The following is a 258,678-nucleotide window of genomic DNA, read 5'->3' on the forward strand; positions in this document are numbered from 1 at the left end:
GCCGCAAGGTGGAGGATTAGCCTATTGAGCCACGGCGCCGGCCTGCTTTGCCATTCTTAACGTGTGGCTTGTGACCCTCAGTTGTAAGGAACTGCATCACGATCAGACGTCTGGAGCAAGGGGGTTTCTTGGCTGGAGACGAGACAGGTCAGCCCCTGCAGCTGCGGTGCCGACTGGAGTCTCAAGCACCTCCCGTCCTCCCACGCGACCTCCCGTCCTCCCACGCGGATCTTCTTTCCAAGCAAGCAGGTGTCGCTTCCTGAGGATTCAGAAGAGACGCTGGTGGGCCAGGCCTAGTCCCAGGGCTGCCCGCCAGCTGCCTGTCGATCTTCTGGGGCGGCCACAATAAATGGCACAGAATGAGTGGCTTTAGCAACAGACATTTCTGTGCTCACGATTCTGGAAGCCTAAGTCTGAGATCAAGCTGCTGGCGGGGCTGCTTCTCTGAGGCCTCTCGCCCTGGCTTGCAGATGCTCATCCTCTTTCTGTGCTTATCTGTATCCTAAAGTCCATAGGTGTTAGGTAGGAAGTCAGAAATGAGCTTATGTGTGTGTGACAAAGGCCTAAGGAGTTGACATCTAGGTCCGGCACCCGCATCTCAAAGTCATCCCAATAACCTTCCAGGTGCAGCCCAGTATCTGCACTTCAAACATCCTGTCTCTCCCACACAATAACCATCCTTCCTCTAAGGCCAGGCAATGCCAGCCAGGCTTGTCCCCTGTCTGATTACTTCAGGGGGGAAACTCAGAAAGGAATTTTTCGTGTTTACATCCAAAAAGTCCTTTGTTCCAGGAGGAGAAGAGGCGGGAAGGCAAGGCCCATCCTCTTAAAAACCCTGGCCTCAACTGGACTGTGCGCTCAGCCCTCTGCCTCCCTGCTGAGCCGCCCGCCTGGCCTGCCCAGGTGTAATCTCTCCACTCAACCATGTAACCTCGCTCTCCCCCAGTCCGAGTGACTGGGCACTCTCTCCCAGGTTCTATCTGGAGAGGAGCCCATCTGTTCTTACGGATGTCCCTTCCCTAATAAACCTTGCTATTTTGCTTTCCACTACTCTCTATCTCATGCCTGAATTCTTTCTTGTGCAAAGACAAGAACCCTCGCTTTCTCAGGTAACACTAGCAAGGAGAGGGGAGTGGACAGCTGGGAGAAATGTCCCCTCCTCCCCCACAGTGGAGGTTCTGCACAGGAGTGGCAGCTCACCGAAACACTTCATTTCTTCTCAGTCTTCAACCCCAAGAGATCACACTTCTGTCACCCAAACCTGTAATTGGATGGCAGCTGAGGCAGGCCAGGCAGAGCTCCGTACAGTGCCCGTGGCCACATGGAAGGCACTTTCTTGAGCAGGTTTCTACAAACGCTGGTGCTGTTGGCAAAGCCCTCCTTGAGGATGGGCCCTCCGCGAGCTTCCCTGTTCTTTCTCTGGCTCCTCCTGCCCAAACCCCCTGGCCAGTTGTTCCTCCTTTGCACGCTCTGTGAAGCAGCCTGTGCTTACCTCTGCTTCTCCTCCACTCAGGCCTTCCTGCCGTTCCTGCTCCACACTCTCAGAGTTGGAGAAACTGCATCCATGGCGTGTCTCAACAGAGGACCCAGGCCTGGGTAGATCCACGTGGAGCTTTCTCAATGAGTAGGCACCTGCTATGTGTATTTGCAACTTTTCTTAAAAGAAGAACTAAAGCTTTCAACACAAGTGTTGTGTGTGTGTTTTTTTTAAAGATTTATTTATTTATTTATTTACACAGAGAGATAAGGAGAGGCAAAGACAAAGAAGAGTCTCCCATCTGCTGGTTCACTCCCCAAATGGCCACAACAGCCAGAGCTGGACCGATCCGAAGCCAGGAGCCAGGAGTCTTTTCTGGGTCTCCTACATGGGTGCAGGGGCCCAAGGACTTGGGCCATCTTCCACTGCTTTCCAAAGCCATTAGCAGAGAGCTGGATCGGAAGTTGAGCAGCCGGGAGTAGAAACGGCGCCCATATGGGATGCCGCACTGCAGGCGGCAGCTTTACCCACTATGCCACAGCGCCGGCCCACAAGTGTTGTTTTTAAGATTCATTTATTTTCAGTTATCTGAAAGGCAGAGCAACAGAGGGAGAGCCCAATCCACGGACGCACCCCTCGAAATGGCCACAACAGTGAGGTCTGGCCCAGGCCAAGGCCAGGAACCAGGAGCTCCATCTGGGTCTCCCACATGGGTGGCAGGGACCGTAGTACCTGGGCCATTGTCCTCGGCCTCCCCCAGACTCATTTGCAGGAGAGCTGGTTCAGATGGGGCGGGGCTAGGACTCAGACCTGCACTATGGGAAGTGGCAGCTTAACCAGTGCCCCTTCAGAGTTCCAAGCATTTGCCACGTTGGGGTCCCCTACACTGTGTCTTCAGTCCCGCCGCCCTGTCGTCTGAGTTCCCGGGCCGCGTGTCTGGACGCCTGCTTGGCACCTTCCCCTGAGGTCTCCACGACCAACCGAACTCAACCGCGCCCAAGGCTGAGGTCATTACCTCCTCCCCGAGTGTGCCCCCGTGAGCAGAGGGGCGGAGGGTGACTCAGAGGCTGTGCCACTGTTTCTCTCTCTCTGCCTGGGTCACTTCCCCTTCCAATCTGATGCATCCCCGGCACTGCATTGGGGGCCACAGGCAGAAGCTGAGTCAGAGCAGGAAATGAAGCCTCGGAGAAGGAAAACGAAAGGGGACGGCCGCCTCGCACCCCGCGTCACGGGGCTGAAACCACTTGCGGAACTGGGAAGAACTGAGAGAGCTGAGGGACGCCCCCGCCCGGCTCAGCGATCGCCCGCAGCCCCGGAGGGGCCTCTGCTGTTGCAGTTTCCCGAGGAAGCAGCTGAGGCACTTGAGCAAGGAGCCTGAGGCTTGCGTTACTGCTCTGGCCTTGCTCGCTCCCGGCCATGTTTGCGGCTGCTCTCGGCGGGGGGCCGTCCCGCATCTAAGGCAGGAAGATGGTGGCCACAAAGAAGGCGAACACGTCCCCGGCGTTGATCAGCTCCGGGCTCGGCATGTTGTGGAAAGGGGAGATCACGTGCTGGGGCTACGCCGACTCTGAAGATCCTCACCGGAGGGAGAGCGAAGCCGGGCATCCTCGCCACCACCGCCCCCGGGAACTGGAACCACACCACGCCGGGTGGGCCCAAATGGGTGTGAGCGCTGCAGCGGCCATCCCTGTGATGGGGGAGGTGCTGCGGGGTTCACCTGGCTGTCACTGGCCCAGGGATTCTCCCACCCTTAGAAGCCCAACTCAACACACCTGAGAAGTACGCCGTGCGCTTTCTTTTAAAACATAAACCTGGTCAGAGCTTGTTTTTAAAGTTTCCACATACTGGCCCTGGTCTGGATTTTTGCAAGATGTAAAGGAACCACTTGAGAAGCAGTAGGGTGGCCACTGTCCAAGGCCCAGTGGGGGAGGGGTCGCTGCAAGAACAGGTGGGTGGCGTGGATGGATGGCGATGGGAAGGAGCATTAACTCCACGCAAGCACGAAACAGGACCAACCAACCCCGAGAAGCAGAGCTTCTGTGATTCGGGGTGGGAAGGGCATGAGTCGGAAGCAGCGGGCAGCTGCGCCTGTGCCAGTCCCTGCCTCCACTCCACGCCCAAGCATCAGGGCCACACCTGTCTGCTCCTCTCCTCCTAGACTTTTCCAAGACAATGACACCTGCCCGGACTCTCAGGAATTCCTGGGAGAGTAGCTCCACCAAGCACAATCACTGGATTGGGGTCTGGGGCCTGGACTGGGGAGGGTGGGGGAGGGTGGGTGCATCAGGGGATGAGAGAGGTCAACAAGCTTCCCACTTCCTGCACCGTTGCTGGTTGGCAGCCCTGGAGCCCTTGGCCACCAGGCCCAAAGACCAGTCGAGGCCCATGGGCCCCTGAGGGGTCTGAGCTAACCTGAGCCGCTGGGGCACAGCACAGCCCTGGGGCCACCGAGGCAAAGGTGAGAGCTGCTGCCCTCGCCTCCCCACCCTGCCCCACCTGTCTGTGCCCCTTTCAGCCTGGCACCAGCGGCTTTGCCCCCTTTGGTCCAGCGCTCGCTCTCTCTCGCTCTCTCTCTCTCTATCAAGGCCCAGCTTTCTTCAGTGTCACACAGAGCAGGTGGAATCCCCTGTGGATTACAGACCCTGGGAAAGGAATCTTTTGCAAGAGACACAGCCAGTGGGCTGAAGATTTAAACACCTCCTTCCTGCCTGCAGGCCGGCCCTGGCTGGGGTGGAGGTGGTTCTGGGCCAGGCAGGAGGGTGAGAAATTCTGAGAAAGGCCCACTGGGCCCCAGCCTGCATCTCAGCTCCAGGCTCTTGCTGCCCACTTCTTGGCACTGGGTGCCCCAAACCCAGCAGAGGGACACAAGCATCCTGATTGCACCTGCTCTGCCAGGTGCCACGTGTCCAGACGGTCAGCTGGACACCCGGGGCAGCAAGGGGGTGCATCCACCCCGGCTGCTCCCCCGGGCTCTTTCTTCCTGTTCCTGCCCTGAGAGAGGCTCGCTTCTCAGAATCTGGAGTCCAGAATCAGATGGGCTTCCTGGAAAAGGAACATGGTGAGTGGCGGACTGGCGGGAGGGGAGGGGCTGTTTCCTTCCTCTTTTCTGGTCCGTGAGTCCCTGCTGTCTGTGTGACTGGCTCACTACAGTGCATCAGCATGGGGCAGCCGCTGCCCCCAGTGGCTCTGCTGCTTCTAGGTAAGTCTTGGTTGCCCCGACTGAGGGAGAAGCTCCAGCTGTCCTGGGTTCAGCATGGACTCCTTTCCATACCGAGGTGGGACCGCCAGCCAGGGACGGGACCTGTACCGTGTCTACCACCGCATTTAGCTTCCAGGACGAACCTGACCCCTGGGGGATGAGAGAGGAGGAACCAGCCGGTTCTGACTGGGGCATAATCAGGGGGTGCAGGGTGAGTGTGAGGCCACTCACCTCCCTCAGGCCTCAGTTTCCCCTGCGGGCACTGAAGAGTGTGGCCAAGGGGGGCTGAGGGCTGGCCTTCCGGGGCCCCTCCGTGAGTTTTCGTTTCCAGCCTTCCCAGGGGCTGGGGTTGAGGTTGTGTCTGTGATTGATCAGGGATCCGTCTGTGTCCTGAATCTGGGAGTTTGCTCAGGGAGCGAGGAGTAGGCAGGGCGCAAGGGTCCTGGTGCAGGTCGGTGCCCAGGGGCAGGCAGCAGCACAAGTGTCCATGAGCGCTCTCTGGGCGCCCAGGGCAGGCGTGAGCGGGGGTCCCAGTTCAGTCCCCACCCGCCGCCCCCGATGGCCGCCGCTGCTCAGGGTCTCATGCGCTCTTCTCTCTTGCAGTCTCAGCTTCCTCGCGGGCTGGTGAGTTTGCTTCATGTCTGGGATTGATCAAGGGAGGCACGTGAGAGCTGGTGGCCACAGGTTGTTGGCAAATGACCATCGCATGGGCAATGGCTGAGGTGGGGCTGGCGGGGACGGTTCCCCCAACATGGTGGGCCTCGTCCCCGGGCTCGTCTGGCCAGTTTTCCTCAAGAGACAGGACAGCCCCAAAGTGGGGCTCCAGGCCAAGACGCTCACAGGCTGAGTCAGTGGCTCTGGCTGAGCTGCCCACGGTGGTTGTGCAACAGGCTCCTTGGGCTTCTCCCGGGGCAGGGCCAGCCGGGCCCCGCCAGCCCCGCGCCCTCACCCCGTGTTCTCCCACCTCTGCAGCAGATGTCCCCAAGGCGCTGGTGCTCCTGGACCCTCCGTGGGCCAGCGTGCTCAAGGATGACCATGTGACTCTCAAGTGCCAGGGGCTTCACCCTGCTGGGGACAACACCACACAGTGGCTGCACAACGGGAGCCTCCTCTCCAGCCAGGCCCCCGCCTACACCATCACAGCTGCCAGGGCTGAAGATGGGGGCGAGTACAGGTGCCAGACGGGCCTGTCCTCGCTCAGCGACCCGGTGCAGCTGCATGTCCATCTCGGTGAGTCTGCGCAGGGAAGAGGGACTGCACTGCTGACAGGGGAGGCGAGCAGCCCTGAAACGCAGGGGAGTCAGGAGCTGATGGAACCAGAGCAAGACGAGGGCATTGCAGACAGAGCAGCCATTCTAGCCGTCCACAGGCCTTCGCAGATGTCCACAGACAGGTCTGGGGCCTTCGCCCCTGCAGGAGTCCCGTCCACACAGCGTGCACACAGGGCAAGGTGCCACCGGAAGTCAGGGCACGGCACTGATGCTGGGGCTGCGACACACAGATCCCTAAGCCACCTCCCAAACCACCCCGAATCCCCTGGTGACGTCTCGCCCCTCCCTGCCCGTCATGCCACACTCAGACGTGCCCTGCAGATAAAGCTGGCCATGTCTCCCCACTCTCAGTGCACGGCTACCATTAAGCATGGAGTGGGAGTCTGTGTGCTCCTAGCAGCATCCAGGCATCAGGTGCGTGGAGGGGAAATATTTGGAGGCAGGGTCTTCCCTGGTATCAGCTTGCAAGCCTGGCTCCCCTTCCATGGCTGCCTCATTTGTGCAACATGTGTGAGTGGAGCAAGCCCGGAGGGAAGGCAGGTGCAGTAGACAGAGGCAGATTTGTAGCCGAGGTTCCGTGAACTGGGCTCATGCAGCTGGGGTGTGTGGCTCCTTTGTCTCTGACCGCCCAGCAGACACGGCCCTCACTCCCCAGAGCTCCAGGAAGGAAGTCAGTGGCCACCTAAGTCCAAATAAAATGGGAAATTGTCAAGAGGCAGCAATAGAGAAATCAAGCCTAGGATTCCTGGGCCTTGAACTCGCTCTAGATCCTGGCTATAGACGTCAGCCCACAGGCTGCAGTAGCCTTGGCCGTGAGCATGACGGTCACCAGGCGACCTCCTGGTCACCCCAGAGGACTCAGTTCTTGGTGTCTCCCTCTGAGAAGCTTTCTGCGCTGGCTCAGGTGCAGTGGCTTTGCTGCACTCTCGCGGGGCTGCAGCCGCTGTCCTCGGCCTGCTGTCACTTACCACAGTGCACTCTGATGACTTCTGAGAAGTGAGTTTCTCTGCAAGACTGTGGATTCCGTGAGGGTGGGGACCACGTGTCTCAGTCATGTGGGCCACCCAGTGTGCACACTGCCTGCACGTTGTGAGTGCTCAATAGAAAGTCGCTGGCCGAGTGTACGCGTGGACATTCACTGAGTCCATGATCAGACTGACTGGAACAGGTGTGGCCCCCAAAGACCACCAGACTACCCTTCAGCCATAGCCTAGCCTCTCTCCTCTGGAAATGTCAGAGATATATACAGCCGTGGCCTTTCTTGGTAATGCTGTATCTTTTTAAATAAAATATTTATTTGAAAGGAAGAGTGACAGAGAGAGACAGACAGAAGACAGATGCAGGCATAGAGAGAGACATAGAGAGTTAGACCCGTTGGTTCATTCCCCAAATGCCTGCAGCAACTTGGGCTAGGCCTGACGCAAGCAAGGATCCAGAGATGGGCCTCCCACCTGTTTGGGCCATCATCTTCTGCCTCCCAGGGCAGGCATGAGCAGGAACTGCATCTGCAGTAGATTCAGCAGTCGCTTCTGGGCCCTCTGATACAGGCCGCACGTGTCCCAAATGGCAGCTTAGCCCATTATGCCACAATGCCTGCAAAAAATGCTGTATTTAGTAAGTAATACAGATTACCTTCTGTTCAGTAAATCTTCCTGCTAGAGAGTCTTCATCAAAACATTTCTACCAGTTTGGTTTAGCGTGAGGCAGAAGACTTTCTAAATTATAGTAAATTTTAGTTGGTCCTTCCTTATTATAAAAGTCATTTGGGTTCAACATAAAAATATATATGAAAATAGGGGCCTGCAGTGGCAACATCCCATATTGGTGCTGGTTCAAGTCCCAGCTGCTCAGCTTCCAACCCAGCTCTCTGTTAATGTGCCTGAGAAAGCAGCAGAGTACGGTCCAAGTACTTGAGGCCCTGCCACCCACAGGGGAGGCCTAGATAGAGTTCCAGGCTCCTGGCTTCCACCTGACCCAGCCCCAACTGTAGTGGCCATTTGGGAACTGAACCAGAAGATTGCAGATTTCTCTCTTTGTTGCTCCCTGTCTCTATGTAACTCTGCCTTTCAAATAAATAAAATTACATATATATATATATATACACATACATATATATATGGAAGGAAATGGACTTGATTAAAAATATCTGTTTGAAAGGCAGAGGTACAGAGAGGGAGCTCTCCCATCTACCAGTTTGCCTCTCAAATGGCCTCAACAGGTAAAACCAGCAGTCAAGAGTTTCTTCCAGTCTCCCAAGTTACTGCAGGGGCCCAAGGACTTCCGCTGCTTTCCCGGGTGCATGAGCAGGGAGCAGGATTGGAGGTGGAGCAGCTGGGACTTGAACTGGCACCCATATGAGAGACTGTACAGGTGGTGACCTAATCTGTTAGGCCACAGTGCTGGCCTCCTTTATGAATATTCTTTATATTCTACCATTTTCACTGAACATTGTCTCGGGAATGCGTTCTCGTGTCACTGTGTTCAGGTGCCACATCATCTTACATTTCCGGGCCCCTCTTGACCATGACTTCAGGTTCTGAGTCCGACTACTTGGACGGTGGGGGAACAGCTGGCCTGGGGACGTAAGGATTCTCTCCTCTGAAGGCTGTGCTCAGAGATAAGAGGCCCTCGCTGGGGCCTGGATGCTTCAGACACCGCGATTATCGCGGGCACCCCAGCCCCGCCCCCCCATGGTAATACAGCACCTCCTCCAGGGTCCTGCAGCCGCCACCCAGCCACCTTACCCCTGCCTGCTCAGCAGTCTTTCAATAGCTCTACAACTGCCTCTTCCTTCTAAAACCCACCTCTTCTCTAAGGGGCAAATCGGCACTTGCACGGGCAGCGTTCACTGTCTGATCCAGGACCTGCTGTAGTTCCCGGTCCCTGCCATTGCGGGTCCGGGTCCAGCGCGTAGGCAGCCTGCAGAGGGAGACCCCGGCCTCGCTTCTCAGCCACCTCAGCGCTCAGCCCTCTGCGCTCTCCTCACATTCTGACCACGTGGCTGTGTGTCCTCTTCCCCGTTAGATGGAAGGCCTTGGTGGGACGTGCGCGCTGGGGCCCGGCCAGCTTTTCCCCAAAGGGAGCCAGCTGAGCGTGGCCCTGGGGTCCGGCGGTCCGTGTCCCCTTCACAGGAGCTCGCCGTGGAGAGCTGAGGCAAGCGGGTGTCTGTGGTTTCAGGCTGGCTGGTGCTCCAGGCCCCGCGGTGGGTGTTCCAGGAAGGGGAGCCCATTCAGCTGAGGTGCCACAGCTGGAAGAACAATAAGCTGCACAAGGTCACCTATCTCCAGAATGGCAGAGGCCTGAGGTATTTCCATCAAAATTCCGACCTCCACATTCCAGAAGCCACGCGCAACCACAGTGGCTCCTACTTCTGCAGGGGCCTCATCGGGCACCACAACATGTCCTCGGAGACTGTGACCATCACTGTTCAAGGTGAGGACCGCTCAGCCCTAGCGAGCCGGGCCCGTGTGTGGAGCCGGCACTGCCCTCCCCCACCCCCGGGAAGGCAGACTTCTCAGTGTGGGTTCCTCCTGAGACCCTGAGACCGCCAGGGAGGCCGAAGTGCCTGAGGGCGGGGAGGCTTGGCCACTGTGCGTCAGCCTGTTCCTCTCGCATCGCTTAGACGTGTCATCGACTCTGCAGTGGGACAGAGGAGCAGAAGCCACAGCTCCTCCCCTATAAGCACACATGTTCTTGCCACAAGCCATGCTGGGTCCCTATCCTGCTGGCCCATCCCTCCGTGCCCTCCTCAAGGCCCAGCCAAGATGCACCCTGGCAGGAGCCCCTCATCCCCTCGCAGACAGAGTCTGGCTCCACCCTGCCCCTGACTCACCATGGGCCCAAGGGTGGGCCCCCTCATCTGCCTGAGCCTTCTGGGCCTCTCCTGGAGCGGGGCAAGTCGGCCTGCGCTGGGCACCTTTCGCTCTGCACAGTGATGCCAGCTGCACCTCGTGACCAGCACGGCGGGCCTGTGCGACGTCGTGGGGTTGCTAATGCTGACTCCACTTACAGGGATGCAACAGAGACGCAGTCAATAAACCAATAATAAAGAAAGAAAGGTGTCTCTAAGGCCATACCAAGAGCTCCAGTGCCTGTGTGTTTAGCCACCAGGAAACATGTAGGAATTGGACAGGCTCCAGAAGCCTACGACAGAGTCCCTCGGGAGACACATCCCATTTTACAGACGACACAGTTATTTGACAACTTCCCAACTGTCACACAAAAGCCAGCTCCAGCCTGACCTGCTGAACACTCCTGTCACCTCCCCACCTGGCAAGCAGAGCTGTGGCCCAGGGTTTGGTGACTGCGCCCGCTCGGGGAGCACTAAGCAGGAGTCAGTAGGAGGAAGCACAGACTTCCCCCAGACATCCCCCCCCCCACTCCCTAGGGCCTGTCTCTTGGCAGGTGTGAGGAAGACCCCCCACTCCCTAGGGCCTGTCTCTTGGCAGGTGTGAGGGAGATACCCTCCCCCACTCCCTAGAGCCTGTCTCTTGGCAGGTGTAAGGAAGATCCCCCCACTCCCTAGGGCCTGTCTCTTGGCAGGTGTAAGGAAGACCCCCCACTCCCTAGAGCCTGTCTCTTGGCAGGTGTAAGGAAGACCCCCCACTCCCTAGGGCCTGTCTATTGTCAGGTGTAAGGATGATGGCCCCTGGTGACCTCACTGATGACTCCACATGTCTGCCTGAACGACTGTCATTGTTCTCATCTCTCTGTACCTCCTCCCAGGTCCAGCAAATCCAGTCATCTCGTCCTCCGTTCTCCCCTGGCACCAGATCGCCTTCTGCCTGGTGATGGGACTCCTGCTTGCAGCAGACACGGGGCTGTACTTCTCCGTGCAGAGAGACCTCCGGAGCTCACAGAGGGCCAGGAAGGAGCACACACTGGGGTGGAGCCTGGGCTCTCAGGACAAGTGACCCCTGACCCTGGGGGAAATGAAAGGGCGGTGGCAGCATCAGAGCTCCGAATGTCCCCCTGAGTTTGCCATGCCCTCATCCCCACCCGGCATCTCTGCCGGCAGGAAGAAGCCCGCAGGGCCCTCCCCAGTGGAAGGAAGAGGCCTGTGATCTCCAAGTGCCAACAGTGATGCCCGGGGGACCCAAATCTCAGAGATTCACAAACCCTCTGTCCAGCCCAACCACTCCCTTGCAGCAAATCAGCTCTGGATGGTGACCCTTTAAATGTGCAGAAGTCGGTGCTGGCCCTGTGGCTCAGTAGGTTAAACCATTGCACACAGTCATCCTGTATGGCCGCACGTTCTAGTCCCAGCTGCTCCTCTTCTGACCCAGCTCTCTGCTATGGCCTGGGAATGCAGTGGAAGATGGATGAAATGCTTGGGCCCCTGCACCTGTGTGGGAGTCCCAGCTCCTGGCTCCTGGCTCTGGATCAGCTCAGCTCTGGCCATTATGGCCATTTGGGGAGTGAGCCAGTGGATGGAAGACCTTTTTCTCTCATTGTCTATAACTCTACCTCTCACATAAATAATAAATAAAATCTTTTAAAAAAATGCATAGACGTTGCTCCTACAAACATGGGTAAGTAAATCAGTGAAGGAATGGTTGCAGTGGAGCCCAAAGCACAGCTGTTGCTGGTTGCTGGTCAGAGACCCCCAGACTCCCTGCAGACAGAGCGTGGGAGCAGCAGGGGACCTCGGCCAGGCAGCAGAAGGCTGAGAAGGAGCAGGGTGGTCCCAGGCAGGCAGACTTCTCTGAGGAGAACAGGGGCCTGGGTGGGGACAGGGGACTGGGGGTGGGGTGGGGGATGGAGAAGAGCACAGCAGCTCGCTGCCCCGCGTTGACCCAAGTGGACAGAGACTTCTCGGTGTCTGGACCGAGAAAGCAGGGCCCGGGAGAGGCACCCAGGAGTGCCGGGGAGGAGCAGGCTCGGGCTGAAGACACTTTTGGGGGGAGATTACAGCGAGGACAGGCAAGGACAACGAAACCAGCTTTCCTGCTTCGGTGTGGAAATCAGGTGCAGCTTGGTTCATGGCACTGATGGCACCAAGGTTCGACCACCAACAGCAAAGGTACTGAGCTCCCCGGAGTTAAGTGACGGCACCACGTCCCTCGGCAGCCAGCTCCCATGGGGGTGGCGGCTGGGGTGGAGAGGCCGTCGTTGCCCACGGAAGAGAGCTTGAGCTCAGCCCCGCTGTTTCCGAAGTCGCAAACAGAGCACTGGGTGATTCCATGAAGCTCTTTGCAGGGTCTTGCCTGCTGCTCTCACCGAGAAGGAAAAAGCCGTGGGAACAAAGCACGAGCAGTCCTCTCTCGCTTTCAGTTCTTGATCAAAATGCCATCAGAGCTTGGCTAGGGTTGATGAGAAGCCCTCTTCCCGCAGCAGCCATTGCCCCACGGGGGGCGTGGATCCGCCAGCACCCTTTCCACAGCTGCCCAGGGGGTGCTGCGGGGGGTGTAGCCGGCGGCGCGGGTGGGCATCCGAGGGGCTCGGAGCACTGGGGCGGGAGGGGGAAGCCGCGGCCAGGCAGGAGGTGGAGGCCTGGGCCCTGGCAGAGCCACAGCCTGACTGCCTGCGTGGTGCGCTATAAAGCAAAGCAATTCGGGGCGATCTGCGACTATTCGGTGAGATTGAGGGCCACACAGGGGCGTTCGGAAACCACGGGCACTCAGCTCACACGTGTTAGTCTAAGCGCTGAAGAGACCAGATGGGCGCAGGCGCCATTCCGTGCAGCAGCTTAACTTCTAGCGGGAAAGACAGGGCCACAGAGGGGGCGCAGGGCAGCGGCTGGAGCTTCGGTCTGGTGGCGAAGGATGCAGAGCAGTTGGCTAGGCCAAAAAGTGGAGAAAGGCCAAGGGTCCCTGGGCCAGGATTTAAAGCCCGAGCCCGGGCAGAAACCAGCGGTTTGGTTCTGTAGGGATCGCAGGGCCAGGGAGGGACGGGAGACAGTCCCGGGGCCCATCAAGAGGGGCACCGCCTCGGCGCCGAGGAAATCATGTGGGGCCCCGCGAGCCGCGGAGGGAGCTTGAAGACCTGAGGTTTGTCTCCCAGGCCTCTCTGGCCGCAGCTAGGAGGGCGGACGCGGAGGAGAGCTGGAGCCAGGGAGGCGGGGAGGCGGGCGCAGCAAGTGCGGCGGCCCCAGCAAGTGCGGCGGCCCCGGGGGAAGCGAGGGTGGGGACGAAGGAGCGCGGTCCCCCGACATCCAGGCGCCGACTCCGGGGGGTGCAGGCAGCGGGGCGCCGCGGGGTAATCCCGGGCTCGCCAACTCGTGCTCAGGTGAGAGCTGCAGGGCAAAGGCGGGCCAGAGCTTTTCAACTTCCTGGTAGCGGCGCCGCCCTCCCTTTCCTGCCTTCATGGTCCTGCAGCCGGCTGGAAGGCGCACTGATGCGAATCAAAACAGTAATTGGGAACCTGAGGGCCGGCCGGCCGAGGTCCCGGCAAGCGCACGGGCAGAGGTCAGAAGTCACAAGTCACAGAGCGGCCGGGCCCCGCCACCAGCGAAGGGCTCATAAAAGAGGTGGGCACGTCCCTGGGTGGGCTCGAACCACCAACCTTTCGGTTAACAGCCGAACGCGCTAACCGATTGCGCCACAGAGACAGGCGGGGGCCGTTGCTGCCGCCAAGTCAGTTCACCGAAAACGCAATTGACGGCGCTGCTTTCGTCTGCGAGTCCTGGGCTCTGCGAGCGCCGCGGAGCCCGCGGGGGCGCGGCTGCTAACCCGAGTGACTCAGGGCTTTTGTCGGCGTCACCGTCCGCTTAGCTCTGCGCCGGCAGCCGGCTTCTACCCAGGAGAGGCCGAGGAAGGGGGAGCAGCAGACGACGAACAAACGAAGCAACTCCGGGAATCCGAAACTGACGGGCTCCGGGGTCCAGGCGCTCAGCTGCTTTCGCTGTTTGAAGATGAACGCCACTAAGCCTTTTGGCTGATCTACATGATTCATGTGTGCATGTGTTCGTGCGTGTTAATTAGCTTATTTGAGAGAAAATCAAAAATGTACTATCGTGGGTCCAGTTTTGTCTGGCAAACGTATCTAAGTCAAGAACAGCGCAGCTGTGGGGTCTTAGCCTCCTGGACAGAACGCAAATGCCTGTAACTTAAGGACCCTGGTAGTCACATATCCAGGTCCCAGTGTCTGACGGCAGAGACCCCTCCCCCTCTAGTTCCTCCCTCCTCAACTAAGGGATCTTCCTCAGAGCTGGGCCCAACAGCCACTCTCCACATTGCCCAAGTCCCAGGGCCCACGCACAGCCTCCTTCCTCTCTGTCTCCACCCCCTGCGCAGTGGGCTCCAGCGCAGGTGCGGGTCAAAGTTTGCAGTGATCCTCAGGGAAGTGAGGATGCATCAGACATGGGTATGCAGGTGCAGTGATTCATACACATGTGTACACGCACACGAGGGAGCCACAAAAAAACTCGTGTACAGATGGAAATAAAAGAGAATTCCAATTAGGAACATGTTGAAGCCCTGGCATATGCTTGCTAATGGCTTTTAAACTGAAATATGGAATTTTATCCTGAGAACTTCTGTGTGAAACAAAAAAATCCTTTCTTTTACAATATTAGGATAGATGATGCTTGTTGTAGCTGTAGTTGTTTCAGTAATTTCTTAAAACAGGAAGCTGCCAAAACAGGAGGGAGGGATTTTGCTCATGTGTGAAGTCCAACTTGAGCTTGACCTCCTTTGTCAGATTAGACACAGAAATAGGACGTTATTACTTTCCAGATTATTCTAAAGACAGACATTTTCTATGCTTCACTTCACGTGTACATAAAAGCAATCTAAAAGAAGGAAGGGAAAAGAGATATTAAGCAGCATTTAGAAAGAGCAAAAGACAAATGCAGGCCAAAAGAAAGCACAAAATGGGGTAGAGAAATAAATCTAAACCACACCGGTTAAAAGTTGAAGCTAATTGTAATCAGTTTTATTCTGCTTAGCAGAGTGATATTAAGATATAAAGAGTCAGAAAGATCACATGGAAAAGAATGGGAAAAGATGCAACTGAAATATTCTAAAAAAGGGGGGGGGGGTATGGCTAAAAACTATCAGACAGGGATGAAGATGACCACCATATAATAATAAACATGAAACTTAGGATGAACATATAATAATTCTGAATGTCTATATCCAATAAAATCTCATTAAAATGTCAAAGCAGAAATTGTTAGGCAAAAACCAAAATGCACCCTGGTGACCACAGTGAGAGGGTGCCTTGGATTTCTTGCCACACTGGACAAGTCAAGCAGAGAAATGGAAGACATGTATAGCCAGTGCCTATTCTGATTGGTCTGTGCCATGCCTATTAAACCCCTCAAGAAAAGAATCACCTTTGGGGTTCCTCCTTTAGCTCTCCCTTGCACCCCCAAAAGCCAGCCCCCACACCTCTGCTGGCCACAGGAAATTTTAGGCGGCCATTTCTGGGAAAGCCACTCAATGCAACCCATTCTGAAGGCCCTGGACATAGGTCTCCAGGACAGGGCAGTCTAAACTCTGGTCCGTTAGTGGGTGTCCAGTGTCAGCCTGGCCTCTGAAGACTGTGGGGCCTACTAAGAGTCAGTATTACCCTGCAGTCACCCCTGTTTGTGGCTGCTTGTATGCAAACTGCAGCCTCTGTGGGACCTCAGGACTAAAAGTTAGCAATTATAGGGAAAGCAGGCAGGCCACACTGAAGGCATTGGCCAGGTACTGTGGCCTCTGCTGTCACTGCTGGTCCTTCTGGGACAGGACAGAGGCTAGGGGGCCATTGGGAGCAAAAGGGAGGTTTGCATCTAAAGAATGGCTGACGTGTGAGTGAGACTTTTTTTAAAATATTTTTTATTTATTTATTTATTTGAAAAGCAGAGTTATAGGCAGAGAGTGGGAGGGAGGGAGGGAGAGAGAGAGAGAGAGAATCTTCCATCTGCTGCTTCACTCCCCAAATGGCTACAACAGCCAAGGCTGAGCCAAGCCAAAGCCAGAGCCACTTCCAGGTTTCCCACGTGGGTGCAGAGACCTGAGCATCCGGGCCATTTTCTGCTGCTTTCCCAGGCACATTAACAGGGAGCTGGATTGGAAATGGAACAGCCAGGACTTGAACCAGCAGCCAAATGGGATGCTGGCGCTGCAGGTGGCAGTTTAACCCTTTGTGTTACAGTGCGGGCACTGGGATAAGACTTTTTTAAAGTCCAGATATCCTGTCACCTCAGGTCTTAACAACATTCATTTAGTAATAGAAAGGATAAACAATACTTGCTCACTGCCAGGCTCCATTCTAAACACACATCACACCTTTTGAGAAATATAATTGTCATGATTATATTACCTGCTTTGCAGGTCAGGAAGTTGAGACAAAGAGAGCCATGCTTGGAACATGGGTAGCACAGCAGAATTCACAGCTTGTAACCACTACGCTCTGTTGCTTCATCCAGCCTGAATGGGTGGTGCTAACCTAGTTATATATTCAATCCACTAATTAACTTCTGTATAAAAGAGATGGCAAATATATGAAACCTTCAGACAATATTTTAAAGGCTGGAAAATCTGTGAATATAGTTGTTCTTAGTTCAACAGAGGACAAAGGATTCAGCATCATAAACACTACCTTAGGAAAAAATGTCTACTGACTAAGAATATAAGTCACCTAATGACTATGAGTTAATTGAGAATTGGAGGAATGTGGTCCCCAGCAAAAATGGGGCCTTGCCTCTCTCCCAAAGAACTCAGCTCCAACTCCAAATCTCATTCGAGTACATGTGATTGGTGAAACCTAAGTCATGCCCACCCACCATGATCCTAAACAGAAAAAAAAAAAAAAAAAAAAAAAAAAAACCAACCCAAACCCAATTTAAAGAAATAACCTTCCTGCCCCATCCCAACATGGAACCATTAGGGAATGAGGAGACAAAAATTTTTAGAGAATGAGATAGTGGTAGACCACAAATATGAGTATACTGCATAGACTGAGGCAGGGCTGTGTGCACGAACCTGTGCTTAAAAGACAGCCTGTAGCAAGGCGGTAGCAGCAAGGCACATGTTGAGTCCACCTGCCTCCATCCAAAGCCCTGTAGAAAAGCCTCCGACAAGTGCCATAGAGAAATCTTTATACAATCTTAATCACTGGCAATACCCAAGAGAAATCCTGCAATGCCTTGGGTTTCTGACAAGCATGTTGTGACCCAAGGTGAGTCTGGAGACAAAACCATCCTAGAAATCAAAACTATGTGCATCACTCACACAGTTTAATGTCACCAAAGAGGAGCCGGAAATGATGCAAGGGACAGCGGAGCAAAGCGCAAGCCACTGGCTCACAACATCCACCGGCGAGCTTGACGACTTCCGGTTTCACCATTAACTTCTGGTGGATCCAAGGGATGGGACGGGAATCAAGGGGGGAGGGGGGTAGAGTGGGTATTCTGCTTTCTTGTCGAGATGTGGATGTGTAGGTGAGGACCCCCGACCCTGCCACTTGCAATCAGTGACTGAGAAACAGGCTAGTGCATCAGGCGAACCGAGAACCATCAGGTAGGAGTGGGGAGGAGAGTTACAGACTTACTTCATGTCACATCTGAAGCCAATTTCCAATTTAATCAGAGAGATAATGCAATAATAATAATAATAAACAAAAAATCACCATTTTTTTAAAAGTTAAAAACTGATCTGCTATTGAGGTGAGAAAGACTTTTTCCAGGGCTGAACAAGAAAGACACTCTCAGGAAAAATATATGACTACATAAAAACTGAAAACACCAGAACACCAGGTACACTGTGAATAAAAGCAAAAAGCAGTTCTAGTTTCCATTACGGTGGAGTAGCTGGCGTGCACCTAGTGAGAAAAAACAACAAAAGACTCTAGATAAAGCTTTCATAAGAATCTGTTTGAAGGCTGTAGAGCAATCAAATGAGACGGAAAATAAAGAGCATCCAAGCCTTTCAGGTGTCGTTTCTGCGGGCACTCAGGCTGTAGGTCAGCCTGGTTCAAACTTACACAAAAATACCACCTTACGGGTCATAAGCGCCAGGGGAGTGTTGAGAGCTGCCGGGTAGGCTGGAAATTGAAGGAGTAAACCTCAGAAAGGAGAGAGCCACGCAGAAGGAAAACTACCCTGCAAACAAGTCTCTCCCCAAATCCTTGCCTCCTCCCTAAATTGGCAGAGGCTGAGCAGAGATTCTAGGGAGAATGAAGTTAAATTCACAGCAGTGAGGCTAAAAGCTGCTAGGCAGAGATTTTCAGAAACCGCCGCACCAGAGAAGAGTAAAACCCTGGAAACAACACAAATGTTCAAAAACCTGGAGGTTTGTTAAAACAATTACGATGCAGCTGCATAGGAGAGCTCAATGAAATTATGGAAGTTTTAGACCAACATTTGACGTCCCTGGAAACACATTTCTAATTAAGCAGGCTGGAAACCACGTTATTGCACAGGTACCTAAAGCCACAAAATGCACGCCGCCAAGAGTGAGCCCACGTGTAAACCGTGGACTGGGGGCGATGACACGTCCGAGTAGACTCATCAGTTCTAAGAAATGTCCCGCGGTGGTGGGAACAGTGAGCGTGGGAGAGGCTATGCGAAGGGGTAGGTGCTTAGAGGAAATCACTGAACGGACTAGTCCTCACATTATTGCTATGAACTAAAACTGCTTTCAAGTACCACTTTTTGGAAACTACGCAGCATGGTTCCAATTTGGAGCTTAAAAACGACACGGAGTAACACAGTAAAAAGCTCAGTGTCTCCCCGTCGGGGAATCGAACCCCGGTCTCCCGCGTGACAGGCGGGGATACTCACCACTATACTAACGAGGACTACCGCTACCTTTGCGTCCTAATATCTGCTTAGGAAAAGGTATTCCAAATTGCCAGCTCAACTTGGTGCGCTGCACCTCTGCTGTCCAAACCATTACGTTATAACAGAAACATAAAACGAGGTCACATGCAAACTTTAATAACCACATTGCATGGTAAAAAGAAACAGGCAATAATGATTTTAACAATACATCTATTTAACGCACTTTCTCAAAAATAGCAGTCGTATTCCAACCGTAAGCAATTCCAGTATTATTGATAAGATGTATTTTAACCCTGGTCTTCAAACTCTGGTATGTATTTTACACGTGCCGGCAACACACTTTACTTGACACGTTAAATTTTCGTCGGAAAAACTTTAGACTTCCAAATTTATAATGAAATAATGCAGTGTCTTAGATTCACTCTCCAACTTCAAGGGCTTACTAGTTCATGGCCACCCTAGGAACCTCTCAGAGAAAAGGAGCCCGTTTCTGAGGCTGGGATTTAGACAAGAGATTCCCAGAATCCGGAAAATCGCAGGTTCCCCCAGAGCTGGCAGTTTCAAAAGAGAGGGAGGAGGGGAGGAAACAAGGAACTCTTTAGAACCTAGTTGCACCGCGTAAAAACAGCAGGGCAGAGACAGAAGGGCAGAAGCATATCTGGATGTGAGGAGAGAGGCAGCCCTGCAGTTCAGTTTCCGTCACGCACAAAATACTTGGAGCATGTATGTTTGTATCTGCTGCGCGCTCACCAGAAAGCAATTAGCGAAAAGAATTAAAAAAAAAAAAAAAAACAAAAACACACTTGCGTTGGCCGGGAATCGAACCCGGGTCAACTGCTTGGAAGGCAGCTATGCTCACCACTATACCACCAACGCCGTTAGTTTCGGTTTCCTACAATTCTGTATATAAGAGAAGTGACAGCTGCGCCTCTACGGTCAGTTCCGTCTCTAAAATGCCGAGGGGGAGCCCGCGGACCTTTCGCCCTGTGAGAACCTGTCGACTTCCCTGGTCAGCCCCGCCAGGACGAGGCGTGGGGCTGCGGAGGCGGAGACCGATCGTGCCGCGAGCCGGAGGCTGGGCTCAGCGCGGAGGCGGGAGAGAAAGGCGAACTTAGCTTCCTCAGCCCCTCAGAGCACGGCGCTCGCGGGGGCCGGCTCCGCGTCTCCGCGTCTCCGCACGCCTCAGCACCGCATCCCCTGCGTGAATTTCGGTGACGGCGATTTGTGGCGGAGGGCTTGAGGGAGACCCAGCCCGGCGTGACTGGACCCCTGTTAGAGAAGAGCAACGCTCGAAGGGGCGCCAGGGAGAACGGAGCTTTACGATTTAAAGTGATGAGGAAGTGGGAAACAAGCAAAACTGTCCGAAACAGCTTTATTTTTCCTGCTTTTCGAGGGAATCCAGGGGGCGCGAACAGTAAATAAATACGAAGCCAAACTCTGACAACTTGCTCTGGCAGTCGATGACAAAAGGAAATAAGGGCAGGAACGTTACCACCTGTCAGGATGGCCGAGCGGTCTAAGGCGCTGCGTTCAGGTCGCAGTCTCCCCTGGAGGCGTGGGTTCGAATCCCACTCCTGACAAAGTAATTTCTTTTGGCTGCCTTTCGCGATTCGATGCCTTGGAAAACCGAAAAAGAGAAATCAACAGACTGAATGCCAATGGCAGGGGAGGATATTAATGGGGAAAAATAAACTCTTGAGCTGGTTGTTTCCCAAGAAAAACAATTTTCAGAGATGATGGCAAAAGTGCCACATTCTGATTTGGGAGGAGGCGGATGTGGAAAAAGACTCGTTGACCTCTTAGCAAGAGGGGTGAGGGTGAAGATGGAAGCCTCTTTAGGTTGACTGCAACTTTAGGTTGCAGTTTGCCAACCACAGCTACATTCTCTGTGACCTTCGGAAAGTCATTTGATCCCTCGGAGCCTTACTCTGCTGCCCATAAGATGTAGAATGGATGCAGAATGGATTGAGATATCCCAGGAACTCGTTAGAAATGCACATCTCAGGTCTCCTGAATCTGCATTTCCACATTTCCGCGTGCACAGGACTGTTCGAGAAGCGCTGGATTATCCAGTTTAGGTGCCCGGGGCCAGGAGGACCTTTCACCTGGAGGAACGCCCTCCCCGTTCATCTCACCGTGACCTTTCACTCACTGTCATTCAAGGGTTTTGCGTAATGTGACACTGTTCTTAGGACAGCGTTCACAAAGTTAAGTTAAATATTGTGTCTAAATTACAGAGGATAATGCATCGGTAAGATGGATATGTAAAAAAGTTAGCTGGACCTCAACCAACTGTTCAAGGTTGACACTGCCGGTGATTATCGTGCCAGTATTCTGTATCCCCTGGTGTAACCTGAGCAACACGAGCCCTTCACCGCCTTGGTTTTCTTTGCCACACCTCTGTCTAATCATGAAAAAAGATCAGACAAACCCAAATCAATCAACAATCAACAAAACACCTGACCAGTTCTCTTCCAGAGTCAGGAAAAATGAGAGAAGACAGAAAAGCTGCCATCAACAGCAGGAAAGGAAGGCATACAGTAAGTGAATGCAACGTGATACTTTGCAACAGAAAAAGGACATTGATGGGAAAAAAAAAAAAAACAACATTTGAATAAAGTCCAGGGTTAATAGTTTTGTACCACTGTCTGCTTCTTAGGTTTGATAGGTTTTGTCGAGTGAGAACAAAGAAACAGAACCACGGCGGGGTGGGGGTGGGAGGGAGTGATGGGCCCACATCAGGTTACTTTAGGTTACTTTCGTTTTGGTAAGGACTAAAGCAGATAGACTTCTTGTTATGCTGACTCGGGCGGACTGTAACCTCAAGTTTCAGAAAAACACTGTTGTTCTGGAATCTGCCTGTCCCCTTTAAGTTTCAGTTCAGTTATAGAGCATTCAGCATGAGTGACTCCATTTCAGATTGGTCTGGTCTGTTGGGGCTCATTGCAGGATCTCAGACCAAAACAGTGGCCTTCCATAATTTCAAGAGAAACTATATACATGCTGTGGGTGTCGTTGTTCCCCCTTGGGGAATACAAGCAGGTTGAGGCAGTCAGTGGTGGAAATTGTGGGAAAATCCAGGAAATGGAGAATGTAATACAGGGCATGTGTGGAACGCCATCCTTTTCTGCAGCTTCTTTCAGGATGAAGCCGGCTGGCACAGGACTTGGGCCAGGTGAAGAGAAAAAAGAACCATTAAAACTAGGAAATGACAACTGAGGATGTGAGCTGTCAGTGCAACCTTCCCACTACCGGCAAGAGAGCTCTCTAAGCTAAACATAATATAGCCTTGCTCTAGCCAAGCCCACTTCATTTCTAAGATAAAAATGAATTTTCTCATTTCTCATAGGATAGATGTAGTGTATATGCCAAAAAATGATTTATTTAAGGATTTATTTTATTTATTTGAAAGAGTTACAGAGAAAAGCAGAGACAGAGAGAGAGGTCTTCCATCCACTGGTTCACTCCCCAAATGGCTGCAATGGCCAGAGCTGAGCCAATCCGAAGCCAGGACCCAAGAGCTTCTTCCGGATCTCCCACGTGGATGCAGAGGGCCAAAGGGCTTGGGCCATCTTTTACTGCCTTCCCAAGCACATTAGCGGGGAGCTAGACCAGAAGTGGAAGCTTAAGCTTCTCTCTTTTCTCTTCTCTTCCGACTCCACCCTCCTCCTCCTCTTGCACTGTCCCCACGCTCTCCTCCCTATCAGCCCTCACACTTCAGCACGGTCTCAATGTGTCTGCCTCAACCCCTTCCCTTTTTCCTGTTTTCCCGGAGAGAAATCACACAGCCTTGTGAATTTCCTTCACTTTCCTCTTTCCTCACCATTTTTCTGCTTCCGAAAGCCGAAGCCCCGTCGTGTGCTTAATCAGCTGGAAGGATAAACCAGGGAGTGTTCAGTTTATTTAGATCTGTAACTATATTTCACATAACAAAATCCATACACACAAGTCAGAGACTATGCAAAAAAGGAGAAAATGATGTTAAAGTGCTACCAAAATGTTAATAAAAATTAATCACAAATTCGTTATTGGCTCTGCTGGCTGGGGATACTAAGTAGGAAAAGAGAATTAAAGAGAAAAAAGTCAGATGACAAAGCCTTCAGTTATTAAACATGCTGAGAAGGCAGCTTCCAGCTTTAGGGGGGAAGTCTCCCCCACCTCCCGCAGTTACGGGCAGCGGAAGATGAAGGCTACAGCCAGAGCGGACTTATCCTGAGGGGGCATTCGGTCTACCTCCTCCATAACAGGGCCAGGACTGGGCCGCCCCTGGCACACTGGAGCCCTACAACTGCTGTCCCCAGGGGTGCCAGTCCCCACCCCAGAGCCTAGAGAAGGTGGGGCAACACACTGGCCCCAGCTCCCTCTTCTGATGCTCACGCACCTCCCTCTCTTACGGCTGGCTGGGCTCAGCCAGGCGAGGACTTCCTGACACTTGTCTTTGCACTTGCAGCCGGCCCTCTTCGGGAATCTTGCCCTCTTGGGCTTTCATCTCCAAAGGAGCCCTTTCCTGGAAGACGTAGGCCTCCTGGGAATTTTTGGCGGTCATGCTTGGAGCCTCATCCTCTGCTTTGTACTGCTCAGCCTGACCCACCATCCCCTCCACCTCCTCTTGGCTCAGCTGGCCCCTGTCATTGGTGATGGTACTCTTGTTCGCCTTGCCTGTGCCAGTGGCCAGGACAACTCAGGATGCCGTTGGCATCAAGGTCAAAGGTCACCTCAAACTGGGGGGGGGGGAGGGGTCCACGTGCGGCAGGAGAGATGCCAGGAGCTCAGGGCGCCCCCAGCAGGTTGCTGTCGCTGGTCATGGCTCTCTCACCCTCACACACCCGGATCAGGAGCCCAAGGCTGGTTGCAGGGTAGGTGGTGAAGGCCTGGGTTTGCTTGGTGGGGATGGTGGATCAGCATGGTCATCACCCCACCTGCTGTCTCCAACCCCAAGGGCAGGGGGGCCACATTCAGCAGCAGCCCTGTAGGCCAGGGCCTCACTGGGGTTGGCGCTCTTGTTCAGGCCCTGACAGTTGAAGAATTCCTGAAGCAGCTTGGGGATGCGGGTGGAACCACCCACCAGGATGGGGTCTTGGATCTGGGCCTTGTCCGGCCTGGCTTCCCACAGGGCCTGCTCCACGGGCTCCAGGGTGCTGCGGAAGAGGTCCGACAGTTCTCTAAGCGGGCCTGACTGATGGACGCATGCAAGCCCACGCCCTCCAACAGCGAGTAGCTCTCCCGGGCGGCCTGGGCGGTGGAGGGCAGGGTGCGCTTGGTACACTTGCTGGCGCTCACATCCTCCCGTGCTTTCTGCGGAAACTCTGCCTCTAAGTGGGTCACCACCCAGGTGCGTGTCTCCGGCCCTGGCCTTCCGCTCAAAGACACCAGAGTGGGTAGTGAGGACCGGCACGTCGAAAGCGCCCCCAGCCAGGTCAAAAGCGAGAAGGCTGCGCTCCGAAGGTTGCGCTCCGCAGCGCTTTGCTGGTGCAGCCCCTAGGCGATGGCGGCCGCAGTGGGCCCGTGGATGATCCTTAGTACGCTGAGGCCTGCGATGGCACCCGCGTCCTCGGTGGCCTGGCGCTGCGCGGCGTCGAGGTAGGCGGGCTCCATGATCGCAGCGTGCCTCAGGGGCTGGCCCAGGTACTCCTCGGCCGTCTCCCTCATCCCGCCTAGCACCATGGCCAAGATCTCCTCGGGGTGCACGGTCTTGTCCTCCCTGCGGTGGGAAACTAGCACCTTGAGCTGGCCGCCCTTGCTCACCACCTGAAAGGGCCAGTGATTTAGGTCCAACCGCCCGGTCACGTCCGTGCACCTGCGGCCTATCGGAGCCGCTCGGCGTCGAACGCCATGTTGTGTTGTGCGTTCAGGGCCGCCTGGACCCGGGCGATGGAGGCCCCGCAGCTGGGCGTGGTGCGGTTGCGAGGGTCGTTGGAGAGGTTCTCCACCCGCCCGCGCCCAGGTCGTGGCGCCCAGGTCCATGGCCACCGCCGTTTGCCCGCGGGCGGACATGGTCCTGGCTTCCCGGGCTCCAGAGGGCGAGCGGGACTCCAGGCCACGGGAGTCGGGGTTGCTCGGCCGCACGGGCGCGCTCGGCGGGGCTGGGCTCCTGCGCTCCTCTCACGCGCCGCGTCCACCGGCTTTCCATCCGGCTCTGGGCACCTGCCGCCGCGACCCTTCCCGCGCTCTCTCGGCGGGCCGGGAGCCCTCAGGCCTGACTGACTCCGAGCCCGGCGCCGCCAGCGGACGCGGCCCATCGAGGCGGGGCGCCGGGCGGCAGGGCCGGCCTGGCCGCCTCTGACTCGGAGGTGCCGCTAAGAACCGCGGAGAAAGTTCGAGCTTCTCGCGCCTGCTTCCGAAGCCAGTTCCGGCGCTAGATTCCCGACCACGCGTTCCTCCTGGGTGGTCGGAGACCGACCCCCGCTGGCGGGCTGCCTCAGAGCGCCGGTCGGAGGCCCGCGGCTCGGGATAAGCCCAACGCGTGTTACCCTGCAAATGGCGACATAGCCTCAGAGCCAGGCGTTAACAGTTGGTTGTTTGCTTAAGTCTTAAAATTTTTATCTTAGTACATGAAGGTAGTGTTTCCAAAAACACTTCGTGGAATGGAACCAGAGACAGAACTTAGGTTAAGAAGGGTCTTTACACACTCTCTCCCGCCTCGGGCATTGGTGGTTCAGTGGTAGAATTCTCGCCTGCCACGCGGGAGGCCCGGGTTCGATTCCCGGCCAATGCACGGTATATTTTTCTTTTCATTTTATTTTTCTTGAGGTTCCCTAAGTTTTGAATTTTAATATGTACAAGCAAAGTCAGCCGAAGACATTGGAGAGTGAACTGCTGTAGTCCCCTGTCCATGCTATGACCTGAAGGGCAGAGAACAAAGTATATTCAGTGGACAGCTTTGCGAACTGAACTGACTTCTTTAATACAGAACATTTTATTAGAGTATTCCTAGTGTTTGAATCTGTACTAAAAGTCAAAACAGACATTGTACGAACATGAATGGAAAGATTCTGAGTAGTAAAACAATCACAACCTCCCCGTCGGGGAATCGAACCCCGGTCTCCCGCGTGACAGGCGGGGATACTCACCACTATACTAACGAGGACAGCGCTGGTAAGCTGTCTCAGCCAAAGAACATGTAGGATATTGTGTTATTGCCCTGCCTCACCCTCCCCCCCCCCCCCACCGGCGTGTTCGCAGATTTTGAAGCTGATTTTCATTTAATAGATTGTTATTTGCTTGACTCAAAATAATTTTCTAATTTTTCAAAAGAGATACTAAAACCTTCTGCTCAGTAAGTGGCTGTTTTCTCCTGTACGGGTTGGAACCCACTGGGAGGCTTTCGGGCGCTTTGTAACAGGGAGGCGCCCCTGAGCCCGATCCCTTGGTCTGCCCTCTCCCGGTGAGCTGGCGAGGAAGAGCCCGCAGTTTGCTGCTTCAGAGGTCAGTTGTATAGGGAATGTTTGAAGATGTGTGCAATGAATTGCTTCCACAGCGGAAAAATCAGACTGCCCTCAACGAGAATCTGTTTCCTAACTGGTGGGAGAGAAGCTGTCGATTTTCGATCCAGGCACTCTTAGAAAAGTCTTGGCCTGCCAGGGGTGGGTGCCAGAGTCGAAGTATGTTAGCCAGGGGCCTGGCAGAATCTTCACCTGGGAAGGGAAAAGATGGCTGTGCGCTGGGGTCTGTGCCTGCCTGTTCAGGGACAGACCCTGAACAGGGACAGACCCTGACAGACCCTGCAAGCCTCAAAACTCCTACCCATCAGTGCACAGCCCCAGACCAGGCTGCATATGCGACTGCTTGCGTGGCATCATACAGACGTTCAAGCATAGGAGAGTTTATGAGGTACAACTTTTATACACATACTTAATCATATCCATTTATGCGTAGTAGCTTAGTTTGCTATCTTCAGAAGTGAAATAACGGGGCCTGCAGTGTCGGCATCCCATATGGGCACCGGTTCGAGTCCTGGCTGCTCCACTTCTGATCCAGCTCTCTGTTGTGGCCTGGGAAAGCAGTAGAAGATGGCCCAAGTCCTTGGACCCCTGCACCCACGTAGGAGATCTGGAAGAAGCTCCTGGCTCCTGGCTTTGGGTTGGCCCAGCTCTGGCTGATGCAGTCATTTAGGGAGTGAACCAGTGGATTTGAAAGACCTTTCTCTCTGTCTCTCCCTCTCACTGTAACTATACCTCTCAAATAAATAAATAAAAATCTTAAAAAAAAAAAAAAAAAGCAGTGGAATAACTGTTGAAGTCATGACTTCAATACATATTGTGAAGTGGAGGGATGAAGTGCTAATGACAAGTACAGGAAAACCAAGCTGTAGACCACTCTGCCTGTCAAAAAATAAGAAATAAAATAAAATAAAATAAAATAAAATAAAATAAAATAAAAGGTCGGCGCCGCGGCTCACTAGGCTAATCCTCTGCCTTGCAGCGCTGGCACACCGGGTTCTAGTCCCGGTCAGGGCGCCGGATTCTGTCCCGGTTGCCCCTCTTCCAGGCCAGCTGTCTGCTGTGGCCAGGGAGTGCAGTGGAGGATGGCCCAAGTGCTTGGGCCCTGCACCCCATGGGAGACCAGGAAAAGCACCTGGCTCCTGCCATCGGATCAGCGCGATGCACCGACCGCAGCGGCCATTGGACGGTGAACCAATGGTAAAGGAAGACCTTTGTCTCTGTCTCTCTCTCACTGTCCACTCTGCCTGTCAAAAAAAAAAAAAAAAAAAAAAAGCTGTAGAACAAAATTTACAGGGTAATCCAAACTGTATAGTGAGGATACTTCAAAACATTCATGGACAAATAGAACTAAAAGGCAAAATTTATTTTGATAGAAATTTTCATAATACGCATACTCATGAACTTTGTTGAAAGACCCCTCACGTAAAGATCTGTGACACCCTACTGTATGTTCTTGAGTAGGCCATTTCACCTATCTGGGCTACAGCTGCCTCAAATTTAAAATGAGAAGATTGGATTCTGTTGTTGCTAAGCTCCCCTGGAGCTCAAGTTCTGTTGGGGAGTGGGAGAAGAATTCAGCCAACAGACAAATAAATAAGCATACAGTACATCACATCATGGCAAAAACAAGGGTGAAAAATAAAGCCGGAGAGGGGACTGGTAGTACGGAGAAGTCCCAAAAAGACAAATATCACATGTTTTCCCTGATAGGTAGTAGTTTACATAGAATACAAAAACAATGTATAAGAATGCAATTGACATCTTCCGATTTGATTATTGTCTTTAGCCATTGTCTATACCCCTGTGGAACAGTCATCCTTCTGCTTTTTATTCGTTGAATATTATGGCTAGTGGTGCATCAAGCTTGTGGTTATAAAGCAAACTGAAGTTACGTTGTTGCAAAAATTAAAGGAAAAAGATTGGAAGGAAAGGAGGGACTGGGGGAGGGAGGGAAGCATGGTTATCGTCTCACAACTGTATCTGTGAAATACATGAAATATGTTCTCTTTATATTTATAAAATTTTTTAGAAAGGAATATGGTAGAATAAGATTGGATTAAATCATCAAGACGACCTCACTGATAATGTGACATTTGGAGTAAAGTCCTAAGGAGCATTGTCTTAGTCCACTGGCTATTGCTATAACAGAACACCTGCAAGGGGGCAGTTTGTTAAGGAAAGAGCTTTATTTACATCACAGTTCTGGAGGCTGGGGACCCAGGAACCGGCAGCTGCATCTGCTCAGCTTCTGGTGAGAGCCTCATGCTGCTCCACGCATGGCAGGAAAGCAACACAGAAAGGGGACCGTGCTCGTGCAGCAACCAACCCACTCCCACAAGAAAAGCCCGAATCCACTCACAAGGGCTCTGTCCCCATGACCCAACAGCTCCCACCAGGCCCCACCTCCCAACATTATCACTGCACTGCCGACTAGGTCTCCACATGAGTTTTGGTGGCAACAAACCCCACATTCAAACCACAACATTCCAACCTGATAAAGCATGATGTGGGTATTCTTAAGAAAAAAAAAAAAAAAAAAAAAAAAACTCAGACACAGGAAGTAACATAGGCTCTAGGCAGAAGCGTAATTGGCATATTCAAGGAGGAGCCAAAATGAGCAAGACTAACCGTGGGTGAGCAGCAGGGGCTGAGCCCAGTCGGGAAGCCACTGCAGTGGTCTGAGTGACAGCTAACATGCCTCGGCCCAGTGTCGTAGGAGTCAGATTGCTGGGTGTATGTTGATGGAGAAGCAAGATCTACTGAGGAGCTTCAGTCCAGGGGCTGCAGCCCAAATGGTGGAGGGAGTCTCCTTGGAACCAGGTGACTCTGAAGGAAAGGCATTGGGGGAAGGAAAGCTGTGGCCTGGGAGATGCTGCCTCTGCTGTCGTCGCGTGGAGCGAGGACTCGTGTGTCCTGAAGGCCCTGTCTCCATCAGACTTTGCGATTCCTCCTGTCCCTCACTGAGCTCTGAAGATCTCCCCGCACAGAGAAATACAGCCCTGTGTTGACTGCAAGCAGGAGTCCCATCACCAAGCAGAAAGTGATTTGGTGCCAAGGTGGAGAGATGGGTAGAACTGCCGGACCTAGTGGGAAAGGCAGAGGGAGCGGGGAATGCAGAAAGTTGCAATAAACCCTGAGCTCCCAAGTGGGGAGCCGACTCTGTAAAAGCCACTCGAGCCAGGGGCTGGGGCAAGGCAGACAGGTAGATCAGGAAGTCTTCAAAGGATCTCTCAGACTTCCCAGACCAAGCGCGAGACAAAGTGATTCCTAAACGGTGACCTTGCACTCATCCGTTCTGAAGTTAATGTTTGTGTGGGCATCTAGGTTTGGCAAATGCTATAGGAAACAGTGTAAACACATGTTTCTGTTTTTCATTTTTTTTTTACAACAGTGCTTCTCGAAGCCTTTACTCTGTAATCTGAGCACTAAAGGAGAAAAACACACAGCCCATTCTGTATTCGTCTGAAAAGAGAACCCTTCATTGGGAAAAGCCCCTCACGGAGTTGGGAGAGTGGGGAGCCATCGCCAGGCCACCTGGAACCAGGGATCCACACCAGGGCAGCACATCTTCACTCGTCTCCTCTGAGCCCGGGCTGCATTGTATTCACTGAATGTGTCCATCAGAGCTGGTTTGCGATGCCTTCTGAAAAGGCATGAAGAGGACCCCACACTACACAATTTCTCAAGAACGCACAGAGGCCGGGAGCAGGAAAGAGATGCCCAAGCCGACCTGTTTGCCCTCAGCCTGGACTGAGATGGCCAGGAAGCAGGCACAGGCCTCAACACCTGAGAGACAGCGGGATGTGCAACCAAGCGGAGTGGTAGACAGGGGGAAGGGGGACGATGGATGTCTCTGCTAGATTTTTCTGTGGGGAGGCAAACATGGCTTCTGTCCCTGAGAGTTGAAGCCCCAAGTGAACGACACCCGCTTCTATAACCCAGACGCTAAGCTGGAACAGAGCTGCACGTCCACACTGGGATCAGCTCAGCCAGAATGTTCGGGGATCCCTCAAAGGTCAAAGAGGCCCACTCAGCGGGGTAGAGGGGCTAAAGCCCAAATGGGTAACCTCCTCCCTCCCCCACAGCTTTCCAAGGCCCAAAGCTCCTTGATCCTCACCTTGGACAGTGATGGTCACAGGCTCTGATGAGTAGGTCACCTTTCCTATGTTTCCTTTGCAGTAGTAATCACCGCTATGGCTGCGGTTTGCTTGAGCGATGGAGAAGTCGGTGTTGTAATTGAAAAACTTCTTGGATATTCCATTCTGGTAGAATGTGACCTTGTTCACAGTCTTGTTCCTCCAGCCATGGCACCTCAGCATGATGGGTTCCCCCTCCTGGAACACCAACTGAGGCGTCTGGAGTACCAGCCACTCTGAAAGACACAAACAGGCAAAGAAAAAATGCTAGGACAGCACAGCCTTTGTAGCCTCATGCTCCGGGCTGCATGACTCACAGAACTTGTTGGGCTGTTGTACAGGGAGAATGGAAGATGTGTCATGCAGACGTGCCCATTCTCTTACAGGCAAAATATGCTGTTATGTCTATGGGACCCCTAGATAGAAGGTTCCAGAAGTTCTAAAAATGCAGAGGAGATATTAACAATGTTGAAGAATTTACAGCACAATACTTGATTAGGAGAATCAGTGCATTTCAGTAACTGGGGATATAGTATTTGTGGTCTGGGGATTACTAATAAGAGTAACTTATGGGGGTTGGTGCTGTGGCACAAGCAGGTTAATGCCCTGGCCTGAAGCGCTGGCATCCCATATGGGTGCTGGTTTAAGACTCAGATGCTCTGCTTCCAGTCCAGCTCTCTGCTATGGCCTGGGAAAGCAGTGGAAGATGGCCCAAGGCCTTGAGCCCCTGCACACGTGTGGGAGACCCAGAGGAAGCTCCTGGCTCCTGGCTTCAGATTGGCACAGCTCCGGCCATTGTAGCCAGTTGGGAAATGAACCATCAGATGGAAGACCTCTCTCTCTCTCTCTCTCTCTCTCTCTCTTTCTCTCTCACTCTTTCTGTGTGTGTGTGTGTGTGTGTAACTATGACTTTCAAATAAATAAATAAATCTTTAAAAAAAAAACAGTAACTTATGAACAAGTTTCGGGAAGCCAAGGTAGGTTGCCAGTAAGTATATTAGCAATGAAGTAGAACCTTAATGCTGCCAGCCAATGTGTCCTTTTGGGCTGCTATAGCAAAGCATGATAAAATGTCACTACAGAACTGTGCAATCTAAGATCAAGTCACCAGCAGCTTCTGCATCTGGTGAGGGCCCACACCCTGGTTCTTGCTGTGCCCTCACAAGGTGGAAGAGGACAACAAGCTCCCCTGGGTTTCTCTCTGTGTGCGTCTCTCTTAGATTTGTTTATTCATTTTGAAAATCAGAGAGAGAGAGACAGACAGACAGACAGATCATCCATCTGCTGGTTCACTCCCCAGATGGCTGCAGTCTCCAGGGCTGGGCCAGGCTGAAGCCAGGAGCCAGAAGCTTCATCCAGATCCCCCACATGGGCAGTAAGGGTCCAAACTCTTGGGATATCTTCCGTAGCTTTTCCCAGGCCATTAGCAGGGAGCTGAATTGGAAGTGGAGCAGTCAAGACACAAACCGGTGCCCATATGGTGGTGGTTTTTACCCACTGTGCCACAATGCTGGCCCACCCTTGGCCTCTCCTATAAGGGCATTCATCCCATTCACAGGGACTCCACCCTCATGACTCAAACACCCCCAAACGTCCACCTGCTCACACCATTACCTTGGGGGTCAGGATATCAACATATGAACTCTGGGAGTACATAAACATTCCCGCCCCAGCATACCCTGCGTGCAGTCTTTCATCTACGTAAGACATGAAATGTATGACTGAATTCAGCATTCCATTGTGCCTGACAGGCTGTAAAGAAAGCTTTTAAACTTAAAATCACATTTCCTTTGTGACCTACAAACACCGTCACTCCCACCACCTGCCCCCCTCCGTGAGGGCAGAGCACTCAGATTCCATGATCCAGCTGCCCTGAAAGACAACGCTTCAGTCAACTTACTCCAGAAGGAAACCCAACTGATCTGTGCTGGAAATCAACGCCATAATTGACGATGTCATATTTAAACGAAAATTCACTTGAGGCAGTATTCTGTATAGGAATAATGTCTCTGAGACAGCATGAAACAGAAATCTAAAGTTAGGGTTCTGATTCTGACTCCGTTATTCACCACTGAGCTCTTGGGTTTCACCATCTTAATTGATGAGACTAGATGGTTCCTCATCCTTTGGATGAGGTTTTTTGTTACCTATGTTTTTAGATTTTCACAGGAAAATTCAGAGGTGCCATTGACTGTTTCTAGAGAGGCACTAGAGAGAGGAAGTGTCGCCGCGACGTTGTCATGGGGGGGGGGGTGAGATTGACCCAGAATTAATCCCATCTCCTTAGAGCACCATCAACAGAAAGTGACCCTGTCGTCAGAAACTCTGCAGTAGAGCAACGTCGGGGGATGGCAGAAAAAGTTCACTCTTGGTGTTAAACAGGAGACTCTAAAACACTGGATGCTTATGTAATCTTCAGGGTCTATGCACATAGTGCAACTGAAGCACACTACAGTATAAAGGTACTTACAATTTTAGACACTCAGAGGCATGAAACATAGTATCTAAGGGCATTTTCTCTACAGAAGCTACTGCGCTGAATACCATCAGATGGTTACATGGCCCTAAAGCAGATCGCAAGCCTCCCTTAATTCAAACCATCTCATGAATTCTCTTCTGGGTCAAGGCCATTGTAACAGTCTGCGGGAGCTCTACAGGAGCTGTCCTACCGGCGCCCCTCACCTCTGCCCTCACCTTCCACACTGACTGTCTCCTGCCTGCTGCTCTCCAGGCAGAAGGACCTCCTCATCTTTGCCAAGCAAGTTCCTGGCTCGGGAACCTGGCCGGTGTGTGTGCCTCCAACTGCTCTGCTTTTACCCACCGCCATCAGAGTACAGCAGATTTGCCGAGTCAATATTTCCTTCTGCTTCTCTTATACCCCGCTGCTGGCTTCTTGCTCAATCAGGACTGAAGCAAAAGCAACCTAACAAATGCTGATAAGGTTGCTAGTTCCCATCCTCCACATGTATACCCAGCACAGGGCCGCGTGGAGCGGGAAATGAGCGGCCAAAATGGCTCCAAGCGGCTCACAGTGCGGCTTCCCGGGAAGCAGGCACCCCCACCTCCACCCCCACCCTGCAGGCCCCCGTCTCTGCTGCCCCGCCCACCCCTCCCAGCCTTCCTCCACTGACCCGAAAACACGTGCAGCTGCACGGGGTTGCTGAGCCTGCTGGGGCCTGTCTGGCACCTGTACTCCCCGCTGTCGTTCTTCTTGGCCTTAAACGTGTAGCTGGGCTGCACCTGGCTGGGGATGGCGATGCCGTTGTGGAGCCACTGGGTGGAGTGGTTCCCGGGGCCGTGGGCCCCCTGACACGTCAGGGTCACCGAGTCGTCCTGGAGCACCCGGATCCACGGCGGCTGGAGCTTCAGCACGGCCTGCGGGACCTCGGCTGGGGGGCGGGGGAGCAGGAAGAGATATGAGGGACCCTGGACTTCAGAGGAGCTCCCAGGGGAAGGTGGGGACCTGAGAGCCCTAGCACAGACTCCTTCAAAGATCTGTGTGCTTGCAAGCAGCCTCATTCCCTTAGGTATTTGATGTGTCCAGTGGGAATCGCACCAAGAATCAAATCCCAGGCGTATGTGGGACCCAAACTTGATGCTTGGTGGAACAGACTTGTGGCTTCGCATTGTGGGGGAGGCAAGAAAGCCAGGCGCAGACTCACCAGCTGTCCTGTCCGCAGAAGCTGTAAAAGGAGAGACTGAATGAATGAAGAGCAGAGGAAAAGAGCAAATGGAGTTCTGCACGTGGTGGTGGTGGTGGGTCTATGTGATATCTTGGACTTCTTTCCCCAGGAGCTGTCTCAACAACTTGCCCCCAGTTGGTCTCTTTTAAGGTCTTTTTTAACTCTTCCCCATCCCTTTGCATGGCTATAAATGTTTGGGACAGAATGGACTTCCCAAGGGGTGTGACAGCAGCCCTGACCTTAGCAACCCCTGAAACAGAACACAGGGTCCCCCTCTCTCCTTGCAGTCTGTTCCAAGCTTCCAGGGCCCAGAAGGACCTCCCACTCACCCAACAGCAGCAGAATTGTCAGTGGCTGAAGAAGCCATGGGCTGCCGCGATCCACATTCTGAAACATGTGGTTCTTCAGGGTCATCGTGGAACTGAATCCGCCTCCAGTGGGGTTCAGGAGAAAACCTTAGAAAAGAGGAAGGAAATGACCTCATCTTGTGTAGCCATCACTTATCACCAGACTGTATGTCTGCTAAACACTCAGTAACAAACCAAAGAAGGTGAGTCTGTTGTCAGATAAAGCTCTCTATCCTGTAGCCCCTGTTACGCCCTGTGAAAGCCCTGGAGAGAGGTCGTGGCTGTGCCAGTGAAGACCCTCCTAGAGGAACACCCAGGAACAGACGGACGTCTCAGGTCAACACTATTCCCACCACACTCCCTGTCCTGTCTTGCTGGCCTTACACAGAAAATTCCAAATGAGTTTCAACCCAGGCAAGACACAGAGCCCTTAAGTCTGCAACCAACAGGCACCAACACTAAACAACAAAACGGGGTAGCTATCTGCAGAAGACATTTGATCCCAGAGGATCTCTAAATATACCACAGGCCTCTTCCCCTTTAACCCCTACCTCTGCCCCTTTAACCCCTACCCTGCCTCTGTGCCTTTAACCCCTACCCTGCACAGAGACAAGGTTTTCAAGCATAAGAAAGAATTTTGTCAAGAAAACCACAGAGCAATTTCAAATGCTATCATACAAAGGAAAACACTGCTTCTCTATACACTTACGTTCTCAACACTTCCTACACCAAATGTGAGGCTTTTTCCAAGCCCAACAATCCTGCAACACCAGCCAGACGCCGTGCAGTTCAATTCCATTCTAACGCTATCTACCTGGAGGCAGAGTCAGATGGCACGGGTGAAGGGCTCAGCCCCACAGGAAACACTTAGGCTTACCCAGTTATTATAGAATAAAGGACACAGACAATGAGGTCTGGAAGGATCCCACATGCAAGAGTTTTTGTCGCTGGGAAGTCGGGGTGCACCCACCACCGGGCATATAGATGCGTTCATAAACTGGAAGCTCTCTGGAACCTCTCTTTTAGGGATTTTTAAAAAAGATTAATTTATTTGAAAGGCAGAGTTACAGAGAGGTAGAGAGAGATCTTCCATCTGCTGATTCACTCCCCAGACGGCCACAACAGCTGGAGCTAGGCCCATCCAAAGCCAGGAGCCAGGAGTTTCCTCCAGGTCTCCCCACACTGAGGACTTGGACCATCCTCTGCTGCTTTCCCAGGTGCATTAGCAGGGAGCTGGATGGGAAGTAGAGTAGCCCATATGGGATGCTAGCACTGCAGGCAGCAGCTTTACCTGCTACGCTACAGCACTGCCCCCTTCTGGAGATTTTTATGGAGACTTCAACATGTGTATAAGCAGTTATTAACTCTTCCCTGGGGGATGGAGGTAGGACTGAAAGTTCTACTTCTCTAACATGGCTTAATTTGTCTGGCAACCAGCCCCTATTTGGAAGCTAGCCAAGAGCCCACCTAAATTAGAACAAAGGCCCTCCTATCCATCAGCAAATCACAAGAGTTTTCAGAGCTCTGTACCAAGAGCTGAGGGCAAAGACAAATACACTGTAAATTTCACATTATTTCACAGCTATATTTTGTACAGATGATTGGGTGGGATAGTTGGGTTGGACAACATGGTGGAAGGGGCTCCATGGTTAAAAGTCAGACTATGGATACCATAAGAAGAAAAATAAACAAGTAGAGCCTGGCATCGTGGCATAGCTGGTAAAGCCACTGCCTGCAATGCCAGCACCCCATGTGGGCGCTGGTTCATGTCCTGGCTGTTCAACTTCTGGTCCAGCTCCCTGCTAATGTGGAAAGCAGCAGAATAGGGCCCACGTATGTGAGAGACCTGGATGGAGTTCCTGACTCCTCGTTATGACCCGGCTCAGCCCTGGTTGTTGCAGTCTTTGGGGAGCGATGGAATGTATGGAAGATCTCTCCCTCTTTCTCTCTCTCTCTGTAACTTGATTTTAACTAAACAAATATTTATTTTAAAAAAAATAGACAAGTGGAATGATATTAACCTTAAAACTTGCTATGAATCAAAGGACAAAAATCATCAGGGCAACCTATAGATGGAAGAAAGTATTTGAAAATCATATATGAGGAAAAGTATATCCAGAATATATATAAAGAACTACAAAAAGGTAGTTACAATACCTGACAACTTATAACCTGATTTTAAAAGGGCAGAGGGGCTGGTGCTGTGGTGTAGTGGGATGCTGGTTTGAGTCCCGGCTGCTCCACTTCCAGTCCAGCTCTCTGCTATGGCCTGGGAAAGCAGCAGAAGGTGGCCCAAGTGCTTGAACCCCTGCACCCGTGTGGCAGACCCGGAGGAAGTTCCTGGCTCCTGGCTTTGGATCGGCCCAGCTCTGGTTGTTGCAGCCATTTGGGGAGTGAACCAGCATATGGAAGACCTCTCTCTCTCTCTCTCTCTCTCTCTCTGTGGCTCTTACCTTTCAAATAAATAAATAAATTCAGATGCGAGACAGAGAGTAGCAAAGTTTAATGAAGAGAAATACATCTGATAGGCCAGGTGGGTGTCTCAGGAAAGAGCTGAGCTCTGTATTCAGACTGGACTTTTTATGGATACAATTATGGGGCTCCCATTTCTCCTCCCCTTGCCTCTTCTGGGAGGCAGCTGGGTGGAGGGCTTTCTGGGCATGGAATTCCTGAAATCCCTTTTGGGAATTCATCAGCACCAAGTTAGTGGACCTAAGAGTGCCCCCTGGTGCCAGGAAGGGAAGAGTTCCCAAAGCTGTCCCTGAAGGGCTTGGGCTCCACCTACCAACCTTATGGAGCGAGGGCAAGACATCTGATGTATAACTGGCCTGCTTTCAAGGCTTGCTTCTGCATTTTTCCTCACTCACTCCACTACACAGAAATTCCTATTTTCTTCCCCAAGAATCCCCCATTTTCTTAGGTCCTTCTTCCACACATGGGGGCTCATGTTTACTTAGCTACCTAACATAATCATTAGAGAAATGGAAATCAAAACCACAATGAGCTATCAGCTCACACCCATTAGGAGGGCTGCTATTAAAAAATACAGCAACAATACAGAAAATAGCAAGTGCTGGCAAGGACATGGAAACATCAGAACCCCTGGGCACCGGTGGTAGAAATGTAAAATGAAGCCATTGTTATGGAAAACAGCATGGAGGGCCCTCAAATAATCCAAATAGAATGATCTGATCATGGGCTATGGTTACAGCAAGCCTTGGCTCCTGGCCTCATGCAGACATTTAATCACCAAAGCCAGAAGTTAATGCTACTGAGAAGATGAGAACCTCAATCAATTACAGTGTTCGGGTCACTAGGGGGCATGCTCTTTGAAGGTGGATGTTGAGAGGGAGTTGGTTATAGGAGCTTGGGTCAGGCCCAGCCATTCTCTCTCTCTGTATCCTGGCTTGCCATACGATCATTCCTCCTCCATTGCCATCCTCCAACCTCACCAGACAACCAAACCAAGCTGTAAACCTCCAAAACTGTGAGCCAAAACAAACCTCGTCCCTTCACAACTGGCTTGTTGTAGGTATTTCATTGTAATAACCAAAAAGCTGGCCAATACACCATATGATCCTGCAATCTCATTTCTGGGTACATATATATCCCAAAGAAAGAATCTCAAAGACATATTTGCATACCACGTGTATTAACAGAATTATTAGACCAGCCAAGAGATAGAACAAACCCAAATGTCCATCTACAAGTGGAGCAATGAAGAAAATGTGGCATATACATGCAATCGGATATTAGTCAGCCTTAAATAAGGAGGGCAGGCATTTGGTCTAGCAGTTAAGAAGTCTTGGAATGCTAGATTCAATACCCGGCTCCACTCCTGACTCCAGCTTCCTGCTAATACAGACCTGGGAGGGAGCAGTGAGGGCGTAAGGGGTTGGGTTCCTGCCACCTGTGTGGAAGATCTGGACTGACTTCCTGGCCCCTGGCTTCAGCCACGGTTGGGGACCACCGCAGGCATTTAGGGAGTGAACAAGTGAATGGGAGCTCGCTCTCTCTCTCTCTCTCTCTTCCTGTCTCTCTGTGTCTCTCTGCCTATCAAGTAAATAAATTGAAAGAGAAGGAAATCCTGCCATATGCTACAACATGGACGATCCTCACAGACATTGTGCTAAGTAAACTAAGCCAGTCACAGACAGATATTTGCTGTATGATTTCAAGAGTCAAACTCATAGAAACAGAAAATAAAATGGTGATTGTCACGAGAGGGAGAGGGAAGTAGGGGTTCTTCAGCGGTTATAGAGTTTCTGTTTTAGCAATGAAGAAGGGATAGAGATCTGTTGCACAATAATGTGAATGTGCTTAACACTACTGAACTGTACACTTAAAAACAGTTAAGATTATAAAATTATACATTAGGGGCCAGTGCTGTGGCACAGCGGGTTAACGCCCTGGCCTGAAGCGCTGGCATCCCATATGGTTGCCGGTTCTAGTCCTGGCTGCTCCTCTTCCAGTCCAGCTCTCTGTTATGGCCTGGGAAAGCAGTAGAAGATGGCCCAAGTCCTTGGGCCCCTGCACCCACAAGGGAGACACAAAAGAAGCTCCTGACTCTTGGCTTTGGATTGGCACAGCTCTGGCCATTGTGGCCATCTGGGGAGTGAACCAGTGGATGGAAGACCTTTCTCTCTGTCTCTACCTCTCTCTGTAACTTTGTCTTTCAAATAAATAAAATAAATCTTTAAAAAAAATTATACATTACGCATTTTCTCCCACAAGTACAAATATTTTTCAGAGAAAAATGAGGAGATTTTAGAACCATCCATAACCTTTCAAAGCTTCAACAGAGAGCACTTTTTATTTATGTGAGTGTTACCAAGCATAGCTAACCTTTGATTTTTCTGGAAGAATTGATTCTTTATAATTCCTGGTCAAAACCTCAGTACAAGGCACTGGAGTTGTTTATTCTCTGTGGGAGCCAAAGAGAAAGGGTCCACCTACAGCCAGCAATGCAGCAGCCCTGGGGGTATGGGGGCCAGAGCCCGAAGGGCAGAAATTCAAAGTAGAGGATTGTTTTGTTTCTCACAATATTTTCCCCATGGGAATTATAAGTGGTTCTCCCACTCTGGGTTTTTTCATTATAGGAATTGTAAAGGACCACTGATGCTGAGCAGTTGATCTGCACACACATTTATGTATTTCAAAAATGGGACACTAGGGCTGTTGCTGGTGTAGACAACTGACACTGTTGACACTGGTGTAGAAGGTTAAGTCTCCATCTGCAGCACCAGCATCCCATATGGGTGCTGGTTTGAGTCCAGGCTGCTCCACTTCCAATCCAGCTTCCTGCTAATGCACCTGGGAAAGCAGCAGAAGATGGCCCAAGTGCTTGGGCCCCGCATCCATATGGGAGACTTAGGAGAAGCTCCTGCCTTTGGTCTGGCCCAGCTCCAGCTGTTTCAACCATTTGGGGAGTAAACCAGCAGAAGGAAGCTCGCTCACTGTCGCTCTCTCTCTCTCTCTCTCTCACCCTCTCTCTCTGCATCTCTGCCTTTCAAATAAATACATTTTTAAAAATGAGACACAAATCATGGAATTATAAATTGATGAACATTTTTGGAGGATATCTTGTCATTATTTTTTGAAATTTGTAATCATTATCATCTCATAATTCCATCTCAGACATATGTCTGAAGAAGCACTTAAATGTGAAACAATATCAACAAGGTTATTCACTGTAGATTGTAGTATAAAGGAAAAAACTTAAAGACAGAAGATCCTAGTTGCTACTGAGACTCAGCCTGCTTCTCACTTGAAGTGTTGTGAAACCTTCCAGGCACTGGCCTTGAATTTTTGTATTGTGGTTTTCCTAAGCAACGTCAAATAGGGGAGCTTGCAGCCCTCGGTGTCTGGCACCAATGACTGTGGAGGTTGGAAAGTCCAAAATCAGCAGGGGAGGGGCTGGGACCCCACACTGGAGCCCCTGTTCAAGCCCCCTCTGCTCCACTTCTGATTCAATCACCTGATAATGTGTCCGGAAAAGCCGCAGGAGATGGCCCAAGTGCTTGGCTCCCTGCCACCAACATGGGGACCAGTGCTGTCAGCTGCAGCCATTTGGGGAGTGAACCAGCATATGAAAGATCTCTCTCTCTCTCTCTCTCTCTCTCTCTCTCTCTCTCTCCTCCTCTCCCTGCATCAGTCTGCCTTTCAATTAAATAAATAAACCTTCAAAACAAAAGTTAGCAGGTTGGAGATCCAGGGAAGAGCTGAAAGCAGTCTGAAGACAGAACTCCCTCTGCGCGTGTCTATGTCCTAATCTCACAGAGACAACAGCCATCGCATTGAGGCCCACCCCAAGGACCTCACTTAACCTTAGCGTCACCATCTCCAGGGACAGTCACACTCTGAGATACTCAGGGGACAAGTAGGACCTTGAGAGGAACAGTACCGTGGAGGAATTGCAGACTCAGAGCCAGGGATGTGGAAGAACGAGTTTGCAGTGGTTTCCTACAGCTAGGGGTGGCTGTGCTTGGCGTTACAAACCGGTGACTCCAAGATGCACTGAGCATCGAGAGCCGAGGGAGCCTGAGTCCACCTAAGAAACGATGCCTTCTGAAACATGACTCCTGGCTGTCCAGCAGGAGTCCGTTTCAGAAGGTTTAAAAGCCAGCTCCTCATGGCGAGTGTTTATGCCCATCTCCCACAGTCCCAGCTCCACTTGCAGTCCAGTCCTATGCTTAAGATGACACTGGAAGGCAGGAGGTGACAGCTGAAGTGCTTGTCCCTGCCACTGGTATGGTAGACCCAATTGGACCTCTGGGCTTCTGGCTTTGGGCAGGCACAGTACTTGATCCTGTGGCCATTTGGGGAGTGAATCAGGAAATGGAAGATATATCTCTGCCTTTCAATTAAAATGGATATGAATTATGAATATATATTTGCAATTAAGTATACTTTTAAAAAGCCAACTTTTCTAAAGTCTCTAATCCCAAATGAAGTCACACAGACCAGCATTAGATTAGGAGCCATAGATCAGCTCATGGTAGCAAAACCAGAGCATCTGCACCTGGAGTAGCGACTTTGAGATGCAACGAGGCCCTTGCACCTGCACCTAATCAAATCCTCAGGGAGAGAAAGCCTAGCCAGTGTGTGTGAGTAGGTCTGCACGCGCGAAAAAGTATGCGTGGGTGTGCAAACCTGGGCTGCGTGCCAGCGGTGATTTGACAAGTGAAGACATAGGCCAGAGTGCATGCAGCACCGGCCCCTGTGTGTGAGTGAGGTGCGGCTATTCCTGGATTGCAGCGTCCTGGGTGTGCAGGTGGAAGTGTGTTTGTGTGCGAGCGCTGGCACGGCCACGGCCACCTCTGGGTTGGGGGTGTTCCGGCTGCCCAGGAGTGTCGCAGAAAGGCTGGCAGGGGCACTTTGGGCTGGGCAGGGGAGGCGCGGGAGCAGGGGGACAGCGAGCAGCCTGGAGGTGGGGAGCGGCCGAAGGTCCTGAGGTGGCGCAGCTGGCGAAAAGGACAGCAGCTGAGGGCGGCCGCGGAGGCAGAGGCACAGGGCTGGGGCTGGGGCAGGGCAGGGGCGCGGTGTGCGTTGCCCCATTGCACAAGCAGTTGGCTGCGTGGTTGTGCAAAAGTGGGCGGGCTGTACTGCGGGAGGCAGAGCACACACGCCAGCCCTCCGAGGAAGAAGAAAGGCTTCCCTGACCGGGAATCGAACCCGGGCCGCGGCGGTGAGAGCGCCGAATCCTAACCACTAGACCACCAGGGAGCGTCGGGCTGCGCGTCTGGCCTGGGCCTCTGCCTGCTGCAGCCGGCGCCTGGGTGCCAATGGGCAGCAGCAGCAGCAGCAGCAGCAGCAGCAGCAGCGCCTGGCCTGCCGCGCTACTTCCACGGCCAACCCCCGGCTGTCCTGCCCGGGCCGGCCGACGGGCCCCCGCCCGACATCCGCCCTGACCTCAAAAAAACACAGGGCGCGCCTCCGTCTCCTGGCCCCCGCGCACGCCCTGCCCCGCCGCGCTCAGCCAAGCCCGCCCCACCTGGGCGGCCGGGCGCGCGCCACGACCACCGCCTCTGCCAAAAGGTGGGCGCGCTGCGTCGGCCGGGAATCGAACCCGGGTCAACTGCTTGGAAGGCAGCTATGCTCACCACTATACCACCAACGCCTCCCGCCGAGGCCGGCCTGGCCACGCGCCGCCCGGCTTGCCCGGAGCGCCCCGCCGCCCCCGTGCCCCGACGGCGCGCCTCGCCCGCACGTCCCCGCTGCCACCCCAAGGCCGCCCGGCGCCCCGCCGGCCAAGCCCAGCACGCCTGCCCGATCCACGCGCGCGCCCTCGCGCATCCACACGCACGCCAGCCGCTTCTCCGTCTGCGCACGCGCCCGCCTCCGCCCAGCGGCTCCAGGTCTCCTTACTCCTGGGCCCCGGCCTCCGGATCCAGCGGAGCCCCGGCGGCGCGCTCGTCCGTATCCGTATCCGTCTCCGCGTCCGCCCTCAGCTGGCTCGTCCAAGCCCTCGTGCACCAGAGGTCCGACGGCCAGGCGACCGACCGCACCCGCAGGCTCGCTCCCCGGCTCGTCCGCGCCCCCTCACCCAGCGCACCTAGCGCACCTAGCGCACCTAGCGCACCAAGCGCACCAAGCGCACCAAGCGCACCAAGCCCTGTCGGTCGGTCGCGACCGACCGTGGGCGAGCGAAAACTCCTCGCGCGCGCCGCGCCCTGTGCGCCCAACACGGGTGCGTGTCCGGGGCCCGCAGGCCACACGGTCCCTGGTGCTCCGCGTGCGGGGGCCGGCGTGCGGGGCCTGGCCAAAAAGGGCGGCTTGCCTCCCCGTCGGGGAATCGAACCCCGGTCTCCCGCGTGACAGGCGGGGATACTCACCACTATACTAACGAGGACGGCGGCGGCCACCCTCGGGTCCCCTCGACCCCTCTGCGTCCGCCCGCCCGCCCGCACCCGACCCCTGCCCTCCACCGCCCACACACCGGCTCCAGGGCCAACCGCCACCCGTCCCCAGTGCCCAGGCCCCGGTCCCCGCAACCTAGTGCCTTCGCCCCACGTGGACTCCCCGGCCCGTGACCACAACATGCTAGCTTCCAGGAGCATAGAGCCAACCAACCGGAGGACCCAGGGGAAGCCAGGGAGGAGGATGAAGATGAGGAAGAGCAGCAGCAGCAGCAGCAGCAGCAGCAGCAGCAGCAGCAGCAAGAGGAGAGGGGAGAAGAGCCAGCGGAGGGGCACAGCGAGGAAGAGGAGGAAGAGCACCCCCAGGAAAACCCAGAGGGAGAGGAGGAGGAGGAGGAGGAAGACCACGACGACCCGGTGGGCGGGGCACAACGGGGGCGGGGGGTAGCGCTGCGAACTGGAAGGAGCGGGCGGCCCGTCTGGGATGCGTCCCGGGGTGCTGCCGGGTGCCCCGTGCGGCCTCCAGAACCGGGCAGCGGCGCCCTGCAAGCCCCGGGAACCGCGCGGAGCTGCCCCGGGAACCGCGCGCCCGGCGGCCTGCGCCCTGGCCCCGCAGCCCAGGGCCCAGGCGGCGCGACGGACCAAGGCCGCAGTCCCTGGCGCGCTCCCCCAGCCAAGGGAACGGCCGCGCCACCCGGCCCGCCGTCAGGATGGCCGAGCGGTCTAAGGCGCTGCGTTCAGGTCGCAGTCTCCCCTGGAGGCGTGGGTTCGAATCCCACTCCTGACAAGCACGCCTTTTTGGCACGCCCGGGCCAGCCTCGCGCCCGTCGTGCAACACGCCGCTCGCCGCTCCGCCTCTCCAGCCGTCGCGAGCGAGACCCCGCCTTGCCGGCCCGGCCCACACGTGGGACTCGCCACAGGGACCCCGCTCCAACTGGCCAGCGCGCAGGCACTCCCGCCCACCTCTCCCCACCACACCGCTTCTCGGGACCCACCTGCCTCCGAGTCTTCCTGGCTCCTCCGCTCCTCTGCCGCCACCCTCTGCCGCTACCTTCCGCACATTCACGGCCCTCCGCCTCCCAGCCCCAGTCCCCAGATCTCCTCCACCTCTCCCCGCCTCCTGCCAGCCCCAGAGCGCTGAACCGACGGGCGGCCCGCCCAGAGTCCTCCCGAGCGTCCCCTAAACACCTGTCTGCAGCCAGCCCACCGAGAGCAGCGCACTTGGGCCGCGTCCCACCTCCTCGCCCTCGCCGCGCACTCCCGCCTCCCGCCTCCCGCCTGCCAGCCTGTCTGCCTGCTCGGGACAGCGCGCTGCCCGGGATCCTGCTCCTCGGAGCCCTTGGCTGACCCCGTGCTCCCGCCTCTCTCGGCCTCAGCACAGCTGCCTCAGGAGGCACAGAGGCCACGAGTCGGGAAAACCACCCGGGGCAGTGGTTGGTGGCCGGCCGAAGGCCCAGGCGCCCTGCGGTCACCCAGCTGCACACGTTGGCTCTGCTCCACGACCCACCGCCTCCCCAGGGGCGGGGCGGGGGGCTCCATGGGCAGGCGCGCCCCACCCAGCGTGGCGGCCGGCCACACACCCGCCTTCAGCCGGTGCTCCTGTTGCAGCTGTGGCTCACACCCAAGCCCACCACCACGGGGACCGCCCCGAGTCACCTGCTCTGACGGGGACCTGGGCAGAGGGCCGGGTCTGGCCGGCTGCATCCTGGCTCTCTCTGGGCTCCAGCGCCCCTCCTTCCCCGTGCCCTGGGATGCAGACAACAACCCAGCAGGAGCTGAAGCTCTGTGCTTCTCTCTCTATCTCTGTCTGCCTGCCTCTTGCTCTCTAGCTCTCTAGCTCTCTCTCTCTCTCTCTCTCTCTCTCTCTCTCTCTCTGTCTCGTGTGTGTGTGTGTGTGTGTGTGTGTGTCCCTCCCAAACCCCACCCACCCATCCATCCAAGGCCAACCACCACCACACCACACCACACCACACCCCCTCCAACCCCACCCCAGCCAACCATTCCGCCCATCCTCAACTCTAGGCAGCTTGCCAAGCAGCCTGGGCCCTAGAGGCGCGTGGAGCAGCTCCTTCTGCTTGCGCGTGGTCGCCCTGCTCCACGGAAAGCGGCTGCAACGGAGCAGCTCGTGGTGATCAGCCTGCGGGCCTGTGGCGGCTCCTGGCGGCGCCCGCCGACGGTGCATGGGTGGTTCAGTGGTAGAATTCTCGCCTGCCACGCGGGAGGCCCGGGTTCGATTCCCGGCCCATGCAGCTCCTGCTCCCCTTTTGCTTGGGCAGCCCCAGCAGTGCCTCTGCGCAAGCCGCTCCCTCGGGCTCCTCTCTGGCCAGCCTTGCACCAGCACTCTTGGCACACGCGCTCCCCAGCCCCCCTGGCCACCGAACCCCGCCTAGCCCAGCGCCAGTGCCTCAGCTCTCGCACCCCTGCCTCCTTCCTAGCCTCTGCCTCTCCTGATACCCACTTCGGGCCCACGCGCTGCACTTCCGACCTCGCCGCTCTGCCGGCCGGCCACTGAGCCGCCAAGCCCCGCCGCTTCGCCTCCCCACACCCTGCTCTCACAACCAACCATCGCCAACGCGCGGCTGGCCCTAGCACCCTTCCACGACTCCTCCCGCCTTCCGGCTGCTGGACTGATGCCGGCCCCCGTTGGGGGCTCACGCCCTGGCCCTAGGCTGCTTGGGATGCCAGCCTCCAGAACGGACACCCGACTCCAGCCCTGCCACGCGCCCCACACACCGCCCCCAGTGCCCAGGGCCGGGCCCCTCCCAACCCACTGCACGGGAGGCTCCACGCCTGAGACGCTGCCCTCTGAGTCCCCTCGACCTGTCGCCCCCGAGACCTGCCCTAAGCGGCTGGGCAGCTCCGCCCTTGCCCTGGAGGTCCTGTGTGGGCACAAGGAGCCGGAGCCGCTACTTGACGAGGGCCGAGCCGGCACAGAGTAGGGCGGAGAACCGCATGCAGGGATCGAGGCGTCAATCGGGACGCAGAGAGCGCGAGCTCAGAGATGAGGCGGGGATTGGAACGTGCTACCAAATCCGTGGTGGCGTGGCCCGCGACAGGGACCGGGAGGGTCGGTTCCCTCCCGTGCGGAGAGAGCCCACGGTGAAACGCCAGCGTATGCCGCTCCCCTCTCCTCCACCTTGTCCCCACACACTGACTGGCTGTCATCTCGGCTCTCGGGCTGTCCGCAAGCCCTCTCCCACCTCCTCCCGGAGGAGGAGGCTCCCTCACCTATGGCCAGCCGCCGGCATTGCCCAGGGCTCCAGCTTGCCGGCCCTCTCCAGCCTGCTGGTCTCGCATCTGCATCCTGCATCCTGCATCCTGCATCCTGCATCCTGCATCCTGGGGGGTGGAGGCGGGGAGGGGTGCCAAGTGCAGGGCCCCTCTGGGACAGCTCCCACGTGTTCAAGCCCCGAGCCCACCTGGGAGCCTGGATCGGCTCACGGTGGGAAAACCAAAGCAACTGCACCCTGGGCTGCTTGGTGACTCTCAGACCCACGGAGGCCATGGCACGCGGCACCTGGCACCTGGCCCAACGGGCAGGGAGAGAAGGCGTGCCCTCTGTGTCTCTGTGTGTGTGTGTCTGTGTGTGTGTGTGAGTGTGTGTGTGCGCGCGCACGCAGAAGCACACGCGTTCCTGTGCGTGGTGCCGGCGGCGGTGATGTCGTGAGTGAGGACGTGAGGCCGAGTGCGTGCAGGCACCGGTCCCTGTGTGTGGAGTGGGGTGCGGCTGTTCCGGAATTGTGGCATCCTGGGTGTGCGGGTGGATGTGTGTTGGTGCGCGCGTGCCCACGTCTGGGTTGGGGGTGTTCCGGCTGCCCAGGAGTGTCGCAGAAAGGCTGGCAGGGGAGGCGCGGGAGCAGGGGGACAGCGAGCAGCCTGGAGGTGGGGAGCGGCCAAAGGTCCTGAGGTGGCGCAGCTGGCGAAAAGGACAGCAGCTGAGGGCGGCCGCGGAGGCAGAGGCACAGAGCTTGGGCCGGGGCCGGGGCTGGGGCGCAGTGTGCGTTGCCCCATTGCACAAGCAGTTGGCTGCGTGGTTGTGCAAAAGTGGGCGGGCTGTACTGCGGGAGGCAGAGCACACACGCCGGCCCTCCGAGGAAGAAGAAAGGCTTCCCTGACCGGGAATCGAACCCGGGCCGCGGCGGTGAGAGCGCCGAATCCTAACCACTAGACCACCAGGGAGCGTCGGGCTGTGCGTCTGGCCTGGGCCTCTGCCTGCTGCAGCCGGCGCCTGGGTGCCAATGGGCAGCAGCAGCAGCAGCAGCAGCAGCAGCAGCAGCGCCTGGCCTGTCGCGCTACTTCCACGGCCAACCCCCCGGCTGTCCTGCCCGGGCCGGCCGACGGGCCCCCGCCCGCCATCCGCCCTGACCTCAAAAACACACGGCGCGCCTCCGTCTCCTGGCCCCGCGCACGCCCTGCCCCGCCGCGCTCAGCCGAGTCCGCCCCACCTGGGCGGCCGGGCGCGCGCCACGACCACCGCCTCTGCCAAAAGGTGGGCGCGCTGCGTTGGCCGGGAATCGAACCCGGGTCAACTGCTTGGAAGGCAGCTATGCTCACCACTATACCACCAACGCCTCCCGCCGAGGCCGGCCTGGCCACGCGCCGCCCGGCTTGCCCGGAGCGCCCCGCCGCCCCCGAGCCCCGACGGCGCGCCTCGCCCGCACTTCCCCGCTGCCACCCCAAGGCCGCCCGGCGCCCCGCCGGCCAAGCCCAGCACGCCTGCCCGATCCACGCGCGCGCCCTCGCGCATCCACACGCACGCCAGCCGCTTCTCCGTCTGCGCACGCGCCCGCCTCCGCCCAGCGCCTCCCGGTCTCCTTACTCCTGGGAACCGGCCTCCGGATCCAGCGGAGCCCCGGCGGCGCGCGCGTCCGTATCCGTATCCGTCTCCGCGTCCGCCCTCAGCTGGCTCGTCCAAGCCCTCGTGCACCAGAGGTCCGACGGCCAGGCGACCGACCGCACCCGCAGGCTCGCTCCCCGGCTCGTCCGCGCCCCCTCACCCAGCGCACCTAGCGCACGTAGCGCACCAAGCGCACCAAGCGCACCAAGCGCACCAAGCCCTGTCGGTCGGTGGCGACCGACCGTGGGCGAGCGAAAACTCCTCGCGCGCGCCGCGCCCTGTGCGCCCAACACGGGTGCGTGTCCGGGGCCCGCAGGCCACACGGTCCCTGGTGCTCCGCGTGCGGGGGCCGGCGTGCGGGGCCTGGCCAAAAAGGGCGGCTTGCCTCCCCGTCGGGGAATCGAACCCCGGTCTCCCGCGTGACAGGCGGGGATACTCACCACTATACTAACGAGGACGGCGGCGGCCACCCTCGGGTCCCCTCGACCCCTCTGCGTCCGCCCGCCCGCCCGCACCCGACCCCTGCCCTCCACCGCCCACACACCGGCTCCAGGGCCAACCGCCACCCGTCCCCAGTCCCCAGGCCCCGGTCCCCGCAACCTAGTGCCTTCGCCCCACGTGGACTCCCCGGCCCGGGACCACAACATGCTAGCTTCCAGGAGCATAGAGCCAACCAACCGGAGGACCCAGGGGAAGCCAGGGAGGAGGATGAAGATGAGGAAGAGCAGCAGCAGCAGCAGCAGCAGCAGCAGCAAGAGGAGAGGGGAGAAGAGCCAGCGGAGGGGCACAGCGAGGAAGAGGAGGAAGAGCACCACCAGGAAAACCCAGAGGGAGAGGAGGAGGAGGAGGAAGACCACGACGACCCGGTGGGCGGGGCACAACGGGGGCGGGGGGTAGCGCTGCGAACTGGAAGGAGCGGGCGGCCCGTCTGGGATGCGTCCCGGGGGGTGCTGCCGGGTGCCCCGTGCGGCCTCCAGAACCGGGCAGCGGCGCCCTGCAAGCCCCGGGAACCGCGCGGAGCTGCCCCGGGAACCGCGCGCCCCGCGCGCCCCGCGCGCCCCGCGCGCCCGGCGGCCTGCGCCCTGGCCCCGCAGCCCAGGGCCCAGGCGGCGCGACGGACCAAGGCCGCAGTCCCTGGCGCGCTCCCCCAGCCAAGGGAACGGCCGCGCCACCCGGCCCGCCGTCAGGATGGCCGAGCGGTCTAAGGCGCTGCGTTCAGGTCGCAGTCTCCCCTGGAGGCGTGGGTTCGAATCCCACTCCTGACAAGCACGCCTTTTTGGCACGCCCGGGCCAGCCTCGCGCCCGTCGTGCAACACGCCGCTCGCCGCTCCGGCTCTCCAGCCGTCGCGAGCGAGACCCCGCCTTGCCGGCCCGGCCCACACGTGGGACTCGCCACAGGGACCCCGCTCCAACTGGCCAGCGCGCAGGCACTCCCGCCCACCTCTCCCCACCACACCGCTTCTCGGGACCCACCTGCCTCCGAGTCTTCCTGGCTCCTCCGCTCCTCTGCCGCCACCCTCTGCCGCTACCTTCCGCACATTCACGGCCCTCCGCCTCCCAGCCCCAGTCCCCAGATCTCCTCCACCTCTCCCCGCCACCTGCCAGCCCCAGAGCGCTGAACCGACGGGCGGCCCGCCCACAGTCCTCCCGAGCGTCCCCTAAACACCTGTCTGCAGCCAGCCCACCGAGAGCAGCGCACTTCGGCCGCGTCCCACCTCCTCGCCCTCGCCGCGCACTCCCGCCTCCCGCCTCCCGCCTGCCAGCCTGTCTGCCTGCTCGGGACAGCGCGCTGCCCGGGATCCTGCTCCTCGGAGCCCTTGGCTGACCCCGTGCTCCCGCCTCTCTCGGCCTCAGCACAGCTGCCTCAGGAGGCACAGAGGCCACGAGTCGGGAAAACCACCCGGGGCAGTGGTTGGTGGCCGGCCGAAGGCCCAGGCGCCCTGCGGTCACCCAGCTGCACACGTTGGCTCTCCTCCACGACCCACCGCCTCCCCAGGGGCGGGGCGGGGGGCTCCATGGGCAGGCGCGCCCCACCCAGCGTGGCGGCCGGCCACACACCCGCCTTCAGCCGGTGCTCCTGTTGCAGCCGTGGCTCACACCCGAGCCCACCACCACGGGGACCGCCCCGAGTCACCTGCTCTGACGGGGACCTGGGCAGAGGGCCGGGTCTGGCCGGCTGCATCCTGGCTCTCTCTGGGCTCCAGCGCCCCTCCTTCCCCGTGCCCTGGGATGCAGACAACAACCCAGCAGGAGCTGAAGCTCTGTGCTTCTCTCTCTTTCTCTGTCTGCCTGCCTCTTGCTCTCTAGCTCTCTCTCTAGCGCTCTCTCTCTCTCTCTCTCTCTCTGTCTCGTGTGTGTGTGTGTGTGTGTGTGTGTGTGTGTCTCCCTCCCAAACCCCACCCACCCATCCATCCAAGGCCAACCACCACCACACCACACCACACCACACCCCCTCCAACCCCACCCCAGCCAACCATTCCGCCCATCCTCAACTCTAGGCAGCTTGCCAAGCAGCCTGGGCCCTAGAGGCGCGTGGAGCAGCTCCTTCTGCTTGCGCGTGGTCGCCCTGCTCCACGGAAAGCGGCTGCAACGGAGCAGCTCGTGGTGATCAGCCTGCGGGCCTGTGGCGGCTCCTGGCGGCGCCCGCCGACGGTGCATGGGTGGTTCAGTGGTAGAATTCTCGCCTGCCACGCGGGAGGCCCGGGTTCGATTCCCGGCCCATGCAGCTCCTGCTCCCCTTTTGCTTGGGCAGCCCCAGCAGTGCCTCTGCGCAAGCCGCTCCCTCGGGCTCCTCTCTGGCCAGCCTTGCACCAGCACTCTTGGCACACGCGCTCCCCAGCCCCCCTGGCCGCCGAACCCCGCCTAGCCCAGCGCCAGTGCCTCAGCTCTCGCACCCCTGCCTCCTTCCTAGCCTCTGCCTCTCCTGATACCCACTTCGGGCCCACGCGCTGCACTTCCGACCTCGCCGCTCTGCCGGCCGGCCACTGAGCCGCCAAGCCCCGCCGCTTCGCCTCCCCACACCCTGCTCTCACAACCAACCATTGCCAACGCGCGGCTGGCCCTAGCACCCTTCCACGACTCCTCCCGCCTTCCGGCTGCTGGACAGATGCCGGCCCCCGTTGGGGGCTCACGCCCTGGCCCTAGGCTGCTTGGGATGCCAGCCTCCAGAACGGACACCCGACTCCAGCCCTGCCACGCGCCCCACACACCGCCCCCAGTGCCCAGGGCCGGGCCCCTCCCAACCCACAGCACGGGAGGCTCCACGCCTGAGACGCTGCCCTCTGAGTCCCGTCGACCTGTCGCCCCCGAGACCTGCCCTAAGCGGCTGGGCAGCTCCGCCCTTGCCCTGGAGGTCCTGTGTGGGCACAAGGAGCCGGAGCCGCTACTTGACGAGGGCCGAGCCGGCACAGAGTAGGGCGGAGAACCGCATGCAGGGATCGAGGCGTCAATCGGGACGCAGAGAGCGCGAGCTCAGAGATGAGGCGGGGATTGGAACGTGCTACCAAATCCGTGGTGGCGTGGCCCGCGACGGGGACCGGGAGGGTCGGTTCCCTCCCGTGCGGAGAGAGCCCACGGTGAAACACCAGCGTATGCCGCTCCCCTCTCCTCCACCTTGTCCCCACACACTGGCTGGCTGTCATCTCGGCTCTCGGGCTGTCCGCAAGCCCTCTCCCACCTCCTCCCGGAGGAGGAGGCTCCCTCACCTATGGCCAGCCGCCGGCATTGCCCAGGGCTCCAGCTTGCCGGCCCTCTCCAGCCTGCTGGTCTCGCATCTGCATCCTGCATCCTGCATCCTGCATCCTGCATCCTGCATCCTGCATCCTGGGGGGTGGAGGCGGGGAGGGGTGCCAAGTGCAGGGCCCCTCTGGGACAGCTCCCACGTGTTCAAGCCCCGAGCCCACCTGGGAGCCTGGATCGGCTCACGGTGGGAAAACCAAAGCAACTGCACCCTGGGCTGCTTGGTGACTCTCAGACCCACGGAGGCCATGGCACGCGGCACCTGGCACCTGGCCCAACGGGCAGGGAGAGAAGGCGTGCCCTCTGTGTCTCTGTGTGTGTGTGTCTGTGTGTGTGTGAGTGTGTGTGTGCGCGCGCACGCAGAAGCACACGCGTTCCTGTGCGTGGTGCCGGCGGCGGCGGTGATGTCGTGAGTGAGGACGTGAGGCCGAGTGCGTGCAGGCACCGGTCCCTGTGTGTGGAGTGGGGTGCGGCTGTTCCGGAATTGTGGCATCCTGGGTGTGCGGGTGGATGTGTGTTGGTGCGCGCGTGCCCACGTCTGGGTTGGGGGTGTTCCGGCTGCCCAGGAGTGTCGCAGAAAGGCTGGCAGGGGAGGCGCGGGAGCAGGGGGACAGCGAGCAGCCTGGAGGTGGGGAGCGGCCGAAGGTCCTGAGGTGGCGCAGCTGGCGAAAAGGACAGCAGCTGAGGGCGGCCGCGGAGGCAGAGGCACAGAGCTTGGGCCGGGGCCGGGGCTGGGGCGCAGTGTGCGTTGCCCCATTGCACAAGCAGTTGGCTGCGTGGTTGTGCAAAAGTGGGCGGGCTGTACTGCGGGAGGCAGAGCACACACGCCGGCCCTCCGAGGAAGAAGAAAGGCTTCCCTGACCGGGAATCGAACCCGGGCCGCGGCGGTGAGAGCGCCGAATCCTAACCACTAGACCACCAGGGAGCGTCGGGCTGTGCGTCTGGCCTGGGCCTCTGCCTGCTGCAGCCGGCGCCTGGGTGCCAATGGGCAGCAGCAGCAGCAGCAGCAGCAGCAGCAGCAGCAGCGCCTGGCCTGTCGCGCTACTTCCACGGCCAACCCCCGGCTGTCCTGCCCGGGCCAGCCGACGGGCCCCCGCCCGCCATCCGCCCTGACCTCAAAAACACACGGCGCGCCTCCGTCTCCTGGCCCCGCGCACGCCCTGCCCCGCCGCGCTCAGCCGAGTCCGCCCCACCTGGGCGGCCGGGCGCGCGCCACGACCACCGCCTCTGCCAAAAGGTGGGCGCGCTGCGTTGGCCGGGAATCGAACCCGGGTCAACTGCTTGGAAGGCAGCTATGCTCACCACTATACCACCAACGCCTCCCGCCGAGGCCGGCCTGGCCACGCGCCGCCCGGCTTGCCCGGAGCGCCCCGCCGCCCCCGAGCCCCGACGGCGCGCCTCGCCCGCACTTCCCCGCTGCCACCCCAAGGCCGCCCGGCGCCCCGCCGGCCAAGCCCAGCACGCCTGCCCGATCCACGCGCGCGCCCTCGCGCATCCACACGCACGCCAGCCGCTTCTCCGTCTGCGCACGCGCCCGCCTCCGCCCAGCGCCTCCCGGTCTCCTTACTCCTGGGAACCGGCCTCCGGATCCAGCGGAGCCCCGGCGGCGCGCGCGTCCGTATCCGTATCCGTCTCCGCGTCCGCCCTCAGCTGGCTCGTCCAAGCCCTCGTGCACCAGAGGTCCGACGGCCAGGCGACCGACCGCACCCGCAGGCTCGCTCCCCGGCTCGTCCGCGCCCCCTCACCCAGCGCACCTAGCGCACGTAGCGCACCAAGCGCACCAAGCGCACCAAGCCCTGTCGGTCGGTGGCGACCGACCGTGGGCGAGCGAAAACTCCTCGCGCGCGCCGCGCCCTGTGCGCCCAACACGGGTGCGTGTCCGGGGCCCGCAGGCCACACGGTCCCTGGTGCTCCGCGTGCGGGGGCCGGCGTGCGGGGCCTGGCCAAAAAGGGCGGCTTGCCTCCCCGTCGGGGAATCGAACCCCGGTCTCCCGCGTGACAGGCGGGGATACTCACCACTATACTAACGAGGACGGCGGCGGCCACCCTCGGGTCCCCTCGACCCCTCTGCGTCCGCCCGCCCGCCCGCACCCGACCCCTGCCCTCCACCGCCCACACACCGGCTCCAGGGCCAACCGCCACCCGTCCCCAGTCCCCAGGCCCCGGTCCCCGCAACCTAGTGCCTTCGCCCCACGTGGACTCCCCGGCCCGGGACCACAACATGCTAGCTTCCAGGAGCATAGAGCCAACCAACCGGAGGACCCAGGGGAAGCCAGGGAGGAGGATGAAGATGAGGAAGAGCAGCAGCAGCAGCAGCAGCAGCAGCAGCAGCAGCAGCAGCAAGAGGAGAGGGGAGAAGAGCCAGCGGAGGGGCACAGCGAGGAAGAGGAGGAAGAGCACCACCAGGAAAACCCAGAGGGAGAGGAGGAGGAGGAGGAAGACCACGACGACCCGGTGGGCGGGGCACAACGGGGGCGGGGGGTAGCGCTGCGAACTGGAAGGAGCGGGCGGCCCGTCTGGGATGCGTCCCGGGGGGTGCTGCCGGGTGCCCCGTGCGGCCTCCAGAACCGGGCAGCGGCGCCCTGCAAGCCCCGGGAACCGCGCGGAGCTGCCCCGGGAACCGCGCGCCCCGCGCGCCCCGCGCGCCCGGCGGCCTGCGCCCTGGCCCCGCAGCCCAGGGCCCAGGCGGCGCGACGGACCAAGGCCGCAGTCCCTGGCGCGCTCCCCCAGCCAAGGGAACGGCCGCGCCACCCGGCCCGCCGTCAGGATGGCCGAGCGGTCTAAGGCGCTGCGTTCAGGTCGCAGTCTCCCCTGGAGGCGTGGGTTCGAATCCCACTCCTGACAAGCACGCCTTTTTGGCACGCCCGGGCCAGCCTCGCGCCCGTCGTGCAACACGCCGCTCGCCGCTCCGGCTCTCCAGCCGTCGCGAGCGAGACCCCGCCTTGCCGGCCCGGCCCACACGTGGGACTCGCCACAGGGACCCCGCTCCAACTGGCCAGCGCGCAGGCACTCCCGCCCACCTCTCCCCACCACACCGCTTCTCGGGACCCACCTGCCTCCGAGTCTTCCTGGCTCCTCCGCTCCTCTGCCGCCACCCTCTGCCGCTACCTTCCGCACATTCACGGCCCTCCGCCTCCCAGCCCCAGTCCCCAGATCTCCTCCACCTCTCCCCGCCACCTGCCAGCCCCAGAGCGCTGAACCGACGGGCGGCCCGCCCACAGTCCTCCCGAGCGTCCCCTAAACACCTGTCTGCAGCCAGCCCACCGAGAGCAGCGCACTTCGGCCGCGTCCCACCTCCTCGCCCTCGCCGCGCACTCCCGCCTCCCGCCTCCCGCCTGCCAGCCTGTCTGCCTGCTCGGGACAGCGCGCTGCCCGGGATCCTGCTCCTCGGAGCCCTTGGCTGACCCCGTGCTCCCGCCTCTCTCGGCCTCAGCACAGCTGCCTCAGGAGGCACAGAGGCCACGAGTCGGGAAAACCACCCGGGGCAGTGGTTGGTGGCCGGCCGAAGGCCCAGGCGCCCTGCGGTCACCCAGCTGCACACGTTGGCTCTCCTCCACGACCCACCGCCTCCCCAGGGGCGGGGCGGGGGGCTCCATGGGCAGGCGCGCCCCACCCAGCGTGGCGGCCGGCCACACACCCGCCTTCAGCCGGTGCTCCTGTTGCAGCCGTGGCTCACACCCGAGCCCACCACCACGGGGACCGCCCCGAGTCACCTGCTCTGACGGGGACCTGGGCAGAGGGCCGGGTCTGGCCGGCTGCATCCTGGCTCTCTCTGGGCTCCAGCGCCCCTCCTTCCCCGTGCCCTGGGATGCAGACAACAACCCAGCAGGAGCTGAAGCTCTGTGCTTCTCTCTCTTTCTCTGTCTGCCTGCCTCTTGCTCTCTAGCTCTCTCTCTAGCGCTCTCTCTCTCTCTCTCTCTCTCTGTCTCGTGTGTGTGTGTGTGTGTGTGTGTGTGTGTGTGTGTGTCTCCCTCCCAAACCCCACCCACCCATCCATCCAAGGCCAACCACCACCACACCACACCACACCACACCCCCTCCAACCCCACCCCAGCCAACCATTCCGCCCATCCTCAACTCTAGGCAGCTTGCCAAGCAGCCTGGGCCCTAGAGGCGCGTGGAGCAGCTCCTTCTGCTTGCGCGTGGTCGCCCTGCTCCACGGAAAGCGGCTGCAACGGAGCAGCTCGTGGTGATCAGCCTGCGGGCCTGTGGCGGCTCCTGGCGGCGCCCGCCGACGGTGCATGGGTGGTTCAGTGGTAGAATTCTCGCCTGCCACGCGGGAGGCCCGGGTTCGATTCCCGGCCCATGCAGCTCCTGCTCCCCTTTTGCTTGGGCAGCCCCAGCAGTGCCTCTGCGCAAGCCGCTCCCTCGGGCTCCTCTCTGGCCAGCCTTGCACCAGCACTCTTGGCACACGCGCTCCCCAGCCCCCCTGGCCGCCGAACCCCGCCTAGCCCAGCGCCAGTGCCTCAGCTCTCGCACCCCTGCCTCCTTCCTAGCCTCTGCCTCTCCTGATACCCACTTCGGGCCCACGCGCTGCACTTCCGACCTCGCCGCTCTGCCGGCCGGCCACTGAGCCGCCAAGCCCCGCCGCTTCGCCTCCCCACACCCTGCTCTCACAACCAACCATTGCCAACGCGCGGCTGGCCCTAGCACCCTTCCACGACTCCTCCCGCCTTCCGGCTGCTGGACAGATGCCGGCCCCCGTTGGGGGCTCACGCCCTGGCCCTAGGCTGCTTGGGATGCCAGCCTCCAGAACGGACACCCGACTCCAGCCCTGCCACGCGCCCCACACACCGCCCCCAGTGCCCAGGGCCGGGCCCCTCCCAACCCACAGCACGGGAGGCTCCACGCCTGAGACGCTGCCCTCTGAGTCCCGTCGACCTGTCGCCCCCGAGACCTGCCCTAAGCGGCTGGGCAGCTCCGCCCTTGCCCTGGAGGTCCTGTGTGGGCACAAGGAGCCGGAGCCGCTACTTGACGAGGGCCGAGCCGGCACAGAGTAGGGCGGAGAACCGCATGCAGGGATCGAGGCGTCAATCGGGACGCAGAGAGCGCGAGCTCAGAGATGAGGCGGGGATTGGAACGTGCTACCAAATCCGTGGTGGCGTGGCCCGCGACGGGGACCGGGAGGGTCGGTTCCCTCCCGTGCGGAGAGAGCCCACGGTGAAACACCAGCGTATGCCGCTCCCCTCTCCTCCACCTTGTCCCCACACACTGGCTGGCTGTCATCTCGGCTCTCGGGCTGTCCGCAAGCCCTCTCCCACCTCCTCCCGGAGGAGGAGGCTCCCTCACCTATGGCCAGCCGCCGGCATTGCCCAGGGCTCCAGCTTGCCGGCCCTCTCCAGCCTGCTGGTCTCGCATCTGCATCCTGCATCCTGCATCCTGCATCCTGCATCCTGCATCCTGCATCCTGCATCCTGCATCCTGGGGGGTGGAGGCGGGGAGGGGTGCCAAGTGCAGGGCCCCTCTGGGACAGCTCCCACGTGTTCAAGCCCCGAGCCCACCTGGGAGCCTGGATCGGCTCACGGTGGGAAAACCAAAGCAACTGCACCCTGGGCTGCTTGGTGACTCTCAGACCCACGGAGGCCATGGCACGCGGCACCTGGCACCTGGCCCAACGGGCAGGGAGAGAAGGCGTGCCCTCTGTGTCTCTGTGTGTGTGTGTCTGTGTGTGTGTGTGAGTGTGTGTGTGCGCGCGCACGCAGAAGCACACGCGTTCCTGTGCGTGGTGCCGGCGGCGGTGATGTCGTGAGTGAGGACGTGAGGCCGAGTGCGTGCAGGCACCGGTCCCTGTGTGTGGAGTGGGGTGCGGCTGTTCCGGAATTGTGGCATCCTGGGTGTGCGGGTGGATGTGTGTTGGTGCGCGCGTGCCCACGTCTGGGTTGGGGGTGTTCCGGCTGCCCAGGAGTGTCGCAGAAAGGCTGGCAGGGGAGGCGCGGGAGCAGGGGGACAGCGAGCAGCCTGGAGGTGGGGAGCGGCCAAAGGTCCTGAGGTGGCGCAGCTGGCGAAAAGGACAGCAGCTGAGGGCGGCCGCGGAGGCAGAGGCACAGAGCTTGGGCCGGGGCCGGGGCTGGGGCGCAGTGTGCGTTGCCCCATTGCACAAGCAGTTGGCTGCGTGGTTGTGCAAAAGTGGGCGGGCTGTACTGCGGGAGGCAGAGCACACACGCCGGCCCTCCGAGGAAGAAGAAAGGCTTCCCTGACCGGGAATCGAACCCGGGCCGCGGCGGTGAGAGCGCCGAATCCTAACCACTAGACCACCAGGGAGCGTCGGGCTGTGCGTCTGGCCTGGGCCTCTGCCTGCTGCAGCCGGCGCCTGGGTGCCAATGGGCAGCAGCAGCAGCAGCAGCAGCAGCAGCAGCAGCGCCTGGCCTGTCGCGCTACTTCCACGGCCAACCCCCCGGCTGTCCTGCCCGGGCCGGCCGACGGGCCCCCGCCCGCCATCCGCCCTGACCTCAAAAACACACGGCGCGCCTCCGTCTCCTGGCCCCGCGCACGCCCTGCCCCGCCGCGCTCAGCCGAGTCCGCCCCACCTGGGCGGCCGGGCGCGCGCCACGACCACCGCCTCTGCCAAAAGGTGGGCGCGCTGCGTTGGCCGGGAATCGAACCCGGGTCAACTGCTTGGAAGGCAGCTATGCTCACCACTATACCACCAACGCCTCCCGCCGAGGCCGGCCTGGCCACGCGCCGCCCGGCTTGCCCGGAGCGCCCCGCCGCCCCCGAGCCCCGACGGCGCGCCTCGCCCGCACTTCCCCGCTGCCACCCCAAGGCCGCCCGGCGCCCCGCCGGCCAAGCCCAGCACGCCTGCCCGATCCACGCGCGCGCCCTCGCGCATCCACACGCACGCCAGCCGCTTCTCCGTCTGCGCACGCGCCCGCCTCCGCCCAGCGCCTCCCGGTCTCCTTACTCCTGGGAACCGGCCTCCGGATCCAGCGGAGCCCCGGCGGCGCGCGCGTCCGTATCCGTATCCGTCTCCGCGTCCGCCCTCAGCTGGCTCGTCCAAGCCCTCGTGCACCAGAGGTCCGACGGCCAGGCGACCGACCGCACCCGCAGGCTCGCTCCCCGGCTCGTCCGCGCCCCCTCACCCAGCGCACCTAGCGCACGTAGCGCACCAAGCGCACCAAGCGCACCAAGCCCTGTCGGTCGGTGGCGACCGACCGTGGGCGAGCGAAAACTCCTCGCGCGCGCCGCGCCCTGTGCGCCCAACACGGGTGCGTGTCCGGGGCCCGCAGGCCACACGGTCCCTGGTGCTCCGCGTGCGGGGGCCGGCGTGCGGGGCCTGGCCAAAAAGGGCGGCTTGCCTCCCCGTCGGGGAATCGAACCCCGGTCTCCCGCGTGACAGGCGGGGATACTCACCACTATACTAACGAGGACGGCGGCGGCCACCCTCGGGTCCCCTCGACCCCTCTGCGTCCGCCCGCCCGCCCGCACCCGACCCCTGCCCTCCACCGCCCACACACCGGCTCCAGGGCCAACCGCCACCCGTCCCCAGTCCCCAGGCCCCGGTCCCCGCAACCTAGTGCCTTCGCCCCACGTGGACTCCCCGGCCCGGGACCACAACATGCTAGCTTCCAGGAGCATAGAGCCAACCAACCGGAGGACCCAGGGGAAGCCAGGGAGGAGGATGAAGATGAGGAAGAGCAGCAGCAGCAGCAGCAGCAGCAGCAGCAGCAGCAGCAAGAGGAGAGGGGAGAAGAGCCAGCGGAGGGGCACAGCGAGGAAGAGGAGGAAGAGCACCACCAGGAAAACCCAGAGGGAGAGGAGGAGGAGGAGGAAGACCACGACGACCCGGTGGGCGGGGCACAACGGGGGCGGGGGGTAGCGCTGCGAACTGGAAGGAGCGGGCGGCCCGTCTGGGATGCGTCCCGGGGGGTGCTGCCGGGTGCCCCGTGCGGCCTCCAGAACCGGGCAGCGGCGCCCTGCAAGCCCCGGGAACCGCGCGGAGCTGCCCCGGGAACCGCGCGCCCCGCGCGCCCCGCGCGCCCCGCGCGCCCGGCGGCCTGCGCCCTGGCCCCGCAGCCCAGGGCCCAGGCGGCGCGACGGACCAAGGCCGCAGTCCCTGGCGCGCTCCCCCAGCCAAGGGAACGGCCGCGCCACCCGGCCCGCCGTCAGGATGGCCGAGCGGTCTAAGGCGCTGCGTTCAGGTCGCAGTCTCCCCTGGAGGCGTGGGTTCGAATCCCACTCCTGACAAGCACGCCTTTTTGGCACGCCCGGGCCAGCCTCGCGCCCGTCGTGCAACACGCCGCTCGCCGCTCCGGCTCTCCAGCCGTCGCGAGCGAGACCCCGCCTTGCCGGCCCGGCCCACACGTGGGACTCGCCACAGGGACCCCGCTCCAACTGGCCAGCGCGCAGGCACTCCCGCCCACCTCTCCCCACCACACCGCTTCTCGGGACCCACCTGCCTCCGAGTCTTCCTGGCTCCTCCGCTCCTCTGCCGCCACCCTCTGCCGCTACCTTCCGCACATTCACGGCCCTCCGCCTCCCAGCCCCAGTCCCCAGATCTCCTCCACCTCTCCCCGCCACCTGCCAGCCCCAGAGCGCTGAACCGACGGGCGGCCCGCCCACAGTCCTCCCGAGCGTCCCCTAAACACCTGTCTGCAGCCAGCCCACCGAGAGCAGCGCACTTCGGCCGCGTCCCACCTCCTCGCCCTCGCCGCGCACTCCCGCCTCCCGCCTCCCGCCTGCCAGCCTGTCTGCCTGCTCGGGACAGCGCGCTGCCCGGGATCCTGCTCCTCGGAGCCCTTGGCTGACCCCGTGCTCCCGCCTCTCTCGGCCTCAGCACAGCTGCCTCAGGAGGCACAGAGGCCACGAGTCGGGAAAACCACCCGGGGCAGTGGTTGGTGGCCGGCCGAAGGCCCAGGCGCCCTGCGGTCACCCAGCTGCACACGTTGGCTCTCCTCCACGACCCACCGCCTCCCCAGGGGCGGGGCGGGGGGCTCCATGGGCAGGCGCGCCCCACCCAGCGTGGCGGCCGGCCACACACCCGCCTTCAGCCGGTGCTCCTGTTGCAGCCGTGGCTCACACCCGAGCCCACCACCACGGGGACCGCCCCGAGTCACCTGCTCTGACGGGGACCTGGGCAGAGGGCCGGGTCTGGCCGGCTGCATCCTGGCTCTCTCTGGGCTCCAGCGCCCCTCCTTCCCCGTGCCCTGGGATGCAGACAACAACCCAGCAGGAGCTGAAGCTCTGTGCTTCTCTCTCTTTCTCTGTCTGCCTGCCTCTTGCTCTCTAGCTCTCTCTCTAGCGCTCTCTCTCTCTCTCTCTCTCTCTGTCTCGTGTGTGTGTGTGTGTGTGTGTGTGTGTGTGTGTGTGTCTCCCTCCCAAACCCCACCCACCCATCCATCCAAGGCCAACCACCACCACACCACACCACACCACACCCCCTCCAACCCCACCCCAGCCAACCATTCCGCCCATCCTCAACTCTAGGCAGCTTGCCAAGCAGCCTGGGCCCTAGAGGCGCGTGGAGCAGCTCCTTCTGCTTGCGCGTGGTCGCCCTGCTCCACGGAAAGCGGCTGCAACGGAGCAGCTCGTGGTGATCAGCCTGCGGGCCTGTGGCGGCTCCTGGCGGCGCCCGCCGACGGTGCATGGGTGGTTCAGTGGTAGAATTCTCGCCTGCCACGCGGGAGGCCCGGGTTCGATTCCCGGCCCATGCAGCTCCTGCTCCCCTTTTGCTTGGGCAGCCCCAGCAGTGCCTCTGCGCAAGCCGCTCCCTCGGGCTCCTCTCTGGCCAGCCTTGCACCAGCACTCTTGGCACACGCGCTCCCCAGCCCCCCTGGCCGCCGAACCCCGCCTAGCCCAGCGCCAGTGCCTCAGCTCTCGCACCCCTGCCTCCTTCCTAGCCTCTGCCTCTCCTGATACCCACTTCGGGCCCACGCGCTGCACTTCCGACCTCGCCGCTCTGCCGGCCGGCCACTGAGCCGCCAAGCCCCGCCGCTTCGCCTCCCCACACCCTGCTCTCACAACCAACCATTGCCAACGCGCGGCTGGCCCTAGCACCCTTCCACGACTCCTCCCGCCTTCCGGCTGCTGGACAGATGCCGGCCCCCGTTGGGGGCTCACGCCCTGGCCCTAGGCTGCTTGGGATGCCAGCCTCCAGAACGGACACCCGACTCCAGCCCTGCCACGCGCCCCACACACCGCCCCCAGTGCCCAGGGCCGGGCCCCTCCCAACCCACAGCACGGGAGGCTCCACGCCTGAGACGCTGCCCTCTGAGTCCCGTCGACCTGTCGCCCCCGAGACCTGCCCTAAGCGGCTGGGCAGCTCCGCCCTTGCCCTGGAGGTCCTGTGTGGGCACAAGGAGCCGGAGCCGCTACTTGACGAGGGCCGAGCCGGCACAGAGTAGGGCGGAGAACCGCATGCAGGGATCGAGGCGTCAATCGGGACGCAGAGAGCGCGAGCTCAGAGATGAGGCGGGGATTGGAACGTGCTACCAAATCCGTGGTGGCGTGGCCCGCGACGGGGACCGGGAGGGTCGGTTCCCTCCCGTGCGGAGAGAGCCCACGGTGAAACACCAGCGTATGCCGCTCCCCTCTCCTCCACCTTGTCCCCACACACTGGCTGGCTGTCATCTCGGCTCTCGGGCTGTCCGCAAGCCCTCTCCCACCTCCTCCCGGAGGAGGAGGCTCCCTCACCTATGGCCAGCCGCCGGCATTGCCCAGGGCTCCAGCTTGCCGGCCCTCTCCAGCCTGCTGGTCTCGCATCTGCATCCTGCATCCTGCATCCTGCATCCTGCATCCTGCATCCTGCATCCTGCATCCTGCATCCTGGGGGGTGGAGGCGGGGAGGGGTGCCAAGTGCAGGGCCCCTCTGGGACAGCTCCCACGTGTTCAAGCCCCGAGCCCACCTGGGAGCCTGGATCGGCTCACGGTGGGAAAACCAAAGCAACTGCACCCTGGGCTGCTTGGTGACTCTCAGACCCACGGAGGCCATGGCACGCGGCACCTGGCACCTGGCCCAACGGGCAGGGAGAGAAGGCGTGCCCTCTGTGTCTCTGTGTGTGTGTGTCTGTGTGTGTGTGTGAGTGTGTGTGTGCGCGCGCACGCAGAAGCACACGCGTTCCTGTGCGTGGTGCCGGCGGCGGTGATGTCGTGAGTGAGGACGTGAGGCCGAGTGCGTGCAGGCACCGGTCCCTGTGTGTGGAGTGGGGTGCGGCTGTTCCGGAATTGTGGCATCCTGGGTGTGCGGGTGGATGTGTGTTGGTGCGCGCGTGCCCACGTCTGGGTTGGGGGTGTTCCGGCTGCCCAGGAGTGTCGCAGAAAGGCTGGCAGGGGAGGCGCGGGAGCAGGGGGACAGCGAGCAGCCTGGAGGTGGGGAGCGGCCAAAGGTCCTGAGGTGGCGCAGCTGGCGAAAAGGACAGCAGCTGAGGGCGGCCGCGGAGGCAGAGGCACAGAGCTTGGGCCGGGGCCGGGGCTGGGGCGCAGTGTGCGTTGCCCCATTGCACAAGCAGTTGGCTGCGTGGTTGTGCAAAAGTGGGCGGGCTGTACTGCGGGAGGCAGAGCACACACGCCGGCCCTCCGAGGAAGAAGAAAGGCTTCCCTGACCGGGAATCGAACCCGGGCCGCGGCGGTGAGAGCGCCGAATCCTAACCACTAGACCACCAGGGAGCGTCGGGCTGTGCGTCTGGCCTGGGCCTCTGCCTGCTGCAGCCGGCGCCTGGGTGCCAATGGGCAGCAGCAGCAGCAGCAGCAGCAGCAGCAGCAGCGCCTGGCCTGTCGCGCTACTTCCACGGCCAACCCCCCGGCTGTCCTGCCCGGGCCGGCCGACGGGCCCCCGCCCGCCATCCGCCCTGACCTCAAAAACACACGGCGCGCCTCCGTCTCCTGGCCCCGCGCACGCCCTGCCCCGCCGCGCTCAGCCGAGTCCGCCCCACCTGGGCGGCCGGGCGCGCGCCACGACCACCGCCTCTGCCAAAAGGTGGGCGCGCTGCGTTGGCCGGGAATCGAACCCGGGTCAACTGCTTGGAAGGCAGCTATGCTCACCACTATACCACCAACGCCTCCCGCCGAGGCCGGCCTGGCCACGCGCCGCCCGGCTTGCCCGGAGCGCCCCGCCGCCCCCGAGCCCCGACGGCGCGCCTCGCCCGCACTTCCCCGCTGCCACCCCAAGGCCGCCCGGCGCCCCGCCGGCCAAGCCCAGCACGCCTGCCCGATCCACGCGCGCGCCCTCGCGCATCCACACGCACGCCAGCCGCTTCTCCGTCTGCGCACGCGCCCGCCTCCGCCCAGCGCCTCCCGGTCTCCTTACTCCTGGGAACCGGCCTCCGGATCCAGCGGAGCCCCGGCGGCGCGCGCGTCCGTATCCGTATCCGTCTCCGCGTCCGCCCTCAGCTGGCTCGTCCAAGCCCTCGTGCACCAGAGGTCCGACGGCCAGGCGACCGACCGCACCCGCAGGCTCGCTCCCCGGCTCGTCCGCGCCCCCTCACCCAGCGCACCTAGCGCACCTAGCGCACCAAGCGCACCAAGCGCACCAAGCGCACCAAGCCCTGTCGGTCGGTGGCGACCGACCGTGGGCGAGCGAAAACTCCTCGCGCGCGCCGCGCCCTGTGCGCCCAACACGGGTGCGTGTCCGGGGCCCGCAGGCCACACGGTCCCTGGTGCTCCGCGTGCGGGGGCCGGCGTGCGGGGCCTGGCCAAAAAGGGCGGCTTGCCTCCCCGTCGGGGAATCGAACCCCGGTCTCCCGCGTGACAGGCGGGGATACTCACCACTATACTAACGAGGACGGCGGCGGCCACCCTCGGGTCCCCTCGACCCCTCTGCGCCCGCCCGCCCACACCCGACCCCTGCCCTCCACCGCCCACACACCGGCTCCAGGGCCAACCGCCACCCGTCCCCAGTCCCCAGGCCCCGGTCCCCGCAACCTAGTGCCTTCGCCCCACGTGGACTCCCCGGCCCGGGACCACAACATGCTAGCTTCCAGGAGCATAGAGCCAACCAACCGGAGGACCCAGGGGAAGCCAGGGAGGAGGATGAAGATGAGGAAGAGCAGCAGCAGCAGCAGCAGCAGCAGCAGCAGCAAGAGGAGAGGGGAGAAGAGCCAGCGGAGGGGCACAGCGAGGAAGAGGAGGAAGAGCACCACCAGGAAAACCCAGAGGGAGAGGAGGAGGAGGAGGAAGACCACGACGACCCGGTGGGCGGGGCACAACGGGGGCGGGGGGTAGCGCTGCGAACTGGAAGGAGCGGGCGGCCCGTCTGGGATGCGTCCCGGGGGGTGCTGCCGGGTGCCCCGTGCGGCCTCCAGAACCGGGCAGCGGCGCCCTGCAAGCCCCGGGAACCGCGCGGAGCTGCCCCGGGAACCGCGCGCCCCGCGCGCCCCGCGCGCCCCGCGCGCCCGGCGGCCTGCGCCCTGGCCCCGCAGCCCAGGGCCCAGGCGGCGCGACGGACCAAGGCCGCAGTCCCTGGCGCGCTCCCCCAGCCAAGGGAACGGCCGCGCCACCCGGCCCGCCGTCAGGATGGCCGAGCGGTCTAAGGCGCTGCGTTCAGGTCGCAGTCTCCCCTGGAGGCGTGGGTTCGAATCCCACTCCTGACAAGCACGCCTTTTTGGCACGCCCGGGCCAGCCTCGCGCCCGTCGTGCAACACGCCGCTCGCCGCTCCGGCTCTCCAGCCGTCGCGAGCGAGACCCCGCCTTGCCGGCCCGGCCCACACGTGGGACTCGCCACAGGGACCCCGCTCCAACTGGCCAGCGCGCAGGCACTCCCGCCCACCTCTCCCCACCACACCGCTTCTCGGGACCCACCTGCCTCCGAGTCTTCCTGGCTCCTCCGCTCCTCTGCCGCCACCCTCTGCCGCTACCTTCCGCACATTCACGGCCCTCCGCCTCCCAGCCCCAGTCCCCAGATCTCCTCCACCTCTCCCCGCCACCTGCCAGCCCCAGAGCGCTGAACCGACGGGCGGCCCGCCCACAGTCCTCCCGAGCGTCCCCTAAACACCTGTCTGCAGCCAGCCCACCGAGAGCAGCGCACTTCGGCCGCGTCCCACCTCCTCGCCCTCGCCGCGCACTCCCGCCTCCCGCCTCCCGCCTGCCAGCCTGTCTGCCTGCTCGGGACAGCGCGCTGCCCGGGATCCTGCTCCTCGGAGCCCTTGGCTGACCCCGTGCTCCCGCCTCTCTCGGCCTCAGCACAGCTGCCTCAGGAGGCACAGAGGCCACGAGTCGGGAAAACCACCCGGGGCAGTGGTTGGTGGCCGGCCGAAGGCCCAGGCGCCCTGCGGTCACCCAGCTGCACACGTTGGCTCTCCTCCACGACCCACCGCCTCCCCAGGGGCGGGGCGGGGGGCTCCATGGGCAGGCGCGCCCCACCCAGCGTGGCGGCCGGCCACACACCCGCCTTCAGCCGGTGCTCCTGTTGCAGCCGTGGCTCACACCCAAGCCCACCACCACGGGGACCGCCCCGAGTCACCTGCTCTGACGGGGACCTGGGCAGAGGGCCGGGTCTGGCCGGCTGCATCCTGGCTCTCTCTGGGCTCCAGCGCCCCTCCTTCCCCGTGCCCTGGGATGCAGACAACAACCCAGCAGGAGCTGAAGCTCTGTGCTTCTCTCTCTTTCTCTGTCTGCCTGCCTCTTGCTCTCTAGCTCTCTCTCTAGCGCTCTCTCTCTCTCTCTCTCTCTCTGTCTCGTGTGTGTGTGTGTGTGTGTGTGTGTGTGTGTGTCTCCCTCCCAAACCCCACCCACCCATCCATCCAAGGCCAACCACCACCACACCACACCACACCACACCACACCCCCTCCAACCCCACCCCAGCCAACCATTCCGCCCATCCTCAACTCTAGGCAGCTTGCCAAGCAGCCTGGGCCCTAGAGGCGCGTGGAGCAGCTCCTTCTGCTTGCGCGTGGTCGCCCTGCTCCACGGAAAGCGGCTGCAACGGAGCAGCTCGTGGTGATCAGCCTGCGGGCCTGTGGCGGCTCCTGGCGGCGCCCGCCGACGGTGCATGGGTGGTTCAGTGGTAGAATTCTCGCCTGCCACGCGGGAGGCCCGGGTTCGATTCCCGGCCCATGCAGCTCCTGCTCCCCTTTTGCTTGGGCAGCCCCAGCAGTGCCTCTGCGCAAGCCGCTCCCTCGGGCTCCTCTCTGGCCAGCCTTGCACCAGCACTCTTGGCACACGCGCTCCCCAGCCCCCCTGGCCGCCGAACCCCGCCTAGCCCAGCGCCAGTGCCTCAGCTCTCGCACCCCTGCCTCCTTCCTAGCCTCTGCCTCTCCTGATACCCACTTCGGGCCCACGCGCTGCACTTCCGACCTCGCCGCTCTGCCGGCCGGCCACTGAGCCGCCAAGCCCCGCCGCTTCGCCTCCCCACACCCTGCTCTCACAACCAACCATTGCCAACGCGCGGCTGGCCCTAGCACCCTTCCACGACTCCTCCCGCCTTCCGGCTGCTGGACAGATGCCGGCCCCCGTTGGGGGCTCACGCCCTGGCCCTAGGCTGCTTGGGATGCCAGCCTCCAGAACGGACACCCGACTCCAGCCCTGCCACGCGCCCCACACACCGCCCCCAGTGCCCAGGGCCGGGCCCCTCCCAACCCACAGCACGGGAGGCTCCACGCCTGAGACGCTGCCCTCTGAGTCCCGTCGACCTGTCGCCCCCGAGACCTGCCCTAAGCGGCTGGGCAGCTCCGCCCTTGCCCTGGAGGTCCTGTGTGGGCACAAGGAGCCGGAGCCGCTACTTGACGAGGGCCGAGCCGGCACAGAGTAGGGCGGAGAACCGCATGCAGGGATCGAGGCGTCAATCGGGACGCAGAGAGCGCGAGCTCAGAGATGAGGCGGGGATTGGAACGTGCTACCAAATCCGTGGTGGCGTGGCCCGCGACGGGGACCGGGAGGGTCGGTTCCCTCCCGTGCGGAGAGAGCCCACGGTGAAACGCCAGCGTATGCCGCTCCCCTCTCCTCCACCTTGTCCCCACACACTGGCTGGCTGTCATCTCGGCTCTCGGGCTGTCCGCAAGCCCTCTCCCACCTCCTCCCGGAGGAGGAGGCTCCCTCACCTATGGCCAGCCGCCGGCATTGCCCAGGGCTCCAGCTTGCCGGCCCTCTCCAGCCTGCTGGTCTCGCATCTGCATCCTGCATCCTGCATCCTGCATCCTGCATCCTGCATCCTGCATCCTGGGGGGTGGAGGCGGGGAGGGGTGCCAAGTGCAGGGCCCCTCTGGGACAGCTCCCACGTGTTCAAGCCCCGAGCCCACCTGGGAGCCTGGATCGGCTCACGGTGGGAAAACCAAAGCAACTGCACCCTGGGCTGCTTGGTGACTCTCAGACCCACGGAGGCCATGGCACGCGGCACCTGGCACCTGGCCCAACGGGCAGGGAGAGAAGGCGTGCCCTCTGTGTCTCTGTGTGTGTGTGTCTGTGTGTGTGTGTGAGTGTGTGTGTGCGCGCGCACGCAGAAGCACACGCGTTCCTGTGCGTGGTGCCGGCGGCGGTGATGTCGTGAGTGAGGACGTGAGGCCGAGTGCGTGCAGGCACCGGTCCCTGTGTGTGGAGTGGGGTGCGGCTGTTCCGGAATTGTGGCATCCTGGGTGTGCGGGTGGATGTGTGTTGGTGCGCGCGTGCCCACGTCTGGGTTGGGGGTGTTCCGGCTGCCCAGGAGTGTCGCAGAAAGGCTGGCAGGGGAGGCGCGGGAGCAGGGGGACAGCGAGCAGCCTGGAGGTGGGGAGCGGCCAAAGGTCCTGAGGTGGCGCAGCTGGCGAAAAGGACAGCAGCTGAGGGCGGCCGCGGAGGCAGAGGCACAGAGCTTGGGCCGGGGCCGGGGCTGGGGCGCAGTGTGCGTTGCCCCATTGCACAAGCAGTTGGCTGCGTGGTTGTGCAAAAGTGGGCGGGCTGTACTGCGGGAGGCAGAGCACACACGCCGGCCCTCCGAGGAAGAAGAAAGGCTTCCCTGACCGGGAATCGAACCCGGGCCGCGGCGGTGAGAGCGCCGAATCCTAACCACTAGACCACCAGGGAGCGTCGGGCTGTGCGTCTGGCCTGGGCCTCTGCCTGCTGCAGCCGGCGCCTGGGTGCCAATGGGCAGCAGCAGCAGCAGCAGCAGCAGCAGCGCCTGGCCTGTCGCGCTACTTCCACGGCCAACCCCCCGGCTGTCCTGCCCGGGCCGGCCGACGGGCCCCCGCCCGCCATCCGCCCTGACCTCAAAAACACACGGCGCGCCTCCGTCTCCTGGCCCCGCGCACGCCCTGCCCCGCCGCGCTCAGCCGAGTCCGCCCCACCTGGGCGGCCGGGCGCGCGCCACGACCACCGCCTCTGCCAAAAGGTGGGCGCGCTGCGTTGGCCGGGAATCGAACCCGGGTCAACTGCTTGGAAGGCAGCTATGCTCACCACTATACCACCAACGCCTCCCGCCGAGGCCGGCCTGGCCACGCGCCGCCCGGCTTGCCCGGAGCGCCCCGCCGCCCCCGAGCCCCGACGGCGCGCCTCGCCCGCACTTCCCCGCTGCCACCCCAAGGCCGCCCGGCGCCCCGCCGGCCAAGCCCAGCACGCCTGCCCGATCCACGCGCGCGCCCTCGCGCATCCACACGCACGCCAGCCGCTTCTCCGTCTGCGCACGCGCCCGCCTCCGCCCAGCGCCTCCCGGTCTCCTTACTCCTGGGAACCGGCCTCCGGATCCAGCGGAGCCCCGGCGGCGCGCGCGTCCGTATCCGTATCCGTCTCCGCGTCCGCCCTCAGCTGGCTCGTCCAAGCCCTCGTGCACCAGAGGTCCGACGGCCAGGCGACCGACCGCACCCGCAGGCTCGCTCCCCGGCTCGTCCGCGCCCCCTCACCCAGCGCACCTAGCGCACCTAGCGCACCAAGCGCACCAAGCGCACCAAGCGCACCAAGCCCTGTCGGTCGGTGGCGACCGACCGTGGGCGAGCGAAAACTCCTCGCGCGCGCCGCGCCCTGTGCGCCCAACACGGGTGCGTGTCCGGGGCCCGCAGGCCACACGGTCCCTGGTGCTCCGCGTGCGGGGGCCGGCGTGCGGGGCCTGGCCAAAAAGGGCGGCTTGCCTCCCCGTCGGGGAATCGAACCCCGGTCTCCCGCGTGACAGGCGGGGATACTCACCACTATACTAACGAGGACGGCGGCGGCCACCCTCGGGTCCCCTCGACCCCTCTGCGTCCGCCCGCCCGCCCGCCCGCCCACACCCGACCCCTGCCCTCCACCGCCCACACACCGGCTCCAGGGCCAACCGCCACCCGTCCCCAGTCCCCAGGCCCCGGTCCCCGCAACCTAGTGCCTTCGCCCCACGTGGACTCCCCGGCCCGGGACCACAACATGCTAGCTTCCAGGAGCATAGAGCCAACCAACCGGAGGACCCAGGGGAAGCCAGGGAGGAGGATGAAGATGAGGAAGAGCAGCAGCAGCAGCAGCAGCAGCAGCAGCAGCAAGAGGAGAGGGGAGAAGAGCCAGCGGAGGGGCACAGCGAGGAAGAGGAGGAAGAGCACCACCAGGAAAACCCAGAGGGAGAGGAGGAGGAGGAGGAAGACCACGACGACCCGGTGGGCGGGGCACAACGGGGGCGGGGGGTAGCGCTGCGAACTGGAAGGAGCGGGCGGCCCGTCTGGGATGCGTCCCGGGGGGTGCTGCCGGGTGCCCCGTGCGGCCTCCAGAACCGGGCAGCGGCGCCCTGCAAGCCCCGGGAACCGCGCGGAGCTGCCCCGGGAACCGCGCGCCCCGCGCGCCCCGCGCGCCCCGCGCGCCCGGCGGCCTGCGCCCTGGCCCCGCAGCCCAGGGCCCAGGCGGCGCGACGGACCAAGGCCGCAGTCCCTGGCGCGCTCCCCCAGCCAAGGGAACGGCCGCGCCACCCGGCCCGCCGTCAGGATGGCCGAGCGGTCTAAGGCGCTGCGTTCAGGTCGCAGTCTCCCCTGGAGGCGTGGGTTCGAATCCCACTCCTGACAAGCACGCCTTTTTGGCACGCCCGGGCCAGCCTCGCGCCCGTCGTGCAACACGCCGCTCGCCGCTCCGGCTCTCCAGCCGTCGCGAGCGAGACCCCGCCTTGCCGGCCCGGCCCACACGTGGGACTCGCCACAGGGACCCCGCTCCAACTGGCCAGCGCGCAGGCACTCCCGCCCACCTCTCCCCACCACACCGCTTCTCGGGACCCACCTGCCTCCGAGTCTTCCTGGCTCCTCCGCTCCTCTGCCGCCACCCTCTGCCGCTACCTTCCGCACATTCACGGCCCTCCGCCTCCCAGCCCCAGTCCCCAGATCTCCTCCACCTCTCCCCGCCACCTGCCAGCCCCAGAGCGCTGAACCGACGGGCGGCCCGCCCACAGTCCTCCCGAGCGTCCCCTAAACACCTGTCTGCAGCCAGCCCACCGAGAGCAGCGCACTTCGGCCGCGTCCCACCTCCTCGCCCTCGCCGCGCACTCCCGCCTCCCGCCTCCCGCCTGCCAGCCTGTCTGCCTGCTCGGGACAGCGCGCTGCCCGGGATCCTGCTCCTCGGAGCCCTTGGCTGACCCCGTGCTCCCGCCTCTCTCGGCCTCAGCACAGCTGCCTCAGGAGGCACAGAGGCCACGAGTCGGGAAAACCACCCGGGGCAGTGGTTGGTGGCCGGCCGAAGGCCCAGGCGCCCTGCGGTCACCCAGCTGCACACGTTGGCTCTCCTCCACGACCCACCGCCTCCCCAGGGGCGGGGCGGGGGGCTCCATGGGCAGGCGCGCCCCACCCAGCGTGGCGGCCGGCCACACACCCGCCTTCAGCCGGTGCTCCTGTTGCAGCCGTGGCTCACACCCAAGCCCACCACCACGGGGACCGCCCCGAGTCACCTGCTCTGACGGGGACCTGGGCAGAGGGCCGGGTCTGGCCGGCTGCATCCTGGCTCTCTCTGGGCTCCAGCGCCCCTCCTTCCCCGTGCCCTGGGATGCAGACAACAACCCAGCAGGAGCTGAAGCTCTGTGCTTCTCTCTCTTTCTCTGTCTGCCTGCCTCTTGCTCTCTAGCTCTCTCTCTAGCGCTCTCTCTCTCTCTCTCTCTCTCTGTCTCGTGTGTGTGTGTGTGTGTGTGTGTGTGTGTGTGTGTCTCCCTCCCAAACCCCACCCACCCATCCATCCAAGGCCAACCACCACCACACCACACCACACCACACCACACCCCCTCCAACCCCACCCCAGCCAACCATTCCGCCCATCCTCAACTCTAGGCAGCTTGCCAAGCAGCCTGGGCCCTAGAGGCGCGTGGAGCAGCTCCTTCTGCTTGCGCGTGGTCGCCCTGCTCCACGGAAAGCGGCTGCAACGGAGCAGCTCGTGGTGATCAGCCTGCGGGCCTGTGGCGGCTCCTGGCGGCGCCCGCCGACGGTGCATGGGTGGTTCAGTGGTAGAATTCTCGCCTGCCACGCGGGAGGCCCGGGTTCGATTCCCGGCCCATGCAGCTCCTGCTCCCCTTTTGCTTGGGCAGCCCCAGCAGTGCCTCTGCGCAAGCCGCTCCCTCGGGCTCCTCTCTGGCCAGCCTTGCACCAGCACTCTTGGCACACGCGCTCCCCAGCCCCCCTGGCCGCCGAACCCCGCCTAGCCCAGCGCCAGTGCCTCAGCTCTCGCACCCCTGCCTCCTTCCTAGCCTCTGCCTCTCCTGATACCCACTTCGGGCCCACGCGCTGCACTTCCGACCTCGCCGCTCTGCCGGCCGGCCACTGAGCCGCCAAGCCCCGCCGCTTCGCCTCCCCACACCCTGCTCTCACAACCAACCATTGCCAACGCGCGGCTGGCCCTAGCACCCTTCCACGACTCCTCCCGCCTTCCGGCTGCTGGACAGATGCCGGCCCCCGTTGGGGGCTCACGCCCTGGCCCTAGGCTGCTTGGGATGCCAGCCTCCAGAACGGACACCCGACTCCAGCCCTGCCACGCGCCCCACACACCGCCCCCAGTGCCCAGGGCCGGGCCCCTCCCAACCCACAGCACGGGAGGCTCCACGCCTGAGACGCTGCCCTCTGAGTCCCGTCGACCTGTCGCCCCCGAGACCTGCCCTAAGCGGCTGGGCAGCTCCGCCCTTGCCCTGGAGGTCCTGTGTGGGCACAAGGAGCCGGAGCCGCTACTTGACGAGGGCCGAGCCGGCACAGAGTAGGGCGGAGAACCGCATGCAGGGATCGAGGCGTCAATCGGGACGCAGAGAGCGCGAGCTCAGAGATGAGGCGGGGATTGGAACGTGCTACCAAATCCGTGGTGGCGTGGCCCGCGACAGGGACCGGGAGGGTCGGTTCCCTCCCGTGCGGAGAGAGCCCACGGTGAAACGCCAGCGTATGCCGCTCCCCTCTCCTCCACCTTGTCCCCACACACTGGCTGGCTGTCATCTCGGCTCTCGGGCTGTCCGCAAGCCCTCTCCCACCTCCTCCCGGAGGAGGAGGCTCCCTCACCTATGGCCAGCCGCCGGCATTGCCCAGGGCTCCAGCTTGCCGGCCCTCTCCAGCCTGCTGGTCTCGCATCTGCATCCTGCATCCTGCATCCTGCATCCTGCATCCTGCATCCTGCATCCTGGGGGGTGGAGGCGGGGAGGGGTGCCAAGTGCAGGGCCCCTCTGGGACAGCTCCCACGTGTTCAAGCCCCGAGCCCACCTGGGAGCCTGGATCGGCTCACGGTGGGAAAACCAAAGCAACTGCACCCTGGGCTGCTTGGTGACTCTCAGACCCACGGAGGCCATGGCACGCGGCACCTGGCACCTGGCCCAACGGGCAGGGAGAGAAGGCGTGCCCTCTGTGTCTCTGTGTGTGTGTGTCTGTGTGTGTGTGTGAGTGTGTGTGTGCGCGCGCACGCAGAAGCACACGCGTTCCTGTGCGTGGTGCCGGCGGCGGTGATGTCGTGAGTGAGGACGTGAGGCCGAGTGCGTGCAGGCACCGGTCCCTGTGTGTGGAGTGGGGTGCGGCTGTTCCGGAATTGTGGCATCCTGGGTGTGCGGGTGGATGTGTGTTGGTGCGCGCGTGCCCACGTCTGGGTTGGGGGTGTTCCGGCTGCCCAGGAGTGTCGCAGAAAGGCTGGCAGGGGAGGCGCGGGAGCAGGGGGACAGCGAGCAGCCTGGAGGTGGGGAGCGGCCAAAGGTCCTGAGGTGGCGCAGCTGGCGAAAAGGACAGCAGCTGAGGGCGGCCGCGGAGGCAGAGGCACAGAGCTTGGGCCGGGGCCGGGGCTGGGGCGCAGTGTGCGTTGCCCCATTGCACAAGCAGTTGGCTGCGTGGTTGTGCAAAAGTGGGCGGGCTGTACTGCGGGAGGCAGAGCACACACGCCGGCCCTCCGAGGAAGAAGAAAGGCTTCCCTGACCGGGAATCGAACCCGGGCCGCGGCGGTGAGAGCGCCGAATCCTAACCACTAGACCACCAGGGAGCGTCGGGCTGTGCGTCTGGCCTGGGCCTCTGCCTGCTGCAGCCGGCGCCTGGGTGCCAATGGGCAGCAGCAGCAGCAGCAGCAGCAGCAGCAGCAGCGCCTGGCCTGTCGCGCTACTTCCACGGCCAACCCCCCGGCTGTCCTGCCCGGGCCGGCCGACGGGCCCCCGCCCGCCATCCGCCCTGACCTCAAAAACACACGGCGCGCCTCCGTCTCCTGGCCCCGCGCACGCCCTGCCCCGCCGCGCTCAGCCGAGTCCGCCCCACCTGGGCGGCCGGGCGCGCGCCACGACCACCGCCTCTGCCAAAAGGTGGGCGCGCTGCGTTGGCCGGGAATCGAACCCGGGTCAACTGCTTGGAAGGCAGCTATGCTCACCACTATACCACCAACGCCTCCCGCCGAGGCCGGCCTGGCCACGCGCCGCCCGGCTTGCCCGGAGCGCCCCGCCGCCCCCGAGCCCCGACGGCGCGCCTCGCCCGCACTTCCCCGCTGCCACCCCAAGGCCGCCCGGCGCCCCGCCGGCCAAGCCCAGCACGCCTGCCCGATCCACGCGCGCGCCCTCGCGCATCCACACGCACGCCAGCCGCTTCTCCGTCTGCGCACGCGCCCGCCTCCGCCCAGCGCCTCCCGGTCTCCTTACTCCTGGGAACCGGCCTCCGGATCCAGCGGAGCCCCGGCGGCGCGCGCGTCCGTATCCGTATCCGTCTCCGCGTCCGCCCTCAGCTGGCTCGTCCAAGCCCTCGTGCACCAGAGGTCCGACGGCCAGGCGACCGACCGCACCCGCAGGCTCGCTCCCCGGCTCGTCCGCGCCCCCTCACCCAGCGCACCTAGCGCACCTAGCGCACCAAGCGCACCAAGCGCACCAAGCGCACCAAGCCCTGTCGGTCGGTGGCGACCGACCGTGGGCGAGCGAAAACTCCTCGCGCGCGCCGCGCCCTGTGCGCCCAACACGGGTGCGTGTCCGGGGCCCGCAGGCCACACGGTCCCTGGTGCTCCGCGTGCGGGGGCCGGCGTGCGGGGCCTGGCCAAAAAGGGCGGCTTGCCTCCCCGTCGGGGAATCGAACCCCGGTCTCCCGCGTGACAGGCGGGGATACTCACCACTATACTAACGAGGACGGCGGCGGCCACCCTCGGGTCCCCTCGACCCCTCTGCGTCCGCCCGCCCGCCCGCCCGCCCACACCCGACCCCTGCCCTCCACCGCCCACACACCGGCTCCAGGGCCAACCGCCACCCGTCCCCAGTCCCCAGGCCCCGGTCCCCGCAACCTAGTGCCTTCGCCCCACGTGGACTCCCCGGCCCGGGACCACAACATGCTAGCTTCCAGGAGCATAGAGCCAACCAACCGGAGGACCCAGGGGAAGCCAGGGAGGAGGATGAAGATGAGGAAGAGCAGCAGCAGCAGCAGCAGCAGCAGCAGCAGCAGCAAGAGGAGAGGGGAGAAGAGCCAGCGGAGGGGCACAGCGAGGAAGAGGAGGAAGAGCACCACCAGGAAAACCCAGAGGGAGAGGAGGAGGAGGAGGAAGACCACGACGACCCGGTGGGCGGGGCACAACGGGGGCGGGGGGTAGCGCTGCGAACTGGAAGGAGCGGGCGGCCCGTCTGGGATGCGTCCCGGGGGGTGCTGCCGGGTGCCCCGTGCGGCCTCCAGAACCGGGCAGCGGCGCCCTGCAAGCCCCGGGAACCGCGCGGAGCTGCCCCGGGAACCGCGCGCCCCGCGCGCCCCGCGCGCCCCGCGCGCCCGGCGGCCTGCGCCCTGGCCCCGCAGCCCAGGGCCCAGGCGGCGCGACGGACCAAGGCCGCAGTCCCTGGCGCGCTCCCCCAGCCAAGGGAACGGCCGCGCCACCCGGCCCGCCGTCAGGATGGCCGAGCGGTCTAAGGCGCTGCGTTCAGGTCGCAGTCTCCCCTGGAGGCGTGGGTTCGAATCCCACTCCTGACAAGCACGCCTTTTTGGCACGCCCGGGCCAGCCTCGCGCCCGTCGTGCAACACGCCGCTCGCCGCTCCAGCTCTCCAGCCGTCGCGAGCGAGACCCCGCCTTGCCGGCCCGGCCCACACGTGGGACTCGCCACAGGGACCCCGCTCCAACTGGCCAGCGCGCAGGCACTCCCGCCCACCTCTCCCCACCACACCGCTTCTCGGGACCCACCTGCCTCCGAGTCTTCCTGGCTCCTCCGCTCCTCTGCCGCCACCCTCTGCCGCTACCTTCCGCACATTCACGGCCCTCCGCCTCCCAGCCCCAGTCCCCAGATCTCCTCCACCTCTCCCCGCCACCTGCCAGCCCCAGAGCGCTGAACCGACGGGCGGCCCGCCCACAGTCCTCCCGAACGTCCCCTAAACACCTGTCTGCAGCCAGCCCACCGAGAGCAGCGCACTTCGGCCGCGTCCCACCTCCTCGCCCTCGCCGCGCACTCCCGCCTCCCGCCTCCCGCCTGCCAGCCTGTCTGCCTGCTCGGGACAGCGCGCTGCCCGGGATCCTGCTCCTCGGAGCCCTTGGCTGACCCCGTGCTCCCGCCTCTCTCGGCCTCAGCACAGCTGCCTCAGGAGGCACAGAGGCCACGAGTCGGGAAAACCACCCGGGGCAGTGGTTGGTGGCCGGCCGAAGGCCCAGGCGCCCTGCGGTCACCCAGCTGCACACGTTGGCTCTCCTCCACGACCCACCGCCTCCCCAGGGGCGGGGCGGGGGGCTCCATGGGCAGGCGCGCCCCACCCAGCGTGGCGGCCGGCCACACACCCGCCTTCAGCCGGTGCTCCTGTTGCAGCCGTGGCTCACACCCAAGCCCACCACCACGGGGACCGCCCCGAGTCACCTGCTCTGACGGGGACCTGGGCAGAGGGCCGGGTCTGGCCGGCTGCATCCTGGCTCTCTCTGGGCTCCAGCGCCCCTCCTTCCCCGTGCCCTGGGATGCAGACAACAACCCAGCAGGAGCTGAAGCTCTGTGCTTCTCTCTCTTTCTCTGTCTGCCTGCCTCTTGCTCTCTAGCTCTCTCTCTAGCGCTCTCTCTCTCTCTCTCTCTCTCTGTCTCGTGTGTGTGTGTGTGTGTGTGTGTGTGTGTGTGTGTGTGTCTCCCTCCCAAACCCCACCCACCCATCCATCCAAGGCCAACCACCACCACACCACACCACACCACACCACACCCCCTCCAACCCCACCCCAGCCAACCATTCCGCCCATCCTCAACTCTAGGCAGCTTGCCAAGCAGCCTGGGCCCTAGAGGCGCGTGGAGCAGCTCCTTCTGCTTGCGCGTGGTCGCCCTGCTCCACGGAAAGCGGCTGCAACGGAGCAGCTCGTGGTGATCAGCCTGCGGGCCTGTGGCGGCTCCTGGCGGCGCCCGCCGACGGTGCATGGGTGGTTCAGTGGTAGAATTCTCGCCTGCCACGCGGGAGGCCCGGGTTCGATTCCCGGCCCATGCAGCTCCTGCTCCCCTTTTGCTTGGGCAGCCCCAGCAGTGCCTCTGCGCAAGCCGCTCCCTCGGGCTCCTCTCTGGCCAGCCTTGCACCAGCACTCTTGGCACACGCGCTCCCCAGCCCCCCTGGCCGCCGAACCCCGCCTAGCCCAGCGCCAGTGCCTCAGCTCTCGCACCCCTGCCTCCTTCCTAGCCTCTGCCTCTCCTGATACCCACTTCGGGCCCACGCGCTGCACTTCCGACCTCGCCGCTCTGCCGGCCGGCCACTGAGCCGCCAAGCCCCGCCGCTTCGCCTCCCCACACCCTGCTCTCACAACCAACCATTGCCAACGCGCGGCTGGCCCTAGCACCCTTCCACGACTCCTCCCGCCTTCCGGCTGCTGGACAGATGCCGGCCCCCGTTGGGGGCTCACGCCCTGGCCCTAGGCTGCTTGGGATGCCAGCCTCCAGAACGGACACCCGACTCCAGCCCTGCCACGCGCCCCACACACCGCCCCCAGTGCCCAGGGCCGGGCCCCTCCCAACCCACAGCACGGGAGGCTCCACGCCTGAGACGCTGCCCTCTGAGTCCCCTCGACCTGTCGCCCCCGAGACCTGCCCTAAGCGGCTGGGCAGCTCCGCCCTTGCCCTGGAGGTCCTGTGTGGGCACAAGGAGCCGGAGCCGCTACTTGACGAGGGCCGAGCCGGCACAGAGTAGGGCGGAGAACCGCATGCAGGGATCGAGGCGTCAATCGGGACGCAGAGAGCGCGAGCTCAGAGATGAGGCGGGGATTGGAACGTGCTACCAAATCCGTGGTGGCGTGGCCCGCGACGGGGACCGGGAGGGTCGGTTCCCTCCCGTGCGGAGAGAGCCCACGGTGAAACGCCAGCGTATGCCGCTCCCCTCTCCTCCACCTTGTCCCCACACACTGGCTGGCTGTCATCTCGGCTCTCGGGCTGTCCGCAAGCCCTCTCCCACCTCCTCCTGGAGGAGGAGGCTCCCTCACCTATGGCCAGCCGCCGGCATTGCCCAGGGCTCCAGCTTGCCGGCCCTCTCCAGCCTGCTGGTCTCGCATCTGCATCCTGCATCCTGCATCCTGCATCCTGCATCCTGCATCCTGGGGGGTGGAGGCGGGGAGGGGTGCCAAGTGCAGGGCCCCTCTGGGACAGCTCCCACGTGTTCAAGCCCCGAGCCCACCTGGGAGCCTGGATCGGCTCACGGTGGGAAAACCAAAGCAACTGCACCCTGGGCTGCTTGGTGACTCTCAGACCCACGGAGGCCATGGCACGCGGCACCTGGCACCTGGCCCAACGGGCAGGGAGAGAAGGCGTGCCCTCTGTGTCTCTGTGTGTGTGTGTCTGTGTGTGTGTGTGAGTGTGTGTGTGCGCGCGCACGCAGAAGCACACGCGTTCCTGTGCGTGGTGCCGGCGGCGGTGATGTCGTGAGTGAGGACGTGAGGCCGAGTGCGTGCAGGCACCGGTCCCTGTGTGTGGAGTGGGGTGCGGCTGTTCCGGAATTGTGGCATCCTGGGTGTGCGGGTGGATGTGTGTTGGTGCGCGCGTGCCCACGTCTGGGTTGGGGGTGTTCCGGCTGCCCAGGAGTGTCGCAGAAAGGCTGGCAGGGGAGGCGCGGGAGCAGGGGGACAGCGAGCAGCCTGGAGGTGGGGAGCGGCCAAAGGTCCTGAGGTGGCGCAGCTGGCGAAAAGGACAGCAGCTGAGGGCGGCCGCGGAGGCAGAGGCACAGAGCTTGGGCCAGGGCCGGGGCTGGGGCGCAGTGTGCGTTGCCCCATTGCACAAGCAGTTGGCTGCGTGGTTGTGCAAAAGTGGGCGGGCTGTACTGCGGGAGGCAGAGCACACACGCCGGCCCTCCGAGGAAGAAGAAAGGCTTCCCTGACCGGGAATCGAACCCGGGCCGCGGCGGTGAGAGCGCCGAATCCTAACCACTAGACCACCAGGGAGCGTCGGGCTGTGCGTCTGGCCTGGGCCTCTGCCTGCTGCAGCCGGCGCCTGGGTGCCAATGGGCAGCAGCAGCAGCAGCAGCAGCAGCAGCAGCAGCGCCTGGCCTGTCGCGCTACTTCCACGGCCAACCCCCCGGCTGTCCTGCCCGGGCCGGCCGACGGGCCCCCGCCCGCCATCCGCCCTGACCTCAAAAACACACGGCGCGCCTCCGTCTCCTGGCCCCGCGCACGCCCTGCCCCGCCGCGCTCAGCCGAGTCCGCCCCACCTGGGCGGCCGGGCGCGCGCCACGACCACCGCCTCTGCCAAAAGGTGGGCGCGCTGCGTTGGCCGGGAATCGAACCCGGGTCAACTGCTTGGAAGGCAGCTATGCTCACCACTATACCACCAACGCCTCCCGCCGAGGCCGGCCTGGCCACGCGCCGCCCGGCTTGCCCGGAGCGCCCCGCCGCCCCCGTGCCCCGACGGCGCGCCTCGCCCGCACTTCCCCGCTGCCACCCCAAGGCCGCCCGGCGCCCCGCCGGCCAAGCCCAGCACGCCTGCCCGATCCACGCGCGCGCCCTCGCGCATCCACACGCACGCCAGCCGCTTCTCCGTCTGCGCACGCGCCCGCCTCCGCCCAGCGCCTCCCGGTCTCCTTACTCCTGGGAACCGGCCTCCGGATCCAGCGGAGCCCCGGCGGCGCGCGCGTCCGTATCCGTATCCGTCTCCGCGTCCGCCCTCAGCTGGCTCGTCCAAGCCCTCGTGCACCAGAGGTCCGACGGCCAGGCGACCGACCGCACCCGCAGGCTCGCTCCCCGGCTCGTCCGCGCCCCCTCACCCAGCGCACCTAGCGCACCTAGCGCACCTAGCGCACCAAGCGCACCAAGCGCACCAAGCCCTGTCGGTCGGTGGCGACCGACCGTGGGCGAGCGAAAACTCCTCGCGCGCGCCGCGCCCTGTGCGCCCAACACGGGTGCGTGTCCGGGGCCCGCAGGCCACACGGTCCCTGGTGCTCCGCGTGCGGGGGCCGGCGTGCGGGGCCTGGCCAAAAAGGGCGGCTTGCCTCCCCGTCGGGGAATCGAACCCCGGTCTCCCGCGTGACAGGCGGGGATACTCACCACTATACTAACGAGGACGGCGGCGGCCACCCTCGGGTCCCCTCGACCCCTCTGCGTCCGCCCGCCCGCCCGCCCACACCCGACCCCTGCCCTCCACCGCCCACACACCGGCTCCAGGGCCAACCGCCACCCGTCCCCAGTCCCCAGGCCCCGGTCCCCGCAACCTAGTGCCTTCGCCCCACGTGGACTCCCCGGCCCGGGACCACAACATGCTAGCTTCCAGGAGCATAGAGCCAACCAACCGGAGGACCCAGGGGAAGCCAGGGAGGAGGATGAAGATGAGGAAGAGCAGCAGCAGCAGCAGCAGCAGCAGCAGCAGCAGCAAGAGGAGAGGGGAGAAGAGCCAGCGGAGGGGCACAGCGAGGAAGAGGAGGAAGAGCACCACCAGGAAAACCCAGAGGGAGAGGAGGAGGAGGAGGAAGACCACGACGACCCGGTGGGCGGGGCACAACGGGGGCGGGGGGTAGCGCTGCGAACTGGAAGGAGCGGGCGGCCCGTCTGGGATGCGTCCCGGGGGGTGCTGCCGGGTGCCCCGTGCGGCCTCCAGAACCGGGCAGCGGCGCCCTGCAAGCCCCGGGAACCGCGCGGAGCTGCCCCGGGAACCGCGCGCCCCGCGCGCCCCGCGCGCCCCGCGCGCCCGGCGGCCTGCGCCCTGGCCCCGCAGCCCAGGGCCCAGGCGGCGCGACGGACCAAGGCCGCAGTCCCTGGCGCGCTCCCCCAGCCAAGGGAACGGCCGCGCCACCCGGCCCGCCGTCAGGATGGCCGAGCGGTCTAAGGCGCTGCGTTCAGGTCGCAGTCTCCCCTGGAGGCGTGGGTTCGAATCCCACTCCTGACAAGCACGCCTTTTTGGCACGCCCGGGCCAGCCTCGCGCCCGTCGTGCAACACGCCGCTCGCCGCTCCGCCTCTCCAGCCGTCGCGAGCGAGACCCCGCCTTGCCGGCCCACACGTGGCACTCGCCACAGGGACCCCGCTCCAACTGGCCAGCGCGCAGGCACTCCCGCCCACCTCTCCCCACCACACCGCTTCTCGGGACCCACCTGCCTCCGAGTCTTCCTGGCTCCTCCGCTCCTCTGCCGCCACCCCCTGCCGCTACCTTCCGCACATTCACGGCCCTCCGCCTCCCAGCCCCAGTCCCCAGATCTCCTCCACCTCTCCCCGCCACCTGCCAGCCCCAGAGCGCTGAACCGACGGGCGGCCCGCCCAGAGTCCTCCCGAGCGTCCCCTAAACACCTGTCTGCAGCCAGCCCACCGAGAGCAGCGCACTTCGGCCGCGTCCCACCTCCTCGCCCTCGCTGCGCACTCCCGCCTCCCGCCTCCCGCCTGCCAGCCTGTCTGCCTGCTCGGGACAGCGCGCTGCCCGGGATCCTGCTCCTCGGAGCCCTTGGCTGACCCCGTGCTCCCGCCTCTCTCGGCCTCAGCACAGCTGCCTCAGGAGGCACAGAGGCCACGAGTCGGGAAAACCACCCGGGGCAGTGGTTGGTGGCCGGCCGAAGGCCCAGGCGCCCTGCGGTCACCCAGCTGCACACGTTGGCTCTGCTCCACGACCCACCGCCTCCCCAGGGGCGGGGCGGGGGGCTCCATGGGCAGGCGCGCCCCACCCAGCGTGGCGGCCGGCCACACACCCGCCTTCAGCCGGTGCTCCTGTTGCAGCCGTGGCTCACACCCGAGCCCACCACCACGGGGACCGCCCCGAGTCACCTGCTCTGACGGGGACCTGGGCAGAAGGCCGGGTCTGGCCGGCTGCATCCTGGCTCTCTCTGGGCTCCAGCGCCCCTCCTTCCCCGTGCCCTGGGATGCAGACAACAACCCAGCAGGAGCTGAAGCTCTGTGCTTCTCTCTCTTTCTCTGTCTGCCTGCCTCTTGCTCTCTAGCTCGCTCTCTCTCTCTCTCTCTCTCTCTCTGTCTCGTGTGTGTGTGTGTGTGTGTGTGTGTGTGTGTGTCCCTCCCAAACCCCACCCACCCATCCATCCAAGGCCAACCACCACCACACCACACCACACCACACCCCCTCCAACCCCACCCCAGCCAACCATTCCGCCCATCCTCAACTCTAGGCAGCTTGCCAAGCAGCCTGGGCCCTAGAGGCGCGTGGAGCAGCTCCTTCTGCTTGCGCGTGGTCGCCCTGCTCCACGGAAAGCGGCTGCAACGGAGCAGCTCGTGGTGATCAGCCTGCGGGCCTGTGGCGGCTCCTGGCGGCGCCCGCCGACGGTGCATGGGTGGTTCAGTGGTAGAATTCTCGCCTGCCACGCGGGAGGCCCGGGTTCGATTCCCGGCCCATGCAGCTCCTGCTCCCCTTTTGCTTGGGCAGCCCCAGCAGTGCCTCTGCGCAAGCCGCTCCCTCGGGCTCCTCTCTGGCCAGCCTTGCACCAGCACTCTTGGCACACGCGCTCCCCAGCCCCCCTGGCCGCCGAACCCCGCCTAGCCCAGCGCCAGTGCTTCAGCCCTCGCACCCCTGCCTCCTTCCTAGCCTCTGCCTCTCCTGATACCCACTTCGGGCCCACGCGCTGCACTTCCGACCTCGCCGCTCTGCCGGCCGGCCACTGAGCCGCCAAGCCCCGCCGCTTCGCCTCCCCACACCCTGCTCTCACAACCAACCATCGCCAACGCGCGGCTGGCCCTAGCACCCTTCCACGACTCCTCCCGCCTTCCGGCTGCTGGACTGATGCCGGCCCCCGTTGGGGGCTCACGCCCTGGCCCTAGGCTGCTTGGGATGCCAGCCTCCAGAACGGACACCCGACTCCAGCCCTGCCACGTGCCCCACACACCGCCCCCAGTGCCCAGGGCCGGGCCCCTCCCAACCCACTGCACGGGAGGCTCCACGCCTGAGACGCTGCCCTCTGAGTCCCCTCGACCTGTCGCCCCCGAGACCTGCCCTAAGCGGCTGGGCAGCTCCGCCCTTGCCCTGGAGGTCCTGTGTGGGCACAAGGAGCCGGAGCCGCTACTTGACGAGGGCCGAGCCGGCACAGAGTAGGGCGGAGAACCGCATGCAGGGATCGAGGCGTCAATCGGGACGCAGAGAGCGCGAGCTCAGAGATGAGGCGGGGATTGGAACGTGCTACCAAATCCGTGGTGGCGTGGCCCGCGACAGGGACCGGGAGGGTCGGTTCCCTCCCGTGCGGAGAGAGCCCACGGTGAAACGCCAGCGTATGCCGCTCCCCTCTCCTCCACCTTGTCCCCACACACTGGCTGGCTGTCATCTCGGCTCTCGGGCTGTCCGCAAGCCCTCTCCCACCTCCTCCCGGAGGAGGAGGCTCCCTCACCTATGGCCAGCCGCCGGCATTGCCCAGGGCTCCAGCTTGCCGGCCCTCTCCAGCCTGCTGGTCTCGCATCTGCATCCTGCATCCTGCATCCTGCATCCTGGGGGGTGGAGGCGGGGAGGGGTGCCAAGTGCAGGGCCCCTCTGGGACAGCTCCCACGTGTTCAAGCCCCGAGCCCACCTGGGAGCCTGGATCGGCTCACGGTGGGAAAACCAAAGCAACTGCACCCTGGGCTGCTTGGTGACTCTCAGACCCACGGAGGCCATGGCACGCGGCACCTGGCACCTGGCCCAACGGGCAGGGAGAGAAGGCGTGCCCTCTGTGTCTCTGTGTGTGTGTGTCTGTGTGTGTGAGTGTGTGTGCGCGCGCGCACACGCAGAAGCACACGCGTTCCTGTGCGTGGTGCCGGCGGCGGTGATGTCGTGAGTGAGGACGTGAGGCCGAGTGCGTGCAGGCACCGGTCCCTGTGTGTGGAGTGGGGTGCGGCTGTTCCGGAATTGTGGCATCCTGGGTGTGCGGGTGGATGTGTGTTGGTGCGCGCGTGCCCACGTCTGGGTTGGGGGTGTTCCGGCTGCCCAGGAGTGTCGCAGAAAGGCTGGCAGGGGAGGCGCGGGAGCAGGGGGACAGCGAGCAGCCTGGAGGTGGGGAGCGGCCGAAGGTCCTGAGGTGGCGCAGCTGGCGAAAAGGACAGCAGCTGAGGGCGGCCGCGGAGGCAGAGGCACAGAGCTTGGGCCGGGGCCGGGGCTGGGGCGCAGTGTGCGTTGCCCCATTGCACAAGCAGTTGGCTGCGTGGTTGTGCAAAAGTGGGCGGGCTGTACTGCGGGAGGCAGAGCACACACGCCAGCCCTCCGAGGAAGAAGAAAGGCTTCCCTGACCGGGAATCGAACCCGGGCCGCGGCGGTGAGAGCGCCGAATCCTAACCACTAGACCACCAGGGAGCGTCGGGCTGCGCGTCTGGCCTGGGCCTCTGCCTGCTGCAGCCGGCGCCTGGGTGCCAATGGGCGGCAGCAGCAGCAGCAGCAGCAGCAGCAGCAGCGCCTGGCCTGCCGCGCTACTTCCACGGCCAACCCCCGGCTGTCCTGCCCGGGCCGGCCGACGGGCCCCCGCCCGCCATCCGCCCTGACCTCAAAAAAACACACGGCGCGCCTCCGTCTCCTGGCCCCCGCGCACGCCCTGCCCCGCCGCGCTCAGCCAAGTCCGCCCCACCTGGGCCGCCGGGCGCGCGCCACGACCACCGCCTCTGCCAAAAGGTGGGCGCGCTGCGTTGGCCGGGAATCGAACCCGGGTCAACTGCTTGGAAGGCAGCTATGCTCACCACTATACCACCAACGCCTCCCGCCGAGGCCGGCCTGGCCACGCGCCGCCCGGCTTGCCCGGAGCGCCCCGCCGCCCCCGTGCCCCGACGGCGCGCCTCGCCCGCACGTCCCCGCTGCCACCCCAAGGCCGCCCGGCGCCCCGCCGGCCAAGCCCAGCACGCCTGCCCGATCCACGCGCGCGCCCTCGCGCATCCACACGCACGCCAGCCGCTTCTCCGTCTGCGCACGCGCCCGCCTCCGCCCAGCGGCTCCAGGTCTCCTTACTCCTGGGCCCCGGCCTCCGGATCCAGCGGAGCCCCGGCGGCGCGCGCGTCCGTATCCGTATCCGTCTCCGCGTCCGCCCTCAGCTGGCTCGTCCAAGCCCTCGTGCACCAGAGGTCCGACGGCCAGGCGACCGACCGCACCCGCAGGCTCGCTCCCCGGCTCGTCCGCGCCCCCTCACCCAGCGCACCTAGCGCACCTAGCGCACCTAGCGCACCAAGCGCACCAAGCGCACCAAGCGCACCAAGCGCACCAAGCGCACCAAGCCCTGTCGGTCGGTGGCGACCGACCGTGGGCGAGCGAAAACTCCTCGCGCGCGCCGCGCCCTGTGCGCCCAACACGGGTGCGTGTCCGGGGCCCGCAGGCCACACGGTCCCTGGTGCTCCGCGTGCGGGGGCCGGCGTGCGGGGCCTGGCCAAAAAGGGCGGCTTGCCTCCCCGTCGGGGAATCGAACCCCGGTCTCCCGCGTGACAGGCGGGGATACTCACCACTATACTAACGAGGACGGCGGCGGCCACCCTCGGGTCCCCTCGACCCCTCTGCGCCCGCCCGCCCGCCCGCACCCGCCCCCTGCCCTCCACCGCCCACACACCGGCTCCAGGGCCAACCGCCACCCGTCCCCAGTCCCCGGTCCCCGCAACCTAGTGCCTTCGCCCCACGTGGACTCCCCGGCCCGGGACCACAACATGCTAGCTTCCAGGAGCATAGAGCCAACCAACCGGAGGACCCAGGGGAAGCCAGGGAGGAGGATGAAGATGAGGAAGAGCAGCAGCAGCAGCAGCAGCAGCAGCAGCAAGAGGAGAGGGGAGAAGAGCCAGCGGAGGGGCACAGCGAGGAAGAGGAGGAAGAGCACCCCCAGGAAAACCCAGAGGGAGAGGAGGAGGAGGAGGAAGACCACGACGACCCGCTGGGCGGGGCACAACGGGGGCGGGGGGTAGCGCTGCGAACTGGAAGGAGCGGGCGGCCCGTCTGGGATGCGTCCCGGGGTGCTGCCGGGTGCCCCGTGCGGCCTCCAGAACCGGGCAGCGGCGCCCTGCAAGCCCCGGGAACCGCGCGGAGCTGCCCCGGGAACCGCGCGCCCCGCGCGCCCCGCGCGCCCGGCGGCCTGCGCCCTGGCCCCGCAGCCCAGGGCCCAGGCGGCGCGACGGACCAAGGCCGCAGTCCCTGGCGCGCTCCCCCAGCCAAGGGAACGGCCGCGCCACCCGGCCCGCCGTCAGGATGGCCGAGCGGTCTAAGGCGCTGCGTTCAGGTCGCAGTCTCCCCTGGAGGCGTGGGTTCGAATCCCACTCCTGACAAGCACGCCTTTTTGGCACGCCCGGGCCAGCCTCGCGCCCGTCGTGCAACACGCCGCTCGCCGCTCCGCCTCTCCAGCCGTCGCGAGCGAGACCCCGCCTTGCCGGCCCACACGTGGCACTCGCCACAGGGACCACGCTCCAACTGGCCAGCGCGCAGGCACTCCCGCCCACCTCTCCCCACCACACCGCTTCTCGGGACCCACCTGCCTCCGAGTCTTCCTGGCTCCTCCGCTCCTCTGCCGCCACCCTCTGCCGCTACCTTCCGCACATTCACGGCCCTCCGCCTCCCAGCCCCAGTCCCCAGATCTCCTCCACCTCTCCCCGCCACCTGCCAGCCCCAGAGCGCTGAACCGACGGGCGGCCCGCCCAGAGTCCTCCCGAGCGTCCCCTAAACACCTGTCTGCAGCCAGCCCACCGAGAGCAGCGCACTTCGGCCGCGTCCCACCTCCTCGCCCTCGCTGCGCACTCCCGCCTCCCGCCTCCCGCCTCCCGCCTGCCAGCCTGTCTGCCTGCTCGGGACAGCGCGCTGCCCGGGATCCTGCTCCTCGGAGCCCTTGGCTGACCCCGTGCTCCCGCCTCTCTCGGCCTCAGCACAGCTGCCGCAGGAGGCACAGAGGCCACGAGTCGGGAAAACCACCCGGGGCAGTGGTTGGTGGCCGGCCAAAGGCCCAGGCGCCCTGCGGTCACCCAGCTGCACACGTTGGCTCTGCTCCACGACCCACCGCCTCCCCAGGGGCGGGGCGGGGGGCTCCATGGGCAGGCGCGCCCCACCCAGCGTGGCGGCCGGCCACACACCCGCCTTCAGCCGGTGCTCCTGTTGCAGCCGTGGCTCACACCCGAGCCCACCACCACGGGGACCGCCCCGAGTCACCTGCTCTGACGGGGACCTGGGCAGAGGGCCGGGTCTGGCCGGCTGCATCCTGGCTCTCTCTGGGCTCCAGCGCCCCTCCTTCCCCGTGCCCTGGGATGCAGACAACAACCCAGCAGGAGCTGAAGCTCTGTGCTTCTCTCTCTTTCTCTGTCTGCCTGCCTCTTGCTCTCTAGCGCTCTCTCTCTCTCTCTCTCTCTCTCTCTCTCTCTCTCGTGTGTGTGTGTGTGTGTGTGAGTGTGTGTGTCTCCCTCCCAAACCCCACCCATCCATCCAAGGCCAACCACCACCACACCACACCACACCACACCCCCTCCAACCCCACCCCAGCCAACCATTCCGCCCATCCTCAACTCTAGGCAGCTTGCCAAGCAGCCTGGGCCCTAGAGGCGCGTGGAGCAGCTCCTTCTGCTTGCGCGTGGTCGCCCTGCTCCACGGAAAGCGGCTGCAACGGAGCAGCTCGTGGTGATCAGCCTGCGGGCCTGTGGCGGCTCCTGGCGGCGCCCGCCGACGGTGCATGGGTGGTTCAGTGGTAGAATTCTCGCCTGCCACGCGGGAGGCCCGGGTTCGATTCCCGGCCCATGCAGCTCCTGCTCCCCTTTTGCTTGGGCAGCCCCAGCAGTGCCTCTGCGCAAGCCGCTCCCTCGGGCTCCTCTCTGGCCAGCCTTGCACCAGCACTCTTGGCACACGCGCTCCCCAGCCCCCCTGGCCGCCGAACCCCGCCTAGCCCAGTGCTTCAGCCCTCGCACCCCTGCCTCCTTCCTAGCCTCTGCCTCTCCTGATACCCACTTCGGGCCCACGCGCTGCACTTCCGACCTCGCCGCTCTGCCGGCCGGCCACTGAGCCGCCAAGCCCCGCCGCTTCGTCTCCCCACACCCTGCTCTCACAACCAACCATCGCCAACGCGCGGCTGGCCCTAGCACCCTTCCACGACTCCTCCCGCCTTCCGGCTGCTGGACTGATGCCGGCCCCCGTTGGGGGCTCACGCCCTGGCCCTAGGCTGCTTGGGATGCCAGCCTCCAGAACGGACACCCGACTCCAGCCCTGCCACGTGCCCCACACACCGCCCCCAGTGCCCAGGGCCGGGCCCCTCCCAACCCACTGCACGGGAGGCTCCACGCCTGAGACGCTGCCCTCTGAGTCCCCTCGACCTGTCGCCCCCGAGACCTGCCCTAAGCGGCTGGGCAGCTCCGCCCTTGCCCTGGAGGTCCTGTGTGGGCACAAGGAGCCGGAGCCGCTACTTGACGAGGGCCGAGCCGGCACAGAGTAGGGCGGAGAACCGCATGCAGGGATCGAGGCGTCAATCGGGACGCAGAGAGCGCGAGCTCAGAGATGAGGCGGGGATTGGAACGTGCTACCAAATCCGTGGTGGCGTGGCCCGCGACAGGGACCGGGAGGGTCGGTTCCCTCCCGTGCGGAGAGAGCCCACGGTGAAACGCCAGCGTATGCCGCTCCCCTCTCCTCCACCTTGTCCCCACACACTGGCTGGCTGTCATCTCGGCTCTCGGGCTGTCCGCAAGCCCTCTCCCACCTCCTCCCGGAGGAGGAGGCTCCCTCACCTATGGCCAGCCGCCGGCATTGCCCAGGGCTCCAGCTTGCCGGCCCTCTCCAGCCTGCTGGTCTCGCATCTGCATCCTGCATCCTGCATCCTGCATCCTGGGGGGTGGAGGCGGGGAGGGGTGCCAAGTGCAGGGCCCCTCTGGGACAGCTCCCACGTGTTCAAGCCCCGAGCCCACCTGGGAGCCTGGATCGGCTCACGGTGGGAAAACCAAAGCAACTGCACCCTGGGCTGCTTGGTGACTCTCAGACCCACGGAGGCCATGGCACGCGGCACCTGGCACCTGGCCCAACGGGCAGGGAGAGAAGGCGTGCCCTCTGTGTCTCTGTGTGTGTGTGTCTGTGTGTGTGAGTGTGTGTGCGCGCGCGCACACGCAGAAGCACACGCGTTCCTGTGCGTGGTGCCGGCGGCGGTGATGTCGTGAGTGAGGACGTGAGGCCGAGTGCGTGCAGGCACCGGTCCCTGTGTGTGGAGTGGGGTGCGGCTGTTCCGGAATTGTGGCATCCTGGGTGTGCGGGTGGATGTGTGTTGGTGCGCGCGTGCCCACGTCTGGGTTGGGGGTGTTCCGGCTGCCCAGGAGTGTCGCAGAAAGGCTGGCAGGGGAGGCGCGGGAGCAGGGGGACAGCGAGCAGCCTGGAGGTGGGGAGCGGCCGAAGGTCCTGAGGTGGCGCAGCTGGCGAAAAGGACAGCAGCTGAGGGCGGCCGCGGAGGCAGAGGCACAGAGCTTGGGCCGGGGCCGGGGCTGGGGCGCAGTGTGCGTTGCCCCATTGCACAAGCAGTTGGCTGCGTGGTTGTGCAAAAGTGGGCGGGCTGTACTGCGGGAGGCAGAGCACACACGCCAGCCCTCCGAGGAAGAAGAAAGGCTTCCCTGACCGGGAATCGAACCCGGGCCGCGGCGGTGAGAGCGCCGAATCCTAACCACTAGACCACCAGGGAGCGTCGGGCTGCGCGTCTGGCCTGGGCCTCTGCCTGCTGCAGCCGGCGCCTGGGTGCCAATGGGCGGCAGCAGCAGCAGCAGCAGCAGCAGCAGCAGCGCCTGGCCTGCCGCGCTACTTCCACGGCCAACCCCCGGCTGTCCTGCCCGGGCCGGCCGACGGGCCCCCGCCCGCCATCCGCCCTGACCTCAAAAAAACACACGGCGCGCCTCCGTCTCCTGGCCCCCGCGCACGCCCTGCCCCGCCGCGCTCAGCCAAGTCCGCCCCACCTGGGCCGCCGGGCGCGCGCCACGACCACCGCCTCTGCCAAAAGGTGGGCGCGCTGCGTTGGCCGGGAATCGAACCCGGGTCAACTGCTTGGAAGGCAGCTATGCTCACCACTATACCACCAACGCCTCCCGCCGAGGCCGGCCTGGCCACGCGCCGCCCGGCTTGCCCGGAGCGCCCCGCCGCCCCCGTGCCCCGACGGCGCGCCTCGCCCGCACGTCCCCGCTGCCACCCCAAGGCCGCCCGGCGCCCCGCCGGCCAAGCCCAGCACGCCTGCCCGATCCACGCGCGCGCCCTCGCGCATCCACACGCACGCCAGCCGCTTCTCCGTCTGCGCACGCGCCCGCCTCCGCCCAGCGGCTCCAGGTCTCCTTACTCCTGGGCCCCGGCCTCCGGATCCAGCGGAGCCCCGGCGGCGCGCGCGTCCGTATCCGTATCCGTCTCCGCGTCCGCCCTCAGCTGGCTCGTCCAAGCCCTCGTGCACCAGAGGTCCGACGGCCAGGCGACCGACCGCACCCGCAGGCTCGCTCCCCGGCTCGTCCGCGCCCCCTCACCCAGCGCACCTAGCGCACCTAGCGCACCTAGCGCACCAAGCGCACCAAGCGCACCAAGCGCACCAAGCGCACCAAGCGCACCAAGCCCTGTCGGTCGGTCGCGACCGACCGTGGGCGAGCGAAAACTCCTCGCGCGCGCCGCGCCCTGTGCGCCCAACACGGGTGCGTGTCCGGGGCCCGCAGGCCACACGGTCCCTGGTGCTCCGCGTGCGGGGGCCGGCGTGCGGGGCCTGGCCAAAAAGGGCGGCTTGCCTCCCCGTCGGGGAATCGAACCCCGGTCTCCCGCGTGACAGGCGGGGATACTCACCACTATACTAACGAGGACGGCGGCGGCCACCCTCGGGTCCCCTCGACCCCTCTGCGCCCGCCCGCCCGCCCGCACCCGCCCCCTGCCCTCCACCGCCCACACACCGGCTCCAGGGCCAACCGCCACCCGTCCCCAGTCCCCGGTCCCCGCAACCTAGTGCCTTCGCCCCACGTGGACTCCCCGGCCCGGGACCACAACATGCTAGCTTCCAGGAGCATAGAGCCAACCAACCGGAGGACCCAGGGGAAGCCAGGGAGGAGGATGAAGATGAGGAAGAGCAGCAGCAGCAGCAGCAGCAGCAGCAGCAAGAGGAGAGGGGAGAAGAGCCAGCGGAGGGGCACAGCGAGGAAGAGGAGGAAGAGCACCCCCAGGAAAACCCAGAGGGAGAGGAGGAGGAGGAGGAAGACCACGACGACCCGCTGGGCGGGGCACAACGGGGGCGGGGGGTAGCGCTGCGAACTGGAAGGAGCGGGCGGCCCGTCTGGGATGCGTCCCGGGGTGCTGCCGGGTGCCCCGTGCGGCCTCCAGAACCGGGCAGCGGCGCCCTGCAAGCCCCGGGAACCGCGCGGAGCTGCCCCGGGAACCGCGCGCCCCGCGCGCCCCGCGCGCCCGGCGGCCTGCGCCCTGGCCCCGCAGCCCAGGGCCCAGGCGGCGCGACGGACCAAGGCCGCAGTCCCTGGCGCGCTCCCCCAGCCAAGGGAACGGCCGCGCCACCCGGCCCGCCGTCAGGATGGCCGAGCGGTCTAAGGCGCTGCGTTCAGGTCGCAGTCTCCCCTGGAGGCGTGGGTTCGAATCCCACTCCTGACAAGCACGCCTTTTTGGCACGCCCGGGCCAGCCTCGCGCCCGTCGTGCAACACGCCGCTCGCCGCTCCGCCTCTCCAGCCGTCGCGAGCGAGACCCCGCCTTGCCGGCCCACACGTGGCACTCGCCACAGGGACCACGCTCCAACTGGCCAGCGCGCAGGCACTCCCGCCCACCTCTCCCCACCACACCGCTTCTCGGGACCCACCTGCCTCCGAGTCTTCCTGGCTCCTCCGCTCCTCTGCCGCCACCCTCTGCCGCTACCTTCCGCACATTCACGGCCCTCCGCCTCCCAGCCCCAGTCCCCAGATCTCCTCCACCTCTCCCCGCCACCTGCCAGCCCCAGAGCGCTGAACCGACGGGCGGCCCGCCCAGAGTCCTCCCGAGCGTCCCCTAAACACCTGTCTGCAGCCAGCCCACCGAGAGCAGCGCACTTCGGCCGCGTCCCACCTCCTCGCCCTCGCTGCGCACTCCCGCCTCCCGCCTCCCGCCTCCCGCCTGCCAGCCTGTCTGCCTGCTCGGGACAGCGCGCTGCCCGGGATCCTGCTCCTCGGAGCCCTTGGCTGACCCCGTGCTCCCGCCTCTCTCGGCCTCAGCACAGCTGCCGCAGGAGGCACAGAGGCCACGAGTCGGGAAAACCACCCGGGGCAGTGGTTGGTGGCCGGCCAAAGGCCCAGGCGCCCTGCGGTCACCCAGCTGCACACGTTGGCTCTGCTCCACGACCCACCGCCTCCCCAGGGGCGGGGCGGGGGGCTCCATGGGCAGGCGCGCCCCACCCAGCGTGGCGGCCGGCCACACACCCGCCTTCAGCCGGTGCTCCTGTTGCAGCCGTGGCTCACACCCGAGCCCACCACCACGGGGACCGCCCCGAGTCACCTGCTCTGACGGGGACCTGGGCAGAGGGCCGGGTCTGGCCGGCTGCATCCTGGCTCTCTCTGGGCTCCAGCGCCCCTCCTTCCCCGTGCCCTGGGATGCAGACAACAACCCAGCAGGAGCTGAAGCTCTGTGCTTCTCTCTCTTTCTCTGTCTGCCTGCCTCTTGCTCTCTAGCGCTCTCTCTCTCTCTCTCTCTCTCTCTCTCTCTCTCGTGTGTGTGTGTGTGTGTGTGAGTGTGTGTGTCTCCCTCCCAAACCCCACCCATCCATCCAAGGCCAACCACCACCACACCACACCACACCACACCCCCTCCAACCCCACCCCAGCCAACCATTCCGCCCATCCTCAACTCTAGGCAGCTTGCCAAGCAGCCTGGGCCCTAGAGGCGCGTGGAGCAGCTCCTTCTGCTTGCGCGTGGTCGCCCTGCTCCACGGAAAGCGGCTGCAACGGAGCAGCTCGTGGTGATCAGCCTGCGGGCCTGTGGCGGCTCCTGGCGGCGCCCGCCGACGGTGCATGGGTGGTTCAGTGGTCGAATTCTCGCCTGCCACGCGGGAGGCCCGGGTTCGATTCCCGGCCCATGCAGCTCCTGCTCCCCTTTTGCTTGGGCAGCCCCAGCAGTGCCTCTGCGCAAGCCGCTCCCTCGGGCTCCTCTCTGGCCAGCCTTGCACCAGCACTCTTGGCACACGCGCTCCCCAGCCCCCCTGGCCGCCGAACCCCGCCTAGCCCAGCGCCAGTGCCTCAGCCCTCGCACCCCTGCCTCCTTCCTAGCCTCTGCCTCTCCTGATACCCACTTCGGGCCCACGCGCTGCACTTCCGACCTCGCCGCTCTGCCGGCCGGCCACTGAGCCGCCAAGCCCCGCCGCTTCGCCTCCCCACACCCTGCTCTCACAACCAACCATCGCCAACGCGCGGCTGGCCCTAGCACCCTTCCACGACTCCTCCCGCCTTCCGGCTGCTGGACAGATGCCGGCCCCCGTTGGGGGCTCACGCCCTGGCCCTAGGCTGCTTGGGATGCCAGCCTCCAGAACGGACACCCGACTCCAGCCCTGCCACGCGCCCCACACACCGCCCCCAGTGCCCAGGGCCGGGCCCCTCCCAACCCACTGCACGGGAGGCTCCACGCCTGAGACGCTGCCCTCTGAGTCCCGTCGACCTGTCGCCCCCGAGACCTGCCCTAAGCGGCTGGGCAGCTCCGCCCTTGCCCTGGAGGTCCTGTGTGGGCACAAGGAGCCGGAGCCGCTACTTGACGAGGGCCGAGCCGGCACAGAGTAGGGCGGAGAACCGCATGCAGGGATCGAGGCGTCAATCGGGACGCAGAGAGCGCGAGCTCAGAGATGAGGCGGGGATTGGAACGTGCTACCAAATCCGTGGTGGCGTGGCCCGCGACGGGGACCGGGAGGGTCGGTTCCCTCCCGTGCGGAGAGAGCCCACGGTGAAACGCCAGCGTATGCCGCTCCCCTCTCCTCCACCTTGTCCCCACACACTGGCTGGCTGTCATCTCGGCTCTCGGGCTGTCCGCAAGCCCTCTCCCACCTCCTCCCGGAGGAGGAGGCTCCCTCACCGATGGCCAGCCGCCGGCATTGCCCAGGGCTCCAGCTTGCCGGCCCTCTCCAGCCTGCTGGTCTCGCATCTGCATCCTGCATCCTGCATCCTGCATCCTGCATCCTGGGGGGTGGAGGCGGGGAGGGGTGCCAAGTGCAGGGCCCCTCTGGGACAGCTCCCACGTGTTCAAGCCCCGAGCCCACCTGGGAGCCTGGATCGGCTCACGGTGGGAAAACCAAAGCAACTGCACCCTGGGCTGCTTGGTGACTCTCAGACCCACGGAGGCCATGGCACGCGGCACCTGGCACCTGGCCCAACGGGCAGGGAGAGAAGGCGTGCCCTCTGTGTCTCTCTGTGTGTGTGTGTGTCTGTGTGTGTGTGTGTGTGTGTGCGCGCGCGCACGCAGAAGCACACGCGTTCCTGTGCGTGGTGCCGGCGGCGGTGATGTCGTGAGTGAGGACGTGAGGCCGAGTGCGTGCAGGCACCGGTCCCTGTGTGTGGAGTGGGGTGCGGCTGTTCCGGAATTGTGGCATCCTGGGTGTGCGGGTGGCTGTGTGTTGGTGCGCGCGTGCCCACGTCTGGGTTGGGGGTGTTCCGGCTGCCCAGGAGTGTCGCAGAAAGGCTGGCAGGGGAGGCGCGGGAGCAGGGGGACAGCGAGCAGCCTGGAGGTGGGGAGCGGCCGAAGGTCCTGAGGTGGCGCAGCTGGCGAAAAGGACAGCAGCTGAGGGCGGCCGCGGAGGCAGAGGCACAGAGCTTGGGCCGGGGCCGGGGCTGGGGCGCAGTGTGCGTTGCCCCATTGCACAAGCAGTTGGCTGCGTGGTTGTGCAAAAGTGGGCGGGCTGTACTGCGGGAGGCAGAGCACACACGCCGGCCCTCCGAGGAAGAAGAAAGGCTTCCCTGACCGGGAATCGAACCCGGGCCGCGGCGGTGAGAGCGCCGAATCCTAACCACTAGACCACCAGGGAGCGTCGGGCTGCGCGTCTGGCCTGGGCCTCTGCCTGCTGCAGCAGGCGCCTGGGTGCCAATGGGCGGCAGCAGCGGCAACAGCAGCAGCAGCAGCAGCAGCAGCAGCGCCTGGCCTGCCGCGCTACTTCCACGGCCAACCCCCGGCTGTCCTGCCCGGGCCGGCCGACGGGCCCCCGCCCGCCATCCGCCCTGACCTCAAAAAAACACACGGCGCGCCTCCGTCTCCTGGCCCCCGCGCACGCCCTGCCCCGCCGCGCTCAGCCGAGTCCGCCCCACCTGGGCGGCCGGGCGCGCGCCACGACCACCGCCTCTGCCAAAAGGTGGGCGCGCTGCGTTGGCCGGGAATCGAACCCGGGTCAACTGCTTGGAAGGCAGCTATGCTCACCACTATACCACCAACGCCTCCCGCCGAGGCCGGCCTGGCCACGCGCCGCCCGGCTTGCCCGGAGCGCCCCGCCGCCCCCGTGCCCCGACGGCGCGCCTCGCCCGCACTTCCCCGCTGCCACCCCAAGGCCGCCCGGCGCCCCGCCGGCCAAGCCCAGCACGCCTGCCCGATCCACGCGCGCGCCCTCGCGCATCCACACGCACGCCAGCCGCTTCTCCGTCTGCGCACGCGCCCGCCTCCGCCCAGCGCCTCCCGGTCTCCTTACTCCTGGGAACCGGCCTCCGGATCCAGCGGAGCCCCGGCGGCGCGCGCGTCCGTGTCCGCGTCCGCCCTCAGCTGGCTCGTCCAAGCCCTCGTGCACCAGAGGTCCGACGGCCAGGCGACCGACCGCACCCGCAGGCTCGCTCCCCGGCTCGTCCGCGCCCCCTCACCCAGCGCACCTAGCGCACCCAGCGCACCTAGCGCACCTAGCGCACCAAGCCCTGTCGGTCGGTGGCGACCGACCGTGGGCGAGCGAAAACTCCTCGCGCGCGCCGCACCGCGCCGCGCCCTGTGCGCCCAACACGGGTGCGTGTCCGGGGCCCGCAGGCCACATGGTCCCTGGTGCTCCGCGTGCGGGGGCCGGCGTGCGGGGCCTGGCCAAAAAGGGCGGCTTGCCTCCCCGTCGGGGAATCGAACCCCGGTCTCCCGCGTGACAGGCGGGGATACTCACCACTATACTAACGAGGACGGCGGCGGCCACCCTCGGGTCCCCTCGACCCCTCTGCGTCCGCCCGCCCGCCCGCCCGCACCCGACCCCTGCCCTCCACCGCCCACACACCGGCTCCAGGGCCAACCGCCACCCGTCCCCAGTCCCCAGTCCCCGGTCCCCGCAACCTAGTGCCTTCAGCCCCACGTGGACTCCCCGGCCCGGGACCACAACATGCTAGCTTCCAGGAGCATAGAGCCAACCAACCGGAGGACCCAGGGGAAGCCAGGGAGGAGGATGAAGATGAGGAAGAGCAGCAGCAGCAGCAGCAGCAGCAGCAGCAAGAGGAGAGGGGAGAAGAGCCAGCGGAGGGGCACAGCGAGGAAGAGGAGGAAGAGCACCCCCAGGAAAACCCAGAGGGAGAGGAGGAGGAGGAGGAGGAAGACCACGACGACCCGCTGGGCGGGGCACAACGGGGGCAGGGGGTAGCGCTGCGAACTGGAAGGAGCGGGCGGCCCGTCTGGGATGCGTCCCGGGGGGTGCTGCCGGGTGCCCCGTGCGGCCTCCAGAACCGGGCAGCGGCGCCCTGCAAGCCCCGGGAACCGCGCGGAGCTGCCCCGGGAACCGCGCGCCCCGCGCGCCCCGCGCGCCCCGCGCGCCCGGCGGCCTGCGCCCTGGCCCCGCAGCCCAGGGCCCAGGCGGCGCGACGGACCAAGGCCGCAGTCCCTGGCGCGCTCCCCCAGCCAAGGGAACGGCCGCGCCACCCGGCCCGCCGTCAGGATGGCCGAGCGGTCTAAGGCGCTGCGTTCAGGTCGCAGTCTCCCCTGGAGGCGTGGGTTCGAATCCCACTCCTGACAAGCACGCCTTTTTGGCACGCCCGGGCCAGCCTCGCGCCCGTCGTGCAACACGCCGCTCGCCGCTCCGCCTCTCCAGCCGTCGCGAGCGAGACCCCGCCTTGCCGGCCCACACGTGGCACTCGCCACAGGGACCACGCTCCAACTGGCCAGCGCGCAGGCACTCCCGCCCACCTCTCCCCACCACACCGCTTCTCGGGACCCACCTGCCTCCGAGTCTTCCTGGCTCCTCCGCTCCTCTGCCGCCACCCTCTGCCGCTACCTTCCGCACATTCACGGCCCTCCGCCTCCCAGCCCCAGTCCCCAGATCTCCTCCACCTCTCCCCGCCTCCTGCCAGCCCCAGAGCGCTGAACCGACGGGCGGCCCGCCCAGAGTCCTCCCGAGCGTCCCCTAAACACCTGTCTGCAGCCAGCCCACCGAGAGCAGCGCACTTCGGCCGCGTCCCACCTCCTCGCCCTCGCTGCGCACTCCCGCCTCCCGCCTCCCGCCTCCCGCCTGCCAGCCTGTCTGCCTGCTCGGGACAGCGCGCTGCCCGGGATCCTGCTCCTCGGAGCCCTTGGCTGACCCCGTGCTCCCGCCTCTCTCGGCCTCAGCACAGCTGCCTCAGGAGGCACAGAGGCCACGAGTCGGGAAAACCACCCGGGGCAGTGGTTGGTGGCCGGCCGAAGGCCCAGGCGCCCTGCGGTCACCCAGCTGCACACGTTGGCTCTGCTCCACGACCCACCGCCTCCCCAGGGGCGGGGCGGGGGGCTCCATGGGCAGGCGCGCCCCACCCAGCGTGGCGGCCGGCCACACACCCGCCTTCAGCCGGTGCTCCTGTTGCAGCCGTGGCTCACACCCGAGCCCACCACCACGGGGACCGCCCCGAGTCACCTGCTCTGACGGGGACCTGGGCAGAGGGCCGGGTCTGGCCGGCTGCATCCTGGCTCTCTCTGGGCTCCAGCGCCCCTCCTTCCCCGTGCCCTGGGATGCAGACAACAACCCAGCAGGAGCTGAAGCTCTGTGCTTCTCTCTCTTTCTCTGTCTGCCTGCCTCTTGCTCTCTAGCGCGCTCTCTCTCTCTCTCTCTCTCTCTCTCTCTCTCTCTCTCTCTCTCTCTCTCTCTCTCGTGTGTGTGTGTGTGTGTGTGAGTGTGTGTGTCTCCCTCCCAAACCCCACCCATCCATCCAAGGCCAACCACCACCACACCACACCACACCACACCACACCCCCTCCAACCCCACCCCAGCCAACCATTCCGCCCATCCTCAACTCTAGGCAGCTTGCCAAGCAGCCTGGGCCCTAGAGGCGCGTGGAGCAGCTCCTTCTGCTTGCGCGTGGTCGCCCTGCTCCACGGAAAGCGGCTGCAACGGAGCAGCTCGTGGTGATCAGCCTGCGGGCCTGTGGCGGCTCCTGGCGGCGCCCGCCGACGGTGCATGGGTGGTTCAGTGGTAGAATTCTCGCCTGCCACGCGGGAGGCCCGGGTTCGATTCCCGGCCCATGCAGCTCCTGCTCCCCTTTTGCTTGGGCAGCCCCAGCAGTGCCTCTGCGCAAGCCGCTCCCTCGGGCTCCTCTCTGGCCAGCCTTGCACCAGCACTCTTGGCACACGCGCTCCCCAGCCCCCCTGGCCGCCGAACCCCGCCTAGCCCAGCGCCAGTGCCTCAGCCCTCGCACCCCTGCCTCCTTCCTAGCCTCTGCCTCTCCTGATACCCACTTCGGGCCCACGCGCTGCACTTCCGACCTCGCCGCTCTGCCGGCCGGCCACTGAGCCGCCAAGCCCCGCCGCTTCGCCTCCCCACACCCTGCTCTCACAACCAACCATCGCCAACGCGCGGCTGGCCCTAGCACCCTTCCACGACTCCTCCCGCCTTCCGGCTGCTGGACAGATGCCGGCCCCCGTTGGGGGCTCACGCCCTGGCCCTAGGCTGCTTGGGATGCCAGCCTCCAGAACGGACACCCGACTCCAGCCCTGCCACGCGCCCCACACACCGCCCCCAGTGCCCAGGGCCGGGCCCCTCCCAACCCACTGCACGGGAGGCTCCACGCCTGAGACGCTGCCCTCTGAGTCCCGTCGACCTGTTGCCCCCGAGACCTGCCCTAAGCGGCTGGGCAGCTCCGCCCTTGCCCTGGAGGTCCTGTGTGGGCACAAGGAGCCGGAGCCGCTACTTGACGAGGGCCGAGCCGGCACAGAGTAGGGCGGAGAACCGCATGCAGGGATCGAGGCGTCAATCGGGACGCAGAGAGCGCGAGCTCAGAGATGAGGCGGGGATTGGAACGTGCTACCAAATCCGTGGTGGCGTGGCCCGCGACGGGGACCGGGAGGGTCGGTTCCCTCCCGTGCGGAGAGAGCCCACGGTGAAACGCCAGCGTATGCCGCTCCCCTCTCCTCCACCTTGTCCCCACACACTGGCTGGCTGTCATCTCGGCTCTCGGGCTGTCCGCAAGCCCTCTCCCACCTCCTCCCGGAGGAGGAGGCTCCCTCACCTATGGCCAGCCGCCGGCATTGCCCAGGGCTCCAGCTTGCCGGCCCTCTCCAGCCTGCTGGTCTCGCATCTGCATCCTGCATCCTGCATCCTGCATCCTGCATCCTGCATCCTGCATCCTGCATCCTGGGGGGTGGAGGCGGGGAGGGGTGCCAAGTGCAGGGCCCCTCTGGGACAGCTCCCACGTGTTCAAGCCCCGAGCCCACCTGGGAGCCTGGATCGGCTCACGGTGGGAAAACCAAAGCAACTGCACCCTGGGCTGCTTGGTGACTCTCAGACCCACGGAGGCCATGGCACGCGGCACCTGGCACCTGGCCCAACGGGCAGGGAGAGAAGGCGTGCCCTCTGTGTCTCTCTGTGTGTGTGTGTCTGTGTGTGTGTGAGTGTGTGTGTGCGCGCGCACGCAGAAGCACACGCGTTCCTGTGCGTGGTGCCGGCGGCGGTGATGTCGTGAGTGAGGACGTGAGGCCGAGTGCGTGCAGGCACCGGTCCCTGTGTGTGGAGTGGGGTGCGGCTGTTCCAGAATTGTGGCATCCTGGGTGTGCGGGTGGATGTGTGTTGGTGCGCGCGTGCCCACGTCTGGGTTGGGGGTGTTCCGGCTGCCCAGGAGTGTCGCAGAAAGGCTGGCAGGGGAGGCGCGGGAGCAGGGGGACAGCGAGCAGCCTGGAGGTGGGGAGCGGCCAAAGGTCCTGAGGTGGCGCAGCTGGCGAAAAGGACAGCAGCTGAGGGCGGCCGCGGAGGCAGAGGCACAGAGCTTGGGCCGGGGCCGGGGCTGGGGCGCAGTGTGCGTTGCCCCATTGCACAAGCAGTTGGCTGCGTGGTTGTGCAAAAGTGGGCGGGCTGTACTGCGGGAGGCAGAGCACACACGCCGGCCCTCCGAGGAAGAAGAAAGGCTTCCCTGACCGGGAATCGAACCCGGGCCGCGGCGGTGAGAGCGCCGAATCCTAACCACTAGACCACCAGGGAGCGTCGGGCTGTGCGTCTGGCCTGGGCCTCTGCCTGCTGCAGCCGGCGCCTGGGTGCCAATGGGCAGCAGCAGCAGCAGCAGCAGCAGCAGCAGCAGCAGCGCCTGGCCTGTCGCGCTACTTCCACGGCCAACCCCCCGGCTGTCCTGCCCGGGCCGGCCGACGGGCCCCCGCCCGCCATCCGCCCTGACCTCAAAAACACACGGCGCGCCTCCGTCTCCTGGCCCCGCGCACGCCCTGCCCCGCCGCGCTCAGCCGAGTCCGCCCCACCTGGGCGGCCGGGCGCGCGCCACGACCACCGCCTCTGCCAAAAGGTGGGCGCGCTGCGTTGGCCGGGAATCGAACCCGGGTCAACTGCTTGGAAGGCAGCTATGCTCACCACTATACCACCAACGCCTCCCGCCGAGGCCGGCCTGGCCACGCGCCGCCCGGCTTGCCCGGAGCGCCCCGCCGCCCCCGAGCCCCGACGGCGCGCCTCGCCCGCACTTCCCCGCTGCCACCCCAAGGCCGCCCGGCGCCCCGCCGGCCAAGCCCAGCACGCCTGCCCGATCCACGCGCGCGCCCTCGCGCATCCACACGCACGCCAGCCGCTTCTCCGTCTGCGCACGCGCCCGCCTCCGCCCAGCGCCTCCCGGTCTCCTTACTCCTGGGAACCGGCCTCCGGATCCAGCGGAGCCCCGGCGGCGCGCGCGTCCGTATCCGTATCCGTCTCCGCGTCCGCCCTCAGCTGGCTCGTCCAAGCCCTCGTGCACCAGAGGTCCGACGGCCAGGCGACCGACCGCACCCGCAGGCTCGCTCCCCGGCTCGTCCGCGCCCCCTCACCCAGCGCACCTAGCGCACCTAGCGCACCAAGCGCACCAAGCGCACCAAGCGCACCAAGCCCTGTCGGTCGGTGGCGACCGACCGTGGGCGAGCGAAAACTCCTCGCGCGCGCCGCGCCCTGTGCGCCCAACACGGGTGCGTGTCCGGGGCCCGCAGGCCACACGGTCCCTGGTGCTCCGCGTGCGGGGGCCGGCGTGCGGGGCCTGGCCAAAAAGGGCGGCTTGCCTCCCCGTCGGGGAATCGAACCCCGGTCTCCCGCGTGACAGGCGGGGATACTCACCACTATACTAACGAGGACGGCGGCGGCCACCCTCGGGTCCCCTCGACCCCTCTGCGTCCGCCCGCCCGCCCGCCCGCCCACACCCGACCCCTGCCCTCCACCGCCCACACACCGGCTCCAGGGCCAACCGCCACCCGTCCCCAGTCCCCAGGCCCCGGTCCCCGCAACCTAGTGCCTTCGCCCCACGTGGACTCCCCGGCCCGGGACCACAACATGCTAGCTTCCAGGAGCATAGAGCCAACCAACCGGAGGACCCAGGGGAAGCCAGGGAGGAGGATGAAGATGAGGAAGAGCAGCAGCAGCAGCAGCAGCAGCAGCAGCAGCAAGAGGAGAGGGGAGAAGAGCCAGCGGAGGGGCACAGCGAGGAAGAGGAGGAAGAGCACCACCAGGAAAACCCAGAGGGAGAGGAGGAGGAGGAGGAAGACCACGACGACCCGGTGGGCGGGGCACAACGGGGGCGGGGGGTAGCGCTGCGAACTGGAAGGAGCGGGCGGCCCGTCTGGGATGCGTCCCGGGGGGTGCTGCCGGGTGCCCCGTGCGGCCTCCAGAACCGGGCAGCGGCGCCCTGCAAGCCCCGGGAACCGCGCGGAGCTGCCCCGGGAACCGCGCGCCCCGCGCGCCCCGCGCGCCCCGCGCGCCCCGCGCGCCCGGCGGCCTGCGCCCTGGCCCCGCAGCCCAGGGCCCAGGCGGCGCGACGGACCAAGGCCGCAGTCCCTGGCGCGCTCCCCCAGCCAAGGGAACGGCCGCGCCACCCGGCCCGCCGTCAGGATGGCCGAGCGGTCTAAGGCGCTGCGTTCAGGTCGCAGTCTCCCCTGGAGGCGTGGGTTCGAATCCCACTCCTGACAAGCACGCCTTTTTGGCACGCCCGGGCCAGCCTCGCGCCCGTCGTGCAACACGCCGCTCGCCGCTCCGGCTCTCCAGCCGTCGCGAGCGAGACCCCGCCTTGCCGGCCCGGCCCACACGTGGGACTCGCCACAGGGACCCCGCTCCAACTGGCCAGCGCGCAGGCACTCCCGCCCACCTCTCCCCACCACACCGCTTCTCGGGACCCACCTGCCTCCGAGTCTTCCTGGCTCCTCCGCTCCTCTGCCGCCACCCTCTGCCGCTACCTTCCGCACATTCACGGCCCTCCGCCTCCCAGCCCCAGTCCCCAGATCTCCTCCACCTCTCCCCGCCACCTGCCAGCCCCAGAGCGCTGAACCGACGGGCGGCCCGCCCACAGTCCTCCCGAGCGTCCCCTAAACACCTGTCTGCAGCCAGCCCACCGAGAGCAGCGCACTTCGGCCGCGTCCCACCTCCTCGCCCTCGCCGCGCACTCCCGCCTCCCGCCTCCCGCCTGCCAGCCTGTCTGCCTGCTCGGGACAGCGCGCTGCCCGGGATCCTGCTCCTCGGAGCCCTTGGCTGACCCCGTGCTCCCGCCTCTCTCGGCCTCAGCACAGCTGCCTCAGGAGGCACAGAGGCCACGAGTCGGGAAAACCACCCGGGGCAGTGGTTGGTGGCCGGCCGAAGGCCCAGGCGCCCTGCGGTCACCCAGCTGCACACGTTGGCTCTCCTCCACGACCCACCGCCTCCCCAGGGGCGGGGCGGGGGGCTCCATGGGCAGGCGCGCCCCACCCAGCGTGGCGGCCGGCCACACACCCGCCTTCAGCCGGTGCTCCTGTTGCAGCCGTGGCTCACACCCAAGCCCACCACCACGGGGACCGCCCCGAGTCACCTGCTCTGACGGGGACCTGGGCAGAGGGCCGGGTCTGGCCGGCTGCATCCTGGCTCTCTCTGGGCTCCAGCGCCCCTCCTTCCCCGTGCCCTGGGATGCAGACAACAACCCAGCAGGAGCTGAAGCTCTGTGCTTCTCTCTCTTTCTCTGTCTGCCTGCCTCTTGCTCTCTAGCTCTCTCTCTAGCGCTCTCTCTCTCTCTCTCTCTCTCTGTCTCGTGTGTGTGTGTGTGTGTGTGTGTGTGTGTGTGTGTCTCCCTCCCAAACCCCACCCACCCATCCATCCAAGGCCAACCACCACCACACCACACCACACCACACCACACCCCCTCCAACCCCACCCCAGCCAACCATTCCGCCCATCCTCAACTCTAGGCAGCTTGCCAAGCAGCCTGGGCCCTAGAGGCGCGTGGAGCAGCTCCTTCTGCTTGCGCGTGGTCGCCCTGCTCCACGGAAAGCGGCTGCAACGGAGCAGCTCGTGGTGATCAGCCTGCGGGCCTGTGGCGGCTCCTGGCGGCGCCCGCCGACGGTGCATGGGTGGTTCAGTGGTAGAATTCTCGCCTGCCACGCGGGAGGCCCGGGTTCGATTCCCGGCCCATGCAGCTCCTGCTCCCCTTTTGCTTGGGCAGCCCCAGCAGTGCCTCTGCGCAAGCCGCTCCCTCGGGCTCCTCTCTGGCCAGCCTTGCACCAGCACTCTTGGCACACGCGCTCCCCAGCCCCCCTGGCCGCCGAACCCCGCCTAGCCCAGCGCCAGTGCCTCAGCTCTCGCACCCCTGCCTCCTTCCTAGCCTCTGCCTCTCCTGATACCCACTTCGGGCCCACGCGCTGCACTTCCGACCTCGCCGCTCTGCCGGCCGGCCACTGAGCCGCCAAGCCCCGCCGCTTCGCCTCCCCACACCCTGCTCTCACAACCAACCATTGCCAACGCGCGGCTGGCCCTAGCACCCTTCCACGACTCCTCCCGCCTTCCGGCTGCTGGACAGATGCCGGCCCCCGTTGGGGGCTCACGCCCTGGCCCTAGGCTGCTTGGGATGCCAGCCTCCAGAACGGACACCCGACTCCAGCCCTGCCACGCGCCCCACACACCGCCCCCAGTGCCCAGGGCCGGGCCCCTCCCAACCCACAGCACGGGAGGCTCCACGCCTGAGACGCTGCCCTCTGAGTCCCCTCGACCTGTCGCCCCCGAGACCTGCCCTAAGCGGCTGGGCAGCTCCGCCCTTGCCCTGGAGGTCCTGTGTGGGCACAAGGAGCCGGAGCCGCTACTTGACGAGGGCCGAGCCGGCACAGAGTAGGGCGGAGAACCGCATGCAGGGATCGAGGCGTCAATCGGGACGCAGAGAGCGCGAGCTCAGAGATGAGGCGGGGATTGGAACGTGCTACCAAATCCGTGGTGGCGTGGCCCGCGACGGGGACCGGGAGGGTCGGTTCCCTCCCGTGCGGAGAGAGCCCACGGTGAAACGCCAGCGTATGCCGCTCCCCTCTCCTCCACCTTGTCCCCACACACTGGCTGGCTGTCATCTCGGCTCTCGGGCTGTCCGCAAGCCCTCTCCCACCTCCTCCCGGAGGAGGAGGCTCCCTCACCTATGGCCAGCCGCCGGCATTGCCCAGGGCTCCAGCTTGCCGGCCCTCTCCAGCCTGCTGGTCTCGCATCTGCATCCTGCATCCTGCATCCTGCATCCTGCATCCTGCATCCTGGGGGGTGGAGGCGGGGAGGGGTGCCAAGTGCAGGGCCCCTCTGGGACAGCTCCCACGTGTTCAAGCCCCGAGCCCACCTGGGAGCCTGGATCGGCTCACGGTGGGAAAACCAAAGCAACTGCACCCTGGGCTGCTTGGTGACTCTCAGACCCACGGAGGCCATGGCACGCGGCACCTGGCACCTGGCCCAACGGGCAGGGAGAGAAGGCGTGCCCTCTGTGTCTCTGTGTGTGTGTGTCTGTGTGTGTGTGTGAGTGTGTGTGTGCGCGCGCACGCAGAAGCACACGCGTTCCTGTGCGTGGTGCCGGCGGCGGTGATGTCGTGAGTGAGGACGTGAGGCCGAGTGCGTGCAGGCACCGGTCCCTGTGTGTGGAGTGGGGTGCGGCTGTTCCGGAATTGTGGCATCCTGGGTGTGCGGGTGGATGTGTGTTGGTGCGCGCGTGCCCACGTCTGGGTTGGGGGTGTTCCGGCTGCCCAGGAGTGTCGCAGAAAGGCTGGCAGGGGAGGCGCGGGAGCAGGGGGACAGCGAGCAGCCTGGAGGTGGGGAGCGGCCGAAGGTCCTGAGGTGGCGCAGCTGGCGAAAAGGACAGCAGCTGAGGGCGGCCGCGGAGGCAGAGGCACAGAGCTTGGGCCGGGGCCGGGGCTGGGGCGCAGTGTGCGTTGCCCCATTGCACAAGCAGTTGGCTGCGTGGTTGTGCAAAAGTGGGCGGGCTGTACTGCGGGAGGCAGAGCACACACGCCGGCCCTCCGAGGAAGAAGAAAGGCTTCCCTGACCGGGAATCGAACCCGGGCCGCGGCGGTGAGAGCGCCGAATCCTAACCACTAGACCACCAGGGAGCGTCGGGCTGCGCGTCTGGCCTGGGCCTCTGCCTGCTGCAGCAGGCGCCTGGGTGCCAATGGGCGGCAGCAGCGGCAACAGCAGCAGCAGCAGCAGCAGCAGCAGCGCCTGGCCTGCCGCGCTACTTCCACGGCCAACCCCCGGCTGTCCTGCCCGGGCCGGCCGACGGGCCCCCGCCCGCCATCCGCCCTGACCTCAAAAAAACACACGGCGCGCCTCCGTCTCCTGGCCCCCGCGCACGCCCTGCCCCGCCGCGCTCAGCCGAGTCCGCCCCACCTGGGCGGCCGGGCGCGCGCCACGACCACCGCCTCTGCCAAAAGGTGGGCGCGCTGCGTTGGCCGGGAATCGAACCCGGGTCAACTGCTTGGAAGGCAGCTATGCTCACCACTATACCACCAACGCCTCCCGCCGAGGCCGGCCTGGCCACGCGCCGCCCGGCTTGCCCGGAGCGCCCCGCCGCCCCCGTGCCCCGACGGCGCGCCTCGCCCGCACTTCCCCGCTGCCACCCCAAGGCCGCCCGGCGCCCCGCCGGCCAAGCCCAGCACGCCTGCCCGATCCACGCGCGCGCCCTCGCGCATCCACACGCACGCCAGCCGCTTCTCCGTCTGCGCACGCGCCCGCCTCCGCCCAGCGCCTCCCGGTCTCCTTACTCCTGGGAACCGGCCTCCGGATCCAGCGGAGCCCCGGCGGCGCGCGCGTCCGTGTCCGCGTCCGCCCTCAGCTGGCTCGTCCAAGCTCTTGTGCACCAGAGGTCCGACGGCCAGGCGACCGACCGCACCCGCAGGCTCGCTCCCCGGCTCGTCCGCGCCCCCTCACCCAGCGCACCTAGCGCACCCAGCGCACCTAGCGCACCTAGCGCACCAAGCCCTGTCGGTCGGTGGCGACCGACCGTGGGCGAGCGAAAACTCCTCGCGCGCGCCGCACCGCGCCGCGCCCTGTGCGCCCAACACGGGTGCGTGTCCGGGGCCCGCAGGCCACATGGTCCCTGGTGCTCCGCGTGCGGGGGCCGGCGTGCGGGGCCTGGCCAAAAAGGGCGGCTTGCCTCCCCGTCGGGGAATCGAACCCCGGTCTCCCGCGTGACAGGCGGGGATACTCACCACTATACTAACGAGGACGGCGGCGGCCACCCTCGGGTCCCCTCGACCCCTCTGCGTCCGCCCGCCCGCCCGCCCGCACCCGACCCCTGCCCTCCACCGCCCACACACCGGCTCCAGGGCCAACCGCCACCCGTCCCCAGTCCCCAGTCCCCGGTCCCCGCAACCTAGTGCCTTCAGCCCCACGTGGACTCCCCGGCCCGGGACCACAACATGCTAGCTTCCAGGAGCATAGAGCCAACCAACCGGAGGACCCAGGGGAAGCCAGGGAGGAGGATGAAGATGAGGAAGAGCAGCAGCAGCAGCAGCAGCAGCAGCAGCAAGAGGAGAGGGGAGAAGAGCCAGCGGAGGGGCACAGCGAGGAAGAGGAGGAAGAGCACCCCCAGGAAAACCCAGAGGGAGAGGAGGAGGAGGAGGAGGAAGACCACGACGACCCGCTGGGCGGGGCACAACGGGGGCAGGGGGTAGCGCTGCGAACTGGAAGGAGCGGGCGGCCCGTCTGGGATGCGTCCCGGGGGGTGCTGCCGGGTGCCCCGTGCGGCCTCCAGAACCGGGCAGCGGCGCCCTGCAAGCCCCGGGAACCGCGCGGAGCTGCCCCGGGAACCGCGCGCCCCGCGCGCCCCGCGCGCCCCGCGCGCCCGGCGGCCTGCGCCCTGGCCCCGCAGCCCAGGGCCCAGGCGGCGCGACGGACCAAGGCCGCAGTCCCTGGCGCGCTCCCCCAGCCAAGGGAACGGCCGCGCCACCCGGCCCGCCGTCAGGATGGCCGAGCGGTCTAAGGCGCTGCGTTCAGGTCGCAGTCTCCCCTGGAGGCGTGGGTTCGAATCCCACTCCTGACAAGCACGCCTTTTTGGCACGCCCGGGCCAGCCTCGCGCCCGTCGTGCAACACGCCGCTCGCCGCTCCGCCTCTCCAGCCGTCGCGAGCGAGACCCCGCCTTGCCGGCCCACACGTGGCACTCGCCACAGGGACCACGCTCCAACTGGCCAGCGCGCAGGCACTCCCGCCCACCTCTCCCCACCACACCGCTTCTCGGGACCCACCTGCCTCCGAGTCTTCCTGGCTCCTCCGCTCCTCTGCCGCCACCCTCTGCCGCTACCTTCCGCACATTCACGGCCCTCCGCCTCCCAGCCCCAGTCCCCAGATCTCCTCCACCTCTCCCCGCCTCCTGCCAGCCCCAGAGCGCTGAACCGACGGGCGGCCCGCCCAGAGTCCTCCCGAGCGTCCCCTAAACACCTGTCTGCAGCCAGCCCACCGAGAGCAGCGCACTTCGGCCGCGTCCCACCTCCTCGCCCTCGCTGCGCACTCCCGCCTCCCGCCTCCCGCCTCCCGCCTGCCAGCCTGTCTGCCTGCTCGGGACAGCGCGCTGCCCGGGATCCTGCTCCTCGGAGCCCTTGGCTGACCCCGTGCTCCCGCCTCTCTCGGCCTCAGCACAGCTGCCTCAGGAGGCACAGAGGCCACGAGTCGGGAAAACCACCCGGGGCAGTGGTTGGTGGCCGGCCGAAGGCCCAGGCGCCCTGCGGTCACCCAGCTGCACACGTTGGCTCTGCTCCACGACCCACCGCCTCCCCAGGGGCGGGGCGGGGGGCTCCATGGGCAGGCGCGCCCCACCCAGCGTGGCGGCCGGCCACACACCCGCCTTCAGCCGGTGCTCCTGTTGCAGCCGTGGCTCACACCCGAGCCCACCACCACGGGGACCGCCCCGAGTCACCTGCTCTGACGGGGACCTGGGCAGAGGGCCGGGTCTGGCCGGCTGCATCCTGGCTCTCTCTGGGCTCCAGCGCCCCTCCTTCCCCGTGCCCTGGGATGCAGACAACAACCCAGCAGGAGCTGAAGCTCTGTGCTTCTCTCTCTTTCTCTGTCTGCCTGCCTCTTGCTCTCTAGCGCGCTCTCTCTCTCTCTCTCTCTCTCTCTCTCTCTCTCTCTCTCTCTCTCTCTCGTGTGTGTGTGTGTGTGTGTGAGTGTGTGTGTCTCCCTCCCAAACCCCACCCATCCATCCAAGGCCAACCACCACCACACCACACCACACCACACCACACCCCCTCCAACCCCACCCCAGCCAACCATTCCGCCCATCCTCAACTCTAGGCAGCTTGCCAAGCAGCCTGGGCCCTAGAGGCGCGTGGAGCAGCTCCTTCTGCTTGCGCGTGGTCGCCCTGCTCCACGGAAAGCGGCTGCAACGGAGCAGCTCGTGGTGATCAGCCTGCGGGCCTGTGGCGGCTCCTGGCGGCGCCCGCCGACGGTGCATGGGTGGTTCAGTGGTAGAATTCTCGCCTGCCACGCGGGAGGCCCGGGTTCGATTCCCGGCCCATGCAGCTCCTGCTCCCCTTTTGCTTGGGCAGCCCCAGCAGTGCCTCTGCGCAAGCCGCTCCCTCGGGCTCCTCTCTGGCCAGCCTTGCACCAGCACTCTTGGCACACGCGCTCCCCAGCCCCCCTGGCCGCCGAACCCCGCCTAGCCCAGCGCCAGTGCCTCAGCCCTCGCACCCCTGCCTCCTTCCTAGCCTCTGCCTCTCCTGATACCCACTTCGGGCCCACGCGCTGCACTTCCGACCTCGCCGCTCTGCCGGCCGGCCACTGAGCCGCCAAGCCCCGCCGCTTCGCCTCCCCACACCCTGCTCTCACAACCAACCATCGCCAACGCGCGGCTGGCCCTAGCACCCTTCCACGACTCCTCCCGCCTTCCGGCTGCTGGACAGATGCCGGCCCCCGTTGGGGGCTCACGCCCTGGCCCTAGGCTGCTTGGGATGCCAGCCTCCAGAACGGACACCCGACTCCAGCCCTGCCACGCGCCCCACACACCGCCCCCAGTGCCCAGGGCCGGGCCCCTCCCAACCCACTGCACGGGAGGCTCCACGCCTGAGACGCTGCCCTCTGAGTCCCGTCGACCTGTTGCCCCCGAGACCTGCCCTAAGCGGCTGGGCAGCTCCGCCCTTGCCCTGGAGGTCCTGTGTGGGCACAAGGAGCCGGAGCCGCTACTTGACGAGGGCCGAGCCGGCACAGAGTAGGGCGGAGAACCGCATGCAGGGATCGAGGCGTCAATCGGGACGCAGAGAGCGCGAGCTCAGAGATGAGGCGGGGATTGGAACGTGCTACCAAATCCGTGGTGGCGTGGCCCGCGACGGGGACCGGGAGGGTCGGTTCCCTCCCGTGCGGAGAGAGCCCACGGTGAAACGCCAGCGTATGCCGCTCCCCTCTCCTCCACCTTGTCCCCACACACTGGCTGGCTGTCATCTCGGCTCTCGGGCTGTCCGCAAGCCCTCTCCCACCTCCTCCCGGAGGAGGAGGCTCCCTCACCTATGGCCAGCCGCCGGCATTGCCCAGGGCTCCAGCTTGCCGGCCCTCTCCAGCCTGCTGGTCTCGCATCTGCATCCTGCATCCTGCATCCTGCATCCTGCATCCTGCATCCTGCATCCTGCATCCTGGGGGGTGGAGGCGGGGAGGGGTGCCAAGTGCAGGGCCCCTCTGGGACAGCTCCCACGTGTTCAAGCCCCGAGCCCACCTGGGAGCCTGGATCGGCTCACGGTGGGAAAACCAAAGCAACTGCACCCTGGGCTGCTTGGTGACTCTCAGACCCACGGAGGCCATGGCACGCGGCACCTGGCACCTGGCCCAACGGGCAGGGAGAGAAGGCGTGCCCTCTGTGTCTCTCTGTGTGTGTGTGTCTGTGTGTGTGTGAGTGTGTGTGTGCGCGCGCACGCAGAAGCACACGCGTTCCTGTGCGTGGTGCCGGCGGCGGTGATGTCGTGAGTGAGGACGTGAGGCCGAGTGCGTGCAGGCACCGGTCCCTGTGTGTGGAGTGGGGTGCGGCTGTTCCAGAATTGTGGCATCCTGGGTGTGCGGGTGGATGTGTGTTGGTGCGCGCGTGCCCACGTCTGGGTTGGGGGTGTTCCGGCTGCCCAGGAGTGTCGCAGAAAGGCTGGCAGGGGAGGCGCGGGAGCAGGGGGACAGCGAGCAGCCTGGAGGTGGGGAGCGGCCAAAGGTCCTGAGGTGGCGCAGCTGGCGAAAAGGACAGCAGCTGAGGGCGGCCGCGGAGGCAGAGGCACAGAGCTTGGGCCGGGGCCGGGGCTGGGGCGCAGTGTGCGTTGCCCCATTGCACAAGCAGTTGGCTGCGTGGTTGTGCAAAAGTGGGCGGGCTGTACTGCGGGAGGCAGAGCACACACGCCGGCCCTCCGAGGAAGAAGAAAGGCTTCCCTGACCGGGAATCGAACCCGGGCCGCGGCGGTGAGAGCGCCGAATCCTAACCACTAGACCACCAGGGAGCGTCGGGCTGTGCGTCTGGCCTGGGCCTCTGCCTGCTGCAGCCGGCGCCTGGGTGCCAATGGGCAGCAGCAGCAGCAGCAGCAGCAGCAGCAGCAGCAGCGCCTGGCCTGTCGCGCTACTTCCACGGCCAACCCCCCGGCTGTCCTGCCCGGGCCGGCCGACGGGCCCCCGCCCGCCATCCGCCCTGACCTCAAAAACACACGGCGCGCCTCCGTCTCCTGGCCCCGCGCACGCCCTGCCCCGCCGCGCTCAGCCGAGTCCGCCCCACCTGGGCGGCCGGGCGCGCGCCACGACCACCGCCTCTGCCAAAAGGTGGGCGCGCTGCGTTGGCCGGGAATCGAACCCGGGTCAACTGCTTGGAAGGCAGCTATGCTCACCACTATACCACCAACGCCTCCCGCCGAGGCCGGCCTGGCCACGCGCCGCCCGGCTTGCCCGGAGCGCCCCGCCGCCCCCGAGCCCCGACGGCGCGCCTCGCCCGCACTTCCCCGCTGCCACCCCAAGGCCGCCCGGCGCCCCGCCGGCCAAGCCCAGCACGCCTGCCCGATCCACGCGCGCGCCCTCGCGCATCCACACGCACGCCAGCCGCTTCTCCGTCTGCGCACGCGCCCGCCTCCGCCCAGCGCCTCCCGGTCTCCTTACTCCTGGGAACCGGCCTCCGGATCCAGCGGAGCCCCGGCGGCGCGCGCGTCCGTATCCGTATCCGTCTCCGCGTCCGCCCTCAGCTGGCTCGTCCAAGCCCTCGTGCACCAGAGGTCCGACGGCCAGGCGACCGACCGCACCCGCAGGCTCGCTCCCCGGCTCGTCCGCGCCCCCTCACCCAGCGCACCTAGCGCACCTAGCGCACCAAGCGCACCAAGCGCACCAAGCGCACCAAGCCCTGTCGGTCGGTGGCGACCGACCGTGGGCGAGCGAAAACTCCTCGCGCGCGCCGCGCCCTGTGCGCCCAACACGGGTGCGTGTCCGGGGCCCGCAGGCCACACGGTCCCTGGTGCTCCGCGTGCGGGGGCCGGCGTGCGGGGCCTGGCCAAAAAGGGCGGCTTGCCTCCCCGTCGGGGAATCGAACCCCGGTCTCCCGCGTGACAGGCGGGGATACTCACCACTATACTAACGAGGACGGCGGCGGCCACCCTCGGGTCCCCTCGACCCCTCTGCGTCCGCCCGCCCGCCCGCCCGCCCACACCCGACCCCTGCCCTCCACCGCCCACACACCGGCTCCAGGGCCAACCGCCACCCGTCCCCAGTCCCCAGGCCCCGGTCCCCGCAACCTAGTGCCTTCGCCCCACGTGGACTCCCCGGCCCGGGACCACAACATGCTAGCTTCCAGGAGCATAGAGCCAACCAACCGGAGGACCCAGGGGAAGCCAGGGAGGAGGATGAAGATGAGGAAGAGCAGCAGCAGCAGCAGCAGCAGCAGCAGCAGCAAGAGGAGAGGGGAGAAGAGCCAGCGGAGGGGCACAGCGAGGAAGAGGAGGAAGAGCACCACCAGGAAAACCCAGAGGGAGAGGAGGAGGAGGAGGAAGACCACGACGACCCGGTGGGCGGGGCACAACGGGGGCGGGGGGTAGCGCTGCGAACTGGAAGGAGCGGGCGGCCCGTCTGGGATGCGTCCCGGGGGGTGCTGCCGGGTGCCCCGTGCGGCCTCCAGAACCGGGCAGCGGCGCCCTGCAAGCCCCGGGAACCGCGCGGAGCTGCCCCGGGAACCGCGCGCCCCGCGCGCCCCGCGCGCCCCGCGCGCCCCGCGCGCCCGGCGGCCTGCGCCCTGGCCCCGCAGCCCAGGGCCCAGGCGGCGCGACGGACCAAGGCCGCAGTCCCTGGCGCGCTCCCCCAGCCAAGGGAACGGCCGCGCCACCCGGCCCGCCGTCAGGATGGCCGAGCGGTCTAAGGCGCTGCGTTCAGGTCGCAGTCTCCCCTGGAGGCGTGGGTTCGAATCCCACTCCTGACAAGCACGCCTTTTTGGCACGCCCGGGCCAGCCTCGCGCCCGTCGTGCAACACGCCGCTCGCCGCTCCGGCTCTCCAGCCGTCGCGAGCGAGACCCCGCCTTGCCGGCCCGGCCCACACGTGGGACTCGCCACAGGGACCCCGCTCCAACTGGCCAGCGCGCAGGCACTCCCGCCCACCTCTCCCCACCACACCGCTTCTCGGGACCCACCTGCCTCCGAGTCTTCCTGGCTCCTCCGCTCCTCTGCCGCCACCCTCTGCCGCTACCTTCCGCACATTCACGGCCCTCCGCCTCCCAGCCCCAGTCCCCAGATCTCCTCCACCTCTCCCCGCCACCTGCCAGCCCCAGAGCGCTGAACCGACGGGCGGCCCGCCCACAGTCCTCCCGAGCGTCCCCTAAACACCTGTCTGCAGCCAGCCCACCGAGAGCAGCGCACTTCGGCCGCGTCCCACCTCCTCGCCCTCGCCGCGCACTCCCGCCTCCCGCCTCCCGCCTGCCAGCCTGTCTGCCTGCTCGGGACAGCGCGCTGCCCGGGATCCTGCTCCTCGGAGCCCTTGGCTGACCCCGTGCTCCCGCCTCTCTCGGCCTCAGCACAGCTGCCTCAGGAGGCACAGAGGCCACGAGTCGGGAAAACCACCCGGGGCAGTGGTTGGTGGCCGGCCGAAGGCCCAGGCGCCCTGCGGTCACCCAGCTGCACACGTTGGCTCTCCTCCACGACCCACCGCCTCCCCAGGGGCGGGGCGGGGGGCTCCATGGGCAGGCGCGCCCCACCCAGCGTGGCGGCCGGCCACACACCCGCCTTCAGCCGGTGCTCCTGTTGCAGCCGTGGCTCACACCCAAGCCCACCACCACGGGGACCGCCCCGAGTCACCTGCTCTGACGGGGACCTGGGCAGAGGGCCGGGTCTGGCCGGCTGCATCCTGGCTCTCTCTGGGCTCCAGCGCCCCTCCTTCCCCGTGCCCTGGGATGCAGACAACAACCCAGCAGGAGCTGAAGCTCTGTGCTTCTCTCTCTTTCTCTGTCTGCCTGCCTCTTGCTCTCTAGCTCTCTCTCTAGCGCTCTCTCTCTCTCTCTCTCTCTCTGTCTCGTGTGTGTGTGTGTGTGTGTGTGTGTGTGTGTCTCCCTCCCAAACCCCACCCACCCATCCATCCAAGGCCAACCACCACCACACCACACCACACCACACCACACCCCCTCCAACCCCACCCCAGCCAACCATTCCGCCCATCCTCAACTCTAGGCAGCTTGCCAAGCAGCCTGGGCCCTAGAGGCGCGTGGAGCAGCTCCTTCTGCTTGCGCGTGGTCGCCCTGCTCCACGGAAAGCGGCTGCAACGGAGCAGCTCGTGGTGATCAGCCTGCGGGCCTGTGGCGGCTCCTGGCGGCGCCCGCCGACGGTGCATGGGTGGTTCAGTGGTAGAATTCTCGCCTGCCACGCGGGAGGCCCGGGTTCGATTCCCGGCCCATGCAGCTCCTGCTCCCCTTTTGCTTGGGCAGCCCCAGCAGTGCCTCTGCGCAAGCCGCTCCCTCGGGCTCCTCTCTGGCCAGCCTTGCACCAGCACTCTTGGCACACGCGCTCCCCAGCCCCCCTGGCCGCCGAACCCCGCCTAGCCCAGCGCCAGTGCCTCAGCTCTCGCACCCCTGCCTCCTTCCTAGCCTCTGCCTCTCCTGATACCCACTTCGGGCCCACGCGCTGCACTTCCGACCTCGCCGCTCTGCCGGCCGGCCACTGAGCCGCCAAGCCCCGCCGCTTCGCCTCCCCACACCCTGCTCTCACAACCAACCATTGCCAACGCGCGGCTGGCCCTAGCACCCTTCCACGACTCCTCCCGCCTTCCGGCTGCTGGACAGATGCCGGCCCCCGTTGGGGGCTCACGCCCTGGCCCTAGGCTGCTTGGGATGCCAGCCTCCAGAACGGACACCCGACTCCAGCCCTGCCACGCGCCCCACACACCGCCCCCAGTGCCCAGGGCCGGGCCCCTCCCAACCCACAGCACGGGAGGCTCCACGCCTGAGACGCTGCCCTCTGAGTCCCCTCGACCTGTCGCCCCCGAGACCTGCCCTAAGCGGCTGGGCAGCTCCGCCCTTGCCCTGGAGGTCCTGTGTGGGCACAAGGAGCCGGAGCCGCTACTTGACGAGGGCCGAGCCGGCACAGAGTAGGGCGGAGAACCGCATGCAGGGATCGAGGCGTCAATCGGGACGCAGAGAGCGCGAGCTCAGAGATGAGGCGGGGATTGGAACGTGCTACCAAATCCGTGGTGGCGTGGCCCGCGACGGGGACCGGGAGGGTCGGTTCCCTCCCGTGCGGAGAGAGCCCACGGTGAAACGCCAGCGTATGCCGCTCCCCTCTCCTCCACCTTGTCCCCACACACTGGCTGGCTGTCATCTCGGCTCTCGGGCTGTCCGCAAGCCCTCTCCCACCTCCTCCTGGAGGAGGAGGCTCCCTCACCTATGGCCAGCCGCCGGCATTGCCCAGGGCTCCAGCTTGCCGGCCCTCTCCAGCCTGCTGGTCTCGCATCTGCATCCTGCATCCTGCATCCTGCATCCTGCATCCTGCATCCTGGGGGGTGGAGGCGGGGAGGGGTGCCAAGTGCAGGGCCCCTCTGGGACAGCTCCCACGTGTTCAAGCCCCGAGCCCACCTGGGAGCCTGGATCGGCTCACGGTGGGAAAACCAAAGCAACTGCACCCTGGGCTGCTTGGTGACTCTCAGACCCACGGAGGCCATGGCACGCGGCACCTGGCACCTGGCCCAACGGGCAGGGAGAGAAGGCGTGCCCTCTGTGTCTCTGTGTGTGTGTGTCTGTGTGTGTGTGTGAGTGTGTGTGTGCGCGCGCACGCAGAAGCACACGCGTTCCTGTGCGTGGTGCCGGCGGCGGTGATGTCGTGAGTGAGGACGTGAGGCCGAGTGCGTGCAGGCACCGGTCCCTGTGTGTGGAGTGGGGTGCGGCTGTTCCGGAATTGTGGCATCCTGGGTGTGCGGGTGGATGTGTGTTGGTGCGCGCGTGCCCACGTCTGGGTTGGGGGTGTTCCGGCTGCCCAGGAGTGTCGCAGAAAGGCTGGCAGGGGAGGCGCGGGAGCAGGGGGACAGCGAGCAGCCTGGAGGTGGGGAGCGGCCAAAGGTCCTGAGGTGGCGCAGCTGGCGAAAAGGACAGCAGCTGAGGGCGGCCGCGGAGGCAGAGGCACAGAGCTTGGGCCAGGGCCGGGGCTGGGGCGCAGTGTGCGTTGCCCCATTGCACAAGCAGTTGGCTGCGTGGTTGTGCAAAAGTGGGCGGGCTGTACTGCGGGAGGCAGAGCACACACGCCGGCCCTCCGAGGAAGAAGAAAGGCTTCCCTGACCGGGAATCGAACCCGGGCCGCGGCGGTGAGAGCGCCGAATCCTAACCACTAGACCACCAGGGAGCGTCGGGCTGTGCGTCTGGCCTGGGCCTCTGCCTGCTGCAGCCGGCGCCTGGGTGCCAATGGGCAGCAGCAGCAGCAGCAGCAGCAGCAGCAGCAGCGCCTGGCCTGTCGCGCTACTTCCACGGCCAACCCCCCGGCTGTCCTGCCCGGGCCGGCCGACGGGCCCCCGCCCGCCATCCGCCCTGACCTCAAAAACACACGGCGCGCCTCCGTCTCCTGGCCCCGCGCACGCCCTGCCCCGCCGCGCTCAGCCGAGTCCGCCCCACCTGGGCGGCCGGGCGCGCGCCACGACCACCGCCTCTGCCAAAAGGTGGGCGCGCTGCGTTGGCCGGGAATCGAACCCGGGTCAACTGCTTGGAAGGCAGCTATGCTCACCACTATACCACCAACGCCTCCCGCCGAGGCCGGCCTGGCCACGCGCCGCCCGGCTTGCCCGGAGCGCCCCGCCGCCCCCGTGCCCCGACGGCGCGCCTCGCCCGCACTTCCCCGCTGCCACCCCAAGGCCGCCCGGCGCCCCGCCGGCCAAGCCCAGCACGCCTGCCCGATCCACGCGCGCGCCCTCGCGCATCCACACGCACGCCAGCCGCTTCTCCGTCTGCGCACGCGCCCGCCTCCGCCCAGCGCCTCCCGGTCTCCTTACTCCTGGGAACCGGCCTCCGGATCCAGCGGAGCCCCGGCGGCGCGCGCGTCCGTATCCGTATCCGTCTCCGCGTCCGCCCTCAGCTGGCTCGTCCAAGCCCTCGTGCACCAGAGGTCCGACGGCCAGGCGACCGACCGCACCCGCAGGCTCGCTCCCCGGCTCGTCCGCGCCCCCTCACCCAGCGCACCTAGCGCACCTAGCGCACCTAGCGCACCAAGCGCACCAAGCGCACCAAGCCCTGTCGGTCGGTGGCGACCGACCGTGGGCGAGCGAAAACTCCTCGCGCGCGCCGCGCCCTGTGCGCCCAACACGGGTGCGTGTCCGGGGCCCGCAGGCCACACGGTCCCTGGTGCTCCGCGTGCGGGGGCCGGCGTGCGGGGCCTGGCCAAAAAGGGCGGCTTGCCTCCCCGTCGGGGAATCGAACCCCGGTCTCCCGCGTGACAGGCGGGGATACTCACCACTATACTAACGAGGACGGCGGCGGCCACCCTCGGGTCCCCTCGACCCCTCTGCGTCCGCCCGCCCGCCCGCCCGCCCGCACCCGACCCCTGCCCTCCACCGCCCACACACCGGCTCCAGGGCCAACCGCCACCCGTCCCCAGTGCCCAGGCCCCGGTCCCCGCAACCTAGTGCCTTCGCCCCACGTGGACTCCCCGGCCCGGGACCACAACATGCTAGCTTCCAGGAGCATAGAGCCAACCAACCGGAGGACCCAGGGGAAGCCAGGGAGGAGGATGAAGATGAGGAAGAGCAGCAGCAGCAGCAGCAGCAGCAAGAGGAGAGGGGAGAAGAGCCAGCGGAGGGGCACAGCGAGGAAGAGGAGGAAGAGCACCACCAGGAAAACCCAGAGGGAGAGGAGGAGGAGGAGGAAGACCACGACGACCCGGTGGGCGGGGCACAACGGGGGCGGGGGGTAGCGCTGCGAACTGGAAGGAGCGGGCGGCCCGTCTGGGATGCGTCCCGGGGGGTGCTGCCGGGTGCCCCGTGCGGCCTCCAGAACCGGGCAGCGGCGCCCTGCAAGCCCCGGGAACCGCGCGGAGCTGCCCCGGGAACCGCGCGCCCCGCGCGCCCCGCGCGCCCCGCGCGCCCGGCGGCCTGCGCCCTGGCCCCGCAGCCCAGGGCCCAGGCGGCGCGACGGACCAAGGCCGCAGTCCCTGGCGCGCTCCCCCAGCCAAGGGAACGGCCGCGCCACCCGGCCCGCCGTCAGGATGGCCGAGCGGTCTAAGGCGCTGCGTTCAGGTCGCAGTCTCCCCTGGAGGCGTGGGTTCGAATCCCACTCCTGACAAGCACGCCTTTTTGGCACGCCCGGGCCAGCCTCGCGCCCGTCGTGCAACACGCCGCTCGCCGCTCCGGCTCTCCAGCCGTCGCGAGCGAGACCCCGCCTTGCCGGCCCGGCCCACACGTGGGACTCGCCACAGGGACCCCGCTCCAACTGGCCAGCGCGCAGGCACTCCCGCCCACCTCTCCCCACCACACCGCTTCTCGGGACCCACCTGCCTCCGAGTCTTCCTGGCTCCTCCGCTCCTCTGCCGCCACCCTCTGCCGCTACCTTCCGCACATTCACGGCCCTCCGCCTCCCAGCCCCAGTCCCCAGATCTCCTCCACCTCTCCCCGCCACCTGCCAGCCCCAGAGCGCTGAACCGACGGGCGGCCCGCCCACAGTCCTCCCGAGCGTCCCCTAAACACCTGTCTGCAGCCAGCCCACCGAGAGCAGCGCACTTCGGCCGCGTCCCACCTCCTCGCCCTCGCCGCGCACTCCCGCCTCCCGCCTCCCGCCTGCCAGCCTGTCTGCCTGCTCGGGACAGCGCGCTGCCCGGGATCCTGCTCCTCGGAGCCCTTGGCTGACCCCGTGCTCCCGCCTCTCTCGGCCTCAGCACAGCTGCCTCAGGAGGCACAGAGGCCACGAGTCGGGAAAACCACCCGGGGCAGTGGTTGGTGGCCGGCCGAAGGCCCAGGCGCCCTGCGGTCACCCAGCTGCACACGTTGGCTCTCCTCCACGACCCACCGCCTCCCCAGGGGCGGGGCGGGGGGCTCCATGGGCAGGCGCGCCCCACCCAGCGTGGCGGCCGGCCACACACCCGCCTTCAGCCGGTGCTCCTGTTGCAGCCGTGGCTCACACCCAAGCCCACCACCACGGGGACCGCCCCGAGTCACCTGCTCTGACGGGGACCTGGGCAGAGGGCCGGGTCTGGCCGGCTGCATCCTGGCTCTCTCTGGGCTCCAGCGCCCCTCCTTCCCCGTGCCCTGGGATGCAGACAACAACCCAGCAGGAGCTGAAGCTCTGTGCTTCTCTCTCTTTCTCTGTCTGCCTGCCTCTTGCTCTCTAGCTCTCTCTCTAGCGCTCTCTCTCTCTCTCTCTCTCTCTGTCTCGTGTGTGTGTGTGTGTGTGTGTGTGTGTGTGTGTGTCTCCCTCCCAAACCCCACCCACCCATCCATCCAAGGCCAACCACCACCACACCACACCACACCACACCACACCCCCTCCAACCCCACCCCAGCCAACCATTCCGCCCATCCTCAACTCTAGGCAGCTTGCCAAGCAGCCTGGGCCCTAGAGGCGCGTGGAGCAGCTCCTTCTGCTTGCGCGTGGTCGCCCTGCTCCACGGAAAGCGGCTGCAACGGAGCAGCTCGTGGTGATCAGCCTGCGGGCCTGTGGCGGCTCCTGGCGGCGCCCGCCGACGGTGCATGGGTGGTTCAGTGGTAGAATTCTCGCCTGCCACGCGGGAGGCCCGGGTTCGATTCCCGGCCCATGCAGCTCCTGCTCCCCTTTTGCTTGGGCAGCCCCAGCAGTGCCTCTGCGCAAGCCGCTCCCTCGGGCTCCTCTCTGGCCAGCCTTGCACCAGCACTCTTGGCACACGCGCTCCCCAGCCCCCCTGGCCGCCGAACCCCGCCTAGCCCAGCGCCAGTGCCTCAGCTCTCGCACCCCTGCCTCCTTCCTAGCCTCTGCCTCTCCTGATACCCACTTCGGGCCCACGCGCTGCACTTCCGACCTCGCCGCTCTGCCGGCCGGCCACTGAGCCGCCAAGCCCCGCCGCTTCGCCTCCCCACACCCTGCTCTCACAACCAACCATTGCCAACGCGCGGCTGGCCCTAGCACCCTTCCACGACTCCTCCCGCCTTCCGGCTGCTGGACAGATGCCGGCCCCCGTTGGGGGCTCACGCCCTGGCCCTAGGCTGCTTGGGATGCCAGCCTCCAGAACGGACACCCGACTCCAGCCCTGCCACGCGCCCCACACACCGCCCCCAGTGCCCAGGGCCGGGCCCCTCCCAACCCACAGCACGGGAGGCTCCACGCCTGAGACGCTGCCCTCTGAGTCCCCTCGACCTGTCGCCCCCGAGACCTGCCCTAAGCGGCTGGGCAGCTCCGCCCTTGCCCTGGAGGTCCTGTGTGGGCACAAGGAGCCGGAGCCGCTACTTGACGAGGGCCGAGCCGGCACAGAGTAGGGCGGAGAACCGCATGCAGGGATCGAGGCGTCAATCGGGACGCAGAGAGCGCGAGCTCAGAGATGAGGCGGGGATTGGAACGTGCTACCAAATCCGTGGTGGCGTGGCCCGCGACGGGGACCGGGAGGGTCGGTTCCCTCCCGTGCGGAGAGAGCCCACGGTGAAACGCCAGCGTATGCCGCTCCCCTCTCCTCCACCTTGTCCCCACACACTGGCTGGCTGTCATCTCGGCTCTCGGGCTGTCCGCAAGCCCTCTCCCACCTCCTCCTGGAGGAGGAGGCTCCCTCACCTATGGCCAGCCGCCGGCATTGCCCAGGGCTCCAGCTTGCCGGCCCTCTCCAGCCTGCTGGTCTCGCATCTGCATCCTGCATCCTGCATCCTGCATCCTGCATCCTGCATCCTGGGGGGTGGAGGCGGGGAGGGGTGCCAAGTGCAGGGCCCCTCTGGGACAGCTCCCACGTGTTCAAGCCCCGAGCCCACCTGGGAGCCTGGATCGGCTCACGGTGGGAAAACCAAAGCAACTGCACCCTGGGCTGCTTGGTGACTCTCAGACCCACGGAGGCCATGGCACGCGGCACCTGGCACCTGGCCCAACGGGCAGGGAGAGAAGGCGTGCCCTCTGTGTCTCTGTGTGTGTGTGTCTGTGTGTGTGTGTGAGTGTGTGTGTGCGCGCGCACGCAGAAGCACACGCGTTCCTGTGCGTGGTGCCGGCGGCGGTGATGTCGTGAGTGAGGACGTGAGGCCGAGTGCGTGCAGGCACCGGTCCCTGTGTGTGGAGTGGGGTGCGGCTGTTCCGGAATTGTGGCATCCTGGGTGTGCGGGTGGATGTGTGTTGGTGCGCGCGTGCCCACGTCTGGGTTGGGGGTGTTCCGGCTGCCCAGGAGTGTCGCAGAAAGGCTGGCAGGGGAGGCGCGGGAGCAGGGGGACAGCGAGCAGCCTGGAGGTGGGGAGCGGCCAAAGGTCCTGAGGTGGCGCAGCTGGCGAAAAGGACAGCAGCTGAGGGCGGCCGCGGAGGCAGAGGCACAGAGCTTGGGCCAGGGCCGGGGCTGGGGCGCAGTGTGCGTTGCCCCATTGCACAAGCAGTTGGCTGCGTGGTTGTGCAAAAGTGGGCGGGCTGTACTGCGGGAGGCAGAGCACACACGCCGGCCCTCCGAGGAAGAAGAAAGGCTTCCCTGACCGGGAATCGAACCCGGGCCGCGGCGGTGAGAGCGCCGAATCCTAACCACTAGACCACCAGGGAGCGTCGGGCTGTGCGTCTGGCCTGGGCCTCTGCCTGCTGCAGCCGGCGCCTGGGTGCCAATGGGCAGCAGCAGCAGCAGCAGCAGCAGCAGCAGCAGCGCCTGGCCTGTCGCGCTACTTCCACGGCCAACCCCCCGGCTGTCCTGCCCGGGCCGGCCGACGGGCCCCCGCCCGCCATCCGCCCTGACCTCAAAAACACACGGCGCGCCTCCGTCTCCTGGCCCCGCGCACGCCCTGCCCCGCCGCGCTCAGCCGAGTCCGCCCCACCTGGGCGGCCGGGCGCGCGCCACGACCACCGCCTCTGCCAAAAGGTGGGCGCGCTGCGTTGGCCGGGAATCGAACCCGGGTCAACTGCTTGGAAGGCAGCTATGCTCACCACTATACCACCAACGCCTCCCGCCGAGGCCGGCCTGGCCACGCGCCGCCCGGCTTGCCCGGAGCGCCCCGCCGCCCCCGTGCCCCGACGGCGCGCCTCGCCCGCACTTCCCCGCTGCCACCCCAAGGCCGCCCGGCGCCCCGCCGGCCAAGCCCAGCACGCCTGCCCGATCCACGCGCGCGCCCTCGCGCATCCACACGCACGCCAGCCGCTTCTCCGTCTGCGCACGCGCCCGCCTCCGCCCAGCGCCTCCCGGTCTCCTTACTCCTGGGAACCGGCCTCCGGATCCAGCGGAGCCCCGGCGGCGCGCGCGTCCGTATCCGTATCCGTCTCCGCGTCCGCCCTCAGCTGGCTCGTCCAAGCCCTCGTGCACCAGAGGTCCGACGGCCAGGCGACCGACCGCACCCGCAGGCTCGCTCCCCGGCTCGTCCGCGCCCCCTCACCCAGCGCACCTAGCGCACCTAGCGCACCTAGCGCACCAAGCGCACCAAGCGCACCAAGCCCTGTCGGTCGGTGGCGACCGACCGTGGGCGAGCGAAAACTCCTCGCGCGCGCCGCGCCCTGTGCGCCCAACACGGGTGCGTGTCCGGGGCCCGCAGGCCACACGGTCCCTGGTGCTCCGCGTGCGGGGGCCGGCGTGCGGGGCCTGGCCAAAAAGGGCGGCTTGCCTCCCCGTCGGGGAATCGAACCCCGGTCTCCCGCGTGACAGGCGGGGATACTCACCACTATACTAACGAGGACGGCGGCGGCCACCCTCGGGTCCCCTCGACCCCTCTGCGTCCGCCCGCCCGCCCGCCCACACCCGACCCCTGCCCTCCACCGCCCACACACCGGCTCCAGGGCCAACCGCCACCCGTCCCCAGTCCCCAGGCCCCGGTCCCCGCAACCTAGTGCCTTCGCCCCACGTGGACTCCCCGGCCCGGGACCACAACATGCTAGCTTCCAGGAGCATAGAGCCAACCAACCGGAGGACCCAGGGGAAGCCAGGGAGGAGGATGAAGATGAGGAAGAGCAGCAGCAGCAGCAGCAGCAGCAGCAGCAGCAGCAAGAGGAGAGGGGAGAAGAGCCAGCGGAGGGGCACAGCGAGGAAGAGGAGGAAGAGCACCACCAGGAAAACCCAGAGGGAGAGGAGGAGGAGGAGGAAGACCACGACGACCCGGTGGGCGGGGCACAACGGGGGCGGGGGGTAGCGCTGCGAACTGGAAGGAGCGGGCGGCCCGTCTGGGATGCGTCCCGGGGGGTGCTGCCGGGTGCCCCGTGCGGCCTCCAGAACCGGGCAGCGGCGCCCTGCAAGCCCCGGGAACCGCGCGGAGCTGCCCCGGGAACCGCGCGCCCCGCGCGCCCCGCGCGCCCCGCGCGCCCGGCGGCCTGCGCCCTGGCCCCGCAGCCCAGGGCCCAGGCGGCGCGACGGACCAAGGCCGCAGTCCCTGGCGCGCTCCCCCAGCCAAGGGAACGGCCGCGCCACCCGGCCCGCCGTCAGGATGGCCGAGCGGTCTAAGGCGCTGCGTTCAGGTCGCAGTCTCCCCTGGAGGCGTGGGTTCGAATCCCACTCCTGACAAGCACGCCTTTTTGGCACGCCCGGGCCAGCCTCGCGCCCGTCGTGCAACACGCCGCTCGCCGCTCCGCCTCTCCAGCCGTCGCGAGCGAGACCCCGCCTTGCCGGCCCACACGTGGCACTCGCCACAGGGACCACGCTCCAACTGGCCAGCGCGCAGGCACTCCCGCCCACCTCTCCCCACCACACCGCTTCTCGGGACCCACCTGCCTCCGAGTCTTCCTGGCTCCTCCGCTCCTCTGCCGCCACCCTCTGCCGCTACCTTCCGCACATTCACGGCCCTCCGCCTCCCAGCCCCAGTCCCCAGATCTCCTCCACCTCTCCCCGCCACCTGCCAGCCCCAGAGCGCTGAACCGACGGGCGGCCCGCCCAGAGTCCTCCCGAGCGTCCCCTAAACACCTGTCTGCAGCCAGCCCACCGAGAGCAGCGCACTTCGGCCGCGTCCCACCTCCTCGCCCTCGCTGCGCACTCCCGCCTCCCGCCTCCCGCCTGCCAGCCTGTCTGCCTGCTCGGGACAGCGCGCTGCCCGGGATCCTGCTCCTCGGAGCCCTTGGCTGACCCCGTGCTCCCGCCTCTCTCGGCCTCAGCACAGCTGCCGCAGGAGGCACAGAGGCCACGAGTCGGGAAAACCACCCGGGGCAGTGGTTGGTGGCCGGCCGAAGGCCCAGGCGCCCTGCGGTCACCCAGCTGCACACGTTGGCTCTGCTCCACGACCCACCGCCTCCCCAGGGGCGGGGCGGGGGGCTCCATGGGCAGGCGCGCCCCACCCAGCGTGGCGGCCGGCCACACACCCGCCTTCAGCCGGTGCTCCTGTTGCAGCCGTGGCTCACACCCGAGCCCACCACCACGGGGACCGCCCCGAGTCACCTGCTCTGACGGGGACCTGGGCAGAAGGCCGGGTCTGGCCGGCTGCATCCTGGCTCTCTCTGGGCTCCAGCGCCCCTCCTTCCCCGTGCCCTGGGATGCAGACAACAACCCAGCAGGAGCTGAAGCTCTGTGCTTCTCTCTCTTTCTCTGTCTGCCTGCCTCTTGCTCTCTAGCTCGCTCTCTCTCTCTCTCTCTCTCTCTCTCTGTCTCGTGTGTGTGTGTGTGTGTGTGTGTGTGTCCCTCCCAAACCCCACCCACCCATCCATCCAAGGCCAACCACCACCACACCACACCACACCACACCCCCTCCAACCCCACCCCAGCCAACCATTCCGCCCATCCTCAACTCTAGGCAGCTTGCCAAGCAGCCTGGGCCCTAGAGGCGCGTGGAGCAGCTCCTTCTGCTTGCGCGTGGTCGCCCTGCTCCACGGAAAGCGGCTGCAACGGAGCAGCTCGTGGTGATCAGCCTGCGGGCCTGTGGCGGCTCCTGGCGGCGCCCGCCGACGGTGCATGGGTGGTTCAGTGGTAGAATTCTCGCCTGCCACGCGGGAGGCCCGGGTTCGATTCCCGGCCCATGCAGCTCCTGCTCCCCTTTTGCTTGGGCAGCCCCAGCAGTGCCTCTGCGCAAGCCGCTCCCTCGGGCTCCTCTCTGGCCAGCCTTGCACCAGCACTCTTGGCACACGCGCTCCCCAGCCCCCCTGGCCGCCGAACCCCGCCTAGCCCAGCGCCAGTGCCTCAGCTCTCGCACCCCTGCCTCCTTCCTAGCCTCTGCCTCTCCTGATACCCACTTCGGGCCCACGCGCTGCACTTCCGACCTCGCCGCTCTGCCGGCCGGCCACTGAGCCGCCAAGCCCCGCCGCTTCGCCTCCCCACACCCTGCTCTCACAACCAACCATTGCCAACGCGCGGCTGGCCCTAGCACCCTTCCACGACTCCTCCCGCCTTCCGGCTGCTGGACAGATGCCGGCCCCCGTTGGGGGCTCACGCCCTGGCCCTAGGCTGCTTGGGATGCCAGCCTCCAGAACGGACACCCGACTCCAGCCCTGCCACGCGCCCCACACACCGCCCCCAGTGCCCAGGGCCGGGCCCCTCCCAACCCACAGCACGGGAGGCTCCACGCCTGAGACGCTGCCCTCTGAGTCCCCTCGACCTGTCGCCCCCGAGACCTGCCCTAAGCGGCTGGGCAGCTCCGCCCTTGCCCTGGAGGTCCTGTGTGGGCACAAGGAGCCGGAGCCGCTACTTGACGAGGGCCGAGCCGGCACAGAGTAGGGCGGAGAACCGCATGCAGGGATCGAGGCGTCAATCGGGACGCAGAGAGCGCGAGCTCAGAGATGAGGCGGGGATTGGAACGTGCTACCAAATCCGTGGTGGCGTGGCCCGCGACGGGGACCGGGAGGGTCGGTTCCCTCCCGTGCGGAGAGAGCCCACGGTGAAACGCCAGCGTATGCCGCTCCCCTCTCCTCCACCTTGTCCCCACACACTGGCTGGCTGTCATCTCGGCTCTCGGGCTGTCCGCAAGCCCTCTCCCACCTCCTCCTGGAGGAGGAGGCTCCCTCACCTATGGCCAGCCGCCGGCATTGCCCAGGGCTCCAGCTTGCCGGCCCTCTCCAGCCTGCTGGTCTCGCATCTGCATCCTGCATCCTGCATCCTGCATCCTGCATCCTGCATCCTGGGGGGTGGAGGCGGGGAGGGGTGCCAAGTGCAGGGCCCCTCTGGGACAGCTCCCACGTGTTCAAGCCCCGAGCCCACCTGGGAGCCTGGATCGGCTCACGGTGGGAAAACCAAAGCAACTGCACCCTGGGCTGCTTGGTGACTCTCAGACCCACGGAGGCCATGGCACGCGGCACCTGGCACCTGGCCCAACGGGCAGGGAGAGAAGGCGTGCCCTCTGTGTCTCTGTGTGTGTGTGTCTGTGTGTGTGTGTGAGTGTGTGTGTGCGCGCGCACGCAGAAGCACACGCGTTCCTGTGCGTGGTGCCGGCGGCGGTGATGTCGTGAGTGAGGACGTGAGGCCGAGTGCGTGCAGGCACCGGTCCCTGTGTGTGGAGTGGGGTGCGGCTGTTCCGGAATTGTGGCATCCTGGGTGTGCGGGTGGATGTGTGTTGGTGCGCGCGTGCCCACGTCTGGGTTGGGGGTGTTCCGGCTGCCCAGGAGTGTCGCAGAAAGGCTGGCAGGGGAGGCGCGGGAGCAGGGGGACAGCGAGCAGCCTGGAGGTGGGGAGCGGCCAAAGGTCCTGAGGTGGCGCAGCTGGCGAAAAGGACAGCAGCTGAGGGCGGCCGCGGAGGCAGAGGCACAGAGCTTGGGCCAGGGCCGGGGCTGGGGCGCAGTGTGCGTTGCCCCATTGCACAAGCAGTTGGCTGCGTGGTTGTGCAAAAGTGGGCGGGCTGTACTGCGGGAGGCAGAGCACACACGCCGGCCCTCCGAGGAAGAAGAAAGGCTTCCCTGACCGGGAATCGAACCCGGGCCGCGGCGGTGAGAGCGCCGAATCCTAACCACTAGACCACCAGGGAGCGTCGGGCTGTGCGTCTGGCCTGGGCCTCTGCCTGCTGCAGCCGGCGCCTGGGTGCCAATGGGCAGCAGCAGCAGCAGCAGCAGCAGCAGCAGCAGCGCCTGGCCTGTCGCGCTACTTCCACGGCCAACCCCCCGGCTGTCCTGCCCGGGCCGGCCGACGGGCCCCCGCCCGCCATCCGCCCTGACCTCAAAAACACACGGCGCGCCTCCGTCTCCTGGCCCCGCGCACGCCCTGCCCCGCCGCGCTCAGCCGAGTCCGCCCCACCTGGGCGGCCGGGCGCGCGCCACGACCACCGCCTCTGCCAAAAGGTGGGCGCGCTGCGTTGGCCGGGAATCGAACCCGGGTCAACTGCTTGGAAGGCAGCTATGCTCACCACTATACCACCAACGCCTCCCGCCGAGGCCGGCCTGGCCACGCGCCGCCCGGCTTGCCCGGAGCGCCCCGCCGCCCCCGTGCCCCGACGGCGCGCCTCGCCCGCACTTCCCCGCTGCCACCCCAAGGCCGCCCGGCGCCCCGCCGGCCAAGCCCAGCACGCCTGCCCGATCCACGCGCGCGCCCTCGCGCATCCACACGCACGCCAGCCGCTTCTCCGTCTGCGCACGCGCCCGCCTCCGCCCAGCGCCTCCCGGTCTCCTTACTCCTGGGAACCGGCCTCCGGATCCAGCGGAGCCCCGGCGGCGCGCGCGTCCGTATCCGTATCCGTCTCCGCGTCCGCCCTCAGCTGGCTCGTCCAAGCCCTCGTGCACCAGAGGTCCGACGGCCAGGCGACCGACCGCACCCGCAGGCTCGCTCCCCGGCTCGTCCGCGCCCCCTCACCCAGCGCACCTAGCGCACCTAGCGCACCTAGCGCACCAAGCGCACCAAGCGCACCAAGCCCTGTCGGTCGGTGGCGACCGACCGTGGGCGAGCGAAAACTCCTCGCGCGCGCCGCGCCCTGTGCGCCCAACACGGGTGCGTGTCCGGGGCCCGCAGGCCACACGGTCCCTGGTGCTCCGCGTGCGGGGGCCGGCGTGCGGGGCCTGGCCAAAAAGGGCGGCTTGCCTCCCCGTCGGGGAATCGAACCCCGGTCTCCCGCGTGACAGGCGGGGATACTCACCACTATACTAACGAGGACGGCGGCGGCCACCCTCGGGTCCCCTCGACCCCTCTGCGTCCGCCCGCCCGCCCGCCCACACCCGACCCCTGCCCTCCACCGCCCACACACCGGCTCCAGGGCCAACCGCCACCCGTCCCCAGTCCCCAGGCCCCGGTCCCCGCAACCTAGTGCCTTCGCCCCACGTGGACTCCCCGGCCCGGGACCACAACATGCTAGCTTCCAGGAGCATAGAGCCAACCAACCGGAGGACCCAGGGGAAGCCAGGGAGGAGGATGAAGATGAGGAAGAGCAGCAGCAGCAGCAGCAGCAGCAGCAGCAGCAGCAAGAGGAGAGGGGAGAAGAGCCAGCGGAGGGGCACAGCGAGGAAGAGGAGGAAGAGCACCACCAGGAAAACCCAGAGGGAGAGGAGGAGGAGGAGGAAGACCACGACGACCCGGTGGGCGGGGCACAACGGGGGCGGGGGGTAGCGCTGCGAACTGGAAGGAGCGGGCGGCCCGTCTGGGATGCGTCCCGGGGGGTGCTGCCGGGTGCCCCGTGCGGCCTCCAGAACCGGGCAGCGGCGCCCTGCAAGCCCCGGGAACCGCGCGGAGCTGCCCCGGGAACCGCGCGCCCCGCGCGCCCCGCGCGCCCCGCGCGCCCGGCGGCCTGCGCCCTGGCCCCGCAGCCCAGGGCCCAGGCGGCGCGACGGACCAAGGCCGCAGTCCCTGGCGCGCTCCCCCAGCCAAGGGAACGGCCGCGCCACCCGGCCCGCCGTCAGGATGGCCGAGCGGTCTAAGGCGCTGCGTTCAGGTCGCAGTCTCCCCTGGAGGCGTGGGTTCGAATCCCACTCCTGACAAGCACGCCTTTTTGGCACGCCCGGGCCAGCCTCGCGCCCGTCGTGCAACACGCCGCTCGCCGCTCCGCCTCTCCAGCCGTCGCGAGCGAGACCCCGCCTTGCCGGCCCACACGTGGCACTCGCCACAGGGACCACGCTCCAACTGGCCAGCGCGCAGGCACTCCCGCCCACCTCTCCCCACCACACCGCTTCTCGGGACCCACCTGCCTCCGAGTCTTCCTGGCTCCTCCGCTCCTCTGCCGCCACCCTCTGCCGCTACCTTCCGCACATTCACGGCCCTCCGCCTCCCAGCCCCAGTCCCCAGATCTCCTCCACCTCTCCCCGCCACCTGCCAGCCCCAGAGCGCTGAACCGACGGGCGGCCCGCCCAGAGTCCTCCCGAGCGTCCCCTAAACACCTGTCTGCAGCCAGCCCACCGAGAGCAGCGCACTTCGGCCGCGTCCCACCTCCTCGCCCTCGCTGCGCACTCCCGCCTCCCGCCTCCCGCCTGCCAGCCTGTCTGCCTGCTCGGGACAGCGCGCTGCCCGGGATCCTGCTCCTCGGAGCCCTTGGCTGACCCCGTGCTCCCGCCTCTCTCGGCCTCAGCACAGCTGCCGCAGGAGGCACAGAGGCCACGAGTCGGGAAAACCACCCGGGGCAGTGGTTGGTGGCCGGCCGAAGGCCCAGGCGCCCTGCGGTCACCCAGCTGCACACGTTGGCTCTGCTCCACGACCCACCGCCTCCCCAGGGGCGGGGCGGGGGGCTCCATGGGCAGGCGCGCCCCACCCAGCGTGGCGGCCGGCCACACACCCGCCTTCAGCCGGTGCTCCTGTTGCAGCCGTGGCTCACACCCGAGCCCACCACCACGGGGACCGCCCCGAGTCACCTGCTCTGACGGGGACCTGGGCAGAAGGCCGGGTCTGGCCGGCTGCATCCTGGCTCTCTCTGGGCTCCAGCGCCCCTCCTTCCCCGTGCCCTGGGATGCAGACAACAACCCAGCAGGAGCTGAAGCTCTGTGCTTCTCTCTCTTTCTCTGTCTGCCTGCCTCTTGCTCTCTAGCTCGCTCTCTCTCTCTCTCTCTCTCTCTCTCTGTCTCGTGTGTGTGTGTGTGTGTGTGTGTGTGTGTGTCCCTCCCAAACCCCACCCACCCATCCATCCAAGGCCAACCACCACCACACCACACCACACCACACCCCCTCCAACCCCACCCCAGCCAACCATTCCGCCCATCCTCAACTCTAGGCAGCTTGCCAAGCAGCCTGGGCCCTAGAGGCGCGTGGAGCAGCTCCTTCTGCTTGCGCGTGGTCGCCCTGCTCCACGGAAAGCGGCTGCAACGGAGCAGCTCGTGGTGATCAGCCTGCGGGCCTGTGGCGGCTCCTGGCGGCGCCCGCCGACGGTGCATGGGTGGTTCAGTGGTAGAATTCTCGCCTGCCACGCGGGAGGCCCGGGTTCGATTCCCGGCCCATGCAGCTCCTGCTCCCCTTTTGCTTGGGCAGCCCCAGCAGTGCCTCTGCGCAAGCCGCTCCCTCGGGCTCCTCTCTGGCCAGCCTTGCACCAGCACTCTTGGCACACGCGCTCCCCAGCCCCCCTGGCCGCCGAACCCCGCCTAGCCCAGCGCCAGTGCTTCAGCCCTCGCACCCCTGCCTCCTTCCTAGCCTCTGCCTCTCCTGATACCCACTTCGGGCCCACGCGCTGCACTTCCGACCTCGCCGCTCTGCCGGCCGGCCACTGAGCCGCCAAGCCCCGCCGCTTCGTCTCCCCACACCCTGCTCTCACAACCAACCATCGCCAACGCGCGGCTGGCCCTAGCACCCTTCCACGACTCCTCCCGCCTTCCGGCTGCTGGACTGATGCCGGCCCCCGTTGGGGGCTCACGCCCTGGCCCTAGGCTGCTTGGGATGCCAGCCTCCAGAACGGACACCCGACTCCAGCCCTGCCACGTGCCCCACACACCGCCCCCAGTGCCCAGGGCCGGGCCCCTCCCAACCCACTGCACGGGAGGCTCCACGCCTGAGACGCTGCCCTCTGAGTCCCCTCGACCTGTCGCCCCCGAGACCTGCCCTAAGCGGCTGGGCAGCTCCGCCCTTGCCCTGGAGGTCCTGTGTGGGCACAAGGAGCCGGAGCCGCTACTTGACGAGGGCCGAGCCGGCACAGAGTAGGGCGGAGAACCGCATGCAGGGATCGAGGCGTCAATCGGGACGCAGAGAGCGCGAGCTCAGAGATGAGGCGGGGATTGGAACGTGCTACCAAATCCGTGGTGGCGTGGCCCGCGACAGGGACCGGGAGGGTCGGTTCCCTCCCGTGCGGAGAGAGCCCACGGTGAAACGCCAGCGTATGCCGCTCCCCTCTCCTCCACCTTGTCCCCACACACTGGCTGGCTGTCATCTCGGCTCTCGGGCTGTCCGCAAGCCCTCTCCCACCTCCTCCCGGAGGAGGAGGCTCCCTCACCTATGGCCAGCCGCCGGCATTGCCCAGGGCTCCAGCTTGCCGGCCCTCTCCAGCCTGCTGGTCTCGCATCTGCATCCTGCATCCTGCATCCTGCATCCTGCATCCTGGGGGGTGGAGGCGGGGAGGGGTGCCAAGTGCAGGGCCCCTCTGGGACAGCTCCCACGTGTTCAAGCCCCGAGCCCACCTGGGAGCCTGGATCGGCTCACGGTGGGAAAACCAAAGCAACTGCACCCTGGGCTGCTTGGTGACTCTCAGACCCACGGAGGCCATGGCACGCGGCACCTGGCACCTGGCCCAACGGGCAGGGAGAGAAGGCGTGCCCTCTGTGTCTCTGTGTGTGTGTGTCTGTGTGTGTGAGTGTGTGTGCGCACGCGCACGCAGAAGCACACGCGTTCCTGTGCGTGGTGCCGGCGGCGGTGATGTCGTGAGTGAGGACGTGAGGCCGAGTGCGTGCAGGCACCGGTCCCTGTGTGTGGAGTGGGGTGCGGCTGTTCCGGAATTGTGGCATCCTGGGTGTGCGGGTGGATGTGTGTTGGTGCGCGCGTGCCCACGTCTGGGTTGGGGGTGTTCCGGCTGCCCAGGAGTGTCGCAGAAAGGCTGGCAGGGGAGGCGCGGGAGCAGGGGGACAGCGAGCAGCCTGGAGGTGGGGAGCGGCCGAAGGTCCTGAGGTGGCGCAGCTGGCGAAAAGGACAGCAGCTGAGGGCGGCCGCGGAGGCAGAGGCACAGAGCTTGGGCCGGGGCCGGGGCTGGGGCGCAGTGTGCGTTGCCCCATTGCACAAGCAGTTGGCTGCGTGGTTGTGCAAAAGTGGGCGGGCTGTACTGCGGGAGGCAGAGCACACACGCCAGCCCTCCGAGGAAGAAGAAAGGCTTCCCTGACCGGGAATCGAACCCGGGCCGCGGCGGTGAGAGCGCCGAATCCTAACCACTAGACCACCAGGGAGCGTCGGGCTGCGCGTCTGGCCTGGGCCTCTGCCTGCTGCAGCCGGCGCCTGGGTGCCAATGGGCAGCAGCAGCAGCAGCAGCAGCAGCAGCAGCAGCGCCTGGCCTGCCGCGCTACTTCCACGGCCAACCCCCGGCTGTCCTGCCCGGGCCGGCCGACGGGCCCCCGCCCGCCATCCGCCCTGACCTCAAAAAAACACAGGGCGCGCCTCCGTCTCCTGGCCCCCGCGCACGCCCTGCCCCGCCGCGCTCAGCCAAGTCCGCCCCACCTGGGCCGCCGGGCGCGCGCCACGACCACCGCCTCTGCCAAAAGGTGGGCGCGCTGCGTTGGCCGGGTATCGAACCCGGGTCAACTGCTTGGAAGGCAGCTATGCTCACCACTATACCACCAACGCCTCCCGCCGAGGCCGGCCTGGCCACGCGCCGCCCGGCTTGCCCGGAGCGCCCCGCCGCCCCCGTGCCCCGACGGCGCGCCTCGCCCGCACGTCCCCGCTGCCACCCCAAGGCCGCCCGGCGCCCCGCCGGCCAAGCCCAGCACGCCTGCCCGATCCACGCGCGCGCCCTCGCGCATCCACACGCACGCCAGCCGCTTCTCCGTCTGCGCACGCGCCCGCCTCCGCCCAGCGGCTCCAGGTCTCCTTACTCCTGGGCCCCGGCCTCCGGATCCAGCGGAGCCCCGGCGGCGCGCGCGTCCGTATCCGTATCCGTCTCCGCGTCCGCCCTCAGCTGGCTCGTCCAAGCCCTCGTGCACCAGAGGTCCGACGGCCAGGCGACCGACCGCACCCGCAGGCTCGCTCCCCGGCTCGTCCGCGCCCCCTCACCCAGCGCACCTAGCGCACCTAGCGCACCAAGCGCACCAAGCGCACCAAGCGCACCAAGCGCACCAAGCGCACCAAGCGCACCAAGCCCTGTCGGTCGGTCGCGACCGACCGTGGGCGAGCGAAAACTCCTCGCGCGCGCCGCGCCCTGTGCGCCCAACACGGGTGCGTGTCCGGGGCCCGCAGGCCACACGGTCCCTGGTGCTCCGCGTGCGGGGGCCGGCGTGCGGGGCCTGGCCAAAAAGGGCGGCTTGCCTCCCCGTCGGGGAATCGAACCCCGGTCTCCCGCGTGACAGGCGGGGATACTCACCACTATACTAACGAGGACGGCGGCGGCCACCCTCGGGTCCCCTCGACCCCTCTGCGCCCGCCCGCCCGCCCGCACCCGCCCCCTGCCCTCCACCGCCCACACACCGGCTCCAGGGCCAACCGCCACCCGTCCCCAGTCCCCGGTCCCCGCAACCTAGTGCCTTCGCCCCACGTGGACTCCCCGGCCCGGGACCACAACATGCTAGCTTCCAGGAGCATAGAGCCAACCAACCGGAGGACCCAGGGGAAGCCAGGGAGGAGGATGAAGATGAGGAAGAGCAGCAGCAGCAGCAGCAGCAGCAGCAGCAAGAGGAGAGGGGAGAAGAGCCAGCGGAGGGGCACAGCGAGGAAGAGGAGGAAGAGCACCCCCAGGAAAACCCAGAGGGAGAGGAGGAGGAGGAGGAAGACCACGACGACCCGCTGGGCGGGGCACAACGGGGGCGGGGGGTAGCGCTGCGAACTGGAAGGAGCGGGCGGCCCGTCTGGGATGCGTCCCGGGGTGCTGCCGGGTGCCCCGTGCGGCCTCCAGAACCGGGCAGCGGCGCCCTGCAAGCCCCGGGAACCGCGCGGAGCTGCCCCGGGAACCGCGCGCCCCGCGCGCCCCGCGCGCCCGGCGGCCTGCGCCCTGGCCCCGCAGCCCAGGGCCCAGGCGGCGCGACGGACCAAGGCCGCAGTCCCTGGCGCGCTCCCCCAGCCAAGGGAACGGCCGCGCCACCCGGCCCGCCGTCAGGATGGCCGAGCGGTCTAAGGCGCTGCGTTCAGGTCGCAGTCTCCCCTGGAGGCGTGGGTTCGAATCCCACTCCTGACAAGCACGCCTTTTTGGCACGCCCGGGCCAGCCTCGCGCCCGTCGTGCAACACGCCGCTCGCCGCTCCGCCTCTCCAGCCGTCGCGAGCGAGACCCCGCCTTGCCGGCCCACACGTGGGACTCGCCACAGGGACCCCGCTCCAACTGGCCAGCGCGCAGGCACTCCCGCCCACCTCTCCCCACCACACCGCTTCTCGGGACCCACCTGCCTCCGAGTCTTCCTGGCTCCTCCGCTCCTCTGCCGCCACCCTCTGCCGCTACCTTCCGCACATTCACGGCCCTCCGCCTCCCAGCCCCAGTCCCCAGATCTCCTCCACCTCTCCCCGCCTCCTGCCAGCCCCAGAGCGCTGAACCGACGGGCGGCCCGCCCAGAGTCCTCCCGAGCGTCCCCTAAACACCTGTCTGCAGCCAGCCCACCGAGAGCAGCGCACTTCGGCCGCGTCCCACCTCCTCGCCCTCGCTGCGCACTCCCGCCTCCCGCCTCCCGCCTGCCAGCCTGTCTGCCTGCTCGGGACAGCGCGCTGCCCGGGATCCTGCTCCTCGGAGCCCTTGGCTGACCCCGTGCTCCCGCCTCTCTCGGCCTCAGCACAGCTGCCGCAGGAGGCACAGAGGCCACGAGTCGGGAAAACCACCCGGGGCAGTGGTTGGTGGCCGGCCGAAGGCCCAGGCGCCCTGCGGTCACCCAGCTGCACACGTTGGCTCTGCTCCACGACCCACCGCCTCCCCAGGGGCGGGGCGGGGGGCTCCATGGGCAGGCGCGCCCCACCCAGCGTGGCGGCCGGCCACACACCCGCCTTCAGCCGGTGCTCCTGTTGCAGCCGTGGCTCACACCCGAGCCCACCACCACGGGGACCGCCCCGAGTCACCTGCTCTGACGGGGACCTGGGCAGAAGGCCGGGTCTGGCCGGCTGCATCCTGGCTCTCTCTGGGCTCCAGCGCCCCTCCTTCCCCGTGCCCTGGGATGCAGACAACAACCCAGCAGGAGCTGAAGCTCTGTGCTTCTCTCTCTTTCTCTGTCTGCCTGCCTCTTGCTCTCTAGCTCGCTCTCTCTCTCTCTCTCTCTCTCTCTCTCTCTGTCTCGTGTGTGTGTGTGTGTGTGTGTGTGTGTGTGTGTGTCCCTCCCAAACCCCACCCACCCATCCATCCAAGGCCAACCACCACCACACCACACCACACCACACCCCCTCCAACCCCACCCCAGCCAACCATTCCGCCCATCCTCAACTCTAGGCAGCTTGCCAAGCAGCCTGGGCCCTAGAGGCGCGTGGAGCAGCTCCTTCTGCTTGCGCGTGGTCGCCCTGCTCCACGGAAAGCGGCTGCAACGGAGCAGCTCGTGGTGATCAGCCTGCGGGCCTGTGGCGGCTCCTGGCGGCGCCCGCCGACGGTGCATGGGTGGTTCAGTGGTAGAATTCTCGCCTGCCACGCGGGAGGCCCGGGTTCGATTCCCGGCCCATGCAGCTCCTGCTCCCCTTTTGCTTGGGCAGCCCCAGCAGTGCCTCTGCGCAAGCCGCTCCCTCGGGCTCCTCTCTGGCCAGCCTTGCACCAGCACTCTTGGCACACGCGCTCCCCAGCCCCCCTGGCCGCCGAACCCCGCCTAGCCCAGTGCTTCAGCCCTCGCACCCCTGCCTCCTTCCTAGCCTCTGCCTCTCCTGATACCCACTTCGGGCCCACGCGCTGCACTTCCGACCTCGCCGCTCTGCCGGCCGGCCACTGAGCCGCCAAGCCCCGCCGCTTCGTCTCCCCACACCCTGCTCTCACAACCAACCATCGCCAACGCGCGGCTGGCCCTAGCACCCTTCCACGACTCCTCCCGCCTTCCGGCTGCTGGACTGATGCCGGCCCCCGTTGGGGGCTCACGCCCTGGCCCTAGGCTGCTTGGGATGCCAGCCTCCAGAACGGACACCCGACTCCAGCCCTGCCACGTGCCCCACACACCGCCCCCAGTGCCCAGGGCCGGGCCCCTCCCAACCCACTGCACGGGAGGCTCCACGCCTGAGACGCTGCCCTCTGAGTCCCCTCGACCTGTCGCCCCCGAGACCTGCCCTAAGCGGCTGGGCAGCTCCGCCCTTGCCCTGGAGGTCCTGTGTGGGCACAAGGAGCCGGAGCCGCTACTTGACGAGGGCCGAGCCGGCACAGAGTAGGGCGGAGAACCGCATGCAGGGATCGAGGCGTCAATCGGGACGCAGAGAGCGCGAGCTCAGAGATGAGGCGGGGATTGGAACGTGCTACCAAATCCGTGGTGGCGTGGCCCGCGACAGGGACCGGGAGGGTCGGTTCCCTCCCGTGCGGAGAGAGCCCACGGTGAAACGCCAGCGTATGCCGCTCCCCTCTCCTCCACCTTGTCCCCACACACTGGCTGGCTGTCATCTCGGCTCTCGGGCTGTCCGCAAGCCCTCTCCCACCTCCTCCCGGAGGAGGAGGCTCCCTCACCTATGGCCAGCCGCCGGCATTGCCCAGGGCTCCAGCTTGCCGGCCCTCTCCAGCCTGCTGGTCTCGCATCTGCATCCTGCATCCTGCATCCTGCATCCTGGGGGGTGGAGGCGGGGAGGGGTGCCAAGTGCAGGGCCCCTCTGGGACAGCTCCCACGTGTTCAAGCCCCGAGCCCACCTGGGAGCCTGGATCGGCTCACGGTGGGAAAACCAAAGCAACTGCACCCTGGGCTGCTTGGTGACTCTCAGACCCACGGAGGCCATGGCACGCGGCACCTGGCACCTGGCCCAACGGGCAGGGAGAGAAGGCGTGCCCTCTGTGTCTCTGTGTGTGTGTGTCTGTGTGTGTGAGTGTGTGTGCGCGCGCGCACACGCAGAAGCACACGCGTTCCTGTGCGTGGTGCCGGCGGCGGTGATGTCGTGAGTGAGGACGTGAGGCCGAGTGCGTGCAGGCACCGGTCCCTGTGTGTGGAGTGGGGTGCGGCTGTTCCGGAATTGTGGCATCCTGGGTGTGCGGGTGGATGTGTGTTGGTGCGCGCGTGCCCACGTCTGGGTTGGGGGTGTTCCGGCTGCCCAGGAGTGTCGCAGAAAGGCTGGCAGGGGAGGCGCGGGAGCAGGGGGACAGCGAGCAGCCTGGAGGTGGGGAGCGGCCGAAGGTCCTGAGGTGGCGCAGCTGGCGAAAAGGACAGCAGCTGAGGGCGGCCGCGGAGGCAGAGGCACAGAGCTTGGGCCGGGGCCGGGGCTGGGGCGCAGTGTGCGTTGCCCCATTGCACAAGCAGTTGGCTGCGTGGTTGTGCAAAAGTGGGCGGGCTGTACTGCGGGAGGCAGAGCACACACGCCAGCCCTCCGAGGAAGAAGAAAGGCTTCCCTGACCGGGAATCGAACCCGGGCCGCGGCGGTGAGAGCGCCGAATCCTAACCACTAGACCACCAGGGAGCGTCGGGCTGCGCGTCTGGCCTGGGCCTCTGCCTGCTGCAGCCGGCGCCTGGGTGCCAATGGGCGGCAGCAGCAGCAGCAGCAGCAGCAGCAGCAGCGCCTGGCCTGCCGCGCTACTTCCACGGCCAACCCCCGGCTGTCCTGCCCGGGCCGGCCGACGGGCCCCCGCCCGCCATCCGCCCTGACCTCAAAAAAACACAGGGCGCGCCTCCGTCTCCTGGCCCCCGCGCACGCCCTGCCCCGCCGCGCTCAGCCAAGTCCGCCCCACCTGGGCCGCCGGGCGCGCGCCACGACCACCGCCTCTGCCAAAAGGTGGGCGCGCTGCGTTGGCCGGGAATCGAACCCGGGTCAACTGCTTGGAAGGCAGCTATGCTCACCACTATACCACCAACGCCTCCCGCCGAGGCCGGCCTGGCCACGCGCCGCCCGGCTTGCCCGGAGCGCCCCGCCGCCCCCGTGCCCCGACGGCGCGCCTCGCCCGCACGTCCCCGCTGCCACCCCAAGGCCGCCCGGCGCCCCGCCGGCCAAGCCCAGCACGCCTGCCCGATCCACGCGCGCGCCCTCGCGCATCCACACGCACGCCAGCCGCTTCTCCGTCTGCGCACGCGCCCGCCTCCGCCCAGCGGCTCCAGGTCTCCTTACTCCTGGGCCCCGGCCTCCGGATCCAGCGGAGCCCCGGCGGCGCGCGCGTCCGTATCCGTATCCGTCTCCGCGTCCGCCCTCAGCTGGCTCGTCCAAGCCCTCGTGCACCAGAGGTCCGACGGCCAGGCGACCGACCGCACCCGCAGGCTCGCTCCCCGGCTCGTCCGCGCCCCCTCACCCAGCGCACCTAGCGCACCTAGCGCACCTAGCGCACCAAGCGCACCAAGCGCACCAAGCGCACCAAGCGCACCAAGCGCACCAAGCCCTGTCGGTCGGTCGCGACCGACCGTGGGCGAGCGAAAACTCCTCGCGCGCGCCGCGCCCTGTGCGCCCAACACGGGTGCGTGTCCGGGGCCCGCAGGCCACACGGTCCCTGGTGCTCCGCGTGCGGGGGCCGGCGTGCGGGGCCTGGCCAAAAAGGGCGGCTTGCCTCCCCGTCGGGGAATCGAACCCCGGTCTCCCGCGTGACAGGCGGGGATACTCACCACTATACTAACGAGGACGGCGGCGGCCACCCTCGGGTCCCCTCGACCCCTCTGCGCCCGCCCGCCCGCCCGCACCCGCCCCCTGCCCTCCACCGCCCACACACCGGCTCCAGGGCCAACCGCCACCCGTCCCCAGTCCCCGGTCCCCGCAACCTAGTGCCTTCGCCCCACGTGGACTCCCCGGCCCGGGACCACAACATGCTAGCTTCCAGGAGCATAGAGCCAACCAACCGGAGGACCCAGGGGAAGCCAGGGAGGAGGATGAAGATGAGGAAGAGCAGCAGCAGCAGCAGCAGCAGCAGCAGCAAGAGGAGAGGGGAGAAGAGCCAGCGGAGGGGCACAGCGAGGAAGAGGAGGAAGAGCACCCCCAGGAAAACCCAGAGGGAGAGGAGGAGGAGGAGGAAGACCACGACGACCCGCTGGGCGGGGCACAACGGGGGCGGGGGGTAGCGCTGCGAACTGGAAGGAGCGGGCGGCCCGTCTGGGATGCGTCCCGGGGTGCTGCCGGGTGCCCCGTGCGGCCTCCAGAACCGGGCAGCGGCGCCCTGCAAGCCCCGGGAACCGCGCGGAGCTGCCCCGGGAACCGCGCGCCCCGCGCGCCCCGCGCGCCCGGCGGCCTGCGCCCTGGCCCCGCAGCCCAGGGCCCAGGCGGCGCGACGGACCAAGGCCGCAGTCCCTGGCGCGCTCCCCCAGCCAAGGGAACGGCCGCGCCACCCGGCCCGCCGTCAGGATGGCCGAGCGGTCTAAGGCGCTGCGTTCAGGTCGCAGTCTCCCCTGGAGGCGTGGGTTCGAATCCCACTCCTGACAAGCACGCCTTTTTGGCACGCCCGGGCCAGCCTCGCGCCCGTCGTGCAACACGCCGCTCGCCGCTCCGCCTCTCCAGCCGTCGCGAGCGAGACCCCGCCTTGCCGGCCCACACGTGGGACTCGCCACAGGGACCCCGCTCCAACTGGCCAGCGCGCAGGCACTCCCGCCCACCTCTCCCCACCACACCGCTTCTCGGGACCCACCTGCCTCCGAGTCTTCCTGGCTCCTCCGCTCCTCTGCCGCCACCCTCTGCCGCTACCTTCCGCACATTCACGGCCCTCCGCCTCCCAGCCCCAGTCCCCAGATCTCCTCCACCTCTCCCCGCCTCCTGCCAGCCCCAGAGCGCTGAACCGACGGGCGGCCCGCCCAGAGTCCTCCCGAGCGTCCCCTAAACACCTGTCTGCAGCCAGCCCACCGAGAGCAGCGCACTTCGGCCGCGTCCCACCTCCTCGCCCTCGCTGCGCACTCCCGCCTCCCGCCTCCCGCCTCCCGCCTCCCGCCTGCCAGCCTGTCTGCCTGCTCGGGACAGCGCGCTGCCCGGGATCCTGCTCCTCGGAGCCCTTGGCTGACCCCGTGCTCCCGCCTCTCTCGGCCTCAGCACAGCTGCCGCAGGAGGCACAGAGGCCACGAGTCGGGAAAACCACCCGGGGCAGTGGTTGGTGGCCGGCCGAAGGCCCAGGCGCCCTGCGGTCACCCAGCTGCACACGTTGGCTCTGCTCCACGACCCACCGCCTCCCCAGGGGCGGGGCGGGGGGCTCCATGGGCAGGCGCGCCCCACCCAGCGTGGCGGCCGGCCACACACCCGCCTTCAGCCGGTGCTCCTGTTGCAGCCGTGGCTCACACCCGAGCCCACCACCACGGGGACCGCCCCGAGTCACCTGCTCTGACGGGGACCTGGGCAGAAGGCCGGGTCTGGCCGGCTGCATCCTGGCTCTCTCTGGGCTCCAGCGCCCCTCCTTCCCCGTGCCCTGGGATGCAGACAACAACCCAGCAGGAGCTGAAGCTCTGTGCTTCTCTCTCTTTCTCTGTCTGCCTGCCTCTTGCTCTCTAGCTCGCTCTCTCTCTCTCTCTCTCTCTCTCTCTGTCTCGTGTGTGTGTGTGTGTGTGTGTGTGTGTGTGTCCCTCCCAAACCCCACCCACCCATCCATCCAAGGCCAACCACCACCACACCACACCACACCACACCCCCTCCAACCCCACCCCAGCCAACCATTCCGCCCATCCTCAACTCTAGGCAGCTTGCCAAGCAGCCTGGGCCCTAGAGGCGCGTGGAGCAGCTCCTTCTGCTTGCGCGTGGTCGCCCTGCTCCACGGAAAGCGGCTGCAACGGAGCAGCTCGTGGTGATCAGCCTGCGGGCCTGTGGCGGCTCCTGGCGGCGCCCGCCGACGGTGCATGGGTGGTTCAGTGGTAGAATTCTCGCCTGCCACGCGGGAGGCCCGGGTTCGATTCCCGGCCCATGCAGCTCCTGCTCCCCTTTTGCTTGGGCAGCCCCAGCAGTGCCTCTGCGCAAGCCGCTCCCTCGGGCTCCTCTCTGGCCAGCCTTGCACCAGCACTCTTGGCACACGCGCTCCCCAGCCCCCCTGGCCGCCGAACCCCGCCTAGCCCAGTGCTTCAGCCCTCGCACCCCTGCCTCCTTCCTAGCCTCTGCCTCTCCTGATACCCACTTCGGGCCCACGCGCTGCACTTCCGACCTCGCCGCTCTGCCGGCCGGCCACTGAGCCGCCAAGCCCCGCCGCTTCGTCTCCCCACACCCTGCTCTCACAACCAACCATCGCCAACGCGCGGCTGGCCCTAGCACCCTTCCACGACTCCTCCCGCCTTCCGGCTGCTGGACTGATGCCGGCCCCCGTTGGGGGCTCACGCCCTGGCCCTAGGCTGCTTGGGATGCCAGCCTCCAGAACGGACACCCGACTCCAGCCCTGCCACGTGCCCCACACACCGCCCCCAGTGCCCAGGGCCGGGCCCCTCCCAACCCACTGCACGGGAGGCTCCACGCCTGAGACGCTGCCCTCTGAGTCCCCTCGACCTGTCGCCCCCGAGACCTGCCCTAAGCGGCTGGGCAGCTCCGCCCTTGCCCTGGAGGTCCTGTGTGGGCACAAGGAGCCGGAGCCGCTACTTGACGAGGGCCGAGCCGGCACAGAGTAGGGCGGAGAACCGCATGCAGGGATCGAGGCGTCAATCGGGACGCAGAGAGCGCGAGCTCAGAGATGAGGCGGGGATTGGAACGTGCTACCAAATCCGTGGTGGCGTGGCCCGCGACGGGGACCGGGAGGGTCGGTTCCCTCCCGTGCGGAGAGAGCCCACGGTGAAACGCCAGCGTATGCCGCTCCCCTCTCCTCCACCTTGTCCCCACACACTGGCTGGCTGTCATCTCGGCTCTCGGGCTGTCCGCAAGCCCTCTCCCACCTCCTCCCGGAGGAGGAGGCTCCCTCACCTATGGCCAGCCGCCGGCATTGCCCAGGGCTCCAGCTTGCCGGCCCTCTCCAGCCTGCTGGTCTCGCATCTGCATCCTGCATCCTGCATCCTGCATCCTGGGGGGTGGAGGCGGGGAGGGGTGCCAAGTGCAGGGCCCCTCTGGGACAGCTCCCACGTGTTCAAGCCCCGAGCCCACCTGGGAGCCTGGATCGGCTCACGGTGGGAAAACCAAAGCAACTGCACCCTGGGCTGCTTGGTGACTCTCAGACCCACGGAGGCCATGGCACGCGGCACCTGGCACCTGGCCCAACGGGCAGGGAGAGAAGGCGTGCCCTCTGTGTCTCTGTGTGTGTGTGTCTGTGTGTTTGAGTGTGTGTGCGCGCGCGCACACGCAGAAGCACACGCGTTCCTGTGCGTGGTGCCGGCGGCGGTGATGTCGTGAGTGAGGACGTGAGGCCGAGTGCGTGCAGGCACCGGTCCCTGTGTGTGGAGTGGGGTGCGGCTGTTCCGGAATTGTGGCATCCTGGGTGTGCGGGTGGATGTGTGTTGGTGCGCGCGTGCCCACGTCTGGGTTGGGGGTGTTCCGGCTGCCCAGGAGTGTCGCAGAAAGGCTGGCAGGGGAGGCGCGGGAGCAGGGGGACAGCGAGCAGCCTGGAGGTGGGGAGCGGCCGAAGGTCCTGAGGTGGCGCAGCTGGCGAAAAGGACAGCAGCTGAGGGCGGCCGCGGAGGCAGAGGCACAGAGCTTGGGCCGGGGCCGGGGCTGGGGCGCAGTGTGCGTTGCCCCATTGCACAAGCAGTTGGCTGCGTGGTTGTGCAAAAGTGGGCGGGCTGTACTGCGGGAGGCAGAGCACACACGCCAGCCCTCCGAGGAAGAAGAAAGGCTTCCCTGACCGGGAATCGAACCCGGGCCGCGGCGGTGAGAGCGCCGAATCCTAACCACTAGACCACCAGGGAGCGTCGGGCTGCGCGTCTGGCCTGGGCCTCTGCCTGCTGCAGCCGGCGCCTGGGTGCCAATGGGCGGCAGCAGCAGCAGCAGCAGCAGCAGCAGCAGCGCCTGGCCTGCCGCGCTACTTCCACGGCCAACCCCCGGCTGTCCTGCCCGGGCCGGCCGACGGGCCCCCGCCCGCCATCCGCCCTGACCTCAAAAAAACACAGGGCGCGCCTCCGTCTCCTGGCCCCCGCGCACGCCCTGCCCCGCCGCGCTCAGCCAAGTCCGCCCCACCTGGGCCGCCGGGCGCGCGCCACGACCACCGCCTCTGCCAAAAGGTGGGCGCGCTGCGTTGGCCGGGAATCGAACCCGGGTCAACTGCTTGGAAGGCAGCTATGCTCACCACTATACCACCAACGCCTCCCGCCGAGGCCGGCCTGGCCACGCGCCGCCCGGCTTGCCCGGAGCGCCCCGCCGCCCCCGTGCCCCGACGGCGCGCCTCGCCCGCACGTCCCCGCTGCCACCCCAAGGCCGCCCGGCGCCCCGCCGGCCAAGCCCAGCACGCCTGCCCGATCCACGCGCGCGCCCTCGCGCATCCACACGCACGCCAGCCGCTTCTCCGTCTGCGCACGCGCCCGCCTCCGCCCAGCGGCTCCAGGTCTCCTTACTCCTGGGCCCCGGCCTCCGGATCCAGCGGAGCCCCGGCGGCGCGCGCGTCCGTATCCGTATCCGTCTCCGCGTCCGCCCTCAGCTGGCTCGTCCAAGCCCTCGTGCACCAGAGGTCCGACGGCCAGGCGACCGACCGCACCCGCAGGCTCGCTCCCCGGCTCGTCCGCGCCCCCTCACCCAGCGCACCTAGCGCACCTAGCGCACCTAGCGCACCAAGCGCACCAAGCGCACCAAGCGCACCAAGCGCACCAAGCGCACCAAGCCCTGTCGGTCGGTCGCGACCGACCGTGGGCGAGCGAAAACTCCTCGCGCGCGCCGCGCCCTGTGCGCCCAACACGGGTGCGTGTCCGGGGCCCGCAGGCCACACGGTCCCTGGTGCTCCGCGTGCGGGGGCCGGCGTGCGGGGCCTGGCCAAAAAGGGCGGCTTGCCTCCCCGTCGGGGAATCGAACCCCGGTCTCCCGCGTGACAGGCGGGGATACTCACCACTATACTAACGAGGACGGCGGCGGCCACCCTCGGGTCCCCTCGACCCCTCTGCGCCCGCCCGCCCGCCCGCACCCGCCCCCTGCCCTCCACCGCCCACACACCGGCTCCAGGGCCAACCGCCACCCGTCCCCAGTCCCCGGTCCCCGCAACCTAGTGCCTTCGCCCCACGTGGACTCCCCGGCCCGGGACCACAACATGCTAGCTTCCAGGAGCATAGAGCCAACCAACCGGAGGACCCAGGGGAAGCCAGGGAGGAGGATGAAGATGAGGAAGAGCAGCAGCAGCAGCAGCAGCAGCAGCAGCAAGAGGAGAGGGGAGAAGAGCCAGCGGAGGGGCACAGCGAGGAAGAGGAGGAAGAGCACCCCCAGGAAAACCCAGAGGGAGAGGAGGAGGAGGAGGAAGACCACGACGACCCGCTGGGCGGGGCACAACGGGGGCGGGGGGTAGCGCTGCGAACTGGAAGGAGCGGGCGGCCCGTCTGGGATGCGTCCCGGGGTGCTGCCGGGTGCCCCGTGCGGCCTCCAGAACCGGGCAGCGGCGCCCTGCAAGCCCCGGGAACCGCGCGGAGCTGCCCCGGGAACCGCGCGCCCCGCGCGCCCCGCGCGCCCGGCGGCCTGCGCCCTGGCCCCGCAGCCCAGGGCCCAGGCGGCGCGACGGACCAAGGCCGCAGTCCCTGGCGCGCTCCCCCAGCCAAGGGAACGGCCGCGCCACCCGGCCCGCCGTCAGGATGGCCGAGCGGTCTAAGGCGCTGCGTTCAGGTCGCAGTCTCCCCTGGAGGCGTGGGTTCGAATCCCACTCCTGACAAGCACGCCTTTTTGGCACGCCCGGGCCAGCCTCGCGCCCGTCGTGCAACACGCCGCTCGCCGCTCCGCCTCTCCAGCCGTCGCGAGCGAGACCCCGCCTTGCCGGCCCACACGTGGCACTCGCCACAGGGACCACGCTCCAACTGGCCAGCGCGCAGGCACTCCCGCCCACCTCTCCCCACCACACCGCTTCTCGACCCACCTGCCTCCGAGTCTTCCTGGCTCCTCCGCTCCTCTGCCGCCACCCTCTGCCGCTACCTTCCGCACATTCACGGCCCTCCGCCTCCCAGCCCCAGTCCCCAGATCTCCTCCACCTCTCCCCGCCACCTGCCAGCCCCAGAGCGCTGAACCGACGGGCGGCCCGCCCAGAGTCCTCCCGAGCGTCCCCTAAACACCTGTCTGCAGCCAGCCCACCGAGAGCAGCGCACTTCGGCCGCGTCCCACCTCCTCGCCCTCGCTGCGCACTCCCGCCTCCCGCCTCCCGCCTCCCGCCTGCCAGCCTGTCTGCCTGCTCGGGACAGCGCGCTGCCCGGGATCCTGCTCCTCGGAGCCCTTGGCTGACCCCGTGCTCCCGCCTCTCTCGGCCTCAGCACAGCTGCCGCAGGAGGCACAGAGGCCACGAGTCGGGAAAACCACCCGGGGCAGTGGTTGGTGGCCGGCCAAAGGCCCAGGCGCCCTGCGGTCACCCAGCTGCACACGTTGGCTCTGCTCCACGACCCACCGCCTCCCCAGGGGCGGGGCGGGGGGCTCCATGGGCAGGCGCGCCCCACCCAGCGTGGCGGCCGGCCACACACCCGCCTTCAGCCGGTGCTCCTGTTGCAGCCGTGGCTCACACCCGAGCCCACCACCACGGGGACCGCCCCGAGTCACCTGCTCTGACGGGGACCTGGGCAGAGGGCCGGGTCTGGCCGGCTGCATCCTGGCTCTCTCTGGGCTCCAGCGCCCCTCCTTCCCCGTGCCCTGGGATGCAGACAACAACCCAGCAGGAGCTGAAGCTCTGTGCTTCTCTCTCTTTCTCTGTCTGCCTGCCTCTTGCTCTCTAGCGCTCTCTCTCTCTCTCTCTCTCTCTCTCTCTCTCGTGTGTGTGTGTGTGTGTGTGAGTGTGTGTGTCTCCCTCCCAAACCCCACCCATCCATCCAAGGCCAACCACCACCACACCACACCACACCACACCCCCTCCAACCCCACCCCAGCCAACCATTCCGCCCATCCTCAACTCTAGGCAGCTTGCCAAGCAGCCTGGGCCCTAGAGGCGCGTGGAGCAGCTCCTTCTGCTTGCGCGTGGTCGCCCTGCTCCACGGAAAGCGGCTGCAACGGAGCAGCTCGTGGTGATCAGCCTGCGGGCCTGTGGCGGCTCCTGGCGGCGCCCGCCGACGGTGCATGGGTGGTTCAGTGGTCGAATTCTCGCCTGCCACGCGGGAGGCCCGGGTTCGATTCCCGGCCCATGCAGCTCCTGCTCCCCTTTTGCTTGGGCAGCCCCAGCAGTGCCTCTGCGCAAGCCGCTCCCTCGGGCTCCTCTCTGGCCAGCCTTGCACCAGCACTCTTGGCACACGCGCTCCCCAGCCCCCCTGGCCGCCGAACCCCGCCTAGCCCAGCGCCAGTGCCTCAGCCCTCGCACCCCTGCCTCCTTCCTAGCCTCTGCCTCTCCTGATACCCACTTCGGGCCCACGCGCTGCACTTCCGACCTCGCCGCTCTGCCGGCCGGCCACTGAGCCGCCAAGCCCCGCCGCTTCGCCTCCCCACACCCTGCTCTCACAACCAACCATCGCCAACGCGCGGCTGGCCCTAGCACCCTTCCACGACTCCTCCCGCCTTCCGGCTGCTGGACAGATGCCGGCCCCCGTTGGGGGCTCACGCCCTGGCCCTAGGCTGCTTGGGATGCCAGCCTCCAGAACGGACACCCGACTCCAGCCCTGCCACGCGCCCCACACACCGCCCCCAGTGCCCAGGGCCGGGCCCCTCCCAACCCACTGCACGGGAGGCTCCACGCCTGAGACGCTGCCCTCTGAGTCCCGTCGACCTGTCGCCCCCGAGACCTGCCCTAAGCGGCTGGGCAGCTCCGCCCTTGCCCTGGAGGTCCTGTGTGGGCACAAGGAGCCGGAGCCGCTACTTGACGAGGGCCGAGCCGGCACAGAGTAGGGCGGAGAACCGCATGCAGGGATCGAGGCGTCAATCGGGACGCAGAGAGCGCGAGCTCAGAGATGAGGCGGGGATTGGAACGTGCTACCAAATCCGTGGTGGCGTGGCCCGCGACGGGGACCGGGAGGGTCGGTTCCCTCCCGTGCGGAGAGAGCCCACGGTGAAACGCCAGCGTATGCCGCTCCCCTCTCCTCCACCTTGTCCCCACACACTGGCTGGCTGTCATCTCGGCTCTCGGGCTGTCCGCAAGCCCTCTCCCACCTCCTCCCGGAGGAGGAGGCTCCCTCACCGATGGCCAGCCGCCGGCATTGCCCAGGGCTCCAGCTTGCCGGCCCTCTCCAGCCTGCTGGTCTCGCATCTGCATCCTGCATCCTGCATCCTGCATCCTGCATCCTGGGGGGTGGAGGCGGGGAGGGGTGCCAAGTGCAGGGCCCCTCTGGGACAGCTCCCACGTGTTCAAGCCCCGAGCCCACCTGGGAGCCTGGATCGGCTCACGGTGGGAAAACCAAAGCAACTGCACCCTGGGCTGCTTGGTGACTCTCAGACCCACGGAGGCCATGGCACGCGGCACCTGGCACCTGGCCCAACGGGCAGGGAGAGAAGGCGTGCCCTCTGTGTCTCTCTGTGTGTGTGTGTGTCTGTGTGTGTGTGTGTGTGTGTGTGCGCGCGCACGCAGAAGCACACGCGTTCCTGTGCGTGGTGCCGGCGGCGGTGATGTCGTGAGTGAGGACGTGAGGCCGAGTGCGTGCAGGCACCGGTCCCTGTGTGTGGAGTGGGGTGCGGCTGTTCCGGAATTGTGGCATCCTGGGTGTGCGGGTGGCTGTGTGTTGGTGCGCGCGTGCCCACGTCTGGGTTGGGGGTGTTCCGGCTGCCCAGGAGTGTCGCAGAAAGGCTGGCAGGGGAGGCGCGGGAGCAGGGGGACAGCGAGCAGCCTGGAGGTGGGGAGCGGCCGAAGGTCCTGAGGTGGCGCAGCTGGCGAAAAGGACAGCAGCTGAGGGCGGCCGCGGAGGCAGAGGCACAGAGCTTGGGCCGGGGCCGGGGCTGGGGCGCAGTGTGCGTTGCCCCATTGCACAAGCAGTTGGCTGCGTGGTTGTGCAAAAGTGGGCGGGCTGTACTGCGGGAGGCAGAGCACACACGCCGGCCCTCCGAGGAAGAAGAAAGGCTTCCCTGACCGGGAATCGAACCCGGGCCGCGGCGGTGAGAGCGCCGAATCCTAACCACTAGACCACCAGGGAGCGTCGGGCTGCGCGTCTGGCCTGGGCCTCTGCCTGCTGCAGCAGGCGCCTGGGTGCCAATGGGCGGCAGCAGCGGCAACAGCAGCAGCAGCAGCAGCAGCAGCAGCGCCTGGCCTGCCGCGCTACTTCCACGGCCAACCCCCGGCTGTCCTGCCCGGGCCGGCCGACGGGCCCCCGACCGCCATCCGCCCTGACCTCAAAAAAACACACGGCGCGCCTCCGTCTCCTGGCCCCCGCGCACGCCCTGCCCCGCCGCGCTCAGCCGAGTCCGCCCCACCTGGGCGGCCGGGCGCGCGCCACGACCACCGCCTCTGCCAAAAGGTGGGCGCGCTGCGTTGGCCGGGAATCGAACCCGGGTCAACTGCTTGGAAGGCAGCTATGCTCACCACTATACCACCAACGCCTCCCGCCGAGGCCGGCCTGGCCACGCGCCGCCCGGCTTGCCCGGAGCGCCCCGCCGCCCCCGTGCCCCGACGGCGCGCCTCGCCCGCACTTCCCCGCTGCCACCCCAAGGCCGCCCGGCGCCCCGCCGGCCAAGCCCAGCACGCCTGCCCGATCCACGCGCGCGCCCTCGCGCATCCACACGCACGCCAGCCGCTTCTCCGTCTGCGCACGCGCCCGCCTCCGCCCAGCGCCTCCCGGTCTCCTTACTCCTGGGAACCGGCCTCCGGATCCAGCGGAGCCCCGGCGGCGCGCGCGTCCGTGTCCGCGTCCGCCCTCAGCTGGCTCGTCCAAGCTCTTGTGCACCAGAGGTCCGACGGCCAGGCGACCGACCGCACCCGCAGGCTCGCTCCCCGGCTCGTCCGCGCCCCCTCACCCAGCGCACCTAGCGCACCCAGCGCACCTAGCGCACCTAGCGCACCAAGCCCTGTCGGTCGGTGGCGACCGACCGTGGGCGAGCGAAAACTCCTCGCGCGCGCCGCACCGCGCCGCGCCCTGTGCGCCCAACACGGGTGCGTGTCCGGGGCCCGCAGGCCACACGGTCCCTGGTGCTCCGCGTGCGGGGGCCGGCGTGCGGGGCCTGGCCAAAAAGGGCGGCTTGCCTCCCCGTCGGGGAATCGAACCCCGGTCTCCCGCGTGACAGGCGGGGATACTCACCACTATACTAACGAGGACGGCGGCGGCCACCCTCGGGTCCCCTCGACCCCTCTGCGTCCGCCCGCCCGCCCGCCCGCACCCGACCCCTGCCCTCCACCGCCCACACACCGGCTCCAGGGCCAACCGCCACCCGTCCCCAGTCCCCAGTCCCCGGTCCCCGCAACCTAGTGCCTTCAGCCCCACGTGGACTCCCCGGCCCGGGACCACAACATGCTAGCTTCCAGGAGCATAGAGCCAACCAACCGGAGGACCCAGGGGAAGCCAGGGAGGAGGATGAAGATGAGGAAGAGCAGCAGCAGCAGCAGCAGCAGCAGCAGCAGCAAGAGGAGAGGGGAGAAGAGCCAGCGGAGGGGCACAGCGAGGAAGAGGAGGAAGAGCACCCCCAGGAAAACCCAGAGGGAGAGGAGGAGGAGGAGGAGGAAGACCACGACGACCCGCTGGGCGGGGCACAACGGGGGCAGGGGGTAGCGCTGCGAACTGGAAGGAGCGGGCGGCCCGTCTGGGATGCGTCCCGGGGGGTGCTGCCGGGTGCCCCGTGCGGCCTCCAGAACCGGGCAGCGGCGCCCTGCAAGCCCCGGGAACCGCGCGGAGCTGCCCCGGGAACCGCGCGCCCCGCGCGCCCCGCGCGCCCCGCGCGCCCGGCGGCCTGCGCCCTGGCCCCGCAGCCCAGGGCCCAGGCGGCGCGACGGACCAAGGCCGCAGTCCCTGGCGCGCTCCCCCAGCCAAGGGAACGGCCGCGCCACCCGGCCCGCCGTCAGGATGGCCGAGCGGTCTAAGGCGCTGCGTTCAGGTCGCAGTCTCCCCTGGAGGCGTGGGTTCGAATCCCACTCCTGACAAGCACGCCTTTTTGGCACGCCCGGGCCAGCCTCGCGCCCGTCGTGCAACACGCCGCTCGCCGCTCCGCCTCTCCAGCCGTCGCGAGCGAGACCCCGCCTTGCCGGCCCACACGTGGCACTCGCCACAGGGACCACGCTCCAACTGGCCAGCGCGCAGGCACTCCCGCCCACCTCTCCCCACCACACCGCTTCTCGGGACCCACCTGCCTCCGAGTCTTCCTGGCTCCTCCGCTCCTCTGCCGCCACCCTCTGCCGCTACCTTCCGCACATTCACGGCCCTCCGCCTCCCAGCCCCAGTCCCCAGATCTCCTCCACCTCTCCCCGCCTCCTGCCAGCCCCAGAGCGCTGAACCGACGGGCGGCCCGCCCAGAGTCCTCCCGAGCGTCCCCTAAACACCTGTCTGCAGCCAGCCCACCGAGAGCAGCGCACTTCGGCCGCGTCCCACCTCCTCGCCCTCGCTGCGCACTCCCGCCTCCCGCCTCCCGCCTCCCGCCTGCCAGCCTGTCTGCCTGCTCGGGACAGCGCGCTGCCCGGGATCCTGCTCCTCGGAGCCCTTGGCTGACCCCGTGCTCCCGCCTCTCTCGGCCTCAGCACAGCTGCCTCAGGAGGCACAGAGGCCACGAGTCGGGAAAACCACCCGGGGCAGTGGTTGGTGGCCGGCCGAAGGCCCAGGCGCCCTGCGGTCACCCAGCTGCACACGTTGGCTCTGCTCCACGACCCACCGCCTCCCCAGGGGCGGGGCGGGGGGCTCCATGGGCAGGCGCGCCCCACCCAGCGTGGCGGCCGGCCACACACCCGCCTTCAGCCGGTGCTCCTGTTGCAGCCGTGGCTCACACCCGAGCCCACCACCACGGGGACCGCCCCGAGTCACCTGCTCTGACGGGGACCTGGGCAGAGGGCCGGGTCTGGCCGGCTGCATCCTGGCTCTCTCTGGGCTCCAGCGCCCCTCCTTCCCCGTGCCCTGGGATGCAGACAACAACCCAGCAGGAGCTGAAGCTCTGTGCTTCTCTCTCTTTCTCTGTCTGCCTGCCTCTTGCTCTCTAGCGCGCGCTCTCTCTCTCTCTCTCTCTCTCTCTCTCTCTCTCTCTCTCGTGTGTGTGTGTGTGTGTGAGTGTGTGTGTCTCCCTCCCAAACCCCACCCATCCATCCAAGGCCAACCACCACCACACCACACCACACCACACCACACCCCCTCCAACCCCACCCCAGCCAACCATTCCGCCCATCCTCAACTCTAGGCAGCTTGCCAAGCAGCCTGGGCCCTAGAGGCGCGTGGAGCAGCTCCTTCTGCTTGCGCGTGGTCGCCCTGCTCCACGGAAAGCGGCTGCAACGGAGCAGCTCGTGGTGATCAGCCTGCGGGCCTGTGGCGGCTCCTGGCGGCGCCCGCCGACGGTGCATGGGTGGTTCAGTGGTAGAATTCTCGCCTGCCACGCGGGAGGCCCGGGTTCGATTCCCGGCCCATGCAGCTCCTGCTCCCCTTTTGCTTGGGCAGCCCCAGCAGTGCCTCTGCGCAAGCCGCTCCCTCGGGCTCCTCTCTGGCCAGCCTTGCACCAGCACTCTTGGCACACGCGCTCCCCAGCCCCCCTGGCCGCCGAACCCCGCCTAGCCCAGCGCCAGTGCCTCAGCCCTCGCACCCCTGCCTCCTTCCTAGCCTCTGCCTCTCCTGATACCCACTTCGGGCCCACGCGCTGCACTTCCGACCTCGCCGCTCTGCCGGCCGGCCACTGAGCCGCCAAGCCCCGCCGCTTCGCCTCCCCACACCCTGCTCTCACAACCAACCATCGCCAACGCGCGGCTGGCCCTAGCACCCTTCCACGACTCCTCCCGCCTTCCGGCTGCTGGACAGATGCCGGCCCCCGTTGGGGGCTCACGCCCTGGCCCTAGGCTGCTTGGGATGCCAGCCTCCAGAACGGACACCCGACTCCAGCCCTGCCACGCGCCCCACACACCGCCCCCAGTGCCCAGGGCCGGGCCCCTCCCAACCCACTGCACGGGAGGCTCCACGCCTGAGACGCTGCCCTCTGAGTCCCGTCGACCTGTCGCCCCCGAGACCTGCCCTAAGCGGCTGGGCAGCTCCGCCCTTGCCCTGGAGGTCCTGTGTGGGCACAAGGAGCCGGAGCCGCTACTTGACGAGGGCCGAGCCGGCACAGAGTAGGGCGGAGAACCGCATGCAGGGATCGAGGCGTCAATCGGGACGCAGAGAGCGCGAGCTCAGAGATGAGGCGGGGATTGGAACGTGCTACCAAATCCGTGGTGGCGTGGCCCGCGACGGGGACCGGGAGGGTCGGTTCCCTCCCGTGCGGAGAGAGCCCACGGTGAAACGCCAGCGTATGCCGCTCCCCTCTCCTCCACCTTGTCCCCACACACTGGCTGGCTGTCATCTCGGCTCTCGGGCTGTCCGCAAGCCCTCTCCCACCTCCTCCCGGAGGAGGAGGCTCCCTCACCTATGGCCAGCCGCCGGCATTGCCCAGGGCTCCAGCTTGCCGGCCCTCTCCAGCCTGCTGGTCTCGCATCTGCATCCTGCATCCTGCATCCTGCATCCTGCATCCTGCATCCTGCATCCTGCATCCTGGGGGGTGGAGGCGGGGAGGGGTGCCAAGTGCAGGGCCCCTCTGGGACAGCTCCCACGTGTTCAAGCCCCGAGCCCACCTGGGAGCCTGGATCGGCTCACGGTGGGAAAACCAAAGCAACTGCACCCTGGGCTGCTTGGTGACTCTCAGACCCACGGAGGCCATGGCACGCGGCACCTGGCACCTGGCCCAACGGGCAGGGAGAGAAGGCGTGCCCTCTGTGTCTCTCTGTGTGTGTGTGTGTCTGTGTGTGTGTGTGTGTGTGTGTGCGCGCGCACGCAGAAGCACACGCGTTCCTGTGCGTGGTGCCGGCGGCGGTGATGTCGTGAGTGAGGACGTGAGGCCGAGTGCGTGCAGGCACCGGTCCCTGTGTGTGGAGTGGGGTGCGGCTGTTCCGGAATTGTGGCATCCTGGGTGTGCGGGTGGCTGTGTGTTGGTGCGCGCGTGCCCACGTCTGGGTTGGGGGTGTTCCGGCTGCCCAGGAGTGTCGCAGAAAGGCTGGCAGGGGAGGCGCGGGAGCAGGGGGACAGCGAGCAGCCTGGAGGTGGGGAGCGGCCGAAGGTCCTGAGGTGGCGCAGCTGGCGAAAAGGACAGCAGCTGAGGGCGGCCGCGGAGGCAGAGGCACAGAGCTTGGGCCGGGGCCGGGGCTGGGGCGCAGTGTGCGTTGCCCCATTGCACAAGCAGTTGGCTGCGTGGTTGTGCAAAAGTGGGCGGGCTGTACTGCGGGAGGCAGAGCACACACGCCGGCCCTCCGAGGAAGAAGAAAGGCTTCCCTGACCGGGAATCGAACCCGGGCCGCGGCGGTGAGAGCGCCGAATCCTAACCACTAGACCACCAGGGAGCGTCGGGCTGCGCGTCTGGCCTGGGCCTCTGCCTGCTGCAGCCGGCGCCTGGGTGCCAATGGGCGGCAGCAGCGGCAACAGCAGCAGCAGCAGCAGCAGCGCCTGGCCTGCCGCGCTACTTCCACGGCCAACCCCCGGCTGTCCTGCCCGGGCCGGCCGACGGGCCCCCGCCCGCCATCCGCCCTGACCTCAAAAAAACACACGGCGCGCCTCCGTCTCCTGGCCCCCGCGCACGCCCTGCCCCGCCGCGCTCAGCCGAGTCCGCCCCACCTGGGCGGCCGGGCGCGCGCCACGACCACCGCCTCTGCCAAAAGGTGGGCGCGCTGCGTTGGCCGGGAATCGAACCCGGGTCAACTGCTTGGAAGGCAGCTATGCTCACCACTATACCACCAACGCCTCCCGCCGAGGCCGGCCTGGCCACGCGCCGCCCGGCTTGCCCGGAGCGCCCCGCCGCCCCCGTGCCCCGACGGCGCGCCTCGCCCGCACGTCCCCGCTGCCACCCCAAGGCCGCCCGGCGCCCCGCCGGCCAAGCCCAGCACGCCTGCCCGATCCACGCGCGCGCCCTCGCGCATCCACACGCACGCCAGCCGCTTCTCCGTCTGCGCACGCGCCCGCCTCCGCCCAGCGGCTCCAGGTCTCCTTACTCCTGGGCCCCGGCCTCCGGATCCAGCGGAGCCCCGGCGGCGCGCGCGTCCGTATCCGTATCCGTCTCCGCGTCCGCCCTCAGCTGGCTCGTCCAAGCCCTCGTGCACCAGAGGTCCGACGGCCAGGCGACCGACCGCACCCGCAGGCTCGCTCCCCGGCTCGTCCGCGCCCCCTCACCCAGCGCACCTAGCGCACCTAGCGCACCAAGCGCACCAAGCGCACCAAGCGCACCAAGCGCACCAAGCGCACCAAGCCCTGTCGGTCGGTCGCGACCGACCGTGGGCGAGCGAAAACTCCTCGCGCGCGCCGCGCCCTGTGCGCCCAACACGGGTGCGTGTCCGGGGCCCGCAGGCCACACGGTCCCTGGTGCTCCGCGTGCGGGGGCCGGCGTGCGGGGCCTGGCCAAAAAGGGCGGCTTGCCTCCCCGTCGGGGAATCGAACCCCGGTCTCCCGCGTGACAGGCGGGGATACTCACCACTATACTAACGAGGACGGCGGCGGCCACCCTCGGGTCCCCTCGACCCCTCTGCGCCCGCCCGCCCGCCCGCACCCGCCCCCTGCCCTCCACCGCCCACACACCGGCTCCAGGGCCAACCGCCACCCGTCCCCAGTCCCCGGTCCCCGCAACCTAGTGCCTTCGCCCCACGTGGACTCCCCGGCCCGGGACCACAACATGCTAGCTTCCAGGAGCATAGAGCCAACCAACCGGAGGACCCAGGGGAAGCCAGGGAGGAGGATGAAGATGAGGAAGAGCAGCAGCAGCAGCAGCAGCAGCAGCAGCAAGAGGAGAGGGGAGAAGAGCCAGCGGAGGGGCACAGCGAGGAAGAGGAGGAAGAGCACCCCCAGGAAAACCCAGAGGGAGAGGAGGAGGAGGAGGAAGACCACGACGACCCGCTGGGCGGGGCACAACGGGGGCGGGGGGTAGCGCTGCGAACTGGAAGGAGCGGGCGGCCCGTCTGGGATGCGTCCCGGGGTGCTGCCGGGTGCCCCGTGCGGCCTCCAGAACCGGGCAGCGGCGCCCTGCAAGCCCCGGGAACCGCGCGGAGCTGCCCCGGGAACCGCGCGCCCCGCGCGCCCCGCGCGCCCGGCGGCCTGCGCCCTGGCCCCGCAGCCCAGGGCCCAGGCGGCGCGACGGACCAAGGCCGCAGTCCCTGGCGCGCTCCCCCAGCCAAGGGAACGGCCGCGCCACCCGGCCCGCCGTCAGGATGGCCGAGCGGTCTAAGGCGCTGCGTTCAGGTCGCAGTCTCCCCTGGAGGCGTGGGTTCGAATCCCACTCCTGACAAGCACGCCTTTTTGGCACGCCCGGGCCAGCCTCGCGCCCGTCGTGCAACACGCCGCTCGCCGCTCCGCCTCTCCAGCCGTCGCGAGCGAGACCCCGCCTTGCCGGCCCACACGTGGGACTCGCCACAGGGACCCCGCTCCAACTGGCCAGCGCGCAGGCACTCCCGCCCACCTCTCCCCACCACACCGCTTCTCGGGACCCACCTGCCTCCGAGTCTTCCTGGCTCCTCCGCTCCTCTGCCGCCACCCTCTGCCGCTACCTTCCGCACATTCACGGCCCTCCGCCTCCCAGCCCCAGTCCCCAGATCTCCTCCACCTCTCCCCGCCTCCTGCCAGCCCCAGAGCGCTGAACCGACGGGCGGCCCGCCCAGAGTCCTCCCGAGCGTCCCCTAAACACCTGTCTGCAGCCAGCCCACCGAGAGCAGCGCACTTCGGCCGCGTCCCACCTCCTCGCCCTCGCTGCGCACTCCCGCCTCCCGCCTCCCGCCTCCCGCCTCCCGCCTGCCAGCCTGTCTGCCTGCTCGGGACAGCGCGCTGCCCGGGATCCTGCTCCTCGGAGCCCTTGGCTGACCCCGTGCTCCCGCCTCTCTCGGCCTCAGCACAGCTGCCGCAGGAGGCACAGAGGCCACGAGTCGGGAAAACCACCCGGGGCAGTGGTTGGTGGCCGGCCGAAGGCCCAGGCGCCCTGCGGTCACCCAGCTGCACACGTTGGCTCTGCTCCACGACCCACCGCCTCCCCAGGGGCGGGGCGGGGGGCTCCATGGGCAGGCGCGCCCCACCCAGCGTGGCGGCCGGCCACACACCCGCCTTCAGCCGGTGCTCCTGTTGCAGCCGTGGCTCACACCCGAGCCCACCACCACGGGGACCGCCCCGAGTCACCTGCTCTGACGGGGACCTGGGCAGAAGGCCGGGTCTGGCCGGCTGCATCCTGGCTCTCTCTGGGCTCCAGCGCCCCTCCTTCCCCGTGCCCTGGGATGCAGACAACAACCCAGCAGGAGCTGAAGCTCTGTGCTTCTCTCTCTTTCTCTGTCTGCCTGCCTCTTGCTCTCTAGCTCGCTCTCTCTCTCTCTCTCTCTCTCTCTCTGTCTCGTGTGTGTGTGTGTGTGTGTGTGTGTGTGTGTCCCTCCCAAACCCCACCCACCCATCCATCCAAGGCCAACCACCACCACACCACACCACACCACACCCCCTCCAACCCCACCCCAGCCAACCATTCCGCCCATCCTCAACTCTAGGCAGCTTGCCAAGCAGCCTGGGCCCTAGAGGCGCGTGGAGCAGCTCCTTCTGCTTGCGCGTGGTCGCCCTGCTCCACGGAAAGCGGCTGCAACGGAGCAGCTCGTGGTGATCAGCCTGCGGGCCTGTGGCGGCTCCTGGCGGCGCCCGCCGACGGTGCATGGGTGGTTCAGTGGTCGAATTCTCGCCTGCCACGCGGGAGGCCCGGGTTCGATTCCCGGCCCATGCAGCTCCTGCTCCCCTTTTGCTTGGGCAGCCCCAGCAGTGCCTCTGCGCAAGCCGCTCCCTCGGGCTCCTCTCTGGCCAGCCTTGCACCAGCACTCTTGGCACACGCGCTCCCCAGCCCCCCTGGCCGCCGAACCCCGCCTAGCCCAGTGCTTCAGCCCTCGCACCCCTGCCTCCTTCCTAGCCTCTGCCTCTCCTGATACCCACTTCGGGCCCACGCGCTGCACTTCCGACCTCGCCGCTCTGCCGGCCGGCCACTGAGCCGCCAAGCCCCGCCGCTTCGTCTCCCCACACCCTGCTCTCACAACCAACCATCGCCAACGCGCGGCTGGCCCTAGCACCCTTCCACGACTCCTCCCGCCTTCCGGCTGCTGGACTGATGCCGGCCCCCGTTGGGGGCTCACGCCCTGGCCCTAGGCTGCTTGGGATGCCAGCCTCCAGAACGGACACCCGACTCCAGCCCTGCCACGTGCCCCACACACCGCCCCCAGTGCCCAGGGCCGGGCCCCTCCCAACCCACTGCACGGGAGGCTCCACGCCTGAGACGCTGCCCTCTGAGTCCCCTCGACCTGTCGCCCCCGAGACCTGCCCTAAGCGGCTGGGCAGCTCCGCCCTTGCCCTGGAGGTCCTGTGTGGGCACAAGGAGCCGGAGCCGCTACTTGACGAGGGCCGAGCCGGCACAGAGTAGGGCGGAGAACCGCATGCAGGGATCGAGGCGTCAATCGGGACGCAGAGAGCGCGAGCTCAGAGATGAGGCGGGGATTGGAACGTGCTACCAAATCCGTGGTGGCGTGGCCCGCGACGGGGACCGGGAGGGTCGGTTCCCTCCCGTGCGGAGAGAGCCCACGGTGAAACGCCAGCGTATGCCGCTCCCCTCTCCTCCACCTTGTCCCCACACACTGGCTGGCTGTCATCTCGGCTCTCGGGCTGTCCGCAAGCCCTCTCCCACCTCCTCCCGGAGGAGGAGGCTCCCTCACATATGGCCAGCCGCCGGCATTGCCCAGGGCTCCAGCTTGCCGGCCCTCTCCAGCCTGCTGGTCTCGCATCTGCATCCTGCATCCTGCATCCTGCATCCTGGGGGGTGGAGGCGGGGAGGGGTGCCAAGTGCAGGGCCCCTCTGGGACAGCTCCCACGTGTTCAAGCCCCGAGCCCACCTGGGAGCCTGGATCGGCTCACGGTGGGAAAACCAAAGCAACTGCACCCTGGGCTGCTTGGTGACTCTCAGACCCACGGAGGCCATGGCACGCGGCACCTGGCACCTGGCCCAACGGGCAGGGAGAGAAGGCGTGCCCTCTGTGTCTCTGTGTGTGTGTGTCTGTGTGTGTGAGTGTGTGTGCGCGCGCGCACACGCAGAAGCACACGCGTTCCTGTGCGTGGTGCCGGCGGCGGTGATGTCGTGAGTGAGGACGTGAGGCCGAGTGCGTGCAGGCACCGGTCCCTGTGTGTGGAGTGGGGTGCGGCTGTTCCGGAATTGTGGCATCCTGGGTGTGCGGGTGGCTGTGTGTTGGTGCGCGCGTGCCCACGTCTGGGTTGGGGGTGTTCCGGCTGCCCAGGAGTGTCGCAGAAAGGCTGGCAGGGGAGGCGCGGGAGCAGGGGGACAGCGAGCAGCCTGGAGGTGGGGAGCGGCCGAAGGTCCTGAGGTGGCGCAGCTGGCGAAAAGGACAGCAGCTGAGGGCGGCCGCGGAGGCAGAGGCACAGAGCTTGGGCCGGGGCCGGGGCTGGGGCGCAGTGTGCGTTGCCCCATTGCACAAGCAGTTGGCTGCGTGGTTGTGCAAAAGTGGGCGGGCTGTACTGCGGGAGGCAGAGCACACACGCCAGCCCTCCGAGGAAGAAGAAAGGCTTCCCTGACCGGGAATCGAACCCGGGCCGCGGCGGTGAGAGCGCCGAATCCTAACCACTAGACCACCAGGGAGCGTCGGGCTGCGCGTCTGGCCTGGGCCTCTGCCTGCTGCAGCCGGCGCCTGGGTGCCAATGGGCGGCAGCAGCAGCAGCAGCAGCAGCAGCAGCAGCGCCTGGCCTGCCGCGCTACTTCCACGGCCAACCCCCGGCTGTCCTGCCCGGGCCGGCCGACGGGCCCCCGCCCGCCATCCGCCCTGACCTCAAAAAAACACACGGCGCGCCTCCGTCTCCTGGCCCCCGCGCACGCCCTGCCCCGCCGCGCTCAGCCAAGTCCGCCCCACCTGGGCCGCCGGGCGCGCGCCACGACCACCGCCTCTGCCAAAAGGTGGGCGCGCTGCGTTGGCCGGGAATCGAACCCGGGTCAACTGCTTGGAAGGCAGCTATGCTCACCACTATACCACCAACGCCTCCCGCCGAGGCCGGCCTGGCCACGCGCCGCCCGGCTTGCCCGGAGCGCCCCGCCGCCCCCGTGCCCCGACGGCGCGCCTCGCCCGCACGTCCCCGCTGCCACCCCAAGGCCGCCCGGCGCCCCGCCGGCCAAGCCCAGCACGCCTGCCCGATCCACGCGCGCGCCCTCGCGCATCCACACGCACGCCAGCCGCTTCTCCGTCTGCGCACGCGCCCGCCTCCGCCCAGCGGCTCCAGGTCTCCTTACTCCTGGGCCCCGGCCTCCGGATCCAGCGGAGCCCCGGCGGCGCGCGCGTCCGTATCCGTATCCGTCTCCGCGTCCGCCCTCAGCTGGCTCGTCCAAGCCCTCGTGCACCAGAGGTCCGACGGCCAGGCGACCGACCGCACCCGCAGGCTCGCTCCCCGGCTCGTCCGCGCCCCCTCACCCAGCGCACCTAGCGCACCTAGCGCACCTAGCGCACCAAGCGCACCAAGCGCACCAAGCGCACCAAGCGCACCAAGCGCACCAAGCCCTGTCGGTCGGTGGCGACCGACCGTGGGCGAGCGAAAACTCCTCGCGCGCGCCGCGCCCTGTGCGCCCAACACGGGTGCGTGTCCGGGGCCCGCAGGCCACACGGTCCCTGGTGCTCCGCGTGCGGGGGCCGGCGTGCGGGGCCTGGCCAAAAAGGGCGGCTTGCCTCCCCGTCGGGGAATCGAACCCCGGTCTCCCGCGTGACAGGCGGGGATACTCACCACTATACTAACGAGGACGGCGGCGGCCACCCTCGGGTCCCCTCGACCCCTCTGCGCCCGCCCGCCCGCCCGCACCCGCCCCCTGCCCTCCACCGCCCACACACCGGCTCCAGGGCCAACCGCCACCCGTCCCCAGTCCCCGGTCCCCGCAACCTAGTGCCTTCGCCCCACGTGGACTCCCCGGCCCGGGACCACAACATGCTAGCTTCCAGGAGCATAGAGCCAACCAACCGGAGGACCCAGGGGAAGCCAGGGAGGAGGATGAAGATGAGGAAGAGCAGCAGCAGCAGCAGCAGCAAGAGGAGAGGGGAGAAGAGCCAGCGGAGGGGCACAGCGAGGAAGAGGAGGAAGAGCACCCCCAGGAAAACCCAGAGGGAGAGGAGGAGGAGGAGGAAGACCACGACGACCCGCTGGGCGGGGCACAACGGGGGCGGGGGGTAGCGCTGCGAACTGGAAGGAGCGGGCGGCCCGTCTGGGATGCGTCCCGGGGTGCTGCCGGGTGCCCCGTGCGGCCTCCAGAACCGGGCAGCGGCGCCCTGCAAGCCCCGGGAACCGCGCGGAGCTGCCCCGGGAACCGCGCGCCCCGCGCGCCCCGCGCGCCCGGCGGCCTGCGCCCTGGCCCCGCAGCCCAGGGCCCAGGCGGCGCGACGGACCAAGGCCGCAGTCCCTGGCGCGCTCCCCCAGCCAAGGGAACGGCCGCGCCACCCGGCCCGCCGTCAGGATGGCCGAGCGGTCTAAGGCGCTGCGTTCAGGTCGCAGTCTCCCCTGGAGGCGTGGGTTCGAATCCCACTCCTGACAAGCACGCCTTTTTGGCACGCCCGGGCCAGCCTCGCGCCCGTCGTGCAACACGCCGCTCGCCGCTCCGCCTCTCCAGCCGTCGCGAGCGAGACCCCGCCTTGCCGGCCCACACGTGGCACTCGCCACAGGGACCACGCTCCAACTGGCCAGCGCGCAGGCACTCCCGCCCACCTCTCCCCACCACACCGCTTCTCGGGACCCACCTGCCTCCGAGTCTTCCTGGCTCCTCCGCTCCTCTGCCGCCACCCTCTGCCGCTACCTTCCGCACATTCACGGCCCTCCGCCTCCCAGCCCCAGTCCCCAGATCTCCTCCACCTCTCCCCGCCACCTGCCAGCCCCAGAGCGCTGAACCGACGGGCGGCCCGCCCAGAGTCCTCCCGAGCGTCCCCTAAACACCTGTCTGCAGCCAGCCCACCGAGAGCAGCGCACTTCGGCCGCGTCCCACCTCCTCGCCCTCGCTGCGCACTCCCGCCTCCCGCCTCCCGCCTCCCGCCTGCCAGCCTGTCTGCCTGCTCGGGACAGCGCGCTGCCCGGGATCCTGCTCCTCGGAGCCCTTGGCTGACCCCGTGCTCCCGCCTCTCTCGGCCTCAGCACAGCTGCCGCAGGAGGCACAGAGGCCACGAGTCGGGAAAACCACCCGGGGCAGTGGTTGGTGGCCGGCCAAAGGCCCAGGCGCCCTGCGGTCACCCAGCTGCACACGTTGGCTCTGCTCCACGACCCACCGCCTCCCCAGGGGCGGGGCGGGGGGCTCCATGGGCAGGCGCGCCCCACCCAGCGTGGCGGCCGGCCACACACCCGCCTTCAGCCGGTGCTCCTGTTGCAGCCGTGGCTCACACCCGAGCCCACCACCACGGGGACCGCCCCGAGTCACCTGCTCTGACGGGGACCTGGGCAGAGGGCCGGGTCTGGCCGGCTGCATCCTGGCTCTCTCTGGGCTCCAGCGCCCCTCCTTCCCCGTGCCCTGGGATGCAGACAACAACCCAGCAGGAGCTGAAGCTCTGTGCTTCTCTCTCTTTCTCTGTCTGCCTGCCTCTTGCTCTCTAGCGCTCTCTCTCTCTCTCTCTCTCTCTCTCTCTCTCTCTCGTGTGTGTGTGTGTGTGTGTGAGTGTGTGTGTCTCCCTCCCAAACCCCACCCATCCATCCAAGGCCAACCACCACCACACCACACCACACCACACCCCCTCCAACCCCACCCCAGCCAACCATTCCGCCCATCCTCAACTCTAGGCAGCTTGCCAAGCAGCCTGGGCCCTAGAGGCGCGTGGAGCAGCTCCTTCTGCTTGCGCGTGGTCGCCCTGCTCCACGGAAAGCGGCTGCAACGGAGCAGCTCGTGGTGATCAGCCTGCGGGCCTGTGGCGGCTCCTGGCGGCGCCCGCCGACGGTGCATGGGTGGTTCAGTGGTCGAATTCTCGCCTGCCACGCGGGAGGCCCGGGTTCGATTCCCGGCCCATGCAGCTCCTGCTCCCCTTTTGCTTGGGCAGCCCCAGCAGTGCCTCTGCGCAAGCCGCTCCCTCGGGCTCCTCTCTGGCCAGCCTTGCACCAGCACTCTTGGCACACGCGCTCCCCAGCCCCCCTGGCCGCCGAACCCCGCCTAGCCCAGCGCCAGTGCCTCAGCCCTCGCACCCCTGCCTCCTTCCTAGCCTCTGCCTCTCCTGATACCCACTTCGGGCCCACGCGCTGCACTTCCGACCTCGCCGCTCTGCCGGCCGGCCACTGAGCCGCCAAGCCCCGCCGCTTCGCCTCCCCACACCCTGCTCTCACAACCAACCATCGCCAACGCGCGGCTGGCCCTAGCACCCTTCCACGACTCCTCCCGCCTTCCGGCTGCTGGACAGATGCCGGCCCCCGTTGGGGGCTCACGCCCTGGCCCTAGGCTGCTTGGGATGCCAGCCTCCAGAACGGACACCCGACTCCAGCCCTGCCACGCGCCCCACACACCGCCCCCAGTGCCCAGGGCCGGGCCCCTCCCAACCCACTGCACGGGAGGCTCCACGCCTGAGACGCTGCCCTCTGAGTCCCGTCGACCTGTCGCCCCCGAGACCTGCCCTAAGCGGCTGGGCAGCTCCGCCCTTGCCCTGGAGGTCCTGTGTGGGCACAAGGAGCCGGAGCCGCTACTTGACGAGGGCCGAGCCGGCACAGAGTAGGGCGGAGAACCGCATGCAGGGATCGAGGCGTCAATCGGGACGCAGAGAGCGCGAGCTCAGAGATGAGGCGGGGATTGGAACGTGCTACCAAATCCGTGGTGGCGTGGCCCGCGACGGGGACCGGGAGGGTCGGTTCCCTCCCGTGCGGAGAGAGCCCACGGTGAAACGCCAGCGTATGCCGCTCCCCTCTCCTCCACCTTGTCCCCACACACTGGCTGGCTGTCATCTCGGCTCTCGGGCTGTCCGCAAGCCCTCTCCCACCTCCTCCCGGAGGAGGAGGCTCCCTCACCGATGGCCAGCCGCCGGCATTGCCCAGGGCTCCAGCTTGCCGGCCCTCTCCAGCCTGCTGGTCTCGCATCTGCATCCTGCATCCTGCATCCTGCATCCTGCATCCTGGGGGGTGGAGGCGGGGAGGGGTGCCAAGTGCAGGGCCCCTCTGGGACAGCTCCCACGTGTTCAAGCCCCGAGCCCACCTGGGAGCCTGGATCGGCTCACGGTGGGAAAACCAAAGCAACTGCACCCTGGGCTGCTTGGTGACTCTCAGACCCACGGAGGCCATGGCACGCGGCACCTGGCACCTGGCCCAACGGGCAGGGAGAGAAGGCGTGCCCTCTGTGTCTCTCTGTGTGTGTGTGTGTCTGTGTGTGTGTGTGTGTGTGTGTGCGCGCGCACGCAGAAGCACACGCGTTCCTGTGCGTGGTGCCGGCGGCGGTGATGTCGTGAGTGAGGACGTGAGGCCGAGTGCGTGCAGGCACCGGTCCCTGTGTGTGGAGTGGGGTGCGGCTGTTCCGGAATTGTGGCATCCTGGGTGTGCGGGTGGCTGTGTGTTGGTGCGCGCGTGCCCACGTCTGGGTTGGGGGTGTTCCGGCTGCCCAGGAGTGTCGCAGAAAGGCTGGCAGGGGAGGCGCGGGAGCAGGGGGACAGCGAGCAGCCTGGAGGTGGGGAGCGGCCGAAGGTCCTGAGGTGGCGCAGCTGGCGAAAAGGACAGCAGCTGAGGGCGGCCGCGGAGGCAGAGGCACAGAGCTTGGGCCGGGGCCGGGGCTGGGGCGCAGTGTGCGTTGCCCCATTGCACAAGCAGTTGGCTGCGTGGTTGTGCAAAAGTGGGCGGGCTGTACTGCGGGAGGCAGAGCACACACGCCGGCCCTCCGAGGAAGAAGAAAGGCTTCCCTGACCGGGAATCGAACCCGGGCCGCGGCGGTGAGAGCGCCGAATCCTAACCACTAGACCACCAGGGAGCGTCGGGCTGCGCGTCTGGCCTGGGCCTCTGCCTGCTGCAGCAGGCGCCTGGGTGCCAATGGGCGGCAGCAGCGGCAACAGCAGCAGCAGCAGCAGCAGCAGCAGCAGCGCCTGGCCTGCCGCGCTACTTCCACGGCCAACCCCCGGCTGTCCTGCCCGGGCCGGCCGACGGGCCCCCGCCCGCCATCCGCCCTGACCTCAAAAAAACACACGGCGCGCCTCCGTCTCCTGGCCCCCGCGCACGCCCTGCCCCGCCGCGCTCAGCCGAGTCCGCCCCACCTGGGCGGCCGGGCGCGCGCCACGACCACCGCCTCTGCCAAAAGGTGGGCGCGCTGCGTTGGCCGGGAATCGAACCCGGGTCAACTGCTTGGAAGGCAGCTATGCTCACCACTATACCACCAACGCCTCCCGCCGAGGCCGGCCTGGCCACGCGCCGCCCGGCTTGCCCGGAGCGCCCCGCCGCCCCCGTGCCCCGACGGCGCGCCTCGCCCGCACTTCCCCGCTGCCACCCCAAGGCCGCCCGGCGCCCCGCCGGCCAAGCCCAGCACGCCTGCCCGATCCACGCGCGCGCCCTCGCGCATCCACACGCACGCCAGCCGCTTCTCCGTCTGCGCACGCGCCCGCCTCCGCCCAGCGCCTCCCGGTCTCCTTACTCCTGGGAACCGGCCTCCGGATCCAGCGGAGCCCCGGCGGCGCGCGCGTCCGTGTCCGCGTCCGCCCTCAGCTGGCTCGTCCAAGCTCTTGTGCACCAGAGGTCCGACGGCCAGGCGACCGACCGCACCCGCAGGCTCGCTCCCCGGCTCGTCCGCGCCCCCTCACCCAGCGCACCTAGCGCACCCAGCGCACCTAGCGCACCTAGCGCACCAAGCCCTGTCGGTCGGTGGCGACCGACCGTGGGCGAGCGAAAACTCCTCGCGCGCGCCGCACCGCGCCGCGCCCTGTGCGCCCAACACGGGTGCGTGTCCGGGGCCCGCAGGCCACATGGTCCCTGGTGCTCCGCGTGCGGGGGCCGGCGTGCGGGGCCTGGCCAAAAAGGGCGGCTTGCCTCCCCGTCGGGGAATCGAACCCCGGTCTCCCGCGTGACAGGCGGGGATACTCACCACTATACTAACGAGGACGGCGGCGGCCACCCTCGGGTCCCCTCGACCCCTCTGCGTCCGCCCGCCCGCCCGCCCGCACCCGACCCCTGCCCTCCACCGCCCACACACCGGCTCCAGGGCCAACCGCCACCCGTCCCCAGTCCCCAGTCCCCGGTCCCCGCAACCTAGTGCCTTCAGCCCCACGTGGACTCCCCGGCCCGGGACCACAACATGCTAGCTTCCAGGAGCATAGAGCCAACCAACCGGAGGACCCAGGGGAAGCCAGGGAGGAGGATGAAGATGAGGAAGAGCAGCAGCAGCAGCAGCAGCAGCAGCAGCAGCAAGAGGAGAGGGGAGAAGAGCCAGCGGAGGGGCACAGCGAGGAAGAGGAGGAAGAGCACCCCCAGGAAAACCCAGAGGGAGAGGAGGAGGAGGAGGAGGAAGACCACGACGACCCGCTGGGCGGGGCACAACGGGGGCAGGGGGTAGCGCTGCGAACTGGAAGGAGCGGGCGGCCCGTCTGGGATGCGTCCCGGGGGGTGCTGCCGGGTGCCCCGTGCGGCCTCCAGAACCGGGCAGCGGCGCCCTGCAAGCCCCGGGAACCGCGCGGAGCTGCCCCGGGAACCGCGCGCCCCGCGCGCCCCGCGCGCCCCGCGCGCCCGGCGGCCTGCGCCCTGGCCCCGCAGCCCAGGGCCCAGGCGGCGCGACGGACCAAGGCCGCAGTCCCTGGCGCGCTCCCCCAGCCAAGGGAACGGCCGCGCCACCCGGCCCGCCGTCAGGATGGCCGAGCGGTCTAAGGCGCTGCGTTCAGGTCGCAGTCTCCCCTGGAGGCGTGGGTTCGAATCCCACTCCTGACAAGCACGCCTTTTTGGCACGCCCGGGCCAGCCTCGCGCCCGTCGTGCAACACGCCGCTCGCCGCTCCGCCTCTCCAGCCGTCGCGAGCGAGACCCCGCCTTGCCGGCCCACACGTGGCACTCGCCACAGGGACCACGCTCCAACTGGCCAGCGCGCAGGCACTCCCGCCCACCTCTCCCCACCACACCGCTTCTCGGGACCCACCTGCCTCCGAGTCTTCCTGGCTCCTCCGCTCCTCTGCCGCCACCCTCTGCCGCTACCTTCCGCACATTCACGGCCCTCCGCCTCCCAGCCCCAGTCCCCAGATCTCCTCCACCTCTCCCCGCCTCCTGCCAGCCCCAGAGCGCTGAACCGACGGGCGGCCCGCCCAGAGTCCTCCCGAGCGTCCCCTAAACACCTGTCTGCAGCCAGCCCACCGAGAGCAGCGCACTTCGGCCGCGTCCCACCTCCTCGCCCTCGCTGCGCACTCCCGCCTCCCGCCTCCCGCCTCCCGCCTGCCAGCCTGTCTGCCTGCTCGGGACAGCGCGCTGCCCGGGATCCTGCTCCTCGGAGCCCTTGGCTGACCCCGTGCTCCCGCCTCTCTCGGCCTCAGCACAGCTGCCGCAGGAGGCACAGAGGCCACGAGTCGGGAAAACCACCCGGGGCAGTGGTTGGTGGCCGGCCAAAGGCCCAGGCGCCCTGCGGTCACCCAGCTGCACACGTTGGCTCTGCTCCACGACCCACCGCCTCCCCAGGGGCGGGGCGGGGGGCTCCATGGGCAGGCGCGCCCCACCCAGCGTGGCGGCCGGCCACACACCCGCCTTCAGCCGGTGCTCCTGTTGCAGCCGTGGCTCACACCCGAGCCCACCACCACGGGGACCGCCCCGAGTCACCTGCTCTGACGGGGACCTGGGCAGAGGGCCGGGTCTGGCCGGCTGCATCCTGGCTCTCTCTGGGCTCCAGCGCCCCTCCTTCCCCGTGCCCTGGGATGCAGACAACAACCCAGCAGGAGCTGAAGCTCTGTGCTTCTCTCTCTTTCTCTGTCTGCCTGCCTCTTGCTCTCTAGCTCGCTCTCTCTCTCTCTCTCTCTCTCTCTCTCTGTCTCGTGTGTGTGTGTGTGTGTGAGTGTGTGTGTGTCCCTCCCAAACCCCACCCATCCATCCAAGGCCAACCACCACCACACCACACCACACCACACCCCCTCCAACCCCACCCCAGCCAACCATTCCGCCCATCCTCAACTCTAGGCAGCTTGCCAAGCAGCCTGGGCCCTAGAGGCGCGTGGAGCAGCTCCTTCTGCTTGCGCGTGGTCGCCCTGCTCCACGGAAAGCGGCTGCAACGGAGCAGCTCGTGGTGATCAGCCTGCGGGCCTGTGGCGGCTCCTGGCGGCGCCCGCCGACGGTGCATGGGTGGTTCAGTGGTCGAATTCTCGCCTGCCACGCGGGAGGCCCGGGTTCGATTCCCGGCCCATGCAGCTCCTGCTCCCCTTTTGCTTGGGCAGCCCCAGCAGTGCCTCTGCGCAAGCCGCTCCCTCGGGCTCCTCTCTGGCCAGCCTTGCACCAGCACTCTTGGCACACGCGCTCCCCAGCCCCCCTGGCCGCCGAACCCCGCCTAGCCCAGCGCCAGTGCCTCAGCCCTCGCACCCCTGCCTCCTTCCTAGCCTCTGCCTCTCCTGATACCCACTTCGGGCCCACGCGCTGCACTTCCGACCTCGCCGCTCTGCCGGCCGGCCACTGAGCCGCCAAGCCCCGCCGCTTCGCCTCCCCACACCCTGCTCTCACAACCAACCATCGCCAACGCGCGGCTGGCCCTAGCACCCTTCCACGACTCCTCCCGCCTTCCGGCTGCTGGACAGATGCCGGCCCCCGTTGGGGGCTCACGCCCTGGCCCTAGGCTGCTTGGGATGCCAGCCTCCAGAACGGACACCCGACTCCAGCCCTGCCACGCGCCCCACACACCGCCCCCAGTGCCCAGGGCCGGGCCCCTCCCAACCCACTGCACGGGAGGCTCCACGCCTGAGACGCTGCCCTCTGAGTCCCGTCGACCTGTCGCCCCCGAGACCTGCCCTAAGCGGCTGGGCAGCTCCGCCCTTGCCCTGGAGGTCCTGTGTGGGCACAAGGAGCCGGAGCCGCTACTTGACGAGGGCCGAGCCGGCACAGAGTAGGGCGGAGAACCGCATGCAGGGATCGAGGCGTCAATCGGGACGCAGAGAGCGCGAGCTCAGAGATGAGGCGGGGATTGGAACGTGCTACCAAATCCGTGGTGGCGTGGCCCGCGACGGGGACCGGGAGGGTCGGTTCCCTCCCGTGCGGAGAGAGCCCACGGTGAAACGCCAGCGTATGCCGCTCCCCTCTCCTCCACCTTGTCCCCACACACTGGCTGGCTGTCATCTCGGCTCTCGGGCTGTCCGCAAGCCCTCTCCCACCTCCTCCCGGAGGAGGAGGCTCCCTCACCGATGGCCAGCCGCCGGCATTGCCCAGGGCTCCAGCTTGCCGGCCCTCTCCAGCCTGCTGGTCTCGCATCTGCATCCTGCATCCTGCATCCTGCATCCTGCATCCTGGGGGGTGGAGGCGGGGAGGGGTGCCAAGTGCAGGGCCCCTCTGGGACAGCTCCCACGTGTTCAAGCCCTGAGCCCACCTGGGAGCCTGGATCGGCTCACGGTGGGAAAACCAAAGCAACTGCACCCTGGGCTGCTTGGTGACTCTCAGACCCACGGAGGCCATGGCACGCGGCACCTGGCACCTGGCCCAACGGGCAGGGAGAGAAGGCGTGCCCTCTGTGTCTCTCTGTGTGTGTGTGTGTCTGTGTGTGTGTGTGTGTGTGTGTGCGCGCGCACGCAGAAGCACACGCGTTCCTGTGCGTGGTGCCGGCGGCGGTGATGTCGTGAGTGAGGACGTGAGGCCGAGTGCGTGCAGGCACCGGTCCCTGTGTGTGGAGTGGGGTGCGGCTGTTCCGGAATTGTGGCATCCTGGGTGTGCGGGTGGCTGTGTGTTGGTGCGCGCGTGCCCACGTCTGGGTTGGGGGTGTTCCGGCTGCCCAGGAGTGTCGCAGAAAGGCTGGCAGGGGAGGCGCGGGAGCAGGGGGACAGCGAGCAGCCTGGAGGTGGGGAGCGGCCGAAGGTCCTGAGGTGGCGCAGCTGGCGAAAAGGACAGCAGCTGAGGGCGGCCGCGGAGGCAGAGGCACAGAGCTTGGGCCGGGGCCGGGGCTGGGGCGCAGTGTGCGTTGCCCCATTGCACAAGCAGTTGGCTGCGTGGTTGTGCAAAAGTGGGCGGGCTGTACTGCGGGAGGCAGAGCACACACGCCGGCCCTCCGAGGAAGAAGAAAGGCTTCCCTGACCGGGAATCGAACCCGGGCCGCGGCGGTGAGAGCGCCGAATCCTAACCACTAGACCACCAGGGAGCGTCGGGCTGCGCGTCTGGCCTGGGCCTCTGCCTGCTGCAGCAGGCGCCTGGGTGCCAATGGGCGGCAGCAGCGGCAACAGCAGCAGCAGCAGCAGCAGCAGCAGCAGCGCCTGGCCTGCCGCGCTACTTCCACGGCCAACCCCCGGCTGTCCTGCCCGGGCCGGCCGACGGGCCCCCGCCCGCCATCCGCCCTGACCTCAAAAAAACACACGGCGCGCCTCCGTCTCCTGGCCCCCGCGCACGCCCTGCCCCGCCGCGCTCAGCCGAGTCCGCCCCACCTGGGCGGCCGGGCGCGCGCCACGACCACCGCCTCTGCCAAAAGGTGGGCGCGCTGCGTTGGCCGGGAATCGAACCCGGGTCAACTGCTTGGAAGGCAGCTATGCTCACCACTATACCACCAACGCCTCCCGCCGAGGCCGGCCTGGCCACGCGCCGCCCGGCTTGCCCGGAGCGCCCCGCCGCCCCCGTGCCCCGACGGCGCGCCTCGCCCGCACTTCCCCGCTGCCACCCCAAGGCCGCCCGGCGCCCCGCCGGCCAAGCCCAGCACGCCTGCCCGATCCACGCGCGCGCCCTCGCGCATCCACACGCACGCCAGCCGCTTCTCCGTCTGCGCACGCGCCCGCCTCCGCCCAGCGCCTCCCGGTCTCCTTACTCCTGGGAACCGGCCTCCGGATCCAGCGGAGCCCCGGCGGCGCGCGCGTCCGTGTCCGCGTCCGCCCTCAGCTGGCTCGTCCAAGCCCTCGTGCACCAGAGGTCCGACGGCCAGGCGACCGACCGCACCCGCAGGCTCGCTCCCCGGCTCGTCCGCGCCCCCTCACCCAGCGCACCTAGCGCACCCAGCGCACCTAGCGCACCTAGCGCACCAAGCCCTGTCGGTCGGTGGCGACCGACCGTGGGCGAGCGAAAACTCCTCGCGCGCGCCGCACCGCGCCGCGCCCTGTGCGCCCAACACGGGTGCGTGTCCGGGGCCCGCAGGCCACATGGTCCCTGGTGCTCCGCGTGCGGGGGCCGGCGTGCGGGGCCTGGCCAAAAAGGGCGGCTTGCCTCCCCGTCGGGGAATCGAACCCCGGTCTCCCGCGTGACAGGCGGGGATACTCACCACTATACTAACGAGGACGGCGGCGGCCACCCTCGGGTCCCCTCGACCCCTCTGCGTCCGCCCGCCCGCCCGCCCGCACCCGACCCCTGCCCTCCACCGCCCACACACCGGCTCCAGGGCCAACCGCCACCCGTCCCCAGTCCCCAGTCCCCGGTCCCCGCAACCTAGTGCCTTCAGCCCCACGTGGACTCCCCGGCCCGGGACCACAACATGCTAGCTTCCAGGAGCATAGAGCCAACCAACCGGAGGACCCAGGGGAAGCCAGGGAGGAGGATGAAGATGAGGAAGAGCAGCAGCAGCAGCAGCAGCAGCAGCAGCAGCAAGAGGAGAGGGGAGAAGAGCCAGCGGAGGGGCACAGCGAGGAAGAGGAGGAAGAGCACCCCCAGGAAAACCCAGAGGGAGAGGAGGAGGAGGAGGAGGAAGACCACGACGACCCGCTGGGCGGGGCACAACGGGGGCAGGGGGTAGCGCTGCGAACTGGAAGGAGCGGGCGGCCCGTCTGGGATGCGTCCCGGGGGGTGCTGCCGGGTGCCCCGTGCGGCCTCCAGAACCGGGCAGCGGCGCCCTGCAAGCCCCGGGAACCGCGCGGAGCTGCCCCGGGAACCGCGCGCCCCGCGCGCCCCGCGCGCCCCGCGCGCCCGGCGGCCTGCGCCCTGGCCCCGCAGCCCAGGGCCCAGGCGGCGCGACGGACCAAGGCCGCAGTCCCTGGCGCGCTCCCCCAGCCAAGGGAACGGCCGCGCCACCCGGCCCGCCGTCAGGATGGCCGAGCGGTCTAAGGCGCTGCGTTCAGGTCGCAGTCTCCCCTGGAGGCGTGGGTTCGAATCCCACTCCTGACAAGCACGCCTTTTTGGCACGCCCGGGCCAGCCTCGCGCCCGTCGTGCAACACGCCGCTCGCCGCTCCGCCTCTCCAGCCGTCGCGAGCGAGACCCCGCCTTGCCGGCCCACACGTGGCACTCGCCACAGGGACCACGCTCCAACTGGCCAGCGCGCAGGCACTCCCGCCCACCTCTCCCCACCACACCGCTTCTCGGGACCCACCTGCCTCCGAGTCTTCCTGGCTCCTCCGCTCCTCTGCCGCCACCCTCTGCCGCTACCTTCCGCACATTCACGGCCCTCCGCCTCCCAGCCCCAGTCCCCAGATCTCCTCCACCTCTCCCCGCCTCCTGCCAGCCCCAGAGCGCTGAACCGACGGGCGGCCCGCCCAGAGTCCTCCCGAGCGTCCCCTAAACACCTGTCTGCAGCCAGCCCACCGAGAGCAGCGCACTTCGGCCGCGTCCCACCTCCTCGCCCTCGCTGCGCACTCCCGCCTCCCGCCTCCCGCCTCCCGCCTGCCAGCCTGTCTGCCTGCTCGGGACAGCGCGCTGCCCGGGATCCTGCTCCTCGGAGCCCTTGGCTGACCCCGTGCTCCCGCCTCTCTCGGCCTCAGCACAGCTGCCTCAGGAGGCACAGAGGCCACGAGTCGGGAAAACCACCCGGGGCAGTGGTTGGTGGCCGGCCGAAGGCCCAGGCGCCCTGCGGTCACCCAGCTGCACACGTTGGCTCTGCTCCACGACCCACCGCCTCCCCAGGGGCGGGGCGGGGGGCTCCATGGGCAGGCGCGCCCCACCCAGCGTGGCGGCCGGCCACACACCCGCCTTCAGCCGGTGCTCCTGTTGCAGCCGTGGCTCACACCCGAGCCCACCACCACGGGGACCGCCCCGAGTCACCTGCTCTGACGGGGACCTGGGCAGAGGGCCGGGTCTGGCCGGCTGCATCCTGGCTCTCTCTGGGCTCCAGCGCCCCTCCTTCCCCGTGCCCTGGGATGCAGACAACAACCCAGCAGGAGCTGAAGCTCTGTGCTTCTCTCTCTTTCTCTGTCTGCCTGCCTCTTGCTCTCTAGCGCGCTCTCTCTCTCTCTCTCTCTCTCTCTCTCTCTCTCTCTCTCTCGTGTGTGTGTGTGTGTGTGTGAGTGTGTGTGTCTCCCTCCCAAACCCCACCCATCCATCCAAGGCCAACCACCACCACACCACACCACACCACACCACACCCCCTCCAACCCCACCCCAGCCAACCATTCCGCCCATCCTCAACTCTAGGCAGCTTGCCAAGCAGCCTGGGCCCTAGAGGCGCGTGGAGCAGCTCCTTCTGCTTGCGCGTGGTCGCCCTGCTCCACGGAAAGCGGCTGCAACGGAGCAGCTCGTGGTGATCAGCCTGCGGGCCTGTGGCGGCTCCTGGCGGCGCCCGCCGACGGTGCATGGGTGGTTCAGTGGTAGAATTCTCGCCTGCCACGCGGGAGGCCCGGGTTCGATTCCCGGCCCATGCAGCTCCTGCTCCCCTTTTGCTTGGGCAGCCCCAGCAGTGCCTCTGCGCAAGCCGCTCCCTCGGGCTCCTCTCTGGCCAGCCTTGCACCAGCACTCTTGGCACACGCGCTCCCCAGCCCCCCTGGCCGCCGAACCCCGCCTAGCCCAGCGCCAGTGCCTCAGCCCTCGCACCCCTGCCTCCTTCCTAGCCTCTGCCTCTCCTGATACCCACTTCGGGCCCACGCGCTGCACTTCCGACCTCGCCGCTCTGCCGGCCGGCCACTGAGCCGCCAAGCCCCGCCGCTTCGCCTCCCCACACCCTGCTCTCACAACCAACCATCGCCAACGCGCGGCTGGCCCTAGCACCCTTCCACGACTCCTCCCGCCTTCCGGCTGCTGGACAGATGCCGGCCCCCGTTGGGGGCTCACGCCCTGGCCCTAGGCTGCTTGGGATGCCAGCCTCCAGAACGGACACCCGACTCCAGCCCTGCCACGCGCCCCACACACCGCCCCCAGTGCCCAGGGCCGGGCCCCTCCCAACCCACTGCACGGGAGGCTCCACGCCTGAGACGCTGCCCTCTGAGTCCCGTCGACCTGTCGCCCCCGAGACCTGCCCTAAGCGGCTGGGCAGCTCCGCCCTTGCCCTGGAGGTCCTGTGTGGGCACAAGGAGCCGGAGCCGCTACTTGACGAGGGCCGAGCCGGCACAGAGTAGGGCAGAGAACCGCATGCAGGGATCGAGGCGTCAATCGGGACGCAGAGAGCGCGAGCTCAGAGATGAGGCGGGGATTGGAACGTGCTACCAAATCCGTGGTGGCGTGGCCCGCGACGGGGACCGGGAGGGTCGGTTCCCTCCCGTGCGGAGAGAGCCCACGGTGAAACGCCAGCGTATGCCGCTCCCCTCTCCTCCACCTTGTCCCCACACACTGGCTGGCTGTCATCTCGGCTCTCGGGCTGTCCGCAAGCCCTCTCCCACCTCCTCCCGGAGGAGGAGGCTCCCTCACCTATGGCCAGCCGCCGGCATTGCCCAGGGCTCCAGCTTGCCGGCCCTCTCCAGCCTGCTGGTCTCGCATCTGCATCCTGCATCCTGCATCCTGCATCCTGCATCCTGCATCCTGCATCCTGCATCCTGGGGTGTGGAGGCGGGGAGGGGTGCCAAGTGCAGGGCCCCTCTGGGACAGCTCCCACGTGTTCAAGCCCCGAGCCCACCTGGGAGCCTGGATCGGCTCACGGTGGGAAAACCAAAGCAACTGCACCCTGGGCTGCTTGGTGACTCTCAGACCCACGGAGGCCATGGCACGCGGCACCTGGCACCTGGCCCAACGGGCAGGGAGAGAAGGCGTGCCCTCTGTGTCTCTCTGTGTGTGTGTGTGTCTGTGTGTGTGTGTGTGTGTGTGTGCGCGCGCACGCAGAAGCACACGCGTTCCTGTGCGTGGTGCCGGCGGCGGTGATGTCGTGAGTGAGGACGTGAGGCCGAGTGCGTGCAGGCACCGGTCCCTGTGTGTGGAGTGGGGTGCGGCTGTTCCGGAATTGTGGCATCCTGGGTGTGCGGGTGGCTGTGTGTTGGTGCGCGCGTGCCCACGTCTGGGTTGGGGGTGTTCCGGCTGCCCAGGAGTGTCGCAGAAAGGCTGGCAGGGGAGGCGCGGGAGCAGGGGGACAGCGAGCAGCCTGGAGGTGGGGAGCGGCCGAAGGTCCTGAGGTGGCGCAGCTGGCGAAAAGGACAGCAGCTGAGGGCGGCCGCGGAGGCAGAGGCACAGAGCTTGGGCCGGGGCCGGGGCTGGGGCGCAGTGTGCGTTGCCCCATTGCACAAGCAGTTGGCTGCGTGGTTGTGCAAAAGTGGGCGGGCTGTACTGCGGGAGGCAGAGCACACACGCCGGCCCTCCGAGGAAGAAGAAAGGCTTCCCTGACCGGGAATCGAACCCGGGCCGCGGCGGTGAGAGCGCCGAATCCTAACCACTAGACCACCAGGGAGCGTCGGGCTGCGCGTCTGGCCTGGGCCTCTGCCTGCTGCAGCCGGCGCCTGGGTGCCAATGGGCGGCAGCAGCGGCAACAGCAGCAGCAGCAGCAGCAGCAGCAGCAGCGCCTGGCCTGCCGCGCTACTTCCACGGCCAACCCCCGGCTGTCCTGCCCGGGCCGGCCGACGGGCCCCCGCCCGCCATCCGCCCTGACCTCAAAAAAACACACGGCGCGCCTCCGTCTCCTGGCCCCCGCGCACGCCCTGCCCCGCCGCGCTCAGCCGAGTCCGCCCCACCTGGGCGGCCGGGCGCGCGCCACGACCACCGCCTCTGCCAAAAGGTGGGCGCGCTGCGTTGGCCGGGAATCGAACCCGGGTCAACTGCTTGGAAGGCAGCTATGCTCACCACTATACCACCAACGCCTCCCGCCGAGGCCGGCCTGGCCACGCGCCGCCCGGCTTGCCCGGAGCGCCCCGCCGCCCCCGTGCCCCGACGGCGCGCCTCGCCCGCACGTCCCCGCTGCCACCCCAAGGCCGCCCGGCGCCCCGCCGGCCAAGCCCAGCACGCCTGCCCGATCCACGCGCGCGCCCTCGCGCATCCACACGCACGCCAGCCGCTTCTCCGTCTGCGCACGCGCCCGCCTCCGCCCAGCGGCTCCAGGTCTCCTTACTCCTGGGCCCCGGCCGCCGGATCCAGCGGAGCCCCGGCGGCGCACGCGTCCGTATCCGTATCCGTGTCCGCGTCCGCCCTCAGCTGGCTCGTCCAAGCCCTCGTGCACCAGAGGTCCGACGGCCAGGCGACCGACCGCACCCGCAGGCTCGCTCCCCGGCTCGTCCGCGCCCCCTCACCCAGCGCACCTAGCGCACCTAGCGCACCTAGCGCACCTAGCGCACCAAGCGCACCAAGCCCTGTCGGTCGGTGGCGACCGACCGTGGGCGAGCGAAAACTCCTCGCGCGCGCCGCACCGCGCCGTGCCCTGTGCGCCCAACACGGGTGCGTGTCCGGGGCCCGCAGGCCACACGGTCCCTGGTGCTCCGCGTGCGGGGGCCGGCGTGCGGGGGCCGGCGTGCGGGGCCTGGCCAAAAAGGGCGGCTTGCCTCCCCGTCGGGGAATCGAACCCCGGTCTCCCGCGTGACAGGCGGGGATACTCACCACTATACTAACGAGGACGGCGGCGGCCACCCTCGGGTCCCCTCGACCCCTCTGCGTCCGCCCGCCCGCCCGCATCCGACCCCTGCCCTCCACCGCCCACACACCGGCTCCAGGGCCAACCGCCACCCGTCCCCAGTCCCCAGTCCCCGGTCCCCGCAACCTAGTGCCTTCGCCCCACGTGGACTCCCCGGCCCGGGACCACAACATGCTAGCTTCCAGGAGCATAGAGCCAACCAACCGGAGGACCCAGGGGAAGCCAGGGAGGAGGATGAAGATGAGGAAGAGCAGCAGCAGCAGCAGCAGCAGCAGCAGCAGCAGCAGCAGCAGCAAGAGGAGAGGGGAGAAGAGCCAGCGGAGGGGCACAGCGAGGAAGAGGAGGAAGAGCACCCCCAGGAAAACCCAGAGGGAGAGGAGGAGGAGGAGCAAGACCACGACGACCCGCTGGGCGGGGCACAACGGGGGCGGGGGGAGCGCTGCGAACTGGAAGGAGCGGGCGGCCCGTCTGGGATGCGTCCCGGGGTGCTGCCGGGTGCCCCGTGCGGCCTCCAGAACCGGGCAGCGGCGCCCTGCAAGCCCCGGGAACCGCGCGGAGCTGCCCCGGGAACCGCGCGCCCCGCGCGCCCCGCGGCCTGCGCCCTGGCCCCGTAGCCCAGGGCCCAGGCGGCGCGACGGACCAAGGCCGCAGTCCCTGGCGCGCTCCCCCAGCCAAGGGAACGGCCGCGCCACCCGGCCCGCCGTCAGGATGGCCGAGCGGTCTAAGGCGCTGCGTTCAGGTCGCAGTCTCCCCTGGAGGCGTGGGTTCGAACCCCACTCCTGACAAGCACGCCTTTTTGGCACGCCCGGGCCAGCCTCGCGCCCGTCGTGCAACACGCCGCTCGCCGCTCCGCCTCTCCAGCCGTCGCGAGCGAGACCCCGCCTTGCCGGCCCACACGTGGCACTCGCCACAGGGACCCCGCTCCAACTGGCCAGCGCGCAGGCACTCCCGCCCACCTCTCCCCACCACACCGCTTCTCGGGACCCACCTGCCTCCGAGTCTTCCTGGCTCCTCCGCTCCTCTGCCGCCACCCTCTGCCGCTACCTTCCGCACATTCACGGCCCTCCGCCTCCCAGCCCCAGTCCCCAGATCTCCTCCACCTCTCCCCGCCTCCTGCCAGCCCCAGAGCGCTGAACCGACGGGCGGCCCGCCCAGAGTCCTCCCGAGCGTCCCCTAAACACCTGTCTGCAGCCAGCCCACCGAGAGCAGCGCACTTCGGCCGCGTCCCACCTCCTCGCCCTCGCTGCGCACTCCCGCCTCCCGCCTCCCGCCTGCCAGCCTGTCTGCCTGCTCGGGACAGCGCGCTGCCCGGGATCCTGCTCCTCGGAGCCCTTGGCTGACCCCGTGCTCCCGCCTCTCTCGGCCTCAGCACAGCTGCCTCAGGAGGCACAGAGGCCACGAGTCGGGAAAACCACCCGGGGCAGTGGTTGGTGGCCGGCCGAAGGTCCAGGCGCCCTGCGGTCACCCAGCTGCACACGTTGGCTCTGCTCCACGACCCACCGCCTCCCCAGGGGCGGGGCGGGGGGCTCCATGGGCAGGCGCGCCCCACCCAGCGTGGCGGCCGGCCACACACCCGCCTTCAGCCGGTGCTCCTGTTGCAGCCGTGGCTCACACCCGAGCCCACCACCACGGGGACCGCCCCGAGTCACCTGCTCTGACGGGGACCTGGGCAGAGGGCCGGGTCTGGCCGGCTGCATCCTGGCTCTCTCTGGGCTCCAGCGCCCCTCCTTCCCCGTGCCCTGGGATGCAGACAACAACCCAGCAGGAGCTGAAGCTCTGTGCTTCTCTCTCTTTCTCTGTCTGCCTGCCTCTTGCTCTCTAGCGCGCTCTCTCTCTCTCTCTCTCTCTCTCTCTCTCTCTCTCTCGTGTGTGTGTGTGTGTGTGTGAGTGTGTGTGTCTCCCTCCCAAACCCCACCCATCCATCCAAGGCCAACCACCACCACACCACACCACACCACACCACACCCCCTCCAACCCCACCCCAGCCAACCATTCCGCCCATCCTCAACTCTAGGCAGCTTGCCAAGCAGCCTGGGCCCTAGAGGCGCGTGGAGCAGCTCCTTCTGCTTGCGCGTGGTCGCCCTGCTCCACGGAAAGCGGCTGCAACGGAGCAGCTCGTGGTGATCAGCCTGCGGGCCTGTGGCGGCTCCTGGCGGCGCCCGCCGACGGTGCATGGGTGGTTCAGTGGTCGAATTCTCGCCTGCCACGCGGGAGGCCCGGGTTCGATTCCCGGCCCATGCAGCTCCTGCTCCCCTTTTGCTTGGGCAGCCCCAGCAGTGCCTCTGCGCAAGCCGCTCCCTCGGGCTCCTCTCTGGCCAGCCTTGCACCAGCACTCTTGGCACACGCGCTCCCCAGCCCCCCTGGCCGCCGAACCCCGCCTAGCCCAGCGCCAGTGCCTCAGCCCTCGCACCCCTGCCTCCTTCCTAGCCTCTGCCTCTCCTGATACCCACTTCGGGCCCACGCGCTGCACTTCCGACCTCGCCGCTCTGCCGGCCGGCCACTGAGCCGCCAAGCCCCGCCGCTTCGCCTCCCCACACCCTGCTCTCACAACCAACCATCGCCAACGCGCGGCTGGCCCTAGCACCCTTCCACGACTCCTCCCGCCTTCCGGCTGCTGGACAGATGCCGGCCCCCGTTGGGGGCTCACGCCCTGGCCCTAGGCTGCTTGGGATGCCAGCCTCCAGAACGGACACCCGACTCCAGCCCTGCCACGCGCCCCACACACCGCCCCCAGTGCCCAGGGCCGGGCCCCTCCCAACCCACTGCACGGGAGGCTCCACGCCTGAGACGCTGCCCTCTGAGTCCCGTCGACCTGTCGCCCCCGAGACCTGCCCTAAGCGGCTGGGCAGCTCCGCCCTTGCCCTGGAGGTCCTGTGTGGGCACAAGGAGCCGGAGCCGCTACTTGACGAGGGCCGAGCCGGCACAGAGTAGGGCGGAGAACCGCATGCAGGGATCGAGGCGTCAATCGGGACGCAGAGAGCGCGAGCTCAGAGATGAGGCGGGGATTGGAACGTGCTACCAAATCCGTGGTGGCGTGGCCCGCGACGGGGACCGGGAGGGTCGGTTCCCTCCCGTGCGGAGAGAGCCCACGGTGAAACGCCAGCGTATGCCGCTCCCCTCTCCTCCACCTTGTCCCCACACACTGGCTGGCTGTCATCTCGGCTCTCGGGCTGTCCGCAAGCCCTCTCCCACCTCCTCCCGGAGGAGGAGGCTCCCTCACCGATGGCCAGCCGCCGGCATTGCCCAGGGCTCCAGCTTGCCGGCCCTCTCCAGCCTGCTGGTCTCGCATCTGCATCCTGCATCCTGCATCCTGCATCCTGCATCCTGGGGGGTGGAGGCGGGGAGGGGTGCCAAGTGCAGGGCCCCTCTGGGACAGCTCCCACGTGTTCAAGCCCCGAGCCCACCTGGGAGCCTGGATCGGCTCACGGTGGGAAAACCAAAGCAACTGCACCCTGGGCTGCTTGGTGACTCTCAGACCCACGGAGGCCATGGCACGCGGCACCTGGCACCTGGCCCAACGGGCAGGGAGAGAAGGCGTGCCCTCTGTGTCTCTCTGTGTGTGTGTGTGTCTGTGTGTGTGTGTGTGTGTGTGTGCGCGCGCACGCAGAAGCACACGCGTTCCTGTGCGTGGTGCCGGCGGCGGTGATGTCGTGAGTGAGGACGTGAGGCCGAGTGCGTGCAGGCACCGGTCCCTGTGTGTGGAGTGGGGTGCGGCTGTTCCGGAATTGTGGCATCCTGGGTGTGCGGGTGGCTGTGTGTTGGTGCGCGCGTGCCCACGTCTGGGTTGGGGGTGTTCCGGCTGCCCAGGAGTGTCGCAGAAAGGCTGGCAGGGGAGGCGCGGGAGCAGGGGGACAGCGAGCAGCCTGGAGGTGGGGAGCGGCCGAAGGTCCTGAGGTGGCGCAGCTGGCGAAAAGGACAGCAGCTGAGGGCGGCCGCGGAGGCAGAGGCACAGAGCTTGGGCCGGGGCCGGGGCTGGGGCGCAGTGTGCGTTGCCCCATTGCACAAGCAGTTGGCTGCGTGGTTGTGCAAAAGTGGGCGGGCTGTACTGCGGGAGGCAGAGCACACACGCCGGCCCTCCGAGGAAGAAGAAAGGCTTCCCTGACCGGGAATCGAACCCGGGCCGCGGCGGTGAGAGCGCCGAATCCTAACCACTAGACCACCAGGGAGCGTCGGGCTGCGCGTCTGGCCTGGGCCTCTGCCTGCTGCAGCAGGCGCCTGGGTGCCAATGGGCGGCAGCAGCGGCAACAGCAGCAGCAGCAGCAGCAGCAGCAGCGCCTGGCCTGCCGCGCTACTTCCACGGCCAACCCCCGGCTGTCCTGCCCGGGCCGGCCGACGGGCCCCCGCCCGCCATCCGCCCTGACCTCAAAAAAACACACGGCGCGCCTCCGTCTCCTGGCCCCCGCGCACGCCCTGCCCCGCCGCGCTCAGCCGAGTCCGCCCCACCTGGGCGGCCGGGCGCGCGCCACGACCACCGCCTCTGCCAAAAGGTGGGCGCGCTGCGTTGGCCGGGAATCGAACCCGGGTCAACTGCTTGGAAGGCAGCTATGCTCACCACTATACCACCAACGCCTCCCGCCGAGGCCGGCCTGGCCACGCGCCGCCCGGCTTGCCCGGAGCGCCCCGCCGCCCCCGTGCCCCGACGGCGCGCCTCGCCCGCACGTCCCCGCTGCCACCCCAAGGCCGCCCGGCGCCCCGCCGGCCAAGCCCAGCACGCCTGCCCGATCCACGCGCGCGCCCTCGCGCATCCACACGCACGCCAGCCGCTTCTCCGTCTGCGCACGCGCCCGCCTCCGCCCAGCGGCTCCAGGTCTCCTTACTCCTGGGCCCCGGCCTCCGGATCCAGCGGAGCCCCGGCGGCGCGCGCGTCCGTGTCCGCGTCCGCCCTCAGCTGGCTCGTCCAAGCTCTTGTGCACCAGAGGTCCGACGGCCAGGCGACCGACCGCACCCGCAGGCTCGCTCCCCGGCTCGTCCGCGCCCCCTCACCCAGCGCACCTAGCGCACCCAGCGCACCTAGCGCACCTAGCGCACCAAGCCCTGTCGGTCGGTGGCGACCGACCGTGGGCGAGCGAAAACTCCTCGCGCGCGCCGCACCGCGCCGCGCCCTGTGCGCCCAACACGGGTGCGTGTCCGGGGCCCGCAGGCCACATGGTCCCTGGTGCTCCGCGTGCGGGGGCCGGCGTGCGGGGCCTGGCCAAAAAGGGCGGCTTGCCTCCCCGTCGGGGAATCGAACCCCGGTCTCCCGCGTGACAGGCGGGGATACTCACCACTATACTAACGAGGACGGCGGCGGCCACCCTCGGGTCCCCTCGACCCCTCTGCGTCCGCCCGCCCGCCCGCCCGCACCCGACCCCTGCCCTCCACCGCCCACACACCGGCTCCAGGGCCAACCGCCACCCGTCCCCAGTCCCCAGTCCCCGGTCCCCGCAACCTAGTGCCTTCAGCCCCACGTGGACTCCCCGGCCCGGGACCACAACATGCTAGCTTCCAGGAGCATAGAGCCAACCAACCGGAGGACCCAGGGGAAGCCAGGGAGGAGGATGAAGATGAGGAAGAGCAGCAGCAGCAGCAGCAGCAGCAGCAGCAGCAAGAGGAGAGGGGAGAAGAGCCAGCGGAGGGGCACAGCGAGGAAGAGGAGGAAGAGCACCCCCAGGAAAACCCAGAGGGAGAGGAGGAGGAGGAGGAGGAAGACCACGACGACCCGCTGGGCGGGGCACAACGGGGGCAGGGGGTAGCGCTGCGAACTGGAAGGAGCGGGCGGCCCGTCTGGGATGCGTCCCGGGGGGTGCTGCCGGGTGCCCCGTGCGGCCTCCAGAACCGGGCAGCGGCGCCCTGCAAGCCCCGGGAACCGCGCGGAGCTGCCCCGGGAACCGCGCGCCCCGCGCGCCCCGCGCGCCCCGCGCGCCCGGCGGCCTGCGCCCTGGCCCCGCAGCCCAGGGCCCAGGCGGCGCGACGGACCAAGGCCGCAGTCCCTGGCGCGCTCCCCCAGCCAAGGGAACGGCCGCGCCACCCGGCCCGCCGTCAGGATGGCCGAGCGGTCTAAGGCGCTGCGTTCAGGTCGCAGTCTCCCCTGGAGGCGTGGGTTCGAATCCCACTCCTGACAAGCACGCCTTTTTGGCACGCCCGGGCCAGCCTCGCGCCCGTCGTGCAACACGCCGCTCGCCGCTCCGCCTCTCCAGCCGTCGCGAGCGAGACCCCGCCTTGCCGGCCCACACGTGGCACTCGCCACAGGGACCACGCTCCAACTGGCCAGCGCGCAGGCACTCCCGCCCACCTCTCCCCACCACACCGCTTCTCGGGACCCACCTGCCTCCGAGTCTTCCTGGCTCCTCCGCTCCTCTGCCGCCACCCTCTGCCGCTACCTTCCGCACATTCACGGCCCTCCGCCTCCCAGCCCCAGTCCCCAGATCTCCTCCACCTCTCCCCGCCTCCTGCCAGCCCCAGAGCGCTGAACCGACGGGCGGCCCGCCCAGAGTCCTCCCGAGCGTCCCCTAAACACCTGTCTGCAGCCAGCCCACCGAGAGCAGCGCACTTCGGCCGCGTCCCACCTCCTCGCCCTCGCTGCGCACTCCCGCCTCCCGCCTCCCGCCTCCCGCCTGCCAGCCTGTCTGCCTGCTCGGGACAGCGCGCTGCCCGGGATCCTGCTCCTCGGAGCCCTTGGCTGACCCCGTGCTCCCGCCTCTCTCGGCCTCAGCACAGCTGCCGCAGGAGGCACAGAGGCCACGAGTCGGGAAAACCACCCGGGGCAGTGGTTGGTGGCCGGCCAAAGGCCCAGGCGCCCTGCGGTCACCCAGCTGCACACGTTGGCTCTGCTCCACGACCCACCGCCTCCCCAGGGGCGGGGCGGGGGGCTCCATGGGCAGGCGCGCCCCACCCAGCGTGGCGGCCGGCCACACACCCGCCTTCAGCCGGTGCTCCTGTTGCAGCCGTGGCTCACACCCGAGCCCACCACCACGGGGACCGCCCCGAGTCACCTGCTCTGACGGGGACCTGGGCAGAGGGCCGGGTCTGGCCGGCTGCATCCTGGCTCTCTCTGGGCTCCAGCGCCCCTCCTTCCCCGTGCCCTGGGATGCAGACAACAACCCAGCAGGAGCTGAAGCTCTGTGCTTCTCTCTCTTTCTCTGTCTGCCTGCCTCTTGCTCTCTAGCTCGCTCTCTCTCTCTCTCTCTCTCTCTCTCTCTGTCTCGTGTGTGTGTGTGTGTGTGAGTGTGTGTGTGTCCCTCCCAAACCCCACCCATCCATCCAAGGCCAACCACCACCACACCACACCACACCACACCCCCTCCAACCCCACCCCAGCCAACCATTCCGCCCATCCTCAACTCTAGGCAGCTTGCCAAGCAGCCTGGGCCCTAGAGGCGCGTGGAGCAGCTCCTTCTGCTTGCGCGTGGTCGCCCTGCTCCACGGAAAGCGGCTGCAACGGAGCAGCTCGTGGTGATCAGCCTGCGGGCCTGTGGCGGCTCCTGGCGGCGCCCGCCGACGGTGCATGGGTGGTTCAGTGGTCGAATTCTCGCCTGCCACGCGGGAGGCCCGGGTTCGATTCCCGGCCCATGCAGCTCCTGCTCCCCTTTTGCTTGGGCAGCCCCAGCAGTGCCTCTGCGCAAGCCGCTCCCTCGGGCTCCTCTCTGGCCAGCCTTGCACCAGCACTCTTGGCACACGCGCTCCCCAGCCCCCCTGGCCGCCGAACCCCGCCTAGCCCAGCGCCAGTGCCTCAGCCCTCGCACCCCTGCCTCCTTCCTAGCCTCTGCCTCTCCTGATACCCACTTCGGGCCCACGCGCTGCACTTCCGACCTCGCCGCTCTGCCGGCCGGCCACTGAGCCGCCAAGCCCCGCCGCTTCGCCTCCCCACACCCTGCTCTCACAACCAACCATCGCCAACGCGCGGCTGGCCCTAGCACCCTTCCACGACTCCTCCCGCCTTCCGGCTGCTGGACAGATGCCGGCCCCCGTTGGGGGCTCACGCCCTGGCCCTAGGCTGCTTGGGATGCCAGCCTCCAGAACGGACACCCGACTCCAGCCCTGCCACGCGCCCCACACACCGCCCCCAGTGCCCAGGGCCGGGCCCCTCCCAACCCACTGCACGGGAGGCTCCACGCCTGAGACGCTGCCCTCTGAGTCCCGTCGACCTGTCGCCCCCGAGACCTGCCCTAAGCGGCTGGGCAGCTCCGCCCTTGCCCTGGAGGTCCTGTGTGGGCACAAGGAGCCGGAGCCGCTACTTGACGAGGGCCGAGCCGGCACAGAGTAGGGCGGAGAACCGCATGCAGGGATCGAGGCGTCAATCGGGACGCAGAGAGCGCGAGCTCAGAGATGAGGCGGGGATTGGAACGTGCTACCAAATCCGTGGTGGCGTGGCCCGCGACGGGGACCGGGAGGGTCGGTTCCCTCCCGTGCGGAGAGAGCCCACGGTGAAACGCCAGCGTATGCCGCTCCCCTCTCCTCCACCTTGTCCCCACACACTGGCTGGCTGTCATCTCGGCTCTCGGGCTGTCCGCAAGCCCTCTCCCACCTCCTCCCGGAGGAGGAGGCTCCCTCACCGATGGCCAGCCGCCGGCATTGCCCAGGGCTCCAGCTTGCCGGCCCTCTCCAGCCTGCTGGTCTCGCATCTGCATCCTGCATCCTGCATCCTGCATCCTGCATCCTGGGGGGTGGAGGCGGGGAGGGGTGCCAAGTGCAGGGCCCCTCTGGGACAGCTCCCACGTGTTCAAGCCCCGAGCCCACCTGGGAGCCTGGATCGGCTCACGGTGGGAAAACCAAAGCAACTGCACCCTGGGCTGCTTGGTGACTCTCAGACCCACGGAGGCCATGGCACGCGGCACCTGGCACCTGGCCCAACGGGCAGGGAGAGAAGGCGTGCCCTCTGTGTCTCTCTGTGTGTGTGTGTGTCTGTGTGTGTGTGTGTGTGTGTGTGCGCGCGCACGCAGAAGCACACGCGTTCCTGTGCGTGGTGCCGGCGGCGGTGATGTCGTGAGTGAGGACGTGAGGCCGAGTGCGTGCAGGCACCGGTCCCTGTGTGTGGAGTGGGGTGCGGCTGTTCCGGAATTGTGGCATCCTGGGTGTGCGGGTGGCTGTGTGTTGGTGCGCGCGTGCCCACGTCTGGGTTGGGGGTGTTCCGGCTGCCCAGGAGTGTCGCAGAAAGGCTGGCAGGGGAGGCGCGGGAGCAGGGGGACAGCGAGCAGCCTGGAGGTGGGGAGCGGCCGAAGGTCCTGAGGTGGCGCAGCTGGCGAAAAGGACAGCAGCTGAGGGCGGCCGCGGAGGCAGAGGCACAGAGCTTGGGCCGGGGCCGGGGCTGGGGCGCAGTGTGCGTTGCCCCATTGCACAAGCAGTTGGCTGCGTGGTTGTGCAAAAGTGGGCGGGCTGTACTGCGGGAGGCAGAGCACACACGCCGGCCCTCCGAGGAAGAAGAAAGGCTTCCCTGACCGGGAATCGAACCCGGGCCGCGGCGGTGAGAGCGCCGAATCCTAACCACTAGACCACCAGGGAGCGTCGGGCTGCGCGTCTGGCCTGGGCCTCTGCCTGCTGCAGCAGGCGCCTGGGTGCCAATGGGCGGCAGCAGCGGCAACAGCAGCAGCAGCAGCAGCAGCAGCAGCGCCTGGCCTGCCGCGCTACTTCCACGGCCAACCCCCGGCTGTCCTGCCCGGGCCGGCCGACGGGCCCCCGCCCGCCATCCGCCCTGACCTCAAAAAAACACACGGCGCGCCTCCGTCTCCTGGCCCCCGCGCACGCCCTGCCCCGCCGCGCTCAGCCGAGTCCGCCCCACCTGGGCGGCCGGGCGCGCGCCACGACCACCGCCTCTGCCAAAAGGTGGGCGCGCTGCGTTGGCCGGGAATCGAACCCGGGTCAACTGCTTGGAAGGCAGCTATGCTCACCACTATACCACCAACGCCTCCCGCCGAGGCCGGCCTGGCCACGCGCCGCCCGGCTTGCCCGGAGCGCCCCGCCGCCCCCGTGCCCCGACGGCGCGCCTCGCCCGCACGTCCCCGCTGCCACCCCAAGGCCGCCCGGCGCCCCGCCGGCCAAGCCCAGCACGCCTGCCCGATCCACGCGCGCGCCCTCGCGCATCCACACGCACGCCAGCCGCTTCTCCGTCTGCGCACGCGCCCGCCTCCGCCCAGCGGCTCCAGGTCTCCTTACTCCTGGGCCCCGGCCTCCGGATCCAGCGGAGCCCCGGCGGCGCGCGCGTCCGTGTCCGCGTCCGCCCTCAGCTGGCTCGTCCAAGCTCTTGTGCACCAGAGGTCCGACGGCCAGGCGACCGACCGCACCCGCAGGCTCGCTCCCCGGCTCGTCCGCGCCCCCTCACCCAGCGCACCTAGCGCACCCAGCGCACCTAGCGCACCTAGCGCACCAAGCCCTGTCGGTCGGTGGCGACCGACCGTGGGCGAGCGAAAACTCCTCGCGCGCGCCGCACCGCGCCGCGCCCTGTGCGCCCAACACGGGTGCGTGTCCGGGGCCCGCAGGCCACATGGTCCCTGGTGCTCCGCGTGCGGGGGCCGGCGTGCGGGGCCTGGCCAAAAAGGGCGGCTTGCCTCCCCGTCGGGGAATCGAACCCCGGTCTCCCGCGTGACAGGCGGGGATACTCACCACTATACTAACGAGGACGGCGGCGGCCACCCTCGGGTCCCCTCGACCCCTCTGCGTCCGCCCGCCCGCCCGCCCGCACCCGACCCCTGCCCTCCACCGCCCACACACCGGCTCCAGGGCCAACCGCCACCCGTCCCCAGTCCCCAGTCCCCGGTCCCCGCAACCTAGTGCCTTCAGCCCCACGTGGACTCCCCGGCCCGGGACCACAACATGCTAGCTTCCAAGAGCATAGAGCCAACCAACCGGAGGACCCAGGGGAAGCCAGGGAGGAGGATGAAGATGAGGAAGAGCAGCAGCAGCAGCAGCAGCAGCAGCAGCAGCAAGAGGAGAGGGGAGAAGAGCCAGCGGAGGGGCACAGCGAGGAAGAGGAGGAAGAGCACCCCCAGGAAAACCCAGAGGGAGAGGAGGAGGAGGAGGAGGAAGACCACGACGACCCGCTGGGCGGGGCACAACGGGGGCAGGGGGTAGCGCTGCGAACTGGAAGGAGCGGGCGGCCCGTCTGGGATGCGTCCCGGGGGGTGCTGCCGGGTGCCCCGTGCGGCCTCCAGAACCGGGCAGCGGCGCCCTGCAAGCCCCGGGAACCGCGCGGAGCTGCCCCGGGAACCGCGCGCCCCGCGCGCCCCGCGCGCCCCGCGCGCCCGGCGGCCTGCGCCCTGGCCCCGCAGCCCAGGGCCCAGGCGGCGCGACGGACCAAGGCCGCAGTCCCTGGCGCGCTCCCCCAGCCAAGGGAACGGCCGCGCCACCCGGCCCGCCGTCAGGATGGCCGAGCGGTCTAAGGCGCTGCGTTCAGGTCGCAGTCTCCCCTGGAGGCGTGGGTTCGAATCCCACTCCTGACAAGCACGCCTTTTTGGCACGCCCGGGCCAGCCTCGCGCCCGTCGTGCAACACGCCGCTCGCCGCTCCGCCTCTCCAGCCGTCGCGAGCGAGACCCCGCCTTGCCGGCCCACACGTGGCACTCGCCACAGGGACCACGCTCCAACTGGCCAGCGCGCAGGCACTCCCGCCCACCTCTCCCCACCACACCGCTTCTCGGGACCCACCTGCCTCCGAGTCTTCCTGGCTCCTCCGCTCCTCTGCCGCCACCCTCTGCCGCTACCTTCCGCACATTCACGGCCCTCCGCCTCCCAGCCCCAGTCCCCAGATCTCCTCCACCTCTCCCCGCCTCCTGCCAGCCCCAGAGCGCTGAACCGACGGGCGGCCCGCCCAGAGTCCTCCCGAGCGTCCCCTAAACACCTGTCTGCAGCCAGCCCACCGAGAGCAGCGCACTTCGGCCGCGTCCCACCTCCTCGCCCTCGCTGCGCACTCCCGCCTCCCGCCTCCCGCCTCCCGCCTGCCAGCCTGTCTGCCTGCTCGGGACAGCGCGCTGCCCGGGATCCTGCTCCTCGGAGCCCTTGGCTGACCCCGTGCTCCCGCCTCTCTCGGCCTCAGCACAGCTGCCGCAGGAGGCACAGAGGCCACGAGTCGGGAAAACCACCCGGGGCAGTGGTTGGTGGCCGGCCAAAGGCCCAGGCGCCCTGCGGTCACCCAGCTGCACACGTTGGCTCTGCTCCACGACCCACCGCCTCCCCAGGGGCGGGGCGGGGGGCTCCATGGGCAGGCGCGCCCCACCCAGCGTGGCGGCCGGCCACACACCCGCCTTCAGCCGGTGCTCCTGTTGCAGCCGTGGCTCACACCCGAGCCCACCACCACGGGGACCGCCCCGAGTCACCTGCTCTGACGGGGACCTGGGCAGAGGGCCGGGTCTGGCCGGCTGCATCCTGGCTCTCTCTGGGCTCCAGCGCCCCTCCTTCCCCGTGCCCTGGGATGCAGACAACAACCCAGCAGGAGCTGAAGCTCTGTGCTTCTCTCTCTTTCTCTGTCTGCCTGCCTCTTGCTCTCTAGCTCGCTCTCTCTCTCTCTCTCTCTCTCTCTCTCTGTCTCGTGTGTGTGTGTGTGTGTGAGTGTGTGTGTGTCCCTCCCAAACCCCACCCATCCATCCAAGGCCAACCACCACCACACCACACCACACCACACCCCCTCCAACCCCACCCCAGCCAACCATTCCGCCCATCCTCAACTCTAGGCAGCTTGCCAAGCAGCCTGGGCCCTAGAGGCGCGTGGAGCAGCTCCTTCTGCTTGCGCGTGGTCGCCCTGCTCCACGGAAAGCGGCTGCAACGGAGCAGCTCGTGGTGATCAGCCTGCGGGCCTGTGGCGGCTCCTGGCGGCGCCCGCCGACGGTGCATGGGTGGTTCAGTGGTCGAATTCTCGCCTGCCACGCGGGAGGCCCGGGTTCGATTCCCGGCCCATGCAGCTCCTGCTCCCCTTTTGCTTGGGCAGCCCCAGCAGTGCCTCTGCGCAAGCCGCTCCCTCGGGCTCCTCTCTGGCCAGCCTTGCACCAGCACTCTTGGCACACGCGCTCCCCAGCCCCCCTGGCCGCCGAACCCCGCCTAGCCCAGCGCCAGTGCCTCAGCCCTCGCACCCCTGCCTCCTTCCTAGCCTCTGCCTCTCCTGATACCCACTTCGGGCCCACGCGCTGCACTTCCGACCTCGCCGCTCTGCCGGCCGGCCACTGAGCCGCCAAGCCCCGCCGCTTCGCCTCCCCACACCCTGCTCTCACAACCAACCATCGCCAACGCGCGGCTGGCCCTAGCACCCTTCCACGACTCCTCCCGCCTTCCGGCTGCTGGACAGATGCCGGCCCCCGTTGGGGGCTCACGCCCTGGCCCTAGGCTGCTTGGGATGCCAGCCTCCAGAACGGACACCCGACTCCAGCCCTGCCACGCGCCCCACACACCGCCCCCAGTGCCCAGGGCCGGGCCCCTCCCAACCCACTGCACGGGAGGCTCCACGCCTGAGACGCTGCCCTCTGAGTCCCGTCGACCTGTCGCCCCCGAGACCTGCCCTAAGCGGCTGGGCAGCTCCGCCCTTGCCCTGGAGGTCCTGTGTGGGCACAAGGAGCCGGAGCCGCTACTTGACGAGGGCCGAGCCGGCACAGAGTAGGGCGGAGAACCGCATGCAGGGATCGAGGCGTCAATCGGGACGCAGAGAGCGCGAGCTCAGAGATGAGGCGGGGATTGGAACGTGCTACCAAATCCGTGGTGGCGTGGCCCGCGACGGGGACCGGGAGGGTCGGTTCCCTCCCGTGCGGAGAGAGCCCACGGTGAAACGCCAGCGTATGCCGCTCCCCTCTCCTCCACCTTGTCCCCACACACTGGCTGGCTGTCATCTCGGCTCTCGGGCTGTCCGCAAGCCCTCTCCCACCTCCTCCCGGAGGAGGAGGCTCCCTCACCGATGGCCAGCCGCCGGCATTGCCCAGGGCTCCAGCTTGCCGGCCCTCTCCAGCCTGCTGGTCTCGCATCTGCATCCTGCATCCTGCATCCTGCATCCTGCATCCTGGGGGGTGGAGGCGGGGAGGGGTGCCAAGTGCAGGGCCCCTCTGGGACAGCTCCCACGTGTTCAAGCCCCGAGCCCACCTGGGAGCCTGGATCGGCTCACGGTGGGAAAACCAAAGCAACTGCACCCTGGGCTGCTTGGTGACTCTCAGACCCACGGAGGCCATGGCACGCGGCACCTGGCACCTGGCCCAACGGGCAGGGAGAGAAGGCGTGCCCTCTGTGTCTCTCTGTGTGTGTGTGTGTCTGTGTGTGTGTGTGTGTGTGTGTGCGCGCGCACGCAGAAGCACACGCGTTCCTGTGCGTGGTGCCGGCGGCGGTGATGTCGTGAGTGAGGACGTGAGGCCGAGTGCGTGCAGGCACCGGTCCCTGTGTGTGGAGTGGGGTGCGGCTGTTCCGGAATTGTGGCATCCTGGGTGTGCGGGTGGCTGTGTGTTGGTGCGCGCGTGCCCACGTCTGGGTTGGGGGTGTTCCGGCTGCCCAGGAGTGTCGCAGAAAGGCTGGCAGGGGAGGCGCGGGAGCAGGGGGACAGCGAGCAGCCTGGAGGTGGGGAGCGGCCGAAGGTCCTGAGGTGGCGCAGCTGGCGAAAAGGACAGCAGCTGAGGGCGGCCGCGGAGGCAGAGGCACAGAGCTTGGGCCGGGGCCGGGGCTGGGGCGCAGTGTGCGTTGCCCCATTGCACAAGCAGTTGGCTGCGTGGTTGTGCAAAAGTGGGCGGGCTGTACTGCGGGAGGCAGAGCACACACGCCGGCCCTCCGAGGAAGAAGAAAGGCTTCCCTGACCGGGAATCGAACCCGGGCCGCGGCGGTGAGAGCGCCGAATCCTAACCACTAGACCACCAGGGAGCGTCGGGCTGCGCGTCTGGCCTGGGCCTCTGCCTGCTGCAGCAGGCGCCTGGGTGCCAATGGGCGGCAGCAGCGGCAACAGCAGCAGCAGCAGCAGCAGCAGCAGCGCCTGGCCTGCCGCGCTACTTCCACGGCCAACCCCCGGCTGTCCTGCCCGGGCCGGCCGACGGGCCCCCGCCCGCCATCCGCCCTGACCTCAAAAAAACACACGGCGCGCCTCCGTCTCCTGGCCCCCGCGCACGCCCTGCCCCGCCGCGCTCAGCCGAGTCCGCCCCACCTGGGCGGCCGGGCGCGCGCCACGACCACCGCCTCTGCCAAAAGGTGGGCGCGCTGCGTTGGCCGGGAATCGAACCCGGGTCAACTGCTTGGAAGGCAGCTATGCTCACCACTATACCACCAACGCCTCCCGCCGAGGCCGGCCTGGCCACGCGCCGCCCGGCTTGCCCGGAGCGCCCCGCCGCCCCCGTGCCCCGACGGCGCGCCTCGCCCGCACTTCCCCGCTGCCACCCCAAGGCCGCCCGGCGCCCCGCCGGCCAAGCCCAGCACGCCTGCCCGATCCACGCGCGCGCCCTCGCGCATCCACACGCACGCCAGCCGCTTCTCCGTCTGCGCACGCGCCCGCCTCCGCCCAGCGCCTCCCGGTCTCCTTACTCCTGGGAACCGGCCTCCGGATCCAGCGGAGCCCCGGCGGCGCGCGCGTCCGTGTCCGCGTCCGCCCTCAGCTGGCTCGTCCAAGCTCTTGTGCACCAGAGGTCCGACGGCCAGGCGACCGACCGCACCCGCAGGCTCGCTCCCCGGCTCGTCCGCGCCCCCTCACCCAGCGCACCTAGCGCACCCAGCGCACCTAGCGCACCTAGCGCACCAAGCCCTGTCGGTCGGTGGCGACCGACCGTGGGCGAGCGAAAACTCCTCGCGCGCGCCGCACCGCGCCGCGCCCTGTGCGCCCAACACGGGTGCGTGTCCGGGGCCCGCAGGCCACATGGTCCCTGGTGCTCCGCGTGCGGGGGCCGGCGTGCGGGGCCTGGCCAAAAAGGGCGGCTTGCCTCCCCGTCGGGGAATCGAACCCCGGTCTCCCGCGTGACAGGCGGGGATACTCACCACTATACTAACGAGGACGGCGGCGGCCACCCTCGGGTCCCCTCGACCCCTCTGCGTCCGCCCGCCCGCCCGCCCGCACCCGACCCCTGCCCTCCACCGCCCACACACCGGCTCCAGGGCCAACCGCCACCCGTCCCCAGTCCCCAGTCCCCGGTCCCCGCAACCTAGTGCCTTCAGCCCCACGTGGACTCCCCGGCCCGGGACCACAACATGCTAGCTTCCAGGAGCATAGAGCCAACCAACCGGAGGACCCAGGGGAAGCCAGGGAGGAGGATGAAGATGAGGAAGAGCAGCAGCAGCAGCAGCAGCAGCAGCAGCAAGAGGAGAGGGGAGAAGAGCCAGCGGAGGGGCACAGCGAGGAAGAGGAGGAAGAGCACCCCCAGGAAAACCCAGAGGGAGAGGAGGAGGAGGAGGAGGAAGACCACGACGACCCGCTGGGCGGGGCACAACGGGGGCAGGGGGTAGCGCTGCGAACTGGAAGGAGCGGGCGGCCCGTCTGGGATGCGTCCCGGGGGGTGCTGCCGGGTGCCCCGTGCGGCCTCCAGAACCGGGCAGCGGCGCCCTGCAAGCCCCGGGAACCGCGCGGAGCTGCCCCGGGAACCGCGCGCCCCGCGCGCCCCGCGCGCCCCGCGCGCCCGGCGGCCTGCGCCCTGGCCCCGCAGCCCAGGGCCCAGGCGGCGCGACGGACCAAGGCCGCAGTCCCTGGCGCGCTCCCCCAGCCAAGGGAACGGCCGCGCCACCCGGCCCGCCGTCAGGATGGCCGAGCGGTCTAAGGCGCTGCGTTCAGGTCGCAGTCTCCCCTGGAGGCGTGGGTTCGAATCCCACTCCTGACAAGCACGCCTTTTTGGCACGCCCGGGCCAGCCTCGCGCCCGTCGTGCAACACGCCGCTCGCCGCTCCGCCTCTCCAGCCGTCGCGAGCGAGACCCCGCCTTGCCGGCCCACACGTGGCACTCGCCACAGGGACCACGCTCCAACTGGCCAGCGCGCAGGCACTCCCGCCCACCTCTCCCCACCACACCGCTTCTCGGGACCCACCTGCCTCCGAGTCTTCCTGGCTCCTCCGCTCCTCTGCCGCCACCCTCTGCCGCTACCTTCCGCACATTCACGGCCCTCCGCCTCCCAGCCCCAGTCCCCAGATCTCCTCCACCTCTCCCCGCCTCCTGCCAGCCCCAGAGCGCTGAACCGACGGGCGGCCCGCCCAGAGTCCTCCCGAGCGTCCCCTAAACACCTGTCTGCAGCCAGCCCACCGAGAGCAGCGCACTTCGGCCGCGTCCCACCTCCTCGCCCTCGCTGCGCACTCCCGCCTCCCGCCTCCCGCCTCCCGCCTGCCAGCCTGTCTGCCTGCTCGGGACAGCGCGCTGCCCGGGATCCTGCTCCTCGGAGCCCTTGGCTGACCCCGTGCTCCCGCCTCTCTCGGCCTCAGCACAGCTGCCTCAGGAGGCACAGAGGCCACGAGTCGGGAAAACCACCCGGGGCAGTGGTTGGTGGCCGGCCGAAGGCCCAGGCGCCCTGCGGTCACCCAGCTGCACACGTTGGCTCTGCTCCACGACCCACCGCCTCCCCAGGGGCGGGGCGGGGGGCTCCATGGGCAGGCGCGCCCCACCCAGCGTGGCGGCCGGCCACACACCCGCCTTCAGCCGGTGCTCCTGTTGCAGCCGTGGCTCACACCCGAGCCCACCACCACGGGGACCGCCCCGAGTCACCTGCTCTGACGGGGACCTGGGCAGAGGGCCGGGTCTGGCCGGCTGCATCCTGGCTCTCTCTGGGCTCCAGCGCCCCTCCTTCCCCGTGCCCTGGGATGCAGACAACAACCCAGCAGGAGCTGAAGCTCTGTGCTTCTCTCTCTTTCTCTGTCTGCCTGCCTCTTGCTCTCTAGCGCGCTCTCTCTCTCTCTCTCTCTCTCTCTCTCTCTCTCTCTCTCGTGTGTGTGTGTGTGTGTGTGAGTGTGTGTGTCTCCCTCCCAAACCCCACCCATCCATCCAAGGCCAACCACCACCACACCACACCACACCACACCACACCCCCTCCAACCCCACCCCAGCCAACCATTCCGCCCATCCTCAACTCTAGGCAGCTTGCCAAGCAGCCTGGGCCCTAGAGGCGCGTGGAGCAGCTCCTTCTGCTTGCGCGTGGTCGCCCTGCTCCACGGAAAGCGGCTGCAACGGAGCAGCTCGTGGTGATCAGCCTGCGGGCCTGTGGCGGCTCCTGGCGGCGCCCGCCGACGGTGCATGGGTGGTTCAGTGGTCGAATTCTCGCCTGCCACGCGGGAGGCCCGGGTTCGATTCCCGGCCCATGCAGCTCCTGCTCCCCTTTTGCTTGGGCAGCCCCAGCAGTGCCTCTGCGCAAGCCGCTCCCTCGGGCTCCTCTCTGGCCAGCCTTGCACCAGCACTCTTGGCACACGCGCTCCCCAGCCCCCCTGGCCGCCGAACCCCGCCTAGCCCAGCGCCAGTGCCTCAGCCCTCGCACCCCTGCCTCCTTCCTAGCCTCTGCCTCTCCTGATACCCACTTCGGGCCCACGCGCTGCACTTCCGACCTCGCCGCTCTGCCGGCCGGCCACTGAGCCGCCAAGCCCCGCCGCTTCGCCTCCCCACACCCTGCTCTCACAACCAACCATCGCCAACGCGCGGCTGGCCCTAGCACCCTTCCACGACTCCTCCCGCCTTCCGGCTGCTGGACAGATGCCGGCCCCCGTTGGGGGCTCACGCCCTGGCCCTAGGCTGCTTGGGATGCCAGCCTCCAGAACGGACACCCGACTCCAGCCCTGCCACGCGCCCCACACACCGCCCCCAGTGCCCAGGGCCGGGCCCCTCCCAACCCACTGCACGGGAGGCTCCACGCCTGAGACGCTGCCCTCTGAGTCCCGTCGACCTGTCGCCCCCGAGACCTGCCCTAAGCGGCTGGGCAGCTCCGCCCTTGCCCTGGAGGTCCTGTGTGGGCACAAGGAGCCGGAGCCGCTACTTGACGAGGGCCGAGCCGGCACAGAGTAGGGCGGAGAACCGCATGCAGGGATCGAGGCGTCAATCGGGACGCAGAGAGCGCGAGCTCAGAGATGAGGCGGGGATTGGAACGTGCTACCAAATCCGTGGTGGCGTGGCCCGCGACGGGGACCGGGAGGGTCGGTTCCCTCCCGTGCGGAGAGAGCCCACGGTGAAACGCCAGCGTATGCCGCTCCCCTCTCCTCCACCTTGTCCCCACACACTGGCTGGCTGTCATCTCGGCTCTCGGGCTGTCCGCAAGCCCTCTCCCACCTCCTCCCGGAGGAGGAGGCTCCCTCACCTATGGCCAGCCGCCGGCATTGCCCAGGGCTCCAGCTTGCCGGCCCTCTCCAGCCTGCTGGTCTCGCATCTGCATCCTGCATCCTGCATCCTGCATCCTGCATCCTGCATCCTGCATCCTGGGGTGTGGAGGCGGGGAGGGGTGCCAAGTGCAGGGCCCCTCTGGGACAGCTCCCACGTGTTCAAGCCCCGAGCCCACCTGGGAGCCTGGATCGGCTCACGGTGGGAAAACCAAAGCAACTGCACCCTGGGCTGCTTGGTGACTCTCAGACCCACGGAGGCCATGGCACGCGGCACCTGGCACCTGGCCCAACGGGCAGGGAGAGAAGGCGTGCCCTCTGTGTCTCTCTGTGTGTGTGTGTGTCTGTGTGTGTGTGTGTGTGTGTGTGCGCGCGCACGCAGAAGCACACGCGTTCCTGTGCGTGGTGCCGGCGGCGGTGATGTCGTGAGTGAGGACGTGAGGCCGAGTGCGTGCAGGCACCGGTCCCTGTGTGTGGAGTGGGGTGCGGCTGTTCCGGAATTGTGGCATCCTGGGTGTGCGGGTGGCTGTGTGTTGGTGCGCGCGTGCCCACGTCTGGGTTGGGGGTGTTCCGGCTGCCCAGGAGTGTCGCAGAAAGGCTGGCAGGGGAGGCGCGGGAGCAGGGGGACAGCGAGCAGCCTGGAGGTGGGGAGCGGCCGAATGTCCTGAGGTGGCGCAGCTGGCGAAAAGGACAGCAGCTGAGGGCGGCCGCGGAGGCAGAGGCACAGAGCTTGGGCCGGGGCCGGGGCTGGGGCGCAGTGTGCGTTGCCCCATTGCACAAGCAGTTGGCTGCGTGGTTGTGCAAAAGTGGGCGGGCTGTACTGCGGGAGGCAGAGCACACACGCCGGCCCTCCGAGGAAGAAGAAAGGCTTCCCTGACCGGGAATCGAACCCGGGCCGCGGCGGTGAGAGCGCCGAATCCTAACCACTAGACCACCAGGGAGCGTCGGGCTGCGCGTCTGGCCTGGGCCTCTGCCTGCTGCAGCCGGCGCCTGGGTGCCAATGGGCAGCAGCAGCAGCAGCAGCAGCAGCAGCAGCAGCGCCTGGCCTGCCGCGCTACTTCCACGGCCAACCCCCGGCTGTCCTGCCCGGGCCGGCCGACGGGCCCCCGCCCGCCATCCGCCCTGACCTCAAAAAAACACACGGCGCGCCTCCGTCTCCTGGCCCCCGCGCACGCCCTGCCCCGCCGCGCTCAGCCGAGTCCGCCCCACCTGGGCGGCCGGGCGCGCGCCACGACCACCGCCTCTGCCAAAAGGTGGGCGCGCTGCGTTGGCCGGGAATCGAACCCGGGTCAACTGCTTGGAAGGCAGCTATGCTCACCACTATACCACCAACGCCTCCCGCCGAGGCCGGCCTGGCCACGCGCCGCCCGGCTTGCCCGGAGCGCCCCGCCGCCCCCGTGCCCCGACGGCGCGCCTCGCCCGCACGTCCCCGCTGCCACCCCAAGGCCGCCCGGCGCCCCGCCGGCCAAGCCCAGCACGCCTGCCCGATCCACGCGCGCGCCCTCGCGCATCCACACGCACGCCAGCCGCTTCTCCGTCTGCGCACGCGCCCGCCTCCGCCCAGCGGCTCCAGGTCTCCTTACTCCTGGGCCCCGGCCTCCGGATCCAGCGGAGCCCCGGCGGCGCGCGCGTCCGTATCCGTATCCGTCTCCGCGTCCGCGTCCGCCCTCAGCTGGCTCGTCCAAGCCCTCGTGCACCAGAGGTCCGACGGCCAGGCGACCGACCGCACCCGCAGGCTCGCTCCCCGGCTCGTCCGCGCCCCCTCACCCAGCGCACCTAGCGCACCTAGCGCACCTAGCGCACCTAGCGCACCAAGCGCACCAAGCGCACCAAGCGCACCAAGCGCACCAAGCCCTGTCGGTCGGTCGCGACCGACCGTGGGCGAGCGAAAACTCCTCGCGCGCGCCGCGCCCTGTGCGCCCAACACGGGTGCGTGTCCGGGGCCCGCAGGCCACACGGTCCCTGGTGCTCCGCGTGCGGGGGCCGGCGTGCGGGGCCTGGCCAAAAAGGGCGGCTTGCCTCCCCGTCGGGGAATCGAACCCCGGTCTCCCGCGTGACAGGCGGGGATACTCACCACTATACTAACGAGGACGGCGGCGGCCACCCTCGGGTCCCCTCGACCCCTCTGCGCCCGCCCGCCCGCCCGCACCCGACCCCTGCCCTCCACCGCCCACACACCGGCTCCAGGGCCAACCGCCACCCGTCCCCAGTCCCCAGTCCCCGGTCCCCGCAACCTAGTGCCTTCGCCCCACGTGGACTCCCCGGCCCGGGACCACAACATGCTAGCTTCCAGGAGCATAGAGCCAACCAACCGGAGGACCCAGGGGAAGCCAGGGAGGAGGATGAAGATGAGGAAGAGCAGCAGCAGCAGCAGCAGCAGCAGCAAGAGGAGAGGGGAGAAGAGCCAGCGGAGGGGCACAGCGAGGAAGAGGAGGAAGAGCACCCCCAGGAAAACCCAGAGGGAGAGGAGGAGGAGGAGGAGGAAGACCACGACGACCCGCTGGGCGGGGCACAACGGGGGCAGGGGGTAGCGCTGCGAACTGGAAGGAGCGGGCGGCCCGTCTGGGATGCGTCCCGGGGTGCTGCCGGGTGCCCCGTGCGGCCTCCAGAACCGGGCAGCGGCGCCCTGCAAGCCCCGGGAACCGCGCGGAGCTGCCCCGGGAACCGCGCGCCCCGCGCGCCCCGCGCGCCCCGCGCGCCCGGCGGCCTGCGCCCTGGCCCCGCAGCCCAGGGCCCAGGCGGCGCGACGGACCAAGGCCGCAGTCCCTGGCGCGCTCCCCCAGCCAAGGGAACGGCCGCGCCACCCGGCCCGCCGTCAGGATGGCCGAGCGGTCTAAGGCGCTGCGTTCAGGTCGCAGTCTCCCCTGGAGGCGTGGGTTCGAATCCCACTCCTGACAAGCACGCCTTTTTGGCACGCCCGGGCCAGCCTCGCGCCCGTCGTGCAACACGCCGCTCGCCGCTCCGCCTCTCCAGCCGTCGCGAGCGAGACCCCGCCTTGCCGGCCCACACGTGGCACTCGCCACAGGGACCCCGCTCCAACTGGCCAGCGCGCAGGCACTCCCGCCCACCTCTCCCCACCACACCGCTTCTCGGGACCCACCTGCCTCCGAGTCTTCCTGGCTCCTCCGCTCCTCTGCCGCCACCCTCTGCCGCTACCTTCCGCACATTCACGGCCCTCCGCCTCCCAGCCCCAGTCCCCAGATCTCCTCCACCTCTCCCCGCCTCCTGCCAGCCCCAGAGCGCTGAACCGACGGGCGGCCCGCCCAGAGTCCTCCCGAGCGTCCCCTAAACACCTGTCTGCAGCCAGCCCACCGAGAGCAGCGCACTTCGGCCGCGTCCCACCTCCTCGCCCTCGCTGCGCACTCCCGCCTCCCGCCTCCCGCCTCCCGCCTGCCAGCCTGTCTGCCTGCTCGGGACAGCGCGCTGCCCGGGATCCTGCTCCTCGGAGCCCTTGGCTGACCCCGTGCTCCCGCCTCTCTCGGCCTCAGCACAGCTGCCGCAGGAGGCACAGAGGCCACGAGTCGGGAAAACCACCCGGGGCAGTGGTTGGTGGCCGGCCAAAGGCCCAGGCGCCCTGCGGTCACCCAGCTGCACACGTTGGCTCTGCTCCACGACCCACCGCCTCCCCAGGGGCGGGGCGGGGGGCTCCATGGGCAGGCGCGCCCCACCCAGCGTGGCTGCCGGCCACACACCCGCCTTCAGCCGGTGCTCCTGTTGCAGCCGTGGCTCACACCCGAGCCCACCACCACGGGGACCGCCCCGAGTCACCTGCTCTGACGGGGACCTGGGCAGAGGGCCGGGTCTGGCCGGCTGCATCCTGGCTCTCTCTGGGCTCCAGCGCCCCTCCTTCCCCGTGCCCTGGGATGCAGACAACAACCCAGCAGGAGCTGAAGCTCTGTGCTTCTCTCTCTTTCTCTGTCTGCCTGCCTCTTGCTCTCTAGCTCGCTCTCTCTCTCTCTCTCTCTCTCTCTCTGTCTCGTGTGTGTGTGTGTGTGTGAGTGTGTGTGTGTCCCTCCCAAACCCCACCCATCCATCCAAGGCCAACCACCACCACACCACACCACACCACACCACACCCCCTCCAACCCCACCCCAGCCAACCATTCCGCCCATCCTCAACTCTAGGCAGCTTGCCAAGCAGCCTGGGCCCTAGAGGCGCGTGGAGCAGCTCCTTCTGCTTGCGCGTGGTCGCCCTGCTCCACGGAAAGCGGCTGCAACGGAGCAGCTCGTGGTGATCAGCCTGCGGGCCTGTGGCGGCTCCTGGCGGCGCCCGCCGACGGTGCATGGGTGGTTCAGTGGTAGAATTCTCGCCTGCCACGCGGGAGGCCCGGGTTCGATTCCCGGCCCATGCAGCTCCTGCTCCCCTTTTGCTTGGGCAGCCCCAGCAGTGCCTCTGCGCAAGCCGCTCCCTCGGGCTCCTCTCTGGCCAGCCTTGCACCAGCACTCTTGGCACACGCGCTCCCCAGCCCCCCTGGCCGCCGAACCCCGCCTAGCCCAGTGCCTCAGCCCTCGCACCCCTGCCTCCTTCCTAGCCTCTGCCTCTCCTGATACCCACTTCGGGCCCACGCGCTGCACTTCCGACCTCGCCGCTCTGCCGGCCGGCCACTGAGCCGCCAAGCCCCGCCGCTTCGTCTCCCCACACCCTGCTCTCACAACCAACCATCGCCAACGCGCGGCTGGCCCTAGCACCCTTCCACGACTCCTCCCGCCTTCCGGCTGCTGGACTGATGCCGGCCCCCGTTGGGGGCTCACGCCCTGGCCCTAGGCTGCTTGGGATGCCAGCCTCCAGAACGGACACCCGACTCCAGCCCTGCCACGCGCCCCACACACCGCCCCCAGTGCCCAGGGCCGGGCCCCTCCCAACCCACTGCACGGGAGGCTCCACGCCTGAGACGCTGCCCTCTGAGTCCCCTCGACCTGTCGCCCCCGAGACCTGCCCTAAGCGGCTGGGCAGCTCCGCCCTTGCCCTGGAGGTCCTGTGTGGGCACAAGGAGCCGGAGCCGCTACTTGACGAGGGCCGAGCCGGCACAGAGTAGGGCGGAGAACCGCATGCAGGGATCGAGGCGTCAATCGGGACGCAGAGAGCGCGAGCTCAGAGATGAGGCGGGGATTGGAACGTGCTACCAAATCCGTGGTGGCGTGGCCCGCGACAGGGACCGGGAGGGTCGGTTCCCTCCCGTGCGGAGAGAGCCCACGGTGAAACGCCAGCGTATGCCGCTCCCCTCTCCTCCACCTTGTCCCCACACACTGGCTGGCTGTCATCTCGGCTCTCGGGCTGTCCGCAAGCCCTCTCCCACCTCCTCCCGGAGGAGGAGGCTCCCTCACCGATGGCCAGCCGCCGGCATTGCCCAGGGCTCCAGCTTGCCGGCCCTCTCCAGCCTGCTGGTCTCGCATCTGCATCCTGCATCCTGCATCCTGCATCCTGCATCCTGCATCCTGCATCCTGGGGTGTGGAGGCGGGGAGGGGTGCCAAGTGCAGGGCCCCTCTGGGACAGCTCCCACGTGTTCAAGCCCCAAGCCCACCTGGGAGCCTGGATCGGCTCACGGTGGGAAAACCAAAGCAACTGCACCCTGGGCTGCTTGGTGACTCTCAGACCCACGGAGGCCATGGCACGCGGCACCTGGCACCTGGCCCAACGGGCAGGGAGAGAAGGCGTGCCCTCTGTGTCTCTGTGTGTGTGTGTCTGTGTGTGTGAGTGTGTGTGTGTGCGCGCGCACGCAGAAGCACACGCGTTCCTGTGCGTGGTGCCGGCGGCGGTGATGTCGTGAGTGAGGACGTGAGGCCGAGTGCGTGCAGGCACCGGTCCCTGTGTGTGGAGTGGGGTGCGGCTGTTCCGGAATTGTGGCATCCTGGGTGTGCGGGTGGATGTGTGTTGGTGCGCGCGTGCCCACGTCTGGGTTGGGGGTGTTCCGGCTGCCCAGGAGTGTCGCAGAAAGGCTGGCAGGGGAGGCGCGGGAGCAGGGGGACAGCGAGCAGCCTGGAGGTGGGGAGCGGCCAAAGGTTCTGAGGTGGCGCAGCTGGCGAAAAGGACAGCAGCTGAGGGCGGCCGCGGAGGCAGAGGCACAGAGCTTGGGCCGGGGCCGGGGCTGGGGCGCAGTGTGCGTTGCCCCATTGCACAAGCAGTTGGCTGCGTGGTTGTGCAAAAGTGGGCGGGCTGTACTGCGGGAGGCAGAGCACACACGCCGGCCCTCCGAGGAAGAAGAAAGGCTTCCCTGACCGGGAATCGAACCCGGGCCGCGGCGGTGAGAGCGCCGAATCCTAACCACTAGACCACCAGGGAGCGTCGGGCTGCGCGTCTGGCCTGGGCCTCTGCCTGCTGCAGCCGGCGCCTGGGTGCCAATGGGCAGCAGCAGCAGCAGCAGCAGCAGCAGCAGCAGCGCCTGGCCTGCCGCGCTACTTCCACGGCCAACCCCCGGCTGTCCTGCCCGGGCCGGCCGACGGGCCCCCGCCCGCCATCCGCCCTGACCTCAAAAAAACACAGGGCGCGCCTCCGTCTCCTGGCCCCCGCGCACGCCCTGCCCCGCCGCGCTCAGCCAAGTCCGCCCCACCTGGGCGGCCGGGCGCGCGCCACGACCACCGCCTCTGCCAAAAGGTGGGCGCGCTGCGTTGGCCGGGAATCGAACCCGGGTCAACTGCTTGGAAGGCAGCTATGCTCACCACTATACCACCAACGCCTCCCGCCGAGGCCGGCCTGGCCACGCGCCGCCCGGCTTGCCCGGAGCGCCCCGCCGCCCCCGTGCCCCGACGGCGCGCCTCGCCCGCACGTCCCCGCTGCCACCCCAAGGCCGCCCTCGCGCATCCACACGCACGCCAGCCGCTTCTCCGTCTGCGCACGCGCCCGCCTCCGCCCAGCGGCTCCAGGTCTCCTTACTCCTGGGCCCCGGCCTCCGGATCCAGCGGAGCCCCGGCGGCGCGCGCGTCCGTATCCGTATCCGTCTCCGCGTCCGCGTCCGCCCTCAGCTGGCTCGTCCAAGCCCTCGTGCACCAGAGGTCCGACGGCCAGGCGACCGACCGCACCCGCAGGCTCGCTCCCCGGCTCGTCCGCGCCCCCTCACCCAGCGCACCTAGCGCACCTAGCGCACCTAGCGCACCTAGCGCACCAAGCGCACCAAGCGCACCAAGCGCACCAAGCGCACCAAGCCCTGTCGGTCGGTCGCGACCGACCGTGGGCGAGCGAAAACTCCTCGCGCGCGCCGCGCCCTGTGCGCCCAACACGGGTGCGTGTCCGGGGCCCGCAGGCCACACGGTCCCTGGTGCTCCGCGTGCGGGGGCCGGCGTGCGGGGCCTGGCCAAAAAGGGCGGCTTGCCTCCCCGTCGGGGAATCGAACCCCGGTCTCCCGCGTGACAGGCGGGGATACTCACCACTATACTAACGAGGACGGCGGCGGCCACCCTCGGGTCCCCTCGACCCCTCTGCGCCCGCCCGCCCGCCCGCACCCGACCCCTGCCCTCCACCGCCCACACACCGGCTCCAGGGCCAACCGCCACCCGTCCCCAGTCCCCAGTCCCCGGTCCCCGCAACCTAGTGCCTTCGCCCCACGTGGACTCCCCGGCCCGGGACCACAACATGCTAGCTTCCAGGAGCATAGAGCCAACCAACCGGAGGACCCAGGGGAAGCCAGGGAGGAGGATGAAGATGAGGAAGAGCAGCAGCAGCAGCAGCAGCAGCAGCAAGAGGAGAGGGGAGAAGAGCCAGCGGAGGGGCACAGCGAGGAAGAGGAGGAAGAGCACCCCCAGGAAAACCCAGAGGGAGAGGAGGAGGAGGAGGAGGAAGACCACGACGACCCGCTGGGCGGGGCACAACGGGGGCAGGGGGTAGCGCTGCGAACTGGAAGGAGCGGGCGGCCCGTCTGGGATGCGTCCCGGGGGGTGCTGCCGGGTGCCCCGTGCGGCCTCCAGAACCGGGCAGCGGCGCCCTGCAAGCCCCGGGAACCGCGCGGAGCTGCCCCGGGAACCGCGCGCCCCGCGCGCCCCGCGCGCCCCGCGCGCCCGGCGGCCTGCGCCCTGGCCCCGCAGCCCAGGGCCCAGGCGGCGCGACGGACCAAGGCCGCAGTCCCTGGCGCGCTCCCCCAGCCAAGGGAACGGCCGCGCCACCCGGCCCGCCGTCAGGATGGCCGAGCGGTCTAAGGCGCTGCGTTCAGGTCGCAGTCTCCCCTGGAGGCGTGGGTTCGAATCCCACTCCTGACAAGCACGCCTTTTTGGCACGCCCGGGCCAGCCTCGCGCCCGTCGTGCAACACGCCGCTCGCCGCTCCGCCTCTCCAGCCGTCGCGAGCGAGACCCCGCCTTGCCGGCCCACACGTGGCACTCGCCACAGGGACCACGCTCCAACTGGCCAGCGCGCAGGCACTCCCGCCCACCTCTCCCCACCACACCGCTTCTCGGGACCCACCTGCCTCCGAGTCTTCCTGGCTCCTCCGCTCCTCTGCCGCCACCCTCTGCCGCTACCTTCCGCACATTCACGGCCCTCCGCCTCCCAGCCCCAGTCCCCAGATCTCCTCCACCTCTCCCCGCCTCCTGCCAGCCCCAGAGCGCTGAACCGACGGGCGGCCCGCCCAGAGTCCTCCCGAGCGTCCCCTAAACACCTGTCTGCAGCCAGCCCACCGAGAGCAGCGCACTTCGGCCGCGTCCCACCTCCTCGCCCTCGCTGCGCACTCCCGCCTCCCGCCTCCCGCCTCCCGCCTGCCAGCCTGTCTGCCTGCTCGGGACAGCGCGCTGCCCGGGATCCTGCTCCTCGGAGCCCTTGGCTGACCCCGTGCTCCCGCCTCTCTCGGCCTCAGCACAGCTGCCGCAGGAGGCACAGAGGCCACGAGTCGGGAAAACCACCCGGGGCAGTGGTTGGTGGCCGGCCAAAGGCCCAGGCGCCCTGCGGTCACCCAGCTGCACACGTTGGCTCTGCTCCACGACCCACCGCCTCCCCAGGGGCGGGGCGGGGGGCTCCATGGGCAGGCGCGCCCCACCCAGCGTGGCGGCCGGCCACACACCCGCCTTCAGCCGGTGCTCCTGTTGCAGCCGTGGCTCACACCCGAGCCCACCACCACGGGGACCGCCCCGAGTCACCTGCTCTGACGGGGACCTGGGCAGAGGGCCGGGTCTGGCCGGCTGCATCCTGGCTCTCTCTGGGCTCCAGCGCCCCTCCTTCCCCGTGCCCTGGGATGCAGACAACAACCCAGCAGGAGCTGAAGCTCTGTGCTTCTCTCTCTTTCTCTGTCTGCCTGCCTCTTGCTCTCTAGCTCGCTCTCTCTCTCTCTCTCTCTCTCTCTCTCTGTCTCGTGTGTGTGTGTGTGTGTGAGTGTGTGTGTGTCCCTCCCAAACCCCACCCATCCATCCAAGGCCAACCACCACCACACCACACCACACCACACCACACCCCCTCCAACCCCACCCCAGCCAACCATTCCGCCCATCCTCAACTCTAGGCAGCTTGCCAAGCAGCCTGGGCCCTAGAGGCGCGTGGAGCAGCTCCTTCTGCTTGCGCGTGGTCGCCCTGCTCCACGGAAAGCGGCTGCAACGGAGCAGCTCGTGGTGATCAGCCTGCGGGCCTGTGGCGGCTCCTGGCGGCGCCCGCCGACGGTGCATGGGTGGTTCAGTGGTAGAATTCTCGCCTGCCACGCGGGAGGCCCGGGTTCGATTCCCGGCCCATGCAGCTCCTGCTCCCCTTTTGCTTGGGCAGCCCCAGCAGTGCCTCTGCGCAAGCCGCTCCCTCGGGCTCCTCTCTGGCCAGCCTTGCACCAGCACTCTTGGCACACGCGCTCCCCAGCCCCCCTGGCCGCCGAACCCCGCCTAGCCCAGTGCCTCAGCCCTCGCACCCCTGCCTCCTTCCTAGCCTCTGCCTCTCCTGATACCCACTTCGGGCCCACGCGCTGCACTTCCGACCTCGCCGCTCTGCCGGCCGGCCACTGAGCCGCCAAGCCCCGCCGCTTCGTCTCCCCACACCCTGCTCTCACAACCAACCATCGCCAACGCGCGGCTGGCCCTAGCACCCTTCCACGACTCCTCCCGCCTTCCGGCTGCTGGACTGATGCCGGCCCCCGTTGGGGGCTCACGCCCTGGCCCTAGGCTGCTTGGGATGCCAGCCTCCAGAACGGACACCCGACTCCAGCCCTGCCACGCGCCCCACACACCGCCCCCAGTGCCCAGGGCCGGGCCCCTCCCAACCCACTGCACGGGAGGCTCCACGCCTGAGACGCTGCCCTCTGAGTCCCCTCGACCTGTCGCCCCCGAGACCTGCCCTAAGCGGCTGGGCAGCTCCGCCCTTGCCCTGGAGGTCCTGTGTGGGCACAAGGAGCCGGAGCCGCTACTTGACGAGGGCCGAGCCGGCACAGAGTAGGGCGGAGAACCGCATGCAGGGATCGAGGCGTCAATCGGGACGCAGAGAGCGCGAGCTCAGAGATGAGGCGGGGATTGGAACGTGCTACCAAATCCGTGGTGGCGTGGCCCGCGACAGGGACCGGGAGGGTCGGTTCCCTCCCGTGCGGAGAGAGCCCACGGTGAAACGCCAGCGTATGCCGCTCCCCTCTCCTCCACCTTGTCCCCACACACTGGCTGGCTGTCATCTCGGCTCTCAGGCTGTCCGCAAGCCCTCTCCCACCTCCTCCCGGAGGAGGAGGCTCCCTCACCGATGGCCAGCCGCCGGCATTGCCCAGGGCTCCAGCTTGCCGGCCCTCTCCAGCCTGCTGGTCTCGCATCTGCATCCTGCATCCTGCATCCTGCATCCTGCATCCTGGGGGGTGGAGGCGGGGAGGGGTGCCAAGTGCAGGGCCCCTCTGGGACAGCTCCCACGTGTTCAAGCCCCAAGCCCACCTGGGAGCCTGGATCGGCTCACGGTGGGAAAACCAAAGCAACTGCACCCTGGGCTGCTTGGTGACTCTCAGACCCACGGAGGCCATGGCACGCGGCACCTGGCACCTGGCCCAACGGGCAGGGAGAGAAGGCGTGCCCTCTGTGTCTCTGTGTGTGTGTGTCTGTGTGTGTGAGTGTGTGTGTGTGCGCGCGCACGCAGAAGCACACGCGTTCCTGTGCGTGGTGCCGGCGGCGGTGATGTCGTGAGTGAGGACGTGAGGCCGAGTGCGTGCAGGCACCGGTCCCTGTGTGTGGAGTGGGGTGCGGCTGTTCCGGAATTGTGGCATCCTGGGTGTGCGGGTGGATGTGTGTTGGTGCGCGCGTGCCCACGTCTGGGTTGGGGGTGTTCCGGCTGCCCAGGAGTGTCGCAGAACGGCTGGCAGGGGAGGCGCGGGAGCAGGGGGACAGCGAGCAGCCTGGAGGTGGGGAGCGGCCAAAGGTCCTGAGGTGGCGCAGCTGGCGAAAAGGACAGCAGCTGAGGGCGGCCGCGGAGGCAGAGGCACAGAGCTTGGGCCGGGGCCGGGGCTGGGGCGCAGTGTGCGTTGCCCCATTGCACAAGCAGTTGGCTGCGTGGTTGTGCAAAAGTGGGCGGGCTGTACTGCGGGAGGCAGAGCACACACGCCGGCCCTCCGAGGAAGAAGAAAGGCTTCCCTGACCGGGAATCGAACCCGGGCCGCGGCGGTGAGAGCGCCGAATCCTAACCACTAGACCACCAGGGAGCGTCGGGCTGCGCGTCTGGCCTGGGCCTCTGCCTGCTGCAGCCGGCGCCTGGGTGCCAATGGGCAGCAGCAGCAGCAGCAGCAGCAGCAGCAGCAGCAGCGCCTGGCCTGCCGCGCTACTTCCACGGCCAACCCCCGGCTGTCCTGCCCGGGCCGGCCGACGGGCCCCCGCCCGCCATCCGCCCTGACCTCAAAAAAACACAGGGCGCGCCTCCGTCTCCTGGCCCCCGCGCACGCCCTGCCCCGCCGCGCTCAGCCAAGTCCGCCCCACCTGGGCGGCCGGGCGCGCGCCACGACCACCGCCTCTGCCAAAAGGTGGGCGCGCTGCGTTGGCCGGGAATCGAACCCGGGTCAACTGCTTGGAAGGCAGCTATGCTCACCACTATACCACCAACGCCTCCCGCCGAGGCCGGCCTGGCCACGCGCCGCCCGGCTTGCCCGGAGCGCCCCGCCGCCCCCGTGCCCCGACGGCGCGCCTCGCCCGCACGTCCCCGCTGCCACCCCAAGGCCGCCCTCGCGCATCCACACGCACGCCAGCCGCTTCTCCGTCTGCGCACGCGCCCGCCTCCGCCCAGCGGCTCCAGGTCTCCTTACTCCTGGGCCCCGGCCTCCGGATCCAGCGGAGCCCCGGCGGCGCGCGCGTCCGTATCCGTATCCGTCTCCGCGTCCGCGTCCGCCCTCAGCTGGCTCGTCCAAGCCCTCGTGCACCAGAGGTCCGACGGCCAGGCGACCGACCGCACCCGCAGGCTCGCTCCCCGGCTCGTCCGCGCCCCCTCACCCAGCGCACCTAGCGCACCTAGCGCACCTAGCGCACCTAGCGCACCAAGCGCACCAAGCGCACCAAGCGCACCAAGCGCACCAAGCGCACCAAGCCCTGTCGGTCGGTCGCGACCGACCGTGGGCGAGCGAAAACTCCTCGCGCGCGCCGCGCCCTGTGCGCCCAACACGGGTGCGTGTCCGGGGCCCGCAGGCCACACGGTCCCTGGTGCTCCGCGTGCGGGGGCCGGCGTGCGGGGCCTGGCCAAAAAGGGCGGCTTGCCTCCCCGTCGGGGAATCGAACCCCGGTCTCCCGCGTGACAGGCGGGGATACTCACCACTATACTAACGAGGACGGCGGCGGCCACCCTCGGGTCCCCTCGACCCCTCTGCGCCCGCCCGCCCGCCCGCACCCGACCCCTGCCCTCCACCGCCCACACACCGGCTCCAGGGCCAACCGCCACCCGTCCCCAGTCCCCAGTCCCCGGTCCCCGCAACCTAGTGCCTTCGCCCCACGTGGACTCCCCGGCCCGGGACCACAACATGCTAGCTTCCAGGAGCATAGAGCCAACCAACCGGAGGACCCAGGGGAAGCCAGGGAGGAGGATGAAGATGAGGAAGAGCAGCAGCAGCAGCAGCAGCAGCAAGAGGAGAGGGGAGAAGAGCCAGCGGAGGGGCACAGCGAGGAAGAGGAGGAAGAGCACCCCCAGGAAAACCCAGAGGGAGAGGAGGAGGAGGAGGAGGAAGACCACGACGACCCGCTGGGCGGGGCACAACGGGGGCAGGGGGTAGCGCTGCGAACTGGAAGGAGCGGGCGGCCCGTCTGGGATGCGTCCCGGGGTGCTGCCGGGTGCCCCGTGCGGCCTCCAGAACCGGGCAGCGGCGCCCTGCAAGCCCCGGGAACCGCGCGGAGCTGCCCCGGGAACCGCGCGCCCCGCGCGCCCCGCGCGCCCCGCGCGCCCGGCGGCCTGCGCCCTGGCCCCGCAGCCCAGGGCCCAGGCGGCGCGACGGACCAAGGCCGCAGTCCCTGGCGCGCTCCCCCAGCCAAGGGAACGGCCGCGCCACCCGGCCCGCCGTCAGGATGGCCGAGCGGTCTAAGGCGCTGCGTTCAGGTCGCAGTCTCCCCTGGAGGCGTGGGTTCGAATCCCACTCCTGACAAGCACGCCTTTTTGGCACGCCCGGGCCAGCCTCGCGCCCGTCGTGCAACACGCCGCTCGCCGCTCCGCCTCTCCAGCCGTCGCGAGCGAGACCCCGCCTTGCCGGCCCACACGTGGCACTCGCCACAGGGACCCCGCTCCAACTGGCCAGCGCGCAGGCACTCCCGCCCACCTCTCCCCACCACACCGCTTCTCGGGACCCACCTGCCTCCGAGTCTTCCTGGCTCCTCCGCTCCTCTGCCGCCACCCTCTGCCGCTACCTTCCGCACATTCACGGCCCTCCGCCTCCCAGCCCCAGTCCCCAGATCTCCTCCACCTCTCCCCGCCTCCTGCCAGCCCCAGAGCGCTGAACCGACGGGCGGCCCGCCCAGAGTCCTCCCGAGCGTCCCCTAAACACCTGTCTGCAGCCAGCCCACCGAGAGCAGCGCACTTCGGCCGCGTCCCACCTCCTCGCCCTCGCTGCGCACTCCCGCCTCCCGCCTCCCGCCTCCCGCCTGCCAGCCTGTCTGCCTGCTCGGGACAGCGCGCTGCCCGGGATCCTGCTCCTCGGAGCCCTTGGCTGACCCCGTGCTCCCGCCTCTCTCGGCCTCAGCACAGCTGCCTCAGGAGGCACAGAGGCCACGAGTCGGGAAAACCACCCGGGGCAGTGGTTGGTGGCCGGCCGAAGGTCCAGGCGCCCTGCGGTCACCCAGCTGCACACGTTGGCTCTGCTCCACGACCCACCGCCTCCCCAGGGGCGGGGCGGGGGGCTCCATGGGCAGGCGCGCCCCACCCAGCGTGGCGGCCGGCCACACACCCGCCTTCAGCCGGTGCTCCTGTTGCAGCCGTGGCTCACACCCGAGCCCACCACCACGGGGACCGCCCCGAGTCACCTGCTCTGACGGGGACCTGGGCAGAGGGCCGGGTCTGGCCGGCTGCATCCTGGCTCTCTCTGGGCTCCAGCGCCCCTCCTTCCCCGTGCCCTGGGATGCAGACAACAACCCAGCAGGAGCTGAAGCTCTGTGCTTCTCTCTCTTTCTCTGTCTGCCTGCCTCTTGCTCTCTAGCTCGCTCTCTCTCTCTCTCTCTCTCTCTCTCTCTGTCTCGTGTGTGTGTGTGTGTGTGAGTGTGTGTGTGTCCCTCCCAAACCCCACCCATCCATCCAAGGCCAACCACCACCACACCACACCACACCACACCACACCCCCTCCAACCCCACCCCAGCCAACCATTCCGCCCATCCTCAACTCTAGGCAGCTTGCCAAGCAGCCTGGGCCCTAGAGGCGCGTGGAGCAGCTCCTTCTGCTTGCGCGTGGTCGCCCTGCTCCACGGAAAGCGGCTGCAACGGAGCAGCTCGTGGTGATCAGCCTGCGGGCCTGTGGCGGCTCCTGGCGGCGCCCGCCGACGGTGCATGGGTGGTTCAGTGGTAGAATTCTCGCCTGCCACGCGGGAGGCCCGGGTTCGATTCCCGGCCCATGCAGCTCCTGCTCCCCTTTTGCTTGGGCAGCCCCAGCAGTGCCTCTGCGCAAGCCGCTCCCTCGGGCTCCTCTCTGGCCAGCCTTGCACCAGCACTCTTGGCACACGCGCTCCCCAGCCCCCCTGGCCGCCGAACCCCGCCTAGCCCAGTGCCTCAGCCCTCGCACCCCTGCCTCCTTCCTAGCCTCTGCCTCTCCTGATACCCACTTCGGGCCCACGCGCTGCACTTCCGACCTCGCCGCTCTGCCGGCCGGCCACTGAGCCGCCAAGCCCCGCCGCTTCGTCTCCCCACACCCTGCTCTCACAACCAACCATCGCCAACGCGCGGCTGGCCCTAGCACCCTTCCACGACTCCTCCCGCCTTCCGGCTGCTGGACTGATGCCGGCCCCCGTTGGGGGCTCACGCCCTGGCCCTAGGCTGCTTGGGATGCCAGCCTCCAGAACGGACACCCGACTCCAGCCCTGCCACGCGCCCCACACACCGCCCCCAGTGCCCAGGGCCGGGCCCCTCCCAACCCACTGCACGGGAGGCTCCACGCCTGAGACGCTGCCCTCTGAGTCCCCTCGACCTGTCGCCCCCGAGACCTGCCCTAAGCGGCTGGGCAGCTCCGCCCTTGCCCTGGAGGTCCTGTGTGGGCACAAGGAGCCGGAGCCGCTACTTGACGAGGGCCGAGCCGGCACAGAGTAGGGCGGAGAACCGCATGCAGGGATCGAGGCGTCAATCGGGACGCAGAGAGCGCGAGCTCAGAGATGAGGCGGGGATTGGAACGTGCTACCAAATCCGTGGTGGCGTGGCCCGCGACAGGGACCGGGAGGGTCGGTTCCCTCCCGTGCGGAGAGAGCCCACGGTGAAACGCCAGCGTATGCCGCTCCCCTCTCCTCCACCTTGTCCCCACACACTGGCTGGCTGTCATCTCGGCTCTCGGGCTGTCCGCAAGCCCTCTCCCACCTCCTCCCGGAGGAGGAGGCTCCCTCACCGATGGCCAGCCGCCGGCATTGCCCAGGGCTCCAGCTTGCCGGCCCTCTCCAGCCTGCTGGTCTCGCATCTGCATCCTGCATCCTGCATCCTGCATCCTGCATCCTGGGGGGTGGAGGCGGGGAGGGGTGCCAAGTGCAGGGCCCCTCTGGGACAGCTCCCACGTGTTCAAGCCCCAAGCCCACCTGGGAGCCTGGATCGGCTCACGGTGGGAAAACCAAAGCAACTGCACCCTGGGCTGCTTGGTGACTCTCAGACCCACGGAGGCCATGGCACGCGGCACCTGGCACCTGGCCCAACGGGCAGGGAGAGAAGGCGTGCCCTCTGTGTCTCTGTGTGTGTGTGTCTGTGTGTGTGAGTGTGTGTGTGTGCGCGCGCACGCAGAAGCACACGCGTTCCTGTGCGTGGTGCCGGCGGCGGTGATGTCGTGAGTGAGGACGTGAGGCCGAGTGCGTGCAGGCACCGGTCCCTGTGTGTGGAGTGGGGTGCGGCTGTTCCGGAATTGTGGCATCCTGGGTGTGCGGGTGGATGTGTGTTGGTGCGCGCGTGCCCACGTCTGGGTTGGGGGTGTTCCGGCTGCCCAGGAGTGTCGCAGAACGGCTGGCAGGGGAGGCGCGGGAGCAGGGGGACAGCGAGCAGCCTGGAGGTGGGGAGCGGCCAAAGGTCCTGAGGTGGCGCAGCTGGCGAAAAGGACAGCAGCTGAGGGCGGCCGCGGAGGCAGAGGCACAGAGCTTGGGCCGGGGCCGGGGCTGGGGCGCAGTGTGCGTTGCCCCATTGCACAAGCAGTTGGCTGCGTGGTTGTGCAAAAGTGGGCGGGCTGTACTGCGGGAGGCAGAGCACACACGCCAGCCCTCCGAGGAAGAAGAAAGGCTTCCCTGACCGGGAATCGAACCCGGGCCGCGGCGGTGAGAGCGCCGAATCCTAACCACTAGACCACCAGGGAGCGTCGGGCTGCGCGTCTGGCCTGGGCCTCTGCCTGCTGCAGCCGGCGCCTGGGTGCCAATGGGCAGCAGCAGCAGCAGCAGCAGCAGCAGCAGCAGCAGCAGCGCCTGGCCTGCCGCGCTACTTCCACGGCCAACCCCCGGCTGTCCTGCCCGGGCCGGCCGACGGGCCCCCGCCCGCCATCCGCCCTGACCTCAAAAAAACACAGGGCGCGCCTCCGTCTCCTGGCCCCCGCGCACGCCCTGCCCCGCCGCGCTCAGCCAAGTCCGCCCCACCTGGGCGGCCGGGCGCGCGCCACGACCACCGCCTCTGCCAAAAGGTGGGCGCGCTGCGTTGGCCGGGAATCGAACCCGGGTCAACTGCTTGGAAGGCAGCTATGCTCACCACTATACCACCAACGCCTCCCGCCGAGGCCGGCCTGGCCACGCGCCGCCCGGCTTGCCCGGAGCGCCCCGCCGCCCCCGTGCCCCGACGGCGCGCCTCGCCCGCACGTCCCCGCTGCCACCCCAAGGCCGCCCTCGCGCATCCACACGCACGCCAGCCGCTTCTCCGTCTGCGCACGCGCCCGCCTCCGCCCAGCGGCTCCAGGTCTCCTTACTCCTGGGCCCCGGCCTCCGGATCCAGCGGAGCCCCGGCGGCGCGCGCGTCCGTATCCGTCTCCGCGTCCGCGTCCGCCCTCAGCTGGCTCGTCCAAGCCCTCGTGCACCAGAGGTCCGACGGCCAGGCGACCGACCGCACCCGCAGGCTCGCTCCCCGGCTCGTCCGCGCCCCCTCACCCAGCGCACCTAGCCCACCTAGCGCACCTAGCGCACCTAGCGCACCAAGCGCACCAAGCGCACCAAGCGCACCAAGCGCACCAAGCGCACCAAGCCCTGTCGGTCGGTGGCGACCGACCGTGGGCGAGCGAAAACTCCTCGCGCGCGCCGCGCCCTGTGCGCCCAACACGGGTGCGTGTCCGGGGCCCGCAGGCCACACGGTCCCTGGTGCTCCGCGTGCGGGGGCCGGCGTGCGGGGCCTGGCCAAAAAGGGCGGCTTGCCTCCCCGTCGGGGAATCGAACCCCGGTCTCCCGCGTGACAGGCGGGGATACTCACCACTATACTAACGAGGACGGCGGCGGCCACCCTCGGGTCCCCTCGACCCCTCTGCGCCCGCCCGCCCGCCCGCACCCGACCCCTGCCCTCCACCGCCCACACACCGGCTCCAGGGCCAACCGCCACCCGTCCCCAGTCCCCAGTCCCCGGTCCCCGCAACCTAGTGCCTTCGCCCCACGTGGACTCCCCGGCCCGGGACCACAACATGCTAGCTTCCAGGAGCATAGAGCCAACCAACCGGAGGACCCAGGGGAAGCCAGGGAGGAGGATGAAGATGAGGAAGAGCAGCAGCAGCAGCAGCAAGAGGAGAGGGGAGAAGAGCCAGCGGAGGGGCACAGCGAGGAAGAGGAGGAAGAGCACCCCCAGGAAAACCCAGAGGGAGAGGAGGAGGAGGAGGAGGAAGACCACGACGACCCGCTGGGCGGGGCACAACGGGGGCAGGGGGTAGCGCTGCGAACTGGAAGGAGCGGGCGGCCCGTCTGGGATGCGTCCCGGGGTGCTGCCGGGTGCCCCGTGCGGCCTCCAGAACCGGGCAGCGGCGCCCTGCAAGCCCCGGGAACCGCGCGGAGCTGCCCCGGGAACCGCGCGCCCCGCGCGCCCCGCGCGCCCGGCGGCCTGCGCCCTGGCCCCGCAGCCCAGGGCCCAGGCGGCGCGACGGACCAAGGCCGCAGTCCCTGGCGCGCTCCCCCAGCCAAGGGAACGGCCGCGCCACCCGGCCCGCCGTCAGGATGGCCGAGCGGTCTAAGGCGCTGCGTTCAGGTCGCAGTCTCCCCTGGAGGCGTGGGTTCGAATCCCACTCCTGACAAGCACGCCTTTTTGGCACGCCCGGGCCAGCCTCGCGCCCGTCGTGCAACACGCCGCTCGCCGCTCCGCCTCTCCAGCCGTCGCGAGCGAGACCCCGCCTTGCCGGCCCACACGTGGCACTCGCCACAGGGACCCCGCTCCAACTGGCCAGCGCGCAGGCACTCCCGCCCACCTCTCCCCACCACACCGCTTCTCGGGACCCACCTGCCTCCGAGTCTTCCTGGCTCCTCCGCTCCTCTGCCGCCACCCTCTGCCGCTACCTTCCGCACATTCACGGCCCTCCGCCTCCCAGCCCCAGTCCCCAGATCTCCTCCACCTCTCCCCGCCTCCTGCCAGCCCCAGAGCGCTGAACCGACGGGCGGCCCGCCCAGAGTCCTCCCGAGCGTCCCCTAAACACCTGTCTGCAGCCAGCCCACCGAGAGCAGCGCACTTCGGCCGCGTCCCACCTCCTCGCCCTCGCTGCGCACTCCCGCCTCCCGCCTCCCGCCTCCCGCCTGCCAGCCTGTCTGCCTGCTCGGGACAGCGCGCTGCCCGGGATCCTGCTCCTCGGAGCCCTTGGCTGACCCCGTGCTCCCGCCTCTCTCGGCCTCAGCACAGCTGCCGCAGGAGGCACAGAGGCCACGAGTCGGGAAAACCACCCGGGGCAGTGGTTGGTGGCCGGCCAAAGGCCCAGGCGCCCTGCGGTCACCCAGCTGCACACGTTGGCTCTGCTCCACGACCCACCGCCTCCCCAGGGGCGGGGCGGGGGGCTCCATGGGCAGGCGCGCCCCACCCAGCGTGGCGGCCGGCCACACACCCGCCTTCAGCCGGTGCTCCTGTTGCAGCCGTGGCTCACACCCGAGCCCACCACCACGGGGACCGCCCCGAGTCACCTGCTCTGACGGGGACCTGGGCAGAGGGCCGGGTCTGGCCGGCTGCATCCTGGCTCTCTCTGGGCTCCAGCGCCCCTCCTTCCCCGTGCCCTGGGATGCAGACAACAACCCAGCAGGAGCTGAAGCTCTGTGCTTCTCTCTCTTTCTCTGTCTGCCTGCCTCTTGCTCTCTAGCTCGCTCTCTCTCTCTCTCTCTCTCTCTCTCTGTCTCGTGTGTGTGTGTGTGTGTGAGTGTGTGTGTGTCCCTCCCAAACCCCACCCATCCATCCAAGGCCAACCACCACCACACCACACCACACCACACCACACCCCCTCCAACCCCACCCCAGCCAACCATTCCGCCCATCCTCAACTCTAGGCAGCTTGCCAAGCAGCCTGGGCCCTAGAGGCGCGTGGAGCAGCTCCTTCTGCTTGCGCGTGGTCGCCCTGCTCCACGGAAAGCGGCTGCAACGGAGCAGCTCGTGGTGATCAGCCTGCGGGCCTGTGGCGGCTCCTGGCGGCGCCCGCCGACGGTGCATGGGTGGTTCAGTGGTAGAATTCTCGCCTGCCACGCGGGAGGCCCGGGTTCGATTCCCGGCCCATGCAGCTCCTGCTCCCCTTTTGCTTGGGCAGCCCCAGCAGTGCCTCTGCGCAAGCCGCTCCCTCGGGCTCCTCTCTGGCCAGCCTTGCACCAGCACTCTTGGCACACGCGCTCCCCAGCCCCCCTGGCCGCCGAACCCCGCCTAGCCCAGTGCCTCAGCCCTCGCACCCCTGCCTCCTTCCTAGCCTCTGCCTCTCCTGATACCCACTTCGGGCCCACGCGCTGCACTTCCGACCTCGCCGCTCTGCCGGCCGGCCACTGAGCCGCCAAGCCCCGCCGCTTCGTCTCCCCACACCCTGCTCTCACAACCAACCATCGCCAACGCGCGGCTGGCCCTAGCACCCTTCCACGACTCCTCCCGCCTTCCGGCTGCTGGACTGATGCCGGCCCCCGTTGGGGGCTCACGCCCTGGCCCTAGGCTGCTTGGGATGCCAGCCTCCAGAACGGACACCCGACTCCAGCCCTGCCACGCGCCCCACACACCGCCCCCAGTGCCCAGGGCCGGGCCCCTCCCAACCCACTGCACGGGAGGCTCCACGCCTGAGACGCTGCCCTCTGAGTCCCCTCGACCTGTCGCCCCCGAGACCTGCCCTAAGCGGCTGGGCAGCTCCGCCCTTGCCCTGGAGGTCCTGTGTGGGCACAAGGAGCCGGAGCCGCTACTTGACGAGGGCCGAGCCGGCACAGAGTAGGGCGGAGAACCGCATGCAGGGATCGAGGCGTCAATCGGGACGCAGAGAGCGCGAGCTCAGAGATGAGGCGGGGATTGGAACGTGCTACCAAATCCGTGGTGGCGTGGCCCGCGACAGGGACCGGGAGGGTCGGTTCCCTCCCGTGCGGAGAGAGCCCACGGTGAAACGCCAGCGTATGCCGCTCCCCTCTCCTCCACCTTGTCCCCACACACTGGCTGGCTGTCATCTCGGCTCTCGGGCTGTCCGCAAGCCCTCTCCCACCTCCTCCCGGAGGAGGAGGCTCCCTCACCGATGGCCAGCCGCCGGCATTGCCCAGGGCTCCAGCTTGCCGGCCCTCTCCAGCCTGCTGGTCTCGCATCTGCATCCTGCATCCTGCATCCTGCATCCTGCATCCTGGGGGGTGGAGGCGGGGAGGGGTGCCAAGTGCAGGGCCCCTCTGGGACAGCTCCCACGTGTTCAAGCCCCAAGCCCACCTGGGAGCCTGGATCGGCTCACGGTGGGAAAACCAAAGCAACTGCACCCTGGGCTGCTTGGTGACTCTCAGACCCACGGAGGCCATGGCACGCGGCACCTGGCACCTGGCCCAACGGGCAGGGAGAGAAGGCGTGCCCTCTGTGTCTCTGTGTGTGTGTGTCTGTGTGTGTGAGTGTGTGTGTGTGCGCGCGCACGCAGAAGCACACGCGTTCCTGTGCGTGGTGCCGGCGGCGGTGATGTCGTGAGTGAGGACGTGAGGCCGAGTGCGTGCAGGCACCGGTCCCTGTGTGTGGAGTGGGGTGCGGCTGTTCCGGAATTGTGGCATCCTGGGTGTGCGGGTGGATGTGTGTTGGTGCGCGCGTGCCCACGTCTGGGTTGGGGGTGTTCCGGCTGCCCAGGAGTGTCGCAGAACGGCTGGCAGGGGAGGCGCGGGAGCAGGGGGACAGCGAGCAGCCTGGAGGTGGGGAGCGGCCAAAGGTCCTGAGGTGGCGCAGCTGGCGAAAAGGACAGCAGCTGAGGGCGGCCGCGGAGGCAGAGGCACAGAGCTTGGGCCGGGGCCGGGGCTGGGGCGCAGTGTGCGTTGCCCCATTGCACAAGCAGTTGGCTGCGTGGTTGTGCAAAAGTGGGCGGGCTGTACTGCGGGAGGCAGAGCACACACGCCAGCCCTCCGAGGAAGAAGAAAGGCTTCCCTGACCGGGAATCGAACCCGGGCCGCGGCGGTGAGAGCGCCGAATCCTAACCACTAGACCACCAGGGAGCGTCAGGCTGCGCGTCTGGCCTGGGCCTCTGCCTGCTGCAGCCGGCGCCTGGGTGCCAATGGGCAGCAGCAGCAGCAGCAGCAGCAGCAGCAGCAGCAGCGCCTGGCCTGCCGCGCTACTTCCACGGCCAACCCCCGGCTGTCCTGCCCGGGCCGGCCGACGGGCCCCCGCCCGCCATCCGCCCTGACCTCAAAAAAACACAGGGCGCGCCTCCGTCTCCTGGCCCCCGCGCACGCCCTGCCCCGCCGCGCTCAGCCAAGTCCGCCCCACCTGGGCGGCCGGGCGCGCGCCACGACCACCGCCTCTGCCAAAAGGTGGGCGCGCTGCGTTGGCCGGGAATCGAACCCGGGTCAACTGCTTGGAAGGCAGCTATGCTCACCACTATACCACCAACGCCTCCCGCCGAGGCCGGCCTGGCCACGCGCCGCCCGGCTTGCCCGGAGCGCCCCGCCGCCCCCGTGCCCCGACGGCGCGCCTCGCCCGCACGTCCCCGCTGCCACCCCAAGGCCGCCCTCGCGCATCCACACGCACGCCAGCCGCTTCTCCGTCTGCGCACGCGCCCGCCTCCGCCCAGCGGCTCCAGGTCTCCTTACTCCTGGGCCCCGGCCTCCGGATCCAGCGGAGCCCCGGCGGCGCGCGCGTCCGTATCCGTCTCCGCGTCCGCGTCCGCCCTCAGCTGGCTCGTCCAAGCCCTCGTGCACCAGAGGTCCGACGGCCAGGCGACCGACCGCACCCGCAGGCTCGCTCCCCGGCTCGTCCGCGCCCCCTCACCCAGCGCACCTAGCCCACCTAGCGCACCTAGCGCACCTAGCGCACCAAGCGCACCAAGCGCACCAAGCGCACCAAGCGCACCAAGCGCACCAAGCCCTGTCGGTCGGTCGCGACCGACCGTGGGCGAGCGAAAACTCCTCGCGCGCGCCGCGCCCTGTGCGCCCAACACGGGTGCGTGTCCGGGGCCCGCAGGCCACACGGTCCCTGGTGCTCCGCGTGCGGGGGCCGGCGTGCGGGGCCTGGCCAAAAAGGGCGGCTTGCCTCCCCGTCGGGGAATCGAACCCCGGTCTCCCGCGTGACAGGCGGGGATACTCACCACTATACTAACGAGGACGGCGGCGGCCACCCTCGGGTCCCCTCGACCCCTCTGCGCCCGCCCGCCCGCCCGCACCCGACCCCTGCCCTCCACCGCCCACACACCGGCTCCAGGGCCAACCGCCACCCGTCCCCAGTCCCCAGTCCCCGGTCCCCGCAACCTAGTGCCTTCGCCCCACGTGGACTCCCCGGCCCGGGACCACAACATGCTAGCTTCCAGGAGCATAGAGCCAACCAACCGGAGGACCCAGGGGAAGCCAGGGAGGAGGATGAAGATGAGGAAGAGCAGCAGCAGCAGCAGCAAGAGGAGAGGGGAGAAGAGCCAGCGGAGGGGCACAGCGAGGAAGAGGAGGAAGAGCACCCCCAGGAAAACCCAGAGGGAGAGGAGGAGGAGGAGGAGGAAGACCACGACGACCCGCTGGGCGGGGCACAACGGGGGCAGGGGGTAGCGCTGCGAACTGGAAGGAGCGGGCGGCCCGTCTGGGATGCGTCCCGGGGTGCTGCCGGGTGCCCCGTGCGGCCTCCAGAACCGGGCAGCGGCGCCCTGCAAGCCCCGGGAACCGCGCGGAGCTGCCCCGGGAACCGCGCGCCCCGCGCGCCCCGCGCGCCCGGCGGCCTGCGCCCTGGCCCCGCAGCCCAGGGCCCAGGCGGCGCGACGGACCAAGGCCGCAGTCCCTGGCGCGCTCCCCCAGCCAAGGGAACGGCCGCGCCACCCGGCCCGCCGTCAGGATGGCCGAGCGGTCTAAGGCGCTGCGTTCAGGTCGCAGTCTCCCCTGGAGGCGTGGGTTCGAATCCCACTCCTGACAAGCACGCCTTTTTGGCACGCCCGGGCCAGCCTCGCGCCCGTCGTGCAACACGCCGCTCGCCGCTCCGCCTCTCCAGCCGTCGCGAGCGAGACCCCGCCTTGCCGGCCCACACGTGGCACTCGCCACAGGGACCCCGCTCCAACTGGCCAGCGCGCAGGCACTCCCGCCCACCTCTCCCCACCACACCGCTTCTCGGGACCCACCTGCCTCCGAGTCTTCCTGGCTCCTCCGCTCCTCTGCCGCCACCCTCTGCCGCTACCTTCCGCACATTCACGGCCCTCCGCCTCCCAGCCCCAGTCCCCAGATCTCCTCCACCTCTCCCCGCCTCCTGCCAGCCCCAGAGCGCTGAACCGACGGGCGGCCCGCCCAGAGTCCTCCCGAGCGTCCCCTAAACACCTGTCTGCAGCCAGCCCACCGAGAGCAGCGCACTTCGGCCGCGTCCCACCTCCTCGCCCTCGCTGCGCACTCCCGCCTCCCGCCTCCCGCCTCCCGCCTCCCGCCTGCCAGCCTGTCTGCCTGCTCGGGACAGCGCGCTGCCCGGGATCCTGCTCCTCGGAGCCCTTGGCTGACCCCGTGCTCCCGCCTCTCTCGGCCTCAGCACAGCTGCCGCAGGAGGCACAGAGGCCACGAGTCGGGAAAACCACCCGGGGCAGTGGTTGGTGGCCGGCCAAAGGCCCAGGCGCCCTGCGGTCACCCAGCTGCACACGTTGGCTCTGCTCCACGACCCACCGCCTCCCCAGGGGCGGGGCGGGGGGCTCCATGGGCAGGCGCGCCCCACCCAGCGTGGCGGCCGGCCACACACCCGCCTTCAGCCGGTGCTCCTGTTGCAGCCGTGGCTCACACCCGAGCCCACCACCACGGGGACCGCCCCGAGTCACCTGCTCTGACGGGGACCTGGGCAGAGGGCCGGGTCTGGCCGGCTGCATCCTGGCTCTCTCTGGGCTCCAGCGCCCCTCCTTCCCCGTGCCCTGGGATGCAGACAACAACCCAGCAGGAGCTGAAGCTCTGTGCTTCTCTCTCTTTCTCTGTCTGCCTGCCTCTTGCTCTCTAGCTCGCTCGCTCTCTCTCTCTCTCTCTCTCTCTCTGTCTCGTGTGTGTGTGTGTGTGTGAGTGTGTGTGTGTCCCTCCCAAACCCCACCCATCCATCCAAGGCCAACCACCACCACACCACACCACACCACACCACACCCCCTCCAACCCCACCCCAGCCAACCATTCCGCCCATCCTCAACTCTAGGCAGCTTGCCAAGCAGCCTGGGCCCTAGAGGCGCGTGGAGCAGCTCCTTCTGCTTGCGCGTGGTCGCCCTGCTCCACGGAAAGCGGCTGCAACGGAGCAGCTCGTGGTGATCAGCCTGCGGGCCTGTGGCGGCTCCTGGCGGCGCCCGCCGACGGTGCATGGGTGGTTCAGTGGTAGAATTCTCGCCTGCCACGCGGGAGGCCCGGGTTCGATTCCCGGCCCATGCAGCTCCTGCTCCCCTTTTGCTTGGGCAGCCCCAGCAGTGCCTCTGCGCAAGCCGCTCCCTCGGGCTCCTCTCTGGCCAGCCTTGCACCAGCACTCTTGGCACACGCGCTCCCCAGCCCCCCTGGCCGCCGAACCCCGCCTAGCCCAGTGCCTCAGCCCTCGCACCCCTGCCTCCTTCCTAGCCTCTGCCTCTCCTGATACCCACTTCGGGCCCACGCGCTGCACTTCCGACCTCGCCGCTCTGCCGGCCGGCCACTGAGCCGCCAAGCCCCGCCGCTTCGTCTCCCCACACCCTGCTCTCACAACCAACCATCGCCAACGCGCGGCTGGCCCTAGCACCCTTCCACGACTCCTCCCGCCTTCCGGCTGCTGGACTGATGCCGGCCCCCGTTGGGGGCTCACGCCCTGGCCCTAGGCTGCTTGGGATGCCAGCCTCCAGAACGGACACCCGACTCCAGCCCTGCCACGCGCCCCACACACCGCCCCCAGTGCCCAGGGCCGGGCCCCTCCCAACCCACTGCACGGGAGGCTCCACGCCTGAGACGCTGCCCTCTGAGTCCCCTCGACCTGTCGCCCCCGAGACCTGCCCTAAGCGGCTGGGCAGCTCCGCCCTTGCCCTGGAGGTCCTGTGTGGGCACAAGGAGCCGGAGCCGCTACTTGACGAGGGCCGAGCCGGCACAGAGTAGGGCGGAGAACCGCATGCAGGGATCGAGGCATCAATCGGGACGCAGAGAGCGCGAGCTCAGAGATGAGGCGGGGATTGGAACGTGCTACCAAATCCGTGGTGGCGTGGCCCGCGACAGGGACCGGGAGGGTCGGTTCCCTCCCGTGCGGAGAGAGCCCACGGTGAAACGCCAGCGTATGCCGCTCCCCTCTCCTCCACCTTGTCCCCACACACTGGCTGGCTGTCATCTCGGCTCTCGGGCTGTCCGCAAGCCCTCTCCCACCTCCTCCCGGAGGAGGAGGCTCCCTCACCGATGGCCAGCCGCCGGCATTGCCCAGGGCTCCAGCTTGCCGGCCCTCTCCAGCCTGCTGGTCTCGCATCTGCATCCTGCATCCTGCATCCTGCATCCTGCATCCTGGGGGGTGGAGGCGGGGAGGGGTGCCAAGTGCAGGGCCCCTCTGGGACAGCTCCCACGTGTTCAAGCCCCAAGCCCACCTGGGAGCCTGGATCGGCTCACGGTGGGAAAACCAAAGCAACTGCACCCTGGGCTGCTTGGTGACTCTCAGACCCACGGAGGCCATGGCACGCGGCACCTGGCACCTGGCCCAACGGGCAGGGAGAGAAGGCGTGCCCTCTGTGTCTCTGTGTGTGTGTGTCTGTGTGTGTGAGTGTGTGTGTGTGCGCGCGCACGCAGAAGCACACGCGTTCCTGTGCGTGGTGCCGGCGGCGGTGATGTCGTGAGTGAGGACGTGAGGCCGAGTGCGTGCAGGCACCGGTCCCTGTGTGTGGAGTGGGGTGCGGCTGTTCCGGAATTGTGGCATCCTGGGTGTGCGGGTGGCTGTGTGTTGGTGCGCGCGTGCCCACGTCTGGGTTGGGGGTGTTCCGGCTGCCCAGGAGTGTCGCAGAACGGCTGGCAGGGGAGGCGCGGGAGCAGGGGGACAGCGAGCAGCCTGGAGGTGGGGAGCGGCCAAAGGTCCTGAGGTGGCGCAGCTGGCGAAAAGGACAGCAGCTGAGGGCGGCCGCGGAGGCAGAGGCACAGAGCTTGGGCCGGGGCCGGGGCTGGGGCGCAGTGTGCGTTGCCCCATTGCACAAGCAGTTGGCTGCGTGGTTGTGCAAAAGTGGGCGGGCTGTACTGCGGGAGGCAGAGCACACACGCCGGCCCTCCGAGGAAGAAGAAAGGCTTCCCTGACCGGGAATCGAACCCGGGCCGCGGCGGTGAGAGCGCCGAATCCTAACCACTAGACCACCAGGGAGCGTCGGGCTGCGCGTCTGGCCTGGGCCTCTGCCTGCTGCAGCCGGCGCCTGGGTGCCAATGGGCAGCAGCAGCAGCAGCAGCAGCAGCAGCAGCAGCAGCGCCTGGCCTGCCGCGCTACTTCCACGGCCAACCCCCGGCTGTCCTGCCCGGGCCGGCCGACGGGCCCCCGCCCGCCATCCGCCCTGACCTCAAAAAAACACAGGGCGCGCCTCCGTCTCCTGGCCCCCGCGCACGCCCTGCCCCGCCGCGCTCAGCCAAGTCCGCCCCACCTGGGCGGCCGGGCGCGCGCCACGACCACCGCCTCTGCCAAAAGGTGGGCGCGCTGCGTTGGCCGGGAATCGAACCCGGGTCAACTGCTTGGAAGGCAGCTATGCTCACCACTATACCACCAACGCCTCCCGCCGAGGCCGGCCTGGCCACGCGCCGCCCGGCTTGCCCGGAGCGCCCCGCCGCCCCCGTGCCCCGACGGCGCGCCTCGCCCGCACGTCCCCGCTGCCACCCCAAGGCCGCCCTCGCGCATCCACACGCACGCCAGCCGCTTCTCCGTCTGCGCACGCGCCCGCCTCCGCCCAGCGGCTCCAGGTCTCCTTACTCCTGGGCCCCGGCCTCCGGATCCAGCGGAGCCCCGGCGGCGCGCGCGTCCGTATCCGTATCCGTCTCCGCGTCCGCGTCCGCCCTCAGCTGGCTCGTCCAAGCCCTCGTGCACCAGAGGTCCGACGGCCAGGCGACCGACCGCACCCGCAGGCTCGCTCCCCGGCTCGTCCGCGCCCCCTCACCCAGCGCACCTAGCGCACCTAGCGCACCTAGCGCACCTAGCGCACCAAGCGCACCAAGCGCACCAAGCGCACCAAGCGCACCAAGCGCACCAAGCCCTGTCGGTCGGTCGCGACCGACCGTGGGCGAGCGAAAACTCCTCGCGCGCGCCGCGCCCTGTGCGCCCAACACGGGTGCGTGTCCGGGGCCCGCAGGCCACACGGTCCCTGGTGCTCCGCGTGCGGGGGCCGGCGTGCGGGGCCTGGCCAAAAAGGGCGGCTTGCCTCCCCGTCGGGGAATCGAACCCCGGTCTCCCGCGTGACAGGCGGGGATACTCACCACTATACTAACGAGGACGGCGGCGGCCACCCTCGGGTCCCCTCGACCCCTCTGCGCCCGCCCGCCCGCCCGCACCCGACCCCTGCCCTCCACCGCCCACACACCGGCTCCAGGGCCAACCGCCACCCGTCCCCAGTCCCCAGTCCCCGGTCCCCGCAACCTAGTGCCTTCGCCCCACGTGGACTCCCCGGCCCGGGACCACAACATGCTAGCTTCCAGGAGCATAGAGCCAACCAACCGGAGGACCCAGGGGAAGCCAGGGAGGAGGATGAAGATGAGGAAGAGCAGCAGCAGCAGCAGCAGCAGCAAGAGGAGAGGGGAGAAGAGCCAGCGGAGGGGCACAGCGAGGAAGAGGAGGAAGAGCACCCCCAGGAAAACCCAGAGGGAGAGGAGGAGGAGGAGGAGGAAGACCACGACGACCCGCTGGGCGGGGCACAACGGGGGCAGGGGGTAGCGCTGCGAACTGGAAGGAGCGGGCGGCCCGTCTGGGATGCGTCCCGGGGTGCTGCCGGGTGCCCCGTGCGGCCTCCAGAACCGGGCAGCGGCGCCCTGCAAGCCCCGGGAACCGCGCGGAGCTGCCCCGGGAACCGCGCGCCCCGCGCGCCCCGCGCGCCCGGCGGCCTGCGCCCTGGCCCCGCAGCCCAGGGCCCAGGCGGCGCGACGGACCAAGGCCGCAGTCCCTGGCGCGCTCCCCCAGCCAAGGGAACGGCCGCGCCACCCGGCCCGCCGTCAGGATGGCCGAGCGGTCTAAGGCGCTGCGTTCAGGTCGCAGTCTCCCCTGGAGGCGTGGGTTCGAATCCCACTCCTGACAAGCACGCCTTTTTGGCACGCCCGGGCCAGCCTCGCGCCCGTCGTGCAACACGCCGCTCGCCGCTCCGCCTCTCCAGCCGTCGCGAGCGAGACCCCGCCTTGCCGGCCCACACGTGGCACTCGCCACAGGGACCCCGCTCCAACTGGCCAGCGCGCAGGCACTCCCGCCCACCTCTCCCCACCACACCGCTTCTCGGGACCCACCTGCCTCCGAGTCTTCCTGGCTCCTCCGCTCCTCTGCCGCCACCCTCTGCCGCTACCTTCCGCACATTCACGGCCCTCCGCCTCCCAGCCCCAGTCCCCAGATCTCCTCCACCTCTCCCCGCCTCCTGCCAGCCCCAGAGCGCTGAACCGACGGGCGGCCCGCCCAGAGTCCTCCCGAGCGTCCCCTAAACACCTGTCTGCAGCCAGCCCACCGAGAGCAGCGCACTTCGGCCGCGTCCCACCTCCTCGCCCTCGCTGCGCACTCCCGCCTCCCGCCTCCCGCCTCCCGCCTCCCGCCTGCCAGCCTGTCTGCCTGCTCGGGACAGCGCGCTGCCCGGGATCCTGCTCCTCGGAGCCCTTGGCTGACCCCGTGCTCCCGCCTCTCTCGGCCTCAGCACAGCTGCCGCAGGAGGCACAGAGGCCACGAGTCGGGAAAACCACCCGGGGCAGTGGTTGGTGGCCGGCCAAAGGCCCAGGCGCCCTGCGGTCACCCAGCTGCACACGTTGGCTCTGCTCCACGACCCACCGCCTCCCCAGGGGCGGGGCGGGGGGCTCCATGGGCAGGCGCGCCCCACCCAGCGTGGCGGCCGGCCACACACCCGCCTTCAGCCGGTGCTCCTGTTGCAGCCGTGGCTCACACCCGAGCCCACCACCACGGGGACCGCCCCGAGTCACCTGCTCTGACGGGGACCTGGGCAGAGGGCCGGGTCTGGCCGGCTGCATCCTGGCTCTCTCTGGGCTCCAGCGCCCCTCCTTCCCCGTGCCCTGGGATGCAGACAACAACCCAGCAGGAGCTGAAGCTCTGTGCTTCTCTCTCTTTCTCTGTCTGCCTGCCTCTTGCTCTCTAGCTCGCTCTCTCTCTCTCTCTCTCTCTCTCTGTCTCGTGTGTGTGTGTGTGTGTGAGTGTGTGTGTGTCCCTCCCAAACCCCACCCATCCATCCAAGGCCAACCACCACCACACCACACCACACCACACCACACCCCCTCCAACCCCACCCCAGCCAACCATTCCGCCCATCCTCAACTCTAGGCAGCTTGCCAAGCAGCCTGGGCCCTAGAGGCGCGTGGAGCAGCTCCTTCTGCTTGCGCGTGGTCGCCCTGCTCCACGGAAAGCGGCTGCAACGGAGCAGCTCGTGGTGATCAGCCTGCGGGCCTGTGGCGGCTCCTGGCGGCGCCCGCCGACGGTGCATGGGTGGTTCAGTGGTAGAATTCTCGCCTGCCACGCGGGAGGCCCGGGTTCGATTCCCGGCCCATGCAGCTCCTGCTCCCCTTTTGCTTGGGCAGCCCCAGCAGTGCCTCTGCGCAAGCCGCTCCCTCGGGCTCCTCTCTGGCCAGCCTTGCACCAGCACTCTTGGCACACGCGCTCCCCAGCCCCCCTGGCCGCCGAACCCCGCCTAGCCCAGTGCCTCAGCCCTCGCACCCCTGCCTCCTTCCTAGCCTCTGCCTCTCCTGATACCCACTTCGGGCCCACGCGCTGCACTTCCGACCTCGCCGCTCTGCCGGCCGGCCACTGAGCCGCCAAGCCCCGCCGCTTCGTCTCCCCACACCCTGCTCTCACAACCAACCATCGCCAACGCGCGGCTGGCCCTAGCACCCTTCCACGACTCCTCCCGCCTTCCGGCTGCTGGACTGATGCCGGCCCCCGTTGGGGGCTCACGCCCTGGCCCTAGGCTGCTTGGGATGCCAGCCTCCAGAACGGACACCCGACTCCAGCCCTGCCACGCGCCCCACACACCGCCCCCAGTGCCCAGGGCCGGGCCCCTCCCAACCCACTGCACGGGAGGCTCCACGCCTGAGACGCTGCCCTCTGAGTCCCGTCGACCTGTCGCCCCCGAGACCTGCCCTAAGCGGCTGGGCAGCTCCGCCCTTGCCCTGGAGGTCCTGTGTGGGCACAAGGAGCCGGAGCCGCTACTTGACGAGGGCCGAGCCGGCACAGAGTAGGGCGGAGAACCGCATGCAGGGATCGAGGCGTCAATCGGGACGCAGAGAGCGCGAGCTCAGAGATGAGGCGGGGATTGGAACGTGCTACCAAATCCGTGGTGGCGTGGCCCGCGACAGGGACCGGGAGGGTCGGTTCCCTCCCGTGCGGAGAGAGCCCACGGTGAAACGCCAGCGTATGCCGCTCCCCTCTCCTCCACCTTGTCCCCACACACTGGCTGGCTGTCATCTCGGCTCTCGGGCTGTCCGCAAGCCCTCTCCCACCTCCTCCCGGAGGAGGAGGCTCCCTCACCGATGGCCAGCCGCCGGCATTGCCCAGGGCTCCAGCTTGCCGGCCCTCTCCAGCCTGCTGGTCTCGCATCTGCATCCTGCATCCTGCATCCTGCATCCTGCATCCTGGGGGGTGGAGGCGGGGAGGGGTGCCAAGTGCAGGGCCCCTCTGGGACAGCTCCCACGTGTTCAAGCCCCAAGCCCACCTGGGAGCCTGGATCGGCTCACGGTGGGAAAACCAAAGCAACTGCACCCTGGGCTGCTTGGTGACTCTCAGACCCACGGAGGCCATGGCACGCGGCACCTGGCACCTGGCCCAACGGGCAGGGAGAGAAGGCGTGCCCTCTGTGTCTCTGTGTGTGTGTGTCTGTGTGTGTGAGTGTGTGTGTGTGCGCGCGCACGCAGAAGCACACGCGTTCCTGTGCGTGGTGCCGGCGGCGGTGATGTCGTGAGTGAGGACGTGAGGCCGAGTGCGTGCAGGCACCGGTCCCTGTGTGTGGAGTGGGGTGCGGCTGTTCCGGAATTGTGGCATCCTGGGTGTGCGGGTGGATGTGTGTTGGTGCGCGCGTGCCCACGTCTGGGTTGGGGGTGTTCCGGCTGCCCAGGAGTGTCGCAGAACGGCTGGCAGGGGAGGCGCGGGAGCAGGGGGACAGCGAGCAGCCTGGAGGTGGGGAGCGGCCAAAGGTCCTGAGGTGGCGCAGCTGGCGAAAAGGACAGCAGCTGAGGGCGGCCGCGGAGGCAGAGGCACAGAGCTTGGGCCGGGGCCGGGGCTGGGGCGCAGTGTGCGTTGCCCCATTGCACAAGCAGTTGGCTGCGTGGTTGTGCAAAAGTGGGCGGGCTGTACTGCGGGAGGCAGAGCACACACGCCGGCCCTCCGAGGAAGAAGAAAGGCTTCCCTGACCGGGAATCGAACCCGGGCCGCGGCGGTGAGAGCGCCGAATCCTAACCACTAGACCACCAGGGAGCGTCGGGCTGCGCGTCTGGCCTGGGCCTCTGCCTGCTGCAGCCGGCGCCTGGGTGCCAATGGGCAGCAGCAGCAGCAGCAGCAGCAGCAGCAGCAGCGCCTGGCCTGCCGCGCTACTTCCACGGCCAACCCCCGGCTGTCCTGCCCGGGCCGGCCGACGGGCCCCCGCCCGACATCCGCCCTGACCTCAAAAAAACACAGGGCGCGCCTCCGTCTCCTGGCCCCCGCGCACGCCCTGCCCCGCCGCGCTCAGCCAAGTCCGCCCCACCTGGGCGGCCGGGCGCGCGCCACGACCACCGCCTCTGCCAAAAGGTGGGCGCGCTGCGTTGGCCGGGAATCGAACCCGGGTCAACTGCTTGGAAGGCAGCTATGCTCACCACTATACCACCAACGCCTCCCGCCGAGGCCGGCCTGGCCACGCGCCGCCCGGCTTGCCCGGAGCGCCCCGCCGCCCCCGTGCCCCGACGGCGCGCCTCGCCCGCACGTCCCCGCTGCCACCCCAAGGCCGCCCTCGCGCATCCACACGCACGCCAGCCGCTTCTCCGTCTGCGCACGCGCCCGCCTCCGCCCAGCGGCTCCAGGTCTCCTTACTCCTGGGCCCCGGCCTCCGGATCCAGCGGAGCCCCGGCGGCGCGCGCGTCCGTATCCGTATCCGTCTCCGCGTCCGCGTCCGCCCTCAGCTGGCTCGTCCAAGCCCTCGTGCACCAGAGGTCCGACGGCCAGGCGACCGACCGCACCCGCAGGCTCGCTCCCCGGCTCGTCCGCGCCCCCTCACCCAGCGCACCTAGCGCACCTAGCGCACCTAGCGCACCTAGCGCACCAAGCGCACCAAGCGCACCAAGCGCACCAAGCGCACCAAGCGCACCAAGCCCTGTCGGTCGGTCGCGACCGACCGTGGGCGAGCGAAAACTCCTCGCGCGCGCCGCGCCCTGTGCGCCCAACACGGGTGCGTGTCCGGGGCCCGCAGGCCACACGGTCCCTGGTGCTCCGCGTGCGGGGGCCGGCGTGCGGGGCCTGGCCAAAAAGGGCGGCTTGCCTCCCCGTCGGGGAATCGAACCCCGGTCTCCCGCGTGACAGGCGGGGATACTCACCACTATACTAACGAGGACGGCGGCGGCCACCCTCGGGTCCCCTCGACCCCTCTGCGCCCGCCCGCCCGCCCGCACCCGACCCCTGCCCTCCACCGCCCACACACCGGCTCCAGGGCCAACCGCCACCCGTCCCCAGTCCCCAGTCCCCGGTCCCCGCAACCTAGTGCCTTCGCCCCACGTGGACTCCCCGGCCCGGGACCACAACATGCTAGCTTCCAGGAGCATAGAGCCAACCAACCGGAGGACCCAGGGGAAGCCAGGGAGGAGGATGAAGATGAGGAAGAGCAGCAGCAGCAGCAGCAGCAGCAAGAGGAGAGGGGAGAAGAGCCAGCGGAGGGGCACAGCGAGGAAGAGGAGGAAGAGCACCCCCAGGAAAACCCAGAGGGAGAGGAGGAGGAGGAGGAGGAAGACCACGACGACCCGCTGGGCGGGGCACAACGGGGGCAGGGGGTAGCGCTGCGAACTGGAAGGAGCGGGCGGCCCGTCTGGGATGCGTCCCGGGGTGCTGCCGGGTGCCCCGTGCGGCCTCCAGAACCGGGCAGCGGCGCCCTGCAAGCCCCGGGAACCGCGCGGAGCTGCCCCGGGAACCGCGCGCCCCGCGCGCCCCGCGCGCCCCGCGCGCCCGGCGGCCTGCGCCCTGGCCCCGCAGCCCAGGGCCCAGGCGGCGCGACGGACCAAGGCCGCAGTCCCTGGCGCGCTCCCCCAGCCAAGGGAACGGCCGCGCCACCCGGCCCGCCGTCAGGATGGCCGAGCGGTCTAAGGCGCTGCGTTCAGGTCGCAGTCTCCCCTGGAGGCGTGGGTTCGAATCCCACTCCTGACAAGCACGCCTTTTTGGCACGCCCGGGCCAGCCTCGCGCCCGTCGTGCAACACGCCGCTCGCCGCTCCGCCTCTCCAGCCGTCGCGAGCGAGACCCCGCCTTGCCGGCCCACACGTGGCACTCGCCACAGGGACCCCGCTCCAACTGGCCAGCGCGCAGGCACTCCCGCCCACCTCTCCCCACCACACCGCTTCTCGGGACCCACCTGCCTCCGAGTCTTCCTGGCTCCTCCGCTCCTCTGCCGCCACCCTCTGCCGCTACCTTCCGCACATTCACGGCCCTCCGCCTCCCAGCCCCAGTCCCCAGATCTCCTCCACCTCTCCCCGCCTCCTGCCAGCCCCAGAGCGCTGAACCGACGGGCGGCCCGCCCAGAGTCCTCCCGAGCGTCCCCTAAACACCTGTCTGCAGCCAGCCCACCGAGAGCAGCGCACTTCGGCCGCGTCCCACCTCCTCGCCCTCGCTGCGCACTCCCGCCTCCCGCCTCCCGCCTCCCGCCTGCCAGCCTGTCTGCCTGCTCGGGACAGCGCGCTGCCCGGGATCCTGCTCCTCGGAGCCCTTGGCTGACCCCGTGCTCCCGCCTCTCTCGGCCTCAGCACAGCTGCCTCAGGAGGCACAGAGGCCACGAGTCGGGAAAACCACCCGGGGCAGTGGTTGGTGGCCGGCCGAAGGTCCAGGCGCCCTGCGGTCACCCAGCTGCACACGTTGGCTCTGCTCCACGACCCACCGCCTCCCCAGGGGCGGGGCGGGGGGCTCCATGGGCAGGCGCGCCCCACCCAGCGTGGCGGCCGGCCACACACCCGCCTTCAGCCGGTGCTCCTGTTGCAGCCGTGGCTCACACCCGAGCCCACCACCACGGGGACCGCCCCGAGTCACCTGCTCTGACGGGGACCTGGGCAGAGGGCCGGGTCTGGCCGGCTGCATCCTGGCTCTCTCTGGGCTCCAGCGCCCCTCCTTCCCCGTGCCCTGGGATGCAGACAACAACCCAGCAGGAGCTGAAGCTCTGTGCTTCTCTCTCTTTCTCTGTCTGCCTGCCTCTTGCTCTCTAGCTCGCTCGCTCTCTCTCTCTCTCTCTCTCTGTCTCGTGTGTGTGTGTGTGTGTGAGTGTGTGTGTGTCCCTCCCAAACCCCACCCATCCATCCAAGGCCAACCACCACCACACCACACCACACCACACCACACCCCCTCCAACCCCACCCCAGCCAACCATTCCGCCCATCCTCAACTCTAGGCAGCTTGCCAAGCAGCCTGGGCCCTAGAGGCGCGTGGAGCAGCTCCTTCTGCTTGCGCGTGGTCGCCCTGCTCCACGGAAAGCGGCTGCAACGGAGCAGCTCGTGGTGATCAGCCTGCGGGCCTGTGGCGGCTCCTGGCGGCGCCCGCCGACGGTGCATGGGTGGTTCAGTGGTAGAATTCTCGCCTGCCACGCGGGAGGCCCGGGTTCGATTCCCGGCCCATGCAGCTCCTGCTCCCCTTTTGCTTGGGCAGCCCCAGCAGTGCCTCTGCGCAAGCCGCTCCCTCGGGCTCCTCTCTGGCCAGCCTTGCACCAGCACTCTTGGCACACGCGCTCCCCAGCCCCCCTGGCCGCCGAACCCCGCCTAGCCCAGTGCCTCAGCCCTCGCACCCCTGCCTCCTTCCTAGCCTCTGCCTCTCCTGATACCCACTTCGGGCCCACGCGCTGCACTTCCGACCTCGCCGCTCTGCCGGCCGGCCACTGAGCCGCCAAGCCCCGCCGCTTCGTCTCCCCACACCCTGCTCTCACAACCAACCATCGCCAACGCGCGGCTGGCCCTAGCACCCTTCCACGACTCCTCCCGCCTTCCGGCTGCTGGACTGATGCCGGCCCCCGTTGGGGGCTCACGCCCTGGCCCTAGGCTGCTTGGGATGCCAGCCTCCAGAACGGACACCCGACTCCAGCCCTGCCACGCGCCCCACACACCGCCCCCAGTGCCCAGGGCCGGGCCCCTCCCAACCCACTGCACGGGAGGCTCCACGCCTGAGACGCTGCCCTCTGAGTCCCGTCGACCTGTCGCCCCCGAGACCTGCCCTAAGCGGCTGGGCAGCTCCGCCCTTGCCCTGGAGGTCCTGTGTGGGCACAAGGAGCCGGAGCCGCTACTTGACGAGGGCCGAGCCGGCACAGAGTAGGGCGGAGAACCGCATGCAGGGATCGAGGCGTCAATCGGGACGCAGAGAGCGCGAGCTCAGAGATGAGGCGGGGATTGGAACGTGCTACCAAATCCGTGGTGGCGTGGCCCGCGACAGGGACCGGGAGGGTCGGTTCCCTCCCGTGCGGAGAGAGCCCACGGTGAAACGCCAGCGTATGCCGCTCCCCTCTCCTCCACCTTGTCCCCACACACTGGCTGGCTGTCATCTCGGCTCTCGGGCTGTCCGCAAGCCCTCTCCCACCTCCTCCCGGAGGAGGAGGCTCCCTCACCGATGGCCAGCCGCCGGCATTGCCCAGGGCTCCAGCTTGCCGGCCCTCTCCAGCCTGCTGGTCTCGCATCTGCATCCTGCATCCTGCATCCTGCATCCTGCATCCTGCATCCTGGGGGGTGGAGGCGGGGAGGGGTGCCAAGTGCAGGGCCCCTCTGGGACAGCTCCCACGTGTTCAAGCCCCGAGCCCACCTGGGAGCCTGGATCGGCTCACGGTGGGAAAACCAAAGCAACTGCACCCTGGGCTGCTTGGTGACTCTCAGACCCACGGAGGCCATGGCACGCGGCACCTGGCACCTGGCCCAACGGGCAGGGAGAGAAGGCGTGCCCTCTGTGTCTCTGTGTGTGTGTGTCTGTGTGTGTGAGTGTGTGTGTGCGCGCACACGCAGAAGCACACGCGTTCCTGTGCGTGGTGCCGGCGGCGGTGATGTCGTGAGTGAGGACGTGAGGCCGAGTGCGTGCAGGCACCGGTCCCTGTGTGTGGAGTGGGGTGCGGCTGTTCCGGAATTGTGGCATCCTGGGTGTGCGGGTGGCTGTGTGTTGGTGCGCGCGTGCCCACGTCTGGGTTGGGGGTGTTCCGGCTGCCCAGGAGTGTCGCAGAACGGCTGGCAGGGGAGGCGCGGGAGCAGGGGGACAGCGAGCAGCCTGGAGGTGGGGAGCGGCCAAAGGTCCTGAGGTGGCGCAGCTGGCGAAAAGGACAGCAGCTGAGGGCGGCCGCGGAGGCAGAGGCACAGAGCTTGGGCCGTGGCCGGGGCCGGGGCTGGGGCGCAGTGTGCGTTGCCCCATTGCACAAGCAGTTGGCTGCGTGGTTGTGCAAAAGTGGGCGGGCTGTACTGCGGGAGGCAGAGCACACACGCCAGCCCTCCGAGGAAGAAGAAAGGCTTCCCTGACCGGGAATCGAACCCGGGCCGCGGCGGTGAGAGCGCCGAATCCTAACCACTAGACCACCAGGGAGCGTCGGGCTGCGCGTCTGGCCTGGGCCTCTGCCTGCTGCAGCCGGCGCCTGGGTGCCAATGGGCAGCAGCAGCAGCAGCAGCAGCAGCAGCAGCAGCGCCTGGCCTGCCGCGCTACTTCCACGGCCAACCCCCGGCTGTCCTGCCCGGGCCGGCCGACGGGCCCCCGCCCGACATCCGCCCTGACCTCAAAAAAACACAGGGCGCGCCTCCGTCTCCTGGCCCCCGCGCACGCCCTGCCCCGCCGCGCTCAGCCAAGTCCGCCCCACCTGGGCGGCCGGGCGCGCGCCACGACCACCGCCTCTGCCAAAAGGTGGGCGCGCTGCGTTGGCCGGGAATCGAACCCGGGTCAACTGCTTGGAAGGCAGCTATGCTCACCACTATACCACCAACGCCTCCCGCCGAGGCCGGCCTGGCCACGCGCCGCCCGGCTTGCCCGGAGCGCCCCGCCGCCCCCGTGCCCCGACGGCGCGCCTCGCCCGCACGTCCCCGCTGCCACCCCAAGGCCGCCCTCGCGCATCCACACGCACGCCAGCCGCTTCTCCGTCTGCGCACGCGCCCGCCTCCGCCCAGCGGCTCCAGGTCTCCTTACTCCTGGGCCCCGGCCTCCGGATCCAGCGGAGCCCCGGCGGCGCGCGCGTCCGTATCCGTATCCGTCTCCGCGTCCGCGTCCGCCCTCAGCTGGCTCGTCCAAGCCCTCGTGCACCAGAGGTCCGACGGCCAGGCGACCGACCGCACCCGCAGGCTCGCTCCCCGGCTCGTCCGCGCCCCCTCACCCAGCGCACCTAGCGCACCTAGCGCACCTAGCGCACCAAGCGCACCAAGCGCACCAAGCGCACCAAGCCCTGTCGGTCGGTCGCGACCGACCGTGAGCGAGCGAAAACTCCTCGCGCGCGCCGCGCCCTGTGCGCCCAACACGGGTGCGTGTCCGGGGCCCGCAGGCCACACGGTCCCTGGTGCTCCGCGTGCGGGGGCCGGCGTGCGGGGCCTGGCCAAAAAGGGCGGCTTGCCTCCCCGTCGGGGAATCGAACCCCGGTCTCCCGCGTGACAGGCGGGGATACTCACCACTATACTAACGAGGACGGCGGCGGCCACCCTCGGGTCCCCTCGACCCCTCTGCGCCCGCCCGCCCGCCCGCACCCGACCCCTGCCCTCCACCGCCCACACACCGGCTCCAGGGCCAACCGCCACCCGTCCCCAGTCCCCAGTCCCCGGTCCCCGCAACCTAGTGCCTTCGCCCCACGTGGACTCCCCGGCCCGGGACCACAACATGCTAGCTTCCAGGAGCATAGAGCCAACCAACCGGAGGACCCAGGGGAAGCCAGGGAGGAGGATGAAGATGAGGAAGAGCAGCAGCAGCAGCAGCAGCAGCAAGAGGAGAGGGGAGAAGAGCCAGCGGAGGGGCACAGCGAGGAAGAGGAGGAAGAGCACCCCCAGGAAAACCCAGAGGGAGAGGAGGAGGAGGAGGAGGAAGACCACGACGACCCGCTGGGCGGGGCACAACGGGGGCAGGGGGTAGCGCTGCGAACTGGAAGGAGCGGGCGGCCCGTCTGGGATGCGTCCCGGGGTGCTGCCGGGTGCCCCGTGCGGCCTCCAGAACCGGGCAGCGGCGCCCTGCAAGCCCCGGGAACCGCGCGGAGCTGCCCCGGGAACCGCGCGCCCCGCGCGCCCCGCGCGCCCCGCGCGCCCGGCGGCCTGCGCCCTGGCCCCGCAGCCCAGGGCCCAGGCGGCGCGACGGACCAAGGCCGCAGTCCCTGGCGCGCTCCCCCAGCCAAGGGAACGGCCGCGCCACCCGGCCCGCCGTCAGGATGGCCGAGCGGTCTAAGGCGCTGCGTTCAGGTCGCAGTCTCCCCTGGAGGCGTGGGTTCGAATCCCACTCCTGACAAGCACGCCTTTTTGGCACGCCCGGGCCAGCCTCGCGCCCGTCGTGCAACACGCCGCTCGCCGCTCCGCCTCTCCAGCCGTCGCGAGCGAGACCCCGCCTTGCCGGCCCACACGTGGCACTCGCCACAGGGACCCCGCTCCAACTGGCCAGCGCGCAGGCACTCCCGCCCACCTCTCCCCACCACACCGCTTCTCGGGACCCACCTGCCTCCGAGTCTTCCTGGCTCCTCCGCTCCTCTGCCGCCACCCTCTGCCGCTACCTTCCGCACATTCACGGCCCTCCGCCTCCCAGCCCCAGTCCCCAGATCTCCTCCACCTCTCCCCGCCTCCTGCCAGCCCCAGAGCGCTGAACCGACGGGCGGCCCGCCCAGAGTCCTCCCGAGCGTCCCCTAAACACCTGTCTGCAGCCAGCCCACCGAGAGCAGCGCACTTCGGCCGCGTCCCACCTCCTCGCCCTCGCTGCGCACTCCCGCCTCCCGCCTCCCGCCTCCCGCCTGCCAGCCTGTCTGCCTGCTCGGGACAGCGCGCTGCCCGGGATCCTGCTCCTCGGAGCCCTTGGCTGACCCCGTGCTCCCGCCTCTCTCGGCCTCAGCACAGCTGCCTCAGGAGGCACAGAGGCCACGAGTCGGGAAAACCACCCGGGGCAGTGGTTGGTGGCCGGCCGAAGGTCCAGGCGCCCTGCGGTCACCCAGCTGCACACGTTGGCTCTGCTCCACGACCCACCGCCTCCCCAGGGGCGGGGCGGGGGGCTCCATGGGCAGGCGCGCCCCACCCAGCGTGGCGGCCGGCCACACACCCGCCTTCAGCCGGTGCTCCTGTTGCAGCCGTGGCTCACACCCGAGCCCACCACCACGGGGACCGCCCCGAGTCACCTGCTCTGACGGGGACCTGGGCAGAGGGCCGGGTCTGGCCGGCTGCATCCTGGCTCTCTCTGGGCTCCAGCGCCCCTCCTTCCCCGTGCCCTGGGATGCAGACAACAACCCAGCAGGAGCTGAAGCTCTGTGCTTCTCTCTCTTTCTCTGTCTGCCTGCCTCTTGCTCTCTAGCTCGCTCGCTCTCTCTCTCTCTCTCTCTCTCTCTGTCTCGTGTGTGTGTGTGTGTGTGAGTGTGTGTGTGTCCCTCCCAAACCCCACCCATCCATCCAAGGCCAACCACCACCACACCACACCACACCACACCACACCCCCTCCAACCCCACCCCAGCCAACCATTCCGCCCATCCTCAACTCTAGGCAGCTTGCCAAGCAGCCTGGGCCCTAGAGGCGCGTGGAGCAGCTCCTTCTGCTTGCGCGTGGTCGCCCTGCTCCACGGAAAGCGGCTGCAACGGAGCAGCTCGTGGTGATCAGCCTGCGGGCCTGTGGCGGCTCCTGGCGGCGCCCGCCGACGGTGCATGGGTGGTTCAGTGGTAGAATTCTCGCCTGCCACGCGGGAGGCCCGGGTTCGATTCCCGGCCCATGCAGCTCCTGCTCCCCTTTTGCTTGGGCAGCCCCAGCAGTGCCTCTGCGCAAGCCGCTCCCTCGGGCTCCTCTCTGGCCAGCCTTGCACCAGCACTCTTGGCACACGCGCTCCCCAGCCCCCCTGGCCGCCGAACCCCGCCTAGCCCAGTGCCTCAGCCCTCGCACCCCTGCCTCCTTCCTAGCCTCTGCCTCTCCTGATACCCACTTCGGGCCCACGCGCTGCACTTCCGACCTCGCCGCTCTGCCGGCCGGCCACTGAGCCGCCAAGCCCCGCCGCTTCGTCTCCCCACACCCTGCTCTCACAACCAACCATCGCCAACGCGCGGCTGGCCCTAGCACCCTTCCACGACTCCTCCCGCCTTCCGGCTGCTGGACTGATGCCGGCCCCCGTTGGGGGCTCACGCCCTGGCCCTAGGCTGCTTGGGATGCCAGCCTCCAGAACGGACACCCGACTCCAGCCCTGCCACGCGCCCCACACACCGCCCCCAGTGCCCAGGGCCGGGCCCCTCCCAACCCACTGCACGGGAGGCTCCACGCCTGAGACGCTGCCCTCTGAGTCCCCTCGACCTGTCGCCCCCGAGACCTGCCCTAAGCGGCTGGGCAGCTCCGCCCTTGCCCTGGAGGTCCTGTGTGGGCACAAGGAGCCGGAGCCGCTACTTGACGAGGGCCGAGCCGGCACAGAGTAGGGCGGAGAACCGCATGCAGGGATCGAGGCGTCAATCGGGACGCAGAGAGCGCGAGCTCAGAGATGAGGCGGGGATTGGAACGTGCTACCAAATCCGTGGTGGCGTGGCCCGCGACAGGGACCGGGAGGGTCGGTTCCCTCCCGTGCGGAGAGAGCCCACGGTGAAACGCCAGCGTATGCCGCTCCCCTCTCCTCCACCTTGTCCCCACACACTGGCTGGCTGTCATCTCGGCTCTCGGGCTGTCCGCAAGCCCTCTCCCACCTCCTCCCGGAGGAGGAGGCTCCCTCACCGATGGCCAGCCGCCGGCATTGCCCAGGGCTCCAGCTTGCCGGCCCTCTCCAGCCTGCTGGTCTCGCATCTGCATCCTGCATCCTGCATCCTGCATCCTGCATCCTGCATCCTGGGGGGTGGAGGCGGGGAGGGGTGCCAAGTGCAGGGCCCCTCTGGGACAGCTCCCACGTGTTCAAGCCCCGAGCCCACCTGGGAGCCTGGATCGGCTCACGGTGGGAAAACCAAAGCAACTGCACCCTGGGCTGCTTGGTGACTCTCAGACCCACGGAGGCCATGGCACGCGGCACCTGGCACCTGGCCCAACGGGCAGGGAGAGAAGGCGTGCCCTCTGTGTCTCTGTGTGTGTGTGTCTGTGTGTGTGAGTGTGTGTGTGCGCGCACACGCAGAAGCACACGCGTTCCTGTGCGTGGTGCCGGCGGCGGTGATGTCGTGAGTGAGGACGTGAGGCCGAGTGCGTGCAGGCACCGGTCCCTGTGTGTGGAGTGGGGTGCGGCTGTTCCGGAATTGTGGCATCCTGGGTGTGCGGGTGGCTGTGTGTTGGTGCGCGCGTGCCCACGTCTGGGTTGGGGGTGTTCCGGCTGCCCAGGAGTGTCGCAGAACGGCTGGCAGGGGAGGCGCGGGAGCAGGGGGACAGCGAGCAGCCTGGAGGTGGGGAGCGGCCAAAGGTCCTGAGGTGGCGCAGCTGGCGAAAAGGACAGCAGCTGAGGGCGGCCGCGGAGGCAGAGGCACAGAGCTTGGGCCGTGGCCGGGGCCGGGGCTGGGGCGCAGTGTGCGTTGCCCCATTGCACAAGCAGTTGGCTGCGTGGTTGTGCAAAAGTGGGCGGGCTGTACTGCGGGAGGCAGAGCACACACGCCAGCCCTCCGAGGAAGAAGAAAGGCTTCCCTGACCGGGAATCGAACCCGGGCCGCGGCGGTGAGAGCGCCGAATCCTAACCACTAGACCACCAGGGAGCGTCGGGCTGCGCGTCTGGCCTGGGCCTCTGCCTGCTGCAGCCGGCGCCTGGGTGCCAATGGGCAGCAGCAGCAGCAGCAGCAGCAGCAGCAGCAGCGCCTGGCCTGCCGCGCTACTTCCACGGCCAACCCCCGGCTGTCCTGCCCGGGCCGGCCGACGGGCCCCCGCCCGACATCCGCCCTGACCTCAAAAAAACACAGGGCGCGCCTCCGTCTCCTGGCCCCCGCGCACGCCCTGCCCCGCCGCGCTCAGCCAAGTCCGCCCCACCTGGGCGGCCGGGCGCGCGCCACGACCACCGCCTCTGCCAAAAGGTGGGCGCGCTGCGTTGGCCGGGAATCGAACCCGGGTCAACTGCTTGGAAGGCAGCTATGCTCACCACTATACCACCAACGCCTCCCGCCGAGGCCGGCCTGGCCACGCGCCGCCCGGCTTGCCCGGAGCGCCCCGCCGCCCCCGTGCCCCGACGGCGCGCCTCGCCCGCACGTCCCCGCTGCCACCCCAAGGCCGCCCTCGCGCATCCACACGCACGCCAGCCGCTTCTCCGTCTGCGCACGCGCCCGCCTCCGCCCAGCGGCTCCAGGTCTCCTTACTCCTGGGCCCCGGCCTCCGGATCCAGCGGAGCCCCGGCGGCGCGCGCGTCCGTATCCGTATCCGTCTCCGCGTCCGCGTCCGCCCTCAGCTGGCTCGTCCAAGCCCTCGTGCACCAGAGGTCCGACGGCCAGGCGACCGACCGCACCCGCAGGCTCGCTCCCCGGCTCGTCCGCGCCCCCTCACCCAGCGCACCTAGCGCACCTAGCGCACCTAGCGCACCAAGCGCACCAAGCGCACCAAGCGCACCAAGCCCTGTCGGTCGGTCGCGACCGACCGTGAGCGAGCGAAAACTCCTCGCGCGCGCCGCGCCCTGTGCGCCCAACACGGGTGCGTGTCCGGGGCCCGCAGGCCACACGGTCCCTGGTGCTCCGCGTGCGGGGGCCGGCGTGCGGGGCCTGGCCAAAAAGGGCGGCTTGCCTCCCCGTCGGGGAATCGAACCCCGGTCTCCCGCGTGACAGGCGGGGATACTCACCACTATACTAACGAGGACGGCGGCGGCCACCCTCGGGTCCCCTCGACCCCTCTGCGCCCGCCCGCCCGCCCGCACCCGACCCCTGCCCTCCACCGCCCACACACCGGCTCCAGGGCCAACCGCCACCCGTCCCCAGTCCCCAGTCCCCGGTCCCCGCAACCTAGTGCCTTCGCCCCACGTGGACTCCCCGGCCCGGGACCACAACATGCTAGCTTCCAGGAGCATAGAGCCAACCAACCGGAGGACCCAGGGGAAGCCAGGGAGGAGGATGAAGATGAGGAAGAGCAGCAGCAGCAGCAGCAGCAGCAAGAGGAGAGGGGAGAAGAGCCAGCGGAGGGGCACAGCGAGGAAGAGGAGGAAGAGCACCCCCAGGAAAACCCAGAGGGAGAGGAGGAGGAGGAGGAGGAAGACCACGACGACCCGCTGGGCGGGGCACAACGGGGGCAGGGGGTAGCGCTGCGAACTGGAAGGAGCGGGCGGCCCGTCTGGGATGCGTCCCGGGGTGCTGCCGGGTGCCCCGTGCGGCCTCCAGAACCGGGCAGCGGCGCCCTGCAAGCCCCGGGAACCGCGCGGAGCTGCCCCGGGAACCGCGCGCCCCGCGCGCCCCGCGCGCCCCGCGCGCCCGGCGGCCTGCGCCCTGGCCCCGCAGCCCAGGGCCCAGGCGGCGCGACGGACCAAGGCCGCAGTCCCTGGCGCGCTCCCCCAGCCAAGGGAACGGCCGCGCCACCCGGCCCGCCGTCAGGATGGCCGAGCGGTCTAAGGCGCTGCGTTCAGGTCGCAGTCTCCCCTGGAGGCGTGGGTTCGAATCCCACTCCTGACAAGCACGCCTTTTTGGCACGCCCGGGCCAGCCTCGCGCCCGTCGTGCAACACGCCGCTCGCCGCTCCGCCTCTCCAGCCGTCGCGAGCGAGACCCCGCCTTGCCGGCCCACACGTGGCACTCGCCACAGGGACCCCGCTCCAACTGGCCAGCGCGCAGGCACTCCCGCCCACCTCTCCCCACCACACCGCTTCTCGGGACCCACCTGCCTCCGAGTCTTCCTGGCTCCTCCGCTCCTCTGCCGCCACCCTCTGCCGCTACCTTCCGCACATTCACGGCCCTCCGCCTCCCAGCCCCAGTCCCCAGATCTCCTCCACCTCTCCCCGCCTCCTGCCAGCCCCAGAGCGCTGAACCGACGGGCGGCCCGCCCAGAGTCCTCCCGAGCGTCCCCTAAACACCTGTCTGCAGCCAGCCCACCGAGAGCAGCGCACTTCGGCCGCGTCCCACCTCCTCGCCCTCGCTGCGCACTCCCGCCTCCCGCCTCCCGCCTCCCGCCTGCCAGCCTGTCTGCCTGCTCGGGACAGCGCGCTGCCCGGGATCCTGCTCCTCGGAGCCCTTGGCTGACCCCGTGCTCCCGCCTCTCTCGGCCTCAGCACAGCTGCCTCAGGAGGCACAGAGGCCACGAGTCGGGAAAACCACCCGGGGCAGTGGTTGGTGGCCGGCCGAAGGTCCAGGCGCCCTGCGGTCACCCAGCTGCACACGTTGGCTCTGCTCCACGACCCACCGCCTCCCCAGGGGCGGGGCGGGGGGCTCCATGGGCAGGCGCGCCCCACCCAGCGTGGCGGCCGGCCACACACCCGCCTTCAGCCGGTGCTCCTGTTGCAGCCGTGGCTCACACCCGAGCCCACCACCACGGGGACCGCCCCGAGTCACCTGCTCTGACGGGGACCTGGGCAGAGGGCCGGGTCTGGCCGGCTGCATCCTGGCTCTCTCTGGGCTCCAGCGCCCCTCCTTCCCCGTGCCCTGGGATGCAGACAACAACCCAGCAGGAGCTGAAGCTCTGTGCTTCTCTCTCTTTCTCTGTCTGCCTGCCTCTTGCTCTCTAGCTCGCTCGCTCTCTCTCTCTCTCTCTCTCTCTCTGTCTCGTGTGTGTGTGTGTGTGTGAGTGTGTGTGTGTCCCTCCCAAACCCCACCCATCCATCCAAGGCCAACCACCACCACACCACACCACACCACACCACACCCCCTCCAACCCCACCCCAGCCAACCATTCCGCCCATCCTCAACTCTAGGCAGCTTGCCAAGCAGCCTGGGCCCTAGAGGCGCGTGGAGCAGCTCCTTCTGCTTGCGCGTGGTCGCCCTGCTCCACGGAAAGCGGCTGCAACGGAGCAGCTCGTGGTGATCAGCCTGCGGGCCTGTGGCGGCTCCTGGCGGCGCCCGCCGACGGTGCATGGGTGGTTCAGTGGTAGAATTCTCGCCTGCCACGCGGGAGGCCCGGGTTCGATTCCCGGCCCATGCAGCTCCTGCTCCCCTTTTGCTTGGGCAGCCCCAGCAGTGCCTCTGCGCAAGCCGCTCCCTCGGGCTCCTCTCTGGCCAGCCTTGCACCAGCACTCTTGGCACACGCGCTCCCCAGCCCCCCTGGCCGCCGAACCCCGCCTAGCCCAGTGCCTCAGCCCTCGCACCCCTGCCTCCTTCCTAGCCTCTGCCTCTCCTGATACCCACTTCGGGCCCACGCGCTGCACTTCCGACCTCGCCGCTCTGCCGGCCGGCCACTGAGCCGCCAAGCCCCGCCGCTTCGTCTCCCCACACCCTGCTCTCACAACCAACCATCGCCAACGCGCGGCTGGCCCTAGCACCCTTCCACGACTCCTCCCGCCTTCCGGCTGCTGGACTGATGCCGGCCCCCGTTGGGGGCTCACGCCCTGGCCCTAGGCTGCTTGGGATGCCAGCCTCCAGAACGGACACCCGACTCCAGCCCTGCCACGCGCCCCACACACCGCCCCCAGTGCCCAGGGCCGGGCCCCTCCCAACCCACTGCACGGGAGGCTCCACGCCTGAGACGCTGCCCTCTGAGTCCCCTCGACCTGTCGCCCCCGAGACCTGCCCTAAGCGGCTGGGCAGCTCCGCCCTTGCCCTGGAGGTCCTGTGTGGGCACAAGGAGCCGGAGCCGCTACTTGACGAGGGCCGAGCCGGCACAGAGTAGGGCGGAGAACCGCATGCAGGGATCGAGGCGTCAATCGGGACGCAGAGAGCGCGAGCTCAGAGATGAGGCGGGGATTGGAACGTGCTACCAAATCCGTGGTGGCGTGGCCCGCGACAGGGACCGGGAGGGTCGGTTCCCTCCCGTGCGGAGAGAGCCCACGGTGAAACGCCAGCGTATGCCGCTCCCCTCTCCTCCACCTTGTCCCCACACACTGGCTGGCTGTCATCTCGGCTCTCGGGCTGTCCGCAAGCCCTCTCCCACCTCCTCCCGGAGGAGGAGGCTCCCTCACCGATGGCCAGCCGCCGGCATTGCCCAGGGCTCCAGCTTGCCGGCCCTCTCCAGCCTGCTGGTCTCGCATCTGCATCCTGCATCCTGCATCCTGCATCCTGCATCCTGCATCCTGGGGGGTGGAGGCGGGGAGGGGTGCCAAGTGCAGGGCCCCTCTGGGACAGCTCCCACGTGTTCAAGCCCCGAGCCCACCTGGGAGCCTGGATCGGCTCACGGTGGGAAAACCAAAGCAACTGCACCCTGGGCTGCTTGGTGACTCTCAGACCCACGGAGGCCATGGCACGCGGCACCTGGCACCTGGCCCAACGGGCAGGGAGAGAAGGCGTGCCCTCTGTGTCTCTGTGTGTGTGTGTCTGTGTGTGTGAGTGTGTGTGTGCGCGCACACGCAGAAGCACACGCGTTCCTGTGCGTGGTGCCGGCGGCGGTGATGTCGTGAGTGAGGACGTGAGGCCGAGTGCGTGCAGGCACCGGTCCCTGTGTGTGGAGTGGGGTGCGGCTGTTCCGGAATTGTGGCATCCTGGGTGTGCGGGTGGCTGTGTGTTGGTGCGCGCGTGCCCACGTCTGGGTTGGGGGTGTTCCGGCTGCCCAGGAGTGTCGCAGAACGGCTGGCAGGGGAGGCGCGGGAGCAGGGGGACAGCGAGCAGCCTGGAGGTGGGGAGCGGCCAAAGGTCCTGAGGTGGCGCAGCTGGCGAAAAGGACAGCAGCTGAGGGCGGCCGCGGAGGCAGAGGCACAGAGCTTGGGCCGTGGCCGGGGCCGGGGCTGGGGCGCAGTGTGCGTTGCCCCATTGCACAAGCAGTTGGCTGCGTGGTTGTGCAAAAGTGGGCGGGCTGTACTGCGGGAGGCAGAGCACACACGCCAGCCCTCCGAGGAAGAAGAAAGGCTTCCCTGACCGGGAATCGAACCCGGGCCGCGGCGGTGAGAGCGCCGAATCCTAACCACTAGACCACCAGGGAGCGTCGGGCTGCGCGTCTGGCCTGGGCCTCTGCCTGCTGCAGCCGGCGCCTGGGTGCCAATGGGCAGCAGCAGCAGCAGCAGCAGCAGCAGCAGCAGCGCCTGGCCTGCCGCGCTACTTCCACGGCCAACCCCCGGCTGTCCTGCCCGGGCCGGCCGACGGGCCCCCGCCCGACATCCGCCCTGACCTCAAAAAAACACAGGGCGCGCCTCCGTCTCCTGGCCCCCGCGCACGCCCTGCCCCGCCGCGCTCAGCCAAGTCCGCCCCACCTGGGCGGCCGGGCGCGCGCCACGACCACCGCCTCTGCCAAAAGGTGGGCGCGCTGCGTTGGCCGGGAATCGAACCCGGGTCAACTGCTTGGAAGGCAGCTATGCTCACCACTATACCACCAACGCCTCCCGCCGAGGCCGGCCTGGCCACGCGCCGCCCGGCTTGCCCGGAGCGCCCCGCCGCCCCCGTGCCCCGACGGCGCGCCTCGCCCGCACGTCCCCGCTGCCACCCCAAGGCCGCCCTCGCGCATCCACACGCACGCCAGCCGCTTCTCCGTCTGCGCACGCGCCCGCCTCCGCCCAGCGGCTCCAGGTCTCCTTACTCCTGGGCCCCGGCCTCCGGATCCAGCGGAGCCCCGGCGGCGCGCGCGTCCGTATCCGTATCCGTCTCCGCGTCCGCGTCCGCCCTCAGCTGGCTCGTCCAAGCCCTCGTGCACCAGAGGTCCGACGGCCAGGCGACCGACCGCACCCGCAGGCTCGCTCCCCGGCTCGTCCGCGCCCCCTCACCCAGCGCACCTAGCGCACCTAGCGCACCTAGCGCACCAAGCGCACCAAGCGCACCAAGCGCACCAAGCCCTGTCGGTCGGTCGCGACCGACCGTGAGCGAGCGAAAACTCCTCGCGCGCGCCGCGCCCTGTGCGCCCAACACGGGTGCGTGTCCGGGGCCCGCAGGCCACACGGTCCCTGGTGCTCCGCGTGCGGGGGCCGGCGTGCGGGGCCTGGCCAAAAAGGGCGGCTTGCCTCCCCGTCGGGGAATCGAACCCCGGTCTCCCGCGTGACAGGCGGGGATACTCACCACTATACTAACGAGGACGGCGGCGGCCACCCTCGGGTCCCCTCGACCCCTCTGCGCCCGCCCGCCCGCCCGCACCCGACCCCTGCCCTCCACCGCCCACACACCGGCTCCAGGGCCAACCGCCACCCGTCCCCAGTCCCCAGTCCCCGGTCCCCGCAACCTAGTGCCTTCGCCCCACGTGGACTCCCCGGCCCGGGACCACAACATGCTAGCTTCCAGGAGCATAGAGCCAACCAACCGGAGGACCCAGGGGAAGCCAGGGAGGAGGATGAAGATGAGGAAGAGCAGCAGCAGCAGCAGCAGCAGCAAGAGGAGAGGGGAGAAGAGCCAGCGGAGGGGCACAGCGAGGAAGAGGAGGAAGAGCACCCCCAGGAAAACCCAGAGGGAGAGGAGGAGGAGGAGGAGGAAGACCACGACGACCCGCTGGGCGGGGCACAACGGGGGCAGGGGGTAGCGCTGCGAACTGGAAGGAGCGGGCGGCCCGTCTGGGATGCGTCCCGGGGTGCTGCCGGGTGCCCCGTGCGGCCTCCAGAACCGGGCAGCGGCGCCCTGCAAGCCCCGGGAACCGCGCGGAGCTGCCCCGGGAACCGCGCGCCCCGCGCGCCCCGCGCGCCCCGCGCGCCCGGCGGCCTGCGCCCTGGCCCCGCAGCCCAGGGCCCAGGCGGCGCGACGGACCAAGGCCGCAGTCCCTGGCGCGCTCCCCCAGCCAAGGGAACGGCCGCGCCACCCGGCCCGCCGTCAGGATGGCCGAGCGGTCTAAGGCGCTGCGTTCAGGTCGCAGTCTCCCCTGGAGGCGTGGGTTCGAATCCCACTCCTGACAAGCACGCCTTTTTGGCACGCCCGGGCCAGCCTCGCGCCCGTCGTGCAACACGCCGCTCGCCGCTCCGCCTCTCCAGCCGTCGCGAGCGAGACCCCGCCTTGCCGGCCCACACGTGGCACTCGCCACAGGGACCCCGCTCCAACTGGCCAGCGCGCAGGCACTCCCGCCCACCTCTCCCCACCACACCGCTTCTCGGGACCCACCTGCCTCCGAGTCTTCCTGGCTCCTCCGCTCCTCTGCCGCCACCCTCTGCCGCTACCTTCCGCACATTCACGGCCCTCCGCCTCCCAGCCCCAGTCCCCAGATCTCCTCCACCTCTCCCCGCCTCCTGCCAGCCCCAGAGCGCTGAACCGACGGGCGGCCCGCCCAGAGTCCTCCCGAGCGTCCCCTAAACACCTGTCTGCAGCCAGCCCACCGAGAGCAGCGCACTTCGGCCGCGTCCCACCTCCTCGCCCTCGCTGCGCACTCCCGCCTCCCGCCTCCCGCCTGCCAGCCTGTCTGCCTGCTCGGGACAGCGCGCTGCCCGGGATCCTGCTCCTCGGAGCCCTTGGCTGACCCCGTGCTCCCGCCTCTCTCGGCCTCAGCACAGCTGCCTCAGGAGGCACAGAGGCCACGAGTCGGGAAAACCACCCGGGGCAGTGGTTGGTGGCCGGCCGAAGGTCCAGGCGCCCTGCGGTCACCCAGCTGCACACGTTGGCTCTGCTCCACGACCCACCGCCTCCCCAGGGGCGGGGCGGGGGGCTCCATGGGCAGGCGCGCCCCACCCAGCGTGGCGGCCGGCCACACACCCGCCTTCAGCCGGTGCTCCTGTTGCAGCCGTGGCTCACACCCGAGCCCACCACCACGGGGACCGCCCCGAGTCACCTGCTCTGACGGGGACCTGGGCAGAGGGCCGGGTCTGGCCGGCTGCATCCTGGCTCTCTCTGGGCTCCAGCGCCCCTCCTTCCCCGTGCCCTGGGATGCAGACAACAACCCAGCAGGAGCTGAAGCTCTGTGCTTCTCTCTCTTTCTCTGTCTGCCTGCCTCTTGCTCTCTAGCTCGCTCTCTCTCTCTCTCTCTCTCTCTCTCTGTCTCGTGTGTGTGTGTGTGTGTGAGTGTGTGTGTGTCCCTCCCAAACCCCACCCATCCATCCAAGGCCAACCACCACCACACCACACCACACCACACCACACCCCCTCCAACCCCACCCCAGCCAACCATTCCGCCCATCCTCAACTCTAGGCAGCTTGCCAAGCAGCCTGGGCCCTAGAGGCGCGTGGAGCAGCTCCTTCTGCTTGCGCGTGGTCGCCCTGCTCCACGGAAAGCGGCTGCAACGGAGCAGCTCGTGGTGATCAGCCTGCGGGCCTGTGGCGGCTCCTGGCGGCGCCCGCCGACGGTGCATGGGTGGTTCAGTGGTAGAATTCTCGCCTGCCACGCGGGAGGCCCGGGTTCGATTCCCGGCCCATGCAGCTCCTGCTCCCCTTTTGCTTGGGCAGCCCCAGCAGTGCCTCTGCGCAAGCCGCTCCCTCGGGCTCCTCTCTGGCCAGCCTTGCACCAGCACTCTTGGCACACGCGCTCCCCAGCCCCCCTGGCCGCCGAACCCCGCCTAGCCCAGTGCCTCAGCCCTCGCACCCCTGCCTCCTTCCTAGCCTCTGCCTCTCCTGATACCCACTTCGGGCCCACGCGCTGCACTTCCGACCTCGCCGCTCTGCCGGCCGGCCACTGAGCCGCCAAGCCCCGCCGCTTCGTCTCCCCACACCCTGCTCTCACAACCAACCATCGCCAACGCGCGGCTGGCCCTAGCACCCTTCCACGACTCCTCCCGCCTTCCGGCTGCTGGACTGATGCCGGCCCCCGTTGGGGGCTCACGCCCTGGCCCTAGGCTGCTTGGGATGCCAGCCTCCAGAACGGACACCCGACTCCAGCCCTGCCACGCGCCCCACACACCGCCCCCAGTGCCCAGGGCCGGGCCCCTCCCAACCCACTGCACGGGAGGCTCCACGCCTGAGACGCTGCCCTCTGAGTCCCCTCGACCTGTCGCCCCCGAGACCTGCCCTAAGCGGCTGGGCAGCTCCGCCCTTGCCCTGGAGGTCCTGTGTGGGCACAAGGAGCCGGAGCCGCTACTTGACGAGGGCCGAGCCGGCACAGAGTAGGGCGGAGAACCGCATGCAGGGATCGAGGCGTCAATCGGGACGCAGAGAGCGCGAGCTCAGAGATGAGGCGGGGATTGGAACGTGCTACCAAATCCGTGGTGGCGTGGCCCGCGACAGGGACCGGGAGGGTCGGTTCCCTCCCGTGCGGAGAGAGCCCACGGTGAAACGCCAGCGTATGCCGCTCCCCTCTCCTCCACCTTGTCCCCACACACTGGCTGGCTGTCATCTCGGCTCTCGGGCTGTCCGCAAGCCCTCTCCCACCTCCTCCCGGAGGAGGAGGCTCCCTCACCGATGGCCAGCCGCCGGCATTGCCCAGGGCTCCAGCTTGCCGGCCCTCTCCAGCCTGCTGGTCTCGCATCTGCATCCTGCATCCTGCATCCTGCATCCTGCATCCTGGGGGGTGGAGGCGGGGAGGGGTGCCAAGTGCAGGGCCCCTCTGGGACAGCTCCCACGTGTTCAAGCCCCGAGCCCACCTGGGAGCCTGGATCGGCTCACGGTGGGAAAACCAAAGCAACTGCACCCTGGGCTGCTTGGTGACTCTCAGACCCACGGAGGCCATGGCACGCGGCACCTGGCACCTGGCCCAACGGGCAGGGAGAGAAGGCGTGCCCTCTGTGTCTCTGTGTGTGTGTGTCTGTGTGTGTGAGTGTGTGTGTGTGCGCGCGCACGCAGAAGCACACGCGTTCCTGTGCGTGGTGCCGGCGGCGGTGATGTCGTGAGTGAGGACGTGAGGCCGAGTGCGTGCAGGCACCGGTCCCTGTGTGTGGAGTGGGGTGCGGCTGTTCCGGAATTGTGGCATCCTGGGTGTGCGGGTGGCTGTGTGTTGGTGCGCGCGTGCCCACGTCTGGGTTGGGGGTGTTCCGGCTGCCCAGGAGTGTCGCAGAAAGGCTGGCAGGGGAGGCGCGGGAGCAGGGGGACAGCGAGCAGCCTGGAGGTGGGGAGCGGCCAAAGGTCCTGAGGTGGCGCAGCTGGCGAAAAGGACAGCAGCTGAGGGCGGCCGCGGAGGCAGAGGCACAGAGCTTGGGCCGGGGCCGGGGCCGGGGCTGGGGCGCAGTGTGCGTTGCCCCATTGCACAAGCAGTTGGCTGCGTGGTTGTGCAAAAGTGGGCGGGCTGTACTGCGGGAGGCAGAGCACACACGCCAGCCCTCCGAGGAAGAAGAAAGGCTTCCCTGACCGGGAATCGAACCCGGGCCGCGGCGGTGAGAGCGCCGAATCCTAACCACTAGACCACCAGGGAGCGTCGGGCTGCGCGTCTGGCCTGGGCCTCTGCCTGCTGCAGCCGGCGCCTGGGTGCCAATGGGCAGCAGCAGCAGCAGCAGCAGCAGCAGCAGCAGCAGCAGCGCCTGGCCTGCCGCGCTACTTCCACGGCCAACCCCCGGCTGTCCTGCCCGGGCCGGCCGACGGGCCCCCGCCCGCCATCCGCCCTGACCTCAAAAAAACACAGGGCGCGCCTCCGTCTCCTGGCCCCCGCGCACGCCCTGCCCCGCCGCGCTCAGCCAAGTCCGCCCCACCTGGGCGGCCGGGCGCGCGCCACGACCACCGCCTCTGCCAAAAGGTGGGCGCGCTGCGTTGGCCGGGAATCGAACCCGGGTCAACTGCTTGGAAGGCAGCTATGCTCACCACTATACCACCAACGCCTCCCGCCGAGGCCGGCCTGGCCACGCGCCGCCCGGCTTGCCCGGAGCGCCCCGCCGCCCCCGTGCCCCGACGGCGCGCCTCGCCCGCACGTCCCCGCTGCCACCCCAAGGCCGCCCTCGCGCATCCACACGCACGCCAGCCGCTTCTCCGTCTGCGCACGCGCCCGCCTCCGCCCAGCGGCTCCAGGTCTCCTTACTCCTGGGCCCCGGCCTCCGGATCCAGCGGAGCCCCGGCGGCGCGCGCGTCCGTATCCGTCTCCGCGTCCGCGTCCGCCCTCAGCTGGCTCGTCCAAGCCCTCGTGCACCAGAGGTCCGACGGCCAGGCGACCGACCGCACCCGCAGGCTCGCTCCCCGGCTCGTCCGCGCCCCCTCACCCAGCGCACCTAGCCCACCTAGCGCACCTAGCGCACCTAGCGCACCAAGCGCACCAAGCGCACCAAGCGCACCAAGCGCACCAAGCGCACCAAGCCCTGTCGGTCGGTGGCGACCGACCGTGGGCGAGCGAAAACTCCTCGCGCGCGCCGCGCCCTGTGCGCCCAACACGGGTGCGTGTCCGGGGCCCGCAGGCCACACGGTCCCTGGTGCTCCGCGTGCGGGGGCCGGCGTGCGGGGCCTGGCCAAAAAGGGCGGCTTGCCTCCCCGTCGGGGAATCGAACCCCGGTCTCCCGCGTGACAGGCGGGGATACTCACCACTATACTAACGAGGACGGCGGCGGCCACCCTCGGGTCCCCTCGACCCCTCTGCGCCCGCCCGCCCGCCCGCACCCGACCCCTGCCCTCCACCGCCCACACACCGGCTCCAGGGCCAACCGCCACCCGTCCCCAGTCCCCAGTCCCCGGTCCCCGCAACCTAGTGCCTTCGCCCCACGTGGACTCCCCGGCCCGGGACCACAACATGCTAGCTTCCAGGAGCATAGAGCCAACCAACCGGAGGACCCAGGGGAAGCCAGGGAGGAGGATGAAGATGAGGAAGAGCAGCAGCAGCAGCAGCAAGAGGAGAGGGGAGAAGAGCCAGCGGAGGGGCACAGCGAGGAAGAGGAGGAAGAGCACCCCCAGGAAAACCCAGAGGGAGAGGAGGAGGAGGAGGAGGAAGACCACGACGACCCGCTGGGCGGGGCACAACGGGGGCAGGGGGTAGCGCTGCGAACTGGAAGGAGCGGGCGGCCCGTCTGGGATGCGTCCCGGGGTGCTGCCGGGTGCCCCGTGCGGCCTCCAGAACCGGGCAGCGGCGCCCTGCAAGCCCCGGGAACCGCGCGGAGCTGCCCCGGGAACCGCGCGCCCCGCGCGCCCCGCGCGCCCGGCGGCCTGCGCCCTGGCCCCGCAGCCCAGGGCCCAGGCGGCGCGACGGACCAAGGCCGCAGTCCCTGGCGCGCTCCCCCAGCCAAGGGAACGGCCGCGCCACCCGGCCCGCCGTCAGGATGGCCGAGCGGTCTAAGGCGCTGCGTTCAGGTCGCAGTCTCCCCTGGAGGCGTGGGTTCGAATCCCACTCCTGACAAGCACGCCTTTTTGGCACGCCCGGGCCAGCCTCGCGCCCGTCGTGCAACACGCCGCTCGCCGCTCCGCCTCTCCAGCCGTCGCGAGCGAGACCCCGCCTTGCCGGCCCACACGTGGCACTCGCCACAGGGACCCCGCTCCAACTGGCCAGCGCGCAGGCACTCCCGCCCACCTCTCCCCACCACACCGCTTCTCGGGACCCACCTGCCTCCGAGTCTTCCTGGCTCCTCCGCTCCTCTGCCGCCACCCTCTGCCGCTACCTTCCGCACATTCACGGCCCTCCGCCTCCCAGCCCCAGTCCCCAGATCTCCTCCACCTCTCCCCGCCTCCTGCCAGCCCCAGAGCGCTGAACCGACGGGCGGCCCGCCCAGAGTCCTCCCGAGCGTCCCCTAAACACCTGTCTGCAGCCAGCCCACCGAGAGCAGCGCACTTCGGCCGCGTCCCACCTCCTCGCCCTCGCTGCGCACTCCCGCCTCCCGCCTCCCGCCTCCCGCCTGCCAGCCTGTCTGCCTGCTCGGGACAGCGCGCTGCCCGGGATCCTGCTCCTCGGAGCCCTTGGCTGACCCCGTGCTCCCGCCTCTCTCGGCCTCAGCACAGCTGCCGCAGGAGGCACAGAGGCCACGAGTCGGGAAAACCACCCGGGGCAGTGGTTGGTGGCCGGCCAAAGGCCCAGGCGCCCTGCGGTCACCCAGCTGCACACGTTGGCTCTGCTCCACGACCCACCGCCTCCCCAGGGGCGGGGCGGGGGGCTCCATGGGCAGGCGCGCCCCACCCAGCGTGGCGGCCGGCCACACACCCGCCTTCAGCCGGTGCTCCTGTTGCAGCCGTGGCTCACACCCGAGCCCACCACCACGGGGACCGCCCCGAGTCACCTGCTCTGACGGGGACCTGGGCAGAGGGCCGGGTCTGGCCGGCTGCATCCTGGCTCTCTCTGGGCTCCAGCGCCCCTCCTTCCCCGTGCCCTGGGATGCAGACAACAACCCAGCAGGAGCTGAAGCTCTGTGCTTCTCTCTCTTTCTCTGTCTGCCTGCCTCTTGCTCTCTAGCTCGCTCTCTCTCTCTCTCTCTCTCTCTCTCTGTCTCGTGTGTGTGTGTGTGTGTGAGTGTGTGTGTGTCCCTCCCAAACCCCACCCATCCATCCAAGGCCAACCACCACCACACCACACCACACCACACCACACCCCCTCCAACCCCACCCCAGCCAACCATTCCGCCCATCCTCAACTCTAGGCAGCTTGCCAAGCAGCCTGGGCCCTAGAGGCGCGTGGAGCAGCTCCTTCTGCTTGCGCGTGGTCGCCCTGCTCCACGGAAAGCGGCTGCAACGGAGCAGCTCGTGGTGATCAGCCTGCGGGCCTGTGGCGGCTCCTGGCGGCGCCCGCCGACGGTGCATGGGTGGTTCAGTGGTAGAATTCTCGCCTGCCACGCGGGAGGCCCGGGTTCGATTCCCGGCCCATGCAGCTCCTGCTCCCCTTTTGCTTGGGCAGCCCCAGCAGTGCCTCTGCGCAAGCCGCTCCCTCGGGCTCCTCTCTGGCCAGCCTTGCACCAGCACTCTTGGCACACGCGCTCCCCAGCCCCCCTGGCCGCCGAACCCCGCCTAGCCCAGTGCCTCAGCCCTCGCACCCCTGCCTCCTTCCTAGCCTCTGCCTCTCCTGATACCCACTTCGGGCCCACGCGCTGCACTTCCGACCTCGCCGCTCTGCCGGCCGGCCACTGAGCCGCCAAGCCCCGCCGCTTCGTCTCCCCACACCCTGCTCTCACAACCAACCATCGCCAACGCGCGGCTGGCCCTAGCACCCTTCCACGACTCCTCCCGCCTTCCGGCTGCTGGACTGATGCCGGCCCCCGTTGGGGGCTCACGCCCTGGCCCTAGGCTGCTTGGGATGCCAGCCTCCAGAACGGACACCCGACTCCAGCCCTGCCACGCGCCCCACACACCGCCCCCAGTGCCCAGGGCCGGGCCCCTCCCAACCCACTGCACGGGAGGCTCCACGCCTGAGACGCTGCCCTCTGAGTCCCCTCGACCTGTCGCCCCCGAGACCTGCCCTAAGCGGCTGGGCAGCTCCGCCCTTGCCCTGGAGGTCCTGTGTGGGCACAAGGAGCCGGAGCCGCTACTTGACGAGGGCCGAGCCGGCACAGAGTAGGGCGGAGAACCGCATGCAGGGATCGAGGCGTCAATCGGGACGCAGAGAGCGCGAGCTCAGAGATGAGGCGGGGATTGGAACGTGCTACCAAATCCGTGGTGGCGTGGCCCGCGACAGGGACCGGGAGGGTCGGTTCCCTCCCGTGCGGAGAGAGCCCACGGTGAAACGCCAGCGTATGCCGCTCCCCTCTCCTCCACCTTGTCCCCACACACTGGCTGGCTGTCATCTCGGCTCTCGGGCTGTCCGCAAGCCCTCTCCCACCTCCTCCCGGAGGAGGAGGCTCCCTCACCGATGGCCAGCCGCCGGCATTGCCCAGGGCTCCAGCTTGCCGGCCCTCTCCAGCCTGCTGGTCTCGCATCTGCATCCTGCATCCTGCATCCTGCATCCTGCATCCTGGGGGGTGGAGGCGGGGAGGGGTGCCAAGTGCAGGGCCCCTCTGGGACAGCTCCCACGTGTTCAAGCCCCAAGCCCACCTGGGAGCCTGGATCGGCTCACGGTGGGAAAACCAAAGCAACTGCACCCTGGGCTGCTTGGTGACTCTCAGACCCACGGAGGCCATGGCACGCGGCACCTGGCACCTGGCCCAACGGGCAGGGAGAGAAGGCGTGCCCTCTGTGTCTCTGTGTGTGTGTGTCTGTGTGTGTGAGTGTGTGTGTGTGCGCGCGCACGCAGAAGCACACGCGTTCCTGTGCGTGGTGCCGGCGGCGGTGATGTCGTGAGTGAGGACGTGAGGCCGAGTGCGTGCAGGCACCGGTCCCTGTGTGTGGAGTGGGGTGCGGCTGTTCCGGAATTGTGGCATCCTGGGTGTGCGGGTGGATGTGTGTTGGTGCGCGCGTGCCCACGTCTGGGTTGGGGGTGTTCCGGCTGCCCAGGAGTGTCGCAGAACGGCTGGCAGGGGAGGCGCGGGAGCAGGGGGACAGCGAGCAGCCTGGAGGTGGGGAGCGGCCAAAGGTCCTGAGGTGGCGCAGCTGGCGAAAAGGACAGCAGCTGAGGGCGGCCGCGGAGGCAGAGGCACAGAGCTTGGGCCGGGGCCGGGGCTGGGGCGCAGTGTGCGTTGCCCCATTGCACAAGCAGTTGGCTGCGTGGTTGTGCAAAAGTGGGCGGGCTGTACTGCGGGAGGCAGAGCACACACGCCAGCCCTCCGAGGAAGAAGAAAGGCTTCCCTGACCGGGAATCGAACCCGGGCCGCGGCGGTGAGAGCGCCGAATCCTAACCACTAGACCACCAGGGAGCGTCGGGCTGCGCGTCTGGCCTGGGCCTCTGCCTGCTGCAGCCGGCGCCTGGGTGCCAATGGGCAGCAGCAGCAGCAGCAGCAGCAGCAGCAGCAGCGCCTGGCCTGCCGCGCTACTTCCACGGCCAACCCCCGGCTGTCCTGCCCGGGCCGGCCGACGGGCCCCCGCCCGCCATCCGCCCTGACCTCAAAAAAACACAGGGCGCGCCTCCGTCTCCTGGCCCCCGCGCACGCCCTGCCCCGCCGCGCTCAGCCAAGTCCGCCCCACCTGGGCGGCCGGGCGCGCGCCACGACCACCGCCTCTGCCAAAAGGTGGGCGCGCTGCGTTGGCCGGGAATCGAACCCGGGTCAACTGCTTGGAAGGCAGCTATGCTCACCACTATACCACCAACGCCTCCCGCCGAGGCCGGCCTGGCCACGCGCCGCCCGGCTTGCCCGGAGCGCCCCGCCGCCCCCGTGCCCCGACGGCGCGCCTCGCCCGCACGTCCCCGCTGCCACCCCAAGGCCGCCCTCGCGCATCCACACGCACGCCAGCCGCTTCTCCGTCTGCGCACGCGCCCGCCTCCGCCCAGCGGCTCCAGGTCTCCTTACTCCTGGGCCCCGGCCTCCGGATCCAGCGGAGCCCCGGCGGCGCGCGCGTCCGTATCCGTCTCCGCGTCCGCGTCCGCCCTCAGCTGGCTCGTCCAAGCCCTCGTGCACCAGAGGTCCGACGGCCAGGCGACCGACCGCACCCGCAGGCTCGCTCCCCGGCTCGTCCGCGCCCCCTCACCCAGCGCACCTAGCCCACCTAGCGCACCTAGCGCACCTAGCGCACCAAGCGCACCAAGCGCACCAAGCGCACCAAGCGCACCAAGCGCACCAAGCCCTGTCGGTCGGTGGCGACCGACCGTGGGCGAGCGAAAACTCCTCGCGCGCGCCGCGCCCTGTGCGCCCAACACGGGTGCGTGTCCGGGGCCCGCAGGCCACACGGTCCCTGGTGCTCCGCGTGCGGGGGCCGGCGTGCGGGGCCTGGCCAAAAAGGGCGGCTTGCCTCCCCGTCGGGGAATCGAACCCCGGTCTCCCGCGTGACAGGCGGGGATACTCACCACTATACTAACGAGGACGGCGGCGGCCACCCTCGGGTCCCCTCGACCCCTCTGCGCCCGCCCGCCCGCCCGCACCCGACCCCTGCCCTCCACCGCCCACACACCGGCTCCAGGGCCAACCGCCACCCGTCCCCAGTCCCCAGTCCCCGGTCCCCGCAACCTAGTGCCTTCGCCCCACGTGGACTCCCCGGCCCGGGACCACAACATGCTAGCTTCCAGGAGCATAGAGCCAACCAACCGGAGGACCCAGGGGAAGCCAGGGAGGAGGATGAAGATGAGGAAGAGCAGCAGCAGCAGCAGCAAGAGGAGAGGGGAGAAGAGCCAGCGGAGGGGCACAGCGAGGAAGAGGAGGAAGAGCACCCCCAGGAAAACCCAGAGGGAGAGGAGGAGGAGGAGGAGGAAGACCACGACGACCCGCTGGGCGGGGCACAACGGGGGCAGGGGGTAGCGCTGCGAACTGGAAGGAGCGGGCGGCCCGTCTGGGATGCGTCCCGGGGTGCTGCCGGGTGCCCCGTGCGGCCTCCAGAACCGGGCAGCGGCGCCCTGCAAGCCCCGGGAACCGCGCGGAGCTGCCCCGGGAACCGCGCGCCCCGCGCGCCCCGCGCGCCCGGCGGCCTGCGCCCTGGCCCCGCAGCCCAGGGCCCAGGCGGCGCGACGGACCAAGGCCGCAGTCCCTGGCGCGCTCCCCCAGCCAAGGGAACGGCCGCGCCACCCGGCCCGCCGTCAGGATGGCCGAGCGGTCTAAGGCGCTGCGTTCAGGTCGCAGTCTCCCCTGGAGGCGTGGGTTCGAATCCCACTCCTGACAAGCACGCCTTTTTGGCACGCCCGGGCCAGCCTCGCGCCCGTCGTGCAACACGCCGCTCGCCGCTCCGCCTCTCCAGCCGTCGCGAGCGAGACCCCGCCTTGCCGGCCCACACGTGGCACTCGCCACAGGGACCCCGCTCCAACTGGCCAGCGCGCAGGCACTCCCGCCCACCTCTCCCCACCACACCGCTTCTCGGGACCCACCTGCCTCCGAGTCTTCCTGGCTCCTCCGCTCCTCTGCCGCCACCCTCTGCCGCTACCTTCCGCACATTCACGGCCCTCCGCCTCCCAGCCCCAGTCCCCAGATCTCCTCCACCTCTCCCCGCCTCCTGCCAGCCCCAGAGCGCTGAACCGACGGGCGGCCCGCCCAGAGTCCTCCCGAGCGTCCCCTAAACACCTGTCTGCAGCCAGCCCACCGAGAGCAGCGCACTTCGGCCGCGTCCCACCTCCTCGCCCTCGCTGCGCACTCCCGCCTCCCGCCTCCCGCCTCCCGCCTCCCGCCTGCCAGCCTGTCTGCCTGCTCGGGACAGCGCGCTGCCCGGGATCCTGCTCCTCGGAGCCCTTGGCTGACCCCGTGCTCCCGCCTCTCTCGGCCTCAGCACAGCTGCCGCAGGAGGCACAGAGGCCACGAGTCGGGAAAACCACCCGGGGCAGTGGTTGGTGGCCGGCCAAAGGCCCAGGCGCCCTGCGGTCACCCAGCTGCACACGTTGGCTCTGCTCCACGACCCACCGCCTCCCCAGGGGCGGGGCGGGGGGCTCCATGGGCAGGCGCGCCCCACCCAGCGTGGCGGCCGGCCACACACCCGCCTTCAGCCGGTGCTCCTGTTGCAGCCGTGGCTCACACCCGAGCCCACCACCACGGGGACCGCCCCGAGTCACCTGCTCTGACGGGGACCTGGGCAGAGGGCCGGGTCTGGCCGGCTGCATCCTGGCTCTCTCTGGGCTCCAGCGCCCCTCCTTCCCCGTGCCCTGGGATGCAGACAACAACCCAGCAGGAGCTGAAGCTCTGTGCTTCTCTCTCTTTCTCTGTCTGCCTGCCTCTTGCTCTCTAGCTCGCTCGCTCTCTCTCTCTCTCTCTCTCTCTCTGTCTCGTGTGTGTGTGTGTGTGTGAGTGTGTGTGTGTCCCTCCCAAACCCCACCCATCCATCCAAGGCCAACCACCACCACACCACACCACACCACACCACACCCCCTCCAACCCCACCCCAGCCAACCATTCCGCCCATCCTCAACTCTAGGCAGCTTGCCAAGCAGCCTGGGCCCTAGAGGCGCGTGGAGCAGCTCCTTCTGCTTGCGCGTGGTCGCCCTGCTCCACGGAAAGCGGCTGCAACGGAGCAGCTCGTGGTGATCAGCCTGCGGGCCTGTGGCGGCTCCTGGCGGCGCCCGCCGACGGTGCATGGGTGGTTCAGTGGTAGAATTCTCGCCTGCCACGCGGGAGGCCCGGGTTCGATTCCCGGCCCATGCAGCTCCTGCTCCCCTTTTGCTTGGGCAGCCCCAGCAGTGCCTCTGCGCAAGCCGCTCCCTCGGGCTCCTCTCTGGCCAGCCTTGCACCAGCACTCTTGGCACACGCGCTCCCCAGCCCCCCTGGCCGCCGAACCCCGCCTAGCCCAGTGCCTCAGCCCTCGCACCCCTGCCTCCTTCCTAGCCTCTGCCTCTCCTGATACCCACTTCGGGCCCACGCGCTGCACTTCCGACCTCGCCGCTCTGCCGGCCGGCCACTGAGCCGCCAAGCCCCGCCGCTTCGTCTCCCCACACCCTGCTCTCACAACCAACCATCGCCAACGCGCGGCTGGCCCTAGCACCCTTCCACGACTCCTCCCGCCTTCCGGCTGCTGGACTGATGCCGGCCCCCGTTGGGGGCTCACGCCCTGGCCCTAGGCTGCTTGGGATGCCAGCCTCCAGAACGGACACCCGACTCCAGCCCTGCCACGCGCCCCACACACCGCCCCCAGTGCCCAGGGCCGGGCCCCTCCCAACCCACTGCACGGGAGGCTCCACGCCTGAGACGCTGCCCTCTGAGTCCCCTCGACCTGTCGCCCCCGAGACCTGCCCTAAGCGGCTGGGCAGCTCCGCCCTTGCCCTGGAGGTCCTGTGTGGGCACAAGGAGCCGGAGCCGCTACTTGACGAGGGCCGAGCCGGCACAGAGTAGGGCGGAGAACCGCATGCAGGGATCGAGGCATCAATCGGGACGCAGAGAGCGCGAGCTCAGAGATGAGGCGGGGATTGGAACGTGCTACCAAATCCGTGGTGGCGTGGCCCGCGACAGGGACCGGGAGGGTCGGTTCCCTCCCGTGCGGAGAGAGCCCACGGTGAAACGCCAGCGTATGCCGCTCCCCTCTCCTCCACCTTGTCCCCACACACTGGCTGGCTGTCATCTCGGCTCTCGGGCT

General features: G+C 67.9%; 3 protein-coding genes and 115 non-coding genes across 122 annotated transcripts; 31 read left to right on the top strand and 87 right to left on the bottom strand.

The window, feature by feature from the left end:
* The first annotated feature begins 4,620 nt into the window (after window positions 1-4,620).
* Window positions 4,621-11,450, top strand: LOC100337909 (low affinity immunoglobulin gamma Fc region receptor III-A-like). 4 transcript variants are annotated; one of them, XM_002715247.6, is made up of 5 exons: window positions 4,621-4,676; window positions 5,280-5,300; window positions 5,649-5,906; window positions 9,125-9,379; window positions 10,673-11,450. In XM_002715247.6, the coding sequence occupies exons 1-5, from the start codon at window positions 4,637-4,639 to the stop codon at window positions 10,858-10,860; spliced, it is 762 nt and encodes a 253-aa protein (XP_002715293.1). In that variant the 5' UTR covers window positions 4,621-4,636; the 3' UTR covers window positions 10,861-11,450. The 4 variants fall into 4 exon arrangements, with proteins under 4 accessions (XP_002715293.1, XP_008262395.1, XP_008262397.1 ...); XM_008264173.5 differs by having other exon boundaries at window positions 5,652-5,906; XM_008264175.5 differs by lacking the exon at window positions 5,280-5,300.
* Window positions 11,451-13,422: 1,972 nt separating this feature from the next.
* TRNAN-GUU (transfer RNA asparagine (anticodon GUU)) lies at window positions 13,423-13,496 on the bottom strand. Its single transcript has one exon. It is a non-coding gene; the product is annotated as a tRNA-Asn (tRNA).
* Window positions 13,497-18,604: 5,108 nt separating this feature from the next.
* On the bottom strand, window positions 18,605-18,676 carry TRNAD-GUC (transfer RNA aspartic acid (anticodon GUC)). Its single transcript has one exon. It is a non-coding gene; the product is annotated as a tRNA-Asp (tRNA).
* Window positions 18,677-19,463: 787 nt separating this feature from the next.
* Window positions 19,464-19,535, bottom strand: TRNAG-UCC (transfer RNA glycine (anticodon UCC)). The gene has a single exon. It is a non-coding gene; the product is annotated as a tRNA-Gly (tRNA).
* Window positions 19,536-22,684: 3,149 nt separating this feature from the next.
* HSPA6 (heat shock protein family A (Hsp70) member 6) lies at window positions 22,685-25,047 on the bottom strand. Its single transcript, XM_008264181.5, is given in 11 exon segments — window positions 22,685-22,973; window positions 22,975-23,063; window positions 23,066-23,108; window positions 23,110-23,337; window positions 23,339-23,555; window positions 23,557-23,625; window positions 23,627-23,816; window positions 23,819-23,979; window positions 23,981-24,090; window positions 24,093-24,467; window positions 24,470-25,047. Coding segments are annotated over 11 exon segments (2,058 nt in total). The 5' UTR covers window positions 24,899-25,047; the 3' UTR covers window positions 22,685-22,826.
* Window positions 25,048-25,303: 256 nt separating this feature from the next.
* On the top strand, window positions 25,304-25,374 carry TRNAG-GCC (transfer RNA glycine (anticodon GCC)). Its single transcript has one exon. It is a non-coding gene; the product is annotated as a tRNA-Gly (tRNA).
* Window positions 25,375-25,674: 300 nt separating this feature from the next.
* TRNAD-GUC (transfer RNA aspartic acid (anticodon GUC)) lies at window positions 25,675-25,746 on the bottom strand. Its single transcript has one exon. It is a non-coding gene; the product is annotated as a tRNA-Asp (tRNA).
* A 2,522-nt stretch (window positions 25,747-28,268) lies between these two features.
* FCGR2A (Fc gamma receptor IIa) lies at window positions 28,269-34,371 on the bottom strand. 2 transcript variants are annotated; one of them, XM_051858441.3, is made up of 5 exons: window positions 34,250-34,371; window positions 33,900-33,920; window positions 33,369-33,626; window positions 30,219-30,473; window positions 28,269-28,927 (listed from the first exon to the last, which is right to left on the bottom strand). In XM_051858441.3, the coding sequence occupies exons 1-5, from the start codon at window positions 34,332-34,334 to the stop codon at window positions 28,821-28,823; spliced, it is 726 nt and encodes a 241-aa protein (XP_051714401.3). In that variant the 5' UTR covers window positions 34,335-34,371; the 3' UTR covers window positions 28,269-28,820. The 2 variants fall into 2 exon arrangements, with proteins under 2 accessions (XP_051714401.3, XP_008262402.4); XM_008264180.5 differs by having other exon boundaries at window positions 28,269-29,184.
* Window positions 34,372-41,920: 7,549 nt separating this feature from the next.
* Window positions 41,921-41,992, bottom strand: TRNAE-CUC (transfer RNA glutamic acid (anticodon CUC)). The gene has a single exon. It is a non-coding gene; the product is annotated as a tRNA-Glu (tRNA).
* A 1,054-nt stretch (window positions 41,993-43,046) lies between these two features.
* TRNAD-GUC (transfer RNA aspartic acid (anticodon GUC)) lies at window positions 43,047-43,118 on the bottom strand. Its single transcript has one exon. It is a non-coding gene; the product is annotated as a tRNA-Asp (tRNA).
* A 4,114-nt stretch (window positions 43,119-47,232) lies between these two features.
* Window positions 47,233-47,304, bottom strand: TRNAE-CUC (transfer RNA glutamic acid (anticodon CUC)). The gene has a single exon. It is a non-coding gene; the product is annotated as a tRNA-Glu (tRNA).
* A 320-nt stretch (window positions 47,305-47,624) lies between these two features.
* TRNAG-UCC (transfer RNA glycine (anticodon UCC)) lies at window positions 47,625-47,696 on the bottom strand. The gene has a single exon. It is a non-coding gene; the product is annotated as a tRNA-Gly (tRNA).
* A 651-nt stretch (window positions 47,697-48,347) lies between these two features.
* TRNAD-GUC (transfer RNA aspartic acid (anticodon GUC)) lies at window positions 48,348-48,419 on the bottom strand. Its single transcript has one exon. It is a non-coding gene; the product is annotated as a tRNA-Asp (tRNA).
* Window positions 48,420-52,553: 4,134 nt separating this feature from the next.
* On the bottom strand, window positions 52,554-52,625 carry TRNAE-CUC (transfer RNA glutamic acid (anticodon CUC)). Its single transcript has one exon. It is a non-coding gene; the product is annotated as a tRNA-Glu (tRNA).
* Window positions 52,626-52,947: 322 nt separating this feature from the next.
* Window positions 52,948-53,019, bottom strand: TRNAG-UCC (transfer RNA glycine (anticodon UCC)). Its single transcript has one exon. It is a non-coding gene; the product is annotated as a tRNA-Gly (tRNA).
* A 642-nt stretch (window positions 53,020-53,661) lies between these two features.
* On the bottom strand, window positions 53,662-53,733 carry TRNAD-GUC (transfer RNA aspartic acid (anticodon GUC)). Its single transcript has one exon. It is a non-coding gene; the product is annotated as a tRNA-Asp (tRNA).
* A 4,156-nt stretch (window positions 53,734-57,889) lies between these two features.
* On the bottom strand, window positions 57,890-57,961 carry TRNAE-CUC (transfer RNA glutamic acid (anticodon CUC)). The gene has a single exon. It is a non-coding gene; the product is annotated as a tRNA-Glu (tRNA).
* A 320-nt stretch (window positions 57,962-58,281) lies between these two features.
* Window positions 58,282-58,353, bottom strand: TRNAG-UCC (transfer RNA glycine (anticodon UCC)). The gene has a single exon. It is a non-coding gene; the product is annotated as a tRNA-Gly (tRNA).
* A 642-nt stretch (window positions 58,354-58,995) lies between these two features.
* Window positions 58,996-59,067, bottom strand: TRNAD-GUC (transfer RNA aspartic acid (anticodon GUC)). The gene has a single exon. It is a non-coding gene; the product is annotated as a tRNA-Asp (tRNA).
* A 4,162-nt stretch (window positions 59,068-63,229) lies between these two features.
* TRNAE-CUC (transfer RNA glutamic acid (anticodon CUC)) lies at window positions 63,230-63,301 on the bottom strand. The gene has a single exon. It is a non-coding gene; the product is annotated as a tRNA-Glu (tRNA).
* A 320-nt stretch (window positions 63,302-63,621) lies between these two features.
* TRNAG-UCC (transfer RNA glycine (anticodon UCC)) lies at window positions 63,622-63,693 on the bottom strand. Its single transcript has one exon. It is a non-coding gene; the product is annotated as a tRNA-Gly (tRNA).
* A 651-nt stretch (window positions 63,694-64,344) lies between these two features.
* TRNAD-GUC (transfer RNA aspartic acid (anticodon GUC)) lies at window positions 64,345-64,416 on the bottom strand. Its single transcript has one exon. It is a non-coding gene; the product is annotated as a tRNA-Asp (tRNA).
* Window positions 64,417-68,555: 4,139 nt separating this feature from the next.
* TRNAE-CUC (transfer RNA glutamic acid (anticodon CUC)) lies at window positions 68,556-68,627 on the bottom strand. Its single transcript has one exon. It is a non-coding gene; the product is annotated as a tRNA-Glu (tRNA).
* A 314-nt stretch (window positions 68,628-68,941) lies between these two features.
* Window positions 68,942-69,013, bottom strand: TRNAG-UCC (transfer RNA glycine (anticodon UCC)). The gene has a single exon. It is a non-coding gene; the product is annotated as a tRNA-Gly (tRNA).
* A 651-nt stretch (window positions 69,014-69,664) lies between these two features.
* On the bottom strand, window positions 69,665-69,736 carry TRNAD-GUC (transfer RNA aspartic acid (anticodon GUC)). Its single transcript has one exon. It is a non-coding gene; the product is annotated as a tRNA-Asp (tRNA).
* A 4,153-nt stretch (window positions 69,737-73,889) lies between these two features.
* TRNAE-CUC (transfer RNA glutamic acid (anticodon CUC)) lies at window positions 73,890-73,961 on the bottom strand. The gene has a single exon. It is a non-coding gene; the product is annotated as a tRNA-Glu (tRNA).
* A 320-nt stretch (window positions 73,962-74,281) lies between these two features.
* Window positions 74,282-74,353, bottom strand: TRNAG-UCC (transfer RNA glycine (anticodon UCC)). Its single transcript has one exon. It is a non-coding gene; the product is annotated as a tRNA-Gly (tRNA).
* Window positions 74,354-75,004: 651 nt separating this feature from the next.
* Window positions 75,005-75,076, bottom strand: TRNAD-GUC (transfer RNA aspartic acid (anticodon GUC)). The gene has a single exon. It is a non-coding gene; the product is annotated as a tRNA-Asp (tRNA).
* Window positions 75,077-79,229: 4,153 nt separating this feature from the next.
* TRNAE-CUC (transfer RNA glutamic acid (anticodon CUC)) lies at window positions 79,230-79,301 on the bottom strand. The gene has a single exon. It is a non-coding gene; the product is annotated as a tRNA-Glu (tRNA).
* A 320-nt stretch (window positions 79,302-79,621) lies between these two features.
* On the bottom strand, window positions 79,622-79,693 carry TRNAG-UCC (transfer RNA glycine (anticodon UCC)). The gene has a single exon. It is a non-coding gene; the product is annotated as a tRNA-Gly (tRNA).
* A 651-nt stretch (window positions 79,694-80,344) lies between these two features.
* TRNAD-GUC (transfer RNA aspartic acid (anticodon GUC)) lies at window positions 80,345-80,416 on the bottom strand. The gene has a single exon. It is a non-coding gene; the product is annotated as a tRNA-Asp (tRNA).
* A 4,107-nt stretch (window positions 80,417-84,523) lies between these two features.
* Window positions 84,524-84,595, bottom strand: TRNAE-CUC (transfer RNA glutamic acid (anticodon CUC)). Its single transcript has one exon. It is a non-coding gene; the product is annotated as a tRNA-Glu (tRNA).
* Window positions 84,596-84,917: 322 nt separating this feature from the next.
* On the bottom strand, window positions 84,918-84,989 carry TRNAG-UCC (transfer RNA glycine (anticodon UCC)). Its single transcript has one exon. It is a non-coding gene; the product is annotated as a tRNA-Gly (tRNA).
* A 678-nt stretch (window positions 84,990-85,667) lies between these two features.
* TRNAD-GUC (transfer RNA aspartic acid (anticodon GUC)) lies at window positions 85,668-85,739 on the bottom strand. The gene has a single exon. It is a non-coding gene; the product is annotated as a tRNA-Asp (tRNA).
* A 4,080-nt stretch (window positions 85,740-89,819) lies between these two features.
* Window positions 89,820-89,891, bottom strand: TRNAE-CUC (transfer RNA glutamic acid (anticodon CUC)). Its single transcript has one exon. It is a non-coding gene; the product is annotated as a tRNA-Glu (tRNA).
* Window positions 89,892-90,213: 322 nt separating this feature from the next.
* Window positions 90,214-90,285, bottom strand: TRNAG-UCC (transfer RNA glycine (anticodon UCC)). The gene has a single exon. It is a non-coding gene; the product is annotated as a tRNA-Gly (tRNA).
* Window positions 90,286-90,963: 678 nt separating this feature from the next.
* Window positions 90,964-91,035, bottom strand: TRNAD-GUC (transfer RNA aspartic acid (anticodon GUC)). Its single transcript has one exon. It is a non-coding gene; the product is annotated as a tRNA-Asp (tRNA).
* A 4,095-nt stretch (window positions 91,036-95,130) lies between these two features.
* TRNAE-CUC (transfer RNA glutamic acid (anticodon CUC)) lies at window positions 95,131-95,202 on the bottom strand. The gene has a single exon. It is a non-coding gene; the product is annotated as a tRNA-Glu (tRNA).
* Window positions 95,203-95,533: 331 nt separating this feature from the next.
* TRNAG-UCC (transfer RNA glycine (anticodon UCC)) lies at window positions 95,534-95,605 on the bottom strand. Its single transcript has one exon. It is a non-coding gene; the product is annotated as a tRNA-Gly (tRNA).
* A 640-nt stretch (window positions 95,606-96,245) lies between these two features.
* On the bottom strand, window positions 96,246-96,317 carry TRNAD-GUC (transfer RNA aspartic acid (anticodon GUC)). The gene has a single exon. It is a non-coding gene; the product is annotated as a tRNA-Asp (tRNA).
* A 4,169-nt stretch (window positions 96,318-100,486) lies between these two features.
* On the bottom strand, window positions 100,487-100,558 carry TRNAE-CUC (transfer RNA glutamic acid (anticodon CUC)). The gene has a single exon. It is a non-coding gene; the product is annotated as a tRNA-Glu (tRNA).
* Window positions 100,559-100,881: 323 nt separating this feature from the next.
* On the bottom strand, window positions 100,882-100,953 carry TRNAG-UCC (transfer RNA glycine (anticodon UCC)). The gene has a single exon. It is a non-coding gene; the product is annotated as a tRNA-Gly (tRNA).
* Window positions 100,954-101,604: 651 nt separating this feature from the next.
* Window positions 101,605-101,676, bottom strand: TRNAD-GUC (transfer RNA aspartic acid (anticodon GUC)). Its single transcript has one exon. It is a non-coding gene; the product is annotated as a tRNA-Asp (tRNA).
* A 4,155-nt stretch (window positions 101,677-105,831) lies between these two features.
* TRNAE-CUC (transfer RNA glutamic acid (anticodon CUC)) lies at window positions 105,832-105,903 on the bottom strand. Its single transcript has one exon. It is a non-coding gene; the product is annotated as a tRNA-Glu (tRNA).
* A 331-nt stretch (window positions 105,904-106,234) lies between these two features.
* TRNAG-UCC (transfer RNA glycine (anticodon UCC)) lies at window positions 106,235-106,306 on the bottom strand. The gene has a single exon. It is a non-coding gene; the product is annotated as a tRNA-Gly (tRNA).
* A 640-nt stretch (window positions 106,307-106,946) lies between these two features.
* TRNAD-GUC (transfer RNA aspartic acid (anticodon GUC)) lies at window positions 106,947-107,018 on the bottom strand. The gene has a single exon. It is a non-coding gene; the product is annotated as a tRNA-Asp (tRNA).
* A 4,163-nt stretch (window positions 107,019-111,181) lies between these two features.
* TRNAE-CUC (transfer RNA glutamic acid (anticodon CUC)) lies at window positions 111,182-111,253 on the bottom strand. Its single transcript has one exon. It is a non-coding gene; the product is annotated as a tRNA-Glu (tRNA).
* Window positions 111,254-111,576: 323 nt separating this feature from the next.
* TRNAG-UCC (transfer RNA glycine (anticodon UCC)) lies at window positions 111,577-111,648 on the bottom strand. Its single transcript has one exon. It is a non-coding gene; the product is annotated as a tRNA-Gly (tRNA).
* A 651-nt stretch (window positions 111,649-112,299) lies between these two features.
* On the bottom strand, window positions 112,300-112,371 carry TRNAD-GUC (transfer RNA aspartic acid (anticodon GUC)). The gene has a single exon. It is a non-coding gene; the product is annotated as a tRNA-Asp (tRNA).
* A 4,151-nt stretch (window positions 112,372-116,522) lies between these two features.
* TRNAE-CUC (transfer RNA glutamic acid (anticodon CUC)) lies at window positions 116,523-116,594 on the bottom strand. Its single transcript has one exon. It is a non-coding gene; the product is annotated as a tRNA-Glu (tRNA).
* A 320-nt stretch (window positions 116,595-116,914) lies between these two features.
* On the bottom strand, window positions 116,915-116,986 carry TRNAG-UCC (transfer RNA glycine (anticodon UCC)). Its single transcript has one exon. It is a non-coding gene; the product is annotated as a tRNA-Gly (tRNA).
* Window positions 116,987-117,637: 651 nt separating this feature from the next.
* TRNAD-GUC (transfer RNA aspartic acid (anticodon GUC)) lies at window positions 117,638-117,709 on the bottom strand. Its single transcript has one exon. It is a non-coding gene; the product is annotated as a tRNA-Asp (tRNA).
* Window positions 117,710-121,846: 4,137 nt separating this feature from the next.
* On the bottom strand, window positions 121,847-121,918 carry TRNAE-CUC (transfer RNA glutamic acid (anticodon CUC)). The gene has a single exon. It is a non-coding gene; the product is annotated as a tRNA-Glu (tRNA).
* Window positions 121,919-122,238: 320 nt separating this feature from the next.
* Window positions 122,239-122,310, bottom strand: TRNAG-UCC (transfer RNA glycine (anticodon UCC)). Its single transcript has one exon. It is a non-coding gene; the product is annotated as a tRNA-Gly (tRNA).
* Window positions 122,311-122,961: 651 nt separating this feature from the next.
* Window positions 122,962-123,033, bottom strand: TRNAD-GUC (transfer RNA aspartic acid (anticodon GUC)). The gene has a single exon. It is a non-coding gene; the product is annotated as a tRNA-Asp (tRNA).
* A 4,119-nt stretch (window positions 123,034-127,152) lies between these two features.
* TRNAE-CUC (transfer RNA glutamic acid (anticodon CUC)) lies at window positions 127,153-127,224 on the bottom strand. The gene has a single exon. It is a non-coding gene; the product is annotated as a tRNA-Glu (tRNA).
* A 320-nt stretch (window positions 127,225-127,544) lies between these two features.
* On the bottom strand, window positions 127,545-127,616 carry TRNAG-UCC (transfer RNA glycine (anticodon UCC)). The gene has a single exon. It is a non-coding gene; the product is annotated as a tRNA-Gly (tRNA).
* A 651-nt stretch (window positions 127,617-128,267) lies between these two features.
* Window positions 128,268-128,339, bottom strand: TRNAD-GUC (transfer RNA aspartic acid (anticodon GUC)). The gene has a single exon. It is a non-coding gene; the product is annotated as a tRNA-Asp (tRNA).
* A 4,112-nt stretch (window positions 128,340-132,451) lies between these two features.
* Window positions 132,452-132,523, bottom strand: TRNAE-CUC (transfer RNA glutamic acid (anticodon CUC)). The gene has a single exon. It is a non-coding gene; the product is annotated as a tRNA-Glu (tRNA).
* Window positions 132,524-133,595: 1,072 nt separating this feature from the next.
* TRNAD-GUC (transfer RNA aspartic acid (anticodon GUC)) lies at window positions 133,596-133,667 on the bottom strand. Its single transcript has one exon. It is a non-coding gene; the product is annotated as a tRNA-Asp (tRNA).
* Window positions 133,668-137,748: 4,081 nt separating this feature from the next.
* On the bottom strand, window positions 137,749-137,820 carry TRNAE-CUC (transfer RNA glutamic acid (anticodon CUC)). Its single transcript has one exon. It is a non-coding gene; the product is annotated as a tRNA-Glu (tRNA).
* Window positions 137,821-138,142: 322 nt separating this feature from the next.
* Window positions 138,143-138,214, bottom strand: TRNAG-UCC (transfer RNA glycine (anticodon UCC)). Its single transcript has one exon. It is a non-coding gene; the product is annotated as a tRNA-Gly (tRNA).
* Window positions 138,215-138,892: 678 nt separating this feature from the next.
* On the bottom strand, window positions 138,893-138,964 carry TRNAD-GUC (transfer RNA aspartic acid (anticodon GUC)). The gene has a single exon. It is a non-coding gene; the product is annotated as a tRNA-Asp (tRNA).
* Window positions 138,965-143,051: 4,087 nt separating this feature from the next.
* On the bottom strand, window positions 143,052-143,123 carry TRNAE-CUC (transfer RNA glutamic acid (anticodon CUC)). Its single transcript has one exon. It is a non-coding gene; the product is annotated as a tRNA-Glu (tRNA).
* A 322-nt stretch (window positions 143,124-143,445) lies between these two features.
* TRNAG-UCC (transfer RNA glycine (anticodon UCC)) lies at window positions 143,446-143,517 on the bottom strand. The gene has a single exon. It is a non-coding gene; the product is annotated as a tRNA-Gly (tRNA).
* Window positions 143,518-144,195: 678 nt separating this feature from the next.
* TRNAD-GUC (transfer RNA aspartic acid (anticodon GUC)) lies at window positions 144,196-144,267 on the bottom strand. The gene has a single exon. It is a non-coding gene; the product is annotated as a tRNA-Asp (tRNA).
* Window positions 144,268-148,358: 4,091 nt separating this feature from the next.
* TRNAE-CUC (transfer RNA glutamic acid (anticodon CUC)) lies at window positions 148,359-148,430 on the bottom strand. Its single transcript has one exon. It is a non-coding gene; the product is annotated as a tRNA-Glu (tRNA).
* A 331-nt stretch (window positions 148,431-148,761) lies between these two features.
* TRNAG-UCC (transfer RNA glycine (anticodon UCC)) lies at window positions 148,762-148,833 on the bottom strand. The gene has a single exon. It is a non-coding gene; the product is annotated as a tRNA-Gly (tRNA).
* Window positions 148,834-149,473: 640 nt separating this feature from the next.
* On the bottom strand, window positions 149,474-149,545 carry TRNAD-GUC (transfer RNA aspartic acid (anticodon GUC)). The gene has a single exon. It is a non-coding gene; the product is annotated as a tRNA-Asp (tRNA).
* Window positions 149,546-153,703: 4,158 nt separating this feature from the next.
* On the bottom strand, window positions 153,704-153,775 carry TRNAE-CUC (transfer RNA glutamic acid (anticodon CUC)). The gene has a single exon. It is a non-coding gene; the product is annotated as a tRNA-Glu (tRNA).
* Window positions 153,776-154,100: 325 nt separating this feature from the next.
* Window positions 154,101-154,172, bottom strand: TRNAG-UCC (transfer RNA glycine (anticodon UCC)). Its single transcript has one exon. It is a non-coding gene; the product is annotated as a tRNA-Gly (tRNA).
* Window positions 154,173-154,841: 669 nt separating this feature from the next.
* On the bottom strand, window positions 154,842-154,913 carry TRNAD-GUC (transfer RNA aspartic acid (anticodon GUC)). Its single transcript has one exon. It is a non-coding gene; the product is annotated as a tRNA-Asp (tRNA).
* A 707-nt stretch (window positions 154,914-155,620) lies between these two features.
* On the top strand, window positions 155,621-155,703 carry TRNAL-CAG (transfer RNA leucine (anticodon CAG)). The gene has a single exon. It is a non-coding gene; the product is annotated as a tRNA-Leu (tRNA).
* A 3,297-nt stretch (window positions 155,704-159,000) lies between these two features.
* On the bottom strand, window positions 159,001-159,072 carry TRNAE-CUC (transfer RNA glutamic acid (anticodon CUC)). The gene has a single exon. It is a non-coding gene; the product is annotated as a tRNA-Glu (tRNA).
* A 322-nt stretch (window positions 159,073-159,394) lies between these two features.
* On the bottom strand, window positions 159,395-159,466 carry TRNAG-UCC (transfer RNA glycine (anticodon UCC)). Its single transcript has one exon. It is a non-coding gene; the product is annotated as a tRNA-Gly (tRNA).
* Window positions 159,467-160,144: 678 nt separating this feature from the next.
* Window positions 160,145-160,216, bottom strand: TRNAD-GUC (transfer RNA aspartic acid (anticodon GUC)). The gene has a single exon. It is a non-coding gene; the product is annotated as a tRNA-Asp (tRNA).
* Window positions 160,217-160,914: 698 nt separating this feature from the next.
* Window positions 160,915-160,997, top strand: TRNAL-CAG (transfer RNA leucine (anticodon CAG)). The gene has a single exon. It is a non-coding gene; the product is annotated as a tRNA-Leu (tRNA).
* Window positions 160,998-164,304: 3,307 nt separating this feature from the next.
* Window positions 164,305-164,376, bottom strand: TRNAE-CUC (transfer RNA glutamic acid (anticodon CUC)). Its single transcript has one exon. It is a non-coding gene; the product is annotated as a tRNA-Glu (tRNA).
* A 334-nt stretch (window positions 164,377-164,710) lies between these two features.
* TRNAG-UCC (transfer RNA glycine (anticodon UCC)) lies at window positions 164,711-164,782 on the bottom strand. Its single transcript has one exon. It is a non-coding gene; the product is annotated as a tRNA-Gly (tRNA).
* Window positions 164,783-165,422: 640 nt separating this feature from the next.
* On the bottom strand, window positions 165,423-165,494 carry TRNAD-GUC (transfer RNA aspartic acid (anticodon GUC)). The gene has a single exon. It is a non-coding gene; the product is annotated as a tRNA-Asp (tRNA).
* Window positions 165,495-166,230: 736 nt separating this feature from the next.
* TRNAL-CAG (transfer RNA leucine (anticodon CAG)) lies at window positions 166,231-166,313 on the top strand. The gene has a single exon. It is a non-coding gene; the product is annotated as a tRNA-Leu (tRNA).
* Window positions 166,314-169,618: 3,305 nt separating this feature from the next.
* On the bottom strand, window positions 169,619-169,690 carry TRNAE-CUC (transfer RNA glutamic acid (anticodon CUC)). The gene has a single exon. It is a non-coding gene; the product is annotated as a tRNA-Glu (tRNA).
* Window positions 169,691-170,024: 334 nt separating this feature from the next.
* On the bottom strand, window positions 170,025-170,096 carry TRNAG-UCC (transfer RNA glycine (anticodon UCC)). The gene has a single exon. It is a non-coding gene; the product is annotated as a tRNA-Gly (tRNA).
* Window positions 170,097-170,736: 640 nt separating this feature from the next.
* Window positions 170,737-170,808, bottom strand: TRNAD-GUC (transfer RNA aspartic acid (anticodon GUC)). Its single transcript has one exon. It is a non-coding gene; the product is annotated as a tRNA-Asp (tRNA).
* A 736-nt stretch (window positions 170,809-171,544) lies between these two features.
* Window positions 171,545-171,627, top strand: TRNAL-CAG (transfer RNA leucine (anticodon CAG)). The gene has a single exon. It is a non-coding gene; the product is annotated as a tRNA-Leu (tRNA).
* Window positions 171,628-174,968: 3,341 nt separating this feature from the next.
* Window positions 174,969-175,040, bottom strand: TRNAE-CUC (transfer RNA glutamic acid (anticodon CUC)). Its single transcript has one exon. It is a non-coding gene; the product is annotated as a tRNA-Glu (tRNA).
* A 334-nt stretch (window positions 175,041-175,374) lies between these two features.
* TRNAG-UCC (transfer RNA glycine (anticodon UCC)) lies at window positions 175,375-175,446 on the bottom strand. The gene has a single exon. It is a non-coding gene; the product is annotated as a tRNA-Gly (tRNA).
* Window positions 175,447-176,121: 675 nt separating this feature from the next.
* TRNAD-GUC (transfer RNA aspartic acid (anticodon GUC)) lies at window positions 176,122-176,193 on the bottom strand. The gene has a single exon. It is a non-coding gene; the product is annotated as a tRNA-Asp (tRNA).
* A 4,111-nt stretch (window positions 176,194-180,304) lies between these two features.
* TRNAE-CUC (transfer RNA glutamic acid (anticodon CUC)) lies at window positions 180,305-180,376 on the bottom strand. The gene has a single exon. It is a non-coding gene; the product is annotated as a tRNA-Glu (tRNA).
* A 331-nt stretch (window positions 180,377-180,707) lies between these two features.
* TRNAG-UCC (transfer RNA glycine (anticodon UCC)) lies at window positions 180,708-180,779 on the bottom strand. Its single transcript has one exon. It is a non-coding gene; the product is annotated as a tRNA-Gly (tRNA).
* Window positions 180,780-182,227: 1,448 nt separating this feature from the next.
* Window positions 182,228-182,310, top strand: TRNAL-CAG (transfer RNA leucine (anticodon CAG)). The gene has a single exon. It is a non-coding gene; the product is annotated as a tRNA-Leu (tRNA).
* A 3,305-nt stretch (window positions 182,311-185,615) lies between these two features.
* On the bottom strand, window positions 185,616-185,687 carry TRNAE-CUC (transfer RNA glutamic acid (anticodon CUC)). The gene has a single exon. It is a non-coding gene; the product is annotated as a tRNA-Glu (tRNA).
* A 331-nt stretch (window positions 185,688-186,018) lies between these two features.
* On the bottom strand, window positions 186,019-186,090 carry TRNAG-UCC (transfer RNA glycine (anticodon UCC)). Its single transcript has one exon. It is a non-coding gene; the product is annotated as a tRNA-Gly (tRNA).
* A 1,448-nt stretch (window positions 186,091-187,538) lies between these two features.
* TRNAL-CAG (transfer RNA leucine (anticodon CAG)) lies at window positions 187,539-187,621 on the top strand. The gene has a single exon. It is a non-coding gene; the product is annotated as a tRNA-Leu (tRNA).
* Window positions 187,622-191,329: 3,708 nt separating this feature from the next.
* Window positions 191,330-191,401, bottom strand: TRNAG-UCC (transfer RNA glycine (anticodon UCC)). Its single transcript has one exon. It is a non-coding gene; the product is annotated as a tRNA-Gly (tRNA).
* A 1,445-nt stretch (window positions 191,402-192,846) lies between these two features.
* On the top strand, window positions 192,847-192,929 carry TRNAL-CAG (transfer RNA leucine (anticodon CAG)). The gene has a single exon. It is a non-coding gene; the product is annotated as a tRNA-Leu (tRNA).
* Window positions 192,930-198,206: 5,277 nt separating this feature from the next.
* Window positions 198,207-198,289, top strand: TRNAL-CAG (transfer RNA leucine (anticodon CAG)). Its single transcript has one exon. It is a non-coding gene; the product is annotated as a tRNA-Leu (tRNA).
* A 5,208-nt stretch (window positions 198,290-203,497) lies between these two features.
* Window positions 203,498-203,580, top strand: TRNAL-CAG (transfer RNA leucine (anticodon CAG)). The gene has a single exon. It is a non-coding gene; the product is annotated as a tRNA-Leu (tRNA).
* Window positions 203,581-208,783: 5,203 nt separating this feature from the next.
* On the top strand, window positions 208,784-208,866 carry TRNAL-CAG (transfer RNA leucine (anticodon CAG)). The gene has a single exon. It is a non-coding gene; the product is annotated as a tRNA-Leu (tRNA).
* A 1,386-nt stretch (window positions 208,867-210,252) lies between these two features.
* Window positions 210,253-210,323, top strand: TRNAG-GCC (transfer RNA glycine (anticodon GCC)). Its single transcript has one exon. It is a non-coding gene; the product is annotated as a tRNA-Gly (tRNA).
* A 3,728-nt stretch (window positions 210,324-214,051) lies between these two features.
* TRNAL-CAG (transfer RNA leucine (anticodon CAG)) lies at window positions 214,052-214,134 on the top strand. Its single transcript has one exon. It is a non-coding gene; the product is annotated as a tRNA-Leu (tRNA).
* A 1,384-nt stretch (window positions 214,135-215,518) lies between these two features.
* TRNAG-GCC (transfer RNA glycine (anticodon GCC)) lies at window positions 215,519-215,589 on the top strand. Its single transcript has one exon. It is a non-coding gene; the product is annotated as a tRNA-Gly (tRNA).
* A 3,725-nt stretch (window positions 215,590-219,314) lies between these two features.
* On the top strand, window positions 219,315-219,397 carry TRNAL-CAG (transfer RNA leucine (anticodon CAG)). The gene has a single exon. It is a non-coding gene; the product is annotated as a tRNA-Leu (tRNA).
* A 1,393-nt stretch (window positions 219,398-220,790) lies between these two features.
* On the top strand, window positions 220,791-220,861 carry TRNAG-GCC (transfer RNA glycine (anticodon GCC)). The gene has a single exon. It is a non-coding gene; the product is annotated as a tRNA-Gly (tRNA).
* Window positions 220,862-224,598: 3,737 nt separating this feature from the next.
* On the top strand, window positions 224,599-224,681 carry TRNAL-CAG (transfer RNA leucine (anticodon CAG)). The gene has a single exon. It is a non-coding gene; the product is annotated as a tRNA-Leu (tRNA).
* A 1,389-nt stretch (window positions 224,682-226,070) lies between these two features.
* Window positions 226,071-226,141, top strand: TRNAG-GCC (transfer RNA glycine (anticodon GCC)). The gene has a single exon. It is a non-coding gene; the product is annotated as a tRNA-Gly (tRNA).
* A 3,743-nt stretch (window positions 226,142-229,884) lies between these two features.
* On the top strand, window positions 229,885-229,967 carry TRNAL-CAG (transfer RNA leucine (anticodon CAG)). Its single transcript has one exon. It is a non-coding gene; the product is annotated as a tRNA-Leu (tRNA).
* A 1,382-nt stretch (window positions 229,968-231,349) lies between these two features.
* Window positions 231,350-231,420, top strand: TRNAG-GCC (transfer RNA glycine (anticodon GCC)). The gene has a single exon. It is a non-coding gene; the product is annotated as a tRNA-Gly (tRNA).
* Window positions 231,421-235,147: 3,727 nt separating this feature from the next.
* On the top strand, window positions 235,148-235,230 carry TRNAL-CAG (transfer RNA leucine (anticodon CAG)). The gene has a single exon. It is a non-coding gene; the product is annotated as a tRNA-Leu (tRNA).
* A 1,386-nt stretch (window positions 235,231-236,616) lies between these two features.
* On the top strand, window positions 236,617-236,687 carry TRNAG-GCC (transfer RNA glycine (anticodon GCC)). The gene has a single exon. It is a non-coding gene; the product is annotated as a tRNA-Gly (tRNA).
* Window positions 236,688-240,414: 3,727 nt separating this feature from the next.
* Window positions 240,415-240,497, top strand: TRNAL-CAG (transfer RNA leucine (anticodon CAG)). The gene has a single exon. It is a non-coding gene; the product is annotated as a tRNA-Leu (tRNA).
* A 1,386-nt stretch (window positions 240,498-241,883) lies between these two features.
* On the top strand, window positions 241,884-241,954 carry TRNAG-GCC (transfer RNA glycine (anticodon GCC)). Its single transcript has one exon. It is a non-coding gene; the product is annotated as a tRNA-Gly (tRNA).
* A 3,727-nt stretch (window positions 241,955-245,681) lies between these two features.
* Window positions 245,682-245,764, top strand: TRNAL-CAG (transfer RNA leucine (anticodon CAG)). The gene has a single exon. It is a non-coding gene; the product is annotated as a tRNA-Leu (tRNA).
* A 1,377-nt stretch (window positions 245,765-247,141) lies between these two features.
* TRNAG-GCC (transfer RNA glycine (anticodon GCC)) lies at window positions 247,142-247,212 on the top strand. Its single transcript has one exon. It is a non-coding gene; the product is annotated as a tRNA-Gly (tRNA).
* A 3,734-nt stretch (window positions 247,213-250,946) lies between these two features.
* On the top strand, window positions 250,947-251,029 carry TRNAL-CAG (transfer RNA leucine (anticodon CAG)). The gene has a single exon. It is a non-coding gene; the product is annotated as a tRNA-Leu (tRNA).
* A 1,384-nt stretch (window positions 251,030-252,413) lies between these two features.
* TRNAG-GCC (transfer RNA glycine (anticodon GCC)) lies at window positions 252,414-252,484 on the top strand. Its single transcript has one exon. It is a non-coding gene; the product is annotated as a tRNA-Gly (tRNA).
* Window positions 252,485-256,206: 3,722 nt separating this feature from the next.
* On the top strand, window positions 256,207-256,289 carry TRNAL-CAG (transfer RNA leucine (anticodon CAG)). The gene has a single exon. It is a non-coding gene; the product is annotated as a tRNA-Leu (tRNA).
* A 1,393-nt stretch (window positions 256,290-257,682) lies between these two features.
* Window positions 257,683-257,753, top strand: TRNAG-GCC (transfer RNA glycine (anticodon GCC)). The gene has a single exon. It is a non-coding gene; the product is annotated as a tRNA-Gly (tRNA).
* Window positions 257,754-258,678: the final 925 nt, after the last annotated feature.

This window comes from Oryctolagus cuniculus, chromosome 7 (assembly GCF_051225735.1).
Source record: "Oryctolagus cuniculus isolate XC-2025 breed Fujian yellow rabbit chromosome 7, ASM5122573v1, whole genome shotgun sequence".
Taxonomy (NCBI): Eukaryota; Metazoa; Chordata; class Mammalia; order Lagomorpha; family Leporidae; genus Oryctolagus; species Oryctolagus cuniculus.

What these genes read in the sequence shown, in the direction of transcription:
- FCGR2A (XM_008264180.5), bottom strand. Translation starts at nt 34,334, where the DNA reads ATGACCCTGAAGAACCACATGTTTCAGAATGTGGATCGCGGCAGCCCA. An exon ending in GACAATTCTGCTGCTGTTGG is followed by an intron (nt 33,921 to 34,249) that starts GTGAGTGGGAGG and finishes CTCCTTTTACAG; the next exon opens with CTTCTGCGGACAGGACAGCT. An exon ending in TGTGACCATCACTGTCCAAG is followed by an intron (nt 29,185 to 30,218) that starts GTGAGGATCAAG and finishes CTTTCCCACTAG; the next exon opens with GTCCGGCAGTTCTACCCATC.
- LOC100337909 (XM_002715247.6), top strand. Translation starts at nt 4,637, where the DNA reads ATGGGGCAGCCGCTGCCCCCAGTGGCTCTGCTGCTTCTAG. An exon ending in AGTGGCTCTGCTGCTTCTAG is followed by an intron (nt 4,677 to 5,279) that starts GTAAGTCTTGGT and finishes TCTCTCTTGCAG; the next exon opens with TCTCAGCTTCCTCGCGGGCT. An exon ending in CTCAGCTTCCTCGCGGGCTG is followed by an intron (nt 5,301 to 5,648) that starts GTGAGTTTGCTT and finishes CCACCTCTGCAG; the next exon opens with CAGATGTCCCCAAGGCGCTG.